The following is a 288,358-nucleotide window of genomic DNA, read 5'->3' on the forward strand; positions in this document are numbered from 1 at the left end:
CACCTGTTTGTGTCGATGGTCGTGCTTGATTTGAAGAGTGAGTCGAGATAAAGATTCCATGAAGGTCCAAATCCTACCAATAGCAACACGCTCCTGTACACACTAGGAAACAAAAGGAATACCTCCAGGAGGCACATTAGTGGAAAAAGGTACCAACACTTATTGAACACAACAAAAAACATAAGGAACCCTAACCTAATTATTTACACTCCTCCTAGAGAGTCAATGGAATAGGATATTGTAGAGGTTGGGGGGAAACCCTAAGGCTAAACCCCTATCCTCGTCGTCGAGATAAACAAAGTCATCATCCATGAGACCATATGTGCCATCCGTGTAGTCGTGTAAATTTTCTTCTTCATCATAGGTGCCCATGTTTACTAACAAGGTCACTAGACGCCTATAGTCATCTTGGTCAAAAGGGTAGGCTTGTGCAATGGGAGAAACGCTCTCTACTAAGTATGGATCAGACGTGGTCAAGAGACGTATCAACCATTCTAACTCCTCAAAATTCCTCTCACATGCTAGCGTACCTATCAAATCCCATTCACATGCAAGCACTGGAAAGACCATGTGAAATATTTGTGAAAAGTAACGAGGGTACCTCTCACCCAAGGCAGGAGTGGACGACTCTAGCGTACTAGCCATATCTATACACGCAAATAGATGATGGTTAGAGTGCAAATATTACAAGGGTCGTGTTCTTGTGCATAATTTGTTTTTATGATTTGTGTTATGGCTCTTGCTCTTTTACTTTTTTATCTTGTTTTTGTGAGTATAAGGCTTTATATATACATTCCCTAAGATCAGAGATTAAGAGGTCAGGGAGAAAGGTTGAGAGGGAAGCAAGTGAATGATGGATGTCCACAAACACTCCCCCCTTCCTTGGGTAGATCATACCGTTTGAAATGATGTCGTCACCCTTTGAAACCAATTGTTCCAGTTGGTAATAGGTGAGGTTTTTTGCCATTAGTTTTCTATTACCCTAGGTGCCTCGTGGTAAGGTACTCTCCCAGGATCGAACTTGAAGTGGTTCATCACGTGATTCTTGAACACTGGGAGGTGTGGATTCTTTTGTAGCTTCATGGAGGTCCACTACTATAGATGGAGGCTGTGTAGAAGCTTTTACCTCTATGGATGTATTACATGAGGAGCTAGAAGCTTCATGGAACTTCCCCCTTCCTGAGCTAGGTGGAATAAATTGGTTTTGCCTTGGAGCCCAAACTAGCTCTGGACTAGGTGTGTAGCATTCTGTGATCTTTCCCTTCCCACGGTCTGCCATTGGCTTTAGCGTTACACTGTTTGACTCATATGGGTTTGTTGTCGATAGGGAAGGACACATTTTACGTTTAGGTACCCAAATTTGCTCATTTCCATCATAGTAGCCTTGGGCTTCTAATAGTTGTTTTGGAATCCATCGTGATTTGGTTTTGACTCTCCTAGGGCGCGCTCTTGGTTTTCCCGGGAAATTTTTTCTTGGAATGGATGGGGGGGTTGAGGTAGTTGGAAGTAAGGCCTTGGGGACCCATTGATATGTACTCTTAGGTCGTGCAGGTTGAGTACTTGCAATATTACTACTTGCTGCAACTACAAGTGTTGAAGTGCTAGATTCATGGGTAGCCGGCAAAGACGAGTTAACCACCTTGGCTTGTGAATGTTGGCTATCCTTCAACTTTGCTAGAGTTTGCAACGTAGGTGACTTTGCTTGAATGATAGGGGTAAGAGTCGGTGGTCGCATCATGACACTACCAGTATCCCAATCAATAGTGCATTTGGTTTCCAACATCCACGTGCGTCCCAGGTTTACATTGCCTTCCATAGCTCCCGCGGGCATGACTAGAAACCTCTGCACTATGCTTCCATTGTCATAGACAACAGGGGTCTGAAGGACTCCAAGAATAGCAATTTTCTTTTTATTAATGCCCTTGACTTGCATCGTACTCGGGGATAGGGTCGGTTTCCCTAATTGACACCAAACTCCATAGGATAACAAATTGTGTTTAGCTCCCGTATCTAATAAGGCATTGTATAGTACTTTCCCATAGGGTCTATTTAGCTCAATTGGGTATCGTAGGGGTGGCTCAGATTCTAATGAGTCGTCATCTGTGTCCTCGAAAAATTCTTGCGTGATTCCCAGATTAGCATCTCGTTGGCGTCTAAGACGTTGTTGTCGTTCTCGAGCCTCAACTCTTGCTTGGATTTTTTTAAGCTCTGCTTGTTCCTTGGCAGCCTTCTTTTGATGGATGGCTGCAACTCTTCCTGGCTTAGAGGATCATAATATCTTTTGAATTTACTCCCATTAAGGAATCCAATGGTTTCAACTCCATCTAGAGTCTCCACACGAATGGTACCTTGCGGGGTAATTTCACACACTCGATATGGTCCCTTACCAGCGTATTTCAATTTCTTCTTTTCATCACGTACCCCGTACATAAGAACTTTATCACCAACCTTGATGTCTTTATCCTTTAAATGGCTATCAAACCACTTCTTTCTCCTATCCTTCTCCACTAGAGCATTTCGCACAGCTAATTGCCTTTCTTCATCTAGCCTTTCCAGGATATATAATCGCTCCACTAAGGGGTTACCATCCCAACCTTCTTGAGAAGCTACTCGAAGACTAGGAATGACAAACTCCCATGGCATAACTGCTTCTTGGCCATACACCATATTAAGCGGTGTGCAATTAATAGCAACTTTATACGCAGTACGATAAGCCCATAAAGCTGATGTAATCTTTAGGTCCCAATCAGTGCGATGAGCCTCGACTGTCTTTGTCAAAATGGAGATGAGAGTTTTGTTGGTACTCTCAGCTTGGCCATTTTCTTGGGGATAATAGGGTGTAGACTTGTGGTGAGATATCATGAAGTTTGATGTGAGTTCTTTTATTACTTCATTTATAAAATGAGTTCCATTGTCACTCACAAGTTCAAAGGGGCATCCAAAACGTGTGATAATGTTCTCAAAGAGGAACTTAGCTGTTGTTTTTGCATCCGCCTTTCGTGTTGCTGTTGCTTCAGCCCATTTGGTTACATAGTCGGTAGCGACAATGATATATCGTGATTGCGTGTTACGTGCAACCGGACTAATCGGTCCTACAAAGTCTAAGCCCCACTTTTCAAATGGTTGGGTTACCTTGATGGGATGTAGAGGCATCTTATCCCTTCTTTGTGGCTTGTTGAAGCGTTGGCATTCATCACATCCCTTTGCAAAAAGTGATGCATCCTTAAATAGAGTGGGCCACCAATAGCCTGACTATAAGATCTTTCAGGCAGTCAACTTTCCTGAAAAGTGACCACCAGCTACGCCCATGTGTGCCTCTTGTAGAATATATAAATACTCATCCTCGCGGGCACAGCATCTAAGAACATCATCTTTTCCTCTCTTATAGAGAGTTCCAGCCAGTAAGCAATAGGGTTCGCATTCCTTGATTAATTTTCGAGCTATATCTTTTCGCAGTTCTTTGGGTGGAAAACCATTAACTAAGAAGTTAACAATCTTTTCACTCCATTCAGGCATTGTCTCAACAATGAACAAAGGAGTATCAGGCAATTCATCATCAACCCCCGTAGGAGCTTCTCCATTAGGGATACGAGATAAATGATCCGCCATGACATGTTTCCTCCCAGGCCTCACAAGAATGGTGAAGTCAAACTCAAGAAGAATTAACAACCATCGTGTAATTCGACCTGTGGAACACGACTTGTTTACCAAAAATAGCAATGCATGATGATCAACATAAAACACAAACTTGGTAGCAAGAAGGTAATAGCGAGATTTCTTTACTGCGTAAATCATAGCTAGACCTTCGCGCTCTGTAGTAGTGTAGTTCATCTCGGCATCATTTAATTGGCGACTTGCAAAGCTAATAGGGTAGTCCAATTTATGTTCTCCTGGTTGAGTTAGAACACACCCAATAGCAAAATTTGATGCATCAATATGCACATGAAAAGGTACATTCCAATCAGGTGTTCGCAGGATTGGAGCACTTGTTAGGGCCTTCTTTAATAACTCATAAGATTGATGACATTCTTCCGTCTAGTGAAACTCAATAAGAAGCTTGTACAATGGACGCGCTATCTCGGCAAAGTTTAAAATAAACCTTCGATAATAACCAACATGGCCCATAAATCTTTGAGCTCCTTTATAGTTAGTAGGTGGTGGTAAATCGGCAATGGCTTTAATCTTACTCTCATCTGTGGATATCCCGTTCTTGGACACTATATGCCCTAGAATGACTCCATGCTTAACCCAAAATTGGCATTTGAAAGGGTTCAATGAGATGCGATAAAATCTGCACCTTTCAAATATTTTTCGTAGATATAACAAATGCTTCTCCCAAGAAGAATAAACACAAAGGTCATCTAGGAAAGCTTCACAAAACTCCCTTAGAAATTCTTTAAACGCAGTGTTTATTAATCGTTGGAATGTAGCAAGGGCATTCGTTAAGCCAAAAGCCATAACACAAAATGCAAACACTCCAAACTCTATGATAAAAGCAGTTTTAGCTGGGTCCTCTAATGCAATTGTGATTTGATTGTAGCCAGAGTACCCATCTAAAAAGCTATAAGCTTCCTTGCCCGCAACTCTTTCAAGCACATGTTCTGAATATGGCAAGGGATAATGATCTCTCCTAGTAGCTGCATTAACTTTCTTGAGGTCCACGCACACTCTTAGTTTCCCATTCTTTTTTGGCACAATGACTATTGGAGAAACCCATTCTGAGTGCTCAATAGGGTATATGAATCCACATTGGATAAGTTTTTCAATCTCCTCTTGTACAATTTTGGCATACTTAGGATTCATTGGATAGGGTCGTTGCTGGATGGGTTTAGCAGTGTTGATCATGGGAATTGTATGTTGCACCACAGAAGGTGGAACGCCCTTCATGTCATGATATGTCCAAGCAAATATATCCTTGTATTCCTTGAGGAGCTCCTTAAGTACAGCCTCTTCAGTTTCGGTAAAGTCTTGAGCAATAAAGACTGGTTAAGACTCCTCACCTGGTTCTGCTAATTCTATCTCTTTAACTACTGCTGGACCATCATAGACTCCACTGCTTTCATTAGTAGGTATTCATTGGGCCTTGGCATACACAACCTTTCGCTCCCCCGTGGTATAAGATTTAAAATGTTCAGGAGCCGTATGTAAGTCAGCAGGCTCTTATCCTGACGGAGACCTTTCTTTTAGTTCTGCCTCCTTTTGTTGTTGTGCTAACTCTCGGTTTTGACGTCTTCTTATAGTTCGACTCAATTTCGGCTCTGTAACCTCCAATTGAGCGAGGTCAATGGGTCGCGGGTTGCACCACATGACACTCTGGAGATGTTCACCCCAATTGTCTACTAGCTTTCGATGAGCATCACATGCCCCTAGATAGCTAAGCCATTCTGCAGTGGATCTTTCCTTGTTTATCCTAGCTCTCACATTTTCTCGATATCGTCGTCTCTTATATGACCTTTGTTTCTTGTTAAGGTTTTGATTTTGGTAAATGTTTGAACTCGACTCGCTTGATAGGTCTTCGCTTGTATCTTCTTCACTCTCATATAAATTACCATAGATGGTTGTACTAGACCTTGAGTGTTCAGTTTCTACACTTGTCTCACTCGATGTTTCCTCAGGTTCTGAATCCATTTCTTCCTGAGATCCCGTTTTCGATGTGTATTGGCCTGAAGCCTTTGAGGAATCATCGGTTTCACTCTCAGGTAGGTGTGCCTCTTTCTTATCATCGGATGTTACATGCGCTACACCTAACATGTTTACTGGTGCAATGTGTGGTATCTCTTCCCCATCTGGTGTTACCCAGGTTGTTCCTCTAGCTCCCCATGTATCTATAGTTGCCGCTAGGTGTACCCAATCGACATTGTCTGACTCATTCATTCCGGGTAGGATATCCATATAAGGAGAGCTCTCCCCAATATCCGTGTCTTCGTTACATATGTAACAATACTGTAATGGAGCTGAGTGAATTGTTGTGTCTGATCGATTATCAATGATGAATTTATTTCCTAGAGGATGCGTTCGACCACTTTAAAGATCAACTCGAATGACAGAGTCTTGGAACTGTAAGTAGACGTGGTTTTTGGACCAGCCATGCACCATTTTTGCTTCCCTCATGAATGGACGCCCTAAGATCATCTCAAATGACATAGGATGCTTGGAAAAATCCATAACAATGAAAGTTTGCCTTACCTTGTGTCCCAAGACCTTGATTCTGAGATTCTGACTCCCGCACCACCGTCAAGGACTCCCTTTACACTTAATCCTTTAGTAGTGATTGGCAAAGTAGCATTAGATTCATCACCTTCAAAGTATTGCCCCAACTTGTTAACGGGTACTTCAATTACAGATTCATGTCCCGCTAGGTCAGATGGTGGTGCTAAATGTTCCTCATCATTCATTACCGAGTCAGGTTTGTTCATATGTGCAAACTGTGGTAATCCGGACTGTAATTCTCCATTGAGGAAGGCTTGAAGAGCTGAGACTAGCTCAGGGTCTTTATTTAGTTTGGACATGATGGTGGTTCTAACTTCTGAAGACATGAAATCCATCAATTTGGCAACATTTAATGGCATCTTGTGGGATGTAGGACCCTGACAAGAGAATGGTGAAGATGGAATCTCCACTTCCTCAAGGGGGTCGGGCATTCCCTCACCAAACATTGTCTCTATTAGGAAAGGTGTGTGTCCACTTTCAGATGTCCTACCCTCACTCTCTTCCCGAATGATACTGGGTATAGCTAACGGCCTGTAGTTCTTGTGAGGTTAAACTTGTGTGGGAAACACTGTGTCCGACATCTGGATATGTTTGGGTTCAGGTTCTAATGTTCGTTGAGTTTCTTCCACCAAACCCCTCAGTTGTTGGACTCGTTCAATTTCCACTGTTGGGTTTGGATAGGTTCCAATCTTTCTCTTGCAATCCTCATTTTTCGTCTCTCGTGGCTTAGCTTGGGGGTTCGCAACTGGGTGATTTAACTTTGAATACTCTTTTGGTGTTCGTCGTAATTCCCTCTCGTGATCCTCCTCACTGGCTTTTTCCTTTGTATTAATAGTTTTGGTCTCCGTGGTCTCTATCGAATCTGAGTCATCCTCAGGGTCATTCATATACACGGGATCCTCTCCTGTCCCTATGTTAGTCTTTGAACTAGGTTTTGAGCTAGAAGCATTAAGGGATTTCTTTCTTCGTGTTTTCTTCTTTCTCGCTCGGCCAATGGATGTAGCATCTCTCTCTTCGAGGATGTAATTTTGCTTTTGGAGCATCGACCGTGTGAGTGCATTCACTGGTGCTATGTTTATAGTTGGTGGTGTCCCATCAACAATCTCTATTATGTTCAATGGTGTGATTTTTGGCGCGTTTGGATTGTTAGGACACTGTGCGATCAAATGATCTATGCCACAATGATTACAAGTGAGTATTGGCATTGCCAATGCATTCCCTTGACTTGTTTGCATTAGTGCAGCATTATTTTGCATTCTAATGGGGCACTTAGCTACTCGATGTGGTCCACCACATTTGTAGCGCTGAAGAGGTGGTCTCCTGGCAAAACTATTAATGTTTTGGCCTCTTGCTGCTAGCGCAGTAGCTTGATATACCGGTTTGATTTGTCCCCAATGGTCTTCCATATAGTACATGGGACACTCCTCAAGCATGTCGACTCCATAGGTGATACTAGAGTCTATGTCTTCTTCGCAATCTACATAAGTACTAGATGACTCGCAACCTATTTGGTTCATAGGTGTAACTCTTGGATGAGGGGGGTGCGGTCCTAGCACTGGAGGTGGCAACGGTGTGGTTTGGACCACATTTTGGGTTCTAGGGACCATGTGCTGTAATGGCAACTGTTGCTCCATGGATGGGGTAGGCATCAATGCAGGAACTCGAGGTGAGTCTGCCCAAGCTATAGGCGGTCTATTTTCCATGATGCGTTTAAGCATTAGGCAATCCTTCGCTTGATGGCCATACCTACCACACGCGTTACAAGTCCCATTAAACTTTGCTCTGAAAGTAGGAAATTCACTCGTAGTATGTGGGCCCAAGAAAATTGAGCACCATTGTTGCTCCCTTCTTGGATACATATGAGTGTTTTGTGGAGCACGATTACCCCTAAGGCTTTCTTGGATGGCCTTTGTGGGATCTGCCAAAGTCATCTCAGATATCGTTTGCTCTTTCACGATTGGTTTTATCTTCATTGGCTCATGCCCTGATGCTTGCGAGCTACTTGACTTCGGCTCGGCAGACACTCTTTCTCCTGCAATCATTAAATTATCCTCCAATTGGATTGCATTCATGGTGACTGCTTCCCAAGTAGTGATACCTCTAATGACTAGGCCATTATAGATACTTTCATGTCGTAGTCCCCTAATGAATCTATCGAGCAATTGGTTGTTGTTGAATCGCTCGTTTGGATTGCATCGAGAATTCAAATTCTTTAGGCGACTAATGAAGTCTCTCACGGATTCACCTTCTTCTCGTTGGGCTTTCTGGAGCTGAGAGGCTACACCCCAAAGTACTCCCTCTCGTATGTATTCTTTTAAGAACAGTCTCCTAAGAGTAGAGTAGATCGTTTTCTCTTCTACTCTTAAGGTTCTATACCAATCTCCAACCTTTCCGCTTAGGGTCAAACTCAAAGCCTTACACTTATGTAGCTCATTGTGCTCTTCCAAGGAATCGCACACATGTTCAAAGACTTCCATATGCTTTCTAGCATCTCCGTCTCCACTGAATTTCTATGTGAGCTTAGCTACTTGAACTGCCTTGCTCCTAGGCTCTCTATCAGGTGCACTGCGCATGTTTTCCGCAATAGAGCGACCGATAGTTTGAGCAAATGCTGCCAAATCTCCTATTTGAGCAGGTATAATAGGTTTATGTGCTTCTGGAACCACATGTGAGATGGGAGTTGGCCTTGGCCTTGGCATACGCGCGGCTCTTGGGTCCCAAATTTCGTATGGTGGTGTACCAGACGGTGGTCCAAAGTTTACAGGCGTGGCCCTAGGCATAGGGGGTGCCTGATATGGCATGTTATTATTAAATGGCATGGCTTCAGTTGTATAAGAGCTTGGATAATTCCATTGTGGATTGTAAGCTCTTGGATACATACATGTAGGTATAGTTGGGGGCACTGTGCTACTAGGCATCGGCACAATGTTAACAAATGAACTCCATGGTGTACTTCTTGTCATGCTCACCATTGGGATATGCATGGTAGCCGTAGTGTCATTAAGAGAAAGATGAGCTAGATTTGGGAAGGTAAAGCTGCCATTTGTGGGCTCAGATTGTACTGAGGCTCCTGGCGAAACAACATATGGAGGATCAATGGGGCTCACTGAGAGAGTCTCCATTTGTGACAGGGTTGGTTGGTTGGCCTTTCCCGTATCCAAGAATCTAGGCCTGTTGAAGGCATGTTGATCCCTGTGTTGTGTCTTTCTAACTCGACAATCCTATGGAGGACATCACAGACTTTCTGTTGTTGCTCATCTATGCTAGTAGCACCCGATGTGGATTGTAGAACATCTAACCAACCCACATGATAGGTGTGTCCTATGTACCGATCTAGGAATATCCCATTTAGGCCTGGCGTGCTGGAGGTTTCCCTTGAAGTGGAAGCATTATTGCTCCCCATAGCTTGCCCCTCCGTGACTGCTACCTTGGGAGCACTCGGTTGCTCGGCTGGCATGATTGTTGTCATAGGAGCCTTTGCTTTCAGGGCTCGACTTTGTTCTAGCCCTCGTAGGTTCTCAATTTCCCTCTCCCTTGTTGCTTGCATATAGCGTTCGATCTCTTTCACTTCGGCAAGACTCCTACCATCGGGTAGTAAAACCTCAGAGGGAGATAGTCCTAAAGGATCAGGAGGTGCAGTAGATGGAACATTCACATGCACACTCTCAAGAAGCATAGGGTCCATTTTAGGCATGAATGACGAATTTACTTCCCCACTCCCTTCATTTATTTCATTAACCGCATGTTCGGAGCGAGTAGCTCTACTAAGGGTCTCTTTTAAGCGGCTAAACAAGTTGAACCCGGGCCGTGGGCCCATGGCATGCATGTCTTGACTTGAACTATTAGGGTTTGGTGTAGGATACCCCTCCATGACTTCGTAGTCAGAGGAAGAATCACTAGATGCGATATAAGGATCTTGGATCGCGCTACCTTGAGTCCAGGCCGAAGGTCCAGAACCTAGGGTGGAGGAATAATGGGTGCCCGCGTAAATGGAGGCACTACCAATATGCTTGTGCTCTAACACTCGTCCAGAGTGTAGGTTCATATGACTTGGATCCCCTAGAAGTGTCAGTGAGGGCCCGTGAAGGCTGCTCACCTAGTAATTTTGGGTGTTTTGCAACCCAAGTCTTTTCTTATTTATTTATTTTTTGATTTTTTGGTCCTTTTTTTCTGACCCAGCTATAGAATAGAATGTATGATAGCTCAAAATGAGCGTCTCGGTCAGAGGGACATGCCGTGCTTTACAGCCCTCCGTTTGGTCACTTTATGCCCTCGGAATCCCTAAAACCGTCAATTTCTAGTAGGGAACTAGGCCCAAATTAGAAAGTCTAAGGGTGCAAGTGGGAAGAGAAGGGAGGAGAGTGGAGGACTTGCCCCACATGCTCTCATTCCCTCTTGAGGGGGTAGGGTATATATATAAGAGTGAGTCTAGTATATATCATAAGACTGAGGACTGAGGCCTGGGCTTGGGCTTGGGCTTCGTCCCGATCTCGATCAAAATTTTAGTGTAGCCCCCTAATCACTCACGCTTAAATATTTTCGGTTTTTTTTATTTATTTTTTTATTTTATTTTGTTTACTTTATTTTATTTTATTTTACTTTTTTATTTTTTTATTATTTTTGGGCGATGACCGCGCTCGGTTTAGGTGACCCTTTCTTGGCCACACACACTCTCACCTACCTAACCTCCCAGTCAACAGCTCACAGACAGCTCACTACCTTATCTACTTACTAACAGTGCTGCTAACCACTGACTAATCTGCTAACTGCTTACTGACAGTGGGCTAACTGTCCACCTACTTCCTCTCTCGCTACCTTACTGTGCAAAGACTGTGTGCAGCCAAACCTTGACAGAAAACTGTGTACAAGCTGTGTGCAAACAGAAATTGCTAACTGCCTTCCTACTTATTCATTCACTGCAAACAAGCTAACAACTACTAATTGTGCAAAGACTGTGTGCAAACAGAAAACACAACATTATGCAGAAATCACAGAACTTGCAGACAACACAGAAATTAACAACTTACAGAAAAACAACTCATTCCTCTTCCTCTTCCTCTTCTTTCCTACTACAAACAACTCATAGGAGAAGCACAAAGTGCCTCTTGGGCTTAGTGCAGGGCGATTCCCCGGCAACGGCGCCAAAAATGTGCGCTCCTTGCCACACTATCGAAGCAAGGGACTTGCCGTTACACCGTGTGCGAGCCATAGACGGCTCCAAGCACACAAGTAGCTTAACTAGTAAGCTCAAAAGAGGGCAATGGTGTGTCACTCACCGCTCTATGCTCCTGCCGTGGAGGATTCCTCGCCGCGAAGAAGAAGGAGACGCCGCTACGTCGCGCTCAATCGCTTCACCGCCGTCGTGCCGCCGCAATGCTCGATCGCACTCTCTCTCTCTCTCTCTCTCTCTCTCTCTCTCTCTCTCTCTCTCTCTCTCTCTCACACACACACACACACACACACACACACACACACACACACACACACACACACACACAAACACACACACACATACACACACACAAGGAGGTGAAGAAGAAGAAGAGGGAGATGGAGATTGAGCAAGAGCACTCTTCTATTGCACAAATGAGAGAATGAGTGAATTTTAGGTTTAGTTGGCTTTTATATGAGCTCACCCCATTCACACTTGGGCGCCCATGCTTAGCCAACTAATCCCTTGAATGTCCCAGTTAGAGTGCGCCTCTCATCGGCGATCACTCTTACCCTTTTCATATTGGTCCGACAAGCCCGGTACCTGACTCTACCAAATACATAATACACGTCCGTCATAGGTGATGGGGTGTCCGTGAGCCGTGAGGGTTAACAAACTAGGTCTCTTCTAGGGCTATAAACCTAAACCATTGCCAATGGTAAGGGTGAATTCCCTGGAATTTTTTTTGTTTAAAGACTTTGACTTTAGTAGGCCTAGAGACCTGTCAATGGGACCATCCTGCTTTTGGTGTCGGCGGGTTGGAGACCTTACAGAAATCTGCCAAGTGCTTAGGTGAGAACCTATGTAAGCACATGGAAGATTTCAAACCACCTAAAGGTTATTGAAAGTGGTAATCAAACCATTTGAAAGTGGTTTGATGAACTTTTTCAATCACCCTAAGGTGGTTTAAAGTGCTTCAAGTTGTTTCAAGTAGTTCAAAGCCAGTTTCAAACATGCAAAACCACTTCTATGTGGTAAATGTTCCTCTTGAGTACTTTTACAAACCCGAGATTTGGGTGTTATCCAATTGAAGGTGATTGAAAGTGGTAAACAAATCACTTGAAAGTGGTTAGATGACCACTTTCAATCACCTATAGGTGGTTTAAAGTCTTAGTTAAGAACCTATGTAAGCACTTGGAAGATTTCAAACCACCTGAAGGTGATTGAAAGTGGTAAACAAACCACTTGGTGATGACCTTTTTCAATCAGCTATAGGTGGTTTAGAGTGCTTCAGGTGGTTTCAAGAAGTTTAAAGCCCCTTTCTAACATGCAAAACAACTTCTAAGTGGTAAATGTTCCTCTTATGTGCTTTCACAAACATGAGAGTGGGTGTTATAACTTGTGGGTGATGGTACCAACCATTTTGGTTATTTGTTCTCACATTATCTCTTTATTGCCTGCTTTTTTGTCCAAGTGGAATTTTACATGCGGTTTTAGGAAATGCATTTGATGGTGCGCATTTCTGTGAGATGCTTTGAGAATTTGAAGGCCTTTTTTGTTTGAAAATTTTGGGAACGCAATACGTGCTACTGCGAATATCATGTGCAAGCTGACTACGTAAAAGATGCTTTCAACCAAATGTGTCAAGGTAGGTTTGGAGTACATGGAGGCTCTTGTCGTTGTGCTTGTGATGTTTGTGACCCTGCAATAATTAGCAGCATATGTGTGGTTGCAAGCTGAAAATTTGTAGGCCTCACAACACTATGTGAGTCCTTTTTGTGTCCTAAACCAGAAAATTCCATGTTTCATTTAGCACATCTGCTTGATGGGAAAATGCGATCATTGCGGTGCCAAACAACTCAGATGTTGTCCTCTGGGACACAACGACAACTTTCAGGTGGATGCAAAGGTTTTTATTGGTGTGAGACACAATCTATAGATGAAGATGGCCAACACCACAAAAGGAAAGATCTTGTTATTCAATAGATTGGATGCTCCACTTTCATTTCATTTATGAAAGACAAGCTGACCAAGTTATCAAACATAACTACATCTATAGATGGCAGGCCAACCAATTCAAAGAATGTCTACATAGTTTTCCAAGTGATGTCGTTGTCTCTGTCGTGGACTTTGCAAAAAATTACATTTTAAAATTTAGAATGAGATCCAATCCACGCACTGGTATTCTAGTCAGGTAAGCATTTTGGTCCACATGTGCTATGTGTGCTCGACAATGGGTGACATCATAAAAATTCTCCATTTTTATATATTCAATGACAATGTGCATGACACATTGTTGGTTCACCATTGCTTTCCTTTGCATGACTAGTGGGTGAAGGAGCAGGGTTTTTGTTTAAAGCGACACTGGGTATGGTCTGATGGTGCAGCATCACAATTCAAAGCACAACGGCCTTTCTTCTTCGTTGCAAGGTTTTCTCAGCTTATTGGGCTTGATGCACAACTATTTTGGGTCACGTTGACGGTGCTGGTGAGGTCGTAAAGAGGGCATTAATCCATGAGCAATTGAAGGTGGATTGACACCCCCTGTATAATGCAACAACAATGGTCCATTACCTCACCCTAATGAACAATAGGAAAAAATGTTGATCATTCACAACAAGGTTGATAGGGTCTTTTGGGAAATCAAGGTGGGTGATGTGCTGAGAGATATAGAATGGGATTGTAAGAAAATCAGTGGATCACGTTCGATGCATTGTGTGAATGGTTTCTCTTCAACAGATACTACACTGAGGTGTAGAAATATGTCCTGCTTCTGTCATGTTTGTGTGCATGGTCAATGGAGAAGATGTGCAAACAAAGCTCACGTAGAAGCATGGAAGTACTTGAGGATCATACCAATAGAGGCTGATATAGATGAAGATGTTTCAAGTGACAAGGATATTGATGCACCTATGTATGCTACCCATCACGATGATTTGAGCAATGCCTTACAAGCTGGAGATAACTTTGCAGTCAACGTTGAGGAGGAAGACTCTGATTTTTATATACTGAGGTGTTGCATGGAAAAGAGGCTATCCATCATGACTCAGAAGGATGTGTAGCACAATCAAATAAAGAAGAACGCCTACTATGTTGAGGGGCACTTTTACGATAAAGTCGAGGGACGCTCCAATCGATATGTGTTATTAGATGATAGGCCTCCTACTTCTATGTACTCGCACCTAGTTTGATGCCTTAAGTTCCCCTTGTATCCTGAGAGAAATGAGCCTAATGTATGAGCACATCTACAATAGCATGCCCTCTAATACAAAGCCTATCTTAAACACATTGACCTCATAAAGTATAATTGGGTACCGCTTTCTTGTATCTGTTCCTCACAAAAACTTATGTTCTTCATCCAAAAGATGAAGCGTTTCTAATGCTTTTTTATTCTTTCGAGTACATGTATCTTACAACTTGCCATCCACTTGCAAGTGCTTTAAACTATCTTCAACCAGATTTTACAAAAAAATATGGCCCTTTAAGCCACCCAAAAGTTGTCAAGACACCCTTATATACGTAGTTTCTATATCATTGCCACATACAAGTGCTATCTAAACCACTACCAAGTGGTTCAGAACATTTTCCAAACCACTTTCAAAGCACTTGTAAGTGGAGGAGAAGACCTAGAAAGTGATCTAGAAGGCCTTTGCACGTGCTTTAGAACCACTTGCTTGTATACATAGTTTTGATATCATAGACCACCTCCAATCTCTATCTAAACCACTAGAAAGTGGTTCTGAACCACTATCAAGTGCTATCTAAACCACTAGCAACTGGTTTTGAACCCTCTGGCAAGTGCTATCTGAACCATTGTAAGTGGTTCTGAACCACCTGCAAGTGCTATCTAAACCATTGGCAAGTGGTTCTGAACCACCTGCAAGTGCTATCTAAATCACTAGCAAGTGCTATCTTAACCACTACAAGTGGTTCTGAACCACTGTCAAGAGGTTCTTAACCACTTGCAAGTGGTTCAAAAGCACTGGCAGATGCTATCTTAACGACTAGAAAAAGGTTTAGAACCACTGGCAAGTGCTATCTTAACCACTAGCAAGTGGTTTACAACCACTTTCAAAGTGCTATCTTAACCACTAGCAAGTGGTTTAGAACCACTTTCAAAGTGCTTGCAAGTGGAATAGAAGACCTAGCAAGTGGTCCAAAAGCCTTTGCAAGTGGTTCAAATTTTTTTTGAAGTGGTTCTTAACCACTTGCTAGTGGATATCAGTTTACATAATGCAAATGGTTTTCAGCCACTTGCATGTTGTCCACAATTCACAAGTGGCATAGCTTGCACTTCTGCCCACTAACCACTGATTTTTATCTTCTACAAAAGCCCTAAGAAAACTGCTAAAACAATTTAAAATCAACTTATAATAAGACATCTTGCAAGGCACACAACAAAATGGTCAATTAAATAGCAAATCATGTTTCTACATTAGAAATCGGTATGGAATTCCATAATACAATGTTGGTATTTTTCCCATCTTACAAAACAAAAGAAGTCATCATCATGAGTTACACTATCAAAATCATCATGGGTATCTACATACATGATCATAGGTACACAACTCTTAAGATTTCTGTTGAGACCGAATATCAGAAGGCGGCCTTTTATAACGTGGTTGTGGAGGTGGTGGAGGCAGCACTTTGCCTTTGCCGCTTGATAATTTTTCCCTCACAGATTCAACGTTTCAAAGTTGCTGCCACCTTCTTCTTCTAGCATCCAGTTTACAAGCAGTGATCAGTTCCAATCGATTTTCTGTTTTCTTCCATTCATAGTGAAATGGCAAAATTTAATGATTCATAAACTTCTCACATTGGTCTTCCGTCTGGTCCTCTACAAAAGGCAAGATAACATAGGAGTCTTCATCGTTCAAGCAACACCTCGGATATTTGTCTTGTAGAGCAGGAGGGTGTTATCTTTGTTGAATTGTGGAAACTCTTTCCAAAAAGTGCCTAAGACTAGAAAGAGCATTTGTCCCTCTTGCTCGTCAAGCCATGAGCTTCTACTACATGCCTCCTTTGCAATCCACCCATTCAAGCACATGTGGGCTTAAGGCAAGCACAATTCTAACCTCTTTTCTAGGTCTTGGTAGGGGCTTGTGTTCCAAACGTACACGTCAACAATCTGGTTAGCCCCAAGAACAAACCACTCTGCAAAATGGTGCACATAGTGGATCATATTATTGTCCTGCTTCCCCTTTCGAAAGTGCAGCATGTCCACGTTAGGCGGTGTTGGGGGAAAATTGTGCGAATGATGAGCCGGGAAGGCACCGGGCCCCTGGCTGTGAGAGGTGAGGGAAAAAAAGGTATGGCAGACACAATTAACGACAACAGAGTTTAAAACAAGCAGTTCGCCTAATTCCAGTTAATCGACAGAATCCATGGTTAAACAATCACTATGGAGGCTTAAATGCTCTTTACAAGAAGAAACCTGGCTTAATCCAGGTGCTAATAAAGAAAAGTAATAACGTCTTGCCTTACACTGCCTTCTGCTTCCCGATTCGAATGGCTAATGGGCTTCGAGGAGGTTTAGGATGGCTACTGCCTCTCACCTTCTTCCCCGGAGAGCAAAAGATCAATCCGATGCTAATCCGATGCTTGGCTAATGAGGATTAGGGAAGTTTAAGATGGCTTAAGAGAGATTATGACTCGGGTAATGAAAGCTTATAAGATTAGGCTTGGTTTAGGAGATAGAAATGCGATTAGGCTTGGTTTAGGAGATTGAAACTCAATTAGGCTTGGCTTATGGTGATAGAAACTCGATTAGGCTTGGCTTATGAAGATCAAAACTCAATTAGGCTTGGCTTGTGGTGATAGAAACTCGATTAGGCCTGGCTTATGAAGATCGAAACTCAATTAGGCTTGGCTTCTGGTGATAGAAACTCGATTAGGCTTGGCTTATGAAGATAGAAATGCAATTAGGCTTGGCTTAGAGAAGATTAAGAGAGGTTAAAGAGAGCTTAAAAGGTTAAGAATATGGAGTTAGAGAGGTTTATGATGGCTTATGAGGTTAAGGTTATGGAGTTCCCGAGGTTTAGGATAGCTTATGGGCTTTTAATGAAAGCTTAAGAGCTTATCCTTCTTCTCCCGGATAGAGAGAGCTCAAAGAAAAAATGAGGAGGATGGAGCTTAATCACCCACTTCCCCTTTTTGTAGAGCCCCACCTTTCCTTGCATGGCTTCCCCTTACTAAAAAGGGCTAGGCACCCATTAGCAACGTCGCTAATGGGTCCTCCCCCTTGATGACGTGGCAAGGCCATAATTGAGCAGCGCCATTTGCAACGGGAATGGTTCTGAAACTGAGCGCAAGGCCGTATTGAGCATCTTTCGTCTTTGTGGCAACCTCATCTGAGGCCCGTGCTGGCGAACGCGAGCTCTTCTTCTCTCTCGCTGCCTGCGGCTCTGCTGTTGCTCGCCATCCCTTCCTTTTTTTTCTTTCCTCTTCACACCCTTTATAATTAGGGTGCCCATTGATCAAATGGGCGGCCCTTTTTAATGGCCCTTGGGCTGCTTGCTTAGGGGCATGGCTTGGGAGGGCTTTGCTTAGTGGCATGGCCTTTGTAAGGTCTTTGTCTTAGCTCCTTGGGCGTCCGGCCTTAATGGACACCACATTAAGCACTCATATTGGCAAAGCATTGCTAGGCACCGCATTGCTGAGCACGACAACTTCCATCAGTAGCATTGCCAAGCACCACATTTTTTGTAAGGTCTCTGACCCGATCACAAGAGCACCCTTGTACCACGAAATGAATACAATGGAATAAGTTACTATTTTTAGCAGTTTTTCAGATTCTGTCAGTGCCATGATGTTTAGAATGTTATAAAGCTTAAAAATGTGAATTAAAATAATTTTTGTGAAAAATTTCCAAAAATAGTAAGTTTTTGGTCACCCGACCCGTCCAACCTTGACCGTCTCGAAAATCTGCACCCGTACCCCGAATTTGAAAAAAATGCATTTTCGGACCCCGGGGGCTGCTAAATATGGTAGGTACTCGGGCCAGTACGCCTTAGTTAGAGCTTTGTATGGCAATTTACGGCATCAAAATCCGATTCGTATGACCTGTTTTAGCCTAGAACCAAATTTCCTAAAAATTGTCCGGGGAGGCATCGGGGGCCCGGGCCTGTGTGGGAACAGGTCCCAGGCCACTCCAGATCAGCTTTAGCAGCTAGGGGGCGCCCTCTTGCTTTGTGGGAGTCTTGGGAAAGCTGCCAAGCCTGCAACTCAGTCTCAGAACCAGTTAACCAAGCCAACCTGACACTTGGTGGGTAGAGAACTGGACTTGCCATGCTTAACTGGAGAAGCTCCCAGATGCATTTAGCAACCCAGATCGATTTTCAGCCTGTAGGAGCCTATTTAAAGACCTGCACACACACACACACACTTATGATCACACACACTCACACAGTGCATACACACACACCCACATACATTGGGGAGGTGCTGTCGAATCACACACCTATTGAAGAAGAAGCTAGGAGGGAGGTGCTGCCGAATTTTCATCTCAAGAGGCTCGATTAGATCAGAAAATCGAGAAGATTACCAGCTCTTAATCACGGTAACGACATTTTAATTAATGCTATCTGAAAATTCCTTTCTCTACCATCAAAATTTCTCGTACATTATGTCTATTCCTAGCCGAAAATCTCTATGACTACTCTCTAAATTCTCCTTATTCGTACTCTATTATGTAATCATTATCCCATAGCTGAATTATCAGCCATTCTTCACTCTCGATTAATGATTAGAGCATAATTATCAGAATCTTCTCTCTTTAGATAGCATAGTAATTAATCGGTAAGCTAGTATTTGTGCAGATTGAAGAGAATCACTATTGTAATCACTCATTAACATTGTAGCTTAATTGAATTCATTTCTCTTATGCATTAAGACGTAATTAAGGAGAAATTAATCCGTCAATAAGTCTCTAAGAATTGGTTTTTCCTCACACATATGCAACGGGTAAATCTGCATCATCTAATTGCTAGGAAATAGTCTAATCATACTTAATCCAATTCTCTGGTAATTCCAATAATGAAATCCTAATTATTCTTGATCATGTAAGCCGAATAATTATCTTAGAGCCGGTTCCCATAGGATTATGTGCCATCTTTAATGATTGCTTTATGAAAGAAATCTAGACTCTCATATAGGAGGGATTAATTGATGTCACTAATCTACCCATTGGACTGTTATGATGCTGTGAACCTTAGCTCTTTCCCCAAGCTAATCATTTAAAGTAGTGAAAAATGGCCCCGGTTAAGAGGACGCGCTTCGGTGGTGCCCATGATCGCGAAGCAGGAACGAGCAATGTCAACGGAAAGGGAAAGGCTCCCATGGACGAGCAAATACCGGCCATCTCACGGGCCATCGATGAAGAAGTGGAAGAGGTAGATCATATTTTTTTCAAGTTTTTTAAATTAACATTGCATACGCTAGTTAGGAATGCTCATATCCCCAAACATGTTGGAGAAATCCGACGGAAACCCCGGCATTGAAATCATTATACATTAAGTTCTAAAGTAGGAAGGTAATGTTTGATGGGTGCTGTTTGCAAGAGGAAAGAATGTCTGCTAGGAAAAATTTAGCTCGGCATGTTCATTTTATTTCCAATGTTGAATCAGTCCTGACCCCCCTACTGATCACAGGGGGTAGAGTTCCTCGTTAAGGGCTCTTGAATCCACGACATGCTTTCTATGCGGTGGATACCCACGACTTGCTTTCTATGCGGTGGGAACCCACGTCTTGCTTTCTATGCGGTGGGGGTGTCCATGACGTGCTTTCTATGCGGTGGACATACCTAGTTGTATGGGCAGCTAGGCGACAACGGGAGGAGTGAACTCTCGCTGGAGGGGGGATGTTGTACCTCCAGAACATTGGAATTTTTATGAATAAGTTTGAGTAGAATTTCTACTAGAATTATGTCTTGGTGTTGTTTGCAATACTGGTTGAAGGGCTGTTTTAACGAACCATGTGATTCGGAATTAAACAAGGAATATTTATGTTGAACAACCTTTGTGGTAGTAATTAGGTCACACGATGAAGTGTGAGTGTGGGGGTGGAAAGTGGGGGCTTGGCTCGGGTTGCCAATGCCTACGAGATGGGTGGTCCCGATTGGTCGGGAACTCTCTGTCCCCATAGTGCTTACTCGATATTAGTAATGCTCATTGCCCCTAGAGTGGGGAATTCTCGAGAGTACGTGCCTCTGAAACACGGGGAAAAAGGCACTCGAGGCTTCTCTCCTCTTAGAAGGTGGGTCATAGGTTCGCTAGATAGTTTAAGTACGCTTCCCCTACGAGGTGGAGCTAGATCTCCTTGCTAGTAGGCTCGAACTCGACTCACTTTGTGATGAGAGATCGTCCGCTAGTCGAACCCTGAACCATTTTGTTTGCTTCCGCTATAGATCTAGTGGCCACCAGGTTTACCATCAGATCCGTTGTTTGATACGACGGGGTGGGGACCTCACATTTTTCCCCGGCCAAATCTTCCTTCATTGGCGGAATTCGGGCACACTTACCGGCCATGCAGTGTTGGTAAGTGTGCCTGAATGCCGGCCATGCAGTGTTGGTACACATGTCGGCCAAGGCTAAGCTTGGGACTTCAGGTCCGGAACACATGTTGGCCAAGGCAAAGCCTGGCACCTCTTTTTTCTCCAGCAAGCTACAGCCGTGTTGGCATTTTCCCACAACCATTGCATTTGAAAACCTGGGTAAAACTCAAAATATCACTTTGACCGAGCCGACCAGATTGGTACGAAATCGGCCCCTGGTGCATCTTAAACGGTCAATAACTTGACAACCGTAAGCCCGATCAACTGATCTGAAAAGACCGACGTGCTCCACAAAGTGAGCACTTCAGCCCGACGCATTCATTTAATTTTTGTCCCCTCAGCTGCAGTTGCCCAATCCTCTACGGATCTACTACTGACTCAACCTAAAATTGTCATAACTTCTTCTCTGCAGCTCCGATTGACGAGCCGTAAAGACAGGCATGTAGAGTTTTTTAGTACTTCTACTTGGATTAATAAAACCCCAGCTAGGACCACGTTAATAACACTCACTGTTTGGCATTACCAAGACATCTTTTGGCCCTTAGAGCCACATCTGGCACACTTTCAGCTTATAAATTGGCTTGTTAGCAAGCCCTTATAACTGTTGATTAACCATGCAGGATTCAAATACTATTGATCAACATTCCTTTGCTCATTTTCTTGTCATGGGAGCAGAGCATCACGACAGCGGGCTTGGTCCCTCTCTCTTGTCGTGAGTGACAATAAGCAGATCATTAATATTAATGATCAAGGCATGCCTATTATCCTTCAAAAGGTGAGGGACACGAAACTGAGTTACTAGGGGTGCCTCCCGCCGATCAAAGTGCCCCAGGTCTTCTTGAGCACATTGTTGGTGCCCAACAATACCAATCACTTGTATTTTTACTACAACACCCAAAAAACCACACCCAGTAAATTGTAGTGAAGATTGACACCATGAGACAAACAATATATCTTATATTCAAAATAAGTAAACAGCACAAAAGCACATGGAACTTAAAGTTTTCGATGTGTGCGGGTTTTGGGAGGGTCTTGATTAGTACTTTTCTTTGCATCTGGGTGATGCACTCCTTCCTCCTGATGTCGCTTGCATTTCTTCCTCATGATATCTGCAATTACTAGTAATGTCTTTACATCCTCTGCGTCCTCCACTTTATATGCGGCTTCCAATTCTAGGATCACAATAAGGTTTAGGAGCAAAAAACCAAAATCTGCTCAAACAAAAATGAAACACTACATATATGCACTTTATCACCTTCTTGGTTGTCGATTGAGAGCTTGCTGGGGTCATGTCCAATGGTTCCCTATCATGGTTCTCAACCACAAAGGGTTCAGCCCCGGGGTCCTCCACTCTATCCCCACTTTTTACAATAGCCTTTCCATGTTCAAAACCCTCAGATAGCTCTATGTTGTTCTTGTCAAGTTCAAACAGTTATGTATTGTTCTCATCAAGTTCAAGTAGACGAGAACTTTTGTCAGTATTGGTTTCTGTGAAGAAAAAAATCATGTTAAGGGACTTATCTCATGACAAGTGGATTTAAGCAGAGTATAGTGAGCCCACCCTCCGGCTCTGTGTACTCAATTTTGAGTGCCCAAAACTTCTCAATTTCTGGAATCTTTATTGTGCACAATGGGTGAGTGCACTCTGCCATAGTGCCGCATAGAACTGCAAAACAAAATGGGTGATATTTGTGTTGACATTCCTGCAAGAAGAACCCTTCCATGTGGTTAGCTGAGGGGGGTTTCCCACATGAAACACAATCACCCCAAGTACACACAAATGGTTTCAAAATAGAGGCTTTAGTCGACGATGAATGGATAATGATGCCTCTATCCTTTTCCTAGATATATTGGATGGTTGTATCCATAAATGCTTTTCGAGACGTCAAGGCTTCTCATTCAAATTCCAAAGCCATATTCCTTTGTTGCCAACCATAGCATAAACAAGAGCGGAGAGTAAGATCATTCCATGCTTAAATGGACTTAAGTGCACAAGCTTGAATGCTTCTATTCAACTTCTTCTAAAAAATTCAAAGAAAATTAAAAAATGCTTGACAAATCTTATCAAAACGCTTTCTAGACATTTCTAAGCGCTTTTTAACAACATGTTTAGCACTTTTTAACCACCTATTGAGCACCATTGAGCACTTCAGAGCACTTTCTAACCACATGGTCACCACTTTCTAAGCACCTAGTTACCACTTTCTTGGCAACATAAAGCATTTCAAATCACTTTCTAACAACCTATCTAGCAACATTGAGCACTTCAAAGCACTTTCTTACCACCAAGTCACCACTTTGTACTCCTTGTGAGTAGAGAAAGTTCTTCATAGTGCAGATTGGTTCCTTGAAAGCACTTTGAAGTACTTTCTAAGCACCGTTCAGCATTGTGGAGCACTTCAAAGAAGTCTCTTCAATCAATCCTTACCACTTGGTCGTCTAAACTTCATAACCACCTAGTAAGCAGTTAAGAGCTATGTCAAAGTACTTCAAAGTACTTTCAAGGACCCTTTCAAGACTTTTTGACCACCTATTAAGCCCTTTCAAGCATATTGTAGGCACCATTGATCACTTCAGAACACTTTCAAAGCACCTGGTTACCACTTTCTTGGCACCATAAAGCATTACATATCACTTTCTCACCACCTACTGAGCATCAGTGAGCACTTCAAAGAAATTTCTTACCACCTAGTCACCACTTTTACTCCAGTTGTGAGCAGTTAAAGTGCTTCATATTGCAAATTGGTTCCTTGAAAGCACTTTGAAGTACTTCCTAAGCACCATTCAGTATTGTGGAGCACTTCCAAGCAGTCTCTTCGCTCAATCCTTTCCACTTGGTCAAAAATTTATAACCACATAGTAAATAGTATAGAGCTATGTCAAAGCATGTTGAGCCAGCAGAGGATCACACCCACATTTTTGCTCACACTCATCATTTTTGTAACCATTGATTGTAATAAATGTCTTTCCGACATTGATTTTGATTGGAGCCATTCATTAAGTAACGGGACTCAATTGAGTTTCCAGCTTGTAATTCCGAAGTAATTTCACTTGCTGATGTAATTAGTTAGAGATGTTCTCACCTCCAAGGCTGAGGTATATAAGCCAAAGTTTTGTAACCTAAAAGATAGAGTTTTTTATTTAATCAAAGTGAGTTTTTGAAGCGCCGTGACTGTGTCTGAGAGAGAGAGAGAGAGAGAGAGAGAGAGAGAGAGTCTTATCTACTTGCTACGCGAGCTACGGAGCCGCCATTGGAGAAGCGACACCGCCATTGTGTCAGCAACGGCGAGAGCTACGCACACATACCAAGAGTGCGCGCTATCGGCTTCTATGTGTGGTAAGTTCCTACGAGCTTCGGTGTCACTTTTCTTCCAACTCGTGTGTCGGAATGGAGCGTGCAGCATATCTATAGAACCACAACGAGTAGAGCTACGCATTAGTACCATCGGGGTCAAGTTTCGGTCACCTGTATTTTTCGGCCTGTCTTCATACGCGTTTACCGCACGGAGTGATTATAGGTTGATTTTGCAGTTCAAGTCTTTAGGGTGTTGTTCTTACCTAGTGTATAGACTTTCCCCTGAGTTTGAGATCGATTCAATGATTCTAGATCCTGTTTCGTATAGCATTCGTTCGTAGTACGGATTTCAGTCACTTGCGTATTTTAGAACTTAGATTTGATTTCCTTAGTAGTGATTGTCATTAGAAGGTCGAGTAGGTGATTTGACACCCACCTAGTTGTTTCCATGTGTCTGCGGGTCAAGCTCCGTCCTCGTCTGACAAATTTTGTTGTTGGTTTAGTTCTCGCTATTTAGCTTCCGCTAGCGGCGTAACCGCCTTAACATTTGGCGCCGTTGCCGGGGACGAGAGCCCTAAGTAGGTGACCTTAGACTAATCCTACGAGGTGAGTCGTATAAACTACTTTGTATACTTTAGTTAGAAAAGATCTAGGAGTGGTGGACTCCGAAGATCTCGAGAGATACTAGGAAGTGGGGTATTCCTGGGTCTTCCGTGTTGACAGTATTTTTAGTTTAGCTTAGATTTGTTTGTTGTTTTGTTGGTGTTGAGTAGTTGTTGATAGAAGAAGAATTTGCTAGTCCGTGAGTGGTAGTGGATCTCTTTAAAATCACAATTACCAAACCCATTTTATGATTAGGAATAGCTTAGGTAGGACTTCATTTGATCCTGATCTAGAGCTAGTAATCATTGGAGTATTTGCTTGATATGGTTGATTGCATGTTAGATCACTAAACCGTTGAGTTAGTAGTGAAACTTGCAATAAACAAAAGTCAGAGAAATTTTCTGTGTATCTGGGAGTTGCTGAGCACTAGAGAAAGCTTTAGAAAGGATTCTGTGCCAAAAAACTGGAAATCTGCAAATTTAGACATCATACGCGTATGATGTCTAAATGACCAAACAGAGACCAAAACAAAAATTTTGACTTTACCAGAGTGTTCAAAAGGGGGGTTATACCCTAATTTCAACTTAAAACAAGAGCATTAACACTCAAAGAAACCCAAAAAGACAAGTCGGAGTCCAAGAAACGCAAAGAATAGGAAATTTTGGATTCAGATCTTGTTTTTACATTCAAACCTGACAAAAACACTTGAAACTCAATTATAAACATTGGAGAAGGCTTAAAACCAAAAATAGTCAAAATCTGTGAAAAAAGACATCATACGCATATAATGTCTTTTAGCACATCCACTGCTTAATTTTGATATCTGACCTGACACTGATTATTACAAACACTGTAGAAAGCATAAATATCAAGTCTTGACCCAAATTGAGGAAAAAGACATTATACGCGTATGATGTCTTTGACCTAATTTTGGACATATTTTGATACTTTGCCAACACAGATCCATTGTAATAGCTGTCTAGTGGTTATATTTCAAGTTTCATCCCATTTGGATCACAATTGACCCAAAACAAGTCAAAAACGGAAAATTGCCAAGAAAAGACTAAATCAGCCATAACTTGCTTAAACAGAGTTCAAACTGAATTTTGTGAGTGGACTGAGCATAAGGGGGCTACTGAGAGTGATCATAACCAAAATAGTCCAAATCTGTGAAAAAAGACATCATACGCGTATAATGTCTTTTTTAGCATAACTGCAACAAAATTCTCACTTGATGAAACAGAAGTTGTCCAACTGACAAGATTAAACAATTGACCAAGTATCAATCAGTTTGGATCAATTTTGACCACAAAAACTTGGGAAAACAAAATTGCCGAGACGGAAAAGTTAAAGTCCTTTAGGGGAATTGATGAATTTGAGATCGGGCAGGAATCTCCAGAATAACCAACCAAAACAAGGGGAACAAGCAAGCGTCATATCAACCGAGGGAAGTGTAAACCAAAGTTGGGTGCAACCATTAGGGCCGATCTTTGAAGGAAGTGTTTCTGATACTTCTTCGGAGAGATCTTATGAGATTTTCACCGAACACTTGGAACACTTGAACCTCAACAACAGAGAAAATATGGCAGCAGGATCATCAAACCCTTCCGCCACAATGAAGCTATTGTTCATAAAATATCAGTACGACAATGAGCAAGGTGCCAAGATCTACAAAGATGGAATGGACCGCTATTGTGTAAAGATAGAAGAGAGACCTAGTGAGTTCAAGGACTTAGTGCCTGTGAGCTATAGCGGAGATAGATATCTAGATGACGAGGGCACCATGTACTTGGTAGTTATAAACCCTAACATTGTGGACAAGTGGGGATTGATGGGCACCAAAGCCAAAGTAGATGAAGAACTCGAGGAGAAAGCACCAATAATGAACTTCCCTGATGCGAGGTTAAGAAGAGAGAATGAAACTACAAGGATCAGCACTGATAACATCTATGTGGGGCTATACAAATATAATAATGGGGAGCAAGATCTCTATTATAGATGTGAAGAACCCTACACCAGAGAGTTGACAGACCAAAAAAGACTTTATGTCTTTACCTACACAGAGGGATCGGAAGTGAAAATTGCTGCTTACGACAAGTATGGGAGGCAATACTCAACAATGGGCAAGAAAGAATTAGAAGGATATACATACTTTGGGGGACCACTACATCAGTATTATGTTACTTCTAGCTCACAAAGACCAGCACCAACAAATGGAGTGCAAAACCCAATGACGACAGGAGGACAAAGAACTCAGGCTGCTGACTCTTTCAGTCAACCTTAGTACTCGAAGCCCGGACCAATGGGATCATTACATTCCAGAGAGTCAATGGATACGAATCGAGGTAGTGCAGTTCCAATCCCCACGTATACCACTCCAGGTCCAAGGTTCGAAGCGGAACCATCACATTTACCTCCTAGTAGTAGATTCAGGGCAGGGGAACCGACAAGGGTAACCCATGAAGTCCATGATGCTAGAGAAAGCTTTAGCCGAGACACAGGAGCAATGAGATTGGTAGCAGACCATAGACGTATGAGACCATCTCAAGTAGCCAAGTGTATGCCAAAGAAGTATGGTGGTTCAGGAGATCCGTATGCACATGTGTCACTCTTTAAGCAAGTCTTAAGAGCTGAGCAGATAACCGATTTCCATACACAATACGAGGGATTTGGTCTTACTCTGGAAGGTACGGCATTGACATGGTTTCAACCACTGAACATAGGGGGATTCCATGACATTGACCATTTGCTAAGAGAGTTTGCTAAGGAATTCTCAAAACGAGGGATTAAGCACAATACGGTCTCACAAATATATGCTTTTAAACAGAGAGAACACGAAAAAGTGAAGGAAGCTTCACTTCGCTTCAAACAATACATTGAGAGATGCCCAGTACGTGAACGACCACATGATGACAGACTATCTGTTCTCTTTATTGAGGGACTGAGAAACGACACTCTCAAGAAGGACTTGCACTTGAAAGCTTGTACAAGTTTCGAGCAAGTAACGAGAGAGGCATTGTACTTAGTGGATAATTGTACGGTTTATGGAGAGGTGTCAGCGGATACAGATTTTGCATCCAGTAGCTCCTCCTCCGTAGCGAGCGAGACTACCACTAAAAAGAATGTCCAAACAACAACCATGCCAAATGTAGAGAAAATGATAGAAGAGGCTCTAAAAAGGATGGCACCATACCAAAAACCATTGCCAAAACCACTGAAATGGTGTGCGATTGAACAAAAATGGACAAACCATCCAACAGAGGAGTGCTATTACAACAAAGGGTATGTAAGGGAGCGTCAGTATGCACCTCCTGCTCAATTAGCACCACCTCAGGTACATCCAGTACCTCGATACCCAACGGGAAATGTACCAGGACCTATGGGGATAGAAAGACCGCAACCGGTATTGGGACAACAACCACCTTTACCAGGAGCAAGACCAGTGGGCATTAGATATGCACCAACCTTAGAGAATCAGGAAGAACAAGCCCTAGTGCTTGTTCAAGCCTATTACAAAGAATCTGGTGCACACATGTCTCCAACTGTGTATTACCCACCAGAAGAACCCAAACAACCAGAACCATGGGGCATGATTGGGAACGTTGGAATACCAACAGTTATAAGTGCTTCTGATGAAGAGAGATACAATTTGGACGCAAGAACATTGATGTTCATAGCTCATGGAGGGTTAACAGGACAAAGACCATCCTATCCACAAAGGACGAATCAAATGGGACCAAGACCAACACTAGGACCTTGTTACAAGTGTGGAGGTAGCCATCTGATGAATGTTTGTCCACATACGGAAATCATTAGAATTAACACTTATTGCACTGAGTGTGGGGTTACTCACTTCATTGGGGATTGTTCAAATAATCCAAACAAAGTGCAAAAGACGACATTGAATATGCTAGAAAATATTCCTACCAGCAGTGGGTCTGAAAATGAAACTCTGATACCAACGCAAGTTGTTACTAGAGCTCAAGCTAAGAAAACCACTAGAGAACCTGAGAATGAAAAGTTAGCGACTGAAGTGGTTAGTCAAGGACCGCGGAGTCAGAGAAACACATGGAAAGCTAGAAAAGCACGCATGAAGTTGAGAAAAGAACGTGAAGACGCTATTCTAGCTGAGGAACTAAAGCGAACTAAAGATAGATTAGAAAAACTTGAGAGTCAAAACGGGAAACGAGAGATGAGCCTGGAAAGAACGAAACAAAAGAGTATCAAAGAAACAACGAGCTTAAGCTCAGGGGGATCAGTGCTAGTCGACAAAGTACACGAACCATTGGACGCACTGATGAGAGCTTACGAAGCTAGGTTAAAGAACAACCAAACACAAGAACAGAGGTGGATAACATACCCAAACGCGGAATTGGAAAAGCAGAGACTTGAAATGTGCCAGAGAATGATCGAGACTGCACAAGCCTTATTAGAACCACCAAAAGAAACAATGAATTGTGGAACGGAAAACCCAATTCAGCAAGAGACTATCGTTTCACGGGTAGCTAAAAAGACTCCCAGTGCACAAAAGCCTGAAAATACACACAAGGATGACCGCATAGTATTGAACACAACCGATCAGGAGATAGAGAGTTTTCATCCAGTCATACAGAGGTCTTACGGAAGAGATGAGGATTACAATGAATTTTGGAAACAAGTGAGAGAGGCAAACTTTGCAAACGAGCTAAGCTGCCAAGCTAATCAGACAAATTGGGAAAAGGACATCAGGAATCCTCCCATAGTGGAATTTGAGGCAGGATCTCAAGTGGACTTGGATCTGCAATCTTACTGGGGAGATGAGGGCTCTGTTAGAACAATGGAGAGAAAACCTCACTCACTGAATACCTTACCTTCATACTTAGGAGAGTATGAAGCAAAATCCGAGACTAGAGCACTTCCTCACGAAGAATCTCATCAGAAAAAGTCATGGACTCGCAAGGATTGATAGAGATCTTGTCAACACCACTGACATGCACTATCACTCTAGCTGAGATTTTGAGGCTAAGACCACATATGTGGACCACTGTAGGAAAATGCTTGGAGAAATTTGGGATAAAAGACCCAACATCGAGACTACAAGAGGGTATACAAGAGCTGAGTAAACCACAAAAGAACGCTAAGCCTGTACCCTTAAACAAGGTTGGAGAGTATTGCGAAGGTGAAGAGGGGAATACAACCTTACCAGTTGAATTCCAAGGAGTGAACACGATGGCAATACTAGACAGCGGAGCTGGGGTAGCCATTGCTACAAAAGAAATCTGGAAAAAATGGGGGAAACCAGCAATAAGGAAGACTAGATTGAAACTCCAATTAGCAGATGGACACATGGAGAAACCTATGGGGTTATTAGAGAAAGTCGTAGTGACTTCTTGCGGCATTGAATACGAACATACTTTTGCTATTGTCGATTTTGGCAAGGAGAATAACTATGATATCATATTGGGAAGACCATTCATGAGACAGTTGAAAATGGTCCAAGATTGGGGCTACGATCACATATACCTGAGAAATATGGAAACCACTACACGTGTGAACCTGAGAGACCATAGCTACAAAGATGTGAACCGAACACTGGTAGAGGAGTTTGATTCATCTACTTTGGCGGGATCCGAATTTCCAGCTTGGTTAGGTAAGCCCAAGGAGTTATGGATGTGTGGAGCCTCGAAATGTGGAAGTCTGAGGTGAGAAGAATATGTTTTAGAAAGGGCTATCGAAGACGAAACTTATATAGGAGAACCCTTTCCAGAGGACACACTTGAACCATTAGAATGGACACACATTCTAGCAACCCTAGATGTTTGTGCAATTCCAGATGGTCCCACAACGAAATTTTGCGACAAGGACGGGTACGACGTGGTTCCGTACTTCATGTTGAGAACTGTACTCGAAAAAGAAACTGAAAAGAACGATACACTGGAAAAGGAAGATGAAGAGGAGGTGTTTCACGACATTCCCGATCATTCTGAGTGGGGAAATGAAGCAGACAACGAGTCAACGGACAATTCAAGCGGAAACGAAGAAACTATAACGGATGTCCGATTTTATGATTTTCCGAACCAAACTAAACAACGCCAGAAACGATATAGAGCAAAGAGAAAAACAAAGGGGGTTAGAACCAATCCGATGCCTAGAATAAGAGGAAAAAATCAATTCCTAATGCTAGTAAAGGCGGAAGATTGTGTTAAGGACAAGATTTCTGGAAGAATGAGAGGCAATATGATCAAAAGAGCTTACGAAAAGACAAAAGAGGCTCAAGAAATCAAGTTCAAAGGAATGGAACGAAAACAGAAACAGAAAAATCAGAAAAGAACAAGCGCAACAGAGAACACACGGAGTCCAAGTTAGAATGTAGAAACAAGTACAGAGAGCTCAAGAAAACTCTGAAAGAAGTTTGGACGACAGAATTTGAGAGTGGAGAGGACGAAAACGCCAAAATCAAGGAAAACATGGATGTTCCCTCTCACTATAGGAAATTCACAATAGAGGATAGGAAGGTGGTATTAACCCAACCTATTCGAGAGAGAAGGGAGAACGAATCTTATGACGGACCGGAGGATGCAAAAAAGGTTGATTTAGCAGCTCTAGGTGAGACACCTAGACCGGTGTACATAGCCACAAATTTGTCTCCAGGCGAGGAAGAGAGACTTTTGAGTCTTCTCAGAGAGTATAGGGATGTGTTTGCATGGTCTTATAAGGACTTAAAGGGAGTTGACCCATCGATATGCCAACACACAATCCCACTGAAACAAGACGCAAAGCCTAGTAGACAGAGACCATACACATATAATGATATTGCTAAGCGAATCAAAGAAGAGATAGATAAGCTAATGGAAGCTGAATTCATATACGAGATTGAACACACCGATTGGGTATCTCTGATTGTGGTAGTACCCAAGAAGAACGGAAAACTTCGAGTGTGTGTCAACTTAAAGAAAGTGAATGCTGCAACAATCAGGGACAATTATCCCCTGCCGATAACTGATCATGTTCTAGAGCGTGTATTAGGGAAAACAGCATACTCTTTTCTTGATGGTTTTTCAGGAAATAACCAGCTAGCCATAGCACTGAAAGATCAACATAAAACAGCTTTCGCAACGGAGTGGAGAATTTATGCATATCGGGTTATGCCTTTTGGTCTAACCAATGCTCCCACAACCTTCCAGAGGCTGATGACGCATGCTTTCAAAGAATACTTAAGGTTGTTTCTAGAAATATACATCTATGACTTATGTGTACATTCTCTTCTGAGAGATGAGCATCTAGAACACTTAAGAAAAGTATTTGAGAAATGTAGGACATATTGCATTTGTCTCAATCCTGAGAAATATGTGTTTATGGTCCGACAGGGCAGAATTTTGGGACATATTGTCTCACAAAACGGAATATCCACGGATTTAGAGAAGATAAAAGTTATAGTGGATATGCCTAGACCAACCAATGCGAAACAAGTACAGAGCTTTATGGGACATTGCGGATATTATAGACGATTCATTTACATGTACGCGATAATAGGCCAACCACTTTACAGGCTAATAGTGAACTTTGAATGGACAGAGGAGTGTGAGGAATCGTTCAAGAAATTGAAAGAGGCACTCATTACTGCTCCAGTCTTGAAATCACCAGATTGGAAGAAGATATTCCATGTGCATATAGATGCTTCGGCATATGCAATAGGATGCATTCTGGCTCAGCCAGAAGAAGGAAACATGGATTTTCCTATCTGTTACGCCAGTCGACAGCTCAACAATGCAGAGAAGAATTACACCACAACAGAGCGAGAAGGATTAGGAATGATATATGCTGTGAAGAAATTTCGGCATTATCTTCTAGACAACAAGTTTGTGTTTTTTACGGATCACCAAGCCTTGCTCTACCTAGTGAATAAACCATGCAATACCGGGAGAATAGTGAGATGGTTCATTATCTTACTGGAATTCGACTTCACGGTAGTAGTAAAGAAAGGAAAAACACATCTTAGAGCTGATCATCTTTCGCGATTGACGAATGGGGAAGACCCTATAGGAGTAGATGACGACATGCCAGACGCGTACTTGTTCAACATAGAAATGATACCGAAGTGGTCTCAAAATGTCGTTAACCTATTAACCTATGGAGGAGAGTTCGATAGAAGAGAATACAACCAGAAACATATTGCTATTCAGCAATCCAAGAATCTTCAATTGGTTGCAGGAAGGTTGTATCAATTGGGAAATGATCATGTTTTACGACTATGCATCAATCCTGAGGAATATAATATATATCTGCGCGAAGCACATGTTCAGGAATGTGCATTTCATTGTTCAAGAAGGAACACATATAGGAATTTGTTACAATTGGGAGTCTATTGGCCAGGAATGAAAGAAAGCGTACATGAATATGTCACTGTATGTATTGTATGTTCATCAAAACCGCCAGCAGAGTATTCGACATTATATCAGATAATGATCGCTCCAGAATGGAGTCAGTATATTGTTGAATATCTCACAAATAGAACTTTCCCAAAAGGAACGTCAAAAGCTCGTCAGAAATCTGTAGAGACAGAAGCTAGAGATTACGCGTTAATAGGAGATCAACTCTATAAGAGAGGTAAAGACAACCAGCTTAGGATTTGCGCATCAGAGACTGAGTATGTGATAATACTAGAGCAAGCTCATGGAAGAGTAGGTGGAGGCCATTTCGCAGGTGATAAGACAGCAAAACTTGTCTTAGCCGCAGGAATATGGTGGCCAACATTACATATGGACGCTGAGGAATACGTTAAACGGTGTGATGACTGTCAGCGGACCAAAGTACCACTTAAAAGAGATGATATGCCGCTTAGACCAATGATGGGAGCAAGAGCTTTTGCAAAATGGGAGATTGATTATGTCGGACCCATTTCACCTCCTGCATATAAGACTCATGCACAATACATCGTTGTGGCTACAGACTATCTAACAAAGTGGGTTGAAGCAAAGGCAACTCAAAAAGCAGATGCCAGGACCACGACACAATTTCTATATGAAGACGTCTTTGTACGATATGGATTGCCAATAGAAATTGTGAGTGATCGAGGCACACATTTTATAAATGAAGTGATAGAGATCCTTCTAGATGAATTCATGGTAATCCATAGGAAATCAGCCCCGTATCATCCACAAGCAAACGGACAAGCTGAAGCAACAAACAAAACCATATGCACGGTCCTTACGAAGATTGTATCTGAGTCGAGAACTGACTGGGACCAGAAGTTGCATTCAACATTATGGGCATATAGGGTAGCATATAAAACATCAATAGGAACGACCCCATATAACATGGTTTTTGGGCTAAATGCTATCTTACCAATAGAATTCTTGATTTCAACCTTAAGGGTGGCTAAGGATCTAGAATGGACAGGGCACAAGCTTTCTGATAGAATAGATGACCTGGAAAAGCTAGACGAGCTTTGCCTAAAAGCAGTAGCTTCTATCTACGCTCAAAAAAGGCGACAAAAGGAATTTTTTGATAAGCATGTGTGGACTAAAGAGTTTAAGGTTGGGGACTATGTCCTAGTTTACACTCTGAAACAGCATGCTAAGAAGCTTAAAAGCGAGGGATGGGACCTCTGGTGATTAAAGATCTATCACCAAGTGGAGCCGTCAAGCTTGCTACATTAGACGGAGAAGAAATGCCCAATTGGATTAGTGGATGCAGAGTGAAAAAGTATCTTTTGCCGCTAACCCAAGACATGCTTCTCAAAATACATCAAGAAAAGCTGCGTGTCTAGAAAAAGAAAAAGATTGTGGAGGAAGCGCAAGCCGAGGCGAAGGAAAGAATGGAGAAAAGAAGACTACTGCGTCAGAAACAGCGCAATGAAGGAGCAATACGAATAAACGCAGTCAGTATGACAGAGATGGATAATGACAAAGAAGAACCCATCATTGAATGCAAAGTAGGAACCAACCAAATCAAAGCCAGAGCACTATTGGATTCAGGAGCTCAAACTAACCTACTTTCACTCAGTTTGTATAGACAATTGACAAATGACACTAAACTACAAACTGCCAAGCAAGAGTTAAAGAGTTACTCTGAGAATTCAATCAAAACTGTCGGATGCACAGTTTTACATATACAGATTAACCAGTATGTGTATCCTCATATGTTTTACGTGGTTGAAGACCAAGCTACACAACATCCATTATTGCTAGGACAACCGTGGCAGAAGCAATACAATGCAATGATTGACTGGAGTTCTAATTCAGTGTTTATCAAATACGAAGGTGAAAGTCAATCAGTTAAGTTCACCACAGGAGAAGAGCCAACTCCAAAGGACGAATCCAAAGACAAAGGTAAACAACAACAAGAGAAAAAGAAGAAGCAATGGCAACCAAAAGTTTCTATACAACCGGATTACTCTTCGACGAGGAATTCTCAACAGTGGATAAGGAAGACAAGCAATAATATAACAGCTCAACCTTGGGAAAAAACGGAGTCAAAATTGGTATGGAGACCAAAAAAGGTTGTGCCAGAGAACACAAAGGTGGAAAACAGAGTCTTCAATACCAGACAACAAAGTGATTCCAGACAATCAAGGACAGTGAAACAGATCTGGATTCCGAAGAAGTTCATGACGGCACAAAGCTATAGCAAGCAAAATTGGATCCCAAAGATTTGTAAACAGGAACTCCCTTCAGTACAATCAACGAAAACTCCTAGGTATTTCAAGTCGAGGAAATCAACACAAAGAACAAAGCAGGTTTGGGTCACAAAGAGTTTGTGGCAAGCACAAGTAAAGCGAAAGCAGATTTGGATTGTAAAAAAGAACAACAAAGTAAAGAAGAATCCATCTACTGATTCTACTACCGAAGTGCCAAAACCAACCCAAAACCCGACCACCAATCCTTCAATCAAACAAAGAGCAGCTTTATTGGAAAGACTGTTGTATCATCGCTCTACAATTGCATTGGGAACTTATGACCAAAACAACTACAATGCTTCGTCCACAGACACTTCATAGTCGTCCGGGAGGACTCAGACTAGGAGGGGGGGAGGTATACAGGTATATTGGAGTTACAAAGCAGCTACAAGCGCCAAAAACAAAGAAAAACAAAAATTATATTACAAGGGCAGTGTCTTACATGATTTTGTAATTTTTATGTTTGATTGCGGATATTGATAATATTTATGCCCTTATATACCTTGTTTTGCAACAAGAAGAGATCAAATGATGAATTTGGGTCTCTAGACGTGTAAATATCACTAAATAAGAGTGTTTTTGGAGCTAAAAAGTAGAAAAAAGTGGTAATCCAAGTCCAAAAATCACAAATAAGTGTATATTCATATACACAGGGTTACCAGCTATTTATTGTGTATGTTTGGAATTTTTTGGCTTCAATTTGCTATTTTCCTTTATTTTTTATGATTTTCTTGATAAAAGTAAAAGAAAAATAAAAAAGCAGGTGAAACGAGATCATAAAAAAGAAAAGAATAGATGGTGATGATCCTAATGACAAGGGCAACTCATGGTAAAAATTGAGTACAATTCGGGAAAAGTTGCGGAAAGCCCGAAATGACAGAATTTTGGCAAAGTGGACAGATTTCTCAGAAATAGGTCAAACGGAGTCCAAATTGAGAAATTTCAAATCCTAAAGTGCATTTCACGACGAGATAGGAGCACATGTCAAATTTGGTAACAAGTGATCCGGGAAGTCCGAAGTTAAGTATTTTTCACTTCACTTTCAAGCTCATTTCCACTATTACCTTCTTGGAGAGAGCAAAGAGCACACAGGAGCATCCAACCTTCTACAGCCTTCTACGACTGCTACGAGAGCTCAGAGGACACCAGACATGAGAGGTAGACTCGTTGCCATAAGCTTTTGATGCTTATCGTTAACTTTTGTCGCGAAAACTGACCAAAACCAAGAAACAAGAGCAGACGGGGAATGCGGTAGAATGCTAGGTAGTGGCACAACCGCCTAACCAAACCTTACAAGAACTTATAGGTGGGTTACCCTAGTATAGAATATGGGTTTCTAACACTCAAAGCTCGAGAAAGAACGACTGGAAAAACCCTAGGTCAACAGAGCCTGCAAGAGGCAAACAGGAAAAAGTTGTCGAAACGACACAAAACTTCTCAGGAAGCTTAACAACATCGAGGGCAATGCAACCATGGAGTATCTCCAGGTTTGGACCACCAAAAGTAGGTCGGAACAACCGATTCGGCTGCGGACACACAAAGCGTCATTTTGGCATAACGGCTGAAATTGACGACCGAATGAAATGAACCTTCACAAGCAGCTTCAAATATACATGGATGACTTATGTTTGCAAGCAAAACCCAAAAGAAAGCTGATTCACTTACCGATGGTGAAAAAGACGCTTTCGGGCAACCAAAAGGAGAAAGATGGAGAACGGGAAGCCAAAGTCAAGTTCAACCAAATAGATGGCTTCACAACATATCCAATGAGCTGGAAATGCAACTCTCGAGAAGAAAAGTTGAAGAAATTCAACTCCAAGGCAAAAAGACGACTTCGGAGACTGAAATGCCTATAAGGGGGCTTTTTAGCTAAACTAATGACTTTTTAAGTTGAAAACTAGTCAGCAGGGCTTAGGGCACTAGCACAAATCATTCTTTGCACAAAAAGACCAACATTTCAAGAAAAGACATCATACGCGTATGATGTCTCACAGCATGAATTTCATATCCATTTCAACATTTGAGTGCATAGCCTCATTCCACATGTTAATCACATCCTATGAACCAAGTATCATGAGAATTGGAGTTAGAAAACCCAAGGAAAGCCAAAAAGACGCAAAGTAGGCCATAAATTTGATTTTTGGTCCTAATTTTTTCAAAATAACTCCAAACTCATTGAAACTTTGTAGGATTGTTGATTAACACATCTACAAGCTATCTGGAACTAAAAAGCACCATTTTGACACAAAAGACATCATACGCGTATGATGTCTATTTGCACTTACAAAGCCAAAACTGCTCATTTGTCATCACACATCCATTATATATATCTAATACATGCTACATATGAAATCTGGAACCATTTGGTCAAGAGGATCACCCCATTAGCCCAATTGAGGAAAAATCCTTCACCTAAAGCCTATTTTTGGCCCAAATCCAATATACTCAAGTCCAAACCAAGATTTGAGTAGATATAGTCCTTCACTAGTACATGGGGAGTCCACAGAACCAATCCCATGCAAAATTGATGAAAAAGACATCATACACGTATGATGTCTCCAGAGCCATTTTTAGCCCAAAATCTATCCAAACTTCATAAATCCACTGAATAAGCCTATCTAAAGCCAAATCCAAGCTTATAGAGAAATTTGGTCCAAAAATACACTAAAGACATCATACGCGTATGATGTCTCACTATGTGATTTTGCCACCTCAGGGTTTCAACCACCAAACAGAAGTGATCTACATGCCATTTGAAAGTGAACCACCAAGTTTTATCCAATTTGGATCATAAAATCCAAATCCCTTTCAAAATTTTGCCAAGAGCCGGAACTGGACTAAATCGGCCAAAACTTGACCAAATGGGATCCAAACTCAAATCCAAGCATATGATACTCATGTATACACTATCAGCTACAAGCACAACCAATATGAAGTCATTTTGACACAAAAGACATCATACGCGTGTGATGTCTCCAGCATGATTTTGAGCCCATTTTGCATATTTTTTCACCTACCTTGCATCCTTAGGCCCTGAATAGCTCATGTTTCAATTTTCAAGTCATTTGGATAGTTAAAAGCTTCATTTCGGCTTTCAGTACTAAAAAGACGCTAACTTCTGAAATTGGAGTTACAGGATCCATGGATTCCGCCAAGTTATCGGCAACGAAGAGAAAAAGACCGACAATCAAAGATGCTCTTGCAGAAGCGGAACCCTTTGATATTCCAGCAAAAACCCTCAAGCCAACCAAAACTTGGGTGGAGGAAGCAGTATTGGAGAAAGAGGGAATAAAGATCTACCAAGGGACTTTCAGAGATCCTCAAGGGCAAGCGGTGGATGTACCGATGATCCCACAGGAATTGATAGATTATAGCAGGTCAGAAGACATCAGCAGGTACCTGGAAAGGGCAGACTTGCACAGTTTCTTCACCTCAAGACCATCAGGTGTGGATACAAGAAGAGTGTACGAGTTGGCAACATCCATTCAGAAGGATGGGAAAGCCACATTGACAGCCATGGATGGAGAGAAAGTAGAAGTACAGATCACTCCACAGCTCATTGCAGACGCATTGAAGCTGCACAACAAAGGGAGCTCTGTCAGGAAAAGAAGGGAGGCCATAGAGGTCTATGGATCCAAGAAACAGAACGCAACCTATGGAGATATGGCGGACCAAAGAGTGGCAACCCTTTGCCGACTGTACAACCAGTTTCTCCATGTTTGCAGTAAAAGACCGCAAAAGTATACGACACCGCCCCATGCCATTGCGACCACCATCACATGGGCATTAAAGAGCAATATGCCAAAAGAGGTGAATTACGCTCAACACATCCACGAGCAAGTAATTGCCATGCACAACGAGAAGCCAAAGTACATAGGAGGAGCGGAAATTCTGACAAGAATAGCTTATGAAGCTATTGGAGCTAGAGATCAGTGGCCAAAGGTTCCCTCCCAGAATGAGTGGCTTAGAGAAGCCGACGAGGAGGAAGAACAGCCCGAAGTATCCAAGAGGGCGTCCACAAGAGCACGCCGGAAACTAGAAATAGTTTCAGAACCTGAAGGGAGTGGACGAGCCGCTTATGAAGAAAGTAAAGAAGAAGGTTGCTCCCAAGCAAACCAAAAGTCAGAAAGTGGCAAGAATGGAAAGACTAGTGGAGCAGTTTAGAGCGGAAAGAGCTCTAAAGGGTGACTTTGAAGAAAAGTGGGTGCCAGACCCCACTAAAGTCGGAACTAGCTCAGCCAGGCCACATGTTGATCAATACGATCAATATATTAAAGCTTATGAGGAGTCAGAGGCTATACTGGAGCAGCAACCTGTCGAGCCATACACTGAAGAGGAGGTACAACTTTTAAAAGCTGAGCTGAAAAAGGACGACAAGGGGAAAGGGAAAGTAGATGAGTCTACTAAACTCAAGAGAAAGACGGGCAAGCCGACAAGGGGAAAGCCAAGGAAGCTGAGGACAGATACCCCTCTATGACTGATGTACCAAGCCCGAAGAAGACGAAAAATATTGGGAAGAGACCACAATAGAGATGGACACAGATGATTTGGAAAAGCCGAAGGCCGAGACCAAAGAAAAGGAGATAGATCCAGTTCAGCAAAAGAGAAATGATTATGAGGATCTGGTAGCGATAGGATACACTGAAGAAGAGGCCCTTGAGGCAGTTTATGGGATCACCCTACAAAAACAAGATGATCGGAGAGGGACGGAGGAAAAAACAAAGAGTACAAAAGAAAGTGAAGAGAAACTGGACGAACAGAACGTACTAGAAGAGCCGAAGCCAGTGGAGGTGGTGGCAGAAAGAGCTTTAGAGTTGACAGATGAAGATGAAAAAGACATGCACATGGTGCATGAACTGCTCAGCAAGATCAAAGAAAGATCCAGGCAAAGGAAGTAGAGATTGAGACAGCCAAACAAAGGGAAGCAGAGTTGCAGAGGAAATTAGAGAATGCTATGACTGAATCTGAAAGTCATAAAGCATCACTCTATGACGCGGAAAACGAGAGAGACGGCTTGATACTCCAGCTAGCCGAGGCTTCAAGAGAAGTAACAAGTGCACAGGAAGCAAGGGAGCGGATAGAAGATGAGTTGGAGGCGGCCAAGGATGAGCTCATTGAGCTAAGGGAAAGAGTCGAGCTCCAAGAAAGAACAATCACTAGACTCAGGACTACCCCTAGAGCTAGCAGAGCAGGAACCGAACAAGAGGGAGCTCTCGTACCAGCTTTGGAAGACCAGGTCCGAAGCTTACAAAGAGAGCTAAGATTAGAGCAAGTGCAAAGGTTGCACATTGCGGAGGGATCATTGGCCGCAGAGGAGAGGCTCACATTAGAAAATCAAACACTAAGGACAGAGAATGAGGCCCTCCGCAAACAGCTCCAAGATCTACAAGAGCAACAAAGAAGAGAGACAGAGACACCACAAGAAGAATCAGGTGGAGCAGCCATAGAGCTACCAGAAACTGGAGAGGCAACCACAATTGAAGATCCAGCCCCATCAAGAGGTGGCCTCGACTTCAAGAATCTCTGAAGAAGAAGAACAAAGGCTCCATGACCAAATAGAAAAGTCAGCAGAGGAGAGTGCCAAGGCGGAAATGGAATGGGAGAGGAGACTCCTAATCTCCATTAGACTTCAGGGATTAGACACAAAAGTGCTCCATGAAGAGTGGATGCAACCCAGCCTGCCTTTCCCTTTGATGAAATTTGAAGTGCTAAAGACGAAAAAGAGAATAGAGGAGGAGCAGTATGTCGCTCTTTACGAAGGCGACATCACAAAGGAGGAACAATCAAAGAAGATAGTAGATTCACAACCTAGATGGAGGAAAGGTTGGCTGAACAAATACCCAGCCTACCTCATCTACTTGGTGGAGGCACCAAAGGAGATTCGGGAGGATGCAACCTTCTGCCCGGTGCCAAGAGTCAGAAACTGGAAAGAGCATGGCAGGATTGCAGAAAAGAAGCCAAATTGGCTTAATTATCCCAGGATGCCAGGACCAAAGGCAGGAGAGAGAATAGGTAAAGCCTACATGGTGAAAACCCTAACGGGCACCATCAAGCTCTTTACTGGCTCTCCTGACCTTTCGTGTCAGATGCTCAAGAAAATCTGCAGGACTCTCTTAGCTTGCATTGAAGTGTTCGCGCCAGATAAAGCCACGACCTCGAGTCTACTATCGACGGCCGACACAGTGACTGATATGATGTATGATCTTTCATTGCAGCCTTCTCCAAAAGTGTTGCACCTCCTATACCAAAGGATTATGTTTTTGCCTAGCTTCCACATGCAAACATTCGAAGAAGCTTTCTACACCGGCTTTTTCACCCACGAAAGCAAAATATTCGGCCCAACCTTGACCATCGGCAACCTACGATACGAATCACATTTGCAGATGCTCAAGACGACAGGACTTTATTGACCAAGCATAAAAGTCATGTCAGGGACGACATGAACGCGGAGGGGGGGAGTGTTGAGCCAGCAGAGGATCACACCCACATTTTTGCTCACACTCATCATTTTTGTAACCATTGATTGTAATAAATGTCTTTCCGACATTGATTTTGATTGAGCCATTCATTAAGTAACGGGACTCAATTGAGTTTCCAGCTTGTAATTCCGAAGTAATTTCACTTGCTGATGTATTAGTTAGAGATGTTCTCACCTCCAAGGCTGAGGTATATAAGCCAAAGTTTGTAACCTAAAAGATAGAGTTTTTTATTTAATCAAAGTGAGTTTTTTGGAGCGCCGTGACTGTGTCTGAGAGAGGAGAGAGAGAGAGAGAGAGAGAGAGAGAGAGAGAGAGAGAGAGAGAGAGAGTCTTATCTACTTGCTACGCGAGCTACGGACCGCCATTGGAGAAGCGACGACACCGCCATTGTGTCAGCAACGCGAGAGCTACGCACAGATACCAAGAGTGCGCGCTATCGCTTGTATGTGTGGTAAGTTCCTACGAGCTTCGGTGTGAGTTTTCTTCCAACTCGTGTGTCGGAATGGAGCGTGCAGCATATCTATAGAACCACAACAAGTAAGCTACCATTAGTTCCATCGGGGTCAAGTTTTGTCACCTGTATTTTTCGCTGTCTTCATACCGCGTTTACCGCACGGAGTGATTATAGGTTGATTTTGCAGTTCAAGTCTTTAGGGTGTTGTTCTTACCTAGTGTATAGACTTCCCCCTGAGTTTGAGATCGATTCAATGATTCTAGATCCTGTTTCGTATAGCATTCGTTCGTAGTACGGATTTCAGTCACTTGCGTATTTTAGAACTTAGATTTGACACCCACCTAGTTGTTTCCATGCGTCTGTGGGTCAAGCTCCGTCCTCGTCTGACAAATTCTGTTGTTGGTTGAGTTCTCGCTATTTAGCTTCCGCTAGCGGCGTAACCGCCTTAACAAAGCACTTCAAAGTACATTCAAGGACCCTATCAACACTTTCAAGCACTTTCTCACCACTTTATGACCACATGTTAAGCACTTTCAAACATATTGTAGGCACCATTTAGTATTTTAGAGCACTTTCTAACCACATGGTTACCACTTTCTTTGCACCACAAAGCATTTCAAATCACTTTTTGACCACCTATTAAGCAACATTGAGCACTTCAAAGCACTTTCTTACCACCTAGTCACCACTATGTGCTCCTTGTGAGGAGTTTCAGTGCTTCAAAGTGTTGGTTACTCCCTTGAAAGCACTTTGAAGTACTTTCTAAGCACCATTCAACATTGTGGAGCACTTCAAAGCAATCTCTTCACTCAATCCTTACCACTTGGTCTTCACTCAAAACTTCATAACCACCTAGGAAGCAGTATAGAGCTATATAAAAGCACTTCAAAGTACTTTGAAGGACCCTTTCAGCACTTTGAAACACTTTCTTACCACCTATCAAGCATTTTCCAGCATATTGTAGGCACCATTGAGCACTTCAAAGCACTTTTAGGTGCTTTTAAGGTAGTTGTAAGCACTTTCTAGGAACCAGTGAGCACTATGAAGCTTTTTCTAACCACTTGGTCAGCACTTCCTACTCCAAGTAAGCAGTTTAGAACTATCTCAAAGCACTTCATAACATGAAGCACTTCTAGTCTGAAGTCTAACCACTTGGTCAACACATTCTACTTATCTATTGAGCAATTTGAATTTATCACAAAGCACTTCTAAGCACTTTTTGCAACAAGCTGACCTGCAAGAAGTCCAAATCTTTTTTAAGCCGCCCCAAATCAGTAGTGGCATTTGCCTTGGACAGCATCTTGGTGATAGTTGTGACCTCTACCTCTTTGAGGTCTACCTCCTGTGGATCTAAATCGGGTGAGGTCTTGAGCACCTCCAGCTCCTTGTTTAGTTGGTCCAATTCCCTGTAGAAGTCACTGTAATCAAAAAAATGTCCTTTATTTCTAAGCCACAGGTCCCTCTTTTCCTGCAATGGCACTTTCACCTTGCCCATCAGCCTTTTTTTGTGCATTCTCCTAGCCACTAAGTCCCTCCACCATGCTACTACCAGTTGAATATACATTGGCGTCTCTACTACCTGAAAATGGTTGTAGCTTGCTTGTCGACATTGTCGGTGTTGATGACAAGGCACCGTCATAGATAGATGCTAATATTTGAATGACACATGTCAAGCCATAATCGGTGCGGAACTTGTTGATCTTTCACTCCAAACCCCCTTTTTGCATCTTGTAGTTTTCAAGGATACTACCATCAAACCTTGCCCATGCAATCCGATGTCCAGTTGGATCACTCGCTGCTGCTGGACACCTCTCATACGCGAAGCCTCGTGCAAATTTTTATAGCAGCTCACAATTGGATGGGGTTGCTTGATATACCTTCTGGTACAAAAGTCGGCACTCGTCAACGAACTCATCCCTCACATGGTTGAGAAATAGCTTTGTGATTTTCTTGTGCAGGCACTTGAAGACACTCAGCCACTCCTCATTGGGGATATCTTTATCTGCGAGCTCTTTAGGCAGCTTCCCCTCTAGATTGAGCCCGTACTCCTCATGCAGTTTCTTGATCGAGAAGCAAAATCTTGATAAGCACGGGTACTCCAATGCTACAAGCACTAGAAAACAAAGCTTTTTGAAAGCCCAGCTTTGCAAACACTGAAGCAATGGAAAAAAATAATGCAAAACAAACACATACATACTTTTTGATGACTTTGTTGATAGCTTTGAGTTGGATGCAATGCATTTGAGAGTTCCAGGCACAGCCTTTACCTCCACTTTTGATAGACTGCTTCGCATCGCAAGCTCATTGGTTGGAGGGGTTTGATCTTGAAGTTCAAGCTCAGACATTGTGCTCTTCTCGGTCTTGTACCTTGGTAAACCGTCTCTTACACATCTCTTACACTCTCTTACAAGCTTGTCTATGTCAATTCTATGTTTACTGTGTGTGTGTGTGTGTGTGTGTGTCATAGTCTAGGTGAGTGTGTGTGAGCATTTGAGTTACGAAGCTCAGGGAGATCACATAGCACACAGGAAGAATGTGTCAAAAGTTGACGTCGTCCTATGACAACTCACATCACACATATCTTGAAATGATGATTGAGCCGCCCCTTCCTACAATCAGTTGTCCCTTCCAACTACTAAGACCATTAAAATTTCAAAATTCCCATTTTATTTTTTGAATTTATCACAAATTCCTTTCCAAAGTCCGACAGAGCAGAGGGGAGAGTGAATGAGATGAGCATTTGAGTTACGAAGCTCAGGGAGATCACCTGGCACGCGGGAAGAATCTGTCAAAAGTTGACGTCGTTCTATGACAACTCACATCACGCATATCTTGAAATGATGATTGAGCCGCCCCTTCCTACAATCAGTTGTCCCTTCCAACTACTAAGGCCATTAAAATTTCAAAATCCCATTTTCTTTTTTGAATTTATCACAAATTCCTTTCCAAAGTAGTCTCTTGGTGGTGCCCCAAATAGTGAAATAGTGGTACCACCAATACATGCTTAGACCCTGTGTGCTTAGATGGGGTCATGCCCGGGTCCAAACTCCACCTATGGGGCCATTTCCCACCACGTGACATGCCCACAACCGCCTCACCTTCAAAAGTTAAAAACTTCCCAACTGCCCCCAAAGGTAGCCAATCTTGGCTCCCCAACTTCAAATAGCTCCCATTTCCTATTCACCAAGCCAATGACCAAGCCGCAAAGCTTGAGTAAAAATTCTATGTGTTGGCTTTAAGCCTCCAACATCCCGCCACATCCCAGATTTGCGGAGACCTTGAACGACGCGCTTGAAAATGGGGAAAAACCATATGCTGCTATTTCACCGCAGCTGCTTCTTGACTTCAAGCCTTAATATCTCGTTACTCTGACCCCTGATTAATGTGTTGTCAGTTCTTGTTGACTTCATGTGTGATGCCTATGACGTTTTGAGACTTGGTTAGGCCTAAAAAATCTCATGATGGCACGCCTTTCAATGTGACCAAGTGGGCACACACTCGGTCCCCGACAAATCTTCAAATGGCCATAACCTGCCTTGTAGAGCTCCAATTTGCAATCTGAGAAGACGGGAATGCTCCAAAACTTGAGATATTAACGTGTATCCATTGACCCTAGCTCTGGCTACCTATCCCCACTTGCCTTGTCTGTCTCAGATTTGCTAGACCTTCCAACACTGAACTGCAATATATTTCACGCCGTACATTTGAGGAGCCGTCTAGACCGACTTCTATAGCATCTCGAACTCTACATTCTAGGGAACCAACATTGCACTTTGGATTGGACCTTCCATACCACTTGGCACACTTTGTAGCCTTCTTGGCCTATGAAACCACCTTAGACATACATTCCCGCTACCCTTTGCTTGCCCGGGACATTTTTACCTACTTTAACCCTTGGCCATGCACCACTGAAAAGAGGCAACAAAGTGTCATACATGTCATGTAAGCTTACATTACTGTCTCTAGTAGATGACAACAAGGGTTGAATAGAATCTTCCACAAACACAACCTCTCGTGAAACCATAATTCATTTGACAACCTTATCATCCAATTTTCTATGATTTGTTTGTGGCACCAAAGCATATGCCAAACAGCCAAAAATGTGCATGTGCTCAATAGAAAACTTTATATCATACAATGCTTCATATGGAGTCATAGACTACAAAGCTTTTGTTGGACACCTGTTAAGTACATAAGTGGCACACATGATGGATTCAAGCCAAAATGATGCGGTAAAGCTTGACTTTTGACCATACATCCTGCCATTTTTGTAAGTGACCTATTTTTCCTCTCAGCAACACCATTTTGTTGAGGCGTATAAGGCACTGTACATTGGTGTTTTATCCCAGGACTAGCCAAAAATGTGTTACCATATACATGTGGTAGTGATGTGTGTGAACACACTAGGACCGCCGGGGCATTTTTTCCCTCTTTAGGAGGTTTTTTCCCCCGTGCATTGTATATACGCCCATCACTCTAGGGCTATCTATCTTTCCATTGCACACTAAGTAACACACTCTCTATTGTGTGCCTTGAGATTCCTTCGTCTTCTCCAAGCTGTGTGTGTTTCTCTGCAACCCTAATTCCAACAATTCGTATCAGAGCAGGTCACGTCCTCCCGGGCTTAGTCTCCAGCTGCTCCAGCACACGCCTGCTCACTTTCTCCGATTTCAGTGAGCTTTGGCGAGCGTTCGCAGGTCGACAAATATTTTGGGCAAGCTCGAAGAGCTTGGTCTGCTCAGAATTTTGATTTGGGCTCATTTCGGCCTCCGTTTCCACTACGGGCAGTACTGCATAGGCTATTTCGTCATTTTGTGCAGATTTTCTGTCAGTGCCGTTTTCTGCATAACAGGTGCCTTATAGTCTTCTACGGTTTGTGCTATATAGCACAAGTTGTTCCCGCTCCATTTCTCCTATTTTCGAGCAGTTTTCACATCAGGTGCAGCATTTACCATGGCTGACAACAACAACACAGATGTGTTCAAGATGTTTGCTGCTGAGGACAGGTTGGATGGGGACAACTACCCTATGTGGGCTTATATGATGCAACATGTTCTTGTGTCAAAAGGTGTCTGGAACATTGTGCAGGGCGTACGTCCTGGTTCTGAAGATGTAGGCGATGTTGAGGATGTTGCAGGTCTTGCTGCAAGGATTGCAGCTGTTAGAGTTGTTTTGCCTACGGCAGAACAAGCTCGTTGGGATGTTAAGGATGCGCAGGCTCATGCATTGATTGCGTTGTCTGTGAAGCGCACCATTATTCCTTACATCCGTTCAGCAAAATCTGCAAAACAGGCTTGGGATATTCTAGCAGGTCTTTATGCAAGCCGCAATGAGGCTAAAATTGCTTTGCTGCGTAAAGAGCTAGAGTCGAAGATTATGCATGAGGAAGATGATATGGACACTTTCCTTGCTAGTGTCAAGGATATCAATGAGCAACTCATTTCTGCAGGTGAAGTAATTTCGGACAGTCCCCTTGTGCAAACTGTTCTTGATGCCTTACCAGATTCCTACCAGACTTTTGCTAGTACTTGGAGACTCATGACCCAAGGAAATCCTGAAGTTGTCAAGTTTGATGCATTATGCACATTGCTGTTGCAAGAGTCACTTTCTAGAAAAAACAGGACTAGGCAGCGTGTAGTTGAACAGGCTTTTATTGCTTCTCAAAGAAAGGGTGGTAACAGTAATGCAGCCACTTCTTATAGTTCTGCTGCGAGTGGCAAAAATTCTGTTCCTAATGCTTCTGCTGGCAGCACTTCGTCTGGCAATTCTGGTGATAAGGGCAAAAAGAAGATGCGTTGCCATTATTGTAAAGCCAATGATCACTTGATCAAGTCGTGTCCTAAGTTGAAGGCCAAAGAGGCTAAGAAGAAAGAGGGTGGTTCCACTGCAAATGCTAGTTCCACTACAAATGCAGCCATTGTTGAGTCTTCTGTGAAAGGAGATTGTGATGCTGATGTTGATGCAGAATGGGCTTTTAGCGCAGAGTGCACTTACAATCCTGCTGTCCATGATGCATGCTTGTCAGTTGCTGCAGATTCACATGTGTGGTATTTCGACAGTGGTGCTACAAAGCACATTACCTCACATCGTGAATTGTTTACCTCTCTCGAGTCTGTCCCTCATGGGAATTTAGTCACTTGTGCCAACAACGCCTCTTATCCAGTTCAGGGAGTTGGAAAGATTGTGCTCACTGCTGCTAATGGCAGTTCCTTCACACTTGTTGATGCACTTTATGTACCTGGGATCAAGAAGAATCTCTTGTCTGTATCCGCACTTGCTAGACTTGGACTTGTAGTCAAATTTGTGGATGACAGATGTACAGTTCATGATCTCAGTTTTGGTGATGAAATTGTTGCATCTGGGCTTTTGTGCCGTGGGCTGTATAAGCTCACTTTGTATGACAAGTGTGGACAAAATTTTGCAAATGCTGTTGCAGATTCAAGGGCTATTTCAGATGCAAAACTTTGGCATGCACGTTTTGGTCATCTAAATTTTGCCAGTTTGCTACGTTTGCAAAAATCTGATATGGTTGCTTCTTTGCCGCCTCTTGAAGCACCTGTCAAACATGTTTGTGAAGGCTGTATTCTGGGTAAAATGCAGCGTTCTAAGTTTCCAAAGGATGGTTCAGTTAGGGCCACATGCAGGTTGCAGCTTGTGCATAGTGATGTTTGTGGGCCCATGCAAACTCCGTCCTTGGGCAATTACCTGTACTTCGTGACTTTCATTGATGATTACTCCAGGCATGCATGGGTATTTCCGCTTAAAGCGAAGTCCGAAGTTTTTATGTGCTTCAAACAATTTTTGGCTATGGCTGAAAATGTCTCAAAATGTACTATGGGCACCCTCCGTTCCGATCGAGGGGGGGAGTATATGTCTCATGAATTTAATGCATTTCTGGCTAGTCATGGGATAAAACACCAATGTACAGTGCCTTATACACCTCAGCAAAATGGTGTTGCTGAGAGGAAAAACAGGTCACTAACGGAAATGGCACGATGTATGGTCAAAAGTCAAGCTTTGCCGCATTCTTTTTGGCTTGAGGCCATCATGTGTGCCACTTATGTACTTAACAGGTGTCCTACGAAAGCTTTGCAGTCTATTACTCCATATGAAGCATGGCATGATAGAAAACCTTCTATTGAGCACATGCGTGTTTTTGGCTGTTTGGCATATGCTTTGGTGCCACAAGTGCAGCGCAGAAAATTGGATGATAAGGCTGTCAAATGTATTTTTGTTGGTTATAGTGCTGAAAGCAAAGGTTACAGGTTGTATCATCCGCAAACAAAACGTATTCTGGTTTCACGGGATGTAGTGTTTGTGGAAGATTCTGTTCAGCCCTTGCTGTCATGTACTAGAGACAGTAATGTAAGCTCACAGGACATTTATGACACTTTGTTGCCTCTTTTCAGTGGTGGAAATACAAATGTTAGTTCCAATGAGGCAAATGTACAGCCTATGGGGGTTTCTGAAAATATTTTAGAACAGCCTATTACTGATGCAGATGTACATGATGTACTTGATGACGAAAGGGCTGAAAATGAGCAGGCTAGAGGTATGCCAAAATGGCTGGTGCACACTTTGCGTGACAGTAAATTGGATGCACCTTTATCTAGTCGTACTCGTTCAGGCTCTCGCCATGCATCTTATGCATCAGATTGTTATGCTTTGGCTGTGTCTAGTTTACATGATGTTGAGGAGCCTCTGTCTTTTGATGAAGCACAGAATTCAGAAAATTGGATTGCTGCCATGAAATCAGAATATGATGCACTTATAGAGAATGACACATGGACTTTATGTGATTTGCCTCCTGGCAAAAAGGCCATTGGTACGAAGTGGGTTTACAAGTTGAAACGCAAGTCGGATGGTGAGATCGATCGCCATAAGGCTCGACTTGTTGCAAAGGGTTATGCACAACAAAAAGGCATAGATTATGAAGAGACTTTTGCTCCCACTTGTCGTATGACTACTGTACGTTTTCTATGTGCATTGGCAGCTCATTTTGGTTGGGATGTACATCAATCAGACATTGTTACTGCTTTCTTGAATGGTGACATATTTGAGGAAGTTTATGTAACGCAGCCTCGCGGTTTTGTCATAAAAGGACAAGAGGACAAAGTGTGCAAATGTAAGAAGGCTTTGTATGGGTTGAAGCAATCTCCTCGTGCTTGGTATGAGAAAGCTAACACTCATTTGGTTAAACGAGGCTTTCGTAACAGTCCAACAGAAAGCACATTGTATGTAAAGCGTGAGGATGATGTATTTCTCATTGTGGTTCTTTATGTTGATGATTTGTTGATCACTGGACCAAATGAGAGACATATTGCTGAATTTAAGGCTGATTTGAATGCTACTTTCAAGATGAAAGATTTGGGGCTGTTGCATCATTACTTGGGTATACAGTTTAAGCAGTGTGATGGTGGTATTGCCTTGTGTCAGAAAAGTTACATAGAGACATTGCTATGTAAGTTTGGACTTGAGGATTGCAAACCTATTGCCACTCCCATGGAAACAGGTTTGAAGTTGAGTCTACATGATGCTGGCGATCATGCTGATGTCACTCTTTACCAAACTGCTGTTGGCTGCCTCATTTATGTATGCAACACGAGGCCGAATATTCAGTTTGCAGTCTCGTAGGTCAGCAGATTTATGCATAGCCCAGGGTCTAAGCATTGGCAGGCTGTCAAGAGGATTTTTCGCTACCTTAGTGGCACTTTACATCTTGGCTTGTTTTATCCCAAGGGGGGATCATTGCCGCCAGACTTACATGCTTTTTAGGACTCAGATTGGGCTGGTTGTTTTGACACGCGAGTGTCCACAAGTGGTTTTTGTTTCATGCTTGGCAGTTCATGTATATCATGGTTGAGCAAGAAGCAACCTACTGTGGCCACTTCGAGTTGTGAGGCTGAGTACAGGGCAGTCTTCACAGCTACGGTTGAGTGTGTATGGCTCAGACGCCTTATGGCTGACTTGGGTGTTGGACAGGACCCTGCCAACAGCGCATTGGCAGTTGCGAGGAACCCAGTTTTTCATGCTCGCACAAAGCACATTGAGGTGCATTACCACTATGTCAGGGAGAGGCTCTCAGCAGGAGAGATCAGCTTGGCTTATGTGCCAACACATGACAACCTTGCAGATCTTTTCACAAAGGCATTGTCTCGTGAGAAGCTTGAAGCTTTCCGCAAAGCTTTGGGCTTACTCCCCTTTGTGGACTGATCCTGTCCTTAGGGCATGGCACTTCCCTTTACTCATGTGCCAGCTCTCGTTCACCGCATCACTCCAGGGGGGATTTGTTACCATATACATGTGGTAGTGATGTGTGTGAACACACTAGGACCGTCGGGGCATTTTTTCCCTCTTTAGGAGGTTTTTTCCCCTGTGCATTGTATATACGCCCATCACTCTAGGGCTATCTATCTTTCCATTGCACACTAAGTAACACACTCTCTATTGTGTGCCTTGAGCTTCCTTCGTCTTCTCCAAGCTGTGTGTGTTTCTCTGCAACCCTAATTCCAACAAAATGCATTAAATTCATGAAACATATACTCCCCCGCTCGATCGAAACGGAGGGTGCCCATAGTACATTTTGAGACATTTTTAGCCATAGCAAGAAATTGCTTGAAGCACATGAACACTTCCGACTTATCTTCCAATGGATATACCCATGCATGCCTATAGTAGTCATCAATGAAAGTCACGAAGTAAAGGTAACTTTCCAAGGACAGAGTTTGCATGGCCCACAAACATCACTATGCACAAGCTGCAATGGCCCTAGTTGAACCATCCTTTGGAAACTTAGAACGTTGCATCTTACCCAAAATACAACCTTCACAAACATGTTTGACAAGTGCTTCAAGAGGTGGCAAAGAAGCAACCATATTAGATTTTTGCAAACGCAAAAAATTGGAAAAATTCAGATGACCAAAATGTGCATGCCAAAGTTTTGCATCTGAAATAGCCTTTGAATCCACAACTGCATTTGCAAAATTTTGCCCACACTTGTCATACAAAGTGATCTTATACAGCCCACAACATAAAATGCCAGTTGCAACAATTTCATCACCAAAATTGAGATCATGTACTTTATATTTGTCATCCACAAATTTGACTACAAGACCAAGTCTAGCAAGTGCAAATACAAACAAAATATTCTTCTTGATCCCAGGTACATAAAGTGCATCAACAACTGTGAAAGAGCTGTCATTTGTAGCAGTAGGCACAATCTTTCCAAGTCCTTCAACCGGATAAGGGGCATTGTTGGCACAAGTAACTGAATTCCCATATGAGGGACAAACTCAAGAGAGGTGAAAAAATCACGATGTGAGGTAATGTGCTTTGTAGCATCACTGTCAAAATATCATACATGTGAATCTACGTCAACTCACATGCATGCATCATGGACAACAGGATTAAAGGTACACTCTGCACTAAAATCCCATTCTGCATCGACATCAGCATCACAGTCTTCTTTCACAAAAGACTCAACAATAGCTGCATTTGTAGTGGAAACAACATTTGTAGTGGGACCACCCTCTTTCTTCTTAGCCACACTACTTGATCAAGTGATCATTAGCTTTACAATAATGGCAATGCATCTTCTTTTTTCCCTTATCACCAAAATTTTCAAAAGAGTTGCTGCCAGCAGAAGCATTAGGAACATGTGATTTTCAACTCGTAGAAGAACCATAAGAGTGGTTGCATTGCTGTTACCACCTTTTCTTTGAGTAGCAATAAAGGCCTATTTAATTGCACGTTGTCTAGTCATGTTTTTTTTGGAAAAAGACTCTTGCAACAAGATCAATGTGCATAATGCATCAAACTTGATAGCTTCAAAATTTCCTTGGGGTCATAAGGCGCCAAGTACTAGCAAACGTCTGGTAAGAATCTGGCAAGGCATCAAGAACAGTCTGCACAAGGGAACTGTCTCAAATGACTTCACCTCCTGCAAAAATAAGTTGCTCATTGATATCCTTGACACCAACAAAACGAAAGTGTCCACATCATCTTCCTCATGCATAATCTTTGACTCCAGCTCTTTACGCAACCATGCATTTTTTTCCTTATTGCGACTTGCATAGAGACCAACCAGAATATCCCAATCCTATTTTGCAAATTTTGATGAACAAATGTGAGGAGTAATAGTCCGCTTCATAGAAAACACAATCAATGCATGAGTATGCACATATTTTACATCCCAACGAGCTTTTTCTGCCGTAGGAAAGACAACTTTAAGAGCAACAATCCTTGCATCAAGACTTGCAACATCCTCAACATCGCCTACATCCTCAAAGCAAGGATGTACATCAATGCCCTACACAATATTCCAAACACCCTTTGACACAAGAACATGTTGCATCATGTAGGTCCACATAGGGTAATTGTCCCCATCCAATCTGTCCTCAACAAAAAACATCTTGAACACATCTGTGTTATTGTTGCTCATGACAAATGCCTGCACTTGACATACAAATGCCCAAAAATAGGAGAAACAAAGTGGAAGCAACACGTGCTATATAGCACAAACCGTAGAAGACTGTAAGGGACGTGTTATGCAAAAACGACATTGACAAAATTTTTGCACAAATGACAAAATAGTGTGAGCATTACTGCCTATAGTGGAAACAAAGGCCAATATGATCCTGAATAAAAAATCTGAGCAAGTGAGCAGGCGTGTGCTGGATCTACTGGTGATTAAGCCTGGGAGGACGCAACCTGCTCTGATACCAATTGTTGGAATTAGGGTTGCAGGAAAACACACACAACTTGGAGAAGACGAAGCAAGCTCAAGGCACACAATAGAGAGTGTATTACATAGTGTGCAATGGAAAAATAGATATCCCTAGAGTGATGGGCGTATATACAATGCACGGGGGAAAAACTCCTAGTGAGGGAAAAAATGCCCTAGCCATCCTAAGTGTGTTCACACACATCACTACGACATGTATATGGTAACAATCTCCTTTTACCACCAACCTAGAAATGCCGAACTCCATGCATTGCTTCAAACCAAGTTGCAAAGTGAGATACTTTGTCTCATTGTTGGTGTGGACATCCTCCAAATCATAATCTCTCAAAAAGATCACTTTGTAGTGTGGGTCTTGTATCACCACACCTCAATCTGCTTTTTGAAATGCCCTTTGATACACCCCATCAAACCACATGGTAAAAGCATCCTCTAAGTTAGGCTCCTCTTTAGCTTCATCTCATACCACCCTTGGATAAATTGGTACATCAGCATACTAATTGAACAAAATGTCTGCCATGTGAGACTGACTAGTGTGGTCTATCTTGAACTTGATTTTGAACTCCTGTATCTCTAGCACCCACTTCATAATCCACTTCCCTGGCTTCAAATGTAGCACCACTTCTCGTAATAGATTGTTAGATGTTAACACAAAAAACTTGTGCACAATCAAATGCACTTTAAACCTCCTACAAGCGAAGACCAAATCCATGACCCATTGCTCTGCTTTGGTGTAAGTAGCATCTCTTGGACTGATCACCTTGCTCTCAAAGTAGATAAGCTTGTAACTTCTCCGTACCTTCTGCAATAGTACTGCTCGAATAGCAACCGTGCCTACTGTCATAGCCAAATAGAAATTGTCCTCTCGATTGGGACAAAACACCATCTGCAATTGACACAAGGTCTCTTTCACTCTATCAAAAGCCTCTTGAGCTTCTTCATCCCATTCAAAAACATGCACCTATTGAGCCATATTTTGAAGAGGATACACATACTACAACAACATTCAAAATAAGCGCAATAAATACTTTATCTTATGGAAAAATTAAGCCCAACCTTGCGGATTTGATGGTGGCTCCATCAACACCAATTCCTTCACCTTCTTTGGATCCACTTCAATCCCGTTATATGACACCATATGACCCAATAGCTGAGCTCTAGGTTATGCTAACTTGCACTTCTTAGGGTTCAACTGACCTACTTCTTCATCAAGCCTTTGAAAACACAACTGCATTTTTGAAAGGTGCTCCACTTTTGAGCTATAACAGCCTATATCATCCATAAAAACCCTGATAAAACGGCCCAAGTAGAGAGGACCAAATACCCTGTTCATCCAATCCTAGAAAGTAGTGTAAGCATTCACCAACCCAAATGAAACCTTGCGACGATAGGAAAAACAACCCCATGGAGGGATAAATGTAGTCTTCAACTGGTCCTCGAGTGGAATCCCTATTTTAAAAGTACACTGAAAACCCATCCATAATGGAATACCTTTCATGGCCAACTATCTCGTTCAAGATCTTGTCTTGGAACGGAAACGGATAGTGGTTTATCTTGGCTTCCACATTTAGCGGCTTGTAGTTGACGCACACCCTCCATTTCTTATTCTTCTTTGGGGTTATAACCATTGGTGAAAACCACTTTGACTCCTTCACAGGGTATATGATATCTGCATCCAATAGCTTGTTGATATCCTACCAAAGATCTTCTCTTATTTAGTAAAAAAGCAAGCAAAAATTACCAAAAAATAGGGGGACAAAAGGCAAAGGAAGGGGCAAATGGGACCAGGGGGAAACAAAGATGCAACACTAAACACGTTCTACTATATTAAGCTCATCAATAGTGTTCGTCTTTACAAAGGGGTGGGGGGATATAAATAGGAGATTTAGCTTTATTCAAGAGATGGCTGAAAGCATGGTTTGTTGGTACAAAAAGAACTATCCTTGACACAACATAGGCTTGGTGGTTCATGTGTGTAAAAAGGGAGGACCTTTTAATTGGAATTGGGAGGGGCCATATATTTCTTTTTCTTTGTTTTTGAAGATTTTTTTAGCTTTTGAAACTGACCATTCCCGAGAAGAGGTGGGGGTTGAGAGCGGGGCCACGGGGTTATAGTTCGGTGATTTGACACCCTCTCTCTCTCTCTCTCTCTCTCTCTCTCTCTCTCTCTCTCTCTCTCTCTCTCTCTCTCTCTCTCTCTCTCTCTCTCTCTCTCTCTCGCACTTGATCCTTGCCAATGGACACTATTGCAGGAGATTATTGCTCGGGTGATCCACATCTGCTCTCTTTCAACGAGCTGGAAGGTGGTCCGATCACGGATGAACAAACACAAAGCCATTCTATTAGCAATTCCATTTCAACTAATCAAGCTTTTCTTTGTAAGTATTGAGCTACAAAGAAACACCAAGAGAGAAGAAAATAAATACATCCTTCTTCTGCTCTTGGATTACCAAAAGCCAAGATAAGGAAGAACATTTTCACAGCGATGGCGCGATGTTGGCGCAAGCAAACACTAGGTCTATGAAGGAATGAACAGAAGGAAATATTCCGACAACTCTTGGACCACCAGTTTCGAGCTGCAAAAAACAAATTTCAGAATGTCAAAGACACATTTCTATCAGGTGTGTGTAACACTTTTACTCAAAATAAGGTCCTGCACTCAACAAGTGAGATTTTTGTGAAGAGAACCTCTTTGAAAATGATATTGAACAATAGTACATGTAAGACCTCAATAAACCAATCTAAAATTTCTATTGTCATGGGTATCCATTGAAGGAATATAGCTGCTGCAAGTTCTAGGCTGGAGAATAAAGATGAGGATAAGTGTTGCCATTGAGTGCTTGTGAGAGACAACTGCCTCGAGGAACCACTATCATCAATGAAACAAGGGATTTGGTGCATGCCTTTTGGACATCAAAGACCAAGGTTTCACCTAACAAGAAGTACATATGCAAGAAGAGAATTGGAAGAAAAAGTGTCATCAAACATCCCATGCATCTGGGTGAAAGCATGAATAGGTGGAAAGCTATATATGTGATATAATTAAATAGCATAGCATGACATTGGGGGTGTGGTCACTGTTGCCATATTTCAGACGTCCAAATTTTTATTCTAAAAAATGTTATACTGAAAACTTCAGCCTTCACACACCCACTTTGTTTCATGAGTAGTTGGCAGTTTCACGAGTGCCCCCTGACCCCCCGCCTCTCTCTCTCTCGCGCGCGCGTTCTCAAGGTCTATTGTGCTTAGAGCTTCTACTGTGCAAGCTTGGCTGCTTCAAGGACGATTGCAATAACCGCCCTCTTCTCTTCGAGGTATGTCTCTCCCATTGAACATGTACACTCTCTACTACTTGAGCACGCGCGCCCCACCTGGGATCATTTAGCTACATTAAGCTGCATTTGGAGCTGCATGAGTGCCACACCTTGCTCATTTGCAACAAGAGGTAATTTGCTAGTCCACAAGCTGCATGCAATCTTGGGGCAAATCCCATAGCACATCACCTTGAATGCCCTGCTTACAAGAGCAGGCCCATGAAGTTCTAAGCGAGGGCACACCACGTCTCATGAGTTCATTGGATGATGTGCAGGTATATCACTTGAGACTGCATCATGGCACCTTCCTCAAAGCATCCGATTCAAGCAAGCAGCAGTCTAGTTAGGAACATTGAACCACCTCTGCATACGAAGTTTTGTCGTACTTCCGAGGAATTTCATATGGAGCGTGGATTTCCATTGGAGGGAGTTGATCTGCCTAGCTTGACAGGAAACAATGACATCTCTAAGGAGGACTGCGAAGCTGTATTTATATGCCCAAAGCCTGTTTCGGGTAGCCAGAAGAAAGTGAAGGCATACCATGCTCGGTCGGAGTTCTTACAAAAGCTTGTGTGGAGACACTGGGATGTCTACCAGGAGGGTCCCTTCATGTATGAAGTAGGGACTCAATTTGCAAAGGCCTTTGCATTGGAAAACTACAGTGAATCTGGCAAACATCAAATTTCTTGGGCTATCTTTGCAGAGAGGGCAATGAGAGCCTCAGAAGAAAGACACAACTTGCAAAACAAGATCAAGAGGTGGGAAGAGCAAATGAGTGGTAGAGGGAGAGGTTCCAAAACCACTGCTGCCTCTACCAGATCATCATTGAAAACAGAAGGTACGTCTGTACCATTGTCAAGCTTGCCTACAAGAGGATGCCTGGTACAATTGGCAGAGGAGGATAGCAGGGCACTTGCAGAAATGAAGAATATTGCAGAGGCTAGATTGCAAGACTATAAGTCAAGACTTGAGGGTGCAAAGAAGGCGGTAGAGGATCAAGTCAGAGAATTGCATAGGGCTGAGGTTTCTCAAAGCTCAAACACTTTGGCCATAAAGTTGCAAACGGAGATTGATTGCGTGCAAGACCCTGTAGCTCGACAACACCTGATTGATTTGATTGGACAGTTCTCGAGTACTACTAGAGAGAACGTTTCTGAATTAGAAGCCAATGTGGCTAAAGCAAAGGTGCATACCCTCCTACATGTGCTTCACTTTGTTTTGGAGTATGTGGTTCACTTCCATGTGGTTATGTGGTTAGAGTGTTATGGATTGTATGGTTATGTATTGTATGAGCATATTCTATTTCTGCTATGTGCTATATGGCCACAACATAGCCATCATCATCATGGAGTGGGTGGTTATATGCTATGTGCTATGTGCTATATGGTCACAACATAGCCATCATCTTCATGGAGTGGGTGGTTATATGCTATGTGTGGTTATGTGCTATGTGCTTTATAGTTCAATCTAGGTGCAGCATGTTCACAATATTACCCTCATCTATTTGGAATGTGTGTGATTCTATGCTATGTGCTTTGTGTGGTTATGTGCTATGTGATACATAGCACAATGGACATGTGTAATATGTGCTATATAGAATACCTGTATGCTATATGCTCACAGTATAGCCCTGAAGTGTGTGTTAAATATTGATATGTGCTACATAGCACAATCTTTTTATGTGCTATGTGCTAAATAGCACATTTTGTGTGTTATATGTTCACAATATAGCCCTCGAGTGTGTGGAATAGTGAATTGTGCTATATAGCACAATCTCTATTTTTGCTATGTGCTACATAGCACATCTCTAATTGTGATATGTGCTACATAGCACAATATTTGTGCTATATGCTATGTGCTATGTCTCATATATCCCACTACATATCATATACCCAACAAGCTTGTGCTATATAGCATATAGAGAAAATTTTTGGGCTATATCTGGTATTTTAAAAAGTCTCTCTGCTATGATCTACAGTGCATACTCTATGTAGCACTTATAGCACATTATACTTGGACTGTGCTATGTGCTATATAGCACAGTGCATATCATATACCACATCAAGCTTGTGTTTATAGCATATAGAGTAAGTGCTTGTCTTATATGTGGTATTGCAAATAAGGGATAAGATTCACGCTGCATATTCTTTTCAGCAATGTGCTTTTGTTGGGTTATTGAGACTTAAATTAGATGTGTTGTCTTCTTTGTTTCACAGGCACTACTTGCAGAAGTAGAGACCAACATAGCACAGGAATAAGAGCACTTTAAATTTTGTGTTACCATGGAGAGGACTTCACATAACGTGGGAGCTAGTTTGATGAAGCCTTTTTCTCCTGTGGATTTTAAGCAGAGCATTAGCGAGGTGGCACTTAATGGGTTCTACCATTGTGTAGGATGTGGATTCCCGTTTGATGCCAGAAGCTTGGATGTATTCTCCCTACCTTGCACCCATGTGTACCATATGCTATGCTTCGTGCATGTATGTAGGGACTATGGCTATTTTGCTGCACTAGATTGCAACATGTTTGTTCCCCCTAGAGCTAAGCATATGATTGTTCTGAAGGTGAAGAGTGAGATGAAAGAATCAAGTGCGGGTAGTCACTGTGTCAATTATTTACTACTACTATTGCAGGCCCACTTTCCATTGGTAGTTTAAACTCTTGCATTTAATGAAATCATTTGTAGGTACAGACATTGCAGCAGAGACCTGTATACAAGAATCATTGAGTACAAAAACAGAGAGAGTCTCTACGTAGGCCATTGGTAGGTACCAAAATCAGTATTTATGTGTGTATTTTGGGATACTCCAAGTGAGTCTTTGTAAATAGCTTGCTTTGTAGAACAATCATCGCATGCTTGCTCCAACAAGACGATGCATTCCACAAGGAATAATCGCCTGATTACCCCAGGGATGCAGTCGTGCCTTGAAGCGGAGTCTACCCGCGGGATGCAGCCAGCCCTGGAAGTGGAGTCTGCCGTAGGGGATGCAGTACGTGGAGTAGTTGAAGACATCTTGATGGCAAAGTCTTCTGCAGTCAAATCACCTAGGCAACAACTAACTCCAAGAAGGCTGTTGCATTCTCCGTTGAGTGCCAAAGCATCACCAAGTGTGGACACTAGAGATGATGCATCAGATGAGGCAGTTTTGCAGATGCAGTGAAAGCAACACCCCCTCCAGCAGGGAAGAAGCCAACACCAAAGCGCAAGAAATCGACTCCCAAGAACTTAGGTGGAAGTCCCACAATGGATATACCTCTTGATTCATTTAGGAAGAGAAAGAAACCAAATGCAAAGCAATGAGTGTGTTTTTTTTGTAACTTCATGCAATTAGAAGATGTCTTTAGAAGGCATGTACAATCTATTTCACCCCTATTGTATCCATGCTCATTGATGAATCAAGTGTTGGAATTTGTTAGTGACATGTCTCTTAATTCTTTGCATCGAGTAGTTGCAAACTATTTGATTTATTTTCTGTACATGTTTAGTAATTTGTTTCTACTTTCTCTTGTCGTAGATAATCAAGAAGATGAAAAAAGAGGAACTTGCATGAGACGCACTCGCTCTTCAGGGTTTCTAGATGAGGGGTCTTTAGGTTCACTGGCTCAATCTTATCCTGTGAAGAATCCAAGAAGGGGTGCTACAGCTTCCAGGGGGGTTACAGGCAAAAAAAAAGTGTCTTTTGATACAGTTGAGGGGTCTGTAGGTTCTCTGGCTCAGTCTTATCCTGTGAAGAATCCAAGAGGGGGTGCTACAGCTTCCAGGAGGATTACAGGCAAAAAAAAAGAGTCTTTTGATACAGTTGATCCCTGCACACCTACTAGTACTGCTGAATTTGTTCCAAATGTGCCTAATGCAGTTGATGTGCATGTTGTGCATGATGATGTGCATACAGATGTTGACCATGCTAAACTTGAAAAGGGTACATTACCCACCCCCACCACAGTTGAATTTGGCACGGATGCCATTGATGATGCTATGGTAGTTGATGCCTGCACATATGCCATTGTTGATGCTACGCTAGTTGAGGCCTGCACAAATGACATTGTGGATGCTATGGAAGTTGATGCTCGCACATATTCTGATGTTGATGGCAATGTTAAGGATGGTGGAATAGAAAGTATTGTTCATGCTGTCATAGATTCCCTTCTTGATGAAGTTGTGGCTATGGGTACAGATGCCACTGTTGAATCTGGCACAGATGCCATTGATGATGCTACCACAGTTGATGCTTGCACAGATGCCATTATTGATGCTACGGTAGTTGATGCCTGCACAAATGACATTGTGGATGCTATGGAAGTTGATGCTCGTACATATGCTGCTGCTAATGACAATGTTAATGATGGTGGAACAAAAAGTATTGTTCATGCTGTCATAGATGCCCTTATTGATGCAGTTGTGGCTATGGGTACAGATGCCACTATTGAATCTAACACAGATGTCATTGATGATGCTACCACAGTTGATGCCTACACAGATGCCATTGCTGATGCTACGGTAGTTGATGCCTGCACAAATGACATTGTGGATACTATGGAAGTTGATGCTTGCACAGATGTGCTGCTGCTGATGGCAATGTTAATGATGGTGGAACAGAAAGTATTGTTCATGCTGTCATGGATGCCCTTCTTGATGCAGTTGTGCCTACGGGTACAGATGACACTGTTGAGGATACCAGAGGCATGGGTGAGGAGGTCCTCATTGAGAGAGAAGCTGGAACACGTGAGGCAGTGGGTGCAAGTGATGTCACAGCTCAAGCCCAACAGCTAAAGCCCAGGTGGTCTGTCCAAGTGATGCAGTTGATGACCTTGTTGATGCAGAGGAGGCAAAGGGTACAGATGCCGCTGTTGAAGATATGGGAGGCTTGGGTGAGGAGGACCTCACTAAGAGAGTACCTGGAATAGGCTCAGCAGTGGGTAACGGTGATGTCGTGGCTTCTGCGGACACAGTTGAGGCATATGACAGAGCAGTTCAATCGGGAGAGGCAATGGGAGAAGTTCTCGTGGCTGCTATGGACATGAAAGAGGCAAATACACATAATACAACTGAGGCATGTATAGAGCAAAGCAATGAGGCAGGGAAAGGAATAGAGGTGCCCACTTACAGAGCAGTTCAATCGGGAGAGGCAATGGGAGAACATTTCATGGCTGCTATGGACACGAAAGAGGCAGTTGCACATGATACAACGGAGTCTTGTACAGATCCCACTGTTGGGAATACCAAAGGTAAAAGTCCAGAGGTCCCTATGGGTCGAGCGCCTGCTACAGATACAGATGAGGCACGTACAAAAAAGGCTGATAAAGAGGCCAAAAATGGACATGAATATGAGAGGCAAGAGAGGCCGTGTCTTGTGGTAATGCCAGTACAGATTGTTGCACTGCCACCTATGTCTTTTGAGGACAAGAAGAGAAGGGACAATTTATGCATCATACTGGATGTGAATGGGCTTCTCATAAGGAGGTATAAGGTCTCCTTCTACAAAGGAATAGCGAGAAGCAGTATTCTTGATTGGGCAAGATCAAGGTATCAGGTAGTCACTGCGCCAAATGCTACAGTAAAGATGCAATTTGAATATGTGGTCAGGCCCAATGCATCAATCTTTTTGCATGCACTGCTGCAAAGAGCACAAGTTGCATTATGGAGCTGCATGACCCAGGACAATCTAGCACTTGCTTTGAGTGCATGCTTTCCTAGGCTGAACAAACAGCATTTCCTCGATATTATCGTTCAAGAGGGGTGTAGAGAGGCGAGCTTCAATCTAAATGAAGTTCCTGGGATCCCTCCATGTAGAGATAACGCAAAGCCCATATTTTTCAAGTGTTTGAAAGACTTTTGGAAGCACCATCCTAAGTTCAACTCTGATAATACACTGGTGGTGGATGACACACTCTACAAGTGTCTGCTCAACCCTCCCGAGACTTGTGTCTGTCCTACTTCATTTGAACCAGCAGATATTTGCCAGCCCCCAATTTACCTGGTTAGCACATTGTTCCCTTGGTTAGTCAAGTGGACAGTCTCACCCAGCCCTAATGCTTATGCAAAGATGAACCAGTTTGAAAATCCTTCGGACAGTGTGTCTGCTCGTGTCATCAGACACTATAGAAGTCAACGAGAAGTATGTCAGGAAGGTTGATTGTGGTTATGGAATCATGTATACAACATTTTGTGCACTGAATGCACTTGCGATTACTATACAAAAAACTGACCTGTTCAAAGTTCTCTAAACTTAATGATTGAATGATGTAATTTTATTTTGGTGATATGATGTAATTTTATTTTGCTGATATGATGTTGTCATCCTCTGATAGAGTTCTGCTACATGGCACACATAATAGCATAGACAGGACCATCGGGCTATTATTACACATAGTTATGCTATATAGCACTCATACTGCAAGAAATACTATGACATAATAGCATAGATAGGGAGATTGGCCTCTTATTACACACAATTACGCTATATGGCACACATAGTGCTCTCAATATGTAATATAGCTCTTTCACATACCACACATCATATCATAGAAAGGAACATTGTGCTATGTGATACACACTTTTACTGTATAGCACACATGTTGCTATCTTACTACAATAGAGTCCTTTTATAGCATAGACAGGGACATTGGGCTATTATACACACACTTGTACAATATAGCACACATACTAGCCTAGGTAGATACAATGGACTATCTTGACACATTACTTAGCTACATATCACATATAGTAGCATGTACACAACTCCATAACACCCAATGGGTAGCTATTCATAAGAGTGAGATGATTGTAAGAATGAGACATGTTTACCTGAGATTCATCAAGAAATTGAATGGGATGCTCTTGATAATGTTTTCTTCCCAATCGTTTCCGACAATTATCTTGGCTAAATTTTTTCAAGGTGCAACATGTTCACAATAGTAACCTCATTATCTGAAATGTGTGTGATTTTATGCTATGTGCTCTGTGTGGTTGTGTGCTATGTGATACATATCACAATGGACATGTGTAAGGAGGTACTGAATGGTGAAGGCTATATAGAACATAATATAAGCCTGTTAAATAGGTATCATGCTGCTTCATAGGGCATGACATTGTAAATGGTTTCATGTAGTTCTGGAGATAAATAATATGTCTTTGAGGTAGCATCACCAAAGGCATGTCAAACTTGATTGCCCGAACAAGGTGAGAGTACAGGTTAGTAACTCCCCTATCATCAAGTAGAGTGTAGTGATTTGGGTCCCCCTCTTGCTGTTGATAATAACACCCTGTGACAACATAAGTGTTTTTATCACATTTGTTTTTCCACTTATCTCTTAAGATGCAATCTGTCATCCATTTTCTCTTTGTACATCTCAAAAGAAAGAACTCTACACCTTCTGCATTGCCAGCGTCTGCATTGACTGCAAAGTTATAACCTTCAATGAGATACTCACTCGGCATATCCTAGGATCCCTCAAACATTGCAGCTTCATCTTCTGGTACCTCAGTCTCTTCTGCTACCTCAGAGAGTGGTTTCAATGCCTTATGTGTCCACTTGCCTGCATATGATTTGCTGGAAAAAGTCCTCCAATGGCCCTTCATGCAAGCATCACAAAAACAAGAAAGCCGCCTGGTCCTTAATTGAGTAGGATCATGACGACAAAAGCCTGAAATGCAATGGAGTGATCGAGATCCTGGTACTCTCTCACAACCCCATAGATTAGACCTGTCTACTTCTGTCTCTTTTACTAGCCAAAATTTCTTGTTTATAGTAGGACCTGCTTTAGTGGATTGTGCATAAGGGCTACATGCAGCATTGGACATTGTTCTCGTAAAAAATGCAGCCACGTCTACAGCTTGCCTAAGAACAAATCCATTACTCTTGAGTTGTTCATGTGTAAGGGCTCTCTTTATCACAGCTCCAGCGCCATCATGCTCCCCCTTGCCATGGCCAGAGCCAAAAAAATTCCATGTCATCTCTGTACCTGTTAGTTTGTAATATCTAGCAACAAAGTAAAATGGCCTTGCAGCCTTGAATTGCGAGGCTACACCATCTGACCACACCCAGTGCTTCTTGAAATTCAGCCCCTGGTCTTTAAGCCACTGATCACAAAGAAGAAAATAATGCTGGACAAATAGTGTATCATGTTGCCTATCATCAGAGATGTAGAAATGCATATGCTTGATAATACTGTCATCTTCGTTGTCACGCATGTACGTTATGTGAACAAGGATGGTGCATTGATCTGTATGCCAATGCATGGATTGTACTTCATTTTGCTCTTTGAACGAGTAATTTTCAGCAAAGTCTACTACAGATATAATGGTATCTGAAGGAAACACCTTCAAACATTCTCTGTATTGATGTGCCTGCCATCTGTAAGTGAAATTGTGCTCGATGAAGATTCTGATGTCATATTTTATCCTCCCTGTCAGCTCAGTTAAAGCCACCTCTTTGAGTGACAACATCTTTCTCTTACTTAGACCATGCTTAGTTTGAACTTTAATGTCCTCGAAGACTTGCAGTGGAACTGTCTTTGTCATCTCTGCAAGTTCTCGTGGACAAAGGCTGAGCTTTTCCACACCACAGTTTTTGCATTGGCCCATCAAGCAGGTGTGTTTATGGAACATATCCCCATTAGCCTTTGTACATACGCATGATTCCCACAACTTCGTGATCCCTGAAAACGAGTGCTCAACGGCAAGACATTCTGCATTCACCCCATTTGATTTGCAAACATTGCATTTACATGTACATGACCTCCCATGAAAACCAAAATCAGATGAGCGCATAACATTAAATGCATCTTTGAGATACATCAGTTTGATATGATAAACACGACAGCAAGTATTTCAATCTTTCAACTTTCGCACGAACCAAGGCTTCAGCTTCTCAAAGGACCTTTGCCCAATTGTCACATGTGGGTGGCTATCTTTAAACTTCAAGAAATACTCTGTCTGCTTGAAAAAAAAAATGCATTAGAATTACATTTTGCTATATATCACACATAATAGCATAGCTACAGATGCATTGGTATAAATACACATAGCTATGCTACATAGCACAGATAATAGCATAGATAGATAACTCAACTTTCATTACATGCTCAATTTTGTTATATAACACATAATAGCATAGATAGGGATTTTTAGCTGTTATTACACACACACCACACACGTCTGCTATATAGCACACATAGTGCTCTCATATTATAACACAGTTCTTCTACATAACACACAAAAGAGCATAGACAGGGATATTGTGCTATTATTACACATATCACACTCTGCATAGCACACATAATATCATAGACATGGATACCGTGCTACTATTACACTAACATCTGCTATGTAGCACACATAGTGCTCTCATAATATTATAAAATCTGATAGCACACATAATACCATAGATAGGTATATTGTGCTATCGCTATATAGCAGACATGATGTCATACTCTGATAGAGTCCTGCTACATGGCACACATAATAGCATAGACAGGACCATCGGGCTATTATTACACATAGCTATGCTATATAGCACTCATACTGTAGGAAATACTATGACATAATAGCATATATAGGGACATTGGCCTCTTATTACACACACTAATGCTATATGGCACACATAGTGCTCTCAATATGTAATATAGCTCTTTCACATACCACACATCATATCATAAACAAGAACATTGTGCTATAAGTTACACACACTTTTACTGTATAGCACACATGTTGCTATCTTACTACAATAGAGTCCTTTTACATGGCACACTTATAGCATAGACAGGGACATTGGGATACACTTGTGCAATATAGCACACATAATAGCATAGGTAGAGACAATGGACTATCTTGACACATTACTTGGCTACATATCACATATAGTAGGATGTACACAACTCCATAACACGCAATGGGTAGCTATTCATAAGAGTGAGATGTTTCACTTGAGAGTTATTCATTGTAAGAATGAGACATGTTTACCTGAGATTCATCAAGTAAGTGTATGGGATGCTCTTGATCATGTTTTCTGCCCAATCGTTTCCGACAAATATCTTTCTTGTTTGGAGACACCCTACTGTGCTCTATCCAAAATGTAATAATTGTCTGCTTCAATTCCTCTGATAAGGACCCAACATTTCCAGACTTCCTTTTGTATAAGTCGAACCTCAGCGTACTTGACATAGGATCACTGTCAAGTCTACCCAAAGCCGAATATAAATTCCTTGGATGAACATTTAATAGCTTTGCCACTTTATGTAGAATAACACCTCTACCTTGGCTCCCATTATCATGCAGTAATCCATTCACCAGCATGCTGAATGTGCTTCGTTTTAAAAACATCTCGTCAGTTGATTTTGGAATCTTTAATTCCTGTAAGGATACCTTGAGTGTAGAAATAAGGCCATTTGCAGGAAGATACAAATCTTCACAGAATGGCAAGATTCTATCATCATTGAAAACACCTTGAAGAATTGCATTCTTATCTTCTTTCCCGTAACTATTCACCTGTCTCACAATGTGCTGAACAATATTCTGAATAGTATGTTGCTTCTTGTCTTCCTTTGTGTGTACATCGACGTCCTCCCTATGACAATCTTCCCTATTCCAATCTTCCACTCCAATGTTGACGCTTGGCTGTACTTGCTTTCTTGCACGACATCTCTTTCTGTACTCACGTTTAGCATGTGCTTCATACTTCCTCACTGCAATAATTTCATCCTCATTTAGACAAGCCTTTCTCTTGGAGTGCATCTGCGTATGAATGGTGTCTATTCCATGTGCCTCATCATAAAATCCGTCGTCCACCATCCTGGAACAGTCTGCAGTAGTTTGAAATGAATGAAGTCGTACAAAACTTCTTGATTGTAATAGTGAACTGAAATCCATTTGTGTTGCATTGTTGAGTTCAAGAAGCTCCATTGCTGCTTGTGAGGAGGTATGAGCTGGAACCAAAGCAAGAGGAAGGGAGTCTTCATCATCCATATTCTGAACAGGAGAGTAGCAGAGAGAGAGATGGAGATGGGCATTGGAGGCCATCTGAGAGAGAGAGAGAGAGAGAGAGAGAGAGAGAGGGAGAGAGAGGGAGAGGTCCACGCGTGCTAACCGCTCCATGTCTTTCAATCCGAGTAGTGGAGTCGTGAAGTCAGTTATCTTACCTATATTCTTTTAAAAATTATTGACTTAAAAGCCCAGCTATGGTGCCATCCATAGCATCATACTTGGTGTCCATGGACACCAAGTATTTAGACACCATTCTATGCTTTCACCCATCTATCTCTCTCTCCGACTCTCAGGTATCAACAACTCTTAGCAATTGTAATTTGTTCAGCAATCCTTAAGGCTGATTTGGTCAAGACAATACCAAATTTGGTAGTCTGCTATATGGTAGTGGGTGTGTGCAGTACCTTACAAAGGTTATATAGTACCAATGCATTCCTATGTAGTTCCAAAGTTGTCCTGCATAGAACTAAATCCCTTGTGCAGTACCAAATTTGGTGTTCAATCGTTTACTAGTAACTCCATAGCCTATCTATAGAGTATCAAAGCCTTTGTATAATACCTTTTCCTTCCATAGAGTCACCACATGATACAAAATTTCACCACGTACATCAGTTAAAAAATCTCCTAGGTCAGGGGAATCAAATCTGTAAGAGTAACCCTCCATTTGTATGAAGTAATCAGCAACATATCCAAAAATATCATCTTCTATGTGAAAGATAGGGTTCTTGCGAGTGTACGTTGTTGGGTACCGATCACGTATCCATTCAAGCAACCATAGTAAAATGAGGTCCATCAAGTAAAAAGGGTGTTCTTTTCCTACCACAACAGGGTAGTATGATCTGATTGCAAGTTCTCATAGTTATTTTGAGTGACTTGTACCTACAGTCGTCCACCCAAATTGTGTTGCTAGCAGCAAAATCCTCGTGCCTTGCCCACACTGTTCGTAGGTTCTTCAGGAAACATGCTTGTCTCCCACCTCTTTGGTCACATGCATCACCTCCGCCATACTCTACCGCTGGTCTCACAGTTGTCTTCGTAGAGTATATCTGCCATGCCAAAGAGGAGGTTAGAAGTATGTGTAACTTAACCTCTGAAACACTCAAGGCTTACATGAGTTACTTGCAAAGTACTTCTGGCTCACATGTTGGGGGAAGCAAGCGTTGAACATATCTAACACTTTTTTCCTTCTACAGCAAGACCACAAAATCATCTTGTCTTTCTTTTTAAGAGTTAGTATGAACTCCTAAACATCTGGACTTACACAACAAATTAGCGAGCAATTGAGTCTGACAATCCGTGGATGGAGCTTCTTGTCCAAAACCCAAAGGCCTTCTGGAAGTTCTCTGCAACTTGTCAATAACACCCCATTAAGATCAAGCACAATCAACCACCAAGGATTAGCAGCCACATCAGCTGCAAGCGTTGTGTTTGCGGGTGGTTCATCTAGCCACCAAGAGTTTACTACAATACCAACAGTCCATATGAGTGGAGGCGAATAGAAAGTGAAAACATATAGTGCAATCATCATAACATAAATGGAAAACTAGTATGACACTAGAAACTACCAAATTTGGTACTCAATAGTACCAATTTGGTACTGTATTATGCAATACTTAGTTTGGAAATGGTACTCATTAGTACCAATTTGGTACTATATTATGCAATACTTAGTTTGGAAGTTTGGAAATGAATAGTAACATTGGAACACACTTACAAGATGAACACACCACAGTATTATAGAGAGAACAAGAGATGAAAGACAGATGCCAAAAATTGAATTGATTTGGTGAAATGAAAAGCACATTGTGGAAAATAAATTTGCATGTCAAAAGGGCTAGAGTTTGAATGCACTAGTCAACCGGTCATCGGCACGGTTGTGCTTATTTCTTTGCACACAAAAAAGCTCCGACAGGGTCGCCAAATTAATAGAATCACCTATTGGATTTTGTACGGCATCACTAGCCGCCTATGGATCCACACCCCCGTTGGTGCTACTTTTACATCTTCTACTGCCACTTCCTCCTTGGCATTCTTGGCCCCATCCCTATTCTTTGTTTTGCTTGCCTTTCCCCTTTCTGCATGTTCCCCTTTCTTGGAATGTGCCCCTTTCCCTTTCTTGGCATCATCCACCCCTTTCCCCTCCTTAGCATCCACCTCCATCTTGTCCTCCCCCTAATCCCCCTTCTTAGCTTCCAGCCCTTTCTCCGCCTCCCCCTCATCCTCCTTGGCTTTCACCCCATTCTTGGTCTCTTTCCCTACCCCTTTAGGTTATTCCACTCCCTTCTTGTCCGTTGCACCTTCCCCTTGCCTATTCTCATCCTTGCTAGTGATATGCTCTTTAGACTTCATGTTAGCAACAACATCTGGTCCGGTAGCATCCAACTCCACTTCCTGAGGGATTGTACCTCCCACATTGTCTTTATTCTCCTTCACATCCTTGTCCTCATAGTCATTGTTTCCTTCATTGTCCCCCATGGTATCACAATGTTGTCCCTTCTCATCCTCTTTCCCCTGCACACTACCATACTTTAAATCATGGAGAACATCCCCTATCTCTTTAGTAACCTCATCCTCCTCCCATGTATGACTTGTAGCAGACTTTGCAGCACCCTGTCCATCCTTGACCACCTCTCCATTCCTTCCACTAGACCAACCCCACTACAGCATCCTCCTCCTCTACAAAAATAGAAAAATACAGCATGTACTTACAAACAACCTCACATTCAGTGCAAGTAAGCATATGATTTGCAGAACATGCACATACTCTTCACAACATGATGCCTAGTGACCCAGAACTTTGCCACCTCGGGGATCACCACAATACAACCAAGTTTGGCACAATGATCCCTGCTTTATAACAAAGCACTGAAGCAAAGAGGGTGATATTGATGTCGACACTCAAGCATTAAAATTCCAACAACCCCTTCGGACTCCAACAACTCACCACATGCAACACACACTCCAAACACGTGGATCATACCCACCAAACCAACAACCTGGGGCCTAGGATATAACATGAATCTATCTGAATCCTAACATTAGTAATCATCTGCTTCACAAAGTGGGTGTGGTTTTGTGCTTCCTTCCATGTTTCCTCGAGCATGTCATAGTCAACCTGTTGCCAAACAACACCAAAGGGGGAACCCGATTAGTACCAAAAGCTAGTAGGCAGTCCTCAAGGCATCATACTAACAAGTAGTACCAAAAACTACCAAAACTACAAAGTCATCAATGACATAGGAAAACCATGAACTACCAAAAATAGTACCAAACCATAACCATGAGCTACCAATTAGTAGTTGAAACATAAGCAGGGAAAAAAAAACCTAAAATCCACCAAAACAATGTTTTCAAAAGCTATTATACCTAAAACTACCAATACCACCAAAACACCATTGATAGAAAGCAACCATAAACCACCAAAGGGGGATACAGAATACTACCAAAAGCTTCCAGTTACTACCAAAAGCTAGTAAGCAGTCCTCAAGGCATCTACCAAATAGTACCAAAACTACCAAGTCATCAATCATAGAAGACAACCATGAACTACTAAAAATTGAACCAATTTAGAACCATGAGCTACCAATTAGTACCAAAAGCTTCTAGTTAGTACCAAAAGAATTATAAATACACCCAAGACAAAAAAAAAACTATTCAAACATAACCAAAAATACTAAAACAACCTTGTTAGATCCATGCCATAAACTACCAAAGCATAACCAAAAACTACCAAAAGCAAATAGTAAGGGTTTAGTGGTACTAGTAGCACATTTAAAACTACCAAAACAACAAAATTACCAGACTACCAAACGCCTAATAACAACATGATAGAAGATAACAAAACAAGAAAGTAGAGCCAGAAAGACCCAAAAGATACTAGTATGAACAAAAACTACCAAACTAGCATATACAAAATTCAAAAAATCCACATGAAGCTACCAATCTACCTAAAACATGCAACTACCATACAAAAGCAAGAGGACCATACACTGACAAAACTACCAAAGTAGGATTTACAAATACCAAAAAAATACCAAGAGCTTTCACAAATACAACAAATCGCCAAAGGATATTAAAACTGTCAGACTTGTCAGAATCTACCAATATTGAAAAAATAATTGAAGTACAAAAAATTGCCATAAACCACCAAATGTGTTAGAACTACCAAGGTTGCTAGTAGTATGTATAAGTTATTAGAAAGCTGCCAAAAATACCAAAACCACTTTCTCAAGGCATGGATGTCAAGAATTACTTGTTGCAGATCAACTTCCTTCTCAAGCTTCTTCATGTCCTCATTGTTTCCAATTTGATGAAGCATGCGTCGACTGGCTCCCAAATCAGCCTCCATCGCTTTTTTGATGTCCTCATCATTGCAAGGGTTTTCCTACTTTATTTTTGCAAGCTACAGCTCATAGTACTCTATGTCATCTTTTATTTGCTTTGCAAAAACATTGGAACCCTCCTCTCTCAACCCTCCTCTCTCACGTAGAGATGATTTCAACTCTTTCAACTTATTGGATGCAACTGTACATGTCTAAGGCACTCTCTCAACAAACCTTTCTAGGTCCGTAACATAGTTAGGTGGTTCTACATGATGCTGTGGGGGGTCTACCTCTGTACAAAGGTTACTACCACTTTGTGTAAGATGAGGCTTCTTAATAAATGACAGGTGGCCTCCATGGGAGGCACTATCTGCCCTTTGCCAAGTTTTGAATTTCTCCTCCAACCCTCCCGGTACACTCTCTCCAAACCTCACCCATGCAACCTTATGGCTCGCAGGGTCCTTTGTTACCGCATGGAAACTCAAAAGAAAAGCAGTGTGCAAACTTTGCAGTGATCTCTCCACAAGATGGAGGGGCTTGGTATACCTTGGAACAGGAACCTGCAATCTTCAATCAGTCTTGGCTGCACATGATTTGAGTAAATCTTCGCATTCTTCTTGTAGTGTTGCTTGAAAACAGTCATCCACCACTAGTCATAGGGAGGCTTTCTTCCGTAAGATCCTTTGGAAGCACACGCTCCATGATTAGACCATACTCCTTATGCATCTCTTTGACTATATAGAAAAACTTGGTCAAAAGAGGGTATTCCTCCATCTTTTTTTGCCTGCAATGTGGTAACATGTTTCAGTAATGCAAAACTCAACACAAACATTTTGAACTTCTCTTTAGCACATGGATGACCTTGCCAATGCAAAATTTAAAATTGTGCAGTATTAAAACTATAAAGTACCAAATTTGGTACTGTAAAGTGCCTCAGTGTATATGTTAACCTTCACTACCCTACAGAGTTTTAAATTTGTGTTCGGCTCATAGCACATATTCTTCATGCGTGCAATGAGAAAAAAAATGCAGAGCTCTCAAGATACCATACACACACTTGCATGCATGCAATTTTACAAGGCAAATGATTGGACTCAAAACCTCAAAATCTGCAATTGACAATAGCTACCTTTCATGAAATAAAAACAAAACTAGTGACATAAAACTACAGTGTACACATGCTAAGGAGGAACACCAACCTCTAGACTTTGTAGATAACCATGTCTCATACTCGCCAAAAAGCACTCCAAACTTAGTTGATTTCTCCACAGAGAAGTCCCCCTTGCTATCTCTTGTGTTTGGAGTGTTGATGCTCCGAGGAAATTTTGTACTTATGAGGGGGGACCTTGCATCCATGGTCCTAGGCTTCTTCCCCTTTTCTGGTGAAGCCTTGGCACCAAATTTCCTTGTAGGCATCCTCATAGTCATGATGGTGCACAGTCGGAGACCTTGCTAGCTGCACAACAAAATGAAGAACGCATTGCTTGTGAGAGAGGTGCAGAGCCTTTGCTCAAAAATTCTTGACAAAGGTGGTCTGTGAGAGAGGTGCACAGTCGTTGAGAGGTGCAGAACTGCTGCAAGGTGCAGGGCACAGTGACTGATGTGGGGTAGAGAGTGGCAGTGGTCACGTCACACGAACAAAAATGTGCAACCCCTTATCCATAATTGCACCCACGTTTTCTTTGAAAGGAGTGGTGTTTCAATTTTTAATACATTTGCACTTTCAAATTTCTACTCTCTCAAAAAAAAAAACATTCCCTCGTACAGTACTTAAATTTAGAGGACAAAAAAAGTTCCCTCCAAAACAACTGGAAATATGTAGAAGTACCAATTAGGTAGGAACAAAAAAAGTCTTTTTTTTTGTACCACCAATGCATGCTTTCAGCCATATGGGTACAGTAAGAAAAAGAAGGGAAAATTACCTTGGTACACCTAGGGGTAAGTCAAGAGAGGTACAAAGAGCTTTGAAGTCAACTAAATCAAGAGGGGTACAATGGGAAGATTAACAGGATTTTTTGGTACTACCAAGGGGTTTTAAGAAAGAAAAACATGGGGGGGGGGGGGGGGGGGGGTACCAAGTGTGGGAGTAGGAGGGTAAGGGTAATACTTAGCTCTAGAGGATTTTAAAGAAAGGTAAGGTAACAAAAAAAGAGGTGGAGAAAACCTTAGAAGATTCAAGGTTGGAAAAAGTAACAAGAAGGGTGTAGAAAAAAATTTCGGGGGGCGGGGTGGGGGGGTGGAGAATAGAGGGTAAAGCCTAAGGCAGGGTACAAAGCTTAGGGGTTAAAATTTTCTCAACATTGGGTGCATTGAGCCAACAAACAAGGGGTTTGGGGAGGTGGGATAAATTGAATGTGGTGCTCAGGTGAAGAACGAGAGGTTTGATCAAGGTGAGAGAGGGATTAAGATTGTGCGTGAAGGGTGAAAAGGGGATTTTGACCACCATGGGGATGGTTTTAGAATAGGGTTTCTTTTTTAAGATAGATTCCCTATCATTGTAAGAGACACGGGTAAAGCAGGTGCAAAGAAGATCTTGGGGGTAACCCCGTGCCCTAAGTCTGTGGAAGAAAAGAGAGCCAATGGTAAGGAAGCCTTCTAGAGAGCTTTCTCTAATTACATATCTTTTAAGCTTTGAGATGATAAAAGAGACTTTTTGGTGGGTGGGGTGCCGAGATTTCCAAGGAATGTAGTTGTATAAGTTGAGCTTCTTTTGAAAACAATGCGAGTCAAGAATTCCCAATTGAGAGAATGAGGGTCCCTTGAAGAACTGAGTGTCGAGGATGGAAGCTTCCATGGTGGAGACGGAAGGAGAAATTTTGATATGCTGTTGGAGTGGTGAACCATAAAGTTTAAGGATTTTCCCAAGGCTATGAATGGAACCATGCCAAATGATGAAGGCATCGTCAATGAATCTTTTGAAGTAGAGGAGAGAGGGATGGGATGGGAGGTTTATACTATCCTCTAAGTGACAAAGAAAGAGGCACACATAAACCACCACAGAGTAAGAACCCATGCCAATACCCTTGATTTGGCACCAACGTTTACCTTGGAAAGAGATGTAGTGATAGTTAAGGACCAAAAAAGCCAGAGAAAGAATGAGATTAAAATTTGGGGGAGGGGAAAGAGTTTTGGATAGAGGCAGAGAGGGCGAGCAAACCTTGTTGGATAGGAATGGTAGGGTATAAATATTCAACATCAAAGGTGAAGAAAAGGATACTAGAAGGAAGGACAAGAGTAACATTTAATGGTCTAGTAACTTGTGTGTAGCGGAAAATAACATGGACATAGTGAGCATTTCATTAAGACTAGGTTCCTAATGTGCATAGCAAGAGATCTTGGATGGAGAGAGCAACAGAAGCATAGCACCTAGTTAGATAGGCATGAACAATACTTCCAAAAGAGAGAGAAATTAAGCTATTCACAACAGTTGAGGACCGGATTTACATGGAGCCGAAAATCCCCCCCCCCCCCCCCCCCCCCCCAAAAGGCTTTGTAATATATGTTTCCCCCATCAAGGGAGACATTTTACAATACAATACTTTGTGTTCATTCAATAACTTGTTGGTGCAATGCAAATGGAATCTTCAAGCTTCAAGCATCAAGCATCAAGCTTACACTTGAAAACACAACATCAATTCCCTCATGGTCTCAGACCCAAGACCTCACACACCTTCAAAGATGGTGAGAGCTAGCGGGGTATGAGAGTTGTTGAGCCAGCAGAGGATCACACCCACATTTTTGCTCACACTCATCATTTTGTAACCATTGATTGTAATAAATGTCTTTCCGACATTAATTTTGATTTGAGCCATTCATTAAGTAACGGGACTCAATTGAGTTTCCAGCTTGTAATCCCGAAGTAATTTCACTTGCTGATGTAATTAGTTAGAGATGTTCTCACCTGCAAGGCTGAGGTATATAAGCCAAAGTTTTTGTAACCTAAGGGGATTATTAATCAAAGTGAGTTTTTGAGCGCCGTGACTGTGTCTGAGTGAGAGAGAGAGAGAGAGAGAGAGAGAGAGAGAGAGAGAGAGAGAGAGAGAGAGAGAGAGAGAGAGAGAGAGAGAGAGAGAGAGAGAGAGAGAGAGAGAGAGAGAGAGTGAGAGTCTTATCTACTTGCTACGGGAGCTACGGAGCCGCCATTGGAGAAGCGACACCGCCATTGTGTTAGCAATGGTGAGAGCTACGCAAAGATACCAAGAGTGCGCGCTATCGGACCTCCAGGGATAAGCCTGACAGAGAATGTACCGATGACATCTACGGTTAGCGCAGTGCCACTACCTAGTGTCGTAGTACCTAATATGGGGCCTCGACCGTATGTGCCTCTAGCCCCTTATGCACACATGGCCCCCACACCTCCAATTGTACCACTTGTTTATGCTCCTCGAGTGCCGCTCCCTAGCCCTTATCCGAGTGGACCTATGCCCGGTTATGTTCCATATCCTGCATCATCCACACATATGCCAAGACCGGTACCCGTCCCTCTCCCACATATGATTCCAAGAGTACCTCCACCGGCCCTGCCTCCTCACATAGGTGACTTGGCAGCGTTTGCTAAAACCATAGGTCGATCTATCGCGGAAAATATGCGTCATGCATCTGATAGAGAGCCTAGAAGTAAGGCAGTACAAATTGCCAAACTCACACAAAAATTCAATGGGGACGAAGATGCTAGAAAACACATTGAAGTGTTTGAACAAGTATGTGATTCCTTAGGGGAACGCAACGAACTACATAAGTGCAATCCCTTAAGCTTGACATTAAGTGGGAAGGCTGGAGATTGGTATAGAACCCTAAGGTTGGACGAGAAAACAATCTACCCTACCCTTCGAAGGTTGTTTCTAAAGGAGTACATACGAGAAGGTGTGCTTTGGGGTGTAGCATCTCAGCTACAGAAGGCCGAACGTAAGGAAGGAGAGTCATTAAGGGACTTCATTAGTCGTCTAAAGCACTTAAACTCTCGCTGCCCTGTAAATGAGCGCTTCAAAAATAACCAACTTCTTGATCGATTCATTCGATGGTTGAGGAATGAAGGAATCTATAATGGACTAGTGATTAGAGGTATCACAACCTGGGAAGATGTCACTGCCAATGCAATCCAATTAGAGGACAACTTGATGATAGCAGGCATGAGGGTGTCTACTGACACGAGATCCACTAGCTCACAAGCCATTGAGTATGAACCCATGACTGCAAAGCCCCTTGCCAATGAGCCAAAGGTATTTGAGACATTCTTGACAGACCTCACCAAGGCAATCCAAGAGTCTCTTAAGGATAATCGACCCCCTCAAAATAGTCACATGTATCCAAGAAGGGAGCAACAATGGTGTTCCATTTGCTTAGGTCCACATAGCACTAGTGAGTGCCCTACGTTTAGAGTAAAATTTAATGGAACTTGCAACGCATGTGGTAGGTATGGTCACCAAGCTAAGGATTGTTTAATGATCAAACGTATGATGGAAAATAGACCACCTGTAGCCTGGACGGATGCACCTCAAGCTCCTGTATTGATGCCTGCTCCACCTGTTGAGCTACCGCAACACATGGTCCCTAGATCTCAAAATGTTGTACAAGCTACACCGCTACCACCTCCTGTGCTAGGACCGCAGCCCCCGCATCCAAGAGTCGCCCCTATGAACCAAGTGGGTTGCGAGCCATCTAATGCTTATGCAGATGGCTGTGAGGAGGAAATAGACACTAGTATTGCCTACGGACTTGATATATTGGAAGAGTGTCCTATATACTACATGGAAGATTGTTGGGGGCAAGTCAAGCCGGTTTATCAAGCTGCTGCTCTCGCATCCAGAGGTCAAAATATCAACACCCAGGCTAGGAGGCCACCTCTTCAATGCTACGAGTGTGGTGGACCACATCGGGCAGCGGAGTGCCCTATTAGGCTGCAAAAGAATGCTACACAGATGCAAATGAATCAAGGGAGCACGTTTGCAATGCCAATACTCACATGTAATCATTGTGGCATAGATCACTTGATTGCCCAATGCCACTATAACCCAAATGCGCCTAAAATCACACCCCTAAATTTGGTCGAAATTGCTAGTGTGACATCGCCAATACCACCCGTCGCACCCGCTTATGCGATTACACGGTCCATGCTTCAAGGGCCAGGCCATATCCTCGAAGAGAGAGATACCGCGTAAGTTATCCAAGCAAAGAAAAAGAAGACACGAAGGAAGAGGTCGCGGAATACGGGAAATTCAAAGCCAAGTTCCAAAACAAACATAGGAACAGGAGATGACCCCGTGTATATGAATGACCTCGAGGATGATTCAGATTCAATCGAGACAATGGAGACTAGAACCAATACCACAAAGGGAAAGACCGACAAAGAAAACCGTAACATGGAACCAAATGAAAACCGAATAAGAGAAAACCATAAAGAGCCTCTGAAAACACCACAAGTGTTTCCAAATCCAATCCAAGACCCCCAAGATAAACCGCAGGGGCAAAAAGGGAAGAATCGTAAAAAGAAGATTGGGACGTACCCAAACCCAGTAGACGAGATTGAGCAGGTGAAACATCTAAGAGGTTTAGTGGAGGAGACTCAAAGGAAACTAGAACCAGAACCCATGCATGTCAAAATTCATGACACAGTGTTTCCCACGCAAGTTCATCCACCCCACATGAACCATAGACCGTTAGCCATATCTAGTATCATCCAAGAAGGGAGTGAGGACGGGACATCAGAAAGTGAGCATACACCTTTCTTGTTGGAAAGGATGTTTAACAAAGGAATACCTGATCCCATTGAGGAATATGAGATTCCATCCTCACCAGTTCCTAGTCAAGGACCTACACCCTGCAAAATGCCAATGAATGTTGCCAAACTAGTGGACTTCATGTCTTCTGAGGTCCAAACCACGATCATAGAAAAGCTGTATGGAGATCCTGAGTTATTCCTTGCACTTCGAGCATTCCTTAACGGAGAGCTACGAACGGGATTACCGCAGTTTGCGCAACCAAATAGGCCTGACTCGATTATGATTGATGAGGAAAATCATGTGCAATCACTTGACTTAGATGGACACGAGTCTGTGATCGAGGTACCCATTAACGAATAAGGGCAGTATTTTGAAGGCGACGAGTCTAATGCGACCCTACCCATCACTACCAAGGGATTAACTATAAAGGGAATTCTTGATGGTGCTGCGGGAGTTAGCATCGTTACAAAAGATTGTTGGGAATCCATGGGAAAACCCTGCCTCAGTGTTACTAACATTGTGGTAAAGATGGCAAATGGTACCATAGCCAAACCTATGGGGATGCTCAAGGATCTTAAGATCAAAGTTCTAGGACACAAGGTACGACATACGTTCATTGTAATGGATTTCTCTAAACACCTTATGTCATATGAAATGATTTTAGGACGACCATTCATGAGGGAAGCACAAATGGTTCACGATTGGTCTAAAAATCATGTCTATTTGCAATTCCAAGACTCTGTCCTTAGAGTGGATTTGGTGACTGGTAAGGTACACCCCTTAGGGAGTAAAACCATTATTGATCATCGCTCTGACACCACAGTTCACTCGGCCCCACTACAATATTGTTACACTTGTAAGAAGGATACAGACATTGGCCAAGATTCTCCTTACATGGATGTGTTACCGGGTATGACGGAATCAGACAACGTAGACTGGGTACACCTAGCTGCAACCATAGATACCTGGGGAAATAGAGGAACCACTTGGGTCACACCAGAGGGGGAAGAGGTACCACAAATTGCACCTCTGAACATGATAAGTGCCATACATGCATCTTATAAGGGCAAGGCAATTGTAGACCAATCTGACAGTGACACCGATAGCTCAATAGAAGACTTTGACCAACACGACTCAGACACTGACTCCCAGAGTGAAACAGATTCTGAATCTCATGAATTAGAGAGTGGAGCAAGTTCAGAGTCAAAACATTCGGAAGGACCGAGCACACTCCTTTAGTGAGCCAGATCTAAATGCAAATCAAAATCAGGTCTCAAATAAGAAAAAGAAAAACTTTAAGAGGCGTCGATATCGAGCCAATGTACGTGCTAGGATAAAAAAGAAGAGATCCTCAGCAGAATGGCTCAGTTATATAGGAGCATGTGATGCTCATCGAAAATTGGTAGACGATTGGGGTGAATATCTCCAAAATGTTATGTGGTGTAGACCACGACCCCATGACATAGCCCAATTAGAGATCATAGACAAGCCAAAGTTGAGCCGCACTGCAAGGAGGCGTCAAAACCAAGAGTTAGCTCGACAACACAAGAAAGCAGAAATGGAAGCATAGACCAAAGCACAACCAGAATCCACAGACTTGCATCCTGCACCAGAACATTCCAAATCTTACACCACAGGGGAAGCAAAGGTTGTGTACACAAAAGCCCAAAGAATACCTATCGATGGGAATAATGGAATCTATGATGGTCCGGCAATAGTTAAAGAAATAGAATTAGCCGACCCCGGTGAAGAATCAAAACCTGTTTTTATTGCCCAAGACCTCACAGAAGTTGAAGAGGCGGTCCTCAAAGAGCTTCTCAAGGAATTCAAGGACATATTCGCTTGGACATACCACGATATGAAAGGTGTTCCACCTTCTGTGGTCCAACATACAATCCCTATGATTAGCACTGCGAAGCCCGTACAACAAAGACCCTACCCGATGAATCCTAAGTACGCAAGGATCATTCAAGAAGAACTAGAAAAGCTTATCAAATGTGGGTTCATATATCCTATTGAACACTCTGAATGGGTGTCTCCAATAGTTATCGTGCCAAAAAAGAATGGGAAAATCAGGGTGTGCGTGGACCTCAAAAAAGTTAATGCAGCTACTAGAAGAGACCATTACCCCCTACCATATTCCGAACATGTACTCGAAAGAGTTGCAGGCAAGGAAGCTTATAGCTTTCTAGATGGGTACTCAGGCTACAACCAAATCACGATAGCGCTAGAGGACCAAGCTAAAACTTCCTTCATCACAGAATTTGGCGTGTTTGCATTTCGTGTGATGGATTTTGGCTTAACAAATGCCCCTGCTACATTCCAACGATTAATAAACACTGCTTTTAAAGAATATTTGAGAGAGTTTTGTGAAGCTTTCTTAGACGACCTTTGTGTTTACTCTTCTTGGAAAGAACATCTATCATGTTTGCGGAAGGTGTTTGAAAAGTGTAGGTTATATCGTATCTCATTGAACCCGTTCAAATGCCAATTTTGGGTCAAGCATGGAGTTATTTTAGGGCATATAGTATCTAAGAATGGTATCTCAACCGATGAGAGCAAAATTAAAGTGATTCTAGAGTTACCACCACCAACCAATTAAAAGGAAGTTCAAAGGTTCATGGGACACATGGGTTATTATCGACGGTTTATTTTATTTTTCGCTGAGATAGCACGTCCTTTGTACAAGCTTCTCATTGAATTTAAATGGACTGAAGAGTGTGACCAGGCCTATGAACAATTGAAGAAAACACTAGCAAGTGCTCCGATTTTAAGGACACCTAACTGGGATGTCATTTTCCATGTGCATATTGATGCATCAAACTTTGCTATTGGGTGTGTTCTCACTCAACCAGGAGAACATAAATTGGACTATCCCATTAGCTTTGCAAGCCGTCAATTGAACGATGCTGAAAGGAACTACACCACTACAGAGCGAGAAGGTTTAGCAATGGTTTATGCAGTAAAGAAATTTCGCTACTACCTTCTAGCAAACAAGTTTGTATTTTATGTGGATCATCAAGCATTGTTGTATCTGGTAAACAAGCCATGCTCCATAGGAAGAATCACACGATGGTTGTTAATTCTTCTGGAGTTTGATTTCACGATTGTAGTGAGACCCGGTAAAAGGCACGTCATGGCTGATCATTTGTCTCGCATACCCAATGGTGAAGCCCCTACAGGAGTTGATGATGAATTACCCGATACTTCCCTATTCATAGTTGAGACTATGCCTGAATGGAGTGAGAACATTGTTAACTTTTTAGTTAATGGTTTTCCACCCAAGGAACTTCGTAAGGATATCGCTCGAAGGCTAGTAAAAGAATGTGAACCCTATTGTTTGATTGCCGGAACTCTGTATAGACTAGGCAAGGACGATATTCTTAGGCGTTGTGCCCGCGAGGATGAATATTTGTATATCTTGCAAGAAGCACATATGGGCATAGCAGGAGGACATTTTTTAGGAGACCTGACTGCTAGAAAGGTGCTGCAATCAGGCTATTGGTGGCCAAATTTATTTAAGGATGCATCACTTTTTACAAAAGGGTGTGATGAGTGCCAACGTTACAAGACCACACAGCGCAAAGATAGAATGCCCTTACATCCTATTAAAGTAACCCAACCATTTGAAAAATGGGGCTTAGACTTTGTAGGTCCAATTAGTCCCGCAGCTCGCAACACTCAATCTCGATATATTCTAGTTGTTACGGACTATGTAACAAAGTGGGCTGAAGCTAAGGCTTCACAAAAAGCTGACGCGAGGACAACAGCTAAGTTTCTTTTTGAGAACATTATCACAAGATTTGGTTGCCCTTTTGAAATTGTTAGTGATAATGGTACCCATTTTATAAATGAGGTAATAAGAGAGCTTACCACGACCTTTATGATATCCCACCATAAGTCTACACCTTATTACCCGCAAGCTAATGGACAAGCCGAGAGCACCAACAAGACTCTAATCTCTATTTTAACCAAGACGGTAGAAGCTCATCGCAGTGATTGGGATTTGAAGTTGACATCTGCTCTATGGGCTTATCGTACTGCTTATAAAGTGGCTATTAATTGTACGCCATTCAAAATGGTATACGGCCAAAAAGCGGTTATGCCTTGGGAGTTTGTCATTCCTAGTCTTAGGGTAGCTTCGCAAGAAGGATGGAATGGTAACCGCTTAACCGAGCGTTTGTATATCTTAGAAAAACTAGACGAAGAGAGACAGTTGGCTGTGCAAAATGCTCTTGTGGAAAAGGATAGGAGAAAGAAGTGGTTTGATCGCCATGTGAAGGACAAGGACATCAAAGTTGGTGATAAAGTCCTTATGTATAGAGTACGTAAAGAGAAGAAAAAGTTGAAATATGATGGTAAAGGACCATATAGAGTATGTGAAATTACCCCACAAGGTACCCTTCGTGTGGAAACTCTTGATGGAGTTGAAACCATTGGATTCCTCAATGGGAGTAAATTCAAAAGATATTATGATCCTTTAAGCCAAGAAGAACTACGGGCCATTCATCAAAAGAAGGCCGCCAAAGCACAAACCGAGTTAAAGAAGATACAAGCTCAAGCTGAGGCTAAGGAGCGACAACAACATATAAGACAAAAACGAGAGGCTAACCTTGGAGTCACAAATGCATTCCACGTGGAAATTGAAGAGGATTGGTTGGAATCTGACACACCTCTACGATACCCTATTGAGTTAAATAGTGCCTATGGAAAAGTGCTATATAACGCCTTATTGGACACGGGTGCTAAATATAATCTGCTATCCTATGGGGTGTGGTGTCAGTTAGGGAAGCCACCTCTATCTGCGAGTATTATCCAAGTCAAGGGTGTCAACAAGAAAAAAACTACGGTTTTTGGAATCTGACACACTTCTGTCAGTTATGACAATGGAATTGTAGCTCAAGACTTTTTGGTCATGCCTACTGGAACTATGGAGGGTAATATAAACCTAGGACGCACGTGGATGATAGCCACCAAATGCACTATTGATTGGGGGACTGGGGGTGTCACAACGCAAAAACCAACTCTTATCCCTACCACTCAAGCCATAGTCCCTGAGATATTGCCTAAGGAAATAAAACCCAAGACATTGCATGTCCAAGAGGTTGAACCATACGTCCCCATAGCCCAACTCTCTAGATCTTCAACTGATGTAGTTGAAAGAAAGCTTGAGACACACAAGAACCATCCTAATATAACAAAGAAAGCATACAAGTGGGTCCCTAAAGCTTCTTTAGTAACCATGGCTGATGCTAAAAAACGGAAGCCTCGTAAGAAACGTCCCACTCGCTCCAAGAAATGTAAGAAAACGTGGCGCTGGATTCCTAAACGACTATTAAAAGCCCAAGGATACTATGATGGAAATGAGCAAATTTGGGTACCTAAACGTAAAATGTGTCCTTCCCTATCGACAACAAACCCATATGAGTCAAACAGTGTAACGCTAAAGCCAATGGCAGACCATGGAAAGGGAAAGATCACAGAATGCTACACACCTAGTCCAGAGCTAGTTTGGGCTCCAAGGCAAACCCAATTTATTCCACCTAGCTCAGGAAGGGGGGAGTTCCATGAAGCTTCTAGCTCCTCATGTAATACATCCATAGAGGTAAAAGCTTCTACACAGCCTCCATCTATAGTAATGGACCTCAATGAAGCTACAAAAGAATCCACACCTCCCAGTGTTCAAGAATCACCTGATAAACCACTTCAAGTTCGATCCTGGGAGAGTACCTTACCACCCTTGCAACTTGACGAGGCACCTAGGGTAATAGAAAACTACTGGCAAAAATCCTCACCTATTACCAATTGGAACAATTGGTTCCAAAGGGTGACAAGCTCATTTCAAACGGTATGATCTACCCAAGGAAGGGGGGGGTGTTTGTGGACATCCATCATTCACTTGCTTCCCTCTCAACCTTTCTCCCTGACCTCTTAATCTCCGATCTTAGGGAATGTATATATAAAGCCTTATACTCACAAAAACAAGATAAAAAAGTAAAAGAGCAAGAGCCATCACACAAATCATAAAAACAAATTATGCGCAAAAACACGACCCTTATAATATTTGTACTCTAACCATCATCTATTTGCGTGTACAGATATGGCTAGTACGCTAGAGTCATCCACTCCTGCCTTGGGTGAGAGGTACCCTCGTTACTTTTCACAAATATTTCACATGGTCTTCCCAGTGCTTGCATGTGAATGGGGTTTGATAGGTACGCTAGCATGTGAGAGGAATTTTGAGGAGTTAGAATGGCTGATACGTCTCTTGACCATGTCTGATCCATACTTAGTAGAGAGCGTTTCTCCCATTGCACAAGCCTACCTTTTTGACCAAGACGACTATAGGCGTCTAGTGACCTTTTTAGTAAACATGGCACCTATGATGAAGAAGAAAATTTACATGACTACACGGATGGCACATATGGTCTCATGGATGATGACTTTGTTTATCTCGACGATGAGGATAGGGGTTTAGCTTTAGGGTTTCCCCCCAACCTCTACAATATCCTATTCCCTTGACTCTTTAGGGGGAGTGCAAATAATTAGGTTAGGGTTCCTTATGTTTTTTGTTGTGTTCAATAAGTGTTGGTACCTTTTCCCACTAATGTGCCTTCTGGAGGTATTCCTTTTGTTTCCTAGTGTGTACAGGAGCGTGTTGCTATTGATAGGATTTGGACCTTCATGGAACCTTTCTCTCGTTCACACTTCAAATCAAGCGCGACCATCAACACAAATAGGTGTTTTATATCTATTAGCATTGCCCTTATCTTTTTGCATCCATGTTTGTCTGCTTTGATTGTGATTGGTAGCATAATATTCAGCGCATTTGCTTAGTATCAAACATTTAATTCAATGTAATGTTTTGTCATAATCACTTGTCTAGGTTTAAAAATCAAGCAGTCCGACTAAGCTAGTTTGACCAAGCTAGGTATTAGAAATATTCTCTTAATACCATGGGGAATGCCTTCCTAATAAACAATGGTTACTTAGGTTCTTAATCCGATTTAGGCAGCATTGTGTGAAATGTACTAGGGCTTTCTAGTGGTCTTAACCCTATTGACCTTTAGCTTAAGCATTATAAAGGGAGTTTACTTATGTGATGAGCCTGGGGAGGGTAACAGTGTTATATGACCCCCCAAAGTTACAAAATTAAAATGTTGAAAATGAACAAACAAAAAATCAAAGTGCCACAATGTAAAATTTTAAGCTGGAAGAGAAATCCCTGCTTAAATTGGTACTTCACTCACATGTATCGCCTATGGTACTAGAGCCCTAGAGGTTCCCAGTGTGGACGCTTTTCCTTGAAAAGCAAAAAACCCAAGGCATACAAAATAAGCACACACATCAAAATTGAATCAATGTGAAAAGACTTTGGGGGGTCAAAGAAAAGGTAATCAGTCAGGCGATGATTTCATGAGAAATTCCTTTTATCGTAGCTTAACTACAAGGTCTTCTAGGTATAGCCTCTAGTCAGCCCTCGAACATCAAATACTTGGCTCTCGCGATTAAACAACTTAATTGACCAGAAAAAATTGAGAAGTTACCCATGGTATTAATAGTCGAGCTCTAGTGCCTTTTGACCGTTAAATTAGCGACCCCGGACTTGTTTAATTTTTTACCTTTACATCTGTTTATGCATTTGATTATATTGCAATTTAATGTTTATTGCTGACAAATTGTCTAAAATTATGTTACCAATCACTTTGTCTGTCTATTGCATATGATTTTTAATTGTATATGAGAATGCAATTACTATGGCAATGTTGTTTGATTTTGCAGTGATTGAAGAAGGCTACGCACATCCATGTCGACTACTCTTCCATCTCGACGAACGAGCTTCAACTGGATAGCTTCCGAGGACGGAATCTACATCAGGAAGGGGGGCATGTTAACCCTCACGGCACACGGACACCCTATGATCTATAAACGTTGTATTATTTAGAGTCAGGTACCGGGCTTGTCAGACCAATAGGAATAGGGTAAGGGTGATCGCCGATGACAGGCGCACTCTAACTGGAATATTCAAGGAGTTAGTTGGCTAAGTATGGGCGCCCAAGTGTGAATGGGGTGAGCTCATATAAAAGCCACTAAACCTAATTTTTACTCATTCTCTCATTGTGCAATAGAAGCTGCTCTTGCTCCATCTCCACCTTCTCCTTCACCATCTCCTTGTGTGTGTGTGTGTACGTGTGTGAGAGAGAGAGAGAGTGTGTGAGAGTGTGTGTGTGATCGAGCGTTGTGGCGGCACGACGGCGGCGAGGCGGTTGAGCGCGGTGTAGCAGCGTCTCCCTCTTCTTTGCGGCACGGGAATCCTTCATTCGCAACTACGCAGGAAGGTGAGTGACACACCATTCTTCCTTGCGAGCTTGTCTATTGTATGACTATGTGCTAGGAGCCTTTGTGGCTCGCACACGGCGCGTAGCAAGTCCCTAGCCTTGACAAAGACATCATACGCGTATGATGTCTTTGACCTAATTTTGGACATATTTTGATACTTTGCCAACACAGATCCATTGTAATAGCTGTCTAGAGGTTATATTTCAAGTTTCATCCCATTTGGATCACAATTGACCCAAAACAAGTCAAAAGCGGAAAATTGCCAAGAAAAGCCTAAAGTAGCCATAACTTGCTCAAACAGAGTTCAAACTAAATTTTGTGAGTGGACAGAGCATAAGGGGGCTACTGAGAGTGAGCATAACCAAAATAGTCCAAATCTGTGAAAAAAGACATCATACGCGTATAATGTCTTTTTCAGCATAACTGCAACAAAATTCTCACTTGATGAAACAGAAGTTGTCCAACTGACAAGATTAAACAATTGACCAAGTATCAATCAGTTTGAATCAATTCTGACCACAAAAACTTGGGAAAACAAATTGCCGAGACGGAAAAGTTAAAGTCCTTTAGCGGAATTGATGAATTTGAGATCGAGCAGGAATCTCCAGAATAACCAACCAAAACAAGGGGAACAAGCAAGTGTCATATCAACCGAGGGAAGTGTAAACCAAAGTTGGGTGCAACCATTAGAGCCGATCTTTGAAGGAAGTGTTTCTGATACTTCTTCGGAGAGATCTTACGAGATTTTCACCGAACACTTGGAACACTTGAACCTGAACAACAGAGAAAATATGGCAGCAGGACCATCAAACCCTTCCGCCACAATGAAGCTATTGTTCATAAAATATCAGTACGACAATGAGCAAGGTGCCAAGATCTACAAAGATGGAATGGATCGCTATTGTGTAAAGATAGAAGATAGACCTAGTGAGTTCAAGGACTTAGTGCCTGTGAGCTATAGCGGAGATAGATATCTAGATGACGAGGGTACCATGTACTTGGTAGTCCTAAACCCTAACATTGTGGACAAGTGGGGATTGATGGGCACCAAAGCCAAAGTAGATGAAGAACTTGAGGAGAAGGCACCAATAATGAACTTCCCTGATGCGAGGTTAAGAAGAGAGAATGAAACTACAAGGATCAACACTGATAACATCTATGTGGGGCTATACAAATATAATAATGGGGAGCAGGATCTCTATTATAGATGTGAAGAACCCTACACTGGAGAGTTGACAGACCGAAAAAGACTTTATGTCTTTACCTACACAGAGGGATCGGAAGTGAAAATTGCCGCTTACGACAAGTATGGGAGGCAATACTCAACAATGGGCAAGAAAGAATTAGAAGGATATACATACTTTGGGGGACCACTACATCAGTATTATGTTACTTCTAGCTCACAAAGACCAGCACCAACAAATGGAGTGCAAAACCCAATGACGACAGGAGGACAAAAAACTCAGGCTGCTGACTCTTTCAGTCAACCTCAGTACTCGGAGCCCGGACCTATGGGATCATTACATTCTAGAGAGTCAATGGATACGAATCGAGGTAGTGCAGTTCCAATCCCCACGTATACCACTCCAGGTCCAAGGTTCGAAGCGGAACCATCACATTTACCTCCTAGTAGTAGACTCAGGGCAGGGGAACCGACAAGGGTAACCCATGAAGTCCATGATGCTAGAGAAAGCTTTAGCCGGGACATAGGAGCAATGAGATTGGTAGCAGACCATAGACGTATGAGACCATCTCAAGTATCCAAGTGTATGCCAAAGAAGTATGGTGGTTCAGGAGATCCGTATGCACATGTGTCACTCTTTAAGCAAGTCTTAAGATCAACTGAGCAGATAATAGATTTCCATACACAATACGAGGGGTTTGGTCTTACTCTAGAAGGTACGGCATTGACATGGTTTCAACCATTGAACAGAGGGGGATTCCATGACATTGACCATTTGCTAAGAGAGTTTTCTGAGGAATTCTCAAAACGAGGGATTAAGCACAATACGGTCTCACAAATATATGCTTTTAAACAGAGAGAACACGAAAAAGTGAAGGAAGCTTCACTTCGCTTCAAACAATACATTGAGAGATGTCCAGTACGTGAACGACCACAAGATGACAGACTATCTGTTCTCTTTATTGAAGGATTGAGAAACGACACTCTCAAGAAGGACTTGCACTTAAAAGCTTGTACAAGTTTCGAGCAAGTAACGAGAGCAGCATTGTACTTAGTGGATAACTGTACGGTTTATGGAGAGGTGTCAGCGGATACAGATTTTGCATCCAGTAGCTCTTCCTCCATAGCGAGCGAGACTACCACTAAAAAGAATGTTCAAACAACAACCATGCCAAATGTAGAGCAAATGATAGAAGATGCTCTAAAAAGGATGGCACCATACCAAAAACCATTGCCAAAACCACTGAAATGGTGTGCTATTGAACAAAAATGGACAAACCATCCAACAGAGGAGTGCTATTACAACAAAGGGTATGTAAGGGAGCGTCAGTATGCACCTCCTGCTCAATTAGCACCACCTCAGGTACATCCAGTACCTCGATACCCAACGGGAAATGTACCAGGACCTATGGGGATAGAAAGACCGCAACCGGTATTGGGACAACAACCACCTTTACCAGCTTTACCAGGAGCAAGACCAGTGGGCATTAGATATGCACCAACCTTAGAGAATCAAGAAGAACAAGCCTTAGTGCCTGTTCAAGCCTATTATGAAGAATCTGGTGCACACATGTCTCTAACTGTGTATTACCCACCAAAAGAACCCAAACAACCAGAACCATGGGGCATTATTGGGAATGTTGGAATACCAACAGTTACAAGTGCTTCTCATGAAGAGAGATACAATTTGGACGCAAGAACATTGATGTTCATAGATCATGGAGGGTTAACAGGACAAAGACCATCCTATCCACAAAGGACGAATCAAGTGGGACCAAGACCAGCACTAGGACCCTATTACAAGTGTGGAGGTAACCATCTGATGAATGTTTGTCCACATACGGAAATCATTAGAATTAATGCTTATTGCACTGAGTGTGGGGTTACTCACTTCATTGAGGATTGTTCAAAGAATCCAAACAAAGTGCAAAAGACGACATTGAATATGCTAGAAACTATTCCTACCAGCAGTGGGTCTGAAAATGAAACTCTGATACCAACGCAAGTTGTTACTAGAGCGCAAGCTAAGAAAACCACTAGAGAACCTGAGAATGGAAAGTTAGCGACTGAAGTGGTTAGTCAAGGACCGCGGAGTCAGAGAAACACATGGAAAGCTAGAAAAGCACGCATGAAGTTGAGAAAAGAACGTGAAGACGCTATTCTAGTTGAGGAACTAAAGCGAACTAAAGATAGATTAGAAAAACTTGAGAGTCAAAACGGGAAACGAGAGATGAGCCCGGAAAGAACGAAACAAAAGAGTATCAAAGAAACAATGAGCTTAAGCTCAGGGGGATCAGTGCTAGTCGACAAAGTACACGAACCATTGGACGCACTGATGAGAGCTTACGAAGCTAGGTTAAAGAACAACCAAACACAAGAACAGAGGTGGATGACATATCCAGCCGCGGAATTGAAAAAACAGAGACTTGAAATGTGCCAGAGAATGATCGAGACTGCACAAGCCTTATTAGAACCACCAAGAGAAACAATGAATTGTGGAACGGAAAACCCAATTCAGCAAGAGACTATCATTTCACAGGTAGCTGAAAAGACTCATAGTGCACAAAAGTCTGAAGATACACACAAGGATGACCGCATAGTATTGAACACAACCGATCAGGAGATAGAGAGTTTTCATCCAGTCATACAGAGGTCTTACGGAAGAGATGAGGATTACAATGAATTTTGGAAACAAGTGAGAGAGGCAAACTTTGCAAACGAGCTAAGTTGCCAAGCTAATCAGACAAAATGGGAAAAGGACATCAAGAATCCTCCCATAGTGGAATTTGAGGCAGGATCTCAAGTGGACTTGGATCTGCAATCTTACTGGGGAGATGGGGGCTCTGTTAGAACAATGGAGAGAAAACCTCATTCACTGAATACCTTACCTTCATACTTAGGAGAGTATGAAGCAAAATCCGAGATTAGAGCACTTCCCTCACGAAGAATCTCATCAGAAAAAGTCATGGACTCGCAAGGATTGATAGAGATCTTGTCAACACCAATGACATTCACTATCACTCTAGCTGAGCTTTTGAGGCTAAGACCACATATGTGGACCACTGTAGGAAAATTCTTGGAGAAATTTGGGATAAAAGACCCAACATCGAGACTGCAAGAGGGCATACAAGAGCTGAGCAAACCACAAAAGAACGCTAAGCCTGTACCCTTAAACAGGGTCGGAGAGTATTGCGAAGGTGAAGAGGGGAATACAACCTTACCAGTTGAATTCCAAGGAGTGAACACGATGGCAATACTAGACAGTGGAGCTAGGGTAGCCATTGCTACAAAAGAAATCTGGAAAAAATGGGGGAAACCAGCAATAAGGAAGACTAGGTTGAAACTCCAATTAGCAGATGGACACATGGAGAAACCTATGGGGTTATTAGAGAAAGTCGTAGTGACTTCTTGCGGCATTGAATACGAACATACTTTTGCTATTGTCGATTTTGGCAAGGAGAATAACTATGATATCATACTGGGAAGACCATTCATGAGACAGTTGAAAATGGTCCAGGATTGGGGCTACGATCACATATACCTGAGAAATATGGAAACCACTACACGTGTGAACCTGAAAGACCATAGCTACAAAGATGTGAACCGAACACTGGTAGAGGAGTTTGATTCAGCTACTTTGGCGGGATCCGAATTTCTAGCTTGGTTAGGTAAGCCCAAGGAGTTATGGATGTGTGGGGCCTCGAAATGTGGAAGTCTGAGGCGAGAAGAATATGTTTTAGAAAGGGCTATCGAAGACGAAACTTATATAGGAGAACCCTTTCCAGAGGACACGCTTGAACCATTAGAATGGACACACATTCTAGCAACCCTAGATGTTTGTGCAATTCCGGATGGTCCCACAACAAAATTTTGCGACAAGGACGAGTACGACGTGGTTCCGTATTTCATGTTGAGAACTGTACTCGAAAAAGAAACTGAAAAGAACGATACACTGGAAAAGGAAGATGAAGAAGAGGTGTTTCACGACATTCCCGATAATCCAGAGTAGGGAAATGAAGCAGACAACGAGTCAAAGGACAATTCAAGCGGAAACGAAGAAACTATAACGGATGTCAGATTTTATGATTTTTCGAACCAAACTAAACAACGCCAGAAACGCTATAGAGCAAAGAGAAAAACAAAGGGGGTTAGAACCAATCCGATGCCTAGAATAAGAGGAAAAAATCAAATCCTAATGCTAGTAAAGGCGGAAGATTGTGTTAAGGACAAGATATCTGGAAGAATGAGAGGCAATGATCAGAAGAGCTTACGAAAAGACAAAAGAAGCTCAAGAAATCAAGTTCAAAGGAATGAAACGAAAACTGAAACAGAAAAATCAGAAAAGAACAAGCGCAACAGAGAACACACGGAGTCCAAGTTAGAACGTAGAAACAAGTACAGAGAGCTCAAGAAAACTCTGAAAGAAGTTTGGACGACAGAAATTGAGAGTGGAGAGGACGAAAACGCCAAAATCAAGGAAAACATGGATGTTCCCTCTCACTACAGGAAATTCACAATAGAGGATAGGAAGGTGGTATTAACCCAACCCATTCGAGAGAGAAAGGCGAACGAATCTTATGACGGACCGGAGGATGCAAAAAAAGTTGATTTAGCAGCTCCAGGTGAGACACCTAGACCGGTGTACATAGCCATAGATTTGTCTCCAGGCGAGGAAGAGAGACTTTTGAGTCTTCTCCGAGAGTACAGGGATGTGTTTGCATGGTCTTATAAGGACTTAAGGGGAGTTGACCCATCGATATGCCAACACACAATCCCACTAAAACAAGATGCAAAGCCTAGCAGACAGAGACCATACACATATAATGATACGTTTACTAAGCGAATCAAAGAAGAGATAGATAAGCTAATGGAAGCTGAATTCATATACGAGATTGAACACACCGATTGGGTATCTCCGATTGTGGTGGTACCCAAGAAGAACGGAAAACTCCGAGTGTGTGTCAACTTAAAGAAAGTGAATGCTGCAACAATCAGGGACAATTATCCCCTACCGATAACTGATCATGTTCTAGAGCGTGTATCAGGGAAAACAGCATACTCCTTTCTTGATGGTTTTTCAGTATATAACCAGCTAGCCATAGCACCGACAGATCAACATAAAACAGCTTTTGCAACGGAGTGGGGAATTTATGCTTATAGGGTTATGCCTTTTGGTCTAACCAATGCTCCCGCAACCTTCCAGAGGCTGATGAGCATGCTTTCAAAGAATACTTAAGGTTGTTTCTAGAAATATACATGGATGACTTATGTGTACATTCTCTTCTGAGAGATGAGCATCTAGAACACCTAAGAAAAGTATTTGAGAAATGTAGGACATATCGCATTTGTCTCAATCCTGAGAAATGTGTGTTTATGGTCCGACAGGGCAGAATTCTGGGACATATTGTCTCACAAAACGGAATATCCACGGATTTAGAGAAGATAAAAGTTATAGTGGATATGCCTAGACCAACCAATGCGAAACAAGTACAGAGCTTTATGGGACATTGCGGATATTATAGACGATTCATTTACATGTACGCTATAATAGGCCAACCACTTTACAGGCTAATAGTGAACTTTGAATGGACAGAGGAGTGTGAGGAATCATTCAAGAAATTGAAAGAGGCACTCATTACTGCTCCAGTCTTGAAATCACCAGATTGGGAGAAGATATTCCATGTGCATATAGATGCTTCGGCATATGCAATAGGATGCATTCTAGCTCAGCCAGAAGAAGGAAACATGGATTTTCCTATCTGTTATGCCAGTCGACAGCTCAACAATGTAGAGAAGAATTACACCACAACAGAGCGAGAGGGATTAGGAATGATATATGCTGTGAAGAAATTTCGGCATTATCTTCTAGCCAACAAGTTTGTGTTTTTTACGGATCATCAAGCCTTGCTCTACCTAGTGAATAAACCATGCAATACCGGGAGAATAGTGAGATGGTTCATTATCTTACTGGAATTCGACTTCACGGTAGTAGTAAAGAAAGGAAAAACACATCTTAGAGCTGATCATCTTTCGCGATTGACGAATGGGGAAAACCCTATAGGAGTAGATAACGACATGCCAGACGCGTACTTGTTCAACATAGAAATGATACCGAAGTGGTCTCAAAATGTCGTTAGCTTATTAACCTATGGAGGAGAGTTTGATAGAAGAGAATATAACCAGAAACATATTGCTATTCAGCAATCCAAGAATCTTCAATTGGTTGCAAGAAGGTTGTATAAATTGGGAAATGATCATGTTTTACGACTATGCATCAATCCTGAGGAATATAATATATATCTGCGCGAAGCACATGTTCAGGAATGTGCATTTCATTGTTCAAGAAGGAACACATATAGGAATTTGTTACAATTGGGAGTCTATTGGCCAGGAATGAAAGAAAGCGTACATGAATATGTCACTGTATGTATTGTATGTTCATCAAAACCGCCAGCAGAGTATTCGACATTATATCAGATAATGATAGCTCCGGAATGGAGTCAGTATATTGTTGAATATCTCACAAATAGAACTTTCCCAGAAGGAACGTCAAAAGCTCGCCAGAAATCTGTAGAGACAGAAGCTAGAGATTACGCTTTAATAGGAGATCAACTCTATAAGAGAGGTAAAGACAACCAGCTTAGGATTTGCGCATCACAGTCTGAGTATGTGATAATCCTGGAGCAAGCTCATGGAGGAGTAGGTGGAGGCCATTTCTCAGGTGATAAGACAGCAAAACTTGTCTTAGCCGCAGGAATATGGTGGCCAACATTACATATGGATGCTGAGGAATACATTAAAAGGTGTGATGACTGTCAGCGGACCAAAGTACCACTTAAAAGAGATGATATGCCGCTTAGACCAATGATGGGGGCAAGAGCTTTTGCAAAATGGGGGATTGATTATGTCGGACCCATTTCACCTCCTGCATATAAGACTCATGCACAATACATCGTTGTGGCTACAGACTATCTAACAAAGTGGGTCGAAGCAAAGGCAACTCAAAAAGCAGATGCCAGGACCACGGCACAATTTCTATATGAATACGTTTTTGTACGATATGGATTGCCAATAGAAATTGTGAGTGATCGAGGCACACATTTTATAAATGGAGTGATAGGGATCCTTCTAGATGAATTCATGGTAATCCATAGGAAATCAGCCCCGTATCATCCACAAGCAAACGGACAAGCTGAAGCAACAAACAAAACCATATGCACGGTCCTTACGAAGATTGCATTCAACATTATGGGCATATAGGGTAGCATATAAAACATCAATAGGAACGACCCCATATAACATGGTTTTTGGGCTAAATGCTATCTTACCAATAGAATTCTCGATTTCAACATTAAGGGTGGCTAAGGATCTAGAGTGGACAGGGCACGAGCTTTCTGATAGAATAGATGACCTGGAAAAGCTAGACGAGCTTCGCCTAAAAGCAGTAGCTTCTATCTACGCTCAAAAAAGGAGACAAAAGGAATTTTTTGATAAGCATGTGCGGACTAAAGAGTTTAAGGTTGGGGACTATGTCCTAGTTTACACTCTAAAACAGCATGATAAGTGTAAGGTTTCCGGTTCTGAAACCTTAAAGGTTGTATAAGCTTAATCAAACTGATATGATTATTGAAAAATCAATGTAGAATTGTCCGACCATGGCAAATATTGGTATTTTTGGAATCTTAAGCACAGCAAACCCCGGGCTAGAAATTTTCAGAATTGAATTCCGATAAAAATTGGCATAGTTATGACCCCTGAAAGTATACACTGTGAATTGAGTAAAATAGAAAAATTGAAGGGTTACAGTAATCATTTAAGCATAGACTTTATTAAAGGTCTCCCAGATATTTACAAGATATTTACCAATTAAGCAAAAATAGGTCAAATTATAGCAAAATTGACATTTTAAAAGCTGACAGGTAATGGGAGGGTCATCACTAACGTGCCAGGGACTCATTTAGCAGCAGGGGTCGTTTTTTGACTTGCTGGGGGCTGCTTGAACTTCAAGCAACAGCCTTTTTCAGCCGGTGAGAGCTTATGAGTGCCAGAAAACTATAAATAGGACCCCTAGCTTCACATTTTACACAGACTCGGAGCCTTGCTACTCTCTCTCTCATCTAGAGAGAACACTACGCAGAAATCATTAGAGTTTAATCTCTAATTGATTAACCCTAACGGTAATTAACCTAATCTTTCTTAATTAGCAAGGTTAGATTAAGATAAATTGTTAATAAATCAAAGATTACGCCTATGCATGCTTCTTAAACCTCTTTAAATTAATTAATCTCTGCTGATTATTATAATTAAGCTTAGTAATACTGAGCTGATTATTTATCCTATCATATTAAGGCGGAAATTAGCCAAATTAACCATGAATTAATGGTAAAAACATTAATTAGGATTCGATTAAGTTGAATTATTTATCAGAGATGCATTAGACATTTATTAATCTAGGAAAATTATCCTATAATTTTTTGAGAAGTTTTCCTAATTAATTAGGCATAATTACTCTGTTTTTTGAACAATTTTAATAGGGGAAATTAGTAAATGAATTTTAAATGAGGTGATATAATTATCAGTGGTTAAATAGGTGTTTAAGAACCTGTGATAATTAGGAAAATCTCAGAAAATTAATCTAGCTAATTATTTTAGAAGAAATACCCTGTTTTCTAAGCAATTTAAATAGGGGAAATTAGTAAAATGATTTCAAATGGTGTGATATATTTATCAGTGGTTAATTAAGTGTTTAAAAACCCATGATAATTAGGAAAAGCTCAAAAAGTTAATTTAGCTAATTAATTTAGCAAAAATACCCTGTTTTTGGAACAATTTAAATAGGGGAAATTAGTAAAAATAACTCAAATGCTACGATATAATTATCAGTGGTTAATTAGGTGCTTAAGAACCCGTGATAATTAGGATAAGCTCAAAAACTTAATCTAGCTAATTACTTTGATAGAAATACTCTATTTCTTGAGCGATTTAAATAGGGGAAATGAGTAAAAGGATTTCAAATGCTATGATATAATTATCAGGGGTTAATTAGGTGTTAAAAAACCTGTGATAATTAGGAAAATCTCAGATAATTAATGTAGCTAATTAATTATGCAGAATTACTCTGTTTTTTGAGAAATTTAAATAAGGGAAATTAGTAAATAGGTTCAAATTGAATTGAGTTAATTTTTAGAGGTTTATTAGATGTTGTATAACCTGTGATAATTATGATAATCTTAGATAATTAGTTTAACTAATTATATTAGTAGAATTACGCTATTTTTAGGGGTAAATTAAAAGGGGAAATTAGTAAATCATGCACTATAATTACATGCTATTTATGAGAGCTATATTATAGGTTAAAGAGGCTGTGATAATTTTTCCAAGGTTAGAAAAGTAGTGTAGATATTTATCTAAGTCAAATTACACTATTTTTAGCTAAAAACTGAAGAGGGAAATTAGTAAATCATGCTATATGATGACATGCTATTTATCAGAGCTATATTGTAGGGTAAAGAGGCCGTGATTATTATGACAAGGTTAGAAAAGTAGTATAGATATTTATCTAAGTCAAATTACACTATTTTTAGCTAAATTCGAAAGAGGGAAATTAGTAAATCATGTTATATGATTATATGCTATTTATCAGAGCTATATTGTAGGGTAAAGAGGCCGTGATAATCATGACAAGGTTAGAAAAGTAGTATAGATATTTATCTAATTCAAATTACACAATTCTTATCTAAAATCTAAAGAGGGAAATTAGTAAATCATATTATATGCTATTTATAAGAGCTATATTATAGGGTAAAGAGGCCGTGATAATTATGCCAAGGTTAGAAAAGTAGTATAGGTATTTATCTAACTCAAATTACACTATTTTTAGCTAAAAAATTAAAGAGGGAAATTAGTAAATTATGCTATATGATTACATGCTATTTATCAGAGCTATGTTATAGGGTAAAGAGGCCGTGATAATTATGTCAAGGTTAGAAAAGTAGTATAGATATTTATCTAAGTCAAATTACACTATTTTTAGCTGAAAATTGAAGATGGAAATTATATAAGTAAGTTAGAAAATAATAAGCTAATTACTAGAGGTCAAAAAAATCCTTATCTACTTGTGGTAATTATACCATAGTTAATTAGTGAGTTTAGTAAGTCATAATTGACCAAAAGTCTTATTTTGAGCAAATGATTAATTAAAATAAATAGACTTGTGGTTAAAAGTTTTTAGAAAAATTATAGTAAGTGCAAACCTATGATATCAGGTTAAGGAAATGAAATCTTTAAGACAAATTAAATACAATAAATATTAAGCCCAAAATAAGTAAATTATTAGCTTAAAAGTTGATAGGAAAATTAGGAAAAAGATATAGAAAATTATAAGAAAGTTAGGAGAGCTTAGAAAACCCTTAGGGAAACAGTGTAAGAAGTTATCATGCTTATATAGACAAATAAGAAATTACTAGGTCAAGAATTTATCAATTAAGACTATAAATTTAACCTTGGATGGGTTACGGTTAAATACAAAGGTTAAGTTTAGATTTTGAACTTTTTACCTAATAATTAGACGTCCTTTTTATAAGGATAAGAAGTTATGATACCAAAAAGGACCCGAGAAAATCCTACATCTGATGATGAGGACGTAGCTCCAAAACGAATTAGAGCATCGCATGACGACAAAGCCGGGCCTAGTAGTAGGCCTACGGAGGAGAGTCTTCAGGCGCCAGCGCAATAACAGATGGCCAATCAATCCCAGGTGGGTTCCCATTATTCAATTAAGTCTTTAATTAGTTTAAGTGCTTTTATAAGTTAGCATTGCATACGTAAGAAGGATAAATTGGCTGAAAACGGAAGGTAACTTTCAGCGTGCATTTGTTTATAATATAGGAAAGAATTGTTTGGGTTAAAACTGGTTGAATTAGGAAAGATATGTTTGATCATCCTTAAGACAGCTTGTCTCAAGACACCTCCGACTCCTTGATATAAATTGATGATAATGATTGGCTTTCTAGCCACGGTTAAGTCGGTTACCCCCATGAACAATGAGTTTCTACTCCGTGTCATGTCTTGATGTTTCTACATAAGTTAGGATACCGTTTTTTTAATCCTAGGGGAGCCGCCCGGTTGTATGGGCAACTGGTTTGGTGTATGGGCACCCGGAACCTTGGGTGGGGGTTTATCCACTCCGGATTTGAATAAGGAATGGGTGCCGTTTTTCACCCTTTGGTGGTCTTGAGACAAGACGAGTACTGGTCATGGTTATTATGGATATATGTTTTGATTGATAGTACCCTGTCTTAAGTTTAAAGATGTCTGTTTTCTAAAAGAATGCTTTCAATGTTGTCTTCAAGGAATTACTGTGATGGAATGTTAAAAAGAAACCATTATTTTAAATGTTAAAACAATGTGATAATAAGATAAACGAATCATGTGTGAGTGCGGGGTGGTAAGTGGGGATTGACTAAGGTTGTCAATCATGGACGGGTGGACCTGATTAGTCAGGTAACTATCCATCCCTGCGCACTAAAATGTTTAGAAAACTTCTTCATTTGAAAGAGGAGTCCACCAACGGCTGTGCCCTCACATCTGTTAGGGGGAAAAAAGCGTTGCTTAAGGATACCTTAGCCCAAATTGTGGCAGTTATAGGGCCGGAATAAGAAATTTTTTTTGTAGGCCGTATTGAATACATGTCCCGTTTCCGCTGCGAGACAGGACTAGGTCTTCTTCTAGGGCTATAGACCCAAGCCATTGTCAATGGCAAAGGTTTATTCCTTGGATTTTTCTTGTTTAGAGACTCCGATTTTTACAAGGCCTAGAGACCTGTCAAGGATCCCATCCCGATCACGGTATAGGCGGGTTGGGGACCTTACAAGTGGTATCAGAGCCTAGGTTTCACAGCTTGGGTTAGTTTGGAAAAATTTCGTACTGTCTGAAAATATAAAAATATATATATATTATAGAAAAATAAATAAATTTGGTTAACTAACCAAAGGCTTATGCGTCGACAATTCAGGAAGATCCTGTGATTGAATATCGCAAATTCCAAGTCTTTGAGCGCATTTATGAGAGTGCTTGTCGTTCTCCAAACTATTTTTTTCGACGGAGCATGATGGAGCTACTGATGAAGGCTCACACTCCTCATTCGACTCGGATAGATAAAGGCTGGGAGCTTGAATGGAGCAATGAAGGCGGGACATATTACATCAATGCTCGGAAGCTGGGATGTCTTACCACGGATTTAAGAAAACTACGCTAGGCTGAGGAAGTGAGAGTGGTTCAGTTGTACTACTTCTTGGGTACAAACTCGAGTATCACTGTTCCCACTTATCCAGGAGGCACAGGGAAACCCCTGAACGAATGGGTATGGGATAAAGTGGTGGAGATAATTCCATATCGAAGAATCAGAACTTTTTCTCATAATAGACCTAAGAATTTGGACCTTATAATTTACTTTCCGATTGCCAATGAGTATAAGAACTATTATACCAATCAGTTAAAAGATGGTAGAAATCTAACTACAAACACTCATCGTTTGTATCACCATATTCCAAATCAGCCAGCTATGCGGATCCTTTAAAGGCCACAAAAATTTACAACAAGATAGGATGAGATACCTAAGTCTCTTTTGTAAGGCTATCCTTGTAAATATTCACCTTACAAATAAAGAACTAAGTCTTTTGTATTGAATATCTTGATCTTGTGTCTATTCTGAAGTTAAATCCTAGCCGTGTCATAAGTCTTTAAATTGTCAGTCCATCGATCTTACGAAACCATGTAGACTGCTTCTGTTCTTTATACCGTGCTTGTTCTTCTCAAACAAGCACAACCCCCCAACTTCAAAGATAAAGGGGTCAACGTGGAACGAGATGCAGAGGTATGGATCAAGCCATGAGGCATACATCAATACAGGATGCCTTCTTAGGGCTAAGCCTCTTACAACTGAAGGAACCAACTCTACAAAGAACTATAATGGATTTAGTAACTTTAGGGGAAGAGCCAGTAAAAATTCCAACCATGGATATCAACAACGTGGAGTAGCTGCAGCAGTGAACTAAGAACAGACCTTCCCAAACGTTAGATGTTGGATGCAATCAAATGAGGCACTATAGAAATAATTGTCCAGAAAAACAAAACCCTCGAATTACTGCTAGAGCCATTCCTCAAAATCAAGGAGGTAATCTAAGAGGAGGTAGAAATGGAGGACAAGGTAAAGGAAGAGTAAGAGGAGCCAAATGTTATGCAATCATAGGAGAACCAACCCTGTGAATTATTATAAAAAAAAAAAAGAGATAAAAGAGCCACTAGCTTGGCCATAGTTAGCAATCTTAGAGTTTTGTAAACCACTATAAATCAATAATGTAAAAACTTGAGTCACTTATATATTATAAGGGTATACATGATTTTCTTCTCCAAGATTACTTAATGAATCTAAAGTTAAGTTGGTATTTAATCAAGAAATTAAGGATTGATCTAACAAATGAGACCAAAGTTCTCGATAGTATGAAAAGAATTTGAATTTTGAGAATGACATAGTTATCAAGAAACCAACTCACATTCTTTGTGCACACGATAGCCTTCCTTGGAAAATGACATAGATTTGAAGGTATTAAGGTAACGAGACTAATAGGAAGACGAAAAGAACTCTTGGTATGATACTTCTTAAAATCCTTTACATATTTTTGGTCAACCAGGTTAGAGCATAGAGGGGGTACCTCTGGTACAATGGTGGGAGCTTGTGCCGAACGCAGATTGCTCAGAATGGCAAGAACACGCCGAGCGCGTTCAGATTGGCAAAGCTAAAATACATGATACTTGTCGAACGTTGATTGCTCTGAATGGTCAATTAGACCAAGCGCGTTCATGTTGACAAGGTGGATATATGGATCTTTATGGAATTGAATTAACCTGGTTTTTGAGATGATGCAAATGGTTTGTAAAGGTTTTTAAGATGGGCTCAACACTAAGAGTTTCTCGAGAAAAGTTTGGCTAGCAAGTAACTCCAACCAGAAACTGGAAAGAACTCTTAGAATAATCAGTAACATTTGATAAAGTGGAAAGATTATCCCTTCGAAGATGCCACTTGTGGAGGATGAATTTCTCTTCTCAAAGATTTTCCCAATTTCGGTTGAGATGAGGACATCTCAAATTCTTAAGTTGGGGTGATTGTAAGGTTTCCAATTCTGAAACCTTAAAGGTTGTATAAGCTTAATCAAAGTGATATGATTATTGACAAATCAATGTAGAATTGTCCGACCATGGCAAATATTGGTATTTTTGGAATCTTAAGCACAACAAACCCCGGGCTAGAAATTTTCAGAATTGAATTCCGATAAAAACTGGCATAGTTATGACCCCTAGAAGTTTACACTGTGAACTGAGTAAAATAGAAAAATTGAAGGGTTATAGTAATCATTTAAGCATAGACTTTATTAAAGGTCTCCCAGATATTTACAAGATATTTACCAATTAAGCAAAAATAGGTCAAATTATAGCAAAATTGACATTTTAAAAGCTGGCAGGTAATGGGAGGGTCATCACTGACCTGCCAAGGACTCATTTAGCAGCAGGGGTCGTTTTTTGACTTGCTGGGGGCTGCTTGAACTTCAAGCAACTGCTTTTTTGAGCCGGTGAGAGCTTATGAGTGCCAAAAAACTATAAATAGGACCCCTAGCTTCACATTTTACACAGACTCGGAGCCTTGCTACTCTCTCTCTCATCTAGAGAGAACACTACGCAGAAATCATTAGAGTTTAATCTCTAATTGATTAACCCTAATGATAATTAACCTAATCCTTCTTAATTAGCAAGGTTAGATTAAGATAAATTGTTAATAAATCAAAGATTAGGCCTATGCATGCTCCTTAAACCTCTTTAAATTAATTAATCTCTGCTGATTATTATAATTAAGCTTAATAATACTAAGCTGATTATTTATCCTATCATATTAAGGCGGAAATTAGCCAAATTAACCATGAATTACTCGTAAAAATATTAATTAAGATTAGATTAAGTTGAATTATTTATCAGAGATGCATTAGACATTTATTAATCTAGGAAAATTATCCTATAATTTTTTGAGAAGTTTTCCTAATTAATTAGGCATAATTACTCTGTTTTTTGAACAATTTTAATAGGGGAAATTAGTAAATGAATTTCAAATGAAGTGATATAATTATCAGTGGTTAATTAGGTGTTTAAGAACCCGTGATAATTAGGAAAATCTCATAAAGTTAATCTAGCTAATTATTTTAGCAGAAATATCTTGTTTTCTGAGCAATTTAAATAGGGGAAATTATTAAAATGATTTCAAATGTTGTGATATATTTATCAGTGGTTAATTAGGTGTTTAAGAACCCGTGATAATTAGGAAAAGTTCAAAAAATAAATTTACCAAAAATACCCTGTTTTTTGAACAATTTAAATATGGGAAATTAGTAAAAATAACTCAAATGCTATGATATAATTATCAGTGGTTAATTAGGTGCTTAAGAACCCGTGATAATTAGGATAAGCTCAAAAAATTAATCTAGCTAATTACTTTGATAGAAATACCCTATTTTTTGAGCAATTTAAATAGGGGAAATGAGTAAAAGGATTTCAAATGCTATGATATAATTATCAGGGGTTAATTAGGTGTAAAGAAACCTGTGATAATTAGGAAAAGCTCAGATAATTAATGTAGCTAATTAATTATGCAGAATTACTCTTTTTTTGAGAAATTTAAATAAGGGAAATTAGTAAATAGGTTCAAATTGAATTGAGTTAATTTTTCGAGGTTTATTAGATGTTAGATAACCTGTGATAATTATGCTAATCTTAGATAATTAGTTTAACTAATTATATTAGTAGAATTATGCTATTTTTAGGGGTAAATTAAAAGGGGAAATTAGTAAATCATGCACTATAATTACATGCTATTTATGAGAGCTATATTATAGGGTAAAGAGACCGTGATAATTGTTCCAAGGTTAGAAAAGTAGTGTAGATATTTATCTATGTCAAATTACACTATTTTTAGCTAAAAACTGAAGAGGGAAATTAGTAAATCATGCTATATGATTGCATGCTATTTATTAGAGCTATATTGTAGGGTAAAGAGGCCGTGATTATTATGACAAGGTTAGAAAAGTAGTATAGATATTTATCTAAGTCAAATTACACTATTTTTAGCTAAAATCTAAAGAGGGAAATTCGTAAATCATGTTATATGATTATATGCTATTTATCAGAGCTATATTGTAGGGTAAAGAGGCCGTCATAATTATGACAAGGTTAGAAAAGTAGTATAGATATTTATCTAAGTCAAATTACACTATTTTTATCTAAAATCTAAAGAGGGAAATTAGTAAATCATATTATATGCTATTTATCAGAGCTATATTATAAGGTAAAGAGGCCGTGATAATTATGCCAAGGTTAGAAAAGTAGTATAGGTATTTATCTAACTCAAATTACACTATTTTTAGCTAAAAAATTAAAGAGGGAAAGTAGTAAATTATGCTATATGATTACATGCTATTTATCAGAGCTATGTTATAGGGTAAAGAGGCCGTGATAATTATGTCAAGGTTAGAAAAGTAGTATAGATATTTATCTAAGTCAAATTACACTATTTTTAGCTGAAAATTGAAGATGAAAATTATATAATTAAGTTAGAAAATAATAAGATAATTACCAGAGGTCAAAAAAGTCCTTATCTACTTGTGGTAATTATACCATAGTTAATTAGTGAGTTTAGTAAGTCATAATTGACCAAAAGTCTTATTTTGAGCAAATGATTAATTAAAATAAATAGACTTGTGGTTAAAAGTTTTTAGAAAAATTATAGTAAGTGCAAACCTATGATATCAGGTTAAGGAAATGAAATCTTTAAGACAAATTAAATACAATAAATATAAAGCCCAAAATAAGTAAATTATTAGCTTAAAAGTGGATAGGAAAATTAGGAAAAAGATATAGAAAATTATAAGAAAGTTATAAGAAAATATAGAAAATTATAAGAAAGTCAAGAATTTATCAATTAAGACTATAAATTTAACCTTGGATGGGTTACGTTTAAATACAAAGATTAAGTTTAGATTTTGAACTTTTTACCTAATAATTAGACGTCCTTTTTATAAGGATAAGAAGTTATGATACCAAAAAGGACCCGAGCAAATCCTACATCTGATGATGAGGACGTAGCTCCAAAACGAATTAGAGCATCGCATGACGACGAAGCCGAGCCTAGTAGTAGGCCTACGGAGGAGAGTCTTCAGGCGCCAGCGCAACAACAGATGGCCAATCAATCCCAGGTGGGTTCCCATTATTCAATTAAGTCTTTAATTAGTTTAAGTGCTTTTATAAGTTAGCATTGCATACATAAGAAGGATAAATTGGCTGAAAATGGAAGGTAACTTCCAGCGTGCATTTGTTTATAATATAGGAAATAATTGTTTGGGTTAAAACTGGTTGAATTAGGAAAGATATGTTTGATCATCCTTAAGACAGCTTGTCTCAAGACACCTCCGACTCCTTGATATAAATTGATGATAATGATTGGCTTTCTAGCCACGGTTAAGTCGGTTACCCCCATGAACGATGAGTTTCTACTCCGTGTCATGTCTTGATGTTTCTACATAAGTTAGGATACCGTTTTTTTAATCCTAGGGGAGCCGCCCAGTTGTATGGGCAACTGGTTTGGTGTATGGGCACCCGGAACCTTGGGTGGGGGTTTATCCACTCCGGATTTGAATAAGGAATGGGTGCCGTTTTTCACCCTTTGGTGATCTTGAGACAAGACGAGTACTGGTCATGGTTATTATGGATATATGTTTTGATTGATAGTACCCTGTCTTAAGTTTAAAGATGTCTGTTTTCTAAAAGAATGCTTTCAATGTTGTCTTGAAGGAATTACTGTGATGGAATGTTAAAAAGAAACCATTATTTTAAATGTTAAAACAATGTGATAATAAGATAAACGAATCATGTGTGAGTGCGGGGTGGTAAGTGGGGATTGACTAAGGTTGTCAATCATGGACGGGTGGACCTGATTAGTCAGGTAACTATCCATCCCTGCGCACTAAAACGTTTAGAAAACTTCTTCATTTGAAAGAGGAGTCCACCAGCGGCTGTGCCCTCACATCTGTTAGGGAGAAAAAAGCGTTGGTTGAGGATACCTTAGCCCAAATTGTGGCAGTTATAGGGCCGGAATAAGAAATTTTTTTTGTAGGACATATTGAATACATGTCCCGTTTTCGCTGCGAGACAGGACTAGGTCTTCTTCTAGGGCTATAGACCCAAGCCATTGTCAATGGCAAAGGTTTATTCCTTGGATTTTTCTTGTTTAGAGACTCCGATTTTTACAAGGCCTAGAGACCTGTCAAGGATCCCATCCCGATCATGGTATAGGCGGGTTGGGGACCTTACAATAAGAAGCTTAAAAAGCGAGGGATGGCACCTCTGGTGATTAAAGATCTATCACCAAGTGGAGCCGTCAAGCTTGCTACATTAGACGGAGAAGAAATGCCCAATTGGATTAGTGGATGCAGAGTGAAAAAGTATCTTTTGCCGCTAACCCAAGACATGCTTCTCAAAATACATCAAGAAAAGCTGTGTGTCCAGAAAAAGAAAAAGATTTTGGAGGAAGTGCAAGCCGAGGCGAAGGAAAGAATGGAGAAAAGAAGACTACTACGTCAGAAACAGCGCAATGAAAGAGCAATACGAATAAACGCAGTCAGTATAACAGAAATGGATAATGACAAAGAAGAACCCATCATTGAATGCAAAGTAGGAACCAACCAAATCAAAGCCAGAGCACTATTGGATTCTGGAGCTCAAACTAACCTACTTTCACTCAGTTTGTACAGACAATTGACAAATGACACTAAATTACAAACTGCCAAGCAAGAGTTAAAGAGTTACTCTGAGAATTCAATCAAAATTGTCGGATGCACAGTTTTACATATACAGATTAACCAGTATGTGTATCCTCATATGTTTTACGTGGTTGAAGACCAAGCTACACAACATCCATTATTGCTAGGACAACCATGGAAGAAGCAATACAATGCAATGATTGACTGGAGTTCTAAATCAGTGCTTATCAAATACGAAGGTGAAAGTCAATCAGTTAAGTTCACCAAAGGAGCAGAGCCAACTCCAAAGGAAGAATCCAAGAACAAAGGTAAACAACAACCAGAGAAAAAGAAGAAGCAATGGAAACCAAAAGTTTCTATACAACTGGATTGCTCTTCGACGAGGAACTCTCAACATTGGATAAGGAAGAGAAGCAATAATATAACAGCTCAACCTTGGGAAAAAACGGAGTCAACGTTGGTATGGAGACCAAAAAAGGTTGTGCCAGAGAACACAAAGGTGGAAAACAGAGTCTTCAATACCAGACAACAGAGTGATTCCAGACAATCAAGGACAGTGAAACAGATCTGGATTCTAAAGAAGTTCATGACGGCACAAAGCTATAGCAATCAAATTTGGATCCCAAGAATTTGTAAACAGGAACTCCCTTCAGTACAATCCACGGAAACTCCTAGGTATTTCAAGGCGAGGAAATCAACACAAAGAACAAAGCAGGTTTGGGTCGCAAAGAGTTTGTGGCAAGCACAAGTGAAGCGGAAGCAGATTTGGATTGTGAAAAAGAACAACAAGGTAAAGAAGAATCCATCTACTGATTCTACTACCGAAGTGCCAAAACCAACCCAAAACCCGACCACCAATCCTTCAATCAAACAAAGAGCATCTTTATTGGAAAGACTGTTGTATCATCGCTCTGCAATTGCATTGGGAACTTATGACCAAAACAACTACAATGCTTCGCCCCCAGACACTTCATAGTCGTCCAGGAGGACTCAGACTAGGAGGGGGGGAGGTATACAGGTATACAGGAGCTACAAAGTAGCTACAAGCGACAAAAAACAAAGAAAAACAAAAAATTATATTACAAAGGCAGTGTCTTACATGATTTTGCAATTTTTATGTTTGATTGCGGATATTGATAATATTTATGCCCTTATATACCTTGTTTTGCAACAAGAAGAGATCAAATGATGAATTTGGGTCTCTAGACGTGTAAATATCACTAAATAAGAGTGTTTTTGGAGCTAAAAAGTGGTAATCCAAGTCCAGAAATCACAAATAAGTGTATATTCATATACACAGGGTTACCACCTATTTATTGTGTATGTTTGGAATTTTTTGGCTTCAATTTGCTATTTTCCTTTATTTTTTATGATTTTCTTGATAAAGTAAAAGAAAAATAAAAAAGCAGGTGAAACGAGATCAGAAAAAAGAAAAGAATAGATGGTGATGATCCTAATGACAAGGGCAACCCATGGTAAAAATTGAGTACAATTCGGGAAAAGTTGCGGAAAGCCCGAAATGACAGAATTTTGGCAAAGTGGACAGATTTCTCAGAAACAGGTCAAACGGAGTCCAAATTGAGAAATTTCAAATCCTAAAGTGCATTTCACGACGAGATAGGAGCACATGTCAAATTTGGTAACAAGTGATCCGGGAAGTCCGAAGTTAAGTATTTTTCACATCACTTTCAAGCTCATTTCCACTATTACCTTCTTGGAGAGAGCAAAGAGCACACAGGAGCATCCAATCTTCTACAGCCTTCTATGACTGCTACGAGAGCTTAGAGGACACCAGACATGAGAGGTAGACTCGTTGCCATAAGCTTTTGATGCTTATCATTAACTTTTGTCGCGAAAACTGACCAAAACCAAGAAACAAGAGCAGACGGGGAATGCGGTAGAATGCTCGGTAGTGGCACAACCGCCTAACCAAACCTTGCAAGAACTTATAGGTGGGTTACCCTAGTATAGAAGATGGGTTTCTAACACTCAAAGCTCGAGAAAGAATGACTGGAAAAACCCTCGGTCAACAGAGCCTGCAAGAGGCAAACAGGAAAAAGTTGTCGAAACGACACAAAACTTCTCAGGTAGCTTAACAACATCGAGGGCAATGCAACCATGGAGTATCTCCAGGTTTGGACCACCAAAAGTAGGTCGGAACAACTGATTCGGCTGCGGACACACAAAGCGTCATTTTGGCATAACAGCTGAAATTGACGACCGAATGAAATGAAACTTCACAAGCAGCTTCAAATATACATGGATGACTTATGTTTGCAAGCAAAACCCAAAAGAAAGCTGATTCACTTACCGATGGTGAAAAAGACGCTTTCGGGCAACCGAAAGGAGAAAGATGGAGAACGGGGAGCCAAAGTCAAGTTCAACCAAATAGATGGCTTCACAACATATCCAATGAGCTGGAAATGCAACTCTCGAGAAGAAAAGTTGAAGAAATTCAACTCCAAGGCAAAAAGACGACTTCGGAGACTGAAATGCCTATAAGGGGGCTTTTTAGCTAAACTGATGACTTTTTAAGTTGAAAACTAGTTAGCAGGGCTTAAGGCACTAGCACAAAGCATTCTTTGCACAAAAAGATCAACATTTCAAGAAAAGACATCATACGCGTATGATGTCTCACAGCATGAATTTCACATAGATTTCAACATTTGAGTGCATAGGCTCATTCCACATGTTAATCACATCCTATGAACCAAGTATCATGAGAATTGGAGTTAGAAAACCCAAGGAAAACCAAAAAGACTCAACGTAGGCCATAAAATTGATTTTTGGTCCTAATTTTGTCAAAATAACTCCAAACTCATTGAAACTTTGTAGGATTGTTGATTAACACATCTACAAGCTATTTGGAACCAAAAAGCACCATTTTGACACAAAAGACATCATACGCGTATAATGTCTATTTGCACTTACAGAGCCAAAACTGCTCATTTGTCATCATACATCCATTATATATATCTAATACATGCTACATATGAAATTTGGAACCATTTGGTCAAGAGGATCACCCCATTAGCCCAATTGAGGAAAAATCCTTCACCTAAAGCCTATTTTTGGCCCAAATCCAACATTCTCAAGTCCAAACCAAGATTTGAGTAGGAACAATCCTTCACTAGTACATGGGGAGTCCACAGAACCAATCCCATGCAAAATTGATGAAAAAGACATCATACACGTATAATGTCTCCAGAGCCATTTTTAACCCAAAATCTATTCAAACTTCATAAATCCACTGAATAAGCCTATCTAAAGCCAAATCCAAGTTTATAGAGAAATTTGGTCCAAAAATACACTAAAAGACATCATACGCGTATGATGTCTCACTATGTGATTTTGGCACCTCAGGGCTTCAACCACCAAACATAAGTGATCTACATGCCATTTGAAAGTGAACCACCAGGTTTTATCCAATTTGGATCCTAAAATCCAAGTCCCTTTCAAAATTTTGCCAAGAGCCGGAACTGGACTAAACTGGCCAAAACTTGACCAAATGGTATCCAAACTCAAATCCAAGCATATGATAATCATGTATACACTATCAGCTACAAGCACAACCAATATGAAGTCATTCTGACACAAAAGACATCATACGTGTATGATGTCTCCAGCATGATTTTGAGCCCATTTTGCATATTTTTTCACCTACCTTGCATCCTTAGGCCCTGAATAGCTCATGTTTCAATTTTCAAGTCATTTGAATAGTTAAAAGCTTCATTTCGGCTTTCAGTACTAAAAAGACGCTAACTTTTGAAATTGGAGTTACAGGATCCATGGATTCCGCCAAGTCATCGGCAACGAAGAGAAAAAGACCGACAATCAAAGATGCTCTTGCAGAAGCGGAACCCTTTGACATTCCAGCAGAAACCCTCAAGCCAACCAAAACTTGGGTGGAGGAAGCAGTATTGGAGAAAGAGGGAATAAAGATCTACCAGGGGACTTTCAGAGATCCTCAAGGGCAAGCGGTGGATGTACCGATGATCCCACAGGAATTGGTAGATTATAGCAGGTCAGAAGACATCAGCAGGTACCTGGAAAGGGCAGACTTGCACAGTTTCTTCACCTCGAGACCATCAGGTGTGGATACAAGAAGAGTGTACGAGTTGGCAACATCCATTCAGAAGGATGGAAAAGCCACATTGACAGCCATGGATGGAGAGAAAGTAGAAGTACAGATCACTCCACAGCTCATTGCAGACGCATTGAAGCTACACAACAAAGGGAGCTCGGTCAGGGAAAGAAGGGAGGCCATAGAGGTCTATGGGCCCAAGAAGCAAAATGCAACCTATGGAGATATGGCGGACCCAAGAGCGGCAACCCTTTGCCGACTGCACAACCAATTTCTTCATGTTTGCAGTAAAAGACTGCAAAAGTATACAACACAACCCCATGCCATTGCGACCACCATCACATGGGCATTAAAGAGCAATATGCCAAAAGAGGTGAATTACGCTCAACACATCCACGAGCAAGTAATTGCCATGCACAACGAGAAGCCAAAGTACATAGGAGGAGTGGAAATTCTGACAAGAATAGCTTATGAAGCTATTGGAGCTAGAGATCAGTGGCCAAAGGTTCCCTCCCAGAATGAGTGGCTTAAAGAAGCCGACGAGGAGGAAGAACAGCCCGAAGTATCCAAGAGGACATCCACAAGAGGATGTGGACGAGCCGCTTAAGAAGAAAGTAAAGAATAAGGTTGCTCCCAAGCAAACCAAAAGTCAAAAAGCGGCAAGAATGGAAAGACTAGTGGAGCAGTTTAGAGCGGAAAGAGCTCTAAAGGGTGACTTTGAAGAAAAGTGGGTGCCAGACCCCACTAAAGTTGGAACTAGCTCAGCCAGGCCACATACTGATCAATACGATCAATATATTAAAGCTTATGAGGAGTCAGAGGCTATTCTAGAGCAGCAACCTGTCGAGCCATACACTGAAGAGGAGGTACAACAATTAAAATCTGAGCTGAAAAAAGACGACAAGGGGAAAAGGAAAGTAGATGAGTCTACTAAGCCTCAAGAGAAAGATGGGCAAGCCGACAAAGGGAAATCCAAGGAAGCTGAGGACAGATATCCCTCTATGACTGATGTACCAAGCCCTAAGAAGACGGAAAAAATTGTGGAGGAGACCACAGTAGAGGTGGACACAAATGATTTGGAAAAGCCAGAGGACGAGACCAAAGAAAAGAAGATAGATCCGTTCAGCAAAAGAGAAATGATTATGAAGATCTGGTAGAGATAGGATACACCGAAGAAGAGGCCCTTGAGGCAGTTTATGGGATCACCCTACAAAAACAAGATGAATGGAGAGGAACGGAGGAAAAAACAAAGAGTAAAAAAGAAAGTGAAGAGAAACTAGACGAACCGAAAGTACTAGAAGGCCAAAGCCAGTGGAGGTGGAGGTGGAAAGAGCTTTAGAGTTGACAGATGATGATGAAAAAGACATGCACATGGTGCATGAACTGCTCAGCAAGATAAAAGAAAGGTCCAAGGCAAAGGAAGTAGAGATTGAGACAGCCAAACAAAGGGAAGCGGAGTTGCAGAGAAAATTAGAGAATGCTATGACTGAATCTGAAAGTCATAAAGCATCACTCTATGACACGGAAAACGAGAGAGACGACTTGATACTCCAGCTAGCCGAGGCTTCAAGAGAAGTAACAAGTGCACAGGAAGCAAGGGAGCGGATAGAGGATGAGTTGGAGGTGGCCAAGGATGAGCTCATTGAGCTAAGGGAGAGAGTCGAGCTCCAAGAAAGAACAATCACTAGACTCAGGACTACCCCTAGAGCTAGCAGAGCAGGAACCGAACAAGAGGGAGCTATCATACCAGCTTTGGAAGACCAGGTTCGAAGCTTACGGAGAGAGCTGAGATTAGAGCAAGTGCAAAGGTCGCACATTGCGGAGGGATCATTGGCCGTAGAGGAGAGGCTCACATTAGAAAATCAAACACTACGGACAGAGAATGAGGCCCTCCGCAAACAGCTCCAAGATCTACAAGAGCAACAAAGAAGAGAGACAGAGACACCACAAGAAGAATCAGGTGGAGCAGCCATAGAGCTACCAGAAACTGGAGAGGCAACCACAATTGAAGATCCAGCCCCAGCTCAAGAGGTAGCCTCAACTTCAAGAATCTCTGAAGAAGAAGAACAAAGGCTCCATGACCAAATAGAAAAGTCAGCAGAGGAGAGTTCCAAGGCGGAAATGGAATGGGAGAGGAGACTCCTAATCTCCATTAGACTTCAGGGACTAGACACAAAAGTGCTCCATGAACAGTGGATGCAACCCAGCCTGCCTTTCCCTTTGATGAAATTTGAAGTGCTAAAGACGAAAAAGAGAATAGAGGAGGAGCAGCATGTCGCTCTTTACGAAGGCGACATCACAAAGGAGGAACAATCAAAGAAGATAGTAGATTCACAACCTAGATGGAGGAAAGGTTGGCTGAACAAATACCCAGCCTACCTCATCTACTTGGTGGAGGCACCAAAGGAGATTCGGGAGGATGCAACCTTCTGCCTGATGCCAAGTGTCAGAAACTGGAAAGAGCATGGCAGGATTGCAGAAAAGAAGCCAAATTGGCTTAATTATCCCAGGATGCCAGGACCAAAGGCAGGAGAGAGAATAGGTAAAGCCTACATGGTGAAAACCCTAACGGGCACCATCAAGCTCTTTACTGGCTCTCCTGACCTTTCATGTCAGATGCTCAAGAAAATCTACAGGACTCTCTTAGCTTGTATTGAAGTGTTTGCGCCAGATAAAGCCACGACCTCGAGTCTACTATCGACAGCCGACACAGTGACTGATATGATGTACGATCTTTCATTGCAACCTTCTCCAAAGGTGTTACACCTCCTATACCAAAGGATTATGTTTTTGCCTAGCTTCCACATGCAAACATTCGAAGAAGCTTTCTACACCGGCTTTTTCACCCACGAAAGCAAAATATTCGGCCCAACCTTGACCATCGACAACCTACGATACGAATCACATTTGCAGATGCTCAAGACGACAGGACTTTATTGACCAAGCATAAAAAGTCATGTCAGGGACGACATGAACGCGGAAGGGGGGAGTGTTGAGCCAGCAGAGGATCACACCCACATTTTTGCTCACACTCATCATTTTGTAACCATTGATTGTAATAAATGTCTTTCCGACATTAATTTTGATTTGAGCCATTCATTAAGTAACGGGACTCAATTGAGTTTCCATCTTGTAATCCCGAAGTAATTTCACTTGCTGATGTAATTAGTTAGAGATGTTCTCACCTCCAAGGCTGAGGTATATAAGCCAAAGTTTTTGTAACCTAAGGGGATTATTAATCAAAGTGAGTTTTTGAGCGCCGTGACTGTGTCTGAGAGAGAGAGAGAGAGAGAGAGAGAGAGAGAGAGAGAGAGAGAGAGAGAGAGAGAGAGAGAGAGAGAGAGAGAGAGAGAGAGAGAGTCTTATCTACTTGCTACGCGAGCTACGGAGCCGCCATTGGAGAAGCGACACCGCCATTGTGTTAGCAACGGCGAGAGCTACGCACAGATACCAAGAGTGCGCGCTATCGGCTTCTATGTGTGGTAAGTTCCTACGAGCTTCGGTGTGAGTTTTCTTCCAACTCGTGTGTCGGAATGGAGCGTGCAGCATATCTATAGAACCACAACGAGTAGAGCTACACATTAGTACCATCGGGGTCAAGTTTCAATCACCTGTATTTTTCGGCCTGTCTTCATACGCGTTTACCGCATGGAGTGGTTATAGGTTGATTTTGCAGTTCAAGTCTTTAGGGTGTTGTTCTTACCTAGTGTATAGACTTCCCCTTGAGTTTGAGATCGATTCAATGATTCTAGATCTTGTTTCGTATAGCATTCGTTCATAGTACGGATTTCAGTCACTTGCGTATTTTAGAACTTAGATTTGATTTCCTTAGTAGTGATTGTCATTAAAAGGTCGAGTAGGTGATTTGACACCCACCTAGTTGTTTCCATGCGCCTGCGGGTCAAGCTTCGTCCTCGTTTGACAAATTCTGTTGTTGGTTGAGTTCTCGCTATTTAGCTTCTGCTAGCGGCGTAACCGCCTTAACAAGAGTACATTGAGAGTAAGAAGGAGTATTCTTACAAGAAGGAAGTATGTCTCCTCACATAATCACTCTTAATAGCTTAGCATAGCTTAGTGATTAGCATGGTAGAGGAGATGAGCATGCATTGGAGCTTGGCTCTTGGTTGGATTTGCATCACAAAGCCAAGAGTTGTTGCTGTAGGCCTCCCTTCTCACAAGCTTGGAGTAGATGATGAGCTTTCCATTAAAGCTTGAGAAGGAGATAGTCTTATTTACTTCACACGTGAGATTGTGTGAGTGTGTGTCTGATAATGCCTTGCAAAAATCAGCCCCCTCTCTCTCTTGGTTGGCCCCTCTTGCTATTTTGTCATGCTGGCATCCTATTAGCCCCTGCAAAGCTTAGCCAATGAAAATTAAGAAACATAAGTGATATCCTTGTGACATGTGTCCCCCTTTCCCCTTTTGTGAGAGCTTCAGGTATTTAAATAATGCAATTAAACTCTCATTGGACCTCTTAGTCTTCTGGCCAATAGGAATCAGGCAAGCCATTGGGTTGTTGAATACTCATTGGATCCCTTGGGAGACTGTCCAATAGTCTTCCAGAGAGCTTAATTTCTATTGGTTATTTTATCAAGTGTTTTTAAATGAATTAAACTAAATTTACTCTAGCTTAATTCTCATTGGTCCACCTCTATGGCCATCCAATAGGACTTGACTGCACCTTGGGGGCAACTGGGGTAGGAAGGTGACATGTGTCCACTATGCCCTTTGTGTGAAGGGAGCTTGGAAGAGTGTGTGTGTGTGTGTGTGTTTCTCTCTCATCCCCTACTAATATGGCTCGCCCCCTCCTTCCTAGGGATGTGGGAAGAATTTTTAGTCTTCCCCATGACCATCCAATTCCCCCACACTTTGGCCATTGGACATTACCTTTGAATTTTGGAACCTTAGCATTTTGGAAGTCTTAATGGGCTGAAGCTTAGGGTCTCTAAAGCCCATTGATGCACATTGCTCTTTTGCAAATGGACCGCCCTTTGGATCCCTCATGTGATCGGTTTTCCAGCCTAACCAATATTCTAGCTTTTTCTCCCCTGGTACTTCTCCATATTAAATGACCAGTTTAGAAAATCATTTAGGAGAATTAGATATTAGTTATTATGACATTATCTCTCTCTTGAAATCATAGTGGTCCTCGACTATGAGGTAGAGAAGATAAAGCCTAGTTATTAGTCCTTTCTCTAGCAGGTAGAGGATCCCTATTTTACCCTATGACATCATTCCAAAATGGATGACTAATCCATTTGGCACTTGAGAGCCTAAGTTTTCACAAGCATGTTTGTGCATTAGTTCTATCAATCTTCCATAGTAGAGTGAAAGCTCTAGTTGGTGTTTGGAAGATGTCGTCTCCGCGCAAACTTGATCCTAAGCATGCATACTTCTTAACATTTGTGCACAATAAAGAAAAATAGAGTCTTATAAGAAAAAAACTTTTTTCATTTTAAACTTTTTTACATTTTCTTAATCTAGGGAAGCATTGTAGGCATTGACAAGGTTTAGGTTATCCTTTAATTGTATGACTTGCATCCATCTAGCATCTTCAAAAGGATAGTTCTTAAACTTAATAAGCGGATAATCTTACCGCCTCTCAATACCGTATCTTCATGTCGGAGAATGGACTCGGACTGCAGCACCTCTTCTTGGTCCTCGATCTCCGGTGGGTCTTCAATAGTTGGTTCTTGAGGTGGTTGTCCTTTGTAAGACTTTAGTAGGCTCACATGTATGGAAAGAATTTTGTATGAGCCAATGACTGGGAAACTTGAGTTCATAGGCCATCTCATTGATTGGTCTAAGAATCTAGAAGGGACCACAATACCTTTTTGGTTCTTGAGGTGGTTGTCCTTTGTAAGACTTTAGTAGGCTCACATGTATGGAAAGAATTTTGTATGAGCCAATGACTGGGAAACTTGAGTTCATAGGCCATCTCATTGATTGGTCTAAGAATCTGGCAGGGACCACAATACCTTTTTGCTAATTTAGCATAGTACTTCTGGTGTCCCGTAGGATTCTTGCCCGTTGTGTGCCTTAATCGAGCCTTGGGAAATTTAAGTAAGACCCAATCATTTTGTTTAGAGACTTAAGCTCTTTTTTGATTATCAGCAACAACCTTTTGCCTTTGCTATGAGATAGAGATAGCATCCTTAATCTTTTGGAAAGATTCTTGTAGGTCTCGGCTATACTCATCTGCACCAAAGATCTTCCTGTGTACCTTAAGTAGCAGGGGACTTTTAGATCTTCCCTCAATTACCTCAAAAGGTGCTTTTCCAGTGGATGTATGTATAGTGTTATTGTAGGCATACTCCACTAATGGTAAGTACTTCGCCCATTGGGACCTTTGATCTACTTCCATTACGTAGGTTTTTAGTAGATCAAGAATTGTTAGGTTAGTTATTTCACTTTGGCCATCCGTTTGAGGGTGATAGGCCAAAGAGAAGTTTAGCATTGTCCCTAAATTTTCAAAGAGACCCTTCCAAAAATTACTCATCATTCTAGGATCTCTATCTGACACTATGGACATTGGCAAGCCATGGTACTTGAAGATTTGTGATATGAAGAGGGTTGCCATTGATGGGCTTTGATAGTCTTTTTGACAGGTATAAATGAGCTTGTTTGTTGAACCTGTCTACTATCATCCATATTCCCATGGATAAACTTAGGCAATCCAAAGATAAAATCCATGGATATGCTCTCCCACGGTGAATTAGGGATTGGCAAAGGTTGAAGCAATCCAGTTTACTTCCCTCTATCAAACTTTGTCTTTTGGCATACCACACATTTAGACACATACTCTTGTATGTTTGCTCTCATGGCAGGCCAATAGAAATATGTTTCTATCCCTTTTAGGGTAAACTGAATCACTCTATGCCCCGCATAAGAAGGAGCATGAGATTATACATTACTTTCTCACGTAGTGAGTTAGTAACACATAGTCTATTGCCATAGAGAAGATAACCATCTTGTAAGGTAAATGGTTCCTCTTTCTTCCCTAGTGCAAGGACAAAAATCACATCTCTAAAATCAAGATCAATAGTGTACTAATCTATCATAGAAGATAGATCATTGTGAGTTGCTATGGAAACCGCATTCACTCTCGGCCGTCTTGAGAGTGCATCGACTACTTGATTATGCTTGCCAGCAATGTGAGCAATATGAAAATGAAATTGCAAAAGGAAATTTTCCCACCTCATTTGTTTGTCCGAGAGCTTGGTCTGCATCATGAAGTACTTAAGGATTTGGTGATCCGTTGCAGAATGAAAGGAGTCCCCAATAAATAGTTCTTCCACAAGTCTAAGGCATGTAGAACTGTGAGGAGCTCCTTTTCATATATGCCTAGATCTTGCTCAACACGGTCGAGCCTTTGACTTTCATAGGCTATGGCGTGCCCTTCTTGGAGAAAAACAGCTCCAAGGAAATCACCACAAGTGTCACATTGGACCTTGAGGCATTCGGCAGTGTAAGCACATGTTGAGAGATAAGCTTTTCTTTAAGCTTTTTGAAAGCATTGTTCTCCTTGGCAGACCATGTATACCTAACGTTTTTCTTTGTTAGGTCATGTAATGATCCCCCGATTTGTGAGAACTTTTATATGAAGCATCTATAGTATGCACACATACCTATAAAGCTTCTTAGTTCATGTAGATTCCTTGGATCATGCCATTGTTTTATTACCTCTAGCTTTGATGGATCCATTTGGCTGCCATCTTTAGAGATAATGTGACAAAATATTACCTCAAGATGTTGCTTGTGTTCGTCTAGTGAATTAGAGTAGATGATTATATCATCAAAGAACACTCCGGTAAAAGTTTGGTGAGTCCTGAATAGCTTCTCCATCAAGCGGTTAAATGTGGCTGGTGCATTGGTCAAGCCAAAAGGCATGACAATGTATCCGTAAAGACCAAACGTAGTGCAGAACACGGTCTTTACAATGTCTTGATCAAATATCCTTATTTGATGGTAGCCACTTTTTAGGTCAATCCTTATTTGATGGTAGCCACTTTTTAGGTCAATCCTACTAAAGAAGGTCGACCTACTGAAGTAGGTCGACCCTTGTAGCTTATCAAATACGTCTTCTACCTATGGAACGAGAAACCTATTCTTGATAGTGATCCTATTTAGTGCTCTATAGTCGACACACATACGATATGTGCCGTCTTTCTTTTGAACTAATAACACGGGTGAACAAAATGGAGATGAGCTAGGCCTAACCATGCCCTTTTCAACTACCTCATGCACTTGTTGCATAATCTCCTCTTGTTGAGCTTGAGAAACTCTATAAGGAGGGCTATTAGGTGGTGAACTTCCTGGAAGAATTTCAATTGCATGGTCATCACTGCCTTGTTTAGGAGGTAGTTCACAAGGGATGTCGTCAATAAAAACATCTTTAAATCCCTTGAGAAAATTGGATAACTCTAATTCCTTGTGATTGTTTATATTTTCTTTTGTTAAAGCATTAGGTTCATTTTGAGAATCTTTAACAAAAATCATGTACATGGAATAGATATCTTTATTGACTTATTGAAAGCTTGCATATGTACAATGGGTATGGTGTTACCCAACTCCTTAGCATCTATGTACATATTTTTTTCCCTGAACCTAGAGTAGATTTTCCTTGCAGGGAATTTAACATTGGCAGCCATGCAATCAAACCATGGTGCCCCTAGGATTACATTCTCGTGCTTGAGAGGAGAGATAACGTAGTCCTCCTTGTCCACATAGCTTTGGACATGGAGCTCAATTTACCAATTAAGGGAGTGACTGAGGCTTCTTGCCGCTTGGAAGCACCATCGACGGGTAGGACATCTCCCATCTCATAGGCTTGGATACCTGGCTTGGTGGCCAACTCTGTGGATATGAAATTGTGAGTAGAACCATGGTCAAAGAGAATAAAAGCATCATGTTCTCTTACCTTTCCCCAAGCATGGCATAGAGGCGATCCTTTGTGGTGAAAATCCTCTTCTTGGATTTTGACCAAGGTAGCTCTAGGAGGCTCATTTCATGTATTCTTGTGGGGAAAAGCACGATAGGCATGCCCTTGCTCCCCGCACTTGAAACAATGGTTATCTTTATGATAACGCTCAAGCTCTTCAGAAGAGAGTTTATTTTTGCCTTTATAAACTCCCTTCTCCTTAGCTTTGTTGTTGTTGGTGTTGCCTTTAGGAGACTTTTGGACATTGTCCTTCCCCTTGGGCTCATTATTACGGTCCTTGTTGTCCGTGGGCTTAAGATTTCTCTTAGCCCCTTGTTGGAAATTGATTTGTGAAGCCACCATGGTATGGTTTATGACCGCAGATATGGTGTGTGGACTTTGGAAGTTGACATGCTCCACTATACCTTCAGTTAAACCCACACAAAATTGTTGTTTTTGCTCTTCAAAATCAATCTTTTTGAAGACAGTGTCTTTGAGATATAAGTCCCAAAACTTTTCTACATATTTGTGAATAGATTCGTATGGAGAGAGCTTCAAGCTTCTCCATTCGGTGAGTACTTTGTCTTTGGCATTGGTGGCCAAAACCTGCTTCATGATGGAAGATCTTAAAGCTTTTTTCGTGGAGCTTCACCGTTTGCCCGTAGGCTAGACCACCATTGCCTGGCAGACTTTTGAAAATGCATAGCTACATGGCGTAGCTTAGAGGACTCCATGAAGCCCTCATCTCCAAATGCCGCATCAAATTGTTGGATGAAGGCCAAAACTTGTCTGTAGCACCAAAGGTGCCATCGCAGGTAAGGAAAGAGATGTTCTTTCCTCCCTCTTTGAATTTTTTGAGCTTGGACGACCTCTTCCATTGTGGCATAGGATTTCCTATGGCCTCTCCTTTTTGGTGGTTCAAAAGCTGCACCGTCACTTTCTTCAGAAGAAGAATAATTTGAGGAGGATGGAGAAGAGGGTGACCTCTTTCTCACCTTTTTCTTCCCTTGTTCCTCCTTGTCTACACCATCACTTTCTTCATAAGAGGAAGAGGATCAAGAAGATGGAGAAGAGGGTGACCTCTTTCTCTCCTTTTTCTTCTCTTGTTTTCTATCATCCCTCTTTGAATTATGGTGTACGGAAGTGTGCGCTGGTCTTCTCCATTTAGGGGGTGTTGGAGAGCGTTTTGCCCACCGTCTTCATGGAGCCATCTCTGCTGAGGTGGCAGGAGACTCGCTTCATTCTCGTTCTTTTAGTGCCAGGGGCTCTACCATTGAAACTTGAGTTCTCCTTTGGGAAGGAGATGCATTGTCAAGTAGTAGATTTTTGAGCGGATCCTCTTCTTCTTCCCTTATCGGAGAGAGGCCTCTTTTGGAAGTCTCACAAGGAGGCTTCCTAGGTACTCTCTCTTCTTGGTGGGGAGTTTGGAGAATCCCATGAGCACATAGCTACCGTTGCACTTCACTTTGGAGGGATGGATTCCCCATGGCTTGTTGAAGCCTAGTAACAAGGTAATTAACAAGCATAGGAGCATCATAAATAGCCTGTTCATTAGCAAAATCAAAGCTATCAACATTAATTTCACTTTGTTTACTATTTTCAGCCATTCTAACAACTTCTAGGTGTAAAATTTTTAAGTGTACTTTGGCACTTCAAGCCCTAGTTACTACTCCTCTTAACCCCTTTAGAAAAGCACTCAAGCTCCTGTACCCGTGGCTCAAATATCATTAATTGCAAGGAATAGAAGAGAGGGTTTTTCACCACCAAAACAGTACCAGCTCCTATCAAGCTTCTAATATCTCAATAGTGGTTAGCCGTAGGCAAGCCCCGTAGGACTCCACTATTAAGACCATAGCTCTTGACGGTGATGCCCCATTACCTGCATGAAGCAGGCACACTGCAAGGCTGAAGAATCCCTATTCTACTTACATGCAATTAATAATACCAACCATTTATTTCAGCTTGAGAACCTCTCTTCTTGAGCAAGAAAAGAGAGACCTTGTGCTTTGATACCAATGTAACATTTAATGGTCTAGTAACTTGTGTGTAGCAGAAAATAACAGCGACATAGTGAGCATTTCATTAAGACTAGGGTCCTAATGAGCATAGCAAGAGAGATTGGATGGAGAGAGCAACAAAAGCATAACACCTAGTTATAGGCATGAACAATACTTCAAAAAGAGAGAGAAATTAAGCTATTGGCAATAGTTGAGGACCGGATTTACATGGAGCCGGCGGTCCCCCCTCCAAAAGGCTTTGTAGTATAGGTTCCCCCCATCAAGGGAGACATTTTACAATACAATACTTTGTGTTACTTCAATAACTTGCTGATGCAATGAAGATGGAAGATTCAAGCATGAATCTTACACTTGAAAACACAACATCGATTCCCTCACGGTCTCAGACCCAAGACCTCACACACCTTCAAACATGGTGAGAGCTAGCAGGGTATGAGAGTAGATTAAGAGGAAGATGGAGTATTCTTACGAGAAAGAAGTATTTCTCCTCACATAATCACTCTGAATAGCTTAGCATAGCTTAGTAATTATCATGATAAGGAGATGAGCATGCATTGGAGCTTGGATCTTGGTTGGATTTGCATCACAAAGCCAAGAGTTGTTGGTGTAGGCCTCCCTTCTCACAAGCTTGGAGTAGATGATGAGCTTTCCATTAAAAATTGAGAAGTAGATAGTCTTCTTTACTTCACACATGAGATTGTGTGAGAGTGTGTGTGATAATGCCTTGCAAAAATCAATTCCCCTCTCTCTCTTGGTCGATCCCTCTTGCTATGTTCTCATGATGGCATCCTATTGGCCCCTACAAAGCTTATCCAATGATAATTAAGAAGCATAAGTGATAGCCTTGTGACATGTGTCCCCCTTTCCCCTTTTGTGAGAGCTTTAGGTATTTAAATAATGCAATTAAACTCTCATTGGACCTCTTAGTCTTCTGGCCAATAGGAATCAGGCAAGCCATTGGGTTGTTGAATGCTCATTGGATCCCTTGGGAGACTGTCCAATAGTCTTCTAGAGAGCTTAATTTCTATTGGTTCTTTTATCAAGTGTTTTTAAATGAATTAAACTAAATTTACTCTAGATTAATTCTCATTGGTCCACCTCTATGGCCATCCAATAGGACTTGACTGCACCTTGGGGGCAACTGGGGTAGGAAGGTGACATGTGTCCACTATGCCCTTTGTGTAAAGGGAGAGCTTGGAAGAGTGTGTGTGTGTGTGTGTGTGTGTGTGTGTGTGTGTTTCTCTCTCATCCCCTACTAATATGGCTCGCCCCCTCCTTCCTAGGGATGTGGGAAGACTTTTTAGTCTTCCCCATGACCATCCAATTCCCCCACACTTTGGCCATTGGACATTACCTTTGAATTTTGGAACCTTAGCATTTTGGAAATCTTAATGGGCTGAACCTTAGGGTCTTTGAATCCCATTGATGCACATTGCTCTTTTGCAGATGGACCCCCCTTTGGATCCCTATTTTCCCTTCTTTGGATCCCTACTGTGACCGGTCTGCCAGCCTTACCAATATTCTAGCTTTTTCTCCCCTAGTACTTTGATCAATTTAACATGAGAAAATCATTTAGGAGAATTAGATATTAGTTATTATGACAACAAGAGAGGAGAGATCTTTGATGACAGAGGAATCTTTGAGGTGTTGTCTCTTTGTGAGAAGCTTCTTCTAGATACCAAGACTTGGATAAAATAGCAGGTCCTAACTTTTTGTTAGCTGGTTAAATGACTATGGAGGGATCATTTTTTATAGGGAGGAGAACCTTTTTTTTAAAGGAAGGGGGTGCAAAGGTGGAGATGAAGAATCTTCCCAAAGGGTTCTAAGGTGAGAAAAGAGAGGGACAAAGGAATTTTGAATATTAAGAGAGGCAGACAAAGGATACCAAGACATATTGGGGCCAGAGAAGAGAGAAGAAGGAGAAATTTTTTTAAAAACGAGCTTCAATTGGTATCTTCTTTCTAAGCAAGAAAAAGAATGTAAGAGGGAGGAGAGGGGAGGAGAGAAGGGAAGGGGGGGGGGGGGTGGGGGGGGGGGGGGGGGGGGGGGGGGGGGGGGGGGGTGGGAGGGGGGGGGGGGGGGGGGGGGTATTTAAGGTCTAACCCTAGGAGCCTCTTCTCACAATGAAAGAGAGGACGACTAGAGAGGTTGTGACAAGTAAAGTTAGTGACCTTATTTTCTAAAGCATACATAGATTTTTTTCATAAAAGTAACACTCTAAAAAGAGAGGGTTTAGTGAGAGGAAGCCAATATTTATATCTTCTTTTAGCAACACCAAAAGGGAAAGACGAGGGGAGGGTATGAAAAAAGGGTGAAGAGAAAGGAGGAAGGGTGCAACAAAGGGGAAAGAGGGGTATTTTTTAGAAGAGCAAATGGACCCATTGAGTAGGGTGCTCAACACCTACTTCCTCTGAGGGGAGGGTATGACAAAAGGGTGAAGAGAAAGGAGGAGGGGTCCAACAAAGGGGAAAGAGGGGTGGTTTTGAGAAGAGCAAATGGAATTGAGTAGGGTGCTCAACACCTACTTCCTCCTCCATTGCAAGTTTTTGAATGCTTAGGTATTTTAAGAGGGTTAGAAGGGGGAGGGTAGGATTAGGGGGGAGTAGAAGAGGGTATTGGGGAGATTTGAGTAAGTGTGGGAAAGGTGGAGCAAGAAGGCCCAAGGAGGGGGGATGTAGGGGTTTACCAAGTAGGGGGGTGGAGGGAGGGGGGGAGGGAAAGGGCAAGGAGGGAGAAATTTTGGGTTTTTTGAAGGGTTGATGTGAGTAGTTTACAAAAGGAGCTTTAGGTTTAGCAAAAATAGGAGTGGCAGGGGGGGAGGGGGATTGCCAAAAGTTTTTTTAGAGGAGCGGGTGGAAAGTGGGTTATTGCCAAAAGTTTTTTTAGATGAGGGGATGGCAAGTGGGGGAAGGGGATTGCCAAAGGCAAAAGGTTTTTTATAGGAGGGGGTATTACAAAAGGTTAAAGGCGTTTTTTGGGAGAAGAGTTTGCTCATTTGAGAGGTGACCTCATGTTGTACGAGCTCATTTACGGTATCTTCTTTAGGTAGGGCCATTGCTTCGGCAAAGAGGGTTTCTTGGGATCTCATTCTAGCATTGTGTGGCACCATTTCTAGGGAGGTGGCCAAATGTGACTGTAGGATGGACTTTTGGACAAAAGATTCTAACTCCAAGAGAGAAGAGTTCTTCCACATAACAAGTTGATTGGTCCAAGCTTCAGGTTGCAACCGAAAGAAGGAAATGCGTGAGAGTTTTTTAACTCAATATTCCAAGTGTTCTTCCACAATATCATGAAAGAAGTCAAAGAGTTTTGGAGGTTTTCTATAAGGAGGGTTTGGGCTTGAATGTAGGCATTGGTAAAATCAAGTTAGTATTGAATGTTAAAGCTAGCTAGCTTTGCATTAAGGAGGTCTTGGTCACTAGAATCTTCTAAGGTGAGGCGTAGTGGTTTCATGCAAAGGCTATTGGGAGCTTTATTGTTAGTATGGAGATTTTGGAGGTGGAGGAGGTGAGACTTTTCTTTAGAAAGTTTAAGATTGGTAGTGAGCCCTTGAAGATCTTCGGAGCTAAAGAGAGCTTTAAAGAGGAAGAGGGAGTGGAAGATCAAGGTAGAGAGACAAGCGCAAAAGGGTTTGCTAAAGCGAATGTCGAAAAAAAGCCCAGAAGGGTAGCAGGGAGGGTTGACAAAGAGGATATTGGTGAGGGAAAGGTGAAGGTGGTAGTAGGGGTGGGGAAGGGAAAGGAGGTGTTTGGGGAGGAGAAGCCCATGGCGGTGAAATCAGAGGTAGAGCTAGGATGTAAGAAGGAGGGAGAGGTTACAAAGGAGGGGTTGGGAGAGGTTGCAAATGAGGGGTTGGGACTACTTGGATAAGAGTAGGGGTAGAGGAGGAATCCATGCTGACAGGGAGTGGATTGGCCTTGAAGCAATGCCCGGAAGAGAAGCTAGCCCAAGCCCAACATGGGAGGAAAAGCCAATGACTGATCGTGGACTTTAGCCGATCTGAGAAACAAGGTTTAGAGAATGTTGAGTGCAAGACTTCAGGCATAGGGTAGTCTCTAAGAAGCAGCCGTCACTATTCCCAACAAAATTCCAAAGCTTATTATAGTAAGGTAGTTAGAACCCATCGACTATCGCTATAGGTTAAAAAATGGGAGGAAAAGACAATGACTGATCGTGGACTTTAGCCGATCTGAGAAAGAAGCTTTAGAGCATGTTGAGTGCAAGACTTCAGGCATAGGGTAGTCTCTAAGAAGCAGCCGTCACTATTCCCAACAAAATCCCAAAGCTTATTATAGTAAGGCAGTTAGAACCCGTCGACTATCGCTATAGGTTAAAAACTTCAAACTGTAAGGCTAAAAACTATCAGGCTGCAAGGTTGCAAGACTTCACGTGATGGGTTGTCGTAGGGTAGAGGGAGCTTGCGACAACGATTCGTAGGATACGGGGAAGCTTTTGAAATAGCACATTACCTCACATCGTGAACTGTTCACCTCTCTCTCGTCTGTCCCTCATGGGAATTCAGTCACTTGTGCCAACAATGCCTCTTATCCGGTTCAAGGAGTTGGAAATGTTGTGCTTACTGCTACAAATGGGACTTCCTTCACACTTGTTGATGCACTTTATGTACCTGGGAGCATAAAGAATCTCTTGTCTGTATCCGCACTTGCTAGACTTGGAATTATAGTCAAATTTGTGGATGACAGATGTACATTTCATGATCTCAGTTTTGGTGATGAAATTATTACATCTGGCCTCTTGTGCCGTGGGTTGTATAAGCTCACTTTGTATGACAAGTGTGGACAAAATTTTGCAAGTGCTGTTGCAGATTCAAGGGCTATTTCATATGCAAAACTTTGGCATGCATGTTTTGGTCATCAGAATTTTGCCAGTTTGCTACGTTTGCAAAAATCTGATATGGTTCCTTCTTGGCCGCCTCTTGAAGCACCTGTCAAACATGTTTGTGAAGGCTATATTTTGGGTAAGATGTAGCGTTCTAAGTTTCCAAAGGATGGTTCAGTTCGGGCCACATGCAGGTTGCAGCTTGTGCATAGTGATGTTTGTGGACCCATGCAAACTCCGTCCTTGGGCAATTACCTTTACTTCGTGACTTTCATTGATGATTACTCCAGGCATGCATGGGTATTTCCGCTTAAAGCAAAGTCCGAAGTTTTTATGTTCTTCAAACAATTTTTGGCTATGGCTGAAAATGTCTCGAAATGTACTATGAGAACCCTCCATTCCGATCGAGGGGGGGAGTATATGTCTCATGAATTTAATGTATTTCTGGCTAGTCGTGGGATAAAACACCAATATACAGTGCCTTATACACCTCAGCAAAATGGTGTTGCTGAGAGGAAAAACAGGTCACTGACGGAAATGGCACGATGTATGGTCAAAATTCAAGCTTTGCCGCATTCTTTTTGGCTTGAGGCCATCATGTGTGCCACTTATGTACTTAACAAGTGTCCTACAAAAGCTTTGCAGTCTATTACTCCATATGAAGCATGGCATGATAGAAAGCCTTCTATTGAGCACATGCATGTTTTTGGCTGTTTGGCATATGCTTTGGTGCCACAAGTGCAGCGCAAAAAATTGGATGATAAGGCTGTCAAATGTATTTTTGTTGGTTATAGTGCTGAAAGCAAAGGTTACAGGTTGTATCATCCGCAAACAAAATGTATTCTGGTTTCTCGGGATGTAGTGTTTGTGGAAGATTCTGTTCAGCCCTTGCTCTCATGTACTAGAGACAATAATGTGAGCTCACAGGACATTTATGACACTTTGTTGCCTCTTTTCAATGGTGGAAATACGAATGTAATTTCCAATGAGGCAAATGTACAGCCTATGGCGGTTTTTGAAAATGTTACAGATCAGCCTATTACTGATGCAAATGTACATGATGTACTTGATGAGGAAAGGGCTAAAAATGAGGAGGCTAAAGGTATGCCAAAATGGCTGGTGCACACTTTGCGTGACAGTAAATTGGATGCACCTTTGTCTAGTCGTACTCGTTCAGGCTCTCGCCATGCATCTTATGCATCAGATTGTTATGCTTTGGCTCTGTCTAGCTTACATGATGTTGAGGAGCCTCTGTCTTTTGATGAAGCACAGAATTCAGAAAATTGGATGGCTGCCATGCAATCAAAATACGATGCACTTATAGAAAATGACACATGGACTTTATGTGATTTGCCTCCTGGCAAAAAGGCCATTGGTACGAAGTGGGTTTACAAGTTGAAATGCAAGCCGGATGGTGAGATCGATCGCCATAAGGCTTGACTTGCTGCAAAGGGTTATGCACAACAAAAAGGCATAGATTATGAAGAGACTTTTGCTCCCACTTGTTGTATGACTACTGTGCGTTTTCTATGTGCATTGGCAGCTCATTTTGGTTGGGATGTACATCAATCACACATTGTTACTGCTTTCTTGAATGGTGACATATTTGAGGAAGTTTATGTAACGCAGCTTCGCGGTTTTTTCATGAAAGGACAAGAGGACGAAGTGTGCAGATGTAAGAAGGCTTTGTATGGGTTGAAGCAATCTCCTCGTGCTTGGTATGAGAAAGCTGACACTCATTTGGTTAAACGAGGCTTTCGTAACGGTCCAACAGAAATCACATTGTATGTAAAGCATGAGGGTGACATACTTCTCATTGTGGTTCTTTATGTCGATGATTTGCTGATCACTGGACCAAATGAGAGACATATTGCTGAATTCAAGGCTGATTTGAATGCTACTTTCAAGATGAAAGATTTGGGGCTGTTGCATCATTACTTGGGTATATAGTTTAAGCAGTGTGATGGTGGTATTTCCTTGTGTCAGAAAATTTACATAGAGATATTGCTATGTAAGTTTGGACTTGAGGATTGCAAACCTATTGCCACTCCCATGGAAACAGGTTTGAAGTTGAGTCTACATGATGCTGGTGATCCTGCTGATGTCACTCTTTACCAAACTATTGTTGGTTGCCTCATTTATGTATGCAACACGAGGCCAGATATTCAGTTTGCAGTCTCACAGGTCATCAGATTTATGCATAGCCCAGGGTCTAAGCATTGGCAGGCTGTCAAGAGGATTTTCCGCTACCTTAGTGGCACTTTATATCTTGGCTTGTTTTATCCCAAGGGGGGATCATTGCCGCCAGACTTACATGCTTTTTCGAACTCAGACTGGGCTGGTTGTTTTGACACGCGAGTGTCCACAAGTGGTTTTTGTTTCATGCTTGGTAGTTCATGTATATCATGGTTGAGAAAGAAGCAACCTACTATGGCCACTTTGAGTTGTGAGGCTGAGTACAGGGCAGACTTCACAGCTATGGTTAAGTGTGTATGGCTGAGACGCCTTATGGCTGATTTGGGTGTTGGACAGGACATTGCCAACACTATCTACACTGACAGTCAGAGCGCATTGGCAGTTGCGAGGAATCCAGTTTTTCATGCTCGCATAAAGCACATTGAGGTGCATTACCACTATGTCAAGGAGAGGCTCTCAGCAGGAGAGATCAGCTTGGCTTATGTGCCAACATAGGAAAACCTTGCAGATCTTTTCACAAAGGCATTGTCTTGTGAGAAGCTTGAATCTTTCCGCAAAGCTTTGGGCTTACTCCCCTTTGTGGACATGGCATGGCACTTCCCTTTACTCATGTGCCAGCTCTCGTTCACCGCATCACTCCAGGGGGGATTTGTTACCATATGCATGTGGTAGTGATATGTGTGAACACACTAGGACCGCCGGGGCATTTTTTCCCTCTTTAGGAGTTTTTTCCCCCCGAGCATTGTATATACGCCCATCACTCTATGGCTATCTATCTTTCCATTGCACACTAACACACTCTCTATTGTGTGCCTTGAGATTCCTTCATCCTCTTCAAGTTGTGTGCATTTCTCTGCAACCCTAATTCCAACATAGCATTCTAAAACAATAGAATGCAAAAAAAAAATGTGTGTGTGTGTGTGTAAAATTTACTAAAGTTTATGCAAGGTGAAGCTTCACTTTAGCATTCTAAACAATAGAATTCAAGAAAAGTAAAGACATGTCTGAATGTGAAATGAATCAAGATGTGAAATGAAAGGAGTCTCCCTAACCCTACACAACACTAAGGTTTTCTTTTAGAAAGCCAAAAAGTACCACGAGGTTAAAAGATATCAGAAAGGCTTAAGAACCATTTTTAAGAAAAGACACGAACATATTGAGGAGAAAAAGCTAACCCTCGGGAAAGGGAACCATGAGGAAGAAGGGTGGGTTTGAGTAAACAGAGAGACGCGAGGGTAAAAGAGTGCAAAGGGAGCAGTAAGTGCTACGTTAACATCAACGGAAAGAAATGCCACATATCATTTATTTAGTAAAAAAGTGAGTGAAACTTACCAAAAAAAAGGGGCAAAAGGCAAAGGAAGGGGCAAATAGGAGGGGGGGGGGGGGGGGGGGGGGGGGGGGGGGTTTGGGAGAAGGAACAAAGATGCAACACACTAAATGTGTTTTGCTATATTAAGCTCATCACTAGTGTTCGTTTTTACAAAGGGGTGGGGGGATTTAAATAAGAGCTTTAGCTTTATTCAAGAGATGGGTACAACACCAATCCTATGTCTTCTTTGTACAACACCCTCCTCAGAGCACCATCTTGCCCATAGTTCATCAGGTCTTTGCCTACCAAGGTAAACTTGTGGTACTTTAGCACCACTCTACTCCTCTATAGATTAGAGAAGTCTTCTAGACACTATCCCATGCTCAAAAATTCTTCAATCTCTTTCAGAGTCTCCCTACCTGCATAAGTGGTTGCGGCCACATATAGTCTCGCAACATGCACCTGCACTCTGTTGCTTGCTAACTGGTCCACCTCTTGGTTTTGCTCTCTTTTCACATGCTTAAATTGAACTACTTCAAAGAACTTTAACATAATCTTAATGGCAAAGAACCAATGCTTTAACAAATCCCTCTTTAGTTGCCACTGGACTAAGAGTTGCTTAATGACCAGCAATGCATCACCTTTTACCACCAACCTGGAGATGCCGAACTCCATGCACAACTTCAAACTGAGATGAAGAGTGAGATACTCCACCTCATTGTTGGTGTGTACATCCTCCAAATCAGAAGCTCTCAAAAAGATACCTTTGTCGTGCGGGTCTTGTATCACCACACCTCCACTTGCTTTCTAAATTGCTCTTCGATACACCCCATCAAACCACATGGTAAAAGCATCCTCTAAGTGAGGCTCCTCTTTAGCTTCATCTCATACCACCCTTGGATAAATTGGCAGATCGACACACTTACTGACCAAAATGTCTGCCAAGTGAGACCGACTAGTGTGGTCTATCTGGAAGTTCAACTTGAACTCTTGCAGCTCTAGCACCCACTTCATAATCCGCTTCCCTAGCTTCAAATGTAGCACCACTTCTAGTAATATATTGTAAGAAGTTAATACAAAAAACTTGCACACAATCAAATGCACTTTAAATTTCTTACAAGCGAAGACGAAGCCATAACCCATTGCTCCGCTTTGGTGTAGGTAGCCTCTTCTGGACTGATCACCCTCTTCTCAAAGTAGATAGGCTTGTAATTTCTCCCTACCTTCTGCAACAGTACCACTCCAACAGAAATTGTGCCTACTATCATAGCCACATATAAATTGTCCTCTTGATTGGGAGGACACACCATCAGCAATTGACACAAGGTCTCTTTCACTCTATCAGAAGCCTCTTGAGCTTATTCATCCCATTTAAAACCATGCACCTGTTGAGCCCTCTTTTGAAAAGGATACACATATTACGACAGCATCCAAAAGAAGCATGAAAAATACTTTATCTTATGGAAAAACTAGGCCAAACCTTGAGCATTTGATGGTGGCTCCATCAACACCAATGTTTTCACCTTCTCTGGATCCGCTTCAATAACGTTTTGCGACACCATATGACCCAGCAGCTGAGCTCTAGGCTGTGCTAACTTGCATTTCTTAGGGTTCAACTAACCTCTTCCTTCATCAAGCCTTTGAAAACACAATTGCAGTTTCAATAGGTGCTCCACTCTTTAGCTAATGCAGCCTATATCATCCATAAAAACCCTGATAAAACGGCCCAAGTAGGGAGGACCAAATACCTTTTTCATCCAATCCTACAAAGTAGCATAAGCATTCACCAACCCAAATGGCATCCTTTGATAGGAAAAACAACCCCATGGAGAGATAAATGTAGTTTTCAATTGGTCCTTAAGTGCAATCCCTATCTAAAAGTACCCTGAGAACCCATCCATAATGGAGTATCTTTCATGGCCAACTACCTAGCTCAAGATCTTGTCTTCAAAAGGCAGCAGTTAGTGGTTTGTCTTGGTTGTTGCATTCAATGTCTTGTAGTCAATGCACACCCTCCATTTCCCATTCTTCTTTGGGGTTATAACCATTGTTGAGACCCACTATGACTCCTTCACAGGGTCTATGATACCTAAATCCAATAACTTGTTGATCTCCTACCAAAGGGCTTCTTTTTTAATCTCCCCCAGCCTTCTTAGCTTCTGTGATTTTGGCTTGCACCCTTCCTTGAAAACTATCTTGTGCTCTTTTCCTTTTGCACCTTGCAAATATTTGTACTCCTTCGCAAATAGATTAGGATAGGATTCACAAAATTGAACATAATCTTCCTTCTCACCCTTGGTCAGATCCTTAACATGCTAGAAACCTCTTCCACACCCAAACCATGAACTTGAGACTGCATACCCTCTTCTTTAGGAGAGTCATCTATGGTGACCCCAAACAAAGCTGCATCTATCTTCAACACCTCACCCTCCCTCTCCTTTTCTTTGGTATCTATATAGCCTTCATCATAGGCCATCTCAGTCTTGTATTCATAGCTTGTCATGTTGTCTTCATATTTTTCCACCATAGGATGAGAGTTGCTCTCCTTGGTATTCAAATCTAACACAATCTGTCTCCCTTTCTCTTTGTCAGACAAAGGGAACACTTTGCTCTCCCAATCTTGCTTAGCTCCTAATACCAAAAGCCACGGACTACCCAAAATGGTAGGATAAGCATTATCACCTGCTTTCATCACTAAGAATTCTATCAGGCACTCTATGCCCAATACCTTAACCTTTACATCTTGAGCCACACCCAAACACCTAGCTTTAGCATGGTTAGCCATCCTCATGTACACATTGGACTTGGACATTGGCTTAACACCTATCTCCTTCATGGATCCTTCCATCATTACACAAACTTGTGAGCCACTGTCTATCTAGTCCTGCATCACCATCCTCTCCTTGATGACACCATCCACCAATGGAAGAACATCAGTCGGGCTACCTACCCTCAAGACCATGTTCTGCATCGCGTGCACATTGCCCTTATCTCTTGGCAGCCTTGTGCTAACATTCGTAGACCATTATCTCCTCAACTTAGGATTCAAAGCCAACAACTGACCAAAAGTAATGTTTGCTTTTTGCCTTTGTACATCACTTACCATGTCATACTCGAGGTAGCCGCATCCTACTTGGAAGTTTTCCTACTTGATCTTGTGGTGTCTCCTTCTCTTACTAGTCTCAGGATGCTCTCTACCTTCTATACCTTCTCTTTACCCTTGAGAGCTCTCGTTTCATGCTCGGTCTTTGTTTCCCTTTCAGCTCTTTCCCTCTTGTTGGCCAAAACTTTGACATCCTAGAGTGGTCAATGAACATGCTGGTAAGGGAAAGCCTTGAGCTACACTGGCCAGCCAGCCACTTTCTGACCAGGAAATTGCTCGCCACATCATCCTACGCACCTGTCTTTGTCATTTTGAGTAGTTGGCTGGAGCCAATGTGCTTGATGTAAGAAAGAGCAGCCTTTAACCCATCTTTCATTGTGTGACCACAACAAGCTTTTGATCACAGAACCTTAAGCCTCTCTATCCATTTAACTGTCCTTGATCCCTACCTCTACCAAAAAGTGGGTAAATACCACCTCTCTCCCTCGACGGTTGTGGACAATCCGGCACATAATTTCCCTCTTCTCCACAATTGTAGAATCTTCCTGTGAAACGGGCTTGCCCTACCCCTTACTCTCCTTGGTTGTCCTTTATCCATCACGCTTAACTGCAATTCTTGCATCTGCTTGTACAAATCATACACCGTGCACACTAAATTCTATGGCAATATTGTTACACCTTGGCTCCCATGGTTCTCCTCATGAACAACCTCTCTTGGACTCTGTGGTTAGGGGAGATCCACCATCTTGTAGTCCGACATGCCCTCCTCCATCTTCTTCTTTATCTTCCTTCTCTTCGACCGTGCAATTGCCACCACGCCATTGTGATTTTTTGAGCTCTCAAAATCGACCTTTTCTCTGACTTTAGCATGCAAACATGCCATGAATTTTTCCAGCTTGAAATAATCCCCATTAGCCAGCTTCATGGATGCCACTAATTCTTCCAACATGCTTCAAAATTATCCAAAAAAAAATTGAACTCTTTACTTGCATCTTGTTTGAGCGCTTTGAGTTTCGCATCCATCTAGACAGGCGACGACTCCTTGAAAAAGAAACCTCGCCCGTAGAGCCAACCAAGTGTGCCTCAGCTCTCCTTCAAAGCTTTCTACCAAACTTTAGCTTTTCCATGCATCATCAAAGGAAGTGTCTAAATTTTTCTATCCTCGTTTGGCATATGCAATGATAGCATATATAGCTCAATATCCGATATCCACTCGTTAGGATTCTCTTTGCTTGTGAAAATTGGTCCATAGCTTCTCATCGCCATGACTTCCAACACCAAAAATTTCTTATTTTCTATCAACTAGGAGCAATCAATGTGCTCTTCTGTGGGGGAACCAAGAGATGGAGAGGGGGAATGGGAGAACACACCCAACACACACACACACACAAGGGACTCTCTCTAAGGTCAAGGTATCCACAAAAACCCTATCCTCTTAGAAACACCTTCAAGAGACTCAATTTGCACTAGCAGACCGCTCACTTCCCAATGCTCACACACTCCTCAAGACAACTACACAACTCACACCCACTGCCACAGTTTGTCTTGACCCTTACACATGCACACAGCTACTCAATCTCACTCTTTTACACAAATCACTGTCGGTCCAAGGGGGCACACACATCCACACTGTCAGCACCATAGGGAAACACAAGAGCAGGAGAAAGAGAAGGGGGGAAGAGAAAATGACACAAAAAATTGGGCAACAGTGGCTTGATTGCACTTCAAAAGACACTTACAGGGCTTGCAATACCATTGTAATGGCCATGTCATGAGAAAATAAGGGGGTTGATAGGCACACTCCTCTGTCAGAAAACTCCTCTTTGTAGGCTTCAAACCGCACCAAAAAAGCCCTTGGAAATTATTGAAAAATAGTTTTTATTTATAAAGGTCCCTACTACTTTGGAAATTTTCCTTCTATTGGTCCACTTGGTGACTCATTTTGGCATTTTTGGAAGTCGTTTACTTGCTCTCTTGCTTGCTCTTTATCTTCTCTCTTTTTAAACTTGAAGGGGGGGCACTAGAGAGAGGAGAAGTAGAGTCTCCAAAAGTCGCCAGAGCAGACGTACACGAGGGGCGGGGTGAGAGAGAGAGAGAGAGGCGGCATGGGACCCATGTGTGTGTGTGTGTGTGTGTGTGTGAGAGAGAGAGAGAGAGAGAGAGAGAGAGAGAGACAGAGAGAGAGAGAGAGAGAGAGAGAGAGAGAGAGAGAGAAATCCACGTGCAAAGACACTCTTGAGAGAGAAAGAGAGAGAGAGGGAATCCCAGTGAGATTCACCTAATTCGCCTTTTATCGAATAGACATACTGACATACTAGTGTTCCAGAAATAGTGGTATTAGGTTGAAATGGAGGGAAGGGTTTATGGAGAAAGGAAAAGTGGCAGGGCACGTGGAAATATTTTCCCTTCTCATCTCTTTCTTTCTCTTTGTCTCTCTCACAGGTTCGCAAAACTATTGACTTCTCTCTCTGTGCAGCTCTTGCACCACGTGACCTGCTATGTCATCTCTCCTATTAGGATTCCTCCCCTCCCTATGCAGGCCCCCTCATGTGAAGACGAGGGCAACTGTAGATCGTAGGCAAGGTCGACTATATATTGAAGGCAAGGTTGGAAAAAAGTCAAGAAACTCTCTCCCTCTCTCTCCAATATGTCACCATGATTTTGAAAAAAAAAAAGAGAATCTAGATATATTCCTCTCTCTCACACACACACACACGTGGAGAAATGTGTGGGACCCACGTGTTCAATTTGGACGCTAGATACTCAATTATCTGTAAGAGCGTGTGAATCGTCCTCCAAACATGCGGGAGAGAGGAGGTTCAAGTAGTAGGCGACGAAAGTGGAGGCATGGTATTTCAAAAGAAGCACAAAAAAGGTTTGAAGTAGCTGCAATGATGGCCAAAACCTTCTTAGAGGAAGTCTCTTTATTTCAAAAGAAGCATGTTGTGTTTCATATACTTACTGAAAGCTGTTATGATGTTCATATCAAAGGCAAGCCAAGATGTACATGTCCAGATTTCCAGAAAAGGGTGATACCTCAAAGTCATTCATTGCTTGTAAGCACATGTATTATGTGTATGTGCATTGTTGAGGATCGAGATGGAATCTTCATAGATAAAATATGAGAGCGAGACATCACCTCAAGAGAAGAAGAAGAAGAAGAGAGAAGAGAGAAGAGAGAGGGGGCTATGTACATGAACCTTGCCATTGTAACACTTCACAATGTCAAAGACACCTTTACTCGGTGTGAATACAACATTAGTTATGGTGCATAAGTTGCATGAAATGCAACCATAGCGATATGAGCATCAAGCAATGTTAGTAAACCATACCATTGTAAACTTCACTCCATCAATGACCTGTTTTTTCCCATCATATCCATGTATTATATGTATGCATAATCCACAACCATGCATATTTTAATACCCCTAAGAATCAATTAATTCATGCTCTCATGCAAGGAGGGGCTCACCTTTGGATCCATATGCAAATTCAACAAAAGGGGGGCCACTGAACACTTTTTTGTGAAGAAAAGTAGGTATATTGGTGGAATTTTTAATATCCATTTTCACTCAGAATTTGAAGCGGTGGTCAAGAGAGAAAATGTGGAACAAAAGCTGAATAATCACCTCAAAAATTTTGGTGATTTTTGGAGAAACCACCGGTGAGATAGAATTTTTTGAAAGGACCCCAGTCTGCCCACTTTCCTCGTAATGGAATTAGCCTATTCAACTTGAGAATAGCGGAAATTAATGAGAATACTTTCGAGAAATAACTTTGTGAGCATAGCGGGTAGACATAATTGAAGATAGCAACATAATCATAGCAATTAGTTAACTTGGCATGAACAATACTTTTGCAAGAGAGAGAATTTAGAGAACATGACAACAGTTGAGGACCGGATTTATGTGGAGCCGGTCCCCCCTCCAATAGGCATTTGTATTATGATTTCTCCCATTAAGAGAGACTTGTTACAATACATTCTTTGTGTTCCTTGCGACCTAGGTGATGCAATGAAGATGGAAAGCTTCATGCATCACAATCATAGCATAACATGAACTTGAAGAAAGCTTTAATTGTCCCAAGCCTCAGTCTCAAGACCTCAAACACCTTCGAAGGTGGAGAGAGCTAGCAAGGAATGAGTGTAGGGAAGAGGAAGAAGAAACATTTCATAGGAGAAAGAACTAGTTCCTCACTTATCATACTCTTGTTGCTAGCATACATAATAGCATAGTAATGAAGAAGAAGGAGATGACAAGCTCAAGCATTGAAGCATGGCTCTTGGTTGGATTTGCACTCCATAGCCAAGAGTGTTGGTGTAGGCTCTCAACCTCTACTTGCTTGGAGAGGGAGCTCTTGCACTTTGCATAGCACACAATGACAGTGATTGTGAGTGTGTGTGGGTGAGTATACCCCTCAAGCAAGCCCCTAGCTAGCTTGGGTCGACCCCCCCTTGTAGCTCATGCTTGAAGCTCATTGGACCCTCCCAGGCCTAGCCAATCATGAGCAAGAGGCATTACAAGCAGCAGGGGTAGCCTTGAGACAAGTGTCCCCCTTTCCTTTTTGAGAGAGAGGGCTAGATAAATGCTAAAACAATTAGATAATTCATGTAATTTATCATTGGACCCCTTTGAAGCTTAGCCAATAGGCTTCAAGCAACACATGAAGGTAACATGGGTAGGGGCCTGACATGTGTCCTTGCTGCCTCTTCAAGTTGGGGCTTCCCTTGTGTGTGTGAGTGGGTGTTCTCTCTCTAGCCCCTAGGAAAAGGGCTCGCCCCCCCTCTTGTAGGAATGCTTTTGACTTTAGGTGATCAAGAACCTTACTCACCAAGCATGACAAAGCACTTGAACTAGGGGGTGTTCCCACAAGCATCTCAGGCAAGCTTCTCAAGGCACCTCAAGTACCTTAATCATGCAGCAAGTCAAGCACCTCAAGCATGGATCCAGTCAAGCACCTCAAGCATCTTAATCAAGCACCTCAAGCATGACAAACACCTCAAGCACGACAAGCACCTCAAGCAGGACAAGCACCTCGAGCTTGGGCCGGGTTCCCACCTCAAGCTCAGCCCTAGCTTACCTAAGGTCAAAGGACTTTTACACACATTTATTGGAGGTCTTCAATGAAGCTAACCCTAAGGTCTTATGCTCCATTTGTTAGCCTTGCTCTTTGATAGACCATCTCCCTTTTGGGCCCCTTTACCATTGGCCCCGTGTTTAGATAGATCTATAAGCACATATCTATATCTTAACACTTGTTCCTGTTTATTCTCCCACATTAAGTGATCAATTTAATATGAGAAAATCATTTGGGTTGGTTAGATATTAGATTTTATGACATTACCTCTCTCTTGAAATCATAGTCGTCCTCGACTATGAGGTAGAAGAGATAAAGTCTTAGTCATTAGTCAATCGTACTTAGCGGGTAAAGGATCCCTTTTTACCCTACGACATCTTTCCAAGATGGATGACTAATCCATTTGGTGCTTGGGAGACATAGGTGCCGCAAGCATGTATGCTCTTTAGTCCATTTCATTCTCCCAAAGTAGAGTGACAAATTCTACTTGGTGTTTGAGAGACGTCGTCATCACAAACATGATTCTAAGCATGCATACTAGTTAAATTTGTGCACAATTAAAAAGAGGACTAGTCATATAAGACAAAAACATGAGTCATTTAAAAGAAATTTGTACATTTTCTTACTCTAATGTAGCATTGTAAGCATTGACAAGGTTCATACTATCCTTAAGTTGTACTCCTTGCATCCATTTAGCATCTTCAAAAGGATAATTTTTGAACTTAATAAGATACCGTCGAATTATCTTACCATGTCGTAGTACCTTGTCTTCATGCCGAAGGACAGCTTCGGGTTGTAGCACCTCTTCTTGGTCTTCGACTTCGGGAGGGTCTTCAATAATTGGTTCAATTGGTGGCTCTCCTTTGTAGGGCTTAAGTAAGCTTACATGAAAGGCATTGTGTATAAGCCAATGGTTGGGCAACTTGAGTTGATAAGCCGTCTCATTAATAGGCTTTAAGATTTGGAAAGGACCATAGTATCTTTTTGCTAGTTTAGCATAATACTTTTGATGGCCCGTAGGATTTTTGCCCGTCGTTTGCCTTAGGAAACTTGAGCAAGACCCAATCATTTTCTTTGAACATTAAGGCTCTTCTGTGCCTATCAGCAGTAGCTTTTTGCCTTTGTTGAGAGATGGCTATAGCCTCCCTAATCTTTTGAAAAGATTCTTGTAGGTCACGGCTATACTCATCGGCGGCGAAGATCTTCCCATGTACTTTCAGTAGCAAGGGACTTTTAGGTCTCCCCTCTATGATCTCGAAAGGTGCTTTCCCCGTAGAAGTATGTACAGTATTATTGTAGGCATACTCTACTAGCGGTAAATACTTTTCCCATTGTGAGCGTTGATCTACTTCGGTAACATAAGTTTTGAGTAGATCGAGTATCGTAAGATTGCCTATCTCACTTTGGCCATCCGTTTGTGGGTGATAGGCCGAAGAGAAATTCAATCTTGTTCCTAGATTTCAAGAGACCTTTCCAGAAATTACTGGTCATTCTAGGATCTCTATCTGACACGATGGATGTGGGTAATCCATGGTGCTTGAAAATCTGAGATATGAAGAGAGTTGCCATTTGGTGTGCCTTAATAGTCTTTTTTTGACAGGATGAAATGTGCTTTCTTGCTAAACCTGTCGACTATTGTCCATATTCCTGTATTCCCATGGATAGACTTGGGCAATCCAAAGATGAAATCCATGGATATACTCTCCCGTGGTGAATTTGGAATAGGCAATGGCTGGAGTAATCTCAGGTTGCTTGCTTCCCTCTATCATACTTGGTCTTTTGGCATACGACACATTTTGAAACATACTCTTGTATGTCCACTTTCATGGTAGGCCAATAGAAATACGTCTCTACTCCTCGGAGAGTAGGTTGAATACCTCTATGCCCTGCATATGGAGGAGCATGGGATTCATGCATACTTCTCACGAAGGGAATGAGAAACACATAGCCTATTGCCGTGGAGAAGATAAACCATCCTGCAAGGTGAATGGTTCCTCTTTCTTCCCCAAAGCAAGGGCTGACATTATGTCTCTAAAGTCAGGGTCAGTAGCATACTCATCTATCATAGAGGATAGATCATTGTGAGTAGATATAGACACCGCATTAACTTTTGGTCGTCGTGAAAGTGCATCAGCAACTTGATTGTGCTTACCAGCTATGTGAGCAATATGGAAATTAAATTGCGAAAGAAAATTTGCCCACCTCATTTGTTTGTCGGAAAGCTTGGTTTGCGTCATGAAATACTTGAGACTTTGGTGGTCGGTTGTAGGATAAATGGAGTCCCCAATAGGTAGTGCTTCCATGTGTCCAGGGCATGTAGAACAGCTAAAATCTCTTTCTCATAAATGCCCAAGACTCGTTCATCACCATTGAGCCTTTGGCTCTCATATGCTATGGCATGCCCTTCTTGAAGCAAAACCGCTCCAAGGCAATCACCACAAGCATCACATTGGACCTCAAATGGCTTTGAGAGATCTGGAAGCACGAGGACTGGTTGGGAAGTAAGCTTCTCTTTGAGTTTTTCAAAAGCATTTTGCTCCTTAGCAGTCCATACAAACTTAACGTTCTTCTTAGTTAAGTCATGTAGTGGTCCTGCTACTTGAGAGAATTTTGCTATGAAGCGTCTATAGTATGCACACATACCAATAAAGCTTCTTAGCTCATGTAGATTTCTTGGGTTAGGCCATGCTTTTATTACCTCTAACTTTGATGGATCCATTTGGATACCATCTTTAGAGATAATATGACCTAAATATTGAATCTATTGAAGGAAGAATTCGCTTTTCTTTTGGTTGAGATAAAGCTTGTTGTTCCCTCAATGCTTGAAAAAATCACTTGGAGATGTTGCTTTGTTCCTCCAAAGACTTGGAGTAGATGATGATATCATCAAAGAACACTCCAATGAATTTTTGATATGGTCTAAAAATTTTCTCCATCAAACGATTGAACGTAGCTGGTGCATAGTCAAGCCAAAAGGCATGACTAGATATTCATAAAGACCAAACGTTGTACGAAACGCGGTCTTTAAGATATCTTCATCCACTATCCTTATTTGATGATAGCCACTCTTAAGGTCAATCCTACTGAAGTAGGTAGAGCCTTGTAGCTTATCAAATAGATCTTCTACCCGAGGTACGAGAAATCTGTTTTTGGATAGTGATATGGTTTAGTGCTCGATAGTCCACACACATACGGTATGTACCATCTTTCTTTTGCACTAAAAGGACTGGAGAACAAAAGGGAGAGGAACTAGGCCTCACCATCCCTTTGTCTACCAGCTCTTGTACTTGCCTCATGATCTCTCTTGTTGAGCTTGTGAGACTCGATAAGGAGGTTGTTAGGTGGTGAGCTTCCAGGAAGGAGCTCAATACGATGGTCATCATCCCCTCGTTTTGGAGGTAAGTCCATAGGGATATCATCGATGAACACATCTTGGAATCCTTTTTAGAAAATTAGACAAGTCTAACTCTTCTTGATTCCTATCATTTACATTTGATGAAAACATTAGTATCTTTTGGAGACTCTTTGACAAAAATCATGTACGCAGAAATTGAGCTCTTCATTGACTTATCAAAAGAAAGAGGATTTACAAGTGGAATAGTGCGACCACGCTCACTAGCATCTATTTACATGTTCTTTCCCCTGTAAGTGAAGTAAATTCTCCTTTGAGGGAACTTATGTGGGCAGCCATGCGATCAAACCATGGTGCCCTAGGATAACATCCTGATGTTGGAGAGGAGAGATGAAGAAGTCTTCTTTGTCGACATAGCTTTGGACATGAAGCCTCAACTTCCCATCAAGGGAGTAACGGAGCTTGTTGTCCCTTGAAAGCTGCATCAGCGGACTACTATATCTCCCATCTCAAAAGCTTGAATGCCCAACTTGGTGGCCAACTCTACTGATATGAAGTTGAGAGTAGATCCTGGGTCAAACAAGATGAAGGCATCATGCTCTCTTACCTTTCCCCAAGCATAGGAGAGAGTGATGATCCTTTGCAATGAGCATCCTCTTTTGGAGCTTCGATGGTGGAAGCTCTAGGAGTTCATTGCGAGTATTCTTCTTGGGGCAAGAACGATAGCCATGTCCTTGCTCTCCACACTTGAAACACTTATGGTCCTTGCGAAAAGCTTCAAGCTCTTCAGGAGAGAGTTTGTTTTTACCTTTGTAAACTCCCTTCTCCTTGGACCAATTGTTGTTGTTGTTGTTGTTGTTGTTGGAAGTGCCTTGGGAGTTATTTTGAGCATTGGATTTCCCCTTTGCATCATTTTTATCCTTGTTTTCCATGGGCTTGACATTACGTCTAGCCCCTTGATGGAAATTGATGCGTGAAGCAACCATGGTGTGGTGGATTACTTCAGTAATAGTACAGGGCCGTTGAGAGTTGATATATTCGGCCATCTCTTCAGGTAATCCCACACAGAATTGCTGTCTTTGCTCGGCAAAGTCTATCTTTTGAAAGACAGTAGCTTTGAGATGTAAATCCCAAAACTTGTCTACATACTTGTTGATAGACTCATGAGAGAGAAGCTTCAAGCCGCGCCATTCGGTAAGAACTTTATCTTTAGTATCGCTTGGCAGAAATTGCTTCATGATGGAAACTCGTAGAGTTTTCCATGTCTTTGGGGCTTCTCTTCTCCATTGCTCGAAGAGGGGTTAAGCGATTTTACAGAAGTGCATAGCTACATGGCGCTAGCTTGGAGTTTGCGCAGCGCCAGAAGGCATCAAATTGTTAAGCATGAGCTTTTCAGCACATTTGTCGGTACATCGGAAGAGGAGGAAGGTGAAGAAGAAGGAGAAGAGGGTGACCTCTTCCTAGCCCTTTTTCTTCCTTGTTTCCTTCTGCCTTTCAGAGTGATGAGGAGAAGGACTATAGGTTGCTCTTTTCCTCTTGGGAGGAGTAGGCGATCGTCTAGACCGCCTTCTTCGTGGAGCCACATCTTCAGAAAACTTAGACTTTCATTGCTTTCTTTCTCTTTGGATTCCTCCTCTCGAATGGGAGAGAGTCTTCTTTTGGGGGTCTCTTCAAGAGGCCTCCTAAGCTCTCTCTCCTCTTGGAGAGGAAGGGAAATTCCATAGGCACGAAGTTGTTGAGTAACTTCGGCTTGCAAGGTAGGGTTGCCCATAGCTTGTTGCAACCTAGTCACAAGATAATTCACAAACATGGGAGCATCATCATTAGCACCTTCATGTGCAAAATCAAAGCTATCAATGTTCATTCTACTCTCTTGATTATTGTCAGCCATGTTAACAAAATTTTATGTATGTACTTAGTGTATGCTTTGGCAATTCAAAACCTTAGTTGCCACTCCTCTTAGCCTTTTAAAATTGGCTCTTAAGTATCTACACCCACGGCTCAAAGTGGTTAATTATAGAGAGTAGAGGAGTAGGTCTAACATAGAAGAGTTGCCAAGGGCTAGCTCCTTTCGGACTTCTTATGGCTCAATAATGGTAAAGCCGTAGGCAAGTCTAAAAAGACTCCATTATTAAGTCCAAAGCTCCCGAGGTGTGCACCATCCCCCACATAGTGGGCTTAACAAAACCGATATTAGATCCCAGTTCCACTTACCCTATTATAATTAACAACATCAACCATTTATAGACTACTTAAGGACCTCTCTTCTTAAGCAAGAAAAGAGAAACCAAATGCTCTGATACCAATGTTATGGAATTAGCCTATTCAACTTGAGAATAGCGGAAATTAATGAGAACACTTTCGAGAAATAACTTTGTGAGCATAGCGGGTAGACATAATTGAAGATAGCAACATAATCATAGCAATTAGTTAACTTGGCATGAACAATACTTTTGCAAGAGAGAGAATTTAGAGAACATGACAACAGTTGAGGACCGGATTTATGTGGAGCCGGTCCCCCCTCCAATAGGCATTTGTATTATGATTTCTCCCATTAAGAGAGACTTGTTACAATACATTCTTTGTGTTCCTTGCGACCTAGGTGATGCAATGAAGATGGAAAGCTTCATGCATCACAATCATAGCATAACATGAACTTGAAGAAAGCTTTAATTGTCCCAAGCCTCAGTCCCAAGACCTCAAACACCTTCGAAGGTGGAGAGAGCTAGCAGGGAATGAGGGTAGGGAAGAGGAAGAAGAAACATTTCATAGGAGAAAGAACTAGTTCCTCACTTATCATACTCTTGTTGCTAGCATACATAATAGCATAGTAATGAAGAAGAAGGAGATGACAAGCTCAAGCATTGAAGCATGGATCTTGGTTGGATTTGCACTCCATAGCCAAGAGTGTTGGTGTAGGCTCTCAACCTCTACTTGCTTGGAGAGGGAGCTCTTGCACTTTGCATAGCACACAATGACAGTGATTGTGAGTGTGTGTGGGTGAGTATACCCCTCAAGCAAGCCCCTAGCTAGCTTGGGTCGACCCCCCCTTGTAGCTCATTCTTGAAGCTCATTGGACCCTCCCAGGCCTAGCCAATCATGAGCAGGAGGCATTACAAGCAGCCGGGGTAGCCTTGAGACAAGTGTCCCCCTTTCCTTTTTGAGAGAGAAGGCTAGATAAATGCTAAAAAAATTAGATAATTCATGTAATTTATCATTGGACCCCTTTGAAGCTTAGCCAATAGGCTTCAAGCAACACATGAAGGTAACATGGGTAGGGGTCTGACATGTGTCCTTGCTGCCTCTTCAAGTTGGGGCTTCCTTGTGTGTGTGAGTGGGTGTTCTCTTTTGACTTTAGGTGGGAACAAGAACTTACTCACCAAGCATGACAAAGCACTTGAACTAGGGGGTGTTCCCACAAGAATCTCAGGCAAGCTTCTCAAGGAACCTCAAGTACCTTAATCATGCAGCAAGTCAAGCACCTCAAGCATGGAGCCAGTCAAGCACCTCAAGCATATTAATCAAGCACCTCAAGCATGACAAACACCTCAAGCACGACAAGCACCTCAAGCAGGACAAGCACCTCGAGCTTGGGCTGGGTTCCCACCTCAAGCCCAGCCCTAGCTTACCTGAGGTCAAAGGACTTGTACACACATTTATTGGAGGTCTTCAATGAAGCTAACCCTAAGGTCTTATGCTCCATTGGTTAGCCTTTCTCTTTGATAGACCATCTCCCTTTTGGGCCCCTTTACCATTGGCCCCGTGTTGAGATAGATCTATAAGCACATATCTATATCTTAACACTTGTTCCCGTTTATTCTCCCACATTAAGTGATCAATTTAATATGAGAAAATCATTTGGGTTGGTTAGATATTAGATTTTATGACATTTCTCACAAGTAGCCCTTAGTCTTCTCTCACCTCTTTCCACACTTCTACACACACACACACACACACACACACACACTCATTCCTCTCAATCCCTCACTCAAACCTGCACCTTCAATGGTTTCTCTCACCTTCTTCACCATTAACCTCTCCTCTTACTCCCATAGCTCTCATATGATCTCTCCATGTACATACACCATCTCTATGCCTCTCTCTATTACTTCCAAAGTACAATTCCATCTTACCCCTTCTCTATATACATAAAATTCAGCATGTAAACCATGCTTAACCTCTGCAAATCAAGAGATCGCATCAACCAAATTACCATTTTGATCGCGATAATCAAGCTTGGCGGCGGTGGCGTAAAGAAGAGAAGACAAAGAAGAAGATCGATAGTCATTTTGAGAACCTACACAAGTAAGTCAAAAATTTCTTCAAGCTTCACCATCACAAGGATTCCTCACTTCATTCAACCATCCACCCCATTCTACCCATTGTAAATACATCATTAACCTTCTAGTGATTACTAACACTAACCACTAACATACTAACACAAAATAGCCATTGACCTAACCATAAAAGACACCTCACCTCAAGACATGTGTATCGTAACTCTCTCTCTCTCTCTCTCTCTCTCTCTCTCTCTCTCTCTCTCTCTCTCTCTCTCTCTCTCTCTCTCTCTCTCTCTCTTTACTTACTTTCATCTTATCTACCATCAATAATGCTCTTTTTTGAGCTCACATCCATTACTCAAGAAGACAAAGAAGGCCCGCAATGTTTTGATATTAAAAAAAAATCATAATCCTGATTTGTTATCTTGTAAATTAGGATTTTCAATAATCTTAATGAGGGGCCTCCAACCTATAAAAAGGCCCCTCTCCTTCTTGTAAAACAACCTCCAATATCTCACATAGCACCCCAACACTCTATGCGTGAGGAGAGACTTAGGTGTAGCAACCACTTTGTGAGCTTCACTCTTGGTGTGAGAGAAGCTTTCAAGCTACACATTGCAAGTGAGAGAGCGTGAGTTCAATATCTCAAAACCACTATTGTATATGTTCCTCCATCATCAATGAATTGAGGTTTGGTGCATCAAAGGCGTGATTCGACGTTCAAATCTTCGTCGTTCCACTTGTGCAATACGGTTTAGTAAATTCAAGGTGACTTGTGTACTTTGAGTTTTATCGTTTATCTTGTTTTAGAAAGTGTTTTAGTCTGTTTTCATTGCCAATTTTGTGTCCATTGTAAGAGGGTATTGTGGTGAGAGGTCTCCCACACCCTAAGACAATGTGTGTGTGTTGGCAATGTTTAGCATTCACTAAGCATTGAGTGAGTTTTGTACAAGCTCTACGATAGCAACATAACGAACCATCTCCATTTGCAAGTCACAAATAAGGTATTACACAAGATCCATTCCTCTCTCTCTTCCCTTTGCTCTAGCTCTCTCTGGCCCATTTTATGTGAGTCTTGGTGTGAGGTTTCTTGTGTGTGTTTTGTGGCGCATCCTCTTGGTTGTGCCAAAACCTCTCTTGCGTCCTAGTTCGCATACCATAACTAGGTGGTGCCCCTTCATTTGTTTGGCTCTGGGTTTGTTGTTGTTGTTTCTTGCTTGTGGTTTCCCCAGTCCCAATTGAGCAGCACGGGAGCCTTGAGAGGTGTTTAGAGGTTGCCTCTCTTGTTGCCCGCCCCGGACCGCCTCAATTGGCATGGGTAAGTTTCTCAATTTTCTCTAGAGGTTATACCTAACAGATCTCGTAGTTAAGCTACGATAAAAGAAATTGCTCATGAAATCATCACCTGACTTATTTCCTTTTCTTTGACCCCCCAAGTCTTTTCACATTGATTCAATTTTGATGTGTGTGCTTATTTTGTATGCCTTGGATTTTTTGATTTTCAAGGAAAAGCGCCCACACTGGGAACCTCTAGGGTTCTAGTACCATAGGCGATACATGTGAGTGGAGTACCAAATCAAGCTGAGATCTCTCTTCCAGCTTAAGATTTTACATTGTGGCACTTTGATTTTTTTTTTTCGTTTTCAGTATTTTAATTTTGTAACTTTGGGGGGTCATATAACATTGTTACCCTCCCCAGGCTCATCACACTAGTAAACTCCCTTTATAATACTTAAGCTAAAGGTCAATAGGGACTAATCCCACTAGAAAGCCCTAGTACATTGCACACAATGCTATCTAAATCAAATTAAGAACCTAAGTAACCATTGATTATTAGGAAGGCATTCCCCATGGTATTAAGAGAAGATCTCTAACGCCTAGCTTGGTCAAACTAGCTTAGTCGGACTGCTTGATTTTTAAACCTAGACAAGTGCTTATGACAAAAAATTACATTGAATTTAATGTTTGATACTAAGCAAATGCGTTGAATATTATGCTACCAATTACAATTAAAGCAGACAAACATGGATGCAAAAAAGATAAGGGGCAATGCTAATGGACAAGAAACACCTGTTGGTGTTGATGATCGCGCTTGATTTGAAGAGTGAACGAGAGAAAGATCCCATGAAGGTCTAAATCCTAACAACAGCAACACATTCCTGTACCCACTAGGAAACACAAAGAATACATCTAGAGGCACATCAATGGAAAAAAAGAACTTTGCTAATCACTAAACTCTAAAACAGAAACACTCTTATCGTACTAATCCTACCTACCCTCCATCACTCGAGTGATGAGGATCAGAGGTATTTGATGACATAGGTTTTTGTTATAGTGTACCGGATGTGAATGTGTAGGTCTGGGTAAATGTTTTGACTTTTATTGTGCATACTCATTTGTTAATTGCTCTTGCTCTTTACTTTTTTTCTTTTTTGTGAGTATAGGGTTTTATATATACATTCCCTAAGATTGGTGATTGAGAGGTCAGGGAAAGAAGTGTGAGAGGGAAATACTTCAATAGGCTGACATGAATGAAGACTTCCCCCCTTCCTTGGGTAGGTCATACTATTTGAAATGTGCTCATCACCCTTTGAAACCAATTGTTCCAGTTGGTAATAGGTGAGGATTTTTGCCATTAGTTTTCTATTACCTTGGGAGCCTCATAGAGTTGCAAGGGTGGTAAGCTACTCTCCCAGGATCGAACTTAAAGTGGTTCATCAGGTGATTCTTGAACACTGGGAGGTGTGGAGTCCTTTGTAGCTTTATGGAGGTCCACTATTGTAGGGGGAGGCTGTGGAGAAGATTTTACCTCTGTGGATGCATTACATGAGGAGCTAGAAGATTCATGGGACACCCCCTTCCTGAGCTAGGTGGAACAAATCGTTCTTTCTTTGGTACCCAAACTAGCTCTAGAGCGGGTGTGTAGCATTCTGTGATTTTTTTCTTTCCACGATCGTCAATTTGTTTTGGAGCTACATGATTGGGTGCACATGGGTCCGGTTGACAGGTAAGAACACAATCTACGTTTTGGCACCCAGATTTGACCATTTCCTTGATAGTAGCCTTGGGCTTCCAATAGTCTTTTAGGAATCCACCGCCACGTTTCCTTACATTTCTTAGAGGAGCGAGTGGGATGTTTCTTACAAGGCTTCTGTTTTTTAGCACTATCTATGGTCGCTAAAGAAGCTTTAGGGGCCCACTTGTATATTTTCTTTGTTATTTTAGGATGAGTCTTGTCAGAAGCTATATGCATTGCTTCTAGCATATTTAAGGGTACGAGTGGTAGAATTTCATCCCCCTCAGGTGTTACCCAGGTTGTTCCCTTGTTTCCCCAAGTTTCTATGGTTGCTCCTAGGTGGACCCAATCCACATTGTCCGACTCAATCATCCCTGGTAGTACGTCCATATAAGGAGAATCTTCCCCAACATCAGTGTCCTCTTTACACATGTAACAATATCGCAATGGGGTCAAGTGAACTGTGGTGTCAGATCTATGATCAATTATGAACCTATTTCCTAGAGGATGTGCTTGACCAGTTACAATATCTACTCGAATAACAGAATCTTGGAACTGTAGGTAGACATGGTTTTTAGACCAGTCATGCACCATTTTTGCTTCCCTCATGAAAGGACATCCTAAGATCATCTCAGATGCCATAGTGTGCTTGGAAAAATCCATAACAATGAAGGTAAATCTTATTTTATGTCCAAAGACCTTGATCTTGAGATCTTCTAGCATCCCAATAGGTTTAACAATAGACCCATTGGCCATTTTCACTACTATAATTGTGGTCACAAGGTGAGGTCTTCCCATAGTTTCCCAGCAATTTTTAGTCACAATGCTAACCCCAGTGTCACCATCAAGGATTACCTTCACAGTTAATCCCTTAGTAGTGATGGTATGGTCGCATTGGATTCATCACCCTCAAAGTCTTGTCCCAACTTGTTAACAGGTATTTCTACCACAAGGTTCTCATCTAGGTTGGGTTGTGAATCTAAGTGTTCCTCCTCTATTGGCATCTCCCCAGCTCCATCCATCAGTGTTGTGATAGCCCAAACTTTAGCTCTCCATTGAGGAAGGCTCAAAGAGTTGAGACTAGCTCAGGGTCTTTATATAGTTTGGACATGATGGTGGCTCTATCTTCTGAAGACATGAAATCCATCAATTTGCCAATGTTTAATGGCACCTTTCGGGCTTTAGTCCCTTGACGTGGGGAAGATGGGATATCCATTTCTTTGATAGGATCAGGTAGTCCCTTTGTAAACATTCTCTCCATCAAGAAGTGGGTACGCCCACTTTCCCATGACTTTAAGTCACATTCTTCTTGGATGACACTAGGTATGGATAAGGGTCTATGGACTTGGTGAGGTTGTTGTTGCGTAGGGAACACGGTGCCTGTAATCTGGATCTGCTTAGGTGCTGATTCTAGATCCCTTTGGGTATCTTCTACCAAACTCCTTAATTGCTTGACTCGCTCGATCTGCTCTGTAGGGTTTGGATAAGTTCCTATCTTCTTCTTGGATCCCTGCCATTGTGGCTCATGAAGATATTCCTTGTTGGTTTCTATCTTAGTGGTTGTTTTGGTCTCCATGGTTTCACCTAAATCAAAATCCTCTTCAGTGTTGTTCATATATACGAGGTCGTCACCAGTCCCTATGTTGGTCTTTGAACTGGGCTCTGACTTCGCTGCTTCTTGCGATCTCTTCCTTTGTGTTTTCTTCTTTTTACGAGATTGGGCAATTGATGCCGTGTCTCTTTCCTCAAGAATATAATTTTTTTTTTGGAGCATCAATCGTGTGAGTACGTTTACTGGTACCACAGGTGTACTTTGTGATGTCTCCTCGATAACCTCAATCAAGTTTAATGGCGTGATCTTCGGTGCATTTGGATTATTTGGACATTGGGCAATCAAATGATCTATGCCACATCGATTACACATGAGTATCAGCATTGTAGACGTGCTCGCTTGATTGGTTTTCATTAGTGTGGCACTCTTTTGTAGCCTAAGAGGACACTCTTTTGTAGCCTAAGAGGACACTCAACCACACGATGTGGACCTCCACACTCATAGCATTGAAGAGGTGGTCTCCTAGCAGTGTAATTGATATTTTGGGCTCTTGCAACAAGAGTAGCTACTTGATAGACAGGTTTGACTTGTCCCCAATAGTCCTCCATGTAGTATTGTGGACTTTCTTCAAGCACATCCATCCCATAGGCAATATTAGGTTCTATTTCTTCCTCACAGCCTTCCAAACAATCAATAGATGACTCACAACCCACTTGATTCACAGAAGTGATTCTCGGATGTGGTGGTTGCGGTCCTAGCACTGGAGGTGATAAGGGTATTGTTCGAACAACATATTGGGCCCTAGGGACCATGTGTTGTGACGTTTGTTCAAGAGGTGGGGCCGGCATCAATGCAGGCACTTGAGGTGTGTCTGTCCATGCTAAGGTTGGTCTATTGGCCATCACGCACTTAAATACTATGCAATCCTTAGCTTGATGACCATACCTCCCATAGGCATTGCATTTTCCATTGAATTTTACTCTAAAAGTAGGGCTTTCACTCGTACTATGCGGTCCATAGCATACTGAGCACCATTGTTTCTCCCTTCTTGGATACATATGATTGTTTTGCAAAGCATGATTATCTCTAAGACTCTCTTGAATGGCCTTGGTGAGATCTGCTAAAGTCATCTCAGATATCTTTGGATTCTTAGCAATAGGCTTTAGGGTCATTGGCTGATGCCATGATGCTTGCGAGCTAATAGATTTAGGCTCAACATACACTCTTTCTCCTTGAATCATTAAATTATCCTCCAATTGGATCGCATTGGTGGTGACTGTTTCCCAAGTGGTGATACCTCTAATGAATAGGTCATTGTAGATATCCTCATGCCATAATCCCGTAATGAATCTATCAAGCAATTGATTATTATTGAAGTGCTCATTTGGATTACAACAAGAATTCAAATGCTTCAAGCAACTAATAAAGTCTCTCACCGACTTTCCTTCCTCTCGTTGGGCTTTCACGAGCTAAGAGGCTACACCCCAAAGCACTCCCTCTCGTATGTATTCTTTCAAGAACAGTCTCCTAAGAGTAGGGTAAATTGTTTTTTCTTCCACCCTTAGGGTTCTATACCAATCCCCAGACTTTCCACTTAAGGTTAGGATTAAAGCATTACTCTTATGCAGGTCATTGTGTTCTCCTAGAGAATCACATATTTATTCAAACACTTCGATATGCTTTTTCACATCCCCGTCTCCACTAAATTTTTGTGTGAGCTTGGATATTTGTATTGCCTTACTTCTAGGTTCTCTATCAGGTGTGCTATGCATATTCTCAGCAGTAGATCGATCGATAGCTTGAGAAAATGTTGCCAAGTCACCTAAGTGAGCGGGAACCGTGGGTGAGGGTGCTCCAGAGACTACATGTGGATTAGGTATTGGCATTGGGCTTGGCACATAGGAAGCCCTTGGGTTCCACGTTGGGTACGATGTTGTGCCATGTGGCGGTCCAAAGTTCATATGTGTGGCTCTAGGCATAGCAGACATCAGATGTGACATGCTAATGCTAGCCGGTATGGTCCCATGGAAATAAGAGCTTGGGTGTTGTGGTTGTGAAGCATAGGTAGTTGAAACAATGGGAGGGGTAGGAACTACTTGAGTACAAGGACCCATGGGTGTATACGATTGGTACACACTTGTAGGTATTGTTGTCGGCATTGAGCCACCATGTAGCAGTGCTTTACTAACAAATGAGGTCCATGGGGTGTTTCTTGGCATGCCCATCATTGGGGTAGGCATGGTAGCCGTGGTGTCATCAAGGTAAAGATGAGCTAGACTTGGAAAAGTAAAGCTATCACTTGTGGGCTCAGATTGCACTGAGACCCCTGGAAAAACAACATATAGAGGATCAATCGAACTTATCGAGAGAGTCTCCATTTATGATAAGGTTGGTTGTTTAGCCTTCCCTGTATCCAAGAATCTCATGAGACTCGTTGAAGGCATGTGGATCCCCTTGTTCTGTCTCTCTAGTTCAATAACCCTATGGATGACCACACAAACTCTTTGTTGTCGATCCTCCACACTAGTAGCTCCCGTTGTGGATTGTAGGACATCTAGCCAACCCACGTGATAGGTGTGACCTGTGTATAGGTCGGTTAGAGTTTCCGTGTGTAGTTCGTACTCCCAGTTTTCATTTAAGAACGCTCCATCTAGGCTTGAGGTGTTAGGGGTGTCATTTGAGCTAGATGCAAATGTTGCTCTTTATAGGTTGACCTTAGTGGTCGCTGATTCAGCAGCACTCGATTGCTCTCCTAGCAAGGATATTAACATAGGAGCTTTTTCTTTTAACTCTCTTCATTGCTCCGTCTTGCGTAAGCTCTCAATTTCCTTTTCCCTAGCTGCCACAATGATATATCTCTCAACCTCTTGCACTTCGGCAAGGCTTCTACCATCAGGTAATATAATCTCGGAGGGAAATAGCTTTGAACAGTCAGGGGGTGTAGTGAATGGAGTATTCACATGCACACTCTTTAAGAGCATAGGGTCTACATTGGTCATGAATGGAAAATTTACTTCCCCGCCCCCCTCATTTACATCGTTAGCTCCATGTTCGGAGTGAGTGGCTCTACTAAAGGTTTCCTTCAAGCGGATAAGCACGCTTGGCCCAGACTGTGGACCCATGGCATGCATGTCTTGGCTTGAGCTATCAGGATTAAGCATTGGGAAACCCTCCATGATGTTGTAGTCAGAGGAAGAGTCACTAGCCACTATGTTTGGTCTTGTTTTGTACTACTATGGGTCCCCGCCGAGGACCCGGAACCTCAGGTAGGTGGATATTGAGACCTTGCATAAGTCAAAATGCTCTCTAGTTGCTCAGCCTCTAGAACACAACCAGAGCGCAGATGCATGTGCCTTTGGCACCCTATAAGCGTCGGCGAATAACCTCGAAGGTTAACCGCTTACTTTTTTAGGCGTCCGTTTTCACTCGTTTTTTAATGTTTTTTAATGATCGGTTTTAGGATTAGATGTGTGATAGCTCGAAATGACTGTATCGTTCAGGGGGTCGTGGTGTGCTTTCGAGAAGAGCGTTCGGTTACCGGAAGCTCCATTGGTCCTCAAAAAGGTCAATTTTTACTTACGCATGAGGCTAAAATACGTAATTTTAAAGGGGGGCTCAGGTCGCGCTGTGCGCACGAGCACACACACACCTAACCTACCTACTTACAACTAATACAGCTATTGTTACACACTAACACACTACCTCAGCAACTCCTTAGCTAACAAAACTACTTACTGTACTTTACACATAACTAACATTATGGATCTACTACCTTAATCCTAACACGTTATCACAAAGAAAACACCTTATGAACAGATTGGCTAGCAAAAAAGACATTACATGATTATCATTTGCTATGCACATATACATTCCTAAGACCACCTCATTTGGTTTCCTTCACCAAGCATCTCCAATTTGCCATTTGGAAACGCAAGTGTGTAGGGGTGGTAACAAGCTACAAGAATAACTTAGAAGTAGTTTTGTAGTTGTTACTATAAGAACAAACTTTTTTTTTTTTTTTGCAAAACTCACAATTGTGAATGATTGTATTAGCATGACACCAAGACATATACAAATAGCCTCAAGCTCATACGAAGCCTTGAGGGAAAGTGGTTACATCAAACCCTAGAAATATCTAGAACGAAAAACACAGTTCTTTACCCAGCAAGGCTCAATTGAATGACGAGACCTAAGCCAATCCTACGAGTTTTGCCTTTTACCTACCACCATTATTAACTCTTTACTTTCTTGAACAATCTTTAAAAAGCTAGCCACAGAGAGGTTGTTATCAAAGACTCGACAGTTCTTAGCCTTCCAGATCTTATTGGAGAAACAAATTCTTACGATTTGAGTACAGATTAGCAATGTAGGGCTTCTGAACTGTTTCCCTCCAAGGCACAGATCCTTCTTGAAAAAACCTATCTTCCACGTTCTTTGTATTCATTTGCACACCTATCTTCCAAGCCTGTGATACCTCGGCATTGCATGAAGAGATGGGCAAGGTCTTTGCTAGCCAATTTTCATCATGAACACCTATCGGACCCAATACCACGTGCCTGAATCTTGACCCATGTTGGCAAAGCCCCCCACAACACCTTCCATAGAAATAAATTCATAAAATGAGGCCACTGTGGATTCCAAATGTTCTTTGTGACCTTGACCCATCGAGCTTTCGAGCATTGCTTCTCCCATTGTTTGTTCAAAGGTGCGACCAAATCCATCCTATGCATCAACCCTCGGTAGATTCCCTTGGTATGAGGTTTCAAAAAGTGGCTACACGTAGGCTATTTCCAAGCTTTCCACTCAAAAGTGGATTCCTAAATCGCTATCAAAATGTTATCCAGGAATTCAACAACTCTGTTTGATAAGAAGCTTCTCAGTGCCATTGAGTTGAAACTGGGTAGCCAATTGGCAAGAGGATTTTGAGTAGTTATTGTCACCATCCCAAAAGTGGGTCAAGCGCCGAAGTCCTTTATTGTTCATCCTTCTTGCAATCTCTCTCCAATAACGGCTCAAAATTATACCAGCAGCTTTAGACAACCAAGGGGACCGGTGCAAGATGAAGTTTTGGAAGAACAAACTAACTAAGGAAAGTGAAAATCTTGAAGATAATGATAGAAAGAAATCTTTGCACATAGAGTATTTAAATGCCAAGACAATGGTATAGTAGGAGAGATGAGTTATAGTGGGTTTATAAGAATCCAAAAGCTTTAGAAAAAAGTGGTACACATTTAGTTTCCTTTTCAAGAGGAAGGATCACAAGAGATCACATGACGTAACTCTTTCTCACTATGCCTCAACTCAATGTTCCAACTTGAACTCCCCACCATAACCAATAAGAGAAACTTAAGAGTCACTTTGCTTACTTTCCATTTGAACATTAATAATCTCTCTCTCTCTCTCTCTCTCTCTCTCTCTCTCTCTCTCCACATCCCCCTCCCCCTCCCCCTCCCCCGGGACAAAAAAAGGTTTTGCAAATTTAGGTTACTTTCAAATAGTGAAATAATGAAGACAAACACCTAATATAATGTATATAAAACTATCCATGGAAAATTATGTTGGATGCCACACATTTTTGCAAGCAGACTATGTCTAAAGATGGTACACATTTCCTTCTTCATTAACATCTAAACCTCAAATATGATTTCTCATTCACATTTCTTTGCTCGCTTTTTATCGCTCGTTAAATGGTAGCACTTTATGTCACTCACCGCCTTACGCTCCCCTTCGTGGAGGATTCCTCGCCGTGAAGAAGAAGGAGCCGTCGTTGCGTCGCGCTCAACCGCTTTGCCACCGCCGTGCCGTCATTGCAATGCTCTCTCTCTCTCTCTCTCTCTCTCTCTCTCTCTCTCTCTCTCACGCATACACACACACACACACACACACACACACACACACAAGGAGATGAAGAAGAAGAAGATGGAGATGGAGCAAGAGCACTCTTCCATTGCACAAATGAAACAATGAGTGATTTTTAGGTCTAGGCACACACAAGGAGATGAAGAAGAAGAAGATGGAGATGGAGCAAGAGCACTCTTCCATTGCACAAATGAAACAATGAGTGATTTTTAGGTCTAGGTGACTTTTATATGAGCTCGCCCCATTCACACTTGGGTGCCCATGTTTAGCCAACTAACCCTTGAATGTTCCAGTTAGAGTGCGCCTCTCATCGGCGATCACTCTACCCTTTTTCTATTGGACCGACAAGTCCGGTCCCTGACTCTACCAAATAAATAATACGGCGTCTGTCGTAGGTGATAGGTTGTTCGTGAGCCACGAGGGTTAACATTGTTCTTTATGTGGATGATTTGCTGATCACTGGTGTCCCAGTGAGGCACATATTGCTGAATTTAAGGCTGATTTGAATGCTACTTTCAAGATGAAAGATTTGGGGTTGTTGCATCATTACTTGGGCATACAGTTTAAGCAATGTGATGGTGGTATTGCCTTGTGTCAAAATAGTTACATAGAGACATTGCTATGTAAGTTTGGACTTGAGGATTGCAAACCTATTGCTACTCCCATGGAAACAGGTTTGAAGTTGAGTCTACATGTGATGCTGGCGATCCTGCTGATGTCACTCTTTACCAAACTACTGTTGGTTACCTCATTTATGTATGCAACACGAGGCCGGATATTTAGTTTGCAGTCTCCCAAGTCAGTAGATTTATGCATAACCCAGGGTCTAAGCATTGGAAAACTATCAAGAGGAGTGTTTTTTCTTTCATGCTTGGCAGTTCATGTATATCATGGTTGAGCAAGAAGCAACCTATTGTGGCCACTTTGAGTTGTGAGGTTGAGTGCAGGGCAGTCTTCACAGCTATGGTTGAGTGTGTGTGGCTTAGAAGCCTTATGGCTAATTTGGGTGTTGGACAGGACACTTCCAACACTATCTACACTGACAGTCAGAGCGCATTGGCAGTTGCAAGGAACCCAATTTTCCATGCTCGCACAAAGCACATTGAGGTGCATTACCACTATGTCAAGGAGAGGATCTCTGCAGAAGAAGTCAGCTTGGCTTCAGTGCCAACATAGGACAACCTTGCAAATCTTTTCACAAAGGCATTGTCTCATGAGAAGCTCAAAGCTTTCTTGCAAGTTTTGGGCTTACTCCCCTTTGTGGACTGATCATGTCCTCAGGGTAGGGCACATCCCTTTAATCATGTGCCAGCTCTCGTTCACTGCATCACTCCAGGGGGGATTTGTTACCATATACATGTGGTAGTGATGTGCGTGAACACACTAGGACTGCCAGGGCATTTTTTCCCTCTTTAGGAGGTTTTTTCCCCCGTGCATTGTATATACGCACATCACTCTAGGGCTATCTATCTTTCCATTGCACACTAAGTAATACACTTTTAGTTGTGTGCCTTGAGCTTCCTTTGTCTTCTCCAAGCTGTGTACATTACTCTACAACCCTAATTCCACAAACTTTAGGGCCCTAGCAAGCGCTGGACTGAGCCCTTAACGGGAAAAAATGCCAAGTCATCCACCACCGATGGCACAATCTGACCACAATTCACAGACCACAGTTCACTATCGGCCACTAGGCCACGCTGCCACAAAAACCGCTCGAGACACCGGTTGCAACCCACACGCATGCACGCGTAGTGCAAGCATGAAGCCGCCATAACCATGCAAGAGGGGAGCTCCAACTCACTCCCTCTCCTTTTGTAAGTTAGATGGGGTCATGCCCTGGGTCAAATACCCTTGCTTCTTGGGTCCGAACTCCACCTATGGGGGCATTGCCCGCCATGTGGCATGCCCATATCCTCCTCACCTTCAAAAGTAAAAACTTCCCAAATGCCCACAAAGATAGCCACCCTTGGCTCCCAAACTTCAAATAGCTCCCATTTCCCGTTCACCAGCCCAATGATCGAGCAGGAAAGCCCCAGTAAAATGTCTATGTGCCAGCTTTGAGCCTCTCGAATCTCACCACATCCCATCTTTGCAGAGACCTCAAACGATGCGCTTGAAAATGGGGAAAAACCATCTACCGCTCTTTCATTGGCAATTGCTTCCTAACTTCAAGCCTTAATATCTCACTACTTCGAGCCCTGATTGATGTGCCTACGATGTTCTGAAACCTGGGCGGGCCAAAAAAATCTCTTGATGGCATGCCTTTCAATGTGATCAAGTGGGCACACACTCGGCCCCCCGGCAACTCTTCAAATGGCCATAACCTACCCTGTAGGGCTCCGATTTGCAATCCAAAAAGACGAGCATGCTCAACAGCTTGAGATCTTCATGTGTATCCACTAACTCCAACTCTGGCTACCTATCCCCACTTTCCCTCTCCGTCTTGGATCTGCTAGACCTTCCAACTTTGAAATGCAATATATTTCACATGGGGGCTCCGTTTGAGGAGTCATCTGGATTGGATTCTACAACATCTCAAACTCTATATTTGAGGGCATGGACATTGCACTTTAGATAGTGAGACCTTCCATCCCACTTGGCACAATTTGGATCCTTTTTGGCCTATGAAACCACCTTAGACATACATTCCCGCTACCCTTTGCTTGCCCATGGCATTTGTACATGCTTTAACCCTTGGCTATGCACTTGTATGTACCTCCAGCACTTCTTAGCACCCCTTTTGGCTTTGAAAAACTTTATATGTACCAATGTTTGCACAATCTCTAGAGCATTCCTCCTCACTTGGGGGCAAGCTTTGAGGAAGAGAAGGGAAGCATCCGTAAACATCTTTGCAAGAAGTTGGTCGTTGTTGGATCGAGCCAAGCCTTGAATATCCCATCTTGCAACACTATCTTTGAGCAATGTCACCAATGGATGAAATCCAATGGCAAACATAAGAGGGACTAGTGGGCAGCCCTCCTTGATTGATCTTTTGACTTTGAATGCACCCACAATCCTCTCATTGAACAGGAGCTCAGATTGGCTACCAGCCCCAAGGGTGTTGACCAAACGACACATCCTCGGCCCAAAGCCTTCATGACATCTTTGATTAAAGACCATGTTATCCTTTCACAAGCTTTGTCCAAATCTAGCTGCAGTAGAATGCACTCTTGCTCAGTGAATGTTGCATACTCTATGCCAACCATTGATGCCAGAATGTTATTGTAAATAGACCTTCCATGATAAACCCATGCTAGTGGGGAGTAATGACCTTATTGAGGAGGGGAGAAAGCCTAATGGCTATGGATTTGGAAATAATTTTATAGGCCACTGACATCGTAGTAATGGGATGATAATTTTTCATCTAAGAGTAGAAAATTTGCCTGGGGATAGGTTTGATGAGGCCCCTTTTAATGCTTAAGTCTTGGACACCATCAAATAGAGCTTTGGTTAGCCATTTGCATGATTGGGGACTTAAGATCATCCTAGAATTCTTTGAGAAACTCAGCAATCAAACCATCCCAACCAGGAGACTTCTCTTTTCCAAGAGCTTGCAATGGATGGGAGAATTCCTCCTCAATGAACGCCTTCTCCAGGAGGTTGTTGTTTGAATGGGAAGCTTTAATTTTTAACACTCCCAAGCAGAGAAACTCTGGCTTCATCCACCTTCAGAGGTCAAGCCTCACGATGGCCTATGATCTGACGTAAGTGATCAAGCTTCAGTTGAGCCATTTTAGGTCCTTAACATTGTTTCCTTGCCCATCGGTGAGCGACTGGAAAAGGCCTCAAATTCTCTTTACTTTAAGGTCCTTGAAGAAGTGAGTTTGTTAGCTTTCTCATGTTGGAGGTAGGTCTCTCTGGATAATAATCTAGCCTTCCTCACCTCCTCAAGTTGATGTTTGATCAAGTCACACTTAGCTTCATAGGCCACCTTCTATGCTCAGCTTAAGAGGCCGACCCTTCCTCTTTTTTAGAAGCTCTACTTTACCAACGAGCCACTTTAGGTCCTCGTGGTATTTCTTCCTTCTAGGCCCTAAGATCTTGATGGCTTTTTGAATATTCTTGGCAAAGATACCCCAAGCCCTAGGTCTTGCCGCATCCACATATTTACAAAGATTTCTCATAGCTTTCAAGGCTAGGCTTTTGAGAAGAGGGTCTTTAAAAAGGTGGGCCCCTATTGTAAGTAAATTCCTAGACCCTTGGGGACATTGATCCTCTCCTTTGTTTTTTCAAAATTTCATGCTTAACGACAGGTGATCCGAAAGGCATTGTGAGATCACCACATTTATTTCAAGCACAGATTGTAGGCAATCAACTTCATCAGAGCAGTAGCACTGACCTAGCTAAGATGCTATGTTGGCATATTGCAAATTGGTGTATGTGAAGCTTATGTGGGCCCACCTCCCACATGTCCACCAATGCCACTTCTCACACAAGCTTAGACATTAGGATATTTTCGAACCTACTAATATATTTGATGATCGTGTTTTGTCCTTTCTCTTCTCAACCATGTTAAGGTCTCCCACTAGGAGCCATTCTTCTTCCACTTGGATGTCTTTTAGGTGTTCCCATGACTTTGCCCTTTCCTCTGCTGAGCACATTCCATAAATTCTAATGATGGTAATATGCTATTCTACCCACTTGATCTTTACTCCTAGAGCTCTCCAAGAGGGATGATTGAAACCATGCTTTGGCTCTAGATCCCTGTCCACAATAGAGAGGGCATAGCTATATCCACCAGCTCCTTCCCCATAAAACACTAGCTTCTTCCCCATTGCCTACTTTCTTTTGCTAGTGGCATTGAAGTGATGCTCTTGGATATCCCAACAATTTATTTCCTTACCTTTTCTCAATTCCTCCTAGAAGAGGGAGTTTTTCTTCTAGGTTTTAAGCCCCTTCAGATTCCATGATTGAAGAGAAAATTATTCCTTTATTGAGAGCAAGGAACAACCTACTACACTTCTTGGAGGGTGTTGGGCAATAGGCTATACAAGCTCATGCTCACTGGTATTCACTCCAAAGATACGCTCGCTATTTGGGTTGGTGGGTTGGTGGCCTCCGACTGGCCGATTGATCACGAATCGCGATCCATCCCATGGATTGTGTCCCCATGAGACCATCGAAGGTTTTGAAAGCTGGCTAAATCTACATTGGTATTCGGTTTCGTGGGTAGGGTACGTACCAATGCTGAGCTCATCAATTGGCTTCATAGCCCCAATGTCCAACATGGGGGCGGGGGGGGGGGGGCATCGTTGAGTCCGATTCCTAGTACCTTACAAAAGGTTCTTCTCAGTACACTTCATTGACAATGCGAAAATAGCCAAAGTTTTGGCCAAAAGCTTGTTATTTCTAAACCATTCGGCTGGTGTGTGCTCCCTTGGGATCCTTCATTTGAATCCCCTGATGCATTTCTTAATATGTGCTCAATATGTATGGAATTTCTCAACCTTTTGATGTGGCTAAGAATCAGCTTAAGAGAACTAGAAACAACCCTCGGCTACCCTCTATATGTACCATCAATCAAAGTAGCAGGGACCATCGCAAACAATGTGTGTATTTGGTGGGATCTCAAAAAGGCTCAGCCCAAGAATCTAGTTTTGAATGTGGGGGTCGGCCTTAAGGTCATTCCGTTAAACTTTGACACCTTTAGTGCTTGCTTTAAGTGTAACAAATTTGGTCACTTTGCTAGGTCATATCCATCTGACGACCCTAGGCACACCAGTTGTGGGAACAAAGTCATGCCTGAAATGCTCCAAATGGATTTGGAAATAGCGACACCACCACCAAAGAATAATGAAAAGATAGGAGAAGATGGGCAGCCTAGTTCAAGCAAGGTAACCCTAGAGAATTTGGAGAAGCCCAAATCCCATTAGAGCAATGAAAAGGGCACTCCTAGATATCGTTTCACAACCACCACCCCAAAAAAAACCGGACATCCCTAGTGTATCAAAAAATCTTTTATCTCCCACATATAGAAATAAAGATGAAGGATGGTAGTAAATCTCCAATATTTCATGCAAGAAATTTAAATCCCATGCAAGGGCAGCTAGGCAAGTGAAAGAAGCCCCACTAGACAATCCTAAAACCATCTTCCTCTATAATATATCTTTGAGGCTCTCTCTTATGCTGCTTGTAAATGTGCAATGGAAAAGAGTGTAATATGAGATGGGACATAACTCAGAATGTATTCCTCTCAATTCTTTTCTTTTTTTTGCAAAACTCACAATGGTGAGTATATTATATTGACAGACCCCAAAATTACAAATTCTTGCCATGCTCACCATGAAATCTTCAAAGGATCATAGGTACATTGGCTGACAAGGGAGCCACCCCTCGGCAATGGATGATCCCACACTTCTACTCATGCAAGTCCATCATTGCGATGCCCATTGTCTAGTTCCATTCCTCAGAGTTCATTTGTTTTCCAATCGTGATGATCATCCCTTACTTTCTTGTATTATCTCTGTGAACTTTGCAAATATGTTTGAAGTAACATAATCCAACAATTTGGGTTGCAATGAGAAGTTCTTGGCTCTTGAAGACCTTCCCTTCCAAAAAGAGATCGTTCTCAAAGAATCCTATTTCCCAGGTCTCAATTCTATCACACTTTATGCTTTTGGTGCACATACCTCTGTTCGAGATCACATATTATCAATGGGGCTATACTTCTCCAACTATTTCAAATTCATTGTAGTCATCCACAAGACATAGAACCGTTATATATTCATATAGTCTACTAGTATGTAACCCATGCGTTGATGCCCCTAAGAAGAAGGTGCACCTCAATCATGGCAACCTTGCTCTCCTTCATTCAACAATGACATGTAAATGCATGTGATTCTCTTTTAAGCCTTTGGATCTCTTCCATACATGCATCGTGTATCAATACTGCTCTAGCTACATACCTTATGGCAAGGGCTTACAACTCATACGCTATAACTACTCTTCACATTCTAATCAAATAGAATGTAAATTTGCCTTTTGGATTAACACTCAATATAAGCTTTCTAGGGAAAGACTCTAACAACTCATAAGATGTAGCTACTCTCCTCCTACCCTCCACATGCTCCTTGATGGACCAAGATACATTTATCTTTTGTGGTTTCTATGCTAGGTACCTGCTTTTTCAGACCAAATCCCAACACGTTCTTTCCAATCAGGGCATGTCCATCCCCCCCCCCCCCCCCCCCCCCCCCCCCCCCCCCCCCCCCCTCCAGAAATCATTTTGATCTTGGAGGTCTCTAGGATTTCTCATACAATGTTATGAGTTCTCCTTTTTCTTATTCTCTCCTTTGTCAATGCAGCACCCACTTGCACTCTCTCTCTCTCTCTCTCTCTCTCTCTCTCTCTCTCTCTCTCTCTCTCTCTCTCTCTCCTCTCTCTCTCTCTCTCTCTCTCTCTCTCTCTCTCTCTCTCTCTCTCTCTCTCTCTCTCTCTAGTGTGGTAGATTGGCTATTCCATTTCATACTTGAGTATCTCGACTTTGACATCTTGTTGGAGTGTTCCTAATATCTTAGTCTTCAGTTCAACGCTCATTGAAAAGATCTTTAGGTATTCCACTTGTATTCCATTAACACTTTGAGATCTTGCTAGAGTGTTCCTAGTATCCTAGTCTTCATTTCAAGACTTGTTGAGCAGATCTTTGATGCTTCTTGGGATTGGTCCTATGGCATTAAAAATGTGAGGTGTTAGTGGATCGTTCTTAATGTCCTAGTCTTCATTATAAGACTCTTCAGATAGATTTTTCATGTCGGATTGGTCCTATTGCACTAAGAATGTGAGGTCTTGTTGAAGTGTTCTTAGTGTCCTTGTCTTGAGTTCAAGATTCTTCGTATAGATCTTTAAGATCTCTTGGCATACTCCTCGATGTCACACATTACCTTCATGTTTGTGTTTGTTTGTTTTTTTTTTTTTTGGGGGGGGGGGGGGGGGGGGGGGGGGGGGGGGGGGGGGGGGGGGGTGGTCCCTACTTTCCTTCGTGTCCAAGCCTTGAAAGTTTTCTTGTGTTCGGGAGAGGGATAGCTACCAATGAGACCATTCTCTCTCACACACATACACCCTTACATGTTTGAGCCTATCCCTTTGTCACTGATATGCACTCCATTCATCTTAGCTCCCACTCCCTTTGATGCAAAAGAGGGCATTGGGGCAATGGAGAAGAGTCAAATCAATTGTGCACATTATGCTCATTGCAAGTTCAAGAGACTGAGTACCACACACTACTAGAGTGCTCAGCTTTTGGTCACATCCAAACTTGCTTCCCTCACATATTTAGCCACGACTTAGACCTACACACTTTCCTCTCCCAACCACAATGTGGGCTCTTCATTGAAACTCTCATCACCACAATTTTGGAGCATCAAGAGTCGCTCATCAGCCACACACATACTACATCACATGTACCTTTGGTCCCATAGGTCATATTTGACCTCGTAGGACGATAATAAAATCTATTTATCTCTCTCTCTCTCTCTCTCTCTCTCTCTCTCTCTCTCTCTCTCTCTCTCTCTCTCTCTCTCTCTCTCTCTCTCTCTCTCTCTCTCTCTCTCTCTCTCTCTCTCTCTCTCTCTCTCTCTCTCTCTCTCTCTCTCTCTCTCTCTCTCTCTCTCTCTCTCTTTCTGTTTGTGTGTGTGTGTGTGTTTTAGAGAGAAATACAACATTCAACATGCAATGGTATGGTTTGCATGGATTTCATTATAGGTCATGTAGCATGAAATGTTATAGTTTGCATAGAATTTCAACACAAGGCAGGTATTGCAATGTAGAATGATCAAGTACGCAGGAAAGTCCTCTCTCATCGATCAAATGCGTAAGTTAAACATGTGTCCAATCAGTCGGTCAATGGATAGGTAACCGGGGTGCATGTGCAAGTGGTTTCCAGTCGTCGGGTATGTTGGTATTTCTCACTTGGAGGAGTTGAGTGTGTAATCTCCTCATTGTGTACCTGTTCATCAACCATTGGAAAGCATGGATGGTGGCTCTCAAGTCTTCAAGGTGCAAGCATAGGTTGTGGAAGGCATTCCCGTTGCATTTGGTAAAAACATCCTAGACCTTCTATGCCACAACCATATTAGGCACATCCCACAATCAACACACTCCAAGAGATGATATTTTGAGCAAAAAACTCATCAAGAACTTGATGTGATTTTTGTACCACAAGTTTGGGCCAATCTCAAAATCGTGCCTTTAGCCTTTGTCTATATGTAGATCGAGTCAAGTGATTTAGAACATGTACAAAGCCTGTTCTCTCACCCTAGAGGTGGGGTAGAGGGCTTCCTTTTCTAACTTTGCCCAAATCGGCAGAGTTGAAAGGCATGATGGGGTTAGAGGTGACAACACAGTAAGGTAACGGCACCACTCAGCGTGTGAAAATCCCCTTGGGAGACGATGATAACTAACTATGCTAGCTCCCCCCCTCCCACCCCTCTTTCCCTACTTTCTTTTCGTTAATCCTACGTCAATTTGACTAAATATGGAACCACAGTGGACAATAGGTAGTATTATGAGTCATTTTTTGACATCTTCTCTTGCATTGTCAAACTTCCCTTATGACAATTTGATGAGCATCCACTGACAAAATGTTGGAGGAGGATATTTATCATCAAAGAAAGTAAAAAAATAGGGCACGAACATAATGAAATAGATAGAAAAAGTAAAGCTTTTACAGTTGGTAGTGATGCTACATCAGCCCAGATTCTTAGGAAAGAGATAGATTAGAGGGAGAGGAATGAAAGAGTGCAAGTGGAACATGGTGGGTAGGAGGAAGAGGTTGCAATCAGTGTCCACACAAGCTCTACAACATTAACAAGAGGCTTGAGGCTCTTGGATACACTTGAGTAATGGCTAAAATGTTGTGCATGTGCTACATCTCTTGTAGTGGGTACGACACAGGTTGGGCAAGAGCAAGTACATTGTTTCTGATGCAAGTTGACTACCAACAATAGTATAGATAACACAGATAGAGGTATCACTCCTTCTTGGACACAATCATAGAAGTAAATGGACATCTTGATTTCCACACAGGAAGCTTGTCAAGAACATGTTATTCTTTAAGAAGTACATCGTGCTTGGCACGCATGTCAATCAAAGCATTGGCGAGTGTGATAGCGTAGTTTCTTACCCATGACTAACAATGTCATCCATATTTTTGGCTCACATTATCATTTTGCATAATACCGCATCTTCAAGATGCAATAAGATACATAAAACCACATCTTCAAACAAAGAAGCGTCATTTACAATTGGAGAGTATTCCCCACTTGACACACCTTCGACTAAGCAAGCACAACGTTATTTTCCAATAGCCCTTGACTGTAAATCTCATCATAATTTTGTTTTCTCATGTCAATATCTTGCTTTATCCACATGCCTTCAAAAAGAACCCACAATCATTGCATTTGGAGAAAATTCTATTTTTGCATTTGTTGAAAATAGCTGAGAGATTTTGGTGATTGCATTGGGAGAAAATCCCCAACTCTCTAATTGTTAAAGACATCTTGGAGCTTCCTAGCCCTATGACACACAATTGACATACATGTTGATCAGAGTAATTCCAAGCATTTTTTTCCCCAAGTGCGTGCAAAAAACCATGTCATCATGAGGTTGTTTTCGAGTATCAACTACTTGCATAATGTCCTATGCCTTCAAGATGCAATCATAGGTGACTGCATCTATAGAGTAACATTCACTCCCTACCGGCTTAAACAACACATTGCTTGCTCACTGGTCCTTTCCCTTTTTGGCAGATCCTACAACCATTGCATACCAACAGAGCACATCTAGGATAGGAATCTCAAAAAAATTCTCATTGTGCTGTCAACAATATACCATATTTGACAAATATAATGACAACCACAAAATGGTGAGACAAAACCCGCTAGCTAAAGATCTCATGATGAATTTCTTTATGTACATAATCATTGCCCCATGACTTCAAGATACAAAATAGCCGAGAGAGTTTCGGAGATTGACAACCTAGAGCTTCCTGACCTTGCCCATGTTGGGAATACCTTATATTAAATTTACTCCAAGAAATGACATCCTTACATATTGAAAAATCACTACATTCCAAAAACAAATTGCATGTACACCACAATTGACATGCATGTTGAGCAAGAACTTTTTGAGCAAGATTTTTTCTTTCAAAGATCTGCTACGAACAATCTCATCATGAAGTTTTTAGGCTTATGTTTATGGCTAAATACAATTAGGCATCAATCCTCTCACTCCCTCATGAATGGTTTTCAAGGAATAAGATGTCACCTTTTATAGGCGAAGGGGACCCCCAAGGGTTACACAAGAAAGAGAAGAGCCAATGTGAACAAGAACTGGCAAATTTTGAAATGAGCTGTCCTTGCATGATGTGAGCAAACTGGGGTCCACCATTTTGATCATATCTCCTTAACCGTGGCTTCAAATAAATAAATTAAAGTAGGGGTAGAAAATTCAGCTCATGAGCTACGACTTCCATTTTATGTACTTTTTTCAATTCGGATTGGAACCTTGTGTTAAAAAATCACCAAAATAGGGTATCTTTCGAGTAGCAAAAGTCTTCTTTGGTCCCCTTAGCTTAGACTTCCACTTGATTCCAATGGAAACCTCATGCAATATGAAAGCATGAAATTTCTCTTTGACAAAGGTTTGTAAGCATCCTCTTAATAATTCATTAAAATGAGTGCATCTTTGAAAATCATGCAAGCTAGTGTCCCACTAAGATTTTATTCCTTCCTAGTAGCTATTAAAAAGAAATATAAGAAAAATATGAAAAATACATAGAATGTATATATATTGGAAGTTACCCTAGATAAAGAATCTAGCTAGGGTGGAGATGATAATGAGATTGTAGAAAGAAAGGACCAATGCGTTTTGCCCCAAGTTAAAGAAGCGGAGCTATTGACACTTTTCCCATAGTAATTTTTGACGGTAAAGTAAAAATATGTTACCCTTGAGATAAATAATAGGATGAGATAGAAAGCTTATTATTATACTTAGATATGTATATGTACATTATAGGAAATATAATTATGTATCTAAAAAGTTACAAGATAGATCTTGTAGCATTCGTTCCCACTATGTACGTGTCACAGTACAACAGCGTCTTGCAAAACTTGATTCCAAGCTAGCCACTTAGTAGTGGCTTCTTCATACCAATCTCTAAGCCCGTCCACTATCTTGACATAGCCTTGTTGGTATGTTGGTTCAGGGTACGGTAGGGTAGGGAGCTAGGAAAAATCTTGGAACATTTACTTCCTTAGCCGGAATGGCATATACCAGTATTGGTGAATGTAGCACAAACTCCAGAAATTTTAGCACTATCTAGTTCTCATGTTGCATCCTCTTTCTAGTAATTTGAACCATATGAAAGAGACTTTTTAGGTTCATCCCTTGTTCCCTTAGGGCCGTCTGTGTCTTTGGTCCTCTGCTGCTAGTAACATTGTTTTCAAGCAGTGCCTTGATTTGTCAATTCAGCACTCCTTTGGCACTCTATATCTGAATTAACATCTCTTTGATCTAAATTCTTATTTATTTCATGCACTAGTAGGTGGGTTTGGTGCCAAGGAGCATTTCTAACTACAAGCCCAGAGACTTTAGGTTGTTAGTGGCAAAGTTTTTCAAAATTTGATTAACTGCCACATCATCTATGGTGATGCACCACTCTGGGACTCTTTCCAACACTTGTACAACTTAGATATGGAGGCAACTTACAAACTAACTGATTGTGGTACTCATAGAATTCCGATCATGTACCATCCTATAGGCCCCACCATACAGTATTGAAATATCTCAAACTCCGAATTGACAATCTCATCATGTAAAAATTCCTAGATTTGGAGAGCCTTTTGCTTTCTCAGTCCTTTGTTAAGCGTCAGGAGCTCAATAGAATTCATATGATCAGACTCAGACTCAAATTCTGGAATAACGCAACTTTATTTGATGTTTTTTTAATTCTCTGAGTTGTTTATTGTCCAGGCTACTACTGGTTGGCTGGTGGATTCTATTGTTGGGAGTCATCACCTTCAAGAAGCTCTTGATTTCCTGTGTGGACATCTTTTGCATGATCTGAGCTCTGGCCTCTAGTGGGTGTTGAGCCTTCTACAACTAAACCTAGAGCATCGTCGTTGTCGAAATCATTATTAGCATTGTCCTTTTGGTGATGCTAGCTTGATTCTTCATCCTCGTTCTCATTGTCATCCTTATCATAATCCTCATCTTCACTCTTTTGATTATTCAAATATTCAAAAATTGCCTCATTGACTAGTGCGATAGTGTACTCATTGTCTTTATCCTGCAAATGTGACTCGATGGATTTGATGATCATTTCTAGATCATTTAGGCTCAAGGTAAGATTTCCATCCTTATCTACTACTACCTGAACTGAAGAATGGTTGATATATTTTTTGAGGATGGTTGTTTTCATTACATGATGTTTTTGATGAAGGTGCTTATAGTCCTTTCGCTTTGCATCATTCAACATAGATTGTAAGTGTTCAGCTGCATGTTAAGTGATCTTCTTCTCTTCATCCATGATAATATTTTCATTGGTTAATCTATCGATTTTCTTTTGGAGAGTGGGCCACCTCCTGACTATGTTGCTATTGCTCAATTTGATAATGTAGAATTTGCTTCATCTTTCAAAGTATCCACTTCTAAGTTGGAAACAGATGCTTGAGCCTCCATCATCTAGCCAATGGAATTAAAAATGGTGTTCCAGCCAGACTAGATGGCTACAACACATTCTTGTGTGATGGTCTTGGGGTCTGTCTGGTCAATCCCATAAACTATGATTGGGAATGCATAAGGCAGTAAAGATCTATATGGCTCCTTCATGACCAAATGCCCCTTTAGAGGGTTTTTTTGCAGTCATTGTAATCTGTCATGTTTGACTATGGGCAGTTGCGCTTGATCAGTGTCTTGATCTTGTCCAGTGGTGCTACATGATGTCTGATTTTTATCACCATCCGGTTTGGCACTGGTTTGGATTGGAGCAACACTGGTTGTCTCACATTGATCTCCACCAACTGCCTCCTTGGCTTCTACCTATGCATTGATTTGACCTTTGGCACTATCTACTAGAGGAACAGATGTGTTGTCTTGTTTTTGTGTTCGTGCCTGAAAGTTCTTCAGCAGTTCTACGGTTTTGAGCTTCTTACTTGATGAACCTAGCTCTAATTGAGGTGATGGGCCATTGGCACCTACTTGTATTATTTCCTTTCCCTTGTCTTCCACTGGTGGCTTTGTGACTGTGTCATTTGATCTTTTGTGGTTTAACTGACCTTTCTCCAGTTTCTCTAGTCCAGGCCGTCTGAACATGCATGTGTCGTTGGTGAACAATTTGCCCATTAAAGAAATTACCAGACGTACCAAGCCTTGAAGAGGTTTTGAGAATTTTAGAAGTTTGTTGCATAACACTGGTGCATAAAAACTAATTGATGTTGATAATGGCCTCTAGGTCAAGAGTTCTAGTCAGTAGCATTGCAAACAATTTCTCAGCCAGATATAAGTTGGGTTGCTTTTTAGACTTATTGCCTCAACAATGAACCTATAGGTTGATGTGCACTCTAGTGCTACTATTGGAATGCCCTGTGCACCATATTTTCTTTTCTTTTTAGCATGTTTGTCTTCCATTAGAAACCTATCGGTTGCCTTAGCAGTGGCTGGTGCACGTTTGGCTATGTCTGGTAGCTTGAGAATATGTGCCAGTTCTCCTGTGATCGTTCCAATGACACCCCATTTACCAATGATGTTTGCTTGTCTGTTTGAAAAGTGATACGCACTTTTGGATGATGTCTTCATCAAAAGGTAATCTTGGAGCCTCTATTACCACCTCCTAACCCCATAAGCAGTGTTGGCTCTCTTTCTTGGAATACATACTTGCCTATCTTACTGTGTCACAATACCTACAACTTCGGAAATCGATGCCAATAGTGACGCATTCTATGCAGACATTTTGTCGATTGTTTCATGCATCTATTCCACTGTCTCCTTTGTGTCCATGCATGACTTAGGCAAACAAGATTGTGTAGAGAAAGTGCACTCACTTGTAAAATTAGGCAATTCGAAGAAGAAATATTGAGGTGTTTTTGGTAGAGCCGCAAGAATTGTTGATGGAGCAGGTGTTGTTACACCCATCCCCATGTTTATAAGACCTAAGCACACATGCTTATGGTCTCAAATCTCACTTTAGGTCAAGTGCAAAAATCGCGATTATTAACGGCAGTGAGTTTTTGACCTAGTCGTTTATGACCCAGAATGCATCTAAATGCTTAGCAATGATCCCCAATACACCGTCTATACTTAGTTTTTGATTTTGAAGTGTAAATTCCTACTTATGATGAAATTAGGCCGCTGTTTAGTGACACCAAAAGCTACAAAATGCCGTGAAATGCTTAGTCAATGCGTAGAGCTCCTGCGGTTGCAATGCAGCAGACGCGACTGCAATGTGACAATCGGGGAGGGAGAAGGAAGCACGAGAAGGAGAGAAGTGAGTGCCATTAGCTCATGCTATGTTTCTATTATCCAAAACTTTTGAAAAACTTACAAAAATTGGCTTTTATACCCTAGCCAAGGTTTTTGGTGGTCAAAACTAATAATCTGGGAGCTCTAACTAAAGATAGGTTGATACAATTTGAAAGCTTGTAGCCCTGTTATCAATTACAAATTTTATCCAACAAATAGGAGTTACAATATTCTTGATTCATCAAAATAATAAATGTGTTTACAATGAGAGCTCCAAAAAATGGTATGCGAGTTAGCTTGCTGCTAACATTCCCCCGCTCCTTGCCAGTTCCTTGAGTGTCTTCTCATATCTGATCTTTCTTTCTTTGTCTAGAACTTGCAACAAGAACTGCATGGTAACCCTATTTTTTAGCTCAATGACTCAGTAGCCAATAACTCTGGAGGTTAGGTTGCTAATCACTGGCCCAAATATCTTCGTTCTCCAAGTGAAGTACCCTGTATAGAACGCTTCCTCAAACGCCAACATATTGTGAAATGGCAAGAACATGCATCGATCATAGAAGCCATAAAGGACTTCTTTGAAAGGTTGGCCACTTAGGTCGTAGCAAAGACACTTATTGTCCTCGAGGAACGACATCCACGGTGCTCCTGCTTGCTCTGGCTCGTGAAAAGCTTCAATGCATGTGAGCAGCATTCAGAAAATTTTGTAGAGAGTAGCACATGAGAGATCAGGGTAACTTTTGAAGAATGTCATGGCGCCCGTTAGGGTTTTCACCATGTATTTCTCTGTCGGTGTTCCCTTTTCTAGAGCTAGTAATCTTGGATAATTCAACCATGTAGGGCGCTTCTTTGTCATTGCTTCATGTGCTTGTCATGTCCTTACCCTTGGTACACGACAAAAGGTCAGGTCTTTCTAAAGTGTTGCAGGTACTCTTGTGAACAGAATCAAGTATCGTGGATTCTTGTTTAGCTAGCTCTTTCTCCACTTGGGGTAGATTTCCTCTGTCCCTTCTTCTTGCATATCTTTGTATAATCTTTCTTTGACTTGTAAAAGTTCTACCTTGATCAAAGGATATGGCAATGATTGTTGATGCCATTGTGCATTGATTTGGTTGGGAGTGAGTTGAGTGACGTTGACTGAATGGAGAACTCTCAACTCCCAATCCATCGCTGCTTTCCATTGTTCATCTGTCTCTTGAGCCACCTGCTCCTTGAGTGCATCTTCTTCAGCTTTTGATAGCTGGACCATTGGCATCTTCTCAGCATCTGTTAGTGGTATCTGAAACTCTTCCTCTCCTCCTCGCCCTTCTGCCGATTTTGTTTCCATCTCAGCAAAAGAAACTGAGGGAATTTCAATGTGTGGTTGCTCTGATGTACCAACTTCTTCTTGTATCTCTAGTTGACCGTCTCGCAGCAGCTGATTGACTCGCTTGAGCTCTACTATCTCCTTGAGCAGCTGTTCTTCTCTTTGTACCCACATCAATACAAGGTCTCTTTGTTGTGACTGCTCTAGCTTTACCTCTAGCTTTAGCTCTAGCTTTAGCTCTAGCTTTAGCTCTAGCTTTAGCTCTAGCTGAAGATATTTATTCTTCTTTTCCAATGCCTTATATACTTCGTATGTACCTTTGATCGAGGCAATTGCGGGAGTTTCCCTTATCTATCTCAAGAAAGCTACCTGATCATTGATCCTTTGCTCTGAATATTACAGTGAAGCGTTTGCTATGTCGATCTGCACTTGGATCTTTTGTACTGACAAAGTTGTGGTTAAGAGTTCATTTGTTACCTGTGTCAGTTTTTGGTCTTTGATTTTGCAGGCATTTGTTAACTTTTTGAGAAGTTCACCGAGATCCTCCATTTATTTGTGTTGCTTCTCTTTTGCTAGCTGGTGTTTTTCAGCTTTAACTCTCAGCTCTTGGATTTGTCTTTGTATGTCGGAGATGACATTCATTCTATTCTCTAGCTCTCCTTAGAGAGAATCGATGACCATCTCCAGCTCTCTAGCGTTAGCACTACGGCTAAGTGCTATTGTTCGCATTTTCTCGGTCATCTCTTGCATTTGTTTTGCATATTCATTAGCTTGTAGAATAACTTCATCATTTGTCTCCCAGTCTTCTTGCTCTGTGAGCTGCCTAGATGTTTCAGCAGTCTCTGTGGGTGGCTCCTTGGGTGGGACTGTGGCGGTTGTTTGTGGTAGCAACAAGGGTTCTACCTCTCCTTGAGGCTGTGTCGTTGCCTCGGCTGCCTTTACTTATTGAGGCTTCGTGGATGCCTATCATAAAATATAATATCTAACCAACCCAAATGATTTTCTCATAACCAATGGAGCATAAGACCTTAGGGTTAGCTTCATTGAAGACCTCCAATAATGTGTGTAAAATTCCTTTGACCTTAGGTAAGCTAGGGCTAAGCTTGAGGTGGGAACCCGGCCCAAGCTCAAGGTGCTTGTCGTGCTTAAGGTGCTTTTCCTACTTGAGGTGCTTGTCATGCTTGAGGTGCTTGATTAAGATGCTTGAGGTGCTTGACTGGCTCCATGTTTGAGGTGCTTGACTTGGTGCATGATTAAGGTGCTTGAAGTGCCTTGAGAAGCTTGCCTGAGATGCTTGTGGGAACACCCCCTACTTCAAGTGCTTAGTCATGCTTGATGACTAAGGGGCTTGCTCATCCAAAGTCAAAAATATCCCTACAAGGAGGGGGGCGAGCCTACAAGGGGGGGGGGGATGAGAGAGAACACACACACACACACACAAGGGAAGCCCCAGCTTGAAGAGGCAGCAAGGACACTTGTCAAGTTCCTCCTCATGTTGCCCTCATGGTGTGCCTGAAACTATTGGTTGGCCACCCAAGGGGTCCAATGATAATTTAGGATATTTAATTAATTGATTTTGCATTTATCAAGTCCTCTCTCTCAAAGGGGAAAGGGGGACACTTGTCCCAAGGCTACCCATGTTGCTTGTAATGGCTCCTGCTTGTGATTGGCTAGGCCTGGACGGATCCAATGAGCTTCAAGCATGAGCTACAAGGGGGGGTCGACCCAATCAAGCTAGTGGGTTGCTTAGGGGGTATACTCACCCACACACACTCACAAACACTCTCATTGTGTACTATGCAAAGTGCAAGAGCTCCCTCTCCTTCTCCAAGAAAGTAGAGGTTGAGAGCCTACACCAACACTCTTGGCTATGGAGTGCAAATCCATCCAAGAGCCATGCTTCAATGCTTGAGCTTGCCATCTCCTTCTTATTCATTACTATGCTATTATGTATGCTAGCAACAAGAGTATGATAAGTGAGGAACTAATTCTTTCTCCTACGAAATGTTTCTTCTTCCTCTTCCCTACCCTCATTCCCTGCTAGCTCTCTCCACCTTGGAAGGTGTTTGAGGTCTTGGGACTGAGGCTTGGTATAGTTAAAGCTTTCTTCAAGTTTAGGTTATGCTATGATGGTGATGCATGAAGCTTTCCATCTTCATTGCTTCACCTAGGTCACAAGGAACACAAAGAATGTATTGTAACAAGTCTCTCTTTATGGGAGAAATCATAATACAAATGCCTATTGGAGGGGGGACCGGCTCCACATAAATCCGGTCCTCAATTGTTGTCATGTTCTCTAAATTCTCTCTCTTGCAAAAGTATTGTCTATGTCAAGTTAACTAATTGCTATGATTATGTTTCTATCTTCAATTATGTCAACCCGCTATGCTCACAAAATCATTTCTTGAAAGTACCCTCATTAAATTCCGCTACTCTCAAATTGAATAGGCAAATTCCATTACATTGGTATCAGAGCATTTGGTTTCTCTTTTCTTGCTTAAGAATAGAGGTCCTTAAGTAGCCTATAAATGGTTGATGTTGTTAATTATAATAGAGTAAGTGGAACTGGGATCTAATATCGGTTTTGTTAAGCCCACTATGTGGGGAATGGTGCACACCTCGGGAGCTTTGGACTTAATAATGGAGTCTTTTTAGACTTGCCTATGGCTTTACCATTATTGAGCCATAAGAAGTCCGAAAGGAGCTAGCCCTTGGCAACTCTGCTATGTTAGACCTACTCCTCTACTCTCTATAATTAACCACTTGAGCCGTGGGTGTAGATACTTAAGAGCCGATTTTCAAAGGCTAAGAGGAGTGGCAACTAAGGTTTTGTATTGCCAAAGCATACACTAAGTATAATGAACATTGATAGCTTTGATTTTGCACATGAAGGTGCTAATGATGATGCTCCCATGTTTGTGAATTATCTCGTCGCTAGGTTGTAGCAAGCTATGGGCAACCCTGCTTTGCAAGCCGAAGTTACTCAACAACTTCGTGCTTATGGAATTTCCCTTCCTCTCCCAGAGGAGAGAGAGCTTAGGAGGCCTCTTGAAGAGACCCCCAAAAGAAGACTCTCTCCCATTTGAGAGGAGGAATCCAAAGAGAAAGAAAGCAATGACAGTCTAAGTTCTTCTGAAGATGTGGCTCCATGAAGACGGCGGTCTAGACGATCGCCTACTCCTCCCAAGAGGAAAAGAGCAACCCATAGTCCTTCTCCTCATCACTCTGAAAGGCAAGAGAGGAAACAAAGGAAGAAAATGGCTAGGAAGAGGTCACCCTCTTCTCCTTCTTCTTCACCTTCCTCCTCTTCCGATGAAAGTTATTGCTATTCTCCTAGAGAATACAAGAGAGGAGGACATCGCAAATCATTTCCTGCATGGAGAAGGTCACAAAATCTAAAGAAGTTCAAGGAGGGAGGAAAGAGTATAAAGCAATGACAGTCTAAGTTCTTCTGAAGATGTGGCTCCACGAAGACGGCGGTCTAGACGATCGCCTACTCCTCCCAAGAGGAAAAGAGCAACCCATAGTCCTTCTCCTCATCACTCTGAAAGGCAAGAGAGGAAACAAAGGAAGAAAAGGGCTACGAAGAGGTCACCCTCTTCTCCTTCTTCTTCACCTTCCTCCTCTTCCGATGAAAGTTATGGCTATTCTCCTAGAGAATACAAGAGGGGAGGACATCGCAAATCATTTCCTGCATGGCGAAGGTCACAAAAGCTAAAGAAGTTCAAGGAGGGAGGAAAGAGTATCTCTTTTCTCACCTATGATGGCACCTTTGGTGCTACCGACAAAGTGTTGGCCTTCATCCACCAATTTGATGCGGCCTTTGGGGACGAGGGCTTCACAGATTCCTCCAAGCTACGCCATGTAGCTATGCACTTCCAAAAATCAGCTCGTCAATGGTGGGCTAGCCTTCGTGGCAATGGAGAAGCCCCAAAGACATGGAAAACTCTACGAGTTTCCATCATGAAGCAATTTCTTCCAAGCGATACTAAAGATAAAGTTCTTACCGAATGGCGCGGCTTGAAGCTTCTCTCTCATGAGTCTATCAACAAGTATGTAGACAAGTTTTGGGATTTACATCTCAAAGCTACTGTCTTTCAAAAGATAGACTTTGCAGAGCAAAGACAACAATTCTGTGCAGGATTACCTGAAGAGATGGCCAAATACATCAACTCTCAATGGCCTGGTACTATTACCGAAGTAATCCACCACACCATGGTTGCTTCACGCATCAATTTCCATCAAGGGGCTAGACGTAATGTCAAGCCCATGGAAGACAAAGATAAAAATGATGCAAAGGGGAAATCCAATGCTCAAAATAATTCCCAAGGCACTTCCAACAACAACAATAACAACAACAACAATCGGTCCAAGGAGAAGGGAGTTTACAAAGGTAAAAACAAACTCTCTCCTGATGACCATCGTATTGAGCTCCTTCCAGAAATCTCACCGCCTAACAAACCTCCTTATCGAGTCTCACAAGCTCAACAAGAGGAGATTATGAGGCAAGTACAGGAATTGGTAGAAAAAGGGATGGTGAGGCCTAGTTCCTCTCCCTTTTGTTCTCCAGTCCTTTTAGTGAAAAAGAAAGACGGTACATACCGTATGTGTGTGGACTATTGAGCACTAAACCATATCACTATCAAAAACAGATTTCCCGTGCCTCGGGTAGAAGATCTGTTTGATAAGCTACAAGGCTCTACCTACTTCAGTAGGATTGACCTTAAGAGTGGCTATCATCAAATAAGGATAGTGGATGAAGATATCCTAAAGACCGTGTTTCGCACAACATTTGGTCTTTATGAATATCTAGTCATGCCTTTTGGCTTGACTAATGCACCAGCTACTTTCAATCGTCTCATGGAGAAAATTTTTAGACCATATTGTAAATTCACTGGAGTGTTCTTTGATGATATCATCATCTACTCCAAATCTTTGGAGGAACATAAGCAACATCTCCAAGTGATTTTTCAAGCCTTGATGGAAAACAAACTTTTTCTCAACCAAAAGGAAAGTGAATTCTTCCTTCAAGAGATTCAATATCTAGGTCATATTATCTCTCATGATGGTATTCGTATGGATCCTTCAAAGTTAGAGGTAATAAAATCATGGCCTAACCCAAGGAATCTACATGAGCTAAGAAGCTTTATTGGTATGTGTGCATACTATAGACGCTTCATAGCAAAATTCTCTCAAGTAGCAGGACCACTACACGACTTAACAAAGAAGAACGTTAAGTTTGTATGGACTGCTAAGGAGAAAAATAATTTTGAAAAACTCAAAGAGAAGCTTACTTCCCAACCAGTCCTCGTGCTTCCGGATCTCTCAAAGCCATTTGAGGTCCAATGTGATGCGTGTGGTGATTGCCTTGGAGCGGTTTTGCTTCAAGAAGGGCATGCCATAGCATATGAGAGCCGAAGGCTCAATAGTGATGAACGAGTCTTGGGAATTTATGAGAAAGAGCTTTTAGCTGTTCTACATGCCCTAGACACATGGAAGCACTACCTATTGGGGACTCCATTTATCCTACGAACCGACCACCAAAGTCTCAAGTATTTCATGACGCAAACCAAGCTTTCCGACAAACAAATGAGGTGGGCAAATTTTCTTTCGCAATTTAATTTCCATATTGCTCACATAGCTGGTAAGCACAATCAAGTTGCCGATGCACTTTCACGATGACCAAAAGTTAATGCGGTGTCTATAGCTACTCACAATGATCTATCCTCTATGATAGATGAGTATGCTACTGACCTTGACTTTAGAGACATAATGTCAGCCCTTGCTTTGGGGAAGAAAGAGGAACTATTCACCTTGCAGGATGGTTATCTTCTCCACGGAAATAGGCTATGTGTTACTCATTCCCTTCGTGAGAAGTTATGCATGAATCCCATGCTCCTCCATATGCAGGGCATAGACGTGTTCAACCTACTCTCCGAGGAGTAGAGACGTATTTCTATTGGCCTACCATGAAAGTGGACATACAAGAGTATGTTTCAAAATGTGTAGTATGCCAAAAGACCAAGTATGATAGAGGGAAGCAACCTGGATTACTCCAGCCATTGCCTATTCCAAATTCACCATGGGAGAGTATATCCATGGATTTCATCTTTGGATTACCCAAGTCTATCCATGGGAATACAGGAATATGGACAATAGTCGACAAGTTTAGCAAGCAAGCACATTTTATTCGTGTCAAAAAGACTATTAAGGCACATCAAATGGCAACTCTCTTCATATCTCAGATTTTCAAGCACCATGGATTACCCACGTCCATCGTGTCAGATAGAGATCCTAGAATGACCAGTAATTTCTGGAAAGGTCTCTTTGAAAATCTAGGAACAAGATTGAATTTCTCTTCGGCCTATCACCCACAAACGGATGGACAAAGTGAGATAGCCAATCTTACGATACTCGATCTACTCAAGACTTATGTTACCGAAGTAGATCAATGCTCACAATGGAAAAAGTATTTACCTCTAGTAGAGTATGCCTACAATAATACCGTACATACTTCTACAGGGAAAGCACCTTTCGAGATCATAGAGGGAAGACCTAAAAGTCCCTTGCTACTCAAAGTACATGGGAAGATCTTCGCCGCCGATGAGTATAGCCGTGACCTACAAGAATCTTTTCAAAAGATTAGGGAGGCTATAGCCATCTCTCAACAAAGGCAAAAAGCTGCTGCTGATAAGCACAGAAGAGCCTTACTGTTCAAAGAAAATGATTGGGTCTTACTCAATTTTCCTAAGACTCGATTAAGGCAAACGACGAGCAAAAAATCCTACGGGCCATCAAAAGTATTATGCTAAACTAGCAAAAAGATACTATGGTCCTTTCCAAATCTTGAAGCCCATCAATGAGACGGCTTATCAACTCAAGTTGCCCAACCATTGGCTTATACACAATGCCTTTCATGTAAGCCTACTTAAGCCCTACAAAGGAGAGCCACCAACTGAACCAATTATTGAAGACCCTCCCGAAGTTGAAGACCAAGAAGAGGTGCTACAACCCGAAGCTGTCCTTCGGCATGAAGACAAGGTAATACGACATGGTAAGATAATCCGACGGTATCTTATTAAGTTCAAAAATTATCCTTTTGAAGATGCTAAATGGATGCAAGGAGTACAACTTAAGGATAGTATGAACCTTGTCAATGCTTACAATGCTACATTAGAGTAAGAAAATGTACAACTCTCTTTTAAATGACTCATGTTTTTGTCTTATAAGACTAATCCTCTTTTTAATTGTGCACAAATTTAACTAGTATGCATGCCTAGAATCATGTTTGTGATGACGACGTCTCTCAAACACCAAGTAGAATTTGTCACTCTATTTTGGGAGAATGAAATGGACTAAAGAGTAGACATGCTTGCGACAACTATGTCTCCCAAGCACCAAATGGATTAGTCATCCATCTTGGAAAGATGTCGTAGGGTAAAAAATGGATCCTCTACCGGCTAAGTACGATTGACTAATGACTAAGGCTTTATCTCTTCTACCTCATAGTCGAGGACGACTATGATTTCAAGAGAGAGGTAATGTCATAAAATTTAATATCTAACCAACCCAAATGATTTTCTCATATTAAATTGATCACTTAATGCGGGAGAATAAATGGGAACAAGTGTTAAGATATAGATATGTGCTTATAGATATATCTCAACACGGGGCCAATAGTAAAGGGGCCCAAATGGGAGATGGTCTATCAAGAGCAAGGCTAACCAATGGAGCATAAGACCTTAGGGTTAGCTTCATTGAAGACCTCCAATAATGTGTGTAAAAGTCCTTTGACCTTAGGTAAGCTAGGGCTAAGCTTGAGGTGGGAACCCGGCCCAAACTCAAGGTGCTTGTCGTGCTTGAGGTGCTTGTCCTGCTTGAGGTGCTTGTCATGCTTGAGGTGCTTGATTAAGATGCTTGAGGTGCTTGATTGGCTCCATGCTTGAGGTGCTTGACTTGGTGCATGATTAAGGTGCTTGAAGTGCCTTGAGAAGCTTGCCTGAGATGCTTGTGGGAACACCCCCTACTTCAAGTGCTTAGTCATGCTTGATGACTAAGGGGCTTGCTCATCCAAAGTCAAAAATATCCCTACAAGGAGGGGGGCGAGCCTACAAGGGGGGGGGGGATGAGAGAGAACACACACACACACACAAGGGAAGCCCCAGCTTGAAGAGGCAGCAAGGACACTTGTCAAGTTCCTCCTCATGTTGCCCTCATGGTGTTCCTGACACCTATTGGTTGGCCACCCAAGGGGTCCAATGATAATTTAGGATATTTAATTAATTGATTTTGCATTTATCAAGTCCTCTCTCTCAAAGGGGAAAGGGGGACACTTGTCCCAAGGCTACCCATGTTGCTTGTAATGGCTCCTGCTTGTGATTGGCTAGGCCTGGAGGGGTCCAATGAGCTTCAAGCATGAGCTACAAGGGGGGGTCGACCCAAGCAAGCTAGGGGGGTGCTTAGGGGGTATACTCACCCACACACACTCACAAACACTCTCATTGTGTACTATGCAAAGTGCAAGAGCTCCCTCTCCTTCTCCAAGCAAGTAGAGGTTGAGAACCTACACCAACACTCTTGGCTATGGAGTGCAAATCCATCCAAGAGCCATGCTTCAATGCTTGAGCTTGCCATCTCCTTCTTATTCATTACTATGCTATTATGTATGCTAGCAACAAGAGTATGATAAGTGAGGAACTAATTCTTTCTCCTACGAAATGTTTCTTCTTCCTCTTCCCTACCCTCATTCCCTGCTAGCTCTCTCCACCTTGGAAGGTGTTTGAGGTCTTGGGACTGAGGCTTGGTATAGTTAAAGCTTTCTTCAAGTTTAGGTTATGCTATGATGGTGATGCATGAAGCTTTCCATCTTCATTGCTTCACCTAGGTCACAAGGAACACAAAGAATGTATTGTAACAAGTCTCTCTTTATGGGAGAAATCATAATACAAATGCCTATTGGAGGGGGGACCGGCTCCACATAAATCCGGTCCTCAACTGTTGTCATGTTCTCTAAATTATCTCTCTTGCAAAAGTATTGTCTATGTCAAGTTAACTAATTGCTATGATTATGTTGCTATCTTCAATTATGTCAACCCACTATGCTCACAAAATCATTTCTTGAAAGTACTCTCATTAAATTCCGCTACTCTCAAATTGAATAGGCAAATTCCATTACAATGCCTCAGTTGTTTCCTGTTGGTGGTTGTAGACGGGGTGGCCTCTACCTCTGTTTCTTTGGTTAAGTGGTTATTGTCGGTTGCTCAAAACCTGCTACTTCCTGCGGATCAGGATCCTTTTCTTTGAGTGCTTATCGCTCAGTGGGTCTAACTATTGGTGAAGGTGTAGGGCTTGGCACCGGGTGGTCTTGTTGTTCCGTAGCAGGTGAGGTAGGCTTCGGGGACATCTCCTCCTGATACTATTGTGCCTCGCTTTATGCAATAGCCTCCGCTTGAGTTTGTTGCTATGTTGCTTCTCTTGCTTTTATTTCACTCTCTTGAGCTTCACTTAGCTTGACTGCTTCTGCTTCTGCCTCTGCATACATTCTTTCAAGAAAATCGGTCGGGTCCTCTTCTTCTTTCCTTGCAGGGTTCTTTGTTCTAGGTCCCTTTATCTCTTTAGAAACCCACTTTTTTGGGTCCTCTCCTGCGGCTTGGTGGCTTCTTTTGTAAGTGTGCTTTTCCCTTTCAAATCTCGCCTTCTTCTACGAGGCTCCTCTTGGTGTGCAGCCACTACTTTTCTCTTCATCTCTTCTATTCTGGCTCACCTTTCCTCGTTGTCTAAGCTCTCGCTGCTATGTGTCTCATGAGAGCTTTCAACAGATTTGTACACTCTTTTTGTCGACCTTGTGGTTCTTGGAGATGATTGTGCTGACACAGTCCATGTGTTTTGATCTAGGGTAGGCGGAAAATTGTCTGTCATGCCGATGGCATGGTATGCTATTCTTGTTAGTACCTCAGGTGTTAGGAAATATGACGTAGCTAAATAGATATTTGAGTAGATTACTTAATGGAGAGAGATAGATTTCCCACACAAGAGATTACAGAGTAGAGAGAGAGAGAGTACACACAATATACGTGGTTCACCCAATGTGGGCTACATCCACGGGAAAGCAGCCACTCAATGGCTTTAGTACTTCAAAACAAGAAGTAGTTTACAAAGGGATTATACCCTTAATGGAGCTCCCGCCTTGCTTCACTCTCACCACCTCATGCTCACCTTGTTGCATCAACTTCACACACTGAAATGTGTGTAGAAATGGCCTCCTTTTATAGGCCAAAAGGGCTGGCCTCTCTCATGCGAGAGGCAGCCATGTGTAGCCGCCCTTGTGTGAATAAGTCCAAATCCGTCCATGTGTGGCCACCCTTGTGTAGACAACTCCGCTTTTGAATTCGGCCACCAGCCACCACCAGCCATTGACTTTCGACCACCGGCCACGGCCAACCGATCGGTCATTTTCCGACCACTTTCCGGCCACCATCCGGCCATAATATTCCGGCGAAAAGGAATATTCCGGCAAAGGGAAAAAAAAGTCTCGAAGGCGGAAAGGCCACAATGGTTTCTCCTTATAATGGGGGCCTTACAAATGTACGTTTTTACCACAGAAATTACAAGGGGTAAATCGGGCTCCATACTTAACATCAAGTGCACCCAGATACGTGATCTTACCCTGTTTCTTGGTACCCTTCAGCGTTGATAGCACATACTGCGCGTGATCAATGGGTTGCCTGGTTGTCAGCTTCAACACTTGTGTGAATGTAGTCGCAACTACATGATTTGGTGTTGTGTAACTTGGCACTCTCTTTGCTAGAAAGTGGAAGTGTTGATGATATAACCGTGTTGGTTCTTCCACTTGCTTCTGGATGAGATCAGCAAAGGTTGCTGTAGCAATTTCCTTGGTGAAAGTGCCTGCTGTCTTTATGTCACGGGACCTCATTGTCATCCCCTCTGTTGGCAACTTCAAAGCCTCGGCCACAATCTCTTTTGTGATGACTACTTCAACTTTCTACCCTTGCTGGTCAGTAATTTGGACTGATCCATCTTTTTTAATTGCAAACAAGATCTCCTAGGCTTTTTGGAAGTCTACACCACATGGTTCTTGGTCGTAGAATTCTCTGAGATTGAGCCTTTTGTTGGCCTCCTTTGTGTCTGGCTTTGCCGTGACATCATAGATCTCTTTAGGCAACAGTTACAGCTCTACCTGGTGTCCTTTTTCACTTTTAAACCTGCCTGTGAAAACCGTTGTATTGTTTTCCTTAAGCTGTTCTCTGGACAGATATGTTGCTTTGGCTATCTTTACTGAACTGGGGTCTAGTTGGTAGGGTGGCAGCTCTTTCAACTTCTCTTTTTGAGAGACCCTCTTCTTGGTCTTCTCTGTAGCTTACATTGCTCCTGTTAAGTGAATAGTACCAAAGTTAGAAAATTTTTGCAAATTCCGCTCTAAATGTCCTTCAGTCTGAATTGCTGACAAATTGAGTCCAATTTGCTTCAAATCAATTTTTGAACATGCATAGATGCATAAAAACATGTAAAGGCCAAATTCATAAAGTCCAAGCAAAAATTTGCAACAAAAGTAAATAATCGCAATTATTTACAACTTTTTGCAATTTTGGCATCATAGGCTTGAAATATATATCAATTAGATACTCTGAGTGAAGTGTGGGCTCATTTTAGTGCACAGGGTGAAAATAGTGCCAGCTTCAATCTTTCCGTCTCTAAAACAATAAATATAAGGGGATTTTGAGATTTTGAGCTCCAAATTTGTTCAAATTTGGTCAGTGGGCTTGGGACATCATGTGCTTTGGTCCAATGAAGCCAAAGTTGCAATTTTCCCCCATCTTTGCAAAAAAATAAATAATCGCGATTATTAACATTTTCATCAAAATGAACACTTGGTTCTAGGCATGATGTAGACTCTCTGTATAAGATTTGAGGTGATTTGAATCAAAAAATGTGACTGATAACTCAAAATTTGCATTAGAAGGACTTTCTTTGCGTTTTTTGACAATTTTCCAAGTTATCATTGATCATTCTGGCTAATACTTGAAATGTGGCATGTAATAGGTGTGTACAAATGATAGGTGATGTGAAGATACCATTTTCAAGCCAAAAAATTGCAAAAGTAAATAATCGTGATTATTTACAATAATCAACTTTTTTTGCTAAACTTGACAAATTTTGACCTAAACATATTCCATACACCTAAAACAAGTCCTAAATTGAATTTGGTAAAGTTTTGTCTTGTCGGAATCACTTCATGCTTTGTCAACTCTAAATTCACCGATTTGTGTGACTACATGTTCTGTGGGGTTGGTTAGTCACTTTTGAAGCTATTTACTTGTCCGCTACATAGTCCTGAAGCTACTCATCCAATTTTGGCCCATTTGGAGTCAGTTGAGTTCACATGGCAAATTTGACGCTTTTTAGCCTTCGAGTTGTTTTCTACTTTTCGAGAGCTTGCCTTTATTGATTTTATGAAACCAACCATATACATTGTGTATAGACCCAGTCTATAAGTTGTTTGTGGAGTCAGGATCCAATTCTGGTATCTGCAAAAAACCTAGCTTTTCTACTTGGGACCCCCTCGACCCTTGCCAAATGGTCAACTATTGATATAGAAGTGTTCTCGTCCGATTTGGTTGAGCTAACAGGCTGCTATAGTCACTTTTCGATCGTAGGGCTTTGTGTACTGCTCTGATTCTAGGGTTTTTTCTTGGAATTTAGACTAGATACCGACCGTACAGAATGGATCATTGATAAGTATAGAACTTACCTCTCATGTCTCGTGTGAGACGGTGCTGTAAACAGGCAACTGTGGATTCCAGAAAATGCACAAAGAAGGTCGAAAGCTCTCTCTCCAAAGGTGACAAGTGGAAATGAGGTGATCTTAGACTACCCTGGATATCTATACTCAGACTTCTCGAAACATTTTTCCCCAAATTTCCCTGTTATTCCTACTAGGCCGTGAAATCTATGTTAGGCTCTAAAATTTCTCCAATCGGATTCCTGTAGCTCATTCTGCAAGAATTTTGCAAAAGTAGGCCTTGGCCGCCTAATTTATGCTTCCCGCTTCCATCTACCGATTTGATTGAAATTTTTTGTGCCTGTCCATCTTGTCTTGCTAATCATTAGCGTATCTTCAATTTTTTTGTCTGAGCTCATTTGCTATTTATTATTAATCTTTGACCTGTTTATTGAAAAAATCAAAGAAAATAACAAAATGCGCTAAAAAAGCAAAGTGAAAATCCAATAATTAAGAAAATCCATTGGAAAACACAATTTTATTGTTTTTTGTTGGATTTCTCCATTTTTAAGTCCCAATATCAAGAAAAATGATGAAAAATAACCAAAAAAAACTATTTTTTGATGATTCCTCATAATATATACACTATTTACACTCATCGGGAAGATGTTATTAGTTAGATTTCCCCTGTTGATGATTTATAAGGACATTATGACATAATTTTGCAAAAAATCACACGTTAATATCAAACTTTTTCCTCCCTCGTCCTTAATTACTTACTTCCCTTCCACCCCTCCTAGATGGCGTACTCCAGGACGACTGTGTGCATGGGTTAAACAATCGTGTCTATGCATAGCCTTGGTTGGCTTTACCATGCTTTGAAGATCAATACAATTCAAATCATTATGTTGTGCAAGAGTTGGGTCTTGAGTAATTAACTCAAGGGTTTCTGATGTCGAGGTTTTCTTTTGCTCTCTTCCAAAGAGAAAATCTTGTAGCTTGTGTGCTCTTTGCTTTATTATACCGTCACGATCTTTGGTATACTGATTTCCTGAGCTGTCGGTTTCAATTTTGATTGTTGTCGAGCTTTTACCCGCCATTGGTGTCTTGGTTTGCTTGGGTCAGAATGGTGTGGTTGAGTCTTCTGAGACTTAACTCTCGATTGCTTGATTGGTTTTATAGTTTGCGGAGAAGATAAGTGCTCCTTTTTCTTACAAATCAATTTCGTGTTAGGTTCCTTGCTCGAAGATGATCTCCTTTGTGTTTTGAACCTTGGAACCATCTTTGGTATTGTCGATGATGTTTTGGGCACCCAAATTTGAATCGGCTTTTCCTTAAGCTATGCTTTTGGTACCCAAATTTGCCTGACTCCTTGCATGCTACTTGTAGCATTTGCTTGTCGATAGGATGAAGAAGATTGATTGCTTCGTGGTTTGCTCTGCTAGTAACCTACTTTCCATTCCTCCTTACTTGTGCCATCCAAGAATCATTGTCTCATTCATGTGTTCATATGGTAAGAATACAAACCGATGAGGACATGAACATCCATGTACTATCACATTTAAGTTGACTACTCCCAATGTTGGTGTTGGGTTCTTGTTGCATCCTTTAATAGTCGCTATTCTTGTTGTCAAAGACTAACTTGTTGATTTCTTGTATGTGGAATAACTGACTGCATTTACTCGAGCTCCTGTATCGATCAATGCATTTGTGCTATGATTGTTCAATTGTACTTTGATGCAAAGGTCCATTCCATCTAACCATTCATCATATGTTGACATTGCATCTTTCTGCAATTCCCATTGTCGGTCATCTGGTTTTAGAGTGTTGATGGGAATAGGTATTTGTTGATTTTTGAGAGCAGCTTTCCTTTTGAGTACTCGAAGTTGAGCTTCTTCTTGGGCTTCATCAATAACCTGCTTTCGTTTTATCTTTCTTTGCTTAGTTGCATGCATCTTTCTAGCAATTCATTGGTTAGTAGCAAATTGTACTTCTTTAAACGACATCCATTAATCCAATTAGCCATTGCTTCACCATCTAGGGTGTACAACTTAACTGCTCCACTTGGAGATACATCTTCAATGATAAACGGTTCGTTTTCCTTTTTCTTAAACTTGGGAATGTGTTGCTTAAGGGAATAGACTAAACTAAGTCCCCTTTTTTGAAGATTTTTGTAAGTAGATGGGAATCAAAAAACTGTTTCTGTTTTCGCTTTTGTGCATAGATGTGAGCTACAGTAGTTAGCCTTTGCTCATCAAGATTTTCTAAATCTTCAAGTCTCTCTGACAATTCATGTCCAGTCCACTCAAGATCCTTAGCTACCCTTAGTGTCGGCAATAGAAATTCTATTGGCAGTATGGCATCAAGACCATAAACAAGGTTAAAGTGTGTAGCATTTAAAGTTGTTTTGAATGAAACTCGATAAGCCCATAGAGCAGCATGGAGATTCATTTCCCAATCTCTCCTTTCTAAACTAACCACTTTAGTCAATACCGAGCTAAGAATTTTATTTGTATGCGCAACTTGTCCATTTGCTTGTGGGTGATAGGGAGCCAATTTGTTATGGATGACCATAAACTCATTAAGCAAAGAGTCAATTACCTCATTGAGTAAATGAGTTCCCCGATCACTGACAATCTCTATTGGCAGTCCATATCTTGTGAACACGTACTCATATAAGAATGTGGCAATGGTTCTGGCATCATTATTTTAAGTTGCTTTAGCCTCGGTCTAGCCTCAGTCCACTTGGTCAAATAGTCCGTAGCTACAATGATATATTGAGCTTGGGTTCTATAAGCAAGTGGTTGTATTGGCCCAACAAAGTCTATACCCCATTTTGCAAAAGCTCTAGTCCCCCATCATTGGTCTTAAGGGCATGCTATCTACACAGGTTGGCATTTTAGCTCGTTGACATGCATCACAGCTTCGAACATATTCTTTGGCATCTGCAAAAAGTGTTGGCCACCATATGTCTGCCATTAAGATTTCTCTTGCGGTGGTCTTACTAGAAAAGTGACCTCCAGCTAATCCAGTATGTGCTTGTTCTATAATGGGAATACATTCGTCTTCATTTGCACAAAGATGCAAATGTTGATCATTACCTCTCCAATACAATTGGTTTCCAATAAGAGCATAGTCTCTTGCTTCCGTTTCAATTTCTCTTTGACGGCGTTTACTCATATCCTTAGGAAATGTTCGGCTTGATAAGTAAGTAACTAGATAGTTACTCCACTTAGGAACAGGCGACATTTGGAACAATGTTACATGAGGTATGGTTGCTTGTTTCTGACATTGAGGACAATTTTTCACAAAAGAATGACCATCACTCCTCATAGTTGGCCAAAATACTCCAAGTCTCAAGATCCATCACATAGTTTGGTCTTCCGCAAAGTGGAGTCCTACTACGGTAATATGTGCTTGACTTAGGTATTGGGTTTTGTCCTCAGGATTAATGCATAAAAGAAATATTCCATCTCGATTTCTTTTGTACAACCTTCCAGCTAGTAATCGATACACATAGCCGATTGCTCAATTAATCCGATTGTAATAGGAAGTGATATTTGCGAATCCACTTGAGCTATGGTCATTAAGGATACCATGTTTTTCGACCATCGAGGTATTACTTCTACGGATAACAGATATGCATATGCATCTAGTAGATCATCGTCTACTCCCTTAGGTAGTTCTCCTGAAACAATCCTTAACAAATGATCTTCTCTTTGATGAGTGGTGCCCTTTTTCACAATAATAGTGAAATCAAATTCCAAAATAATGATGAACCCTCTCACTATTCTTCCTATGTTGTATGGCTTGTTGACCAAGTATAATAAGTCTTGGTGGTCCACAAAGAGCACAAACTTGTTTGCTAATAGGTAATGTCTATACTTTTTCATGGCATAGATCATTCATAATCCTTCCCTTTCAATGGTTGTATAGTTTTTCTCTACCATATTCAACTGTCGGCTACCATAAGAAATAGGAAAATCAATTTTCTCATCTCCTGGTTGAGCTAGTATACACCCGATGGCAAAATTGGAAGCATCTACATGTATGTGGAATATCTTATTCCAATCTGGTGCTTTCAATATTGGAGCTAAAGTGAGAGCTTGCTTAAGCTTCATGAAGGATTCTTCACACTCATCAGTCCATTCAAGTGTGTAATCAAGCTATACATGGGTTTTGCAATTATAGCGTACATGTAAATGAATCGTTTGTAATATCCACAATGTCCCATGAAGGCTTAAACCCCCTTGACTGTTGGTCGTCTAGGCAAATCAGCAATAACATGAATTTTATCAATATCACTAGCTATGCCATTTCTAGACACTATATGTCCAAGAATTTTTCCTTGTCTACCCATGAATGTGCACTTTTCAGGATTTAAGAAAATCCTATAAAGTCTACATTTTTTGAACACCTTTTTGAGGTGTTCAAAATGATCAGGCCGGATTGATGAATGTACACATAGATCATCCATATATACTTCCAAGAAATTTCAAAGATATTCTTTAAAAGCATGGCTTATTAATCTTTGAAAGGTGGCAGGAGCATTAGTTAACCCAAAAGACATAACCCGATAAGCAAAAATACCCCGTTCAGTTGCAAAGGTAGTTTTATGTTGATCTTTGGGATCAACCAAATGTTGATTGTATCCAAAAAATCCATTTAAAAAGTTGTAAGCCTCTTTTCCTGCAACTCGTTCTAAAACATTCTCAATGATTGGAAGAGGAAAGTGGTCTCTAATGGTAGCGGTATTCACTTTCTTGAGATTGACACACACTCTTAATTTTCCATTTTTCTTGGGTACTACCACAATTGGAGACACCCAATCTGTGTGTTCAATTTCATAAATGAATTTGGATTTCTTTAGCTTTTCTATCTCTTATTTGATCTTTCTGGCAAATGTTTCATTATATGTGTATGGCCTTTGTCTGCTTGGTTTCACATCATCTCTCATGGATATGATATGTTGACAGATTTCTGGATCAACTCCCTTGAGATCCTTATAAGACCAAGCAAAGATATCTCGGTATTCTTTCAGTAAGCTTAACAAAAGATCTTCTTCTTCTTCCATCAGGTCATTTGCTATGTAGGCTGGTTTAGGCTCTTCTCTTGGTTCAGTCAAATCTATCTTTTTCACGTTTTCAGGTCCTTCGTAGGACGCACCCTGTGTTTTTGTAGTTCCCTGATAGGTTGTTCGACTATGATTTTTCGGTCTTGGAGAGTATAATTCTTGTAATGAGATGGAACATTCATTATATCTTTACCATCCTCCTTAGTGGTTTCCATTTCCATTGTATATATCTCCTTTAGAGCCTTTTTCAACTCGTGGTATTTCTTTCTCCGTTCAACTCGTGTCATGGTTGAACCCTTGTCCTGGTTTTTAGGTTTTGCTTCAGTTTCCTTTGTCATTTTTCTCAAGGTTTTCGACACTTTTGGATATTCGTTTAAAGGGTATCTACCAGCAGTGATTTTGTCCTTGACGCAATCATGTGCATCTATCTGCATTGGAAATTGTGTTCTACTGGAGACTGATGGCATAGGTCTAGCTTTCAAGGTTTTGGTGTCTCTTTTTCTTCTATACCATTTCTGTCTTCTTGGTATTTGGTTTGCAATGTCAAAAAACTTTCCTCCCCTCCTTTCATGAGTAGCTTAGCTCTCACATGTTCTTTTTCTGACCCCAAATCATCTGAGGTAGCTGAGTATTCTTCTAACTCATCTGCTGCATCATAGTAAAGGTCTAAAAAGACTTTTTGAGCTTTCATCAAGTCCTTGGATTCGTGAACTTTGTCTTCAATGTGAAGGGTTGATATCATTTGTATGGAAATTATTTCATAGTCATCCTCATTACAAAATTGAGTAGGCATAGACGTATTTACACAGCATCCATTGTTTCTAAAATTTGACTCCACTCAAATGGCTCAAACAAATGCTCCAGAAAGGATTCAGGTATAGGCTTCATTTGTGCAATCCCTTTCTAAGATACATTCTTCTCATTTTAAGCTCATGTTTTCTGAGGCTCTGCACATCCAGATAGGTGTGTCCTTGTTCAACCAAGATAGAAGCTTAGTTTCAGCCAAAGAGATTGAATTGAATTCTTGTATGGGCATTTTCATGACATATCTATAACTGTGATCCTTTAGATTAACCCTTGTTATTGATCCCACTTGCTTCAAGTAAAAGTAATTGTTTTCCCAATCTTGGATAAGTTGTACTTGTTGCATGAAAGGTATTCCCAAGATGATTTTGTAATTGATTGTCTTTCCAAAGTCTACTATGGAAAAAGTATGCTGATATTCAATCCCACACGAATTAACTATCACTTTTTCAAGCAATCCTAAGGGTCTTTCAATATGTCCATCAGCCAATTGCAATTTCATTTGAGTTGGTTTAATGGCTGGTTGTCCCCAGGATTCCCATACTGCTTTCGTGGCTATGGCTATGCCTGACCCACTATCCAGTATTGCCATGGTTTCTATATCATTATATCTCACCGGAAGGTTTGTGTTTCCTTCTTCCCCTTCATAGTATTCTTCAGCTTTGTTCATTGGAACAGATCGAATCTCTTTATTATCCATTTCATGTTTCAATTTTCCCAATTTTTTTGCGGTTAGCCCTGTTATTCCCACCTTCTCTAGAGTTTTTTGTAGATCATTCCATAAATATGGTCTGATTTTCAACAGTTCTAAAGCAAGAGTGCATTGGATGGGTGTAGACATGATTGAATGGATGTTGTCTACCTCTAGGGTTTGTTCCGCTCTTTTTACCTGCGTAGTTTTACACACTATGGATTCATCTTTGTTATCTCCCAAATAAGAGGGTAATGTTTTCAAAGTCAATGGTTTAGACATTCCTAAAGCTTCAGATCCGTAATCCCCATACAAGGATTGTACATCCATGTCCATATTAGGAGGTAGGTTGTCTAACCAAACTTCCTCTATAGGAGCTGACTTCAAAGTTAGGCTCCTATCATTAATCTCTCTAACTTTTTTCCATAAGTGTCCTAGCCAGTCTTCTTCTACGAATGGAATTTCATCTAAGGCATCTTCGATGTTCAGCACTATAATTTCTGGCTCTTTTGTTTCAAGGTGGGGTTCTACCACCACTTTGGATTTTTCTTTATTGGTTCCTACCACAAGCTCCTCAGGTTTTACCATACTCCCGAACTTGGATTTTTGTTTTTCCAGCATCTCTTGAGTAATTCTTACCAAATTTTGATAAGCTTCAAGCTTAGCTACTTCCATGTCTGGAGAAGGATAGTTTTTCCATTTGTTTTCCATGTTTTAGCTTGCTTTAAGTCCCGCTTGGTAAGCTTCCAAAGCTGCACTAATAGGCTCAAAATTTTTATCAACCAAAATTGATACACACACCACCATAGCCACACACAAGTTGAAGGGGGAGAGCCAACGTACTGTATGCCCCCTTTCTTTCTTCTCTTATCTTATGAACTAAGGCACAATACACATTGCACTTAGTGTTAGTGGCTCACACAAGTGTATAGCTCTACACTTAGGGTTAGTGGTAGTTAGTGATGGGCGGTCAGCCACATGGCCATTAAACCTAACATTCTCCCACTTGATGGCCAATGTGGGAGACTATAAAAATGGAAGAGCACTACTCTTCACCCAATGCCCATCAACTCACAATAGTGTTGAAACTGATGGCTGGAGAGACTCTTAGTGAGTGCATCCGCTATGTTCTCTGACGTAGGAATCTTCACTAAATCAAGGCTCTTGTTTGCCAGGCATTCACGACTAAAGTGATAGCGCACATCAATGTGTTTTGTTCTGGAATGAAACACTGGATTGTTATCCAAGGCAATAGCACTTTGACTGTCACAATGAAGAACTGGTGTATATTGCTCCAATCCAAGATCTTTCACTAGGCGAGGAAGCCAAATAGCTTCTTTGCATGCTTCACTCAATGCAACATACTCTGCCTCTGTGGTAGAAATGGATGTACAATCTTGAAGAACAGATCTCCAAGAAATAGCAGAACCAGCAAATGTGTAAATCCAACCTGTTGTTGATTTATGACTGTCAACACAGCCTGCATAGTCACTATCTACAAATCCCTTAATGGATGACTCTCCACGACCATAGCATAACTGTCTATCTACAGTGCCACTCAAGTATCTGAGAATCGACTTGACAGCATCCCAATGCTTTTTACCAGGGTTAGACATAAATTTGCTAACAACTCCCACTGCATGTGCAATGTCAGGTCTTGTAGCCACCATGGCATACATGAGACTACCACAAGCTGAAGCATAAGGAATTTTAGCCATCGCTGCTTTTTCCTCAGCAGATTTGGGATAATCGTTCTTGTTAAGTTTCAAATATGCAGGCAATGGAGTACTCAAGGCCTTCCCCTTCTGCATGTTGAAACGATCAAGAACCTTGTGCACATACTCTTTTTGAGAAAGGTACAACAACCTCTTCTTACGAGTAATGCGCATACTCAAAATGTGATTGGCTTCACCCAAATCTTTCATGTCAAATTGAGTTTTCAGCTTGGTTTTCAAGTCAGCAATGTCCTTCTTAGAATGACCAGCAATAAGCATGTCATCTACATAAAGGATAAGCATAATAAGCTGTCCAATTGGTTGTCTTTTTATGTAAAGACATGGATCCTCATTACTGCTTCTAGCCTAGGGAACGCATAAATGCATCAAACTTTTGATACCATTGTCTGGACGATTGCTTCAAGCCATAGAGACTTTTCAGAAGCTTACAAACCAAATGTTTCTTGCCCTTGAGCACAAACCCTTCAGGTTGCTGCATATAAATCTCTTCTTCAAGATCACCATGTAAGAAAGTTGTAATGAAATCCATTTGATCAAGCTCCATATCTTCAGTGGCAACCAAAGCAAGCAACATTCTTAGTGTCGTCATCTTGACCACTGGAGAAAAGATTTCCTGGAAATCTACACCATATTCTTTCTTGAAACCTTTGGCCACTAAACGAGCTTTGTAATTCTCAACATTGGATGCAATCTTCTTCTTGTAAACCCATTTACAAGGCAAAGCTTTCCTACCTTTTGGCAATGGAACAAGTTCCCATGTTTTGTTCTTTGCAATACTGGATAGCTCCCTCTTCATAGCATGTTCCCACTGAAAATTATCATTGGCTAGAATAGCCTCTTTGTAACAAGAAGGATCACCACTATATGTCAGCAACACAAAGTCCACGCCTAGAACAAACCGTTCTGGGGATGTGAGACTCTTTGAGATCTCCTTGGCTGATCACAGCTTGTAATAGCCTGTGTAGCAATTGGCTCTGGAGCTATCTGTACAAGAGGTGATACATCGTAAAACGTCACTTTTTGGAATTCGACCTCTTTCGTTGGTTGCCTATGTATCTTGGTCTCATTGAAGACAACATCACTGCTACGGATTACTGATCGACTTTCCGGATCCCATAAACGATAGCCAAATTGACCATCTACACCATAGCCAATAAAGGTGCATTTCCTGGACTTAGGGTCAAGCTTAGCACGCAACTCCTTGGGTACATGTGCATAAGCTTCGTAGCCAAATGTACGGAGTTTTTCATAAAACAACTTATGTCCTGACCATAACTCCAAAGGTACACAAAATTGTAATGAAGCATGTGGTGATCTATTGATCAAATACACAACAGTGTATAATGCTTCAGCCCAAAACGCTTGCGGTAAATTAGCATGTGATAGCATAGACATAATCCTCTCTTGGATGGTCCTATTCATATGTTCGACAACACCATTTTGTGCAGGGGTATAAGGAGCTGTAAACTCACGCTTAATTCCCCTACTTGAACAGAAGTCTGCAAACTCTTTGGAGACATATTCTCCACCATTGTCTGAGCGTAAAGCTTTCAACTTATGTTCAGACTGAGTTTCCACACTAGAAAGAACTTTTTGAAACAAGAAAAAGTCTCATCTTTAGACTTCATGGCATAAACCCAAACATGTCGTGTTGCATCATCAATGAATGTAACATGATAAGACGCACCACCATGGGATTTAGAAGGCATAGGCATACATAAATCACTATGCACAAGCTCTAAGGGCTTTCTTTCTTTGTCAAAAGACTGTGTATGATGTGCTCGTGTTTGCTTACCATATTGACAGTGTTCACAAAAGGGAAAATCAAAAAATGATAAAGACGGTAAGTAGCCCAAACGAGAAAGAGTTTCCATTCCCTTCTTTGACATATGACCTAACCGGATATGCCACAAAGCAACAGTTGGCAGCTTGGTTACAGAAAGAACATTGTTCTTGTCAGATACATAAAGAGGATAAAGTGTACCAACTTTAGAACCATGGGCTAAAATAAGATGACCTTTCGCAATACGCCAAGACTGCTGATGAAAAGTGACTTTGTAACCCAAGTCATCAAGACGTCCAACCAAAATCAAATTTCGTGTCAAAGCTGGAACATGACGCACATTATGTATGGTAAACATCACCCCATTTTCCATAACCATAGCAATATCACCTATGTCCACAATGTCACAAGAGTAGCTGTCACCTAGCGTAATAGTGCCAATGGTTTCCTCATATGTAGTAAACCAATGCCAATGAGGTGTGACATGCAACGAAGCGCCTGAATCAAGAATCCATGTATGGGACACTTCACCACTAACAAGTAGCTCTACTGGCATAGAACTCTCCAAAGATAGAGTTTCTTGTGCATCATAAAATACATCATTATTTTCAGTCAACATATTGATGTCTTGTGCATCACAATCATCTTGCACTTTGTTCAGTTCTTCAATCTTAGTTGAACTCTTTGGTTTCTCCTCTTTATCATCATTGTCTTTGCCTTTGCCTTTACCTTTGTCACGCTTCCAAGAATAACAATCCTTCTTTATGTGACCAAATTTATCACAATAATGGCATTGAACATTGCGACGACCAGGAGACTTTGATCGACCCTTTGAAGCATCTCTATTGCCCTCTTTCTTGGATTCACGATTCCAAGGACGACCTTTACGCTGTTTTCCATACTTTTGTACATAATGAGCTTCGCCATGATGCGAGCTATCCATAGCCTTGCAGCGCATTTCCTCTGATAAAAGATAACTAGTGACATCAATGTACACTAGCGTACCATTAGGAGCAGAGTTATTGACAGTTGTGCAAAAGATATCTCATGAGGGTGGCAACGAACAAAGTAAGAAGATTGCTTTCATCTCGTCATCAATATTGATCCGTTGTGCATGAATCTGGGCAAATAGAGAATCAAAGTCATTAATATGACTGGCAACACCGGCTGACTCCTTCATGCGAAGGTTAAACAGTTTTCGCATCATGAAAACCTTATTACTTGTCGTATCCTTTTCATAAGTGTTGCATAACTTTTGCCATAAATCATAGGCAGATTCACATTCTAGCAGTGAAAAGTACACTGACTCACCAAGGTGCAATCTAATAGTAGATCTGCATAGCTCGTCAAGCTCCTCCCACTGAAAGTAAGTCAAATTCATCTCTTCAATCCGTGTCGCATAAATAATAGGCAATTTCTGTTTCTTTTGGACAAGCACATCTTGCATCTGATTCTTCCAAAGCTGAAAATTAGTGCCATCAAACTTCTTTATGTCATAAATGTCACGGTCTTTGCTAGTAGACATGGTGATAAAACTACCAAAAGATTCTGGGAAAATTTCGGCAGAGTCTCCTTTGTATTTGGGACTATGTCAACCAAAATACGAGACAAAATGACCAAGTATGTCACTCACAAAGCATAGAAGAGAGCAATGCCTCTCAAAATCACATTGTATAGAGACCAACTGAGGCTCATAAACAGTCAAACTGACCATAGACTGCCAACTCGGCGTCAAAAGCACCTATATCACTCTATACATATCCTATGGCGAGGCCTCGTAAGGGATGCTCCAGCTACCTGTATCACCGAAGGTATCTCCACATTTGAGAATACCCCAGCTCAATGAAAAATGTTACCATATACATGTGGTAGTGATGTGTGTGAACACATTAGGACCGCCAGGGCATTTTTTCCCTCTTTAGGAGGTTTTTTTCCCCCGTGCATTGTATATACGCCCATCACTCTAGGGCTATCTATCTTTCCATTGCACACTAAGTATACACTCTCTATTGTGTGCCTTGAGCTTCCTTCATCTTCTCCATGCTGTGTGCATTTCTCTGCAACCCTAATTCCAACAATTGGTATCAAAGCAGGTCACGTCCTACCGGGCTTAGCCGCTAGCTGCTCCAGCACACACCTGCTCACTTTCTCCGATTTCAGTGAGCTTTGGCAAGCATTCACAGGTCGACAAATATTTTGGGTAAGCTCAAAGAGCTTGGTCTGCTCAGAATTTTGATTTGGGCTCATTTCGGCCTCCGTTTCCACTACAGGCAGTACTGCACAGGCTATTTTTTCATTTTGTGCAGAATTTTTGTCAGTGCCGTTTTCTGCATAACAGGTGCCTTATAGTCTTCTATGGTTTGTGCTATATAGCACAGATTGTTCCCTCTTCGTTTCTCCTATTTTCGGGCAGTTTTCACATCAGGTGCATCATTTACCATGGCTGACAACAACAACACAGATGTGTTCAAGATGTTTGTTGCTGAGGACAGGTTGGATGGAGACAACTACCCTATGTGGGATTATATGATGCAACATGTTCTTGTGTCAAAGGGTGTCTGGAACATTGTGCAGGGCATTGATATACGTCCTGGTTCTGAGGATGTAGGCGATGTTGAGGATGTTGCAGGTCTTGCTGCAAGGATTGCAGCTATTAGAGTTGTTTTGCCTATAGCAGAACAAGCTTGTTGGGATGTAAAGGATGCACAGGCTCATGCATTGATTGCATTGTCTGTGAAGCGCACCATTGTTCCTCACATCCGTTCAGCAAAATCTGCATAACAGGATTGGGATATTCTAGCAGGTCTTTATGCAAGGCGCAATGAGGCTAAAATTGATTTGCTGCGTAAAGAGCTGGAGTCGAAGATTATGCATGAGGAAGATGATATGGACACTTTCCTTGCTAGTGTCAAGGATATCAATGAGCAACTTATTTCTGCAGGTGAAGTTATTTCAGACAGTTCCCTTGTGCAGATTGTTCTTGATGCCTTACCAGATTCTTACCAGACTTTTGCTAGTACTTGGAGACTTATGACCCAAGGAAATCCAGAAGTTGTCAAGTTTGATGCATTATGCACATTGCTGTTGCAAGAGTCACTTTCCAAAAAAAACAAGACTAGACAGCGTGCAGTTGAACAGGCTTTTATTGCTTCTCAAAGAAAGGGTGGTAACAGCAATGCAGCCACTTCTTATGGTTCTGCTGCTAGTGACAAAAATTTTGTTCCTAATGCTTCTGCTGGCATCAATTCGTCTGGAAATTTTGGTGATAAGGGAAAAAATAAGATGCGTTGCCATTATTGTAAAGCCAATGATCACTTGATCAAGTCGTGTCCTAAGTTGAAGGCCAAAGAGGCTAAGAAGAAAGAGGGTGGTTCCACTGCAAATGCTAGTTCCACTACAAATGTAGCCATTGTTGAGTCTTCTATGAAAGGAGACCGTGTTGCTGATGTTGATGTAGAATGGGATTTTAGCGCAAAGTGCACTTACAATCCTGCTGTCCATGATGCATGCTTGTTAGTTGCTGCATATTCACATGTGTGGTATTTCGATAGTGGTGCTACAAAGCACATTACCTTAAATCGTGAATTATTTACCTCTCTCGAGTCTGTCCCTCATGGGAATTCAATCACTTGTGCCAACAATACCTCTTATCCAGTTCAGGGAGTTGGAAAGATTGTGCTTACTGTTGCTAATGGTAGTTCTTTTACACTTGTTGATGCACTTTATGTACCTGAGATCAAGAAGATCTATTGTCTGTATCCGCACTTGCTAGACTTGGACTTGTAGTCAAATTTGTGGATGACAGATGTACAATTCATGATCTCAGTTTTGGTGAGATGAAATTGTTGCATCAGGCCTTTTGTGCCGTGGGCTATATAAGCTCACTTTGTATGACAAGTGTGGACAAAATTTTGCAAATGCTGTTGCAGATTCAAGGGCTATTTCAGATGCAAAAACTTTGGCATGCTATTTTGCCAGTTTGCTCCGTTTGCAGAAATCTGATATGGTTGCTTCTTTGCCGCCTCTTGAAGCACCTGTCAAACATGTTTGTGAAGGCTGTATTTTGGGTAAGATGCAACGTTCTAAGTTTCCAAAGGATGGTTCAGTTCGGGCCACATGCAGGTTACAGCTTGTGCATAGTGATGTTTGTGGGACCATGCAAACTCCGTCCTTGGGCAATTACCTATACTTCGTGACTTTCATTGATGATTACTCCAGGCATGCATGGGTATTTCCGCTTAAAGCAAAGTCCAAAGTTTTTATGTGCTTCAAATAATTTCTGGCTATGGCTGAAAATGTCTCGAAATGTACTATGGGCACCCTCCGTTCCGATCAAGGGGGGGAGTATATGTCTCATGAATTTAATGCATTTCTGGCTAGTCGTGGGATAAAACACCAATATACAGTGCCTTATACACCTCAGCAAAATGGTGTTGCTGAGAGGACAAACAGGTCACTGACGGAAATGGCACGATGTATGGTCAAAAGTCAAGCTTTGCCGCATTCTTTTTGGCTTGAGGCCATCATGTGTGCCACTTATGTACTTAACAGGTGTCCTATGAAAGCTTTGTAGTCTATTACTCCATATGAATCATGCATGATAGAAAGCCTTCTATTGAGCACATGCGTGTTTTTGGTTGTTTAGCATATGCTTTGGTGCCACAAGTGCAGCACAGAAAATTGGATGATAAGGCTGTCAAATGTATTTTTGTTGGTTATAGTGTTGAAAGCAAAGGTTACAGGTTGTATCATCCGCAAACAAAACGTATTCTGGTTTCTCGGGATGTAGTGTTTGTGGAAGATTCTGTTCAGCCCTTGCTCTCATGTACTAGAGACAGTAATGTAAGCTCACAGGACATTTGTGACACTTTGTTGCCTCTTTTCAGTGGTGGAAATACGAATGTAAGTTCCAATGAGGCAAATGTACAGCCTATGGGGGTTTCTGAAAATGTTTTAGATCAGCCTATTACTCATGCAGATGTACATGATGTACTTGATGAGGAAAGGGCTGAAAATGAGTAGGCTAGAGGTATGCCAAAATGGCTGGTGCACACTTTGCGTGACAGTAAATTGGATGCACCTTTGTCTAGTTGTACTCGTTCAGGCTCTCACCCAGCATCTTATGCATCAGATTGTTATGCTTTGGTTGTGTCTAGCTTACGTGATGTTGAGGAGCCTCTGTCTTTTGATGAAGCACAGAATTCAGAAAATTGGATGGCTGCCATGCAATCAGAATATGATGCACTTATAGAAAATGACACATGGACTTTATGTGATTTGCCTCCTGGCAAAAAGGCCATTGGTACAAAGTGGTTTACAAGTTGAAACGCAAGCCGGATGGTGATATTGATCGCCATAAGGCTCGACTTGTTGCAAAGGGTTATGCACAACAAAAAGGCATTGATTATGAAGAGACTTTTGCTCCCACTTGTCGTATGACTACTGTACGTTTTCTATGTGCATTGGCAGCTCATTTTGGTTGGGATGTACATCAATCAGACATTGTTACTGCTTTCTTGAATGGTGACATATTTGAGGAATTTTATGTAACGCAGCCTCACAGTTTTGTCATAAAAGGACAAGAGGACAAAGTGTGCAAATGTAAGAAGGCTTTGTATGGGTTGAAGCAATCTCCTCGTGCTTGGTATGAGAAAGCTGACACTCATTTGGTGAAACGAGGGTTTCGTATAACAGTCCAACAGAAAGCACATTGTATGTAAAGCGTGAGGATGATGTACTTCTCATTGTGGTTCTTTATGTCGATGATTTTCTCATCAATGGACCAAATGAGAGACATATTCCTGAATTTAAGGCTGATTTGAATGCTACTTTCAAGATGAAAGATTTGGGGCTGTTGCATCATTACTTGGGTATACAGTTGAAGCAGTGTGATGGTGGTATTGCTTTGTGTCAGAAAAGTTACATAGAAACATTGCTATGTAAGTTTGGACTTGAGGATTGCAAACCTATTGCCACTCCCATGGAAACAGGTTTGAAGTTGAGTCTATATGATGCTTGCGATCCTGCTGATGTCACTCTTTACCAAACTGTTGTTGGCTGCCTCATTTATGTATGCAACACGACGCCAGATATTTAGTTTGCAGTCTCACAGGTCAGGAGATTTATGCATAGCCCAAGGTCTAAGCATTGGCAGGCTGTCAAGAGGATTTTCCGCTACCTTAGTGGCACTTTACATCTTGGCTATCCCAAGGGGGGATCATTGCCGCCAGACTTACATGCTTTTATGTTGTTTTGACACGCGAGTGTCCACAAGTGGTTTTTGTTTCATGCTTGGCAAGTCATGTATATCATGGTTGAGCAAGAAGCAACCTACTGTGGCCACTTCGAGTTGTGAGGTTGAGTACAGGACAGTCTTCACAGCTACGGTTGAGTGTGTATGGCTCAGACGCCTTATGGCTGATTTGGGTGTTGGACAGGACACTACCAACACTATCTACACTGACAATCAGAGCGCATTGGCAGTTGCGAGGAACCCAGTTTTTCATGCTCGCACAAAGCACATTGAGGTGCATTACCACTATGTCAGGGAGAGGCTCTCAGCAGGAGAGATCAACTTGGCTTATGTGCCAACACAGGACAACCTTGCAGATCTTTTCACAAAGGCATTGTCTCATGAGAATCTTGAAGCTTTCCGCAAAGCTTTGGGCTTACTCCCCTTTGTGGACTGATCATGTCCTCAGGGCATGGCACTTCCCTTTACTCATGTGCCAGCTCTCATTCACCGCATCACTCCAGAGGGGATTTGTTACCATATACATGTGGTAGTGATGTGTGTGAACACATTAGGACCGCCGGGGCATTTTTTCCCTCTTTAGGAGGTTTTTTTCCCCCGTGCATTGTATATACGCCCATCACTCTAGGGCTATCTATCTTTCCATTGCACACTAAGTATACACTCTCTATTGTGTGCCTTGAGCTTCCTTCATCTTCTCCAAGCTGTGTGCGTTTCTCTACAACCCTAATTCCAAAAAAAACCTCACGCTATCTACCCTCAACAACGTAGGTTATGCAGCAAAAAACGTATAGCCAAGTCTCAGAAATGGCTATCTTCCGGACCAAGTCTCAGAAATGGTCGGGACTGCCGTACTAGCCAAAAGATGGCTTCACAAAAGTGAACAATGGCAGTATCCACAAAGACATACAAGTCTGTCAAGACGCTCAAACAGGCATCAAAAGCATGTGCCAGCAACTAAACATCCCTGCGGGGAGTCAATTTTCTCTCAAAAGATCTCAAACACTGTCAAAAGTGTCAACATATGCATGTACGCATAAACAACTGCTCCCACTGGAGCCATAATATCGCAAGCACTGAAACTTGTAGCCTGTACCTGTACATGTACTTGTACCTGTAGTCAAAGAAGACAATGCTATCAAGATCCCACTCTATGTGTGTGTATGATGCCACTCCAAAAGAGGCTACACGCTCCTGAATGAGCCGAGGGCTCTTGTAGATGGAAGAGACTGCAACAATGGTACCTGTGACTGGATATGGAAGCATTGCAGCACAAACTACCACAAGAGGCCTGAAAATTTCAGCTCTTGAACCGTAGCTCGAATGGGGTTTCTGATGGCTCGAATGGCTCCGAAAGGGGGGTAAAACGTCAGGACACCTGACACCTGGTGGAAACGCTCTCGGGAAGCTGAACTTGCCAATGGCGAAATCGGAATCCTGTTTGCACTGTTAAAAGTGTGCGCGCGCGCGAAAACGATTTCGGGAATGAAACCGCTCTGATACCAGATGACGGGGAGGAGCTGGGAGCACAACGAAAGAAGAATACGCACACACACACTCACACACACACCACCATAGCCACACACAGGTTGAAGGGGGAGAGCCAACGTACTGTATGCCCCCTTTCTTTCTTCTCTTATCTTATGCACTAAGGCACAATACACATTGTACTTAGTGTTAGTGGCTCACACAAGTATATAGCTATACACTTAGGGTTAGTGGCAGTTAGTGATGGGCGGTCGGCCACATGGCCATTAAACCTAACATTGATCTGGGGCCATATTAGGCTAATACTGTACATGGATTGTCCTTGTGGCGTCATAGGCACGTATTGAACATTTCCATCATACTTTGGTCAGTAATAGCACTCATTGATCTCATGGTTGGTTCATTTACCCTCGATTGCACACCATTTCTGTGACCTTATTGGTTGTCCCTGTGGAGAAATCCCTTGCCCTGGTCCCCTCATAGGTGCTTTTTGCATGTTAATCATCATGTCATTCATCCTTTTGAGCATGTCTTCTATGGTTGAAAGCGGTGTTGTAGTAGCCGTTAACCACTTGTACTGGTTTGGTGGATGCTGATTTCTCGCTTTGGTTATCCTTAGGGACATCTTCTTTGTTGAAAATATCACAATTGTCTCCTAAGTCAATAGCATCTGACACACACTCTTCAAGTCTCATATGCTTCTTGCTATATAGTATAGCATGAAGTTCCTTGTTTAGCAATCCCTCTAGAAACAATGATACTAGTCTTTCTTCTGCAGGTATCTCTAGCTCTGGGCATCTTGCAATGTATTGCTTCATTTGAGTTGCACAATCCCTAACAGACTCACCTTCTTTCTCTTTATGCTATAGATTTGAGCTACCGTATTGTGTTCGATCCCCGTTGTGGAACAAGCAGCTACAAATCCTTGAGCTAATGTATTTAAATCCATGATTGACCTTGGTGGAATGTTTTGGAACCATGTCAATGCTTTTCCTTCTAATGTCATTCCAAACCCCTGAAATTGAGTATGGAAATCGAATATGTTTTTTGCTCTTAGCACTTGCTTAGAGTTTGCTAAGTGGTCATATTTATCCCGAGATCCACTGTATTTTTGGACCCATTTCTGAAAATCAAGTGGTCTGATACGTCTGTTTGGTTCAACTCCCGGTCTCCTGGCAGTTGGTCCTGTTCCGAGTCCTTCAAACCAGTCTATTGGAAATAGTGACTCATGTAGCCCTGGACTGGCTTTAGCGTCACCCGGTTTACTTCGTGATGAGGTGGTTTCTGGTTTTTTATCATTACTCTCAAAATATCTCTCACGGAGTTCTTCTTGTGGAATAGTTTCTGGTCCTTGGCCCAATATCCAATCCCTTATGGAGAACACTTGGTAATTGGTTTGTTCCACCTCCTTAGGATTCATCATAGCAAAGTTATTGTTATAACAATCCCTCAACAGGTAGGTTGGTAGATGTGTTGAACCCTTATCTTTGATTTTGAAGATGTAGATGATCTTCATGGGCGTTGGTTGTCCTGATTTGGCATGCACAGTCCATAGAAGATCTTTGATGTTTCTATCCTCCCAACAGTAGACTCCGATCCTAGGATTATCCGTACTAAGCCGTTTCAAAGGCTTCAAATCAACTTGATCGTATCCCTCAAATTCTAAAGTTGGTGGTCCTTCTTTTTCTGCCATATCTAGAATTATGGTATTTACATCTAACCCCCATTTGTCTATCATGTCAGGGTTTTCAACTTGTAAATATTGAGTTTTGTTTCTATCCATGTACATTTTTCCTTGTTTGTTTGCCCGGACTTCCTCTTCAAAATCTATGCCATGGTCATCAATGCAAATAGCATACTCTTCATTAGGATCCAGGCTGAGCTCCATTGCGATTAGTCTTATAAAAAGAGAGTATATGCTTATAGCGCACTATAGTTCGAGTTTTTGAATGAGAAAATAGGAAGATATTTCAGATGTTGAATTTGAAAAAGTGTCTGAGACTTCTTCCAAGATAGTGTGCAAGTGCTCGCCTTGACTCACACTCTCTTCGGCGGATACTCTACTAGCGGTCTCGCCAAATATGCCTTGGTTTCTTAGTATACGACCAGATCTAAGGTTCATATAGACTTGTGAAGCTCTGGATAGAGTACTTACCGTCGAATTGACTTGTTGTCAATTTCTTCCACTTGATTTGATTGCAACTTCTGTCAAGCTTTCAATTCCTTGTCTACAACCTGATTCCTGTATCAATTTTGATCAAGTTAGCTATTCTTTCACAAAGACTGTACAATTCTTGCTAACTATTGTGACTAGTTTATGTGTATCACTTCAAATCGAGCTAAGTGAGTCAGCAATTGTTTGAGACTTTCAGATTCCACTTTAGCAAAAAGCCAAAGGACTAATCTGCAACCTGGAAACTGAGTGAACATGTACCAATTTGGATGTGATTGAATCCAAAACTGCCCGGTGGTCTTGTATTATGTTGGTCTAACATTGTCTAATTTCAAAAGTCAAAACTGGTGTCTCTATGTAGTAGTAGTAAATAATCACGATTATTTACTTTTCTCAGTTTTTTGTACTTTTTGGCTTGATTTTCCAAGTATACAACTTGTTCAGGTCTCTGGACAGGTTTCATTAAGTTTGAACAAAATTTGTTCAAGTTATCAACTGTTTCGTGTTGGTAGACTCAGTTTTTAAGAATCTGGCTTAAGTCTGACTTTTGTGATCCAAATTTCACCAAAATTGATTTGTGTATTCTACTTGATATGCTTGACCTTGTAGTACACTCAAATGTGCAAGATTATCAAATTTTGTAGCAGATGTAAATAATCGCGATTATTTACTCCAGCTATTTTTTTGCAAGTTTTTGTCCTATTCTTGATACAGATCTATTGAGTATCTCAACTTAAGCTCCCTAGCCAAGTTTCATCAAGTTTGGACGATTTTTGTTCAAATGGTCATCAGTTTTGTGTCCGCAGGCTGACTTTGCAAATTTGGCCACAATTTTCAATCCAATGATCTAAATCTTACCAAATTTGATTTGTGGGCTTAATACAACATGGTAAAGCTAGTGGTATGCTAACTTGGTCCAAAAAGTTGAAAAATGGGATAGATGTAAATAATCGTAATTATTTACTTTTGGTAAATTTTTGCATCTTTTTTATCAACTGAGCATGTACACATGTCTATCACATCAATATTAAGCCTATGAATCAAGTTTCATTGAGTTTGAACTAAACATTTTCCAATTTACACTCAAGTTCTCGAAAGTTAGTACAGAATTTAGTTTTTACCCAGTTTCTGGTCAATTCGGTGATCCAAATTCTATGGGCCTTTACAAAAGTTGTTTGTACACATGCATAGAGTCTCTGGTATCAACCTTGGTCACTTTTGAGCTGAAAGTAAATAATTGTGATTATTTACTTTAGGCTTAAAATGAACACTTTTTTGAACTTTTTCACTGGACAATCTTTTCATGAGCTATTTTAAGCCTTTGAGTCATGTCAAAACTTAATTTGGCCTAAAATGTCAAGAAAAAGTAAATAATCTGAGTTTTTGCAAACTCTTGAAATTTCTACCTCAAAGTGTCCTTGAGCTTACCCACTGGTTCATACAACTTTTAAAGCATACTCTCCAGTCGGATTGAGTGGTTGGCAGTCTTCTGGTGCTATTTCTAGCCGTAGACCTGAAATTCTGCAGCTTCACATAACAACTCACAATTGATTCTTTTGGAGAGAGCAATGTTGTGAAATCCACCTCGGATTCTACTTTCCCTACTCCTTGGTTCTATTGAAATGGGGTTGTGGAAAGTGTCCACAAACACTCATTTTCTTGTTTTTTATGGTTTTTTGAGTCTTGATCTTAAGACTTGTATCTTCCATCAATCATTCTCAAAACCTTAATCTAATCCTATAATCCTACAATACTAAAGGCACTCAGCAAGTACGATTACTTCCAAACTACCTTTACACAGCAAAAGACGACAATCTTAAGATATGCGATTTTAAAAAGAAAGTTTTTACTTTAGGAGATCCTAGAGGAAGGTAAAGGATAACTTCACAAGACGCTCATGTTTTTCCCTAGTTTAGGTCTCTTCGATCCCCGGCAGCGGCACCAAATTTGGGACAGGTGTCTAACCTCACTCCTATCTTATTGTGCAGATGTAGCAAGAATCACGAATAAATTGTCAATTCATGGGACAAAGCTGACTCGACTAGTGCATAGAGGCTATAGGAGGTTGTCAATCTCTTAGAAAACAACAAACAACTCGCATCTAACTCAAGCTACACTCAAATGACTGAAATCACCAAAAGCTAATCGCTCATCGGGAACCACGTATATCGTGTGTACTCTCTCTCTCTCTCTCTCTACTCTATAATCTCTTGTGTGTGAAATCTATCTCTCTCCATTAAGTAATCTACTCAAAAATCTATTTAGCTAAGTCTTATTTTCTAACAACTGGTATCAGAGCAAGGCTTGCTCATAGCTAAATTATCTCAAGGAAAGGATTCCTTGAATTGAGTGGGAGTTATGGCGGAGTGTGCGCTCCTTGCCGCACTATCGAAGCAAAGGACTTGCCGATACACCGTGTGCGAGCCACAAATGGCTCCAAGCACACAACAAGCCGAAACTAGCAAGCTCAAGAGAGCAAAGGGTGTGTCACTCACCGCTCTACGCTCGCCTTCGTGGTGGATTCCTCACCGCGATGAAGAAGAAGCTGCAGTCGTGCCGCACTCAACCGCTTCGCCGCCGTCGTGCCTTCGTAATGCTCGATCGCACACTCTCTCTCTCTCTCTCTCTCTCTCTCTCTCTCTCTCTCTCTCTCTCTCTCTCTCTCTCTCTCTCTCTCTCTCTCTCTCTCTCTCTCTCTCACACACACACACACACACACACACACACAAGGAGGTGAAGAAGAAGAAGATGGAGATGGAGATGGAGCAAGAGCACTCTTCTATTGCACAAATGAGAGAATGAGTGAATTTTAGGTTTAGTTGGCTTTTATATGAGCTCACCCCATTCACACTTGGGCGCCCATGCTTAGCCAACTAATCCCTTGAATGTCCCAGTTAGAGTGCGCCTCTCATCGGCGATCACTCTTACCCTTTTCCTATTGGTCCAACAAGCCCGGTACCTGACTCTAAATAATACAACGTTTATAGATCATAGGGTGTCCGTGTGCCGTGAGGGTTAACATGCCCCCCTTCTTGATGTAGATTCCGTCCTTGGAAGCTATCCAGTTGAAGCTCGTTCGTCGAGATAGGAGAGCAGTCGACATGGATGTGCGTAGCCTTCTTCAATCACTGCAAAATCAAACAACATTGCCACAGTAATTGCATTCTCATATACAATTAAAAATCACATGCAATTTTAGACAGACAAATTGATTGGTAAAAGAATTTCAAACAATTTGTTAGCAATGAACATTAAATTGCAATGTAATCAAATACATAAACAGATGTAAAGGTAGAAAATTAAACAAGTCTGGGGTCGCTAATTTGACGGTGGAAAGGCACTAGAGATCGAATATTAATACCATGGGTAAGCTTCTTAATTTTCAGTGGTCAATTAAGTTGTTTAATCGCGAGAGCCAAGTATTCATGTTCGAGGGCTGACTAGAGGCTATATCTAGAAGACCTTGTAGTTAAGCTACCATAAAAGGAATTTCTCATGAAATCATCGTCTGACTAATTACCTTTTCGTTGACCCCCCAAAGTCTTTTCACATTGATTCGATTATGATGTGTGTGCTTATTTTGTATGCCTTGGGTTTTTTGCTTTTCAAGGAAAAGCGCCCACATTGGGAACCTCTAGGGCTCTAGTACCATAGGCAATACATGTGAGTGAAGTACCAAATCAAGATGAGATTTCTCTTCCAGCTTAAAATTTTACATTGTGGCACTTTGATTTTTTGTTTGTTCATTTTCAGCATTTTAATTTTGTAACTTTGGGGGGTCATATAACATTGTTACCCTCCCCAGGCTCATCACATTAGTAAACTCCCTTTATAATACTTAAGCTAAAGGTCACTAGGGTTAAGCCCACTAGAAAGCCCTAGTACATTTCATACAATGCTGCCAACTCGGATTAAGAACCTAAGTAACCATTGCTTATTAGGAGGGCATTCCCCATGGTATTAAGAGAAGATTTCTAATACCTAGCTTGGTCAAACTAGCTTAGTCGGACTGCTTGAGTTTTAAACCTAGACAACTGATTATGACAAAAGATTACATTGAATTAAATGTTTGATACTAAGCCAATGCGCTGAATATTATGCTACCAATCACAATCAAAGCAGACAAACATGGATGCAAAAAGATAAGGGCAATGCTAAGGGACATAAAACACCTGTTTGTGTTGATGGTCGCGCCTGATTTGAATTGTGAACGAGAGAAAGGTTCCATGAAGGTCCAAATCCTATCAATAGCAACACGCTCCTGTACACACTAGGAAACAAAAGGAATACCTCCAGGAGGCACATTAGTGGGAAAAGAGAACTTCGCTAATCTCTCAACTCTAAAACAGAAACACTCCTATCGTACTAATCTTACCTACCCTCCATCACTCAAGTGATGAGGATCAAAGGTGTTTTATGGCATAGGTTTCTGTTTCACTGTACCAGATGTGACATGTGTAGGTCTGAGTCAAATTTTTGACTTTTAATGTGCATACTCGTTTGCTAATTGCTCTTGCTCTTTTTTTTTCTTTTTTTTTAGAATATAAAGCTTTATATGTACATTCCCTAAGATTAAGGGATATAGAGGTCAGGGAGAAAGGTTGAGAGGGAAGCAAGTGAATCATGGATGTCCACAAACACTCCCCCCTTCCTTGGGTAGATCATACCGTTTGAAATGAGCTTGTCACCCTTTGAAACCAATTGTTCCAGTTGGTAATAGGTGAGGATTTTTGCCAGTAGTTTTCTATTACCCTAGGTGCCTCGTCAAGTTGCAAGGGTGGTAAGGTACTCTCCCAAGATCGAACTTGAAGTGGTTCATCAGGTGATTCTTGAACACTGGGAGGTGTGGATTCTTTTGTAGCTTCATGGAGGTCCACTACTATAGATGGAGGCTGTGTAGAAGTTTTTACCTCTATGGATGTATTACATGAGGAGCTAGAAGCTTCATGGGACTCCCCCCTTCCTGGGACTCCCCCCTTCCTGAGCTAGCTGGAACAAATCATTCTTTCTTTGGTACCCAAACTAGCTCGGGAGCGGGTGTGTAGCATTCTGTGATTTTTTTCTTTCCACGATCATTGATTCGTTTTGGAGCTACGGGATTGGGCTCACTTGGGTCAGGTGATAGGTAAGAGCACAATCTACATTTTGGCACCCAGATTTGATCATTTCCTTGATAGTAGCCTTGGGCTTCCAATAGTCGTTTAGGGATCCATCGAAACATTTGCTTACTTTTCTTGGAGCGAGTGGTACGTTTCTTACAAGGCTTCTGTTTTTTAGCACTAGCTATGGTCACTAAAGAAGCTTTAGGGACCCACTTGTATGTTTTCTTCGCTACATTAGGATGAGTCTTATCGGAAGCGATATGCATTGCTTGCAGCATATTTAAGGGTACAGGCATTTCATCCCCCTCAGGTGTTACCCAGGTCGTCCCCCTATTTCCCCAAGTGTCTATGGTTGCTACTAGGTGGACCCAATCCACATTGTCCGACTCAGTCATCCCAGGTAGGATATCCATATAAGGAGAATCTTGGCCAATGTCTGTATCCTTCTTACAAGTGTAACAATATTGTAGTGGGGCCGAGTGAACTGTGGTGTCAAAGCGATGATCAATAATAGTTTTACTCCCTAAGGGGTGTACCTTACCAGTCACCAAATCCACTCTAAGGACAGAGTCTTGGAATTGCAAATAGACATGATTTTTAGACCAATCATGAACCATTTGTGCTTCCCTCATGAATGGTCGTCCTAAAATCATTTCATATGACATAAGGTGTTTAGAGAAATCCATTACAATGAACGTGTGTCGTACCTTGTGTCCTAGAACTTTGATCTTAAGATCCTTGAGCATCCCCATAGGTTTGGCTATGGTACCATTTGCCATCTTTACCACAATGTTAGTAACACTGAGGCGGGGTTTTCCCATGGATTCCCAACAATCTTTTGTAACGATGCTAACTCCCGCACCACCATCAAGAATTCCCTTTATAGTTAATCCCTTGGTAGTGATGGGTAGGGTCGCATTAGATTCGTTAATGGGTACCTCGATCACGGACTCGTGTCCATCTAAGTCAAGTGATTGCACATGATTTTCCTCATCAATCATAATCGAGTCAGGCCTATTTGGTTGCGCAAACTGCGGTAATCCCGTTCGTAGCTCTCCGTTAAGGAATGCTCGAAGTGCAAGGAATAACTCAGGATCTCCATACAGCTTTGCTATGATCGTGGTTCGGACCTCAGAAGACATGAAGTCCACTAGTTTGGCAACATTCATTGGCATTTTGCAGGGTGTAGGTCCTTGACTAGGAACTGGTGAGGATGGAATCTCATATTCCTCAATGGGATCAGGTATTCCTTTGTTAAACATCCTTTCCAATAAGAAAGGTGTGTGCTCACTTTCTGATGTCCCGTCCTCACTCCCTTCTTGGATGATACTAGATATGGCTAACGGTCTATGGTTCATGTGGGGTGGATGAACTTGCGTGGGAAACACTGTGTCATGAATTTTGACATGCATGGGTTCTGGTTCTAGTTTCCTTTGAGTCTCCTCCACTAAACCTCTTAGATGTTTCACCTACTCAATCTCGTCTACTGGGTTTGGGTACGTCCCAATCTTCTTTTTACGATTCTTCCCTTTTTGCCCCTGCGATTTATCTTGGGGGTCTTGGATTGGATTTGGAAACACTTGTGGTGTTTTCAGAGGCTCTTTATGGTTTTCTCTTATTCGGTTTTCATTTGGTTCCATGTTACGGTTTTCTTTGTCGGTCTTTCCCTTTGTGGTATTGGTTCTAGTCTCCATTGTCTCGATTGAATCTGAATCATCCTCGAGGTCATTCATATACACGGGGTCATCTCCTGTTCCTATGTTTGTTTTGGAACTTGGCTTTGAATTTCCCGTATTCTACGACCTCTTCCTTCGTGTCTTCTTTTTCTTTGCTTGGATAACTGACGCGGTATCTCTCTCTTCGAGGATATGGCCTGGCCCTTGAAGCATGGACCGTGTAATCGCATAAGCAGGTGCGACGGGTGGTATTGGCGATGTCACACTAGCAATTTCGACCAAATTTAGGGGTGTGATTTTAGGCGCATTTGGGTTATAGGGGCATTGGGCAATCAAGTGATCTATGCCACAACGATTACATGTGAGTATTGGCATTGTAGACGTGCTCCCTTGATTCATTTGCATCTGTGCAGCATTCTTTTGCAGCCTAATAGGGCACTCCGCTGCCCGATGTGGTCCACCACACTCGTAGCATTGAAGAGGTGGCCTCCTAGCCTGGGTGTTGATATTTTGACCTCTGGATGCGAGAGCAGCAGCTTGATAAACCGGCTTGACTTGCCCCCAACAATCTTCCATGTAGTATATAGGACACTCTTCCAATGTATCAAGTCCGTAGGCAATACTAGTGTCTATTTCCTCCTCACAGCCATCTGCATAAGCATTTGATGGCTCGCAACCCACTTGGTTCATAGGGGCGACTCTTGGATGCGGGGGCTGCGGTCCTAGCACAGGAGGTGGTAGCTGTGTAGCTTGTACAACATTTTGAGATCTAGGGACCATGTGTTGCGGTAGTTGCTCAACAGGTGGAGCAGGCATCAATACAGGAGCTCGAGGCGCATCCTTCCAGGCTACAGGTGGTCTATTTGCCATCATACGTTTGATCATTAAACAATCCTTAGCTTGGTTACCATACCTACCACATGCGTTGCAAGTTCCATTAAATTTTACTCTAAACGTAGGGCACTCACTAGTGCTATGTGGACCTAAGCAAATGGAACACCATTGTTGCTCTCTTCTTGGATACATGTGACTATTTTGAGGGGGTCGATTATCCTTAAGAGACTCTTGGATTGCCTTGGTGAGGTCTGTCAAGAATTTCTCAAATACCTTTGGCTCATTGGCAATGGGCTTTGCAGTCATGGGTTCGTACCCAATGGCTTGTGAGCTAGTGGATCTCGTGTCAGTAGACACCCTCATGCCTGCTATCATCAAGTTGTCCTCTAATTGGATTGCATTGGCAGTGACATCTTCCCAGGTTGTGATACCTCTAATCACTAGTCCATTATAGATTCCTTCATTCCTCAACCCTCGAATGAATCGATCAAGCAGTTGGTTATTGTTGAAGCGCTCATTTACAGGGCAGCGAGAGTTTAAGTGCTTTAGACGACTAATGAAGTCCCTTACTGACTCTCCTTCCTTACATTCGGCCTTCTGTTGTTGAGATGCTACACCCCAAAGCACACCTTCTCGTATGTACTCCTTTAGAAACAACCTTCGAAGGGTAGGGTAGATTGTTTTCTCGTCCACCCTTAGGGTTCTATACCAATCTCCAGCCTTCCCACTTAATGTCAAGCTTAAGGCATTGCACTTATGTAGTTCGTTCCGTTCCCCTAAGGAATCACATACTTGTTCAAACACTTCAATGTGTTTTCTAGCATCTTCGTCCCCATTGAATTTTTGCGTGAGTTTGGCAATTTGTACTGCCTTACTTCTAGGCTCTCTATCAGATGCATGACGCATATTTTCCGCGATAGATCAACCTATGGTTTGAGCAAACACTGCCAAGTCACCTATGTGAGGAGGCAGGGCCGGTGGAGGTACTCTTGGAATCATATGTGGGAGAGGGACGGGTACCGGTCTTGGCATATGTGTGGATGATGCGGGATATGGAACATAACCGGGCATAGGTCCACTCGGATAAGGGCTAGGGAGCGGCACTCGAGGAACATAAACAAGTGGTACAATTGGAGGTGTGGGGGCCATGTGTACATAAGGGGCTAGAGGCACATACGGTCGAGGCCCCATATTAGGTACTACGACACTAGGTAGTGGCACTGCGCTAACCGTAGATGTCATCGGTACATTCTCTGTCAGGCTTATCCCTGGAGTGAGCGCTGTGTTTTCCTTAATAGAGGGTTGAGCCAAGTTAGGGAAGCTAAAGTTGTCGCTCGGAGGCTCAGATTGCATAGAGACCCCAGGTGAAATGACGTAAGATGGGTCCATGGGGCTCATTAGAGGAGTCTCCATTTGTGATAGAGTAGGCTGTTGAGCCTTGCTCGTATCCAGAAATCTCATGGGGCCAGTTGAGAGTATATTTACCCCTCGGTTTTGCCTTTCTGATTGAATAATGCCATGTATAACATTACAGATCATTTTTTGTTGATCTTCGATGCTCGTGGCACTAGAGGTGGATTGTACAATCTCTATCCATCCTACATGGTAGGCGTGGCCAGAGTTTAGATCCGTCAACACCTCAGTGTGGAGGTCGTATGTCCAATGATCATTAATGAACAATCCTTCTAGAGTCGACGTGTTAACGGTTTCTTGTGAGGTAGAAGCAATGTTGCTCCCCGTGGTTTTACTTGTCACCAACGGTACTCTAGAGGGAACTTCTGAAGGAGGCAGCTCAACAGGGCCTTCTTGGTAAGAAGTTGGCAGGATATCCACATGGACACTCTTTGGGGGTGTGGGGTCCACACGCTAGTACTAGGCTGTGGAGCTTCGGGAGGTACATGGCTTTCTCTCTCACTGTTTTGGGTAGGGTATGCTTCCATGATTTCTGAGTCAGAGGAGGAATCACTAGCGGCTATTTTAGGGTCTTGGGTGGTGCTACCTTGTGTCCTCGCTGAGGGTCTAGAGCCTATCGTGGATGGGTAATGGGTGTCCGTATGAACAGAGGCACCCTCAATATGCTCGTGTTCTAGCACCCGCCCAGAGCGAAAGTGCATGTGCTTTTGATACCCTAAGGTGTCAAAAAGCTGCTCTAGGAGGCCTTGTGACTAGTTTTTTGCGTGTTTTTTGTTTGTTTTTTTGCTAGATTTTTTAGAGCGTGTCGTGGAATGGACCGTGTGATAGCTCGAAACGAGCGTATCGCTAGGAGGGACGCGCTGTGCTTTACAGCCCACCATTTGGTTCTAAATTGCTCCAGAAAAGCCCGAAACAGTATTTTCCTAGCTAGGGAACTAGGCTCCAAATAGCAAGTCTAAGGGTGCAAGTGGGAAGAGAAGGGAGGAGAGTGGAGGACTTGTCCCACATGCTCTCATTCCCTCTTGAGGGAGTAGGGTATATATATAAGAGTGAGTCTAGAATATATCATAGGACTGAGGCTTGGGCTTGGGCTTGGGCTTGGGGAAATGATCCCGATCTAACTTTTATACAAACCAACCCGTCCGTTTAAATAACTCACGTTTTTTATTTTCGAAAATTTAACCTCCCCCTCACTCACGTTTTTATTTTTCGGAAAAAAATATATTTTTATTTTTATTTTCAAAAATTAATTTTTATTTTTTTTTGGTACGTGTTTTGGTGCGCGTTGACCTCACCTACCTACTTTCTGTCTCACCTAATTACTAGCCTACTTAATTAACTAACTGTGCGTCTAACTGTGCACAAACCAGAAAACACAGAAAATGCAGAAAATTGAAACTTGACAGAACTGTGCAGTGCAAACCAGAAAATGCAAAAAACGCAGAAACGCAATAAATGCTAACTGTGCAGTGCAAACCAAAAAACACAGAAAACGCAAAAAACATAAATCTCCACACAACTACACACACTCATTCCCTGCCTTTCCTATGATAGAAATTGCACCACAAGAAAGCGTAAAGTGCTTAACCGAGCTTAGTGTAGGGCATTTCCCCGGCAGCGGCGCCAAAAATGTGCGCTCCTTGCCACACTGTCGAAGCAAGGGACTTGCCAATACACCGTGTGCGAGCCACAAATGGCTCCAAGCACACAACAAGCCTAAACTAGCAAGCTCAAGAGAGCAAAGGGTGTGTCACTCACCGCTCTACGCTCGCCTTCGTGGTGGATTCCTCACCGCGATGAAGAAGAAGCTGCAGTCGTGCCGCGCTCAACCGCTTTGCCGCCGTCGTGCCTTCGTAATGCTCGATCGCACACACACTCTCCCTCTCTCTCTCTCTCTCTCTCTCTCTCTCTCTCTCTCTCTCTCTCTCTCTCTCTCTCTCTCTCTCTCTCTCACACACACACACACACACACACACAAGGAGGTGAAGAAGAAGAAGATGGAGATGGAGATGGAGCAAGAGCACTCTTCTATTGCACAAATGAGAGAATGAGTAAAAATTAGGTTTAGTTGGCTTTTATATGAGCTCACCCCATTCACACTTGGGCGCCCATGCTTAGCCAACTAATCCCTTGAATGTCCCAGTTAGAGTGCGCCTCTCATCGACGATCACTCTTACCCTTTTCCTATTGGTCCAACAAGCCTGATACCTGACTCTACCAAATACATAATACACGTCCGTCGTAGGTGATGGGGTGTCCGTGAGCCGTGAGGGTTAACAAGATGAGAAGTAAGTATCAAGGTCAAGCTTAAATTTTTGCATTTGATTCAATTGTCCAGATTGAGCAGGCACAGATATTTAAGAATGCTGGTAGCATCCAAAGTTGGGCTACAAAGTTGGAGCTCATTTTGAGCTATGTCAGGCAAAGGCAAGTATGACTACCAAGGTCTGAATGCTTGGTAAGTCATCCAGTTACAATTAGGCATGTTAAGGCAAGCAAGGTGGCTTATAATGCAACTCTCCAAGAGGGTGAAGGCCCTCAATTTTCTCTTTTCCTACATACAAGGTATTTGTGCATCTGAAAAGCTTCTAGGTACTCATTTGGTTTTTAAAAAAATCAATTTTTAATTGGTTCTATAAAACTTACCATCCAAGGGGTATATATAAGCTTCTAAAGCCTAGTTTTCTAGTCATTATAGCAAGGCTATAACTAGATTTAGCAATTTCCATTCAGCATTGGGAGTAGAAATGATCATTGCTTTTACAATTTCACATGCATACAAATTTTGTTTTTGCAATTGTATGCTTGAAGTTGACAAGATTGGGTTTCTACATGCCATGATGCTTTTTTATTTTCCAATTTACAAAATATCTAAGGCAGGCATGGCTTGCATTGCATTACAACAAGGTTGTAAGTTCATTGGGCCATACATTTTGTTGGTCAATGGCATGGATTACATTGCATTACAACAAGGTTGTAAATCAATTTGGCCATACAATTCGTTGGTCAATATTTCTTTTGATATTTCCTCTTTGTTCATGGTCAAGCAGAGGGGGGAAAGTAAAGCTTGCAAGAGCACGGATCCATATCTATATATAGGCATTGAGTGCATGGTCACTTCAAAGCATTTAAATCTTTTCAGAGTGCAAACGAAATAAGTACACAAAGCGCATTGAAAGCACATTGACATCCTCTGCTATGAGTTGATCCCAACATCAACAATCATGCCATAGGATGCTACAATCTTTGATGCCAAGAGCACCAGTCACAGAAAATTCATAAGTAACTTAAATTTAAGTTTCAATTTTGAATTTATTCCATCTTGTAGGATTACAATGCCAACTTGACAAGCAAATGCTGCTTAGTTCAAGAGGAGTTTTGCAGTTAAATGACATGTGATAGCTAAGATTCACAAGCTATCTCTTGTAATATAAGGCAATCTCATGATCCTCAACTAAATGCACAATTCGGCAAGGATGGTTTTTTTAAAAAGCTTCACAAGATCAATTTTCTTTTACTTTGATATCTCTGTGTCAACAAGAGCACCTATTCGCTAAGAGCATTCAAGCTCCATTCTATCTCATCTCCTTGATGAACTTATGCGAAGCAAGGCTTCACTTTAGGGCATATTGCCTAAAAGCGTTTAAAGTTTGAAATATGTTGTTAGCATACAAACTTGGAAAAACTTGGCAGCACGTCTACCTGTTTTTTATTGGAGGTCAGTATGAATCAAGCCCGAGGGCATGCAAGGTACATTTGATAGCGCTAAATTTCTTAGCATACATGTCTACAAGCCACATTTCACCAAAAGCAATTGCTGTTAGATGGGCGACAACGTCACATATTTTCAATTTCTACTTGTATTTTTGTTTTTCGATTTTCATTTGAATAAGTTCTCACTTCTGTGAAATGCAAAGTGCTTTGACAGACTTACTGCAAAGCAAGGCTTCTATTTCGTGTCACAGTACTATCCATTGACTTAGGATCAAGGATAATGGCACACACATTTGGAAATAAGAGGATATAAGCTCACATTTATGGTTTACAATGAAAAATTGTGATGTACCCATGCCGGTATGCATTGTGCAAGTCACATATGGCATCTGCTCACATTGTGGAGACCGTCTTGCAGTCAAGGGCTAATCCACACAATTTTTCTACTATCCATGCATGGCATGCCATGTTAGCAGCAAGCTAACTCGGATACCATTTTTGGAGCTCTCATTGTAAAAACATTTATTATTTTGATGAATCGGGAATATTGTAACTCCTATTTTTTGTATAAACTTTGTAATTGATGAGCCGGGGCTACAAGCTTCCAGATTGTATCAACCTGTATGTACGTATCTTTAGTTAGAGCTCCCAGATTATTAGTTTTTACCACCAAAAACCTTGGCTCACTTCTCTCCTTCTCACGCTTCCTACTCCCTCTCCGGTTGTCACATTGCAGTCGCGTCTATTGCATTGCAACCGCCGCAGGTAAGATCTCTACGCATTGACGTAAGCATTTCACGGTATTTCGTAGCTTTTGGCATCGACAACCCGCGGTCTAATCTCATCATAAGTAGGAATTTAAGCTTTAAAATCAAAAACTAAGCATAGGTGGGATATTGGGGTATCATTGCTAAGCATTTAGATGCATTCTAGGTCGAAAATGACTAGGTCAAAAATCCATTGTTGTTAATAATCGTAATTTTTGCACTTGACCTAAAATGGGATTGGAGACCATAAGCATGTGTGCTTAGGTATTATAAACATGTCCTAGAAGTTTCGCTACGTTTGGATGGCATTTGATGCTGTAACGGATGTGATTTGTTTGCCGATGAGCGATTGACTTTTGGTGATTTCAGTCACTTGAGTGTAGCCTAAGTTAGATGAGAGTTTTTTGTTTTTCTCCAAGATATTGACAACCTCTTGTAGCTTCTATGCACTAGTCGAGTCAGCTTCATCCCATGGATTGACAATTTTATCGTGGTTCTTGTTACGTCTGCAATAAGATAGGAGTGAGGTTAGACACCTGTCCCACATTTGGCGCCGTTTTCGGAGATCGAAGAGACCTAAACTAGTAAAAAACACGAGCGTCTTGTGAAGTTATCCTTTAACTTCCTCTAGGATCTCCTAGAGTAAAAACTTTCTTTTTAAAACTGCATCGCTTGAGATTGTCGTCTTTTGTTGTGTAGAGGTAGCTTGGAAGTAATCGTACTTGCTGAGTTCCTTTAGGATTGTAGGATTGTAGAATTAGAATTAGATTAGGATTTTGAGAATGATTTTTGGATGAGACAAGTCTTAAGATCAATGCTCAAAAAACCATAAAAACAAGAAAACGAGTGTTTGTGGACACTTTCCAGAACCCCATTGCAGTAGAATCTAGGAGTAGGGTAAGTAGGATCCAAGGTGGGTTTCAAAACATTGCTCTCTCTGAAAGAATCAATTGTGAGTTGTTATGTGAAGTTGCAGAATTTCAAGTACTCTATCGAGGGCTTCACAAGTCTTTATGAACCTTAGATCTGGTCGTATACTAGGAAACGAAGGCATATTTGGAGAAACCTCCAGTAGAGTATCCACTAAAGAGAGTGTGAATCAACGAAATTCCTTGCACACTATCCTTGAGGAAGTCTCGGACACTTTTTCAGATTCAACATATGAATGTCTTCCCATTCGACTCACTCAGAAATTGGAACGACAGTGCGCTATAAGCATATACTCTCTTTTTATAAAATTAATCGCCATGGAGCTCAGGTTTGCCTAGATCCTAACGAAGAGCATGCTATTCGCATTGATGACCATGGTATTGACTTTGAAGAGGAAATCGGGGCAAACAAACAAGGAAAAATGTACGTGGATAGAAACGATACTCAATATTTACAAGTTGAAAACCCTAATGTATAGACAAATGGGGATTAGAGGTAATAACCATAATTCCAAATATGGCATCAAAAGAAGGACCACCAACTTTAGAATTAGATGGTTACAATCAAGTTGATTTGAAGCCTTGAAATGGATTAGTACAGATAATCCTAGGATCAGAGTCTATTGTTGGGAGGATAGAAATATAAAAGATCTCCTATGGACTTTGCATGCCAAATCAGGACACCTAACACCCATGAAGATCATCTATATCTTCAAGATCAAAGATAAGGGTTCAACAGATCTACCAACCTACCTGTTTAGGGATTGTTATAACAATAACTTTGTTATGGTGACTCCTGAGGAGGTGGAACAAACCAAATACCAAGGGTACTCCATAAGGTATTGGATATTGGGCCAAGACCAGAAACTATTCCAAGAGAAGAACACTGTGAGAGATCTTTTGAGAGTAATGTTAAGAAACTAGAAACCACCTCATTATGAAGAAAACCGAGTGACACTAAAGTCAGTCTAGGGTTACATGAGTCACTATTTCCAACAGACTGGTTTGAAGGACTCGAAACATGACCAACTGCAAAGAGACCGGGAGTTGAACCAAATAGACGTGTCAAACCATCTGATTTTCAGAAATGGGTCAAAAAATACAGTGGATATGGGGATCCATATGACCACTTAGCAAGCTTTAAGCAAGTGCTAAGAGCAGAACCCATATTTGATTTCAATACTCAATTCGAGGGGTTTGGAATGAAATTAGAAGGAAAAGCATTGACATGGTTCCAAAACATTCCACCAAGGTCAATCATGGACTTGAATACATTAGCTCAAGGATTTGTAGCTGCTTGTTCCAAAATGGGGATCAAACACAATACTGTAGCTCAAATCTATAGCTTTAAGCAAAAAAAAGGTGAGTCTGTTAGGGATTGTGCCACTCGAATGAAACAATATAATGCAAGATGCTCAGAGCTAGAGATACCTGCAGAAGAAAGATTAGTATCGTTGTTTCTAGAGGGACTACTAAACAAAGAACTTCATGCTATATTGTATAGCAAGAAGAATACGACCCTAGAAAAGTGTGTGTCAGATCCTATCGACTTAGGAGGCAATTGTGATATTTTCAATGAAGAAGATGTCCCTAAGGATAACCAAAGTGAGAAAACAACATCTACAAAACCAACACAAGTGGGAAAGGCTACTACAGCACCACTTTCATCCATAGAAGACACGCTCAAAAGGATGAATGACATGATGAATAACATGCAAAAATCACCTATGAGGGGATCAGGGCAAAGGATACCTCAACAGGGACAACCAATTTGGCCCCAGAAATGGTGTGCAATCGAGGGTAAATGGACCAACCATGAGACCAATGAGTGCTATTATCGACCAAAGTATGATGGGAATGTTCAATACGTTCCTATGAGGCCATAAGGACAACCCATGTACAGATATCAGCCTAATATGGCCCTGGCTCAAAGACCACCGATGGGTATGGAAAGACCTCAACCTGTGTTGGGTCAACAACCTCCATATCTGGGACATAATGCAGTGCCTGTAAAGTACTTGCATCCATAGGGAGTCATAGATGAACAAGCACTAGTGCATGTTACACCTATGCTGAGCCTAGTCCATCTACAGTAATGGCGGAAGGAGAGTGGTATAATTCACATCCACCACCAATGGAAGAACCTATGACTTATACTACAACAGAGCTTGCACCAATGTATTATGTAGCCAATCAAGGTGTTAGACCTCCAATGGTAAGACCCATGATCAAGCCAAGAACTCAAAACTGTCATAACTATGATGGTAAAATCCCACCTTGAAACAAAAGAGACAGAACTTATAGTGCCAGACATCAAAGATGCCTTAGATGGAATTCCATTCATAGAAGAAGACTGCCAAGGACACTTATGGAAAAAAGTTAGAGAGATTAATGATGGAAGCCTAACTCTGAAGTCAGCTCCTATAGAGGAAGTTTGGTTAGACAATGTACCTCCTCATATGGACATGGATGTACAATCCTTGTATGGGGATTACGGACCTGAAGATTCAGGGATGTCTAAACCATTGACCTTAAAACACTACCCTCTTACTTGGGAGATAATGAAGACGAATCCATAGTGTGTAAAACCACTCAAGTAAAAAAAGTCGAACGGTCCGTAGAAGTAGACAACATTGAACGGTCCCTAGAAGTAGACAACATTCATTCGATCATGTCTACACCCATTCAATGCACTCTACTCTAGGAGAACTGTTGAAAATCAGACCATATCTATGGAATGATTTACAAAAAACTCTAGAGAAGGTGGGAATAACAGGGTTAATCGAAAAAAATTTGGGAAAATTGAAACATGAAATGGATAACAAAGAGATTCAATATGTTCCAATGAAAAAATTTGGAGAATACTACGAAGGGCAAGAAGGAAACACGACCCTTCCAGTGAGGTATAATGATATAGAAACCATGGCAATAATGGATAGTGGGGCAGGCATAGCCATAGCCACGAAAGTAGTATGGGAATTCTGGGGACAACCAACCATTAGACAAACTCAAATGAAGTTGAAATTGGCTGATAGACACATCGAAAGACCCTTAGGACTGCTTGAAAAAGTGATAGTTAATTCCTGTAGGATTGAATATCAACACACTTTTGCCATAGTAGACTTTGGAAAGAAACTCAATTACAAAATCATATTGGGAATGCTTTTCATGTGACAAGTACAACTCATCCAAGATTGGGGAAACAATTATCTGTACTTGAAGCAAGTGGGATCAATAACGAGGGTTAATCTAAAAAATCACACTTATAGAGATATCATGAGAACGCCCTTACAGTTCAATTCAGTCTCTTCGGCTAAAACTAAGCTTCCATCTTGGTTGAACAAAGACACTCCTATTTGGATGTGTGGAGCTTTAAAAAATGGGAGCTTAAAACGAGAAGAATGTATCTTAAAAAGGGATTACACAGATGAAGCCTATATACCTGAACCCTTTTCTAGAGCATTTGTGTGAGCCATTTGAGTGGACTCAAATTTTAGCAACAATGGATGTATGTGTAAATACGTCTATGCCTACTCAATTTTGCAATGAGAACAGCTATGAAATAATTCCTATACAAATGATCTCAACCCTCCACATTGAAGACGAAATTCTGAAATCCAAGGACTTGATGAAAGCTCAACAAGTCTATTCAAACCTCTACTATGATGCAACAGATGAGTTAGAAGAACACTCAGCTACCTCAGATGATTCGGGGTCGGAAAAAGATCATGTGAGAGCTAAGCTACTCATGAAAGGAGGGGAGAAGACAGAAATGGTATAGACGAAAAAAGACACTAAAAACTTGAAAGCTAGACCTATGCCATCAGTCTCCAATAGAACACAGTTCCTGATACAGATAGATGTACATGATTGTATCAAGGACAAAATCACTGGTAGATATACTTCAAACGAAAATCCAAAAATGTCGAAAACATTGAAAAGAACGAGAAAGGGAACTCAAGTAAAACCTAAAAACCAGGACAAGGTTTCAACCATGACACGAGCTGAGTGAAGAAAGAAATATCAAGAGTTGAAAAGAGCTCTAAAGGAGATATACACAATTGAAATGGAAACCACGGAAGAGGATGATAAAGAGAGGGTTCCATCTCATTATAAGAAATATACTCTCCAAGACCGAAAAATCATAGTCGAACAACCTGTCAGGGAACTACGAAAACAGGGCAAGTCCTACGAAGGACCTGAAAACGCAAAAAAGATAGATATGGTGGAACCAGGAGAAGAACCTAGACCAGCTTACATAGCAAATGACCTTACGGAAGAAGAAGAAGAGTTTTTTTTAAGCTTACTAAAAGAATACCGAGATATCTTTGCTTGGTCTTATAAGGATCTCAAGGGTGTTGATCCAAAAATCTGTCAATATACCATACCCATGAGAGATAGTGAGAAACCAAGTAGAGAAAGGCCATACACATATAATGAAACATTTGCCAGAAACATCAAAGAAGAGATTGAAAAACTAAAGGGAGCCGAATTCATTTATGAAATTGAACACACAGATTGGGTTTCTCCAATTGTGGTAGTGCCCAAGAAGAATGGAAAATTACGAGTGTGTGTCAACCTCAAGAAAGTGAATGCAGCTATCATTAGAGACAACTTTCCTCTTCCAATCACTGAGCATGTTTTAGAACGAGTTGCAAAAAAAGAAGATTGCAGCCTTTTAGACGGCTTTTCAGGATACAATCAACTTTTGGTTGATCCCAAAGATTAGCATAAAACTGCTTTTGCAATTAAATGGGGTATTTTTGCCTATTGGGTTATGCCTTTTGGGTTAACTAATGCTTCTGTCACCATTCAAAGATTGATGAGCCATGCTTTCAAAGAATATCTTAGGAATTTCTTGGAAGTATATATGGATGATCTATGCATACATTCATCAATCCGGGCTGGTCGTTTTGAACACCTTAAAAAGGTATTCAAAAAATGTACACTTTATAGGGTTTGCTTAAATCCTGAAAAGTGCACGTTCATGGGTAGACAAGGAAAAAATCTTGGACATATATTGTCTAAAAATGGCATAGCTACTGATATGGATAAAATTCATGTTATTGCTAATTTGCCTAGACTGACAACAGTCAAGGGAGTTCAAGCCTTCATGGGACATTGTGGATATTACAGATGTTTCATTTACATGTACGCTATAATTGCAAAACCCATGTATAGCTTGATTACACACATTGAATGGACTGAGGCATGTGAACAATCCTTCATGAAGCTTAAGCAAGCTCTCACTTCAGCTCTAATACTGAAAGCACCAGATAGGAATAAGATATTCCACGTACATGTAGATGCTTCTAATTATGCATCAGATGTATACTAGCTCAACTAGGAGATGGGAAAATTGATTTTCCTATTTCTTATGCTAGCCGACAGTTGAACATGGCAGAGAATTATAGCACCACCGAAAGGGAAGGATTAGGAATGATCCATTAGGAAAAGTTTGGACTCAAAAATGGGCCTTGAAAGAATTGTTGATGTGGCATAGCTTTCAAAAAGTGGGGATCGGTAATTTTTTTACAAATAAGATCCAAACTTGTCGGAGGTTGGATATTTAGAATCTACTCTTCAAATGCTATCTATTGATATATAGCATGCATGTATCGGACATTGCCTTCATGTAGATCTAGAAAAAGGTGATTTTAGATTACCGTAACGGTAACAAAACCTGGCTGATTGAAAAAAAATGGCATAACTTTCATAGAAGTCATCCAAACTTTTCGGACCTTGGCTCTTTAGAATCCATTTTTCAAGAACTTTCCAATGATAGGTCATATCATGGGGTTCTAAGCAATATTTAGAGGGGTCTACCAGGTTGCTTTCTTTTGTACAACTTTGATGATGTGGCACTCTTAAAAGGCCCAAAAATGAGTTCAAAATTTTCCTAATGTATGCCGTAGAAAAGTATAGACATTACCTATTAGCAAACAAGTTTGTGTTCTTTGTGGACCACCAAGCCCTATTGTACTTGGTCAACAAGCAATGCAACACAGGAACAATAGTGAGATGGTTCATCATTCTTCTAGAATTTGATTTCACTGTAGTTGTGAAAAAGGGCACCACTCATCAAAGAGCAGATCATTTGTCAAGGATTGTTTCAGGAGAATCACCTAAAGGAGTAGATGATAATCTACCAAATGCATATCTGTTCTCTGTAGAAATGATACCTCGATGGTCAGAAAACATGGTATCATTGATCACCATAGTCCAAGTGGATTTGCAAATACCACTTCCTATTACAATCGGATTAATTGAGCAATCGGCTATGTATCAATTACTAGATGGAATTCTATACAAAAGAAATCGAGATGGAATATTGCTTTTATGCATTAATCATGAGGAGAAAACCCAATACCAAAGTCAAGCACATAGTACCATAGTAGGACTTCATTTTGCGGACGATCAAACTATGTGACGGATCTTGAGACTTGAGTATTTCGGCCAACTATGAGGAGTGATGTTCATTCTTTTGTGAAAAATTCTTCTCAATGTCAAAAACAAGCACTCATACCTCATGTAACATTGTTCCAAATGTCGCATGTTCCTAAGTGGAGTAACTATTTAGTTACTTACTCCTGAGGATATAAGTAAATGCCGTCAAAGAGCAATTGAAATTGAAGCAAGAGATTATGCTCTTATTGGAAACCAATTGTATTGGAGAGGTAAGGATCAACATCTGCGTCTTTGTGCAAATGAAGACGAATATATTCCCATTATAGAACAAGCACATGCTGGATTAGATGGAGGTCACTTCTCTAGTGAGACCACCGCAAGAGCAATCTTAATGGCAGGCATATGGTGGTCAATACTTTTTGCAGATGCCAAAGAATATGTTCAAAGGTGTGATTCCTGTCAACGAGCAAAAATGCCAACCCGTGTAGATAGCATGCCCTTAAGACCAATGGAGGCTAGAGATTACGCAAAATGGGGTATAGAATTTTTTGGGCCAATACAGCCACCTGCTTATAGAACCCAAGCTCAATATATCATTGTAGCCACGAACAATCTGACCAAGTGGGCCAAGGCTAAAGCAATCCAAAACTTGAATGATGCCAAAACCACCACTGTATTCTTATATGAGTATGTGTTCACAAGATATGGACTGCCAATAAAAATAGTCACTGATAGGCGAACTCATTTCCTCAATGAGGTAATCGAGTATCTGCTTAATGAATTTATGGTCATCCATAACAAATTAGCTCCCTATCACCCATAAGCAAACAGACAAGCTGAGTATACAAATAAAATTCTTAGCTTGGTATTGACTAAAGTGGTTAGTTCAGGAAGGACAGACTGGGAAATGAATCTCCATGCTGCTCTATGGGCTTATCGATTTTCATTCAAAACAGATTTAACCCTTTAACCTTGTTTATGGTCTTGATGCCATATTGCCAATAGAATTTTTATTGCCGAAACCAAGGGTAGCTAAGAATCTTGAGTGGACTCGACATAAATTGTCAGAAAGACTTAGATTTAGAAAAGCTAGATGAGCAAAGGCTAACTGCTGTAGCTCACATCTATGCACAAAAGCAGAAACAAAAATAGTTTTTTGATTTCCATCTAATTACAAAAATATTCAAAAAAGGGGACTTACTTTTAGTCTATTTTCTTAAGCAGCACATTCCCAAGTTTAAGAAAAAGGAAAACGGACCGTTTATCATTGAAGATGTATCTCCAAGTGGAGCAGTTAAGTTGTCCACCCTGGATGGTGAACCAATGGCTAACTGGATTAGTGGATGTCGTTTAAAGAAGTACAATTTGCTACTAACCAATGAATTGCTAGAAAGAATGCATGTAGTGAAACAAAGAAAGATAAAACGATAGCAGGTTATTGATGAAGCCCAAGAAGAAGCTCGGCTTTGAGTACTCAAATGGAAAGTTGCTCTCAAGAATCAAATATCGATTCCCATCAACACTTTGGAAATAGATGATCGACAATGGGAATTGCAGAAAGATGCAGTGTCAACAGATGATGAATGGTTAGATGGAATGGACCTTCGCATCAAAGTACAATTGAACAATCGTAGCACAAATGCATTGGTCAACACAGGAGCTCGAGTAAATGCAGTCAGTTATTCCACGTACAAGAAAGCAACAAGTCAGTCTTTGACAGCAGGAATAGCGACTATCAAAGGATACAACAAGAACCCAACACCAACATTGGGCGTAGTCAATTTACATGTGATAGTTCACGGATGTTCATGCCCTCATCAGTTTATATGCTTACCAAATGAACACATGAATGAGGCAATGATTCTTGGAATCTCATGGATGCGGACATACAAGGCACTACCAGATTGGGATATCAATCAACTCAAGCTATCACCTAAAGGTGGGCAACTCATCGTTTCAATTGCACCAAGCAAAGAGGAATGGAAAATAGGTTACCAGCAATGCAAACCACGAAGCAATCAATCTTCTCCATCCTATCGACAGGCAAATGCTACAAGTAGCATGCAAGGAGTCAGGAAAATTTGGGTACCAAAAGCACAGCTTAAGGACAAGCCGATTCAAATCTAGGTGCCTAAAACATCATTTACTGTACCGAAGATGGTTCCAAGGTTCAAAACACAAAGAGAAGCATCTCCGAGCAAGCAACCCAATATAAAATGGATTTGAAAGAAAAAGCAGCACTTATCTTCTCTGCAAACTGTAAAAATGATCAATCAATGGAGAGTTAAGTCTCAGAAGACTTCACCACACCATTCTGCAAAAGACAAACCAAGATATCAATGCCAGGTAAAAGCTCAACAACAGTCATTATTGATACCAACATCTCAAGCAATCAGTGTGCTAAATGTGCACATATGTCGCACGTGTCAATGCAAAGAAACTTGCCGATACACTGTGTGCGAGCCACAAATGGCTCCAAGCATGCAACTAGCCTAAACTAGTAAGCTCAAAGATGGCGATGGTGTGTCACTCACCGCTCTACGCTGGCTGTCATGGAGGATTCCTCGCCGCGAAGAAGAAGGAGCCGACGCTCAACCGCTTCGCCGCCGCCGTGCCGTCATTGCAATTCTCGATCGCACTCTCTCTCTCTCTCTCTCTCTCTCTCTCTCTCTCTCTCTCTCTCTCTCTCTCTCTCTCTCTCTCTCTCTCTCTCTCTCTCTCTCTCTCGCATACACACACACACAAGGAGGTGAAGAAGAAGAAGATGGAGATGAAGCAAGAGCACTCTTCAATTGCACAAATGAAAGAATGGGTGAATTTTAGGTTTAGTTGACTTTTATATGACCTTGCCCGCGGTCCCATTCACACTTGGGCGCCCATGCTTAGCCAACTAATCCCTTGAGTGTTCCAATTAGAGTGTACCTCTCATCGGCAATCACTCTTACCCTTTTCCTATTGGACTGACAAGCCCGGTACCTGACTCTACCAAATAAATAATACGGTGTCCATCTTAGGTGATAGGAATGTGCGTGAGGGTTGACATGCCCCCCTTCCTGATGTAGATTCCGTCCTCAGAAGCTATTGAGTTGAAGCTCGCTCATTGAGGTGGAAGAGCATTTGAGATGAATGTCCTTGGCCTTCTTCAGTCACTGCAAAATCAACAACACTGGCACAGTAATTGCATTCTCATATACATTTTAAAAGCATATGCAGTTGTAGGCAGACAATTTGATTGGTAACAGAATTTTAAATCATTTGTCAATAATAAACATTAAATTGCAATATATCAAACGCATAAACAATTGTAAAGGTAAAAAATTAAACAAGTCTGGGATCGCTAATTTAATGATCGAAAGGCATTAAAGGTTGACTATCAATACCATGGGCAAGCTTCTCAATTTACTCTAGTCAATTAAGTTGTTTAATCGTGAGAGCCAAGTATTTCATGTCCGAGGGCTGACTAGAGGCTATACCTAGAAGACCTTGTAGTTAAGCTACGATAAAAGGAATTTCTCATGAAATCATCACCTGACTTATTTCTTTTTCTTTGACCCCCCCAAAGTCTTTTCACATTGTTTCAATTTTGATGTGTGTGCTTATTTTGTATGCCTTGGGTTTTTTTCTTTTCAAGGAAAAGTGCCCACACTGGGAACCTCTAAGGATCTAGTACCATAGATGATACATGTGAGTGAAGTACCAAATCAAGCTAAGATTTCTCTTCTGGCTTAAGATTTTACATTGTGGTACTTTGATTTTTTTTGTTTTTACGTTTTCAACATTTTAATTTTGTAACTTTGGGGGGTCATATAACACTGTTACCCTTCCCAAGCTCATCACATTAGTAAACTCCGTTTATAATACTTAAGCTAAAGGTCAATAGGGACTAAGTCCACTAGAAAGTCCTAGTACATTTCACACAATGCTGCCTAAATTGGATTAAGAACGTAAGTAGCCATTGATTATTAGGAAGGCATTCCCCACGGTATTAAGAGAGGATTTGTAACACCTAGCTTGGTCAAACTAGCTTAGTCAGATTGCTTTCTTTTTAAACCTAGACAAGTGATTATGACAAAAAGTTGCATTGAATTTAATGTTTGGTACTAAGTAAATGCGCTAAATATTATGCTACCAATCACAATTAAAGCAGACAAACATGGATGCAAAAAGATAAGGGGCAATGCTAATGGACAAGAAACACCTGTTTGTGTTGAATCTTGCCACGCTTGATTTGAAGAGAGAATGAGATAAGATTCCATGAAGGTCCAAATCCTAACAACAGCAACACGTTCCTGTACACACTAGGAAACACAAAGAATACCTCTAGGAGGCACATCAGTGGAAAAAGGTACAAACACTTATTGAACACAAAAAAACATAAATAACTCTAACCTAATTATTTGCACTCCCCCTAGAGAGTCAAGGGAATAGGATATTGTAGAGATTGGGAGGAAACCCTAAGGCTAAACCCCTATCCTCGTCGTCGAGAAAAACAAATTCATCATCCTTGAGACCATATGTGCCATCCGTGTAGTCATGTAAATCTTCTTCTTTATCAAAGACACCCATGTTTACTAAGAAGGTCACTAGAAGCCTATAGTCATCTTGGTCAAAAGGGTAGACTTGTGCAATGGGAGAAACGCTCTCTACTAAGTATGGATCAGTCGTGGTCAAGAGACGTATCAGCCATTCTAACTCCTCGAAATTCCTCTCACATGATAGCGTACCTACGAAATCCCATTCACAAGCAAGCACCGAAAAGACCATGTGAAACATTTGTGAAAAGTAACGAGGGTACCTCTCACCCAAGGCAAAAGCAGATGACTCTAGCATACTAGCCATATCTATACACGCAAATAGATGATGGTTAGAGTGCAAATAATACAAGGATCATGTTCTTGTGCATAATGTGTTTTTATGATTTTGTGTTATAGCTCTTGCTCTTTTACTTTTTTATCTTGTTTTTGTGAGTATAAGGATTTATATATACATTCCCTAAGATTGGAGATTGAGAGGTCAGGGAGGAAGGCTGAGAGGGAAGCATGTGAATGATGGATGTCAACAAACACTCCCCCCTTCCTTTGTTAGATCATACCTTTGGAATGATGTTGTCACCTTTTGAAACCAATTGTTCCAAGTTGTTATGGGCGAAGGCTTTAACCAATAGTTTTAGACCACCCTATGCATTTCATCTAGTGTCAAGAGTGGTAAGGTATTGTCCCATGATTTTATTTGCAACATTGTTGTAGGTGGTGAACTTACAACGGGAGGTGCAAACTCTTTCTTACTTGTATGGATATGTACAATGGTAGGTGGAGGTTGTGTTGAAGCTTCTATTTCCGTATAAGAATTACATGAAGAGCAAGAAGCTTTATTTGACTTCCCTGTTCTTGAGCTAGGTGGAACAAATCATTCTTTCTTTGGTACCCAAACTAGCTCCGGAGCGGGTGTGTAGCATTCCGTGATTTTTTCCTTTTCGTGATCTTCAATTCGTTTTGGAGCCACAGGATTGGGCTTATATGGGCCTAGTGACAAGTAAGAACACAATCTACGTTTTGGCACCCAGATTTGATCATTTCCTTGATAGTAGCCTTGGGCTTCCAATAGTCGTTTAGGAATCCAACACCATGTTTCCTTACATTTCTTGGAGCGAGGTGGGATGTCTCTCACCAGGCTCCTATCTTTTAGCACTAGCTATGGTCGCTAAAGAAGCTTTAGGAATCCACTTGTATGTTTTCTTTGTTATATTGGGATGGGTCTTGTGTGTCTCAAGCTTTGTTTCAACTACATCAGTTGAAGCTCTAGAGAGTTGGGCTATGGGGACATATGGTTCAACCTCTTAGACATGCAATGTTTTGGGTTTTATTTCCTTAAGAGGCAATATCTCAGGGACTATGTCTTGAGTGGCAGGGCTAAGAGTTGGTTTCTGTGTTGTGACACCCCCTGTCCGCCAATCAATAGTGCATTTGGTGGCTATCATCCACATGCATCCTAGGTTTATATTGCCCTCCATAGTTCCAATAGGCATGACCAAAAAGTCTTGAGCTATAACCCCATTGTCATAACTGACAGAAGTGTGCCACATTCCAAAAACCGCAATTTTTTTCTTATTGACACCCTTGACTTGGATAATACTCTCAGATAGAGGTGGCTTCCCTAACTAACACCACACCCCATATGATAGCAGATTATATTTAGCACCCGTGTCCAATAAGGCATTATATAGCACTTTTCCATAGGTGTTGTTTAGCTCAATAGGGTATCGTAGAGGTGTGTCAGAGTCCAACCAATCCTCATCGGTTTCAACGTGGAATGCACGTGTAACTCCAAGGTTAGCCTCTCGTTTTTGTCATATGCATTGTTGTTGCTCCTTAGCCTCAGCTTGAGCTTGTATCTTCTTCAATTTTGTTTGTGCCTTGGCTGCCTTTTTTGTATGGATGGCACGTAGCTCCTCTTGGCTTAAAGGATCATAGTATCTTTTAAATTTGCTCCCATTGAGGAATCCAATGGTTACAGCTCCATCAAGAGTCTCCACACGAATGGTTCCTTGTGGGGTGATCTCACATACTCTATAGTGGTCCTTTTTTCGCATATTTCAACTTTTTCTTTTCGTTACGCACTCCATACATAAGGACTTTATCACCAACATTGATATCTTTGTTCTTTAGATGACGGTCAAACCATTTCTTCCTCCTATCTTTCTCCACAAGTGCATTTTGCATAGCTAATTGCCTCTCTTCATCTATCCTTTCAAGGATATATAATCGCTCAACTAAGGGGTTACCATACCAACCTTCTTGAGAAGCTACTCGAAGACTACGAAAGACAAACTCCCATGGCATAACCGCTTCTTGGCCATACACCATCTTAAACGGTTTGCAGTTAATGGAAACTTTGTACGCAGTAAGATAAGCCCATAGAGCTGATGTAAGCTTTAAATCCCAATCTGTACGATGAGCTTCCACCGTTTTGGTCAAGATAGAGATTAAGGTCTTGTTGGTGCTCTCAGCTTGGCCATTTGCTTGTAGATAATAAGGTGTGGACTTATAGTGAGCTATCATAAAGTTGGTAGTGAGTTCTTTTATTACTCCATTTATAAAATGAGTACCATTGTCACTCACAATCTCAAAGGGACAACCAAATCTTGTAATAATGTTTTCAAAGAGAAACTTGGCAATTGACCTCCCATCGGTCTTACGTGTCGCCCTGGCTTCCGCCCACTTTGTCACATAGTCAGTGGAAATGATAATATATCGAGATTATGTGCTACGAGCTGCGGACTAATTGGGCCTACAAAGTCCAAGCCCCATTTTTCAAATGGTTGAGTCACTTTAACAGGATGTAAGGGCATCTTATCCTTTCGTTGTGTGATCTTGTAACGTTGGCATTCATCACATCCTTTTGCAAAAAGTGATGCATCCTTGAATAAGGTAGGCCACCAATAGCCTGATTGTATTACCTTTCTAGATGTTAGTTCCCCTGTGAAATGTCCTCTGGCTATACCCATGTGGGCTTCTTGCAGTATATATAAATACTCATCCTCACGGGCACAACGTCTAAGAATATCATCCTTCCCTAGCTCATAGAGAGTTCCTGCAATGAAAGAGTAAGGTTCACATTCTTCTAACAGTTTTCGAGCTATGTCCTTACGAAGGTCTTTCGATGGAAAACCATTAACTAGAAAGTTCACAATCTTCTCACTCCATTCAGGTATGGTTTCGACTAGGAATAGAGAAGTATCGGGCAACTCATCATCGACTCTAGTAGGGGCTTCACCATTGGGTATGCGAAACAAATGATCCACCATGACATGTCTTTTACGAGGTCTCACCACAATGGTAAAATCAAACTCAAGGAGAATTAACAACCATCGTGTAATTCTTCCCGTGGAACAAGGTTTATTTACTAGATACAACAAAGCTTGATGATCAACATAGAAAACAAACTTGTTGGCCAGAAGGTAGTAGCGAAATTTCTTCACTTCATAAATCATACCTAAACCTTCTTGCTCTGTAGTGGTGTAGTTTCTCTCGGCATTATTCAGTTGACGACTTGCAAAGCTAATGGGGTAGTCCATTTTATGTTCTCCTGGTTGAGCTAAAACACACCCAATAGCAAAGTTCAATACATCAATATGCACATGGAAAATTACATTCCAATATGGCACTCATAGAATAGGAGCGCTCGTCATGGTCTTTTTCAATGACTCATAAGCATGGTCACACTCCGCGGTCCATTGGAACTCAATAATAAGCTTGTACAAAGGACGAGCTATCTCGGTAAAGTTTAAAATAAACCGTCGGTAATAACCAACATGGCCCATGAACCTTTGAACTCCTTTATAGTTTATACATGGTGGCAATTCAGCAATGGCTTTAATTTTGCTCTCATCTGTGGAAATCCCATTTTTGGACACTATAATGACTCCATGTTTAACCCAAAATTAGCATTTGAAAGGGTTTAAGGAGATGCGATACAATCTGCACTTCTTAAGCACTTTTTGTAAGCATGACAGATGTTCTTCCAAGAGGAATAAACACAAAGGTCATCTAAGAAAGCTTCGCAAAACTCCCTCAAATATTCTCTAAAAGCAGTGCTTATTAATCTTTGAAAGGTAGTAGGGGCATTGGTTAAGCCAAAAGCCATAACACGAAATGCGAACACTCCAAATTCGGTTATAAAGGCTGTTTTAGCTTGGTCCTCCAGTGCAATTGTGATTTGATTGTAGCCAGAGTACCCATCTAAAAATCTATAAGCTTCCTTCCCTGCAACTCTATGTTCTGAATATGGCAAGGGGTAATGGTCCCTCCTAGTGGCGGCATTGACCTTCTTGAGATCCACGCACACTCTGAGTTTCCCATTCTTTTTTGGAAAAATCACATTGGAGACACCCATTTTGAGTGCTCAATAGGGTATATGAATCCGCATTCCACAAGCTTTTCAATCTCTTCTTGAACGATATTTGCATATATTAGGATTCATTGGGTAGGGTCGTTGCTGAAGTGGTTTAGCCATGCTATTCATGGGGATTGTGTGCTGCACCACAGAAGGTGGAATACCTTTCATATCATGATATGTCCAAGAAAATATATCCCTGAATTCCTTGAGAAGTTCTCTAATTACACACTCCTCCGTCTCTGTCAGATCTTGGGCAATGAAGACAGGTTTGGACTCTTCTCCTAGGTCTGTTAACTCTATTTCCTTAACTATCGTTGGACCATCATAGACTCCATTGCTTCCATCGATAGGTTTTCTTTGAGCCTTTGTATACACAACCTTAAGTTCCTCTGTGGTGTAGGATTTGAAATGTTCAGGTGCAGAGTGTAAGTTTGTGGGGTCCTGTTCTTCTGTGGACTGTGATTTCACTTCCGATTCCTTTTGTTGTTGAGCTAACTCTCGATTTTGTCATCTCCTTACGGTACGGCTCAACTTGGCTTCTCTATAGCCTCTAGTTGTGCGATGTCAATGGGTTGTGGACTACACCACATAACGCTTTGAAGGTATTCACCCCAGTTATCTACCAACTTTCGATGACCATCACATGCCCCTATATAATCAAGCCATTCTGAGGTACATTTATTCTAGCACGACATTTGCTTGATATTGTCGCCTCTTATATCTCTTACTCTTCTTGTCTAATTTTTTAATACGGCCGATCTCTAGTGAAGAGTCACTAGATGAATCGCTACTTGTGTCTTCTGCTCCCTTGGATAGATTGTCATGTAGGGTACCACTGGGTTCTGAATGGTTGTCCCCACATTTGCACTAAGATTTAACTCAGATTCTTCATCCTCAGAGTCAATTTCAACTGATCATTTTGACTCCAAATCGTGTGGGCTATAGTCTTGTGAGGCGCTACTGGTTCCAATGCCAGTCAAACCTTCATCTTGTAGGTCATCAGAAGCTATATGCATTGCTTCTAGCATATTTAAGGGTACAAGTGGTGGCATTTCATCCCCCTCAGGTGTTACCCAGCTGGTCCCCCTATTTCCCCAAGTGTCTATGGTTGTTGCTAGGTGGACCCAATCCACATTGTTCGACTCAATCATCCCAAGTAGTACATCCATATAAGGAGAATCCTCCCCAACATCAGTGTCCGCTTTACAAGTGTAACAATATTGCAATGGGGCCGAGTGAGCTGTGGTGTCAGATCTATGATCAATTATAAACCTGTTTCCTAGGGGATGTGCTCGACCAGTTACAAGATCCACTCGAATGACAGACTCTTGGAACTACAGGTAGACATGGTTTTTAGACCAATCATGCACCATTTTTGCTTCCCTCATGAAAGGATGTCCTAAGATCATCTCCGATGCCATAGTGTGCTTGGATAAATCCATAACAATGAAGGTAATTCTTATTTTATGTCCAAAGTCCTTGATCTTGAGATCTTCTAGCATCCCAATAGGTTTAACAATAGACCCATTGGCTATCTTCACTACTATGGTTGTGGTCACAAGGTGAAGTCTTGAAGGAGTATGAGCGGAAGTGCGACGCGAGAGAGAGTGCGAGAAGAAGAGCACGACGATATGGTGAACTCGCTCTACTGTAATGTGTAGAACATAGTGAGTTCTTATTAGGTTTTTACAAAAGAATATGTGTACATACCTGGCGGCCCGACCACTTACCTGGGCGACCACATTGGGCTTTATACCCCAACAACCTCCCACTTAAAGTCCAATGTGGTACTTTAAGTGTGAGAGAAGCTACTATACAAGCTAATATACAAGAGATGTAGAGAAGTGATGTACTACCCTACACCTAACTGCTTGCGAAAATGCGCAAAGCTCTCTGAGGGAAGTCCTTTTGTAAGTAGATCAGCAGGATATTCTGTGGTGTGAACTTTGACAAGCTGAAGTTGCTTATCCTCGAGAATTTCCCTGATGAAATGATACTTCACATCCACATGCTTTGTCTTTGAGTGATAAACTGGATTGCCAGCCAATTGTATAGCACTTTGACTATCACAATATAACACAGGCATCTCTTCTTTGATTCCCAAATCTGTTACTAGTCGATTAAGCCAAATTGATTCTTTGCATGCCTCTAATGCTGCAACATATTCAGCCTCTGTAGTAGACTGAGTAACACAATCTTGTAATCTAGAACGCCATGATACTGCTCCACCAGCCAATGTAAAGACATACCCTGACGTAGACCTTCGGTTGTCTAAGTCACCTGCATAATCTGAGTCTGTAAAACCCTTTACACTTAGCTCCTGACTCCCATAGCATATACGCATACTCTTTGTAGCTTTCAGGTATCTCAATAATTCCTTTCACTGCCTCCCAATGTTTCTTGCCTGGGTTTGACATGTATCAACTTACTACTCCCACTGCAAATGCAATGTCTGGGCAAGTAGCAATCATTCCATACATCAAACTACCCACTGCAGACGCATATGGAATCTTATCCATTTCAGCCTTTTCTTCCTCAGACACAGGACAATCTTGTTTGCTAAGTTTCACATATGGTGGCAATGGAACACTCAGTGCCTTTCCCTTCTCCATATTGAAACGTTGCCAAACCTTGTCAATATACTCTGTTTGAGATAACCAAATCAACTTCTTTGATCTGTCTCTCTCAATGCGCATACCAAGTATATGACTTGCCTCACCCATGTCTTTCATGTCAAACGATTTTGCCATCTTTGACTTCAAAGCTGAAATTTCTTCCAAGTGCTTGCCAGCAATCAACATGTCATCCACATACAAAATAAGGATCAGCCAACTACCATCCTTAGCCTTCTTTGTATATAGACAGTGATCGAACTCACTACGTTTGTAGCCTTGAGAAATCATAAACTTGTGGATGGTACCATGCCCTCGGTGATTGTTTTAATCCATAAAGACTCTTTAACAACTGGCATACCCAATCTTCCTTGCCTTTCTCAACAAACCCTTCTGGCTGCTGTATGTAAATTTCCACATCTAAATCACCATGCAAGAACGCTGTCTTGACATCCATTTGGTGCAACACCAAATCTAATATGGCAACCAATGCAAGAAAGCATCTCAATGTAGTCATCTTGACCACCGGAGAGAAGACTTCATCAAAGTCAATGCCTTGTTCTTGCTTAAAGCCCTTGGCAACAAGCCTTGCTTTGTACTTTGGCTGACTATCATGAGCGGTGATCTTATACCTGTAAACCCATTTACAAGGTAGATCCTTTTTGCCCTGTGGTAATTTAACTTGCTTCCATGTCTTGTTTTTATGTAGAGCTATCATCTCTGACTGCATGGCCAATTGCCAATTCCCGGAGTCCTTCATTTGCACTGCTTCCTTGTAACATGAAGGCTCATTGCAATCAGTCAACATGACATAGTTCATAGATGGAACAAACCTATCAGGAGGTCGCGGGACACGTCCAGATCTACGCACAATAGGTGGGGCAGGCTCAGCCACAACCTGTGGTTCCACTCTATCCTGTCCTTGCTCCTCTTGAGCCCTGACATTTTGTCTTGCACGTGCAGGTCCATCTTCTTGGAAGACAACTCTTCTAATCTCCTCAACCCTCTCTGGTTTAGAATGATATTTGGATTCATTAAAGTGAACATCATTGCTGCGGACAACCTTTCTGGATTCGGGATCCCAAAGTCTGTACCCCATCTCACCAGAATTACCATAGCCTAGAAAGATGCACTTTCTACTCTTTGGCTCAAGTTTGTTCCTAAATTCCTTTGGAATGTGAGTATATGCCTCACAGCCAAAGACTCTGAGATTCTTGTATGAGGGCACCTTGCCTGACCATACCATCTCTGGCACTGAATCCTTCTGCAAAACCTTGCTAGGAGATCTATTTACAAGATGAACAGCTGTTGATACAGCTTCAGCCCAAAACCCATTTGGCAGTTGTGCATTAGACAACATACTTCTGACCTTCTCTTGTATGGTCCTATTCATCCTCTCACCAACACCATTTTGAGGAGGATTGTAAGGAGCGGTAAGTTCACGTTTTATACCTTTTGACTCACAAAAGTCCTGAAAGGCCTTTGAAACATACTCTCCACCATTGTCAGTGCGTAAGCATTTAAGCTTCTTGCCACTCTGATTCTCCGCAAGTGTCACAAACGTTTTGAAAACACTAAACACTTCATCCTTGTGCTTGAGAAAGTAAACCCATACTTTTCTCGAGTAATCATCTATAAATGTCATAAAGTAAGAAGCTCCCCCTAGAGATAGGTTAGGCATAGGTCCACACAAATCACTATGAACAAGTGCCAACTGTGTATCTCTTCTACTGCTTCTATGCTTATGTGGCTGCTGTGTTTGCTTACCATACAGACAATGTTCATAGAATTCAAAATCATTAAATGAAAAGCCAGGCAAATAATCAGAACGAGACAAGATTTCCATTCCCTTATTGAAAATATGTCCTAACCGGCTATGCCACAAAGAAACGTTCGGCTGCTCAGTTACATTGATTACATTTTTAGAGACATTTGATACATAAATCATGTAAAGTCCTCCAGACTTTACTCCATGTGCTACTGTCATAGAACCCTTGGATATCTTCCACATGTTTTGTCCAAAAGTGGTGACGTATCCAGCATCATCAAGTAAACCTGTGCTGATCAAGCTCTTTGTAATTGCGGGAACATGTCTCACATTCTTCAGCGTGAAAGAAGAGCCATTCTGAAACTTCAATTGAACATCTCCAACACCTAAGATCTCACATGTCTACCCATTGCCTATCCGAACATGATCTTTAGTGGTCACATAAGAGGTAAACCACTCCTTGTTTGGAGACACATGAAGTGATGCCCCTGAGTCTATAATCCAGTCACTCAGTGCATTTCCATCAGATGCTGTAAGAAGAGCTGAGTCCATTGTATTCTTCAAGAAGTAGATGTCTCCTGACACTAGACTGTCATCCTCTGCAACAGTGTTTGTCACATTTATTTCTTGAATCTTCACTGAGGACTTGTTCTTCTCACCATGGTCTTCAGCTTTCTCTTTGCCTTTTTCTACTTTCTATTCTCTGTAGTCTCTTTTCATGTGACCCTTCTTGCCACAATGGTAGCATTCTATGTCACTCTTGCCTTTAGCACTGCGGGACTTGCTACGAGACTGATTCCTCTTTCCACCTTTGTACTTTTCTTTGGTCCTTCCCCTGACAACTAAGGCTGTTCCTTTGCCTTTGTCCATTGTCTTTCTATTGGTTTCTTCAATAAGCAGACTTCCTTCTACACCTGCTATGTTCAAACCATCTGGAGGTGCAGAATTACTCAAAGCTGTGCGAAAAGTGTCCCAACTTTCCAGCAATGTGATCAACAGGAACATAGCTCTAACAGGTTCATCAAACTTGACACCTTGAGCTGACAACTGACTGTAGATGGTGTTGAATTCATTTAGATGATTGGACATAGGTGTCCCTTCTTTCATCTTCAAGTCAACAAGCTTCTTCAGCCAGTATACCTGTGAAGCTGCACTCTGCTTCTCATAAAGATCACTCAGCTTTAACCATGCTTGATAAGCCGACATCTCGTCTACTACATTGAAGTAAACGCTTTCTGCCAAAGTCAGCATAATGGTAGAAAGTGCCAATTCATCCATTTCGCTCCATTCATCTTCGTCCATATCTTCTGGTTTTATCCCCTTGAGCTTTATAGGTTTTATCTGCTTCTTTTGTACCAACACGTGCCAAATCTGCTTCTTCCACAATGGGAAATTGGTTCCATCCAGCTTCTTAATATTGTAAAGAGCAGTGTCCTGCTATCCAGCCATAGCTACGCTTCACAGTAGTTTACTTTCCTGGGAAAAATTTGGCAGAGTTTCCCCTGTAAACTGACCTCTGAACCAATATCAACCTGTCAAATGAACCAAGAAAGCTTCAGATTCTGCATAAATTTTGGCAGAGTCTCCTTTGTAAAACGGCTCTGGTGTACTAAAAAGAGACCAAAAAACAACTCAAAAAACCACTCTCTCTCTAACACTGTAAGCTGTGGGTAAACCTGTCCTGCACCTGTACTGTCTCTGACTGTCCTGCCACTGTCCTGTAAGCATAGACTGCGACAATGCCTCAACGGCAGTAAAGGAAAGATGCAATCCCACCTGTCTAACTCACAGTCAATACATTCTAGCTGCCTATCTAAGGGTGCTCGAGGGATCGCTCCAAGACCTGTATCACCGAAAGGATCTCAACATTCGAGAATCCCCCAGCTCAATAAAACCTCACTCGACCCTCAACAGAGGCTACAGTAAATCTTACAGTACATAGACTTCCCACAAAGTCATACATCCACAAATTTCCCACTGTATGCTGTAACCGCTGTGGCGGTTTTTTGTTGCGTGACTCATAGCCAGCAAACCCTCAACAAACATACATCATCTCTGACAATACATCCCATGTGGAATGTCAGGATGAAATCTGGAATTTCAAGCAGCAAACACAAGCTACCTGATGAACTAGTGGATGTCGCCTACAGTCTGTGTGTAGATGCGCCCGTGTCGTATGTGACACGCCTCCAAGAACTGTGAGGCGTCCTTCGATGTGTACACAGCCACAAATCAACACTCTGGGAGTGTCGATATCCTCAGCACCTACAGTCGTAGGCCGAAAACCCCAAATTTGCAGAGTCGGATCTGCACCCGCTGAGACCACGTAGTCGAAAATGGCCTGCGCAAAACTTTGTCGAAGCCGAACGATGGCCGAGATGACCTCAGAATGAAATTCTGAGCACACCAAGCCCTTTGGGTTCTCCCACAGGATTTGGGGGCGTGTCTTCGCCTGTCGAATTTCACTCCAATCTGAGCTTGTGACTCTAGCCTCCTGCAGTGCTGCCCCGAGCCTCGATCTGAGCTCTGATACAAGTTGAAGGAGTACGAGCGGAAGTGCGACGCGAGAGAGAGTGCGAGAAGAAGAGCACGACGATATGGTGAACTCGCTCTACTCTAATGTGTAGAGCATAGTGAGTTCTTATTAGGTTTTTACAAAAGAATATGTGTACATACCTGGCAGCCCGCCCACTTACCTGGGCGACCACACTGGGCTTTATACCCCAGCAAGTCTTCCCATAGTTTCCTGGCAAATTTTAGTCACAATGCTAACCCCAGCGCCACCATCAAGGATTCCCTTCACAGTTAATCCCTTAGTAGTCATTGGTATAGTCGCATTGGATTCATCACCCTCAAAGTATTGTCCCAACTTGTTAACAGGTATTTCTAGCACAAGGTTCTCATCTAGGTTGGGTTGTGGATCTAAGTGTTCCTCCTATATATTTGGCATCTCCCCAGCTCCATCCATCTGTGCAAATTGTGGTAGCCCAAACTTGAGATCTCCATTGAGGAAGGCTTGAAGAGCTGAGACTAGCTCAGGGTCTTTATATAGTTTGGACATGATGGTGGTTCTAACTTCTGAAGACATGAACTCCATCAATTTGACAATGTTTAACGGAACCTTTTGGGCTTCAGTCCCTTGACGTGGGGAAGATGGGATCTCCATTTCTTCAATAGGATCAGGTAGTCCCTTTGTAAACATTCTTTCCATCAAGAAGTGAGTACGCCCACTTTCCCATGACTTTAAGTCACTTTCTTCTTGGATGATACTAGGTATGGCTAAGGGTCTATGGACTTGGTGAGGTTTTTGTTGCATAGTGAATACGGTGTCTGTAATCTGGATGTGCCTAGGTGCTTGTTTTAGATCCCTTTGGGTATCTTCTACCAAACTCCTTAATTACTTGACTCGCTCGATCTCCTCTGCAGGGTTTGTATAAGTTCTTATCTTCTTCTTGGATCCTAGCCATTGTGGCTCATGAAGATCTTCCTTGTTGGTTTCTATCTTAATGGTTGTTTTGATCTCCATGGTTTCACGTGAATCAGAATCCTCTTCAACGTCGTTAATATATACGAGGTCGTCACTAGTCCCTATTTTGGTCTTTGAACTGGGGTCTGACTTCGCTGCTTTCTGTGATCTCTTCCTTCCTGTTTCCTTCTTTTTCTGAGATTGGGCAATTGTTGTCGTGTCTCTTTCCTCAAGAATATAATTTTGTTTTTGGAGCATCGATCGTGTGAGTACGTTTACCGGTACCACAGGTGTACTTTGTGATGGCTCCTCGGTAACCTCAAGCAAGTTTAATGGCGTGATCTTCGGTGCATTTGGATTATTTGGACATTGGGCAATCAAATGATCTATGCCACATCGATTACACATGAGTATCGGCATTGTAGACGTGCTCACTTGATTGGTTTGCATTAGTGTGGCATTCTTTTGTAGCCTAATAGGACACTCGATCACACGATGTGGACCTCCACACTCATAGCATTGAAGAGGTGGTCTCTTAGCAGTGTAATTGATATTTTGGCCTTTTGCAGCAAGAGCAGCTACTTGATAGACAGGTTTGACTTGTCCCCAATAGTCTTCCATATAGTATTGTGGACTTTCTTCAAGTGCATCCATCCCATAGGCAATATTAGGGTCTATATCTTCCTCACAGCCTTCCAAACAAGCAATGGATGACTCACAACCCACTTGATTCACAGAAGTGATTCTAGGATGTGGTGGTTGTGGTCCTAGCACTAGAGGTGGTAAGGGTGTTGTTTGAACAACATTTTGAACCCTACGGACCATGTGTTGTGACGCTTGTTCAAGAGGTGGAGCCGGCATCAATGCAGGCACTCGAAGTGTGTCTGTCCATGCTAAGGTTGGTCTATTGGCCATTGCACGCTTAAATACTACGCAATCCTTAGCTTGATGACCATACCTCCCACAGACATTGCAGTTCCCATTGAATTTTACTCTAAAAGTAGGGCATTCACTGGTACTATGCGGTCCATAGCATATTGAGCACCATTGTTGCTCCCTGCTTGGATACATGTGATTGTTTTGCGGAGCACAATTGTCTCTAAGCCTCTCTTGAATAGCCTTGGTGAGATCTGCTAAAGTCATCTCAGATATCTTTGGCTCCTTACCAATAGGCTTTTTTAGGGTCATTGTCAGATGCCCTGATGCTTGCAAGCTAATAGATTTAGGCTCAACAGACACTCTTTCTCCTTTTTTCATTAAATTATCCTCCAATTGGATCGCATTGGTGGTGACTGCTTCCCAAGTGGTGATACCTCTAATGACTAGGCCATTGTAGATAAGGCTCATGTCGTAATCCCCTAATGAATCTATCAAGCAATTGATTATTATTGAAGAACTCATTTGGATTACAACAACAATTCAAATGCTTCAAGCGGCTAATAAAAAATCTCACCGACTCTCCTTCCTCTCGTTGGGCTTTCTGGATCTGAGAGGCTACACCCCAAAGCACTCCCTCTCGTATGTATTCTTTTAAGAACAGTTTCCTAAGAGTAGGGTAAATCGTTTTTTCTTCTACCCTTAGGGTTCTATACCAATCCCCAGCCTTCCCACTTAAGGTTAAGCTTAAAGCATTACTCTTATGTAGGTCATTGTGTTCTCCTAGAGAATCGCATATTTGTTCAAACACTTCGATATGCTTTCTCACATCCCCGTCTCCACTAAATTTTTGTGTGAGCTTGGCTATTTGTACTGCCTTACTTCTAGGTTCTCTATCAGGCGTGTTACTCATATTCTCAGCAATAGATCGATCGATAGCTTGAGCAAATTTTGCCAAGTCACCTAAGTGATCAGGAACCGTGGGTGGAGGTGCTCCATAGAAAACATGTGGAGTAGGTGTTGGCATTGGGCTTGGCGCATAGGAAGCCCTTGGGTTCCACGTTTGGTACGGTGTTGTGCCATGTGGCGGCCCAAAGTTCATGTGTGGCCCTAGGCATAGCAGACGTCGGATGTGACATGCTAATGCTAGCCGATATATTCCCATGGAAATAAGAGCTTGGGTATTGTGGTTGTGGAACATAGGTAGTTGAAACAATGGGAGGGGTAGGAACTACATGAGTACAAGGACCCATAGGTGCATACGATTGATACACACTTGTAGGGGCTGTTGTCGGCATTGAGCTACCATATAGCGGTGCTTTACTAACAAATGAGGTCCATGGCGTGTTTCTTGGCATGTCCATCATTGGAGTAGGCATGGTAGCCGTGGTGTCATCAAGAGAAAGATGAGATAGACTTGGAAAAGTAAAGCTATCACTTGTGGGCTCAGATTACACTGAGACCCCTAGCAAAACAACATATGGAGGAGCCATCGGACTTACCGAGGGAGTCTCCATTTGCGATAAGGTTGGTTGTTTAGCCTTCCCTGTATCCAAGAATCTCATGAGACGCGTTGAAGGCATGTGGATCCCCTTGTTCTGTCTCTCTAGCTCAATAACCCTATGGATGGCCTCACAAACTCTGTGTTGTTGATCCTCCACACTAGTAGCACCCGTTGTGGATTGTAGGACATCTAACCAACCCATGTGATAGGTGTGAACTGTGTATAGGTCAGTTAGAGTTTGCATTTGTAGTTCGCACTCCCAGTTCTCATTTAGGAACAGTCCATCTAAGCTTGAGGTACTAGGGGTGTCCTTTGAACTAGATGCAATGGGGCTCTCTATGGGTTGACCGTTAGTGGTCGCTAATTCAGGAGCACTCGATTGCTCTCCTATCAAAGATATTGACATAGGAGCTTTCTCTTTTAACTCTCTTCGTTGCTCCACCTTGTGTAAGCTCTCGATTTCCTTTTCCCTAGCCGCAATGATATATTGCTCAACCTCTTGCACTTCGGCAAGGCTTTTACCATTAGGTAATATAACCTCAGAGGGGAATAGTTATGAAGAGTTAGGGGGTGCAGTGAATGGAGTATTCACGTGCACATTCTCTAAGGGCATAGGGTCTATGTTGGTCATGAATGGAGAATTTACTTCTCCACCCCCCTCATTTACATCGTTAGTTCCATGTTCGGAGCGAGTGGCTCTACTAAAGGTTTCCTTCAAGCGCGTAAGCACGCTCGGCCCGGACCGTGGGCCCGTGGCATGCATGTCTTGGCTTGAGCTATCAGGATTAGGCATTGGGTAACCCTCCATGACCTCGTAGTCAAAGGAAGAGTCACTAGATGCTATATGCGGGTCCTGAGTGGTACTACCTTGGGTTCCCGTTGAGGGCCTAGAGCCTAATGTAGAGGAATAATGGTGCCCGCGTAAACGAAAACACTCTTGATATGATCCTCCTCTAGCACACGCCCAAAGCGTAGGTGCATGTGACCTCGACACTCTAGAGGTGTTGGTGAGTGCCTCTAGAGGCCACTCACCTAGTTGTTGTTTTTTTTTACAACCCAATTTTTTTTGTATTTTTGGTTCCTTTTTTAACTGAGCCATAGAATATGGCGTGCGATAGCTCAAAACTAGCGTCTTGGCTAGAGAGACATGCCGTGCTTTATAGCCCCCGGTTTGGTTACGTACAGCCCTCAGAATCCTAAAACTAGTCTTTTCCTAGGTGAGGAGAGGGCTAGAATTAGTAAGTCCAAAGGGTGAGTGTGAAGGGGATGGTGGAGGACTTGAGGAACTTATCCCACATGCCGTCATTCCCTCTTGTGGAGGTAGGGTATATATATAAGAGTGAGTGTAGTATATATCATTGGGCTTGGGCTTGGGAAAATGATCCCGATCCCGATCCAAAATTTTCGGAGAACACCCTCACGCCTTACGCTTAAATATTTTCGGGTTTTTTTTCCTCTTTTTTTTGGGGGGTCGCCGCGCGCGGTTTTGGTGACCTTTTTTGTCCACACACACAAAACTATGGCCTACTCTCCTCATTGACCTAACCTTATCTCTTCTACAGCTAACTACTCCGCTAACTAAGCTTATCTACTCTGCTAATTTCTAACTGACAATGAACAGTGAATCTACCTACTTTGTTAACTGTATACTCCTTCACTAGCTAACACACTAACTATGCAAACAAATAAAAAAGTGTGTAAACGGACATTGGCAGAAACCAAGGTATCTATTAACTGTGCAAGCAGCCATTGACAGAAAACACTCTTTCACTACTAACACATTAACTGCTAACTGTGCAAGCAGCCATTGACAGAAAACACTCTTTCACTACTAACACATTAACTGCTAACTGTGCAAGCAGCCATTGACAGAAAACACTCTTTCACTACTAACACATTAACTGCTAACAGTGCAAGCAGGCATTGAAAGAAAATAGAGATTATGCAGGAAAAAACTTGCAGAAATTAACTTCTTCTTCTTCCTCTTCCTTCCTAACTCAAAGACTCACAGAAGAAGCACAGAGTGCCTCTTGAGCTTAGTGCAAGGCAATTTCCCCGGCCGATACACTGTGTGCAAGCCACAAATGGCTCCAAGCACGCAATATCCTAAACTAGTAATCTCAAAGATGGCGATGGTGATTCACTCACTGCTCTACGTTTGCTGTCGTGGAGGATTCCTCGCCGCGAAGAAGAAGGAGCCACCGTTGCGCCACGCTCAACCGCTTCACCATCGCCGTGCCTTCGTCGCAATGCTCGATGGCACTCTCTCTCACACACACACGCATACACACACACACACACACACACACAAGGAGGTGAAGAAGAAGAAGATGGAGATGGAGCAAGAGCACTCTTTAATTGCACAAATGAAAGAATGAGTGAATTTTAGGTTTAGTTGACTTTTATATGAACTCGCCCCATTCACACTAGGACGCCCATGCTTAGCCAACTAATCCCTTGAATGTTCCAGTTAGAGTGCGCCTCTCATCGGCGATCACTCCTACCCTTTTCCTATTGGACCGACAAGCCCGGTACCTGACTCTACCAAATAAATAATACAGTGTCCATCTTAGGTGATAGGAATGTGCGTGAGGGTTAACACTACAGCATTCTGATGATACAATCAAGCAAAAAGCACACAAGCTACAATATTTTCTCTTTGGAAGACAACATCAGAAAACCTCGACATCAGAAACCCTTGAGTTAATTACTCAAGACCCAACTCTTGCACAGCATAATGGTTTTAATTGCATTGATCTTGAAAGCATGGTAGAGCCAACCAAAGCTATGCATAGGCACGATTGTTCAACCCATGCACACAGTCGTCCCGGAGTACACCGTCTGGGAGGGGTGAAAGGGAACTAAAGGTAAGGGGAACTAAGTAATTAAGGGCAATGTTTGAAGAGGGAGGAAAATTGTTTATGTTAACGTGTGATTTTTTGTAAAATTACATAATAATGCCCTTAATAATCATCAACAGGGGAAATTTAACTGATAATATCTTCTCGATGAGTGTAAATAGTGTATATACTATCAAAAAATCATCAAAAAAATAGTGCTTTTTTATTATTTTTCTTAATATTGAGACTTAAAAATGGAGAAATCCAACAAAAAACAATAAAGTTTTGTTTTTCAATTGATTTTCTTAATTATTGGATTTTTACTTTGCTTTTTTAGCGTATTTTGTTATTTTCTTTGATTTTTTTAATAAACAGGTCAAAAATTAATAATAAATATCAAATGAGCTCAGATGGAAAAATTGAAGACATGATGATGATCAGATGGACAAGGCGGACAGACACAAAAAATTTCAATCAAATCGGCAAACAGAAGCGGGACACCTAAATTAGGTGACCAGACCTACTTTTGCAAAATTCTTGCAGAATGAGCTACAGGAATCCGATTAGGGAAATTTTTGAGTCTAACATAGTTTACATGGCCTAGTAGGACTAACAGGGAAATTTGGGGAAAAATGTTTTGGGAAGTCCGAGTATAGATACCCAAGTTAGCCTAAAATCACCTCATTTTCACTTGTCGCCTTTGGAGAGAGACCTTTTCGACCTTCTTTGCGCGCATTTTTTGGAGCCACAGTCACATGTTTATAGCGCCATCTCACACGAGACATGAGGGATAAGTTCTATACTTATCAATGATCCATTCTGTACGGCCAGTAGCTAGTATAAACCCCAGGAAAAACCCCTAAAATCCGAACAGTGCACGAAGACCTACGACCAAAAATTGACCATAGCTACCAGTCAGCTCATCCGAATCAGATAAGACTTGAACTGTGGCATGCTTCAACATAATAGAACACTTCTATATCACCGGTTGACCATTCGGTAAGGTCGAGGGGGGTCCCAAGTAGAAAAGCTAGGTTTTTGACAGGTGTCAGAATTGGATTCTGACTCCACAGACAGCTTATAGACTGAGTCTATATACAATGTATAAAGTTGGTTTCAAAAATCAATCAAGTCAAGCCCTCGAAAAGTAGAAAACAGCTCGAAGGCTACAAAGCGTCAAATTTGATATGCGAAGTCAATTTGACTCCAAATGGGCCAAAATTGGACGAGTTGCTTCAGGACTATGTAGCGGAAAAGTCCATAGCCTCAAAAGTGACTAACCAACTCCACAGGCCATGTAGTCACAAAAATCGGTGATTTCAGAGTCGACAAAGCACGAAATGATGCCGGCAAGACGAAACTTTACCAAATTCAATTTAGGACTTGTTTTAGGTGTATAGAATATGTTTAGGTCAAAATTTTCAAGTTTTGCAAAAAAATGTTGACAGCTGTAAATAATCACGATTATTTACTTTTATAATATTTTCGCTTGAAAATGGTACCATCACCTCACCCATCACTTGTACACACTTATTACATGCCACATTTCAAGTATGAGTCACAATGATCAATGATAACTTGGAAAAATGCCAGAAAACGCAAAGAAGTCCTTTCAAACCAATTTTTTAGTTATCAGTCACATTTTTTGATTCAAATCACTTCATATCTCATAAACAGTGTCTACATCATTCCTAGAACCAAGTTGCACCAAAAAAATGTTCATTTTGATGAAAAAGTTAATAATCGTGATTATTTACTTTTCTCCCAAGATGGGGAGAAATTGCAACTTTGCTTTCATGGGACCAAAGCACATGATCTCCTAATCCCACTAACCAAGTTTGAACAAATTTGGAGCTCAAAATCTCAAAATTCCTTTATATCTACTGTTTCAGAGACTGAAAGCCTAAATGGCACCATTCTCACCCTGTGCACTCAAATGAGCCCACACTTCATTCAGAGTATCTAATTGACATATATTTCAAACCCACGATGCCAAATTTCAAACCCATGATGCCAAAATTGCAAATTGTTGAATAAATTTATCAGATGTAAATAATCACGATTATTTACTTTTGTTGTAAATTTTTGTTTGGACTTCATGAATTTGATCTTTACATGTTTTTATGCATCTATGGATATTCAAAAATTGATTTGAAGCAAATTGGACTCAATTTGTCAGCAATTCAGACTGCAAGACATTTCAGAGCAAAATCTGCCAAATTTTCTAGCTTTGGCACTCTTTCACTTAACAGGAGCCATGCAAGCTGCGAAAAAGGCCAAGAAGAGGGTATCCCAAAAAGAGAAGCTGCAAGAGCTACCACCATACCAATTGGACCTCATTTCAGTAAAGACAGCCAAGGCAACATATATGTTCAAAGAACAGCTTGAGGAGAACAACACAACGGTTGTCACAGGCAGATTTAAAAGTGAAGAAGGACATTAGGTAGAACTACAGCTTCTGCCAAAAGAGGTCTATGATGTCGCGGCAATGCCCGAAACAAAAGAAGCTAACAAAAGGCTTGGACTCAAAGCATTCTACCACCAAAAACCATGTGGTGTAGATTTTCAGAAAGCATATGAGCTCCTGTCTATAATCAAGGAAGACGGATCAGCCAAGATTACTGACAAGCAAGGGCAAAAGGTAGAAGTGGTAATTACGAAAGAAATAGTGGACGAGGCTCTCAAATTGCCGACAGAAGGGATGACCATGAGGGCTAGAGACAAAAAAACAGCAGGCACTTTCACCAACTGCTGCGGCAACATTTGCTAATCTCATTCAGAAGCAAGTGGAAGAACCCGCAAGGTTATATCACCAACACTTCCACTTTCTAGCAAAGAGACCACCAAGGTACACAACACCTAATCATGCAGTTGCGACTACCTTCACACAAGTGTTGAAGTCAACAACCACGCAACCCATTGATCAAGCACAGTATCTGTTATCCACGTTGAAGGGTACCAAGAAAGAGGGCAAGATAACCTATCTGGGAGCACCTGAGGTACTCACAAGAATAGCATACCATGCTATCAGCATGGCAGACAATTTGCCACCTATCCCAGATCAGAACACATGGATAGTGTCAGCACAGCCATCTCCAAGAACCACAAGGTTAACAAAAAGAGTTTACAAATCTGATGAGGAGTCTGAAGAAAGCTCTCATGAAGCACATAGCAACGAAAGCTCGGACAATGAAGAGAAGAGAGCCAGAAGAGAGGAGATGAAGAAGAAGGCAATGGCTGCACATCAGGAAGAACCTCAACAAAAGAAAGCGAGGTTTGAATGGGAAAAAGATACATATGAAAGAAGTGGCCAAGCTACAGGAAAGGACCCAGCACGGTGAATTTGAAGAGATATAAAAAGCCCCCGAACCAAGAATCCTGCCAGGAAAGAACCAAAAGATCCCAAGGACTCTCTTGAACGCATGTACCAGGAAGCAGAAGCCTTGAAGCAAAAAGAAGCTCAAAAAGCAGAAAGAAAAGCAAGGGAAGATGTGGCAAAACAGAAGAGGCAACAACACAAGGAGAGACACAGTACAATCAAGAAGATATGTCTCCTAAACCTACCTCACCTGCTACGGAACAACAAGACCACCCCATGCCAAGCCCTCCACCATCACCGATAGATAGACCCACAAAGGGCAAGCAAACCAAGGAAAAGGAGCCTGAACCGCAAGAAGCAGCAGGACCTCAACAACAGACAACAACTACTTACGAGCAAGTCAAAGCAAAAGAGCCAGAATTGGAAAGGGCAGCAAGTCCTGAACCACAAGATATTTCCAGTTTTGAGCAACCTAAGGCACAAGTAACAGAGGCCATCCCGTCTACCACCACCCAACAGGAAACGGCCGAGGCATTTGCGAAGCCTCAAGGAGACAAAGTAGCCAAAGTAACCACAGCCCCGCCCAAGGGACCACAAGAGACTGTTGAAACATCTAGGCAGCTCACAGAACAAGAAAACTGACAGACCAATGATGAAATAATTCTCCAAGTAAACGAATATGCCAAGCAAATGCAGGAAATGACAGAGAAATTACGGTTAGCAGCACTTAGCTGCAGTGCTCAGACTAGAGAGCTGGATATGGTGATAGATGCTCTGCAAGGAGAGCTAGAGGACCGAATGAATACCATCACCAATCTGCAGAGACAAATCCAAGAGTTGAAAGCTGAAGTGAACAACGTCAGATCACCAGAGAAAAGAGCCAAAAGGAAATGGAAGGGCTAGGTGAACTTCTCACAAAGTTAACTGGTTGAACAAGAATCCCAGATACTTGATTCTGTTCTCAAGAGCACCTGCAGCACTTCAAAAAGACCCAACTTTTTGTCCTGTACCAAGAGTAAGGACGTGGCAAGCACATGAGGCAATGACAAAGAAGTGACCTAGATGGCTGAATTTTTTGAGATTGCCAGCTCCAGAAAAGGGAACGCCGACAGAGGAATGCATGGTGACAACCGTAACGGGGGCCATAGCATTCTTCAAAAATCTCTCTGATCTTTCATGTGCTATGTTCTACAAAATTTGCCGAATGTTGCTCACATGCATTGAAGTTTTTCACAAGCCAGAGCAAGCACGAGCACCGTGGATGTCATTTCTCGAGGGAAATATGTGTTGGGGTATAAAGCCCAATGTGGTCGCCCAAGTAAGTGGGCGGGCCGCCAGGTATGTACACATATTCTTTTGTAAAAAACCTAATAAGAACTCACTATGCTCTACACATTACAGTAGAGCGAGTTCACCATATCGTCGTGCTCTTCTTCTCGCACACTCTCTCGCGTCACACTTCCGCTCGTACTCCTTCAACTGGTATCAGAGCTCAGATCGAGTCTCGGGGCAGCATTTGCAGGTAGCCAGAGTCACCTGCTCAGATTGGAGTGAGATTCGACAGGCGAAGACACGGCCCCAAATCTTGTGGGAGAACCCAAAGGGCTAGGTGTTCTCAAAATTTCATTCTGAGGTCATCTCGGCCACCGTTCGGCTTCGACAAAGTTCTGCGTAGGCCATTTTCGACTACGTGGTCTCAGCAGGTGCAGATCCGACTCTGCAAATTTGGGGTTTCGGCATACGACTGCAGGTGCTGAGGATATCGACACTCCCAGAGTGTTGATTTGTGGCTGTCTACATATCGAAGGAGGGCTCACAGTTCTTGGAGGCGTGTCACATACGACACGGGCGCATCTACACACAGACTGTAGGCGACATTCACTAGTTCATCAGGTACATGGGATGTATTGTCAGAGATGATGTATGTCTGTTGAGGGTTTGCTGGCTGTGAGTCATGCAGCAAACAACCGCCGCAGCGGTTACAGCATATAGTGGGAAATTTGTGGATGTATGACTTTGTGGGAAGTCTATGTACTGTCAAATTTACTGCAGCCTTTGTTGAGGTTCGAGTGAGGTTTTATTGATCTGGGGGATTCTCGAATGTTGAGATCCTTTTGGTGATACAGGTCTTGGAGCGATCCCTCGAGCACCCTTAGATAGGCAGCTAGGATGTATTGACTCTGAGTTAGACAGTTGGGATTGCATCTTTGCTTTACTGCTGTTGAGGCATTGTCGCAGTCTATGCTTACAGGACAGTGAGAGATAGTACAGGTGCAGGACAGGTTTACCCACAGCTTAAGTGTTAGAGAGACAGTGGTTTTTTGAGCTGTTTTTTGGTCTGTTTTTTAGTACACTAGAGCCATTTTACAAAGGAGACTCTGCCGAAATTTATGCAGAGACTGAAGCTTTCTTGGTTCATTTGACAGGTTGATATTGGTTCAGACGTTAGTTTACAGGGGAAACACTGCCGAATTTTTCCCAGGAAAGTAAACTACTGTGAAGCGTAGCTATGGCTGGATAGCAGGACACTGCTCTTTACAATATTAAGAAGCTGGATGGAACCAATTTCCCATTGTGGAAGAAGCAGATTTGGCACGTGTTGGTACAAAAGAAGCAGATAAAACCTATAAAGCTCAAGGGGATAAAACCAGAAGATATGGACGAAGATGAATGGAGCGAAATGGATGAATTGGCACTTTCTACCATTATGCTGACTTTGGCAGAAAGCGTTTACTTCAATGTAGTAGACGAGATGTCGGCTTATCAAGCATGGTTAAAGCTGAGTGATCTTTATGAGAAGCAGAGTGCAGCTTCACAGGTATACTGGCTGAAGAAGCTTGTTGACTTGAAGATGAAAGAAGGGACACCTATGTCCAATCATCTAAATGAATTCAACACCATCTACAGTCAGTTGTCAGCTCAAGGTGTCAAGTTTGATGAACCTGTTAGAGCTATGTTCCTGTTGATCACATTGCTGGAAAGTTGGGACACTTTTCGCACAGCTTTGAGTAATTCTGCACCTCCAGATGGTTTGAACATAGCAGGTGTAGAAGGAAGTCTGCTTATTGAAGAAACCAATAGAAAGACAATGGACAAAGGCAAAGGAACAGCCTTAGTTGTCAGGGGAAGGACCAAAGAAAAGTACAAAGGTGGAAAGAGGAATCAGTCTCGTAGCAAGTCCCGCAGTGCTACCAAATGCGTTTTGGGCTGAAGCTGTATCAACAACTGTTCATCTTGTAAATAGATCTCCTAGCAAGGTTTTGTAGAAGGATTCAGTGCCAGAGATGGTATGGTCAGGAAAAATGCCCTCATACAAGCATCTCAGAGTCTTTGGCTGTGAGGCATATACTGACGTTCCAAAGGAATTTAGGAACAAACTTGAGCCAAAGAGTAGAAAGTGCATCTTTCTAGGCTATGGTAATTCTGGTGAGATGGGGTACAGACTTTGGGATCCCGAATCCAAAAAGGTTGTCCGCAGCAATGATGTTCACTTTAATGAATCCAAATACCATTCTAAACCAGAGAGGGTTGAGGAGATTAGAAGAGTTGTCTTCCAAGAAGATGGACCTGCACGTGCAAGACAAAATGTCAGGGCTCAAGAAGAGCAAGGACAGGATAGATTGGAACCACAGGTTGTGGCTGAGCCTGAGCCACCTATTGTGTGTAGATCTGGACGTATCACGCGACCTCCTGATAGGTTTTTTCCATCTATGAACTATGTCATGTTGACTGATTGCAATGAGCCTTCATGTTACAAGGAAGCAGTGCAAATGAAGGACTCCGGGAATTGGCAATTGGCCATGCAGTCAGAGATGACAGCTCTGCATAAAAACCAGACATGGAAGCTAGTTGAATTACCACAGGGCAAAAAGGCTCTACCTTGTAAATGGGTTTACAGGTATAAGATCACCGCTCATGATAGTCAGCCAAAGTACAAAGCAAGGCTTGTTGCCAAGGGCTTTAAGCAAGAACAAGGCATTGACTTTGATGAAGTCTTCTCTCCGGTGGTCAAGATGACTACATTGACATGCTTTCTTGCATTGGTTGCCATATTAGATTTGGTGTTGCACCAAATGGATGTCAAGACAGCGTTCTTGCATGGTGATTTAGATGTGGAAATTTACATGCAGCAGCCAGAAGGGTTTGTTGAGAAAGGCAAGGAAGATTTGGTATGCCAGTTGTTAAAGAGTCTTTATGGCTTAAAGCAATCACCGAGGGCATGGTACCATAAGTTCCACAAGTTTATGCTTTCTCAAGGCTACAAACGTAGTGAGTTCGATCACTGTCTATATACAAAGAAGGCTAAGGATGGCAGTTGGTTGATCCTTATTTTGTATGTGGATGACATGTTGATTGCTGGCAAGCACATGGAAGAAATTTCAGTTTTGAAGTCAAAGATGGCAAAATCGTTTGACATGAAAGACATGGGTGAGGCAAGTCATATACTTGGTATGCGCATTGAGAGAGACAAATCAAAGAAGTTGATTTGGTTATCTCAAACAGAGTATATTGACAAGGTTTTGCAACGTTTCAATATGGAGAAGGGAAAGGCATTGAGTGTTCCATTGCCAACTTATGTGAAACTTAGCAAACAAAATTGTCCTATGTCTGAGGAAGAACAGGCTGAAATGGATAAGATTCCATATGCGTCTGCAGTGGGTAGTTTAATGTATGCAATGATTGCTACTCGCCCAGACATTGCATTTGCAGTGGGAGTAGTAAGTCGATACATGTCAAACCCAGGCAAGAAACATTGGGAGGCAGTGACAGGTATTATTGAGATACCTGAAAGCTACAAAGAGTATGCGTATATACTATGGGAGTTAGGAGCTAAGTGTAAAGGGTTTTATAGACTCAGATTATGCAAGTGACTTAGACAACCGAAGGTCTACGTCAGGGTATGTCTTTACATTGGCTGGTGGAGCAGTATCATGGCGTTCTAGATTACAAGATTGTGTTACTCAGTCTACTACAGAGGCTGAATATGTTGCAGCATCAGAGGCATGCAAAGAATCAATTTGGATTAATCGACTAGTAACAGATTTGGAAATCAAAGAAGAGATGCCTGTGTTATATTGTGATAGTCAAAGTGCTATACAATTGGCTCGCAATCTAGTTTATCACTCAAAGACAAAGCATGTGGATGTGAAGTATCATTTCATCAGGGAAATGCTCGAGGATAAGCAACTTCAGCTTGTCAAAGTTCACACCACAAAAAATCCTGCTGATCTACTTACAAAAGGACTTCCCTCAGAGAGCTTTGCGCATTTTCGCAAGCAGTTAGGTGTAGGGTAGTACATCACTTCTCTACATCTCTTGTATATTAGTTTGTATAGTAGCTTCTCTCACACTTAAAGTACCACATTGGACTTTAAGTGGGAGGTTGTTGGGGTATAAAGCCCAATGTGGTCGCCCAGGTAAGTGGGCGGGCCGCCAGGTATGTTCTTTTGTAAAAGCCCTAATAAGAACTCACTATGCTCTACACATTACAGTAGAGTGAGTTCACCATATCGTCGTGATCTTCTTCTCGCACTCCCTCTCACGTCACACTTCCGCTCGTACTCCTTCAATATGGGTCTATGCTACGACCTAAGCGGCCAACATTTTGAAGAAGTCCTTTATGGCTTCTACGCCCGCTGCATGTTCTTGCCATCTCATAATATGTTGGCGTTTGAGGAAGCGTTCTACACAGGGTTTTTCACTTGGCAAACGAAGATTTTTGGGCCAGTGATCAGCAACTTAACATCCAGATTCGTAGGCTACTCAGCCATCGAAGCTCAAGAACAGAGTTACCATGCAATTTTTGCAAGTACCAAACAAGGGAAGAAAGATCAGATATGAGAAAGCTTTGCATGCACTTAAAGACCACCTCGCCAGCTGTCAACTTGAAGATTATTTCAGCCCATAAAGCTGTGTCAAGGGACGACACAGGCAAGGAGGGAGGGAATGTTAGCAGAGCAAGCTAACTCGGTTACATTTTCGGAGCTCTCATTGTAAAAACATTTATTATTTTGATGAATCGAGAATATTGTAACTCCTATCTTTCGGATAAACTTTGTAATTGATGAGCCGGGGCTACAAGCTTCCAAATTGTATCAACCTGTCTTTATCAATCTTTAGTTAGAGCTCCCAGATTATTAGTTTTGACCACCAAAAACCTTGGCTAAGGTATAAAAGCCAATTTTTGTAAAGTTATTATCAAGTTTTTGGATAAGGAAATACACAGCGTGAGCTAACGACGCTCACTTCTCTCCTTCTCATACTTCCTACTCCATCCCTGGTTGTCACATTGCAGTCATGTCTGTTGCGTTGCAACCGTAGGTAAGAGCTCTACGCATTGACGTAAGCATTTCACGGTATTTCGTAGCTTTTGGCATCGCCGACCCACGGCCTAATCTCATCATAAGTAGAAATTTAAGCTTTAAAATCAAAAACTAAGCATAGGCGGGGTATTGGGGCATCATTGCTAAGCATTTAGATGCATTCTGGGTCGAAAACAACTAGGTCAAAAATCCAGTGCTGATAATAATCGTGATTTTTGCACTTGACCTAAAGTGGGATTTGAAACCATAAGCACGTGTGTTTAGGTCTTATAAACATGTCCTAGAAGTTTCGCATTTGATGCTGTAACGGATGTGATATGTTTGCCGATGAGCGATTGGCTTTTGGTGATTTCAGTCACTTGAGTGTAGCCTGAGTTAGATGTGAGTTGTTTGTTGTTTTCCAAGACATTGACAACCTCTTGTAGCCTCTATGCACTAGTCGAGTCAGCTTCGTCCATGGATTGACAATTTAATCGTGGTTCTCGCTACGTCTGCAATAAGATAGGAGTGAGGCTAGACACTCGTCCCACATGCCAGTATTGTGGACTCATTCCACTAAATCATAGTTTATGCTTCCGCTATAACATCAGCTACTCTGTTCAAAAAGAGTTGAGGCTGGTATAATTTCTTGTGATCGTTGTATATGATCACATCGACAAACAGTTTTTGTGAACAAGGTGCTAGCAATACATATACTTCTTTTTGTGGGTAGCAAGTAGGCATGGCCTCACTATCAAGCACATAATCCATGGGACGACATGAATAGATTAAGAGAGCCTCCCAGTAGGTAATCTCTTGTCCGCAAACCCAAGAAGATCTAGTCTAACTACTTTCTTTGGGATGTTAGGAATCATTTTCTTCTGTCCGTGGAGAGATATGATTATTTTGAGATTCACTTGTGAATAAGATTCCAACTTGAGAAGAGATGTTTCTTAGTTCTAGCACTTATTAGGTCTCTAGGAGTAGTATTTTGAGGGGTATGACCCATCTAATAGACAATCACTCCACCATTATTTAAAGTCACGGTTTGATCTCATCACACTTGTTCTTTCAAGGAAAGAAGTTCGCAATATGCCAAGGGGTAGTGGACAAGCTCAACTTCTAAAGTTGATTTCAATCACTATAAGACACGGTAGACTGTCTTGGTCACCGTTGTCTACTAGTTTGAGCAATTTCCATGCAGTGTCTAACCTAGGGGTTTGACAATGTAGATACTAACCAAGGGGTTTGGATTGCAAAGGCAACACCTAGGGCTACTAGTGCACTACTGCTTGATTTTCACTGATCTTTCAATTAGTTTTCCTAGGCCTTTGCAGGCAAGAAATTTGGTCAAGTGCATTTGACTATGGGTAAGTGAACACTATGTTCAACCTCTACGTACACGTCTGATTTGGTTTTATTTCATTTTCAAATATCTTTTGGTTTATTTTTCCAAATAGGATGTATAAGATTCTATGTTTTCATCCATTTTTGCTTTTCAAAGACATGACAAGGTCATGTAGGAGCAAAGTATTTTGGGTCGTAGTGTCCAAAATACCTTTCAACATTATGGCGTTATGGACTTACATGTCGGGTTTAGTTTGGCATATGTTATCACATGGGATACAACATGGTTTAGGAACTCAAGGAGTTCAGTTTAGCCAGTGTGGAGTAAGGATAATGAGGATCCCTCTCATTCATGTCACAAAGTGTTTATAGATACCTCCACGCACAAGTATATCTCGTGCTTGTAGGATGTTCTTTTTTGGACATCCTTATCTAAGACATATTCCACATGTGGAGAATATGAGTCTATCAGACTGACATTGGTGCGACAAAGTCCCCAGGTGCTGGTCAAATCTGTTTATTAGACCATTCTCAGCACATTGTATTGGGAACAATTTCAGTGGCTATAAAATGTTGGATACTTAGTAAGACTTGTTAAAGTTACAAGTATTGTTAAGCAACTTTAACGGATGGTTGTTTATACACATAGCAAAGTTATGTTCTGTTAATGAACAAGTTCATTTGGTACCTAGATATGATGGATTTTCACATTCTATTATGGTCCAAATTGTTAAGTATGGAGCGTGATTTACCCCTTGTAATTTTTTGTGTTAAAAACGCACATTTGTAAGGCCCCCATTATGAGAAGAAGCCATCATGCGTGAAGAAAAATAACTCGCCGAAAAATAAAATCACTCGTCGGAAACCAAAATTTTAACGCCCAGTCTCGAGCCTAAGCTCGAGACTGGCTTCACCGGAATATTCATTTTCGCCGGAATATTACGATCGGACGGCGGTTGGAAAGTGGTCGAAAAACGACCGGTCGGTTGGCCAGTTGGCCGGTGGCCAAATTCAAAAGCGGACTTGTCTTCTCAAGGGCGGCCACACATGGGAGGATTGGAGGGTCCGATTTGGACTTATCTACACAAGGGCGACTACACATGGCTGCCTCTCATGAGAGAGGGTAGCCCTTTTGGCCTATAAAAGGAGGCCATTTCTACACACATTTCATAAGGTGAAGTTGATGCAACAAGGTGGGTGTGAGGTGGTGAGAGTGAAGCAAGGTGGGAGCTCCAAAAGGGTATAACCAAAGGTACAGTTTCTGTCAAAAATGCTAACGAAAATGAATGGAATCTTAAAGATGTTAGGCATGTTCCTTCTCTTCGAAAAAAATTGATCTCTACAAGACAATTGAACGATGAAGGTCACAACATTGCATTCGGAAGCAAACGGTGGAAGATATCAAAGGGATCTTTGGTGGTTTCCAAGGGAGAAAAGGTCGGTACACTTTACTTGTGTACTGTTAGCACACAACCTTCAGCTTGTGCAACAACTACAGAAGTTGACAGTGCAGTGTGGCACTACCGACTTGGGCATATGAGTGCCAAAGGAATGCAAATCCTTCAAACAAAGAAGCTTCTACCAGGTTTGAAAGAAGTGGACTTATAGTTCTGTGAAGATTGTGTTTATGGTAAACAAAAGAGGGTGAAATTTCAAACATTAGGAAATGAAAGAAAAAATAAAAAAACTTGAGTTGGTTCATTCTGATGTTTGGGGTCCTGCAAGTACACCATCACTTGGTGGCTCATTGTACTATGTAACATTCATAGATGATGCGACTAGAAAAACATATGTCATGAAGAATAAGTCCGATGTATTTTCCATATTTCAAAGGTGGAAAGCCTTTGTGGAGAATAAAACAGGTACCAAGGTTAAATGCCTTAGATCCGATAATGGAGGCGAATATTGCAGCCAAGCTTTTGAAAGCTTTTGTGCTAGCAATGGCATTCGGAGGCAAAGAACAAACCCAAGGCACCTCAACAAAATGGCATTTCCGAAAGGATGAACAGGACAATCATGGAGAGAGCACGAAGCATACGGCTACATGCAGGCCTACCACTTGATCTTTGGGCGGAAGCTGTAAGTACGTCTATGTACTTAATTAACCAGTCACCCTCAACGGAATTGGATGTGGGAGTTCCAGAAGAGGCATAGACAGATAAACCGGTGAATTATGCATTTCTCAAAGCGTTTGGGTGTGAGGCTTTCATGCACATAGATAGAAGCCTAAGGTTAAAGCTAGATGCAAAGTCCAAAAAGTATTTCTTCATCGGCTATGGAGAAGGTGACTTTGGGTATCGCCTATGGAATCCTGAAGATGGTAAAATCTTTAAAAGTAGGGATGTAATTTTTAACGAACAAAATATGTACAAAGATTACTTGGAAAGAAAACAAACAAAAGAAACAGGTGATGAGTACATGGAGCTTGAGGACGGTGAAGACTCAAGGACTGCAAATGGTGACAATGTGCAACAACGTCAACCAAATGAGGAGCCTCAACCTATTCCCCGAAGATCTACAAGAGCAAGTAGACCTCCAGAAAGGATTGTTCCTTCCTTCAACCATCTCTTGATCTCAGATTCTGGAGAGCCGGAATCATACGAAGAAGCTATGCAACACAAATTCAAAGAAGAATGGACGAAGAGCATGCAAGTGGAGATGGACTCACTACATCGCAACCAAACATGGGAGTTGGTTGAGTTGCCTAAAGGTAAGCGGGCACTTCAAAACAAATGGGTGTACAAGTTGAAGGAAGAAGAAGGTGGGAAGAAAAGGTACAAGTCTAGGTTTGTGGTAAAAGGGTTTTCTCCCAGAGCGGTCACTTATCAAAAGCTTCCTATATCACGTGCATTCAAAAGGTTATTAATAATACCTCAATATACATACTATATTTACACTACGTGCCTATTTAAAAAAACCCCACCCCCCTCTGTATGTATACATTTTGATCTTTTAATAATCCTCTCCGGTTAACTCACGTGATAGCATACACATTCTAAGAAGTGACCGCCCCAGGGGGTTTCTCAAAAGAAAGGTATTGACTTCAATGAAATATTTTCTCCTATTGTAAAAATGAACTCAATTAGGCTTGTCTTAAGCCTTGTGGCTGCTCATGATCTAAATCTTGAGCAAATGGATGTAAATACGGCATTCCCTCACGGTGACTTAGAGGAGGAAATTTACATGCTTCAACCAAAGGGGTATGAAGTAAAAAGTAAGGAGAAAATGGTTTGCAGATTAAAGAAAATCTTGTATGGTTTAAAGCAAGCATCAAGACAATGGTACTTGAAGTTTGATAGATGGATGTTAGATCATGGATTCAGAAGATGCACCTCAGATCATTGCGTCTACACGAAGAATTTGGGAGATGGGAAGTTCATCATCCTAATGTTGTATGTTGATGACATGTTGATTGCAAGTGCTAACATGCACGACATCAAAGACCTAAAAGAGGAGTTGTCTAAATCTTTTTCAATGAAAGATTTAGGTGCTGCAAAGAGGATACTTGGTATGAAGATATCAAGGGAAAGGACGAAGAAGACAATAAAGCTATCTCAAGAGGATTACATCAAGAAGGTATTAGAAAGGTTTACAATGCAAAATGCAAAAACAGTTTCTGCACCTTTGGCTGGTCACTTTAAACTAACCAAGGATTATGTGTCCAAAGACACAAGAGGAGATAGCCTATATGTCTAAAGTTCCATATGCTACAGCAGTAGGTTCTCTTATGTATGCTATGGTCTGGACAAGGCCAGACATTGCACATGCAGTGGGAGTTGTAAGTAGGTTCATGGACAACCCAGGTAAAGAGCACTGGCAAGCTGTGAAGTGGATACTTAGGTATCTAAAAGGGACAACAACAAATGCTTTGTATTTTGGAGGAACTGATATTTTTCTAGAAGGGTATACTAATGCAGATATGGCAGGTGACAAAGATACTTGAAGAAGCACTACTGCCTATGTCTTCACGGTTGGAGGCACAGCAGTAAGCTGGGCTTCAAAGCTACAGAAAGTGGTTTCACTTTCTACCACGGAAGCAGAGTATGTAACAATGACGGAGGCAAGCAAAGAAATTATGTGGCTTCACAGATTCTTAGAAGATCTTGGATTCAAACAAGACAATTGTGTCTTGTACAGTGATAGCCAAAGCGCTATCCATCTTGCGAAGAACTCAGCCTTTCATTCAAGGACAAATCACATTGAGGTGAGATATCACTTCATACACACTCTTTTGGAAGAGGAACAGCTAAAGCTAGGAAAGGTGCATACAAGTGAAAATCCTGCAAACATGTTTACAAAGGTGATCAACAAGGAGAAGGTGAGCTTTTGCTCATCTTCAATCGGCATTCAAGGATAAGAAGCCAAGATGGAAAGCAGTCACAGGTTTGGTTTGGAGATCAGTTTCCAAGTGGGAGATTGTTAAATATGGAGCCTGATTTACCTCTTGTTTCTGTGTTAAAAACGCATATTTGTAAGGCCCCCATTATGAGGAGAAGGCCATCGTGCGTGAAGAAAAATAACTCGCCGAAAAATAAAATCACTCGCCGAAAACCAAAATTTTAACGCCCAGTCTCGAGCCTAAGCTTGAGACTGGCTTCACCGGAATATTCCTTTTCGTCGGAATATTATGGCCGGACAGTGGCGGGAAGTGGTCGAAAAACGACCGGTCGGGTTGGCCGATGGCCGATGGTTGGAAGTCAATGGCCGGTGGTTTTGGTCGGTTGCCAAATTCAAAAGCGGACTTGTCTTCTCAAGGACGGCCACACATGGGCGGATTGGAGGGTCCGATTTGGACTTATCTACATAAGGGCGGCTACACAGGGCTGCCTCTTATGAGAGAGGGCAGCCCTTTTGGCCTATAAAAAGAGGCCATTTCTACACACATTTCATAAGGTGAAGTTGATGCAACAAGGTGGGTGTGAGGTGGTGAGAGTGAAGCAAGGCGGGAGCTCCAAAAGGGTATAATCCCTTTGTAACCTACTTCTTTTTTTGAAGTACTAAAGCCATTGAGTGGCTGCTTTCCCGTGGACGTAGCCCACATTGGGTGAACCACGTATATCGTGTGTACTCTCTCTCTCTCTCTCTCTCTCTCTCTCTACTCTATAATCTCTTGTGTGTGAAGATTATCTCTCTCCATTAAGTAATCTACTCAATTATCTACTTAGCTACGTCATATTTCCTAACACAAATAGGTTAGCATGGTTTTTCATGTAGAAAGCATTTCGTGAGTCGTGAGCATAACATTAGCCATAAGCATTGGCAAGTACGGTTATGGATATGCAGGTTTGGATCTGTTTTTTGCTAAATGCATGCACACTAGGTGTTATGGGCCCTAGTTGATTTGGAGCGGCATGCACATTCATGACATTAGAAGCTTCTAAAGCATTTCACACTTTATGTGCACTATCCCTTTATCGATCTATCAATCACCAATAGAGGTCATGGCTCGGTTTTGGTGCTTGTAGATTAGCTCACTGCAATTAATCAAGATGGTTGCTCCTAAAATTTTTGATTAACCAGCAATAATACAAGAAATTGTGATCCCTATTTACTAGTCATTTTGGAGGACTGTCTATAAACAATCGAGAAACACACTTCAGTACTGTCAGTTATCTAGAGAGGATCATAGGTAGTTTACAAGTGTTAATCTTCTCATAAAGGATATACTAAGCACGTACATTAGCACAAAGCAATCCAATTGGAAGGGTTATCTCTCTAGTTGGAGTTTTCTTACCATATGAAGCATATTGGTGACAAAGTTTAGCTTCTTCATATTTAAATCAAGTTCTCGACCTTGAACATCGATTATGGTGGGGTTGTTAATTAATGAAGAATGATATTAAATCAAGGACTTATACTTTGTTGATGAGTGACTTCAGCCACTTACTTTCATGGAAAGTGAAAAGAGGTACTCTTTTAGGTACATCCTACTTATGATAACTCATTTAGCGTACTCAAGTGAGTTCTAAATGGAGTCTATACGCTATGTTGGCAGATATGGGCCAGTCACACAAGACGGTTGCAATGGGTCAGCAATGCAAAAAATCAAGATGCTCGTCTTGATTTCATTGAACCTCCTATTGTATCATATTCAAGTCAAAAGGACAGTTGGATCCATGAAGGATGCCACTGTCAAAAACATTAGTGTTCTTTATGATGCTATCACCACTTTTGTTTTTCGAGGACAAAAAACGCTTCTATAAGGGGGGAGTAATGTAATGCCAAGGGAAAACCGAGGGGGGTCACGAACCTATGCCAAGGGCTGGCTGCTAGGTGTGGATAGGGGATTCTGAATCTAGATGTCCAAGGGCCTAAATAAAGGGTGGTAGGGTGGAAAATCCTCAAGGCAATTCCCTGGGTTCTTACACCCTGCCTTGAGAAGATTATCTATCTCCTCCTTGACTTTCTTTGCATAATTGAGGTTAATCATGTACTTCTGTAATCTGATTGGTATGGCATCTTGCTTGAGTGGTGTCCTATCCTTGCACACTTATGGATCCACTCCTTTCAAGTTAGTATGTTCCCTGGAAAATACATTTTTGTATTTCTGGAACAGTGCCTTCGCTTTGTCTTTGATCTTTGGCTTCGTATGCTTGTGGATTTTAATCATGTGAGGGTTTTCTTTTGAGCCGAGATTGAACTCTTCAACTTCCTCGTCATCTGAGAGTAACCAATTTGGGCTTTGCCCCTTTCGTTTAGCCATGGATGTAGCTTCTTTCTCAGCTTGGATACCAGCCGCATAATCATTGAAGGGATTACCTAATTCTAGTCAACCATTTTGAATCTCTCTTTCTTCGATTGTTGGGTTTCCTTCATTAGAAATTCACTTGATTGGTATCCGCTATTGGTCTAAAGTACGTTTTGTCTGGTGTTGATGACTGTTCTGGTGATCGACCATCCAACTAAACTGACCTCTCCTCCGGTCTAGGTATTGTTTCCTTTGTCTCTCCGCCTGCTCCTTGTCCATTAGACCAGTACTCAAGTCTATCTCTGTTGTGAGTGGAAAGATGTTCATTGAGGTGAGCATCTTCTCTATCTTCTTTGTTCCATACTTCTTGCATAACTCTTCATGTCTCAAAGCCTTCTTCTAGCTTCTGGTGTTGTCAGTTTTTGTCTGAATCCTCTTGCTGGCTCCTTGAATTGTCAGTGTTTGATTGGCGTAGTTTATGTATTGCATCAGTAGTCCTAAGCCATGGTCATCCTAAGAGCATCCCATATGCTCCTTGAACATCCAATACCAAGAATGTGGTCTTGAACTTTTCCTTTCCTACCCTGATTTGCATGTTTTGAGCTAGCCCAGTGGCCTGAACTACCCTGTGGGCCATCCTGACCCTGAACGGTGTTGGTCGTGATCCCCAGTTTTTTCCTTAGATGTTCTCCTAGAATATTAACATTACCCTAACAATGGTTCCCATTGATTTCTCAGCCTATAGACCACCTTGATTACCGGAACCTCATCGTCTTGGATGGTTGTGAGGTCCACTTCTTTGGCTTCAGCATCAACTTTTCTCTTCTGTGTTTGATGAAGTTCGCAGCCTCTTGGAGCGTACGTTTGATGTCATCCAGCTCTACTATCAATTTTTGGATGCGTTCATAGACCTTCACATAGATTTCATCTTGCTCATTCCTAGAGCTACATTCTAAACTGGAAGATTTTTCTTCATGGCTATCTTCTTAGTTCCATTCCACTGGTTCTCTTGTTTGGTTGCTGAATGAATCTGAGAGGTATCCCCTGATTGGTTCTTTATCATACCAGTGACTCCAGCCTCGACCAAGTCTGATTTGACTTGACATACCTCACTTACCAGACCTTCTACTGTAGAAATCATGGGCACATTTTCCAGATGTTGTCTCCTCACTCTGGGGTTGCTGCCCTTATAAAGATTGGGGCGGTAGCTTCCAAATCGTGTGAGCTTCAGAACACTCTGGCTGCTTTAGATTCTTAGTGATCTTTGTTGCTAGCTCACTCTATTCCTGCCATTCATCTACTACCTTTTCCTTGCCCTTTGTCTTCCTATGCTCTCCACTATTCCCATTTCTTGGTTTCAGCAGTCTGCTTTCCCTCATTCTTATCTGGGATCTCCTCAATGGCGACCCCCTTTCTTCTGGTCACTACCCTGACTAACACTAGTTTTGGTGGCTTCTAGTCAAGTGCTTCTAGTTTCGGAGCGTTTGGGCACTGGGCTGCAAAGTGTCTATCCTTTTCACACGTATAGCAGTTCAGGCTTTGTTTTACAAAATCTTCTCTACCTCTACCCGTGCAAGTGCCCCCTGGTACCTGTCCCTACCAGTACCGTTAACTCCCATGCATGTTTTGGCTTCATTACCCTTGGACCCACTGGCCCCAACTGCCTTGATTGCTTCAAGATTTGTCAATGCAATCATTGACAAATCCTTTCCCTTCTTAAAATGGTGGATTTTGATGCAACAATTGTTCCATACATGACCACAGGCTTTGCAGTAGGTACACTATGAGCACGCATCAGACCTACGATCTCTTGACCTACAATTTGAGCACCAAATATCCATCTTCTTTATTGATGGTCTTGTCTTGGAAATTTCAGCAGTTTGTTTTGACATCTCCTCTAGTTTCCTAGTCCACGATCCTTTTTTCTTTCCTTTGCCCTTATCATTTGATTCACTTTCAGATGTACTAGAACTTGTACTGGAGTCTGGTTCCTCAATGGATGATTCAATGTCACCGAAATGTTTCTTCTTATGCCCTTTCTCCTTCTTGGCATGTTGCTCAAGTTTTCGTGCCCTTTGCACCAGATCATTAAACTTTTTGGTTGGTGCTAGAACCTCCTGTTCCCTGAGATTTTTACTTCTGGACCCATTGAGAAACCAGGCTCTCATTCTTTTCTCTGAAGGAGGCTCCAAGTGTTTAGTTAGTTCCTTAATTTTCTTTACATAAATCCAAATTGACAACTTACCTTGTTTAATCTTGTCTAGCTCACAAAGGATATCTTCATTGCCCCTATTGTCTGAGTATTCTAGTATGAAAGCCTTGATGAGCTTATTAAATGACCTGAGCTCTCAAGTTGGGTAATGGTAGTACCATTTCCTTGTTGCCTCCTTAAGTGTCTGGGGAAAGTACTCTCCCCATTTAGCTTCATCATATATCCTTAAGCTCATCGTACTGCTCAAATGCTTGGATGTGAACATCAAGATGATCCTTTTTGCCTCCTTTGAATACTAGAAAAGAGTTTTTCAGATTAGTGGAATGCTCTTGACTATTGGCTCTGGTTCTAGAAATTGGCCTCTTATTTTTGGATTTTTGTTTGCTGTAATGGTTCGTATCTGCTTCCCAGTCATTATCAGTTTCGATTGGGCTTGTGTCCTACTGAGTGATGTTTTCTCTTATTGCCCTCACTTTCTTCAGTACCTTTTCGACTACATTGAGATCCATGAGATCGATTGTATCGTTTTGATCTCTTTGCCTACCTGCGCCGCCTGGAATGAGATGAGTGCTGAGAATCGCTCGAATCATCAACTGTTCCTGGTCATCGAGGAACATTGATCTCATTCTTAGGTTCTCTCTCCATGTCAGAGCCTCGCTCTAACTTTTCTGGAATTGGGCTGACATGATCCGAATTCTCCATGAACCTCGTAGCTAGCCTTTTGCCTCGTGCAGTTCTGTTGGGCGGCATGATCAATTGTGATGGCTCTAACACGAACTGTGAAATAGTTTGATTGTCAAGAGCAAATAGCTCAAGCAACCATGATCGCCAAAATGGAATGAGTTGGACACTTTAGTCAGCTATTCCAAGTTGGCAGTTAGAGCTAGTTCAGATCAATTGAGACTTCAGACAAGACAGCAGAAAGACAAGACTGGAACTGGAAATTATATTGAACGTTGATACTGGAAATGGGAATAGACATTGAGACTGGGAACTGAAACTGGTATTGTGTATTCAGATAAGAACAAGTACAATGTTGAGACGTAAGCTCAGGGTGTATTTGAATTACAGGAGCATGTAGCTCCAAGATGTAAGATACAAGGAATGAACTCAACCCAAGACCAAAATTCCTCTCTCTCTCTCTCTCTCTCTCTCTCTCTCTCTCTCTCTCTCTCTCTCTCTCTCTCTCTCTCTCTGCTCATGTTTGCGCATGGCATGGGGGGTGGAGGCAGTTGTACATTCAGGTTTCTGCCAAGCTGTAGGAGCGATGACACAGGGTCTCCAAAGCTGTGCAAGCTCTCTGAGAGTCGACACATAGGCCGTGCACATCTAATCGTCCCCCTCTCTCTCTCTCTCTCTCTCTCTCTCTCTCTCTCTCTCTCTCTCTCACACACACACACACACACACACACACACACACGGACTATCAAGAGTCGATGTAGGATTGAAACGCTATAGTCAGTGCAAGGCTTGAAGGAATAGACACGTGCAGGCCCTCTCCTTTCTCAAAAATTTTAAGCTCTATTATATATAGTATAGATAAAGCTTAAGCATTCATCTTTGAAGGGCTTTTAGTAGATGTAATCTTTGTTGTGTAGTGTTGTTTTTTGTAGTCTCCGTAATCTTCTTTAAGGGAGGGATTATTGTGTAACTAGCTTGTCGTTGGGAAGAGCCACAAAAAATTGGCCATGTGTGTGGAGGATAAGGGGGTGTTCAGATTGCGCACAAGAGAAATAGCTGCAAGTGTGTGCAACCCTATTGGCATTCAAAGATGAGGAAGCAACTTTGTGTGTTCAGACAAAGCACGCGAACGGGTGGCATCTCCCCCTCGGAACATCTACTTTTGTAGTGGCAAACACGGACAACCCTTTGATCTCTCACTTTGTGTCACTATAGGCTCATGCATTGAGTGAACTCCACATTTTTAGTGTGCGGCTATGTCACCCATGGTAACTCTTTAATGTTGTGAACTCAAAGGTATCTCATGTATGAGGGCTTTCAAAGGAAGGTTGCAATTTTTATTAGAAAAACTCCGATGCTCTGACTTCGGCTTCGACTTCGACTTCGAGGGATTCCCAATCCATTTTACTTGTGTGAACTAGAGATTGAGATAGGCGAGCCTCAGGGCTAAGTGGCACGGGCATGGGGAGGTGGAGGATTGTGGACCGGCGCGGATACCCTAGATTACTTTTGTAATCTAGGGTATCCGCGTTACGAAATAATCTAAGGTACCCCATTTTGCGAGCGTGAGATTTGAACCCGTAACCTCACCCATGGGGGGCACATGCCTTCACCACTTCGCCTTGCACGCATTTTTGAAACATGAGGGCCTTAATTTACTTAAGACACGTGTGCAAGGCAACAACCCCCGAAAGTAATCTAGGGTACCCAAAATTACAAAAAGATTACTTTCTGTGTCGTCGTCTGGATCTACGGCCCCATGCCCGTGCCACTTAGTCCCGAGGGCCAGGCCAAAATGTGAAGCACATTGTGATCCATAAATCAATTCCCACTAATAAAAGTGACGATAGCTGAGGACCACTTATGGGTATGATGGTTGATTGAACTCAGATTTGACACTACAATTTTTCATTTGCTTCAGCAAAGAGAGAGCGCGAGGGGCCTGCAGTTCGCATACAAATTCAGCTGCAGTTAGAGAGAGAGAGAGAGAGAGAGAGAGAGAGAGACTCGAATTGCTGCATGCTTGCATATGAGGATGCTTAACAAACAGCAGCAAATGTGAGCATCCGGACTCCGAACCGCAAAAGTCTGGGTTCCCCTTTGCACACCACAGTGACCACACCATCAACAGGTCTCTCTCTCTCTCTCTCTCTCTCTCTCTCTCTCTCTCTCTCACACACACACACACACACACACACACACACATCAAGTTGACAATTTGAAGGGCAGATAGTGAAATCTGGTTCCTTGTAAGAGCGTCTCTCAGCAGTCGGGCTGCCTCAGCATCACCTGAAAGGCTTTAACCATGTCGCTTCTCACCGAGTGTAATTGAACTCGACAAATCTTGCAAAATATGTGCGATCCTGAGATGTATAATAGGTTCAATTTGATCCTCACCACCAAAATGTTTGCAGGGTAGACCTTTGCATTGTTTAGATTGTTTGATGTATACAATCCTTGGAAATGTGACATGCATGTCCCATGCCTATGCACACTAAGGCGCTCAGTAAACACATCTTGCAAACCTAAGAAGAAAAATGTAGACTTGGTGAGCTCCTCTTTCAGAATTGGAATGGTGCTCAAAGACTGCTTGTCCTGCCCAAACCTGAACAAAACAGGTAGCCAATTCTGATTGCATGTTTCTTCTTTAAATCAGGAATGAGGCCTGATAAGAAACCGAAGGCAACGTTGACAACTAGTTGTAGACTGGCACATGAATTTATGGTGCACACACAAATGTGTCAAAGTGCCATCAGGGACTTGAAACGAGTTATGAAGAGATCAAGGAATCGACAAGAAATTTCCTCTTTCCCAGATGCCGTGACTAGAAAGCTCCCCACTCCCACAAATACAAAAAGTGATACAGAGCCTCCACTATCTGACACTCACAAAGAGAGCTCGGAACTGCGGAATCAGAGCTTTAAATTGCAAAATGGTCGTCATTACCATGTGGAAGTAGATACAACAGAAGCAAGAAGCATATTAGAGAGGCTTTGCCACATAGGGGAACAGGTGGATGAATTCTTGCGATTGTCAGAAGGCTTCATAAAGCATCCTAAAAGAAAACGAAGTCAAAGCTCTGCGATGGATGAGAACCGAGATCATTTCCTTCACCAGATAAATGAGCATCTGATTGGGCATGCTGAAAGGCCAGATTGCAAGCAAACAAGCAAGACACATGAGGACAAAGTAGGTAAGCATGATGACACATTAGATAAGCATCCTGTAGAGCTGGAACCTTGTGCCAGTGAGAGCAGGGATAATTGTAAAGAAAGTTCACAACAAGACAAGCTTTCGGAAGACCGTAGAGAGCCTGGTGAGCTTATCATAGATGATATGCTGGAAAGAGATGATGAGAAAGAAGCATCAGAGTCAGAAGGTGATGGATTCAAAGAGTTATGGCGTGAAGCTGAGTTTTATTGGGAATGTTCACTACAGGTTGGCTGATGTTTTTTTGCCTTTGCACTGTGCTCTATTCCATTCTTCCTTTTCTGCAAGTTCAATAATGAGTGCATCACTTCTACTTTCTATGTACATGTGAAAATCATATCATCAAAAGTAAAGTCTTCGAACAATAGTCATTGTGCTCACTCTAGCAGTTTTGTCTGCAAAAGGGATCAACGGGCATCAGTCCATTTCATAGGAAATTATATTCATTGAAACTAGTGGGGCACATGGTACTAAGATCTTGTTTACGTGCTTCCACAAACCCATCTGCAAATGCTTTTTCATTTCAAGCATTCATTGCCAATTCTGGGATTAGTAGCTATGGCACAGGGACTGTGTTCGCATTCATGTCTTCTGTACTCCCACAAGTTTTTTTATATATCATTACTGAATATTCGAGTTCATCAAGTCCTTCAGAAACTTTTAAGGGTGGCTAGCCATGGTTTCATTGTCCATGAGATTAGCCATTCATTTCCATGCCAAGGAGGCCTTCTCAGCAAGTTACAGGAACTATCAATTGAACCGGCTAGGTTTTGCCATGTCCAGTTTAGTCTTGATGCACTTTCAAGTACTTATGGTGAAGCAGGTGACATTCCCCTTCATTTTGTATGCTCTCGCATGGCTGGATAATGCATCAGCTTCTTGCAGTCGTCTTCTATCAAATAAATACAAACGGCATGACTAGAGTAGTTCAGCAAAATGAAAGCTGAGACTCTTCCCCTTGCCAGAAATGGATTTTCTTGTCTTCCTATTGCACCTGTGTCAGTTATTTGCTTAAGCTTTGGTGTGTTTCATATGTAGCTTCTGACTTATTGTGACTTCCTGAAGGATAAAGGCATGAGTCAAATTTTGTGCATGACAGGAAGAAAGAGAGAAGCAAAGTGAATCTTCAGCTAAGGAGGTTTGTGGACACAGCTTTTATCTCAAGGCTGATGTGGGCCTTGTTTGTGAAGCATGTGGCCTTATTGGAAAGGACATAGAGACTATTTTCAACTTCACATGGGGGAATGTAAGTATCTTAAAAGGTTCTAATACGCATCTATTCTTGATACACAGTTTTCTTGCACCACCAAAATATGTTTTTATTTGAAATGGTATGTCAATGGTGTTTATGTAGGAAATATTGATCTATCGTCAACATGATGGCAAGCTTTGGTTTCAAACTTTTAACATCTCTCAATCACAAAGCATGATGGATAGCAATGTTAATTGTTTTAATCAATCACTGATAGGGGAAATGTCATAACTCTCCTGAATGATTTTCATAATCTTCGCGGAAATAAGTTGTACAATTCACTGCTTTTGAAAAATGCCTGAAAGAGACAAAGAGACAGGACTTGTGTCTGCATGATTTGTGACTCTCATTGACACGAACGTTCCTACTCTCTTGATGCCTAGGGATCCAGACCTCAGGAGTCCAAAAAGCGCGAGAACAATAATGCCGGGACTTTTGAAGTCCCCATTCGTGCAGATTCTCAGCCAAAAATGGGTAATGTGTTGGGGCAACCAACAGATGATGAACAACTGCAGCAAAGCCTCATCCTTCATTCACATTACAGGGCAGAAATGCATGAGCATCAGATTGAGGGCTTCAAGTTCCTTGAAGAAAATGTGGTACATGGGGGCCATGGGGGCTGTATCTTGGCACATGCTCCAGGAACAGGAAAGACGTTTCTCACTATCGCATTCCTGCACAGCTTTTTGCAAGCTAATCCAGATAGAAGGGTAATGATATTGGCTCCCAAAGGGATGCTTCTCCCTTGGGTAAGAGAGTTCACAAAGTGGAAATTTGATATTCCATTATTGAACCTCTATGAAAGCAGCAGCTCATTGTCGCTACCGATGATGCAGCATGACATCACAATGATGGACAGCAATCCAGCTACTCAGCTAAAGCTAAATCAACTACAAAGAGTCAAAGAATGGCAAATGACGAATAGCATTCTACTCGTCAGCTACCAGCACTTCTCCTTTTTGGTAAATCACCAGACTGGGGATGCCCTCACCATGGAAGTGAAAAGACTTATCCTTGAAATTCCAGGTCTTTTGATTCTGGACGAAGGACATATCAGCAGAAACAGTGACACGGTCATTCTCAAGTGTCTCTCCGATATACGTACCAAAAAACGCATAATGCTCTCAGGCACATTATTTCAAAACAACTTTGAGGAGATGTACAACCTGTTCAAACTAGTGCGACCGAATTTCATGCTGGAAAAGACCGAGAGGTTGAAGGGTTTTCTCAAGACTCTGTTTGATAGTCAAGGTGACCGCATGCATGCAAAACTCTTTGATGTGAAGTTAAGTGGAAAGAAGCTGCCCGAAGAAGTTGCAGAGCAAAGGATATTTGTGAACTGCTTGTGTGAAAAGACTGAGATAGGGACTGCAGAGGAGCGAAAAGAGGCACTTGAGTTGATTCACGAGCTCATGGCGCCTTTCGTGCATTGGCACAAAGGGAAAGTTCTGGAGGGGCTACCAGGCCTTACCGATTTAACCATCTTCCTCAACCTCACCACAGCCCAAGAGGCAGCATTTGCTTCATTGAAGAAACAGACTTTGAACACGATGGAGAGAGAGAAGTGCTCAGCGCTAGCTAATGTTCATCCTTTGTTGCTGAGTATGAGACATCCAAGACGAGCTGTCCAAAGAAAGGAAGACTTTGAAGCTAATGGAGAAAAATTGGACCAGAATGCTGATACCATAGATGGCAGCTCCTTTAAAATGATGGCAGAGTGTGATCCAAAAGATGGGTGTAAAGTAATGTTTGTCTTGGATGTGGTAGCGCTTTGCCACAAACGTGAAGAGAAGGTCCTAATATTCAGCCAAAACCTACCATCATTAACTCTCCTGCAGAAACTGTTCTGGAAGCTTTGGGGATGGTTTGACAACCAGCAAGTATTTCGGCTGGACGGAGAGATTTCGTCTGAAATCAGGGAGCGAATTATTAACAGATTCAACAAGCGTCAAGCTTCGAGAGTGTTGCTTGCCTCTATCAAAGCTTGTGGGGAAGGTGTATCTCTTGTGGGTGCTTCAAGAGTGATCTTCTTGGATGTGAACTGGAATCCAGCTGTAACCCAGCAGGCAATCAGCCGTGCATTCCGGTTAGGACAAACCAAGAGAGTCTACGCGTATCGACTGGTGGGAACGGGGACCTTGGATGAAGAGATTGAGAGGGCTGCTACCAGGAAAGAATGGCTAGCTGCAATGATTTCTCATGCAAGCTCTAGTGCAGATTTTGAAGCAGGCTTTGAGGTTGACAATCGCGAATTAGGCTTTGAGGTGGACCCTCGGACGAAAGACCGGTTGTTTGAGAGTAAAGAACTGACAAGGCAGGTTGCAAAATGCTATTGCAAGACTCAGGAAACCATATCTCTTTAGATTGTTTAGGTGCATGTCTCTTGTCATATGGTGACTAGATTGCAGGAGGTTGCATGATGTACTGCTTAACATAGCGATGATTATCACCCTTCATTCTTGGCCAAAAGTTTTTTTTTGAATGGCATTAAAGGTTCACTTTGTTTATTCTCTAAGCCAATCCACAGCAGTTTGTTAATCGTATTAAAGAAAGGAAGTACGCCTCTCCGAACAACGAAGGCTGCAAAGGAGATACGTTGCATTTTCCTGATGTACAAAAGTGACACCAGTTAGAAGGCAGCTGTTTGCATTGCCATCCCCTTGGAGATGGTAAAGGGATAGTATCAACCTTAAAGATTTTGTAAGTGTAGATGAGTTGGCGAATATATTGTATCCATATCTGTAAACCTATGAATAGAATATTTGGGTGAATCTTTTGAAATTTCCGACAAAAATGGCATGTTAGTATACTCTTGGCAAATTCATCTCCCAAAACCGCAAAAATTTGGAAATTCTAGGATTATCTTTTGATACATGATATTTGCAAAACAGCCAAATGATCTGAAGGACCCTTATAAAACAGCCATTGGGCTATAAATAGCCTCTATTTTCTTCTGTTGGAAAGTAAACAAACGAATATGTTGTTACTGCCACTTCTGTGTTATTGCCGCTCTAATCATCTACTTCTGTGTTTTTCTTGGTGCTGGTCTTTGTGTCATTTGTGATATTGAGGGTTAATGAATACATGTACATATGGAAATGTCTCTCTTCTACTTTTTATTTCATGCTTGTAGACTAATGGTGGCATGCGTATCTCGATCTGATACCATTGTTTTACGACGTTATTCCTTCCGAAAAGACCATGCTAACCTACGCATAATCCATTCACAAGCTTTCAAACAAAAAAGTAAGACACTAAGATTCCATTCATCCTTTAGGCATTTGTAACCTTGGAAGACTTGAGACAAGAAAAGCAATCTTAACATGCTTGCCAGCATTCAATGTTGGGATGCACTAACTGACACTTCCTGTATCCTGTATATTCCCATGTACTAATAGCAAATAAAAGAAACACGGAATTTGATGAGCAAGAGCAAAGCATACATCTTGATGTAATTCAATGTTGGGATGCACTAACTAACACTTCCTGTATATTACCATGTAATAATAGCTAATAAATGAAACACAGAATTTGATGAGAGCAAGGGCAAAGCATACATCTTTATGTAATTAAGAGGTGTTTTTGAGTTAAATCTAACTGTGGCAACAATATATCAATTCTTGAGAAGTAGATGCTTGGTGTGTTATGGTGTAGGGAATGGTCATGCATTGACCATTCCCACTAATTAGGGCGACCGGCGGAGGCCGGGAGCACTGATTATGGGATGGTCTATGCACGACCATTCCCAGCCGTCAATGGTCGGGGGAGTGGGGGGCCATTAGCCTTGTGCCAAGTGGCAAACTTGATGCTCTGTCACAGCAAAACAGTGCGTAGCTTGAATTCCAACAACCGACGTGTCAGCTTCTCAACACACAATCAGCAACAAGATTCCCATTGCTGAGGTGTCAGTAGCAGAGCCCATTCTGCATGCTAATTTGCGAGCGTCTGATTGGGCTGCAGGTGGTGATATTACGTAGGCTGGACAGTGGATGTACGGCCCAGATCCATTGCCCCCCACCCCCCGACCTTGACAGCACTTTGTTCAACCCTAGCACTATGGGGCTTGGGCGATGTCGTTTGAATTAAAAGTCTACATACAGGTAGAATCTTTTTGTGTGATAAGAAATTAATAATCCACCCAGTGCCCACTCAAGTGTAGACTCTCTCTCTCTCTCTCTCTCTCTCTCTCTCTCTCTCTCTCTCTCTCTGTGATGATCCATTCAAGCAATTTGCACGGTTGCCATATTTTGACCAAACTTTATGGAGCGGTCTTTGAGGTCGAGTTGAACATGTATGCTAATTGAAACTAGTCTGGCTTGGTGGGCATTGCTATAGAACATAATAGTACATACACAAATTGACATCAAGCATCTAGCACTGCAGTAAACAAGTACAAAGTGCATTGGCGAATTTTTAAAATTGATTATCTCTATAGCTATTTGTAAAACGGTCCAATTTCACAACATTGACGAACTTTTAAAAAAGAATTGCATGTGTGTTTATTACTCTAAATCAAACATAGTCAGCTTTCTCTTATTTCTCATAGAACCTGAGTGAGAGAGATAGATTGAATTATTGTCCACGGTGAAGAAGATAGAGTAAAGGGTTGTCCATGAATTTTGTTGCCCATATCAACGTCTTGTGTAGTGCCACATGCCTTCAAGACGAAAGCATAGGTGATTGCATTTGGAGAGATCACCTCGCCTTGCATTTGCTGAAAACATCTTAGGGCTTGCTGGTCGTGCCACAATTGGCATACATCACTAAAGCCCTCGCTCCCACGGTGACATTGACAATTCGGCCCCCCCGCTCACACACACCCGAGTGAGAGAGACTGAGAGACAGAGCGAGAGAGAGAGAGAGCACTTGCTTTCTCGGTGCTATGCATCGGCTCAGCACTGACAATCCTTTTCAGGTTGGAGACGTTCTCTTGAACGACTCTCTCGACGACCTCGACACCTTCAACGTGACATTTCCGCGGACGACACCGATTGCGATGAGGTAGCTCATGACGGCTAGCACCCATGCCTGACGGGGGAGGTACAATAGCGGCATCGGATTCGACTCCAGTTTCTTCCATGACATCTCTTGAGCACTCATAGCTCGAAGAGGACTTCTGTCTAGCGGCGGAACGCGACATCGGCTTCACTTTTCCGGCATCGATTTCGTCGTCGATGATTTATCGATGATCTTTTGGCATGCACAGGCAAAGGTACCTTTGTCATAGAGGAGTGAAGCCGGGCATCCAATTCGAGCACATTTTCGTTCAACGACAAAATCCGGCACCGACATTCCCAGTCTACACCGACACGCATGTTTACAGGGAGTTTTTGAGCCCACATACACCAGTTTCTCCAGGTTTTCAGACGATTATAGGCACATCGTCTTTCAAGCGATTTTGGCAGTCATTTTGACAACAGTTTCTCTGCAGACAGATACATTGATAGATGCATATTTGTTTGAGTACGTATAGTGCCATTGAGCTCTTTTGAGAGAAGATATCCCTGCAGGTCCGCAGGGATTCTTTTTATTGCACGTAGGAGTTCTTAGCGCCTGTTCGTGTGCGGTCACTCATGTATGTTGAGTTGCGATTACTGCCTTGTATGTCTTTTGTGGTGCCGTTTCGGCTTGATATTTTGGAAGTTTTTTCGGCCGTTTCTGAGAATTGGATTGAAAGAGCCCTTTTTGAAACTATGGCTAGTCGTTTTGAGTGCTTTAGCCTTTTGGAGGGTCATTGCGTGAGGTTTTTTTTTTAGCTGGGGTATTCTCGAATGTTGAGATACCTTCGGTGATACAGGTAGCTGAAGCTCCCCTCTTACGGTACCCTCGTCATAGGATATGTATCTGGTCAAACTTTTTTGCTTTTAACACTGAGTTGGTAGTCATACGACAGTTGGTTTTGAGCAGTTTATGCCCAATGGTTGTTTTGAGCAGTTTAAGTGCTTACTTTTGTCCTGTCAGGTTTGAGAGTTTGCTCCCCATACAGAGAAGACTCTATCGATGGATTTTTTCCGTAAGTCCATTTTATGTGTTCTTGGCATATTTGGTTGTCCTTACATAGTGATTTTATTATATTTGGTTTGAGTTACTCCTGTTATAGGGAAACTCTACCCAAATTATCCCAGGACATTCGCCTAAGTTTTTTGGCCACATATTCTTGAGCCATGGCTGCTGCGAGTAGTGCTTCCAAAAGAGTTTTCTATTTTACGGCAACATATGCAAGATGTTTTGATCAACACAAAGGCTTGATAGCACCCTTGCGTGAAAGAAGAGAGAATGTGTACACTGATGATCAATGGGAAGACTTGAATGAGCGTGCCATGGAGACCATTTGCATGCTCTTTGGTGAATCCATTTACTTTACCATAATGGATAAGACCTATGCCAAAGATTTATGGGATGCCCTATGTGCAGCATGGGATGGCAACAATCCCTCGAACAAGGTTTTCTTGATGAAGAAGCTTATACGCATGGCAGTAATGTTAGTTCTCACTTGAACAAGTTATACATGTATTTTCACAGCTTACTTCAAAAGGTCTCAATTTTGATGATCAAATGAAGACCATTTTCTTGCTATGTTCGCTACTATCATCATGGGATACTTTCAACATAGCCATAAACAATTCTACGCCTAATGGCAAACTAGTTTTCAGCGATGTTGCTAGTGCGTTGCTCACTGAGGAAATTCAACATCAATCTCTTGATGCGAGTGGGCATGGTGATGCGCATGTGGCTAGTGGCAATCGTAACAAGCAAAGGCAGTGTGGTCGTAGCCGCGGTCATTCTCAAGATCACAAGCAATGTCGTAGCAAGAGTCACGGCAAAGACATGAGAAATGTTGAGTGTTACTAATGCCATAAACAGGGATACTTGAAGAAAGATTGTTGCACATTGCAGCGTGACAAGGGCAAGGAGAAAGCAAAGCCTGACAAACCTAAAAGCAGCATGAAAATTGAATAGCTTAATATGGTTGAGTCTCCAGCCATTGAAACAGTTTCTGATGTGCCAAATGATGTGTTGATTTTCACATCGGATTTGATTCTTGATGCATTGTTAGATCTTGATGAGTGTTATGTGCATAATTGGATCGTGAACTCAGGTGCTAGCTTTTACATGACTCCTCACAAGGAGTGATTTTCTACATACACTACCACACATGGTATGATGAAACTAGGAATTCTTATGAGCTTGATATATGCGGTGTAGGAAGCATCGAGTTTTCTATGCGTAATGGCAATGAGTTTATGTTATAGAATGTCATACATGTACCCAAATTGGCAAAGAGTTTGGAAAGCTAAATGATTTGGGTTACACTACCATATTTGCTCATGGTTCTTGGATTATCAAGAAAGGAAATCTGGTCATGCTTAAAGGCCAGAAGTCTGGCTCATTGTACTCACTTTATGTCTATTACGTGAAAGAGAATTCTATTTGTGTAGCCGAGCTGCCATCTACAGAGTTGTGGCATAACCGGCTGGATCATATGAGTCAGAAGGGAGTAAAAGTTTTGCAGCATTTTGGTTATATCCATGTGTTAGATTACTCTAACTTATTTTTATGTGAGCATTGCATCTATGGCAAACAAACTAGGTTGACATCAACGCCTTTAGACAAGGAGTTAGGAAGTCCTCTAGATCTTCTTCATAGAGACTTGTGCGGACCTATGCCAGTCAAGTCTCTAGGGAGAGCATTATACTTCTTGACATTCATAGATGATTCTACTAGAAAGGTGTGGGTTTATCTTTTGAAGCAGGCAAGTGAAATCTTTAGTATCTTTCAAAAGTTCTTAACCTTCATAGAGAACCAATCGGATAGAAAGATTTTCCACTAGTACAAACACACATGTTTCTCTAGAGAGAGCAGAATCGACCAGTCAAGCACTTCGGAGATCTACTCGTACATCTCGTGCACCTGAGCATTTTGAGCCAACATTGGATGTACACACGTGGGCGAGCGACTGGATACTAGACGTCCGGGCGGGCAAAAGATGGAGCGCCTTTACCCCAACAATCTCCCACTTAAAGAAGATGCGCTGATAAGTGAGACCTACTAGCTAAACTACTAGTATGTACAGGGAAACAAGTGAGAGACTCTCTCAACCTACGCCCACTGGCTCACTCTATCAATCTACATGCAGTCGTATCCGCTCTGGTGGTAGGCTAGTGTGCGTACCCATGCTAGATCCTGCATGTAAATCCCGCATACAACTCTGTATGTTCTGCAAAGCTCCACAAAGTGTCATGCTAGTGTCAACCACCATAGGACTGACAATCCCTGCTGCAAATTCTCCCATTGTAGCTACTAGATCGGGCCTTGACAGTAACAAGTCGAACATGAGACGCTTGAATGCTGACGAAATCTGCACAAACCTGGTTGCACTCGCCTCCTCTGCGCTATCTACAATCACTACATCACCAAAACTAATCATCGTGTATGGATGTGTCAACACCGACACTGGGGAAGCTACGTCTCTCTCACCCATAGGCAAAATTGTGCATCCTGGTACCAACTCATCAGCCTCTAACATGAGCATATCAAAAAAATTCATATCTGTCAGCTTGTGTGTCTCTAGGGAACATACCTGCTCTACCTCTGCCTGCACAAAGTCTGACAACACATGTTGTGTCTCACTAGAGCACTACCGCTCTATCTCTGTCTCTACAGAGTCTAACGGTACGTCCTGCACAGTTGAATGCTCTGTCTCGTGAGCATGATGGAGATCACTAGTTCACCCATAGTCAAAATTGTGCGTCCTAATACCAACTCATCAGCCTCTAACATGAGCATAACAAAAAACTCCATATCTGTCAGCTCTATGTGTGTCTCTAGGGAACGGACCTGCTCTACCTCTACCTGCACAAAGTCTAACAACACATGCTGTGTCTCTCACTAGAGAACTACCACTCTATCTCTGTCTCTACAGAGTCTACTGGTACGTCCTACACAGTTGAATGCTCTGTCTCGTGAGCATGATGGAGATCACCGGTGAAAGAGACACGTCTTGTCTCTCGCTGAAAGCATGCCAGAAAAAAAACCAAGACTATGTCGTCTTATACCTCAGACACATGCATAGGATATACCAAGCTGCTACGGGCTCCTCTGGCAATCACTAGTGAAGCGCACTGCATCTGGAAAAACTTCTCTCTAAGTAGTGTTTGACAACCAAAAGCTGCCAACTGTCTCGTTCAGATCACGCATTGTCTCAGCTGTGGAACATACCGCACATGTTGATACAACACTGGGAAAAGACAAACAAACGTCTCCTACACCCTCTATGTCAAATGCCAAATTATCGCGGCCAAGTGCACACAACCAAGTCTCCCACTAGAAAAAGTGTTAAACCAGTCATGATGTAGTGTGACATGAAAAGCAACATCACTATCTAGTAACCACTGTGGAGAAAGTGTGCTATCCATAGACAAATCTGCAAGAGGTACACTAGAGGCAAGCGTGACATCACCGTCACTGGCATAGAATCCCACTGGAACTACCTCTCTAACATGTGTCAAAGTTGTATCTGCATCTCGCATACATCTCCGCTGCTATCTCATACATCTGAAACAACGACGGCTAATGTGTCTTGTGTGACCACAATGCCAACAACGCAAGTATCGGCAAGATCGAGACCTCCGTCTCTCATGAGCCATCATTGTAGACTCAATTGTGTCACACATCATGTCAATGCATACGCGTCAAAAGTGAGAGATCACTCGACCACTGTGCTAATCAAACATAAACCTGTAACCTGCATGCTGTAGTCTCACGCTTGGAATATGCGTCGATGTGAGAACATGAAGCAAAATCAAAGGAAACCTGTAACCACTACGAGCATAACATAAATGCACTCCTACGAGAGTGGATACAAGAACACTAAACATGTGTCCAAGTGTCAAAGTGAGCGTAAATGCTCAATCACTGTCAAAGTGAAAATATATCGACCACTGTACAAGATGGCATAACACTACAAACTTTTATGGCGAGAAGAGGGTGAAAAACGAACAGATTTCCCTTTGCAAAACGAGTCGAAACTCAACGCAAACTGCAAGCCAAAAAACTGCAGATAACTGCCAAAGTGGGAGTCAACTCGACCCACTAAACCAACAGGGACTAAACTGCGAATACGCAAACCATTGCGAGAATCTGGAAAAAATCCAACAGAGTTTTCCCTAAAAATTGAGCAAAAACTCAGGTACAATCTCTACCATAAACCATAACACTACTCAATGCCAATGAGTAGAAATGCCAAAATGGCTCCATATTTTCACATACAATGGCAATCCGTACTCAATGTATATCAACGGAGTGACCACGCATAAGCAAACACCAAAAGAGTTGCAATTTGGAAACTTGATCAATGCGAAAACAATGCTCTCAAGAGAGCTCACCAGCACTTGAAAGTGCTTGCCAAAATACATGTACAATGGGCATCAACCATGTGCCATCACCATATGCAAACCATCCGCAAAGACCATGAATCCAAGCATAAAATCACTACCAAAGTATCCTCTGAAAAACCTGTGAAAGAAGTTCCACCTGTGTGCTCCAAAAATTGTGTCTCTCAAGAGACCGTTTCGATGGTGTGTAAAAGCCTCCGTGACTCTTTGCCCAAATCTACCAAAAAACTCTCAAACCACAAGCTCTACACAAGCTGAAATTTCATCTTCAGCTCAGAATTTATGCACTTAACTTTGAGCACCTGCCGTGCTTCTCAAAGTGCGTCAAACTCGCACACTATGCGAAAACAGAAAACCTACAATTTCTGTATACAGTTAGTTTGAGATGAATATCAACAAAACGGTGAGGAATTCGCAAAAAGTTTCTTCTGCAAAGTTGTATACCACGACGAAATGGATGGGTTTGCGCGGAAAAAATTCTCAGATCTACATTCTAAAAGGAGAAAAACAAACCTAAAAGCAGTGTTGTTGTGCACACAATTTTTAGGGCAACACCTTCACTTACACACAATCTTCCACATTGTCTTCTGAGCTTCCACAAGAGCATAGATCACTCTCGATTGAGCTCTACGCAATCACCAAGCCATAGCTCTGATACCGATTGTGAGTGCACAAATGCGGTGCGTGTGCAGAGAGTGAGAAGGGGAGAGAGAGAGAACACACGATGTGGGTGGAGACTCAAGAACCAATGATGAGGAGCTCCTTATTCTCATATGCAAATGAAGAATAAGGATATGTACACATGTGGGCACACGGCCAGATACTAGACGTTCGGGCGGACAAAAGACGGAGTGCCTTTACCCCAATACATTCAAATGGACAATTTGTGGTGCCCTAAAGATTAACCTACTTGAAGCTCTTTTTATGATGGCCCACCTTCAGCTTTGAGCTTTCCCTTAGTGATCATGTGGGGAGATTGCAGTAGAGAGAGAGAGAGGTTTTGTGACCAATAGTGCACCACATGGATGTACTTCATTGTATGTCTCTCTTTGGTATCCTTGAGTCTACTATAAAGGCTATAGTTTCTTGAACATTGGCAAGCCAATGTAATCATCAATGGATTTTTTCCAAGTAAAATTCCCAGATTGATGACCCTATAGGGAAGATGATAAAGGGGATTAGCATCTAAACTATAATATAATGGTGACATGCGAGTTAATACTATTGTAGCATTTGGTCTTTGTTTTGTGGGTTGTATAAGCTCAATTCCATTACAAGGAAGATTCACCATGCTGACTTTCTGATTTGAAGGTTATTTTAGATGCAAAAAATGGCATGCACTTTCTATTCAACTAAATTTTCCTAGTTTACTACGTCTGAAAAAATCTAATATGGTTGCTTCATTGTCCCCTCTTGAGGCACCATTCATACATCTATGTGACAACTATATTTTGGACAACTACTTACAAATTGCAACTTGTCCATAATGTCGTTTTGGTCTGATGCATACTTTATATTTTGGAAATCATTTGTACTTTGTGACTTTTATTGATGATTACTCCACGCATTCTTGGGTGTGTCCACTTAAGGCAAAGTTTGACTTGTTTTATGTGCTTCAAGCAATTCGTACTTATGACTAAAAATGTATTTGGTTGTAATGTGGCTCTAAACAAGGTGGGGGGATACATGTCTAAGGAATTCAATGCATTTCTAACAAATGGGATAAAAGACCAATGATCAATGCCATATACCTCTCAAAAAAATGATGTTGCTAAGAGAAAAAACATGTCACTTGTGGAGATGGCATGATGTATGGCCAAAGGCCAAGCTTTACCACATGCATTTTTTCTTGAGGCTGCCATGTGTGTTGTGTATTTACGGAACATGTTTCCCTCTAAAGCACTGCTTTCTATCACTCTATACAAGGCCTAGCATGTCAAGCAACCATCCACTGGTCACTTGTATGCATTTGCTTGCCTGGCTTAGGCTTTGGTGTCTAAGAAATTGTCATAAAAACTAATATCTAATACTCCCAAATGATTTTATCATGTTAACTGATCATTTAATATGGGGAAGTACCAAAGGAGTAAAAGCTAGAATATTGCTAAGGCTGCCATCTCTGTCAAGGATCCAAAGGGGAACAGCCTGCAAAAGAGCAATGTGCTTCAATGGGGCTTAAAAGACCTAAGGTTCAGCTCCATTAAGACTTCCATAGGCTAAGGTTCCAAAAATTAACTGATTTATCCAATGGCCAAAGCAAGGGGAAAATTGGATGGTCATGGGAAGACTAAAAAGTCTTCCCACATCCCTAGGAAGGAGGGGGCAAGCCCTTTTAGTAGGGGATGAGAGAGAAACACACACACACACACACACTCTAAAGCTCCCCCTTTATACAAAGGGAATATTGGACACATGTTAGGCTCCTAGCCCAGTTGCTCCCAATCTCCCCTCAAATCCTATTGGATGGCCATAGAGGTAGACCAATGTGTATTAGGCTAGAATAAAGTTAGTCTAATCAATTTAAAAAATGCTTGATAAAAGAACCAATATAAATTAAGCTCCCTAGAAGACTATTGGACAATCTACCAAGGGGTCCAATGAGCATCCAGCAGCCCAATGGCTTGCCTGATTCCTATTGGCCAAAAGATTAAGAGGTCCAATGAGAGTTTAATTGACCCACTGGCTATCTGTCAATCCGGGTGCCTACACTGTTGCTGTGTACATCAAGGCTAGTGTGACTGATGTATCAAATAGCCAGCCCTTCGTGCGGGGCTCCTAAAAGTGTTCCTGGTGACATCTTCGCTCTTAACATGGCCAAAGATGCATATCCTTGAGTGAGTCTTTCAGGGGTGGCCTGTGCCATGGAGAAGGGTCCCTATCTGCTAGTGAAGGTGATTCCCGGGTAGACGTAGGAGGTGACCACCTCAACTAGACCTCCTGTTGCTGTAAAAGTGGATGCTCGCCGAATTGATCTAGAGGTGTAGAAGATCATGACCTTGGACTTCCCAAGGTTCACTGTCAGTCTTCTTTGTGTACAGAACTCATCCAAGGTGCTCAAATGGCTCTATAAACCCTCTCGTGACTCTAGATCAAAACAATGTCATCAGTGTATAGCATGATGTGGACTAGCGTACCTGCTAAGTCAGTTCCTACTCCTCCCACTCGTAATATGTAGTTAGAGATCTT

The 288,358-nt window shown here is 41.7% G+C and overlaps 1 protein-coding gene across 2 annotated transcripts; it reads left to right on the forward strand.

Moving 5' to 3' along the window:
* Positions 1-272,193: 272,193 nt before the first annotated feature.
* LOC147427001 (protein CHROMATIN REMODELING 35-like) lies at positions 272,194-277,773 on the forward strand. Of its 2 annotated transcripts, XM_086498847.1 has the most exons (4): positions 272,194-272,447; positions 272,973-273,754; positions 274,626-274,772; positions 275,162-277,772. In XM_086498847.1, exons 2-4 carry the CDS (start codon positions 272,975-272,977, stop codon positions 277,139-277,141), a joined length of 2,907 nt encoding a protein of 968 aa, XP_086354973.1. In that variant the 5' UTR covers positions 272,194-272,447; positions 272,973-272,974; the 3' UTR covers positions 277,142-277,772. The 2 variants fall into 2 exon arrangements, with proteins under 2 accessions (XP_086354973.1, XP_086354975.1); XM_086498849.1 differs by lacking the exon at positions 272,194-272,447 and having other exon boundaries at positions 275,162-277,773.
* The last annotated feature ends 10,585 nt before the right edge of the window (positions 277,774-288,358 follow it).

Source organism: Adiantum capillus-veneris, chromosome 24 (assembly GCF_014529385.1).
Source record: "Adiantum capillus-veneris isolate H3 chromosome 24, ASM1452938v2, whole genome shotgun sequence".
In the NCBI taxonomy this organism is placed as follows: Eukaryota; Viridiplantae; Streptophyta; class Polypodiopsida; order Polypodiales; family Pteridaceae; genus Adiantum; species Adiantum capillus-veneris.

Excerpts from the sequence above, each read along its gene's own strand:
- LOC147427001 (XM_086498847.1), top strand. The coding sequence starts at position 272,975 with ATGAGGCCTGATAAGAAACCGAAGGCAACGTTGACAACTAGTTGTAGA. Across the intron at positions 273,755-274,625 it reads ATTGGGAATGTTCACTACAG|GAAGAAAGAGAGAAGCAAAG; the intron begins GTTGGCTGATGT and ends TGTGCATGACAG. Across the intron at positions 274,773-275,161 it reads TCAACTTCACATGGGGGAAT|GGATCCAGACCTCAGGAGTC; the intron begins GTAAGTATCTTA and ends CTTGATGCCTAG.